We start from the raw sequence: 203,579 nt of genomic DNA, 5'->3' as shown, positions 1-203,579 counted from the left end.
AGAATTTCATCCCTAAAGAGGGTCTACAGTCCAATTCGAAAACATACACGTACCCCACTGTTCACAGCAGCACTATTTACAATAGCCAAGACATGAAAGCAACCTAAACATCCATCAACAGATGAATGGATAAAGAACATGTGGTACATATATACAATTGAATATCACTCAGCCATAAAAAGGAATGAGGGACTTCCCTGGTGGTCTAGTGGTTAAGACTCCACGCTCCCAATGCAGGGGACCCAGGTTCAATCACACTGGTCAGGGATCTAGATCCCGCATGTTGCAACTAAGACCTGGCACAGCCAAATAAATAAATATTTTTAAAAAACGAAATAATGCCATTTGCAGCAACACGGATAGACCTAGAGATTATCATACTAAGTCAGACAGAGATAGAAAAATATCATATGATATCACTTATATGTGGAATCTAAAATATGACCCAAATGAACTTATTCATGAAACAGAAAGACTCACAGACATCGAAAACAAACTTATGGTTACCAAAGGGGAAAGTGGGTGGTGGAGGAATAAATTAGGAGTATGGGATTAACAGAGACATACTACTATATGTAAAATAGATAAACAACAAGGACCTACTGCATAGCACAGGGAACTATATTCAGTATCTTGTAATGAACTATAATGGAAAAGAATCTGAAAAAAATATATATGTATATGTATATCTGAATCACTTTGTTGTACACTAAAACTAATACAACATTGTAATTCAGCTATACTTCAGTTTAAAAAAATTAATTAAAAAAATTTTAAAGAGGGTTTATGGGGATAGTTTTGGCATTTTAGGCCTAATAACACCTAGAGCAGAGAGAGAAATTCTAAAGTAAATTCTTAATTTAGCACTTTTTCTTTAGTGGTTGAACCTTAAGAACATAACGTTAAGTATAGACCTTTCATAGCTCCTTTCCTAAAGAATAGGAGTAGCTCTAATTCTTCTGGAGAGAATATTTTTAAAGTCTGCTCTGGTTTTACATTTATTTAAAAATATTTACTTACTTACTTACTTATTTATTTATTGGCTGCCATCGGGTCTTAGTTGTGGCATGTGGGATCTTTCGTTGCAGCGTGCAGGCTCTTCGTTGCAGTGCACAGGCTTCTCTCTAGTTGTGGCGCGTGGGCTCCAGAGCGCGTGGGCTCTCTAGTTGTGGTGTGAGCGCTCAGTAGTTGCCACACGCAGGCTTAGTTTCCTGGTGGCACGTGGGATCTTAGTTCCCCGACCAGGGATTGAACTGGCGTCCCCTGCATTGCAAGACGGATTCTTTTTTTTTTCTTTATAATTAATTAATTAATTATATTTATTTTTGGCTGCATCAGGTCTTAGTTGCGGCATGCGGGATCTTTGTTGAGGCATGTGGGATCTTCATTGTGGTGCACAGGCTTCTCTCTAGTTGTGGCACACAGGCTTCTCTCTAGTTGTGGCACACAGGCTCCAGGGTACATGGGCTCTGTAGTTGTGGCGCTCAGGTTCCAGAGTGAGTGGGCTCTGTAGTTTGCGACAGGCGGGCTCTAGTTGAGGTGCATGAGCTCAGTAGTGTGGCACACGGGCTTAGTTGCCCCGCGGCATGTGAGTTCTTAGTTCCCTGACCAGGGATCGAACCCATGTCCCCTGCATTACAAGGTGGATTCTTTACCACTGGACCACCAGGGAAGTCCCAGCAAGACGGATTCTTAACCGCTGGACCACCAGGGAAGTCCCTGGTTTTACATTTTTATTTTATGTATGCCATGTAAAAGTATAGCATAAAATGTGTAAAATATACATTATTTTATATCTGATATATATAAAAAGTCTTTAATGTTAAACAAAAAGTAACCTACTAATTGACTTTGCCTCACCTATTACTGCTTGAAACTTGCAAAGGAATTAAGACACACAAACCTGAGACTTAATACAGATACTTAGTTGAAAGGAAAAGAATATAGATGTGGTTGCCCTCTCTTGAGGAAACTCTGAGATCTGAGCATGACGATAATAGGTATCATCAGTCTGGGTACCTTGAGCTACTCAGGATCAAACCAAACAGCTCTAAATAGCTTAGTTCACTGATATATTGTGTTTATTTAAACAGTATTGACAAGCAAAGTCACCAGAATTAGTAAGCAAGAGAAATTATTCTCTGGCTTCAAAGTTTTGGCGTTATCCCTCAGGGACTGACAGACCACAACTACCATAGAGATGTCATAAAGATGCCATCACTATGGTAATGAATCGTCCATCTCACTGACACCTACTACCTAACTTTACACGAGACAGATCACACTTCAGGATCTACTTTCACATCTGCATTGACTAAAGTTACTGAAGACCTTGATCCTTTTCCAAAAAACTAGGTTTCTATAAACATGTCCAAGAATTGTCCTTATCCTAATGGCATTTTAAGGATTCAATCTCTATTCAAGTGTAAATGAAAAAAACTCAGGATTTTTTTTAAAGTCAGATTCTTTGGAAAACAGAGCACATTTTCTTCTGAACTTTACTATTATGATTAATAGTTATAATGACTGAGGTTTCTATTGATCACCAAACAGTAAAAACAAGCAAGAGAACAAGTCTAGTTGAAACACTTTATTGTTGTGACTGACTGAAATTTATCATGCTTAAGGTGCTGAAATACTGAGGCACTAGTCAGGAACCTTGTCAGCATGTGTCAGACCCTACTGACTAATTCACACACAGATTTTATTTTACCTTTTGCCACTTTGTCCAAGACAGTAATGATAGCTTTAGCTGATAGGTAGCAGGCATGTGAGTATAGCAGTAGATCCAGCTCCTTGGTCTGTTGTATTCATATATTAAAAAAAGTTTGGAAAACTGATAAAGGTATTTCATTAATTAAGCCTTAAAACAATTGAAACCAAATCCAATTCCTGCTTGACACATGTTCCTCAAAAGATATTATCTCTTTCAACATATACAAAGCCAAGAAAGGCATATTTAAGGGAAGGAATGAATATCACCTACATAGTATATCAGCTTTTCAACCTGACAGAGAAAAGACAAAGTTCCTTCATATAGAAACTGGGTCTCCTCTTCACATACTCTGCCAAAATACACAGTCTGACAAAAGATGTAGGAGTCTTGATAATCTGTTCCTCTTTTAAACCTTGCTAATAAAGATGAATAAATGTTCATCACATGGACATCGTCTAGTCTAATCAGATGGACCAAACAGGTCACTTTTCAGAACCTATTTTCATATCTAAACTGAGTCACTGCAGACCAATATAGAGTTCATCCTTTTCCAAAAAACTACTCTCTCTGTAATACTTCTGGGGAAGTACATCACTGGGAAGGCACAATGCAATTTAAGAAATGAATTGCTACATCCACCATGGCTTGAATAGTACTTATGTCATATCACTAAGGGCCTTTCCTGTTTCACTAGTTTCATATTCCTTTTGTTTCTGCAGTGCTTATTAGGAAAACTGAGGCAGAATCCAATAAGAAAGTTCTAGTCAATTTAAAAGACTAAATCAGAAATTTTCTGATGTCATTGGATTATCAAGTGAGGGATCAACCACAGAAAGTGGACATCCAAGATACCTCTTCTAAAAACATGTCCCATAATCCTACTATTTGAATTTAGGATCCTAAAGAGGAGATAAGATAAAAATGTTATAGCCTATCCCACTATCCAAACTTCTCTTAGAAGCTTACACCATGCGTAAACTATTAAAACTATCAGAGGTATAGCTTCTGTTAGGTGACTACTAATCAGGTTCTCCCAAAATTTGCACACAGTATCTTTTATAGACGAGAATTTATACTTACTGAATGTAAAAATCGAAAATAAGAAAACACTGTGTTAAATCTCTTAATGGTTTTGTTCACACATTGTACATTCCTGTCTCAAAATAAAAGTATTATATACGCATCCTTTATCCTTCTAACCCTCAATATTAATAAAAATATAAAGCTTTAAAACTTTAAAATCTACCAGTCTATAAATGCAATTATATTGAACAAGCTAAACACTCTTCTTTAGAAGATATATTAAATAAGTGATATATTAACAAAACCTTCTTACCATTTATGATAATGTATCATGAAAATTAAAGAAAGATATGAAAAGAGAAGAACGCTTCCATAAATATAAAAGAATCAGGGGCTGTTAAGTGTGATGGATGGTCCAAGTCCGGACGCCTTGCTTTTGAAACAGAATGCTGGGTTAGGAAGTAAGAGCATTTCCTGGTTAATCACTTAGAAAATTAACTCTTTCCCAGAGTTTCTCCCTGGAATTCCTGACCCATTTAGACCTGTGATCTTGGTTACCTCACATGCCTTTGTTTCTCACACAATTTTCTCTAAAAGGATCACACTGCGACTTGAAACAGATAGACTGAACTCCCCACTGGAGTTGTGCTGACTACTTTTGAGAGTGGCAAGATGACAAATCAGCACACCCACACAGATTATTCTCCAGTACCATAGATGCAGCTGTTTTTAGATGCTTTTTGACTGTAACAGAAGACCAGGAACTTTCATTTGAAAGGGATCTGGGCAGCAAAAAAAAAAAAAAAAAAAAGGGCTGCTAGATGTTTGGTAGTTTGTCAAGGTAAACAACCTGAACTGAACAGCTGTAGTAAATACCAAATTCCCAATTCTCAATTAAAAAACTTCTCAATTAACAAAACAAAACTACTTTTTTTCCTTAAGGAACTGAAAGAGCCCCAACCAACAGTGTGTCATGTGCAAGGCTAGGCTGCCTCCAGCTACAGCCAGCGCACAATGTCACGTTTGTCGTCCACGCTCACTCTTTTAGTTCTTCCTCCTGTGGACAGTGCTCCTGCTTGCAGGCCACATCCACCAGCAGATGAAGATCTAGAAGGAAAAAAGATTTGTTTACTCACTCTTAGCTTCTCGAACTGGAGAGTTCGATAGACAGGTCTTTAGACAAGAAGAACAAGTTGCTATGTTTCACCTGTAGAATGGGCTCTAAAATCACATTACCTCATCAGATTCTTAATTTGGGGGGCATTCCCGTACCTCTAAAGCACACAGATGCAGCCCAGTTGTTAACCCAAAGAGACTAACAAAGTTTAAAGTTTCTCTCCTTTTAGTAATGTGGATAAGCCTCTTTTCAACTGACTTTTATTATAAGTGAAAAATTAAGGAAAAGTGTCAAAAAGATCAAAGTGAAATAAACACACAAGTGAAAATTCATTTCTTCGATGCTATAAAAATAGATAGGTGGGTTTTGGGAATATGAAAAAGTAATGCCTTCAGAAATACAATGTTAAAATAAGTAATCACTACCTTTCCAAAGTTGATTGCCTCCAAAAAATTTCCACTTATTGACTAACACAGCTGATTCTCTTATAAAAATGTCTACCTGAATTGTCTGTTAAAAATAAAGTATACCTTTCAAGGAGGTCAAGAAACAAAGAGTGGTCATTAAGACTGGAAAGAAGTAAAAAAGGGAGCTCTCAGTTCAGGCACTAGGTTCTTTAACATAAAAAGCTAAGACCATGTACAGAAATAGAGTTAAGTGTTGTATGAAAGGAGAGAGAAGGTTAGCACTCCCCTTGACAAGGATGGAGAAGGCCTTCGGGCCTGACAACACACATACGGTTAAGGCACTGCCACCTACTTCATGGCATCTAACCACTGTTTTTAGCAACCTAAGTGTCCATCGACAGATGAATGGATAAAGAAGATGTGGCACATATATACAATGGAATATTACTCAGCCATAAAAAGAAACGAAACTGAGTTATTTGTAGTGAGGTGGATGGACCTAGAGTCTGTCATACAGAGTGAAGTAAGTCAGAAAGAGAAAAACAAATACCGTATTCTAACACATATATATGGAATCTAAAAACAAAACAAACAAACAAAAATGGTTCTGAAGAACCTAGGGGCAGGACAGGAATAAAGACCCAGATGTAGAGAATGGACATGAGGACACGGGGATGGGAAAGGGTAAGCTGGGACAAAGTGAGAGAGTGGCATGGACATATATACACTACCAAATGTAAAATAGATAGCTAGTGGGAAGCAGCTGCATAGCACAAGGAGATCAGCTCGGTGCTTTGTGACCACCTAGAGGGGTGGGATAGGGAGGGTGGGAGGGGAGGAGATATGGGGATATAGGTATATGTATACCTGATTCACTTTGTTATAAAGCAGAAACTAACACACCATTGTAAAGCAATTATACTCCAATAAAGATGTTAAAAAAAAAAAAGAAATAGAGTTAAATGGCCTATCTGAATAACATAGTCAGAAATGAAGGAATCCTAATGTGGCTTCTAGATTCAGTCTAATTAGTTTACAATTTCTAGAGCAACATGACCAGGGAGCCTTTTTCAGGTTGATTTTTAGGCTTACAATTTTGTCCTAGTAGCATTTTGGAGTTAAACTAAATTATACAGAATGAGTCCTTTATTTCCTACTAGACATACAGAGACTTTTGTTACTATATTTGTGGAACACAACCTCTGTAGGATTGATCAACAGCCTGGGCAAGACAGCTGATACAATAGAATAATTCTACCACCATCTATGAGTAAATCTAGAGGGCATTTGGAACAGTATCTAATTTTTTCCCATATTCTGTGAAAGGAAGACCCATCACTAGGAGAAGGTACTAGCTCATCTGGTGAACAACACTACAACCTATCCATAAAGAACAAGCAATTTCAGAATTCCCCGGCAGTCCAGTGGTTAGGGCTCCAAGCTTCCAGTGCAGGGGAAAGGGGTCAGTCCCTGGTTGGGGAACGAAGATCCTGCATGCCATGCTGTGAGGCCAAAAAATTAAAAAAAAAAAAAAAAGAACAAGCCATCTATCCAGATAAGCATCTTGTAGAGGGAGAACAGACATCAGTTTATCACTTAAAACTGGCTTCTTGTACATCCACGATCATGGCAGCATTATTTACAATAGCCAAAAAGTGAAAGCAATCCAAGTGTCCATCGATGGATGAATGGAAAAACAAAATGTGGTAGCTACATACAAGGGAATATTATTTAGCGTTAAAAAGGAAGGAAATTCTGACAAATGCTACAACATGAGTGCGCCTTGAAGGTATCACGCTAATTGAAATAAGTTAGTCACAAAAGGATAAATACTGTATGATTCTACTCATATGAGGTAGCTAGGGTTGTCAAATGCATAGAGACAGAAAGTAGAATGATGGTTGCCAGGGGCTGCGGGGAAGGACGGAATGGATGTGGAGTTTCAGTTTGGGAAGATGAGAAACGTTCTGGAGATGGAAGGTGGTGGTGGCAGTCCATAATGTGAATGTGCTTAATGCCACCGAGTTGAACACTTAAAAACGGTAAAAAAGGTAAATTTTATGTTATGTACATTGAACCACAAAAATGGCTTCTTTACAGTCTAACGAACAGTGACAATGATTACAGTCATATCTTAATTTATATAACATCCTTTTTTCAAGTAACTAAAATGCATTATTAGAAGGTCATCTAATGAATCCTGAAGAGTGAAGAGGTGACTGAAAGAACCTCTACACTACATGACTAGTAAGCAAAGCCAATGGTTTCTACATCTTGCTGCACATTGGAATCACCTGGGGAGCTTTAAAAAAACACTGAGATCGCGGGCATCTACCCCCATACAGTCTGATTTAATTGGTATAGAGTACAACCTAGGCATCAGGATTTTTAAAAGCTGACCAAAGGATACAGAATGAGTAATACCTAATTATGATCCTTCTCTCAACACTTCAACTCCAATCAGAATAAGAAGGAGAGGCCGTATGGTGATAGAAAATACTAAAATAAGAATTTGGAATATGAATAGACCCAACTGCAACCCTACTTTGAAAACAGAGTAGGAATTCTTGATAATGACAAAGGTAAAGACTATAAAGCAACTACAGATCTCTTATGGGGAGGCAGATTGAAGAACAACAACAACAAATCCTCTTTTTTTCAGTGAACAAATGTCATTTATTTAATTGAGACTTTATTGTATTGATAGGTTCAAATAATGGACAACAGCACATCACAAATAGGCATGTTTAAAGAAACAATAGTCTGTATGGCTCTGTAATAGTCTCAGAATGAGTTACGTAGTGAGTTATGTATGAGCAACAAACCCTCTTAGCCTTAATGATTGGGCTTTAAAACAGCATTTGTTGGTACTTTCCTGGTGGTCCAGTAGTTAAGACTCTGCGCTCCCAATGCAGGGGGCCCGGGTTCAATCCCTGGTCAGGGAGCTGGATCCCACAGGCTGCAACAAAGATCCTGTGTGCCACAACTAAGAACCAGTGCAGCCAAATAAATAAATATGTTTTTTAAAAAAGCATTTGGCACACAGCTTCTAATAACAAGCATCTAAACACGATAATTTTATTAAAGTGAGCTTCCTTCATTAACAAAGCTGCCAATCAAGGAATTAAAGTATAGAAACCAATAAAAATGCAAAAAGACAGAGACTAGCCTGATGTTACTAGAGGTTTATAGGACTTCATTCAGAAGAGAACCATGATCCACCAGAGGGCAGATAGCAGAAGCAAGAAGAACTACAATCCTGCGGCCTGCGGAATGAAAGCCACAACCACAGAAAGACAGACAAAATGAAAAAGCAGAGGGCTATGTACCAGATGAAGGAACGAGAGAAAACCCCAGAAAAACAACTAAATGAAGTGGAGATAGGCAACCTTCCAGAAAAAGAATTCAGAATAACGATAGTGACGATGATCCAGGACCTCGGAAAAAGAATGGAAGCAAAGATCGAGAAGATGCAAGAAATGTTTAACAAAGACCTAGAAGAATTAAATAACAAACAAACAGAGATGAACTATACAATAATTGAAATGAAAAATACACTAGAAGGAATCAATAGCAGAATAAGTGATGCAGAAGAATGGATAAGTGACCTGGAAGACAGAATGGTGGAAATCACTGCTGCAGAACAGAATAAAGAAAAAGGAATGAAAAGAAATGAAGACAGCCTAAGAGGCCTCAGGGACAACATTAAACGCACCAACATTCACATTATAGGGGTCCCAGAAGGAGAAGAGAGAGAGAAAGTATTTGAAGAGATTATAGTTGAAAACTTCCCTAACATGGGAAAGGAAATAGCCTCCCAAGTCCAGGAAGTGCAGACAGTCCCAGGCAGGATAAACCCAAGGAGAAACACACCGAGACACACAGTAATCAAACAGACAAAAATTAAAGACAAAGAAAAATTATTAAAAGCAACAAGGGGAAAATGACAAATAACATACAAAGGAATCTCCACAAGGTTAACAGTTGATTTCTCAGCAGAAACTCTGCAAGCCAGAAGGGAGTGGCATGATACATTTAAAGTGATGAAAGGGAAGAACCTACAACCAAGAATACTCTACCCAGCAAGGATCTCATTCAGATTCAACGGAGAAATCAAAAGCTTTACAAACAAGCAAAAGCTAAGAGAATTCAGCACCACCAAACCAGCTCTACAACAAATGCTAAAGGAAATTCTCTAAGTGAGAAACACAAGAGAAGAAAAGAACCTACAAAAACAAACCCATAACAATTAAGAAAATGGTAATGGGAACATACACATCAAGAATTACCTTAAACGTGAATAGATTAAATGCTCCAACCAAAAGACACAGGTTTGCTGAATGGATACAAAAACAAGACCCAGATATATGCTGTCTACAAGAGACCCACTTCAGACCTAGGGATGCATACAGACTGAAAGTGAGGGGATGGAAAAAGATATTCCATGCAAATGGAAATCAAAAGAAAGCTGGAGTAGCAATACTCATATCAGATAAAACAGACTTTAAAATAAATAATGTTTTAAGAGACAAAGAAGGACACTACATAGTGATCAAGGGATCAATCCAAGAAGAAGATATAACAATTATAAATATATATGCACCCAACATAGGAGCACCTCAATACATAAGGCAAATGCTAACAGCTATAAAAGAGGAAATCGACAGTAACACAATAATAGCGAGGGACTTTAACACCTCACTTACAACAATGGACAGATTACCCAGACAGAAAATTACTAAGGAAACACTAGCTTTAAATGACACAATAGACCAGATAGATTTAATTGCTATTTATAGGACATTCCATCCAAAAACAGCAGAGTACACTTTCTTCTCAAGTGCACATGGAACATTCTCCAGGAGAGATCACATCTTGGGTCACAAATCAAGCCTCAGCAAATTTAAGAAAATTGAAATTGTATCAAGCATCTTTTCTGACCACAATGTTATGAGATTAGAAATAAATTACAGGAAAAAAACGTAAAAAACACAAACACATGGAGGCTAAACAATACACTACTAAATAACCAAGAGATCACTGAAGAAATCAAAGAGGAAATCAAAAAATACCTAGAGACAAATGACAATGAAAACACGATGATCCAAAACATATGGGATGCAGCAAAAGCAGTTCTAAGAGGGAAGTTTATAGCAATACAATCCTACCTCAAGAAACCAGAAAAATCTCAAACAATCTAACCTTACACCTAAAGGAACTACAGAAAGAACAAATAAAACCCGAAGTTAGTAGAAGGAAAGAAATCATAAAGATCAGAGCAAAAATAAATGAAATAGAAACAAAGAAAACAATAGCAAAAGCTAGTTCTTTGAGAAGATAAACAAAATTGATAAACCATTAGCCAGACGCATCAAGAAAAAGAGGGAGAGGACTCAAATCAATAAAATTAGAAATGAAAAAGGAGAAGTTACAACAGACACTGCAGAAATACGAAGTATCCTAAGAGACAAGCAACTCTATGCCAATAAAATGGACAACTGGAAGAAATGGACAAATTCTTAGAAAGGTAAACCTTCCAAGACTGACCCAGGAAGAAATAGAAAATGTTAACAGACCAATTGCAAGCACCGAAATTGAGACTCTGATTAAAAATCTTCCAACAAACAATAGTCCAGGACCAGACGGCTTCACAGGTGAATTCTTCCAAACATTTAGAGAAGAGCTAACAACCATCCTCCTCAAACTCTTCCAAAACATTGCAGAGGAAAGAACACTCCCAAACTCATTATATGAGGCCACCATCACGCTGATACCAAAACCAGGCAAAGATACTACGAAAAAAGAAAATTACAGACCAGTATCACTGATGAATATAGATGCAAAATCCTCCACAAAATACTAGCAAACAGAATCCAACAACACATTAATAAGATCATACACCATGATCAAATGGAATGTAAGGATTCTACAATATATGCAAATCAATCAATGTGATACACCGTATTAGCAAATTGAAGGATAAAAACCATATGATCATCTCAATAGATGCAGAAAGAGCTTTTGACAAAATTCAACACCCATTTATGATAACAGCTCTCCAGAAAGTAGGCATAGAGGGAACCTCCCTCAACATAATAGAGGCCATAAACGAGAAACCCACAGCAAACATCATTCTCAATGATGAAAAACTGAAAGCATTTCCTCTAAGATCAGGAACAAGACAAGGATGTCCACTCTTGCCACTATTATTCAACATAGATTTGGAAGTCTTAGCCACGGCAATCAAAGAAGAAAAAGAAATAAAAGGAGTACAAATTGGAAAAGAAGAAGTAAAACTGTCACTGTTTGCAGATGACATGATACTATACATAGAAAATCCTAAAGATGCTACCAGAAAACTACTAGAGCTTATCAATGAATTTGGTAAAGTTGCAAGATACAAAATTAATGCACAGAAATCTCTTGCATTCCTATACACTAACAATGAAAGATCAGGAAAAGAAACTAAGGAAACAATACCATTCACCATTGCAACACAAAGAGTAAAATACCTAGGAATAAACCTACCTAAGGAGACAAAAGACCTGTACTCAGAAAACAGTAAGACACTGATAAAAGAAATCAAAGATGACACAAACGGATGGAGGGATATACCATGTTCTTGGATTGGAAGAATCAATATTGTGAAAATGACTATACTACCCAAAGCAATCTACAGATTCAATGCAATCCCTATCAAACTACCAATGGCATATTTCACAGAACTAGAACAAAAAATTTCACAGTTTGTATGGAGACACAAAAGACCCCAAATAACCAAAGCAACCTTGAGGGAAAAACACGGAGCTGAAGCAATCAGACTCCCTGACTTCAGACTACACTACAAAGCTACAGTAATCAAGACAATATGGTACTGGCACTAAAACAAAAATATAGATCAATGGAACAGGATGGAAAGCCCAGAGATAAACCCACACACCTATGGTCAACTAATCTATGACAAAGGAGTCAAGGATAAAAAATGGAGAAAGGACAGTCTCTTCAATAACTGGTGCTGGGAAAACTGGATGGCTACATGTAAAAGAATGAAATTAGGGCTTCCCTGGTGGCGCAGTGGTTGAGAGTCCACCTGCCGATGCAGGGGACATGGGTTTGTGCCCCGGTCTGGGAAGATCCCACATGCCGTGGAGCGGCTGGGCCCGTGAGCCATGGCCGTGGAGCCTGCGTGTCCGGAGCCTGTGCTCCGCAACAGGAGAGGCCACAACAGTGAGAGGCCCGCGTACTGCAAAAAAAAAAAAAAAAAAAAAAAAAAAAAGAATGAAATTAGAACATTCCCTAACACCATACACAAAAATAAACTCAAAATGGATTAAAGACCTAGAGGTAAGACCGGACACTATAAAACTCTTAGAGGAAAACATAGGAAGAACACTCTCTGACATAAATCACAGCAAGATCTTTTTTTGATCCACCTCCTAGAGTAATGGAAATAAAAACAAAAGTAAACAAATGGGACCTAATGAAACTTAAAAACTTTTGCACAGCAAAGGAAACTATAAACAAAACAGAAAGACAAGTCTCAGAATGGGAGAAAATATTTGCAAATGAAGCAACGGACAAAGGATTAATTGCCAGAATATATAAACAGCTCATGCAGCTCAATATCAAAAAAACAAACAAAAATAAAAAAAAGAAAAAAAAAAAAGAAAAAAAGAAAAAAAAAAACAAACAAACAACCTGATCAGAAAATGGGCAGAAGACCTAAACAGACATTTCTCCAAAGAAGACATACAGATGGCCAAGAAGCACATGAAAAGCTGCTCAACATCACTAATTATTAGAGAAATGCAAATCAAAACTACAGTGAGGTATCACCTCATAGCAGTTAGAATGGGCATCATCAGAAAATCCACAAACAACAAATGCTGGAGAGGGTGTGGAGAAAAGGGAACCCTCTTGCATGGTTGGTGGCAATGTAAACTGATACAGCCACTGTGGAGAACAGTGTGGTGGTTCCTTAAAAAACTAAAAATAGAATTACCACATGACCCAGCAATCCCACTACTGGGCATATACCCAGAGAAAACCATAATTCAAAAAGACACATGCGGGCTTCCCTGGTGGCGCAGTGGTTGAGAGTCCGCCTGCCGATGCAGGGGACACGGGTTCGTGCCCCGATCCCGGAAGATCCCACATGCCGCGGAGCGGCTGGGCCCGCGAGCCATGGCCGCGGAGCCTGTGTGTCCGGAGCCTGTGCTCCGCAACGGGAGAGGCCACAGCAGTGAGAGGCCCGCGTACAGCAAAAAAAAAAAAAAAAAAAAAGACACATGCACCCCAATGTTCACTGCAGCACTATTTACAATAGCCAGGTCATGAAAGCAACCTAAATGTCCATTGACCGACAAATGGATAAAGCAGAGGTGGTACATATACACAATGGAATATTACTCAGCCATAAAAAGGAACGAAACTGGGTCATTTGTAGAGACGTGGATGGATCTAGAGATGTCATACAGAGTGAAGTAAGTCAGAAAGAGAAAAACAAATATTGTATATTAACGCATATATGTGGAGTCTAGAAAAATGGTACAGATGAACCGGTTTGCTAGTCAGAAACAGAGACACAGATGTAGATAACAAACGTATGGGAAAGTCGGGGGGTGGGGAAGAATTGGGAGATTGGGATTGACATATATACACTAATATGTATAAAATAGGTAGCTAATAAGAACCTGCTGTATAGCACAGGGAACTCCACTTTGCTGTACAGTAGAAACTAACACAACATTGTAAAACAACTACACCCCAATAAAAAAATAAAATAAAATACATAGAGAGAGAGAAAAAAAAAAGAAGAGAAACTTGTATATTCCTCAGAGAAGATAAGTGTTTGAGAATCACAGTGGCTGAGTTGATTTGAGAGCTCAAAAGCCTCCAGGGACAGGAGCATTGCATCTACTCATTTGGGATTTTTTTTTTTTTTTTTTTTTTGGCCGCACCACGCAGTTTGTGAGATTTTAGTTCCCTGTCCAGGGATCGAACCCAGGCCCTTGGCAATGAGAGCACGGAGACCTAAGCACTGGATGGCCAGGAAATTCCCTGGGAATGTTAACTCCTACTACGAGCACTCTCTAGGATTTGGAGGCTATTACCTTAATGAAATCTCATCCATAATCCAATAGCTACAAAATGAGAAGTCCTTTCTTCAGGAATGGACTGAACTTTGCTCTTAAACATTCAGTTTCCCTTAACTATAAAGTAACCCATTAGAACATAAGAGAGTGTAGCTTGCACAATAAGACTGATATCTGGGTGTTATTAGGGTGATTAATATCTGGCTGATATTACCCTATCTTGGTTTAGGGTAATATCATTGTAGAAATTGGAGGAGCATTATTGAGTCTAATTTTCTGCACCTCTTGATGTTTTTTTATCCAAAAGGTATTTTCTTAAGTCAACACGTGTTCAAAAGGCTTACACACAGCATGGCAATGACTGTGATTAACAACCTCCTTCTAACAAAACGCACATCTATTGAAATCAGTACAATCTGGATACCTAACCAACTTGAAGTCTCCTACTTGAAAAAAATTCAGAGAAAGCTTAAAGTGTAAGAAGATGCCCTAGGGAAGACAAATTTTCAAAATAATTCAGTTACAGAAGGGCACTGATAAGTTCTGGGATACAGGAAATCCCTGTTCAATGGGATACTGAGCAACATAATGACATTCCAGCAGTTAATGGTGGAATCATAGTACTTCAGAATTTGGGGCCAAAGGAGTCTTTAGAGGTGATTTCAAGAAATTCTCTTATTTTTACCATAAATAATGTGAGAGTTGGAACTTTACTGAGGGGAGGTACTCCTAATGATAGCGACAGTTGAAATTTAAGGGATACTTTAGAAATTTTACATTTAGTTCCTACCTTTAATACTTTAAACTTGGATTTAGTATACATCAAAATAAAAAATATTTAGTCATCTACAAGAACTAAACTGAATACTAGTTCATTTTGAGTCCTCCCGCAAGTATCTACTGACTCTTTTTTTTTTTTTCTTTTGTGCTGAAACCCGGGAACAAACCAGGGACCCCTCCTGACTCTTAATGGCTTCTCTGGCCATCAATGATCAGGACTGTGAAAACTTAGAAGCTAAGAATGAGGACTTTCTAATACAGGGTGTAACAGACTGCATATTTATATCTCCTCAAAATTCATGTATTAAAACCTAACCCCCAATGTGGTGGCGTTAGACAGTGGGACTCTGGGGGAGGTGATTAGGTCCTGAGGGTGGAGCTCTTGAGGACGAAATCAGTGTCCTCATAATAGAGACCCCAGAGAGCTCCTCTCTCCCTCCTGCCATGTGAGGACACAGCAAGAAGACGGCCGTCTGTGAGCCAGGAAACTGGCTCTCACCAGACGTTGAATCTGTTGGCACCTTGATCCTGTATTTCCCAGACTCCAGAACCGTGAGAAAAAATTCTGTTATTTATAAGCCACCTAGTCTATGGTATTTTTGTCATAGCAGCAGAATGAAGTAAGACACAAAGTAGGCAAACTTTTTCTGTAAGGAGCCAGATGGCAAATACTTTAGGCTTTATGGGCCACGTGGCCTCTATTGCAACCACTCAACTCTGCTGATGCAGTATGAAACCACAGATAATATGTAAATGTATGGTACGGTTGTGTGTCCCAATTCAACTTTATTTATGGACACTGAAACGTGCATCATTTTCATGTGTCATGAAATATTCTTCTTTTGATCCCGCCCTTCAACCATTGAAAATGTAAAAAAATTTACTTAGCTTAGCTCCATGCTTAGCTTGCAGGCCATATAAAAACAACCAGTGAGTTAGATTTGGCCCATAGTCCACAGTTTACCAACTCCTGCTCTAACAGCACACACCACAGCTTTAACCAAGAGAAATTCGACCAAAATAGGAGAATATTTCATCAAATCGAATATTATTATACAGTTGTCCAAAAAATTATCCTTTCTCCAAAGAAGATCTACAAATGTCCAACAAGCACATGAAAAGACGCTTAACGTCATTAGTCATGAGGGAAATGCAATTAAACCCACCAGAAGATAGATACCACTTCACACCTACTTAGCATATGACTATAGTGATAATAAAAAGAGGAAAATAACAAGTGCTAGGGAGGATGTGGAGAAATGGGGACTCTTGTACATTGCTGGCGGGAATGTAAAAGGGTTCAGCCATTATGGAAAATAGCTTGGCAGTTCCTCAATAGTTAAACATAGAATTACCAAATGATCCAGCAATTCCACTTCTAGGTATATCCCCAAAAGAACTGATATCAGATACTCAAATACATGTACAATGTTTACAGCAGCACTATTCACAATAGCCAAAATGCAGAAACAGCCCAAATGCCCATCAGCAGATGAGTGGATAAAAAATTGTCATATATACATACAACATAATACTATTTAGCCATGAGAAGGAATGAAGTTCTGATATACTTGTTACCTTGTGGATGAACTTTGAAAACATCATGCCAAGTGAAATAAACCAGACACAAAAAGGTCACACATTGTATGATTTCATTTATACAAAATATCCAGCATAGGTAAATCCATAGAGACGGAGCACCAACTGGTGGTGGCCAAGGGCTTGGGGGAGGACGAACGAAGAGCAACTGCTTAATGAATATGGGGTTTTCTTTGGGAGTGATGCAAATATTCTGGAACTAGACAGAGGCTGCATGAACACTGTGACTGTCCTAAGTCCCGTGGAACTTTTCACTTTAAAGTGGTTAATTTTCTGTGATGTGAATTTCCCCTAAAAATGTATACTTTCCTATCAGTTTGAAACGATGGGACAAAAAGAAGGGGAAAGCAGAAAATGGCCATAAAAATAAAACTCATAACCAAATATATCTCAGTTTTCAATGTCAGAGCATAGTAATGAGATATAGGATGGTTATCTTTAGTAAGACAGATGCAAATTCTTAGTTCCAGCAGAATAGAACTGCACAGGACACTACTTTTGTATCCCTAGTGTACCTAGCACTGTACCAACCCCAGAGTAGTTGTTAATAAGCACTCATTGAAAGCAACCTATGGGTTGAATTTGACTCCCCAGATGTTCAAAACTTATCTTTTGTTGGCTAATTAAAGATTGTTCATTGAGACAGAAAGTAAAATAGGTTTTCCAGGGTCTGGGGGGAGGAGACGAATAGGAATTATTTAGTGGGTATAGAGTTTCAGTTTTGCAAGATGAAAAGAGTTCTGGAGATGGATGGTGGTGATGGTAGCCGGACAATGTGAATGTACTTAATGCCACTGAACTATACACTTAAAATGGTTAAGATGGTAAACTTGATGTTATGTGTATTTTACCACAATTTTTTTAAGGTTGCTTTTTTCCAAGGATCTTTTTTTAAAAGTATATTAGTAAGATAACAGTGTATAAACGTTGAGTGCCACAGGTAATACTCCAGGTGCTGGAGATACAGCAATGGACAAAACAAAATCCTTGCCCTCATGGAGCTAACCTTCTAGAGGGGGAGAAAAATAATAAATATAAAACGTCAAGTAGTGATGAACATTATAGAAGAAAACCAAGGAAAAAGAATAGGGACTGAAGGAGGGAAGGACATGGAGAATAGGGTGTTATTACAGACAGCAGGATCAGGAAGGTTCCTATAATGAGCTGGCATTTGAGTAGAGAACTGAATGAAATGAAGGAGCAAGCCATGTGAATACCTGGGTGAAGAACATTTCAGGCAGAGGGAACAGCAAGTGTGAGGGCAGGACCATGCTTGGTGCGTTCAGACAATAGTGAAGGGGCTGCTATGGCTGGAATAGATGAGAGAGATAGAAGGTGGTAGGAGGTAAAGTCAGAGCAGTTACCAGGAGCGAAATCATAGTAAGGATTTTTAGATTTTATTCTAAATGTGATGGAAAACCACTGGAAAAATTTAAACAGGGAAATAAATTTCAAGCATCACTCTGATTGCTGTGTGGAGAAAAAACTGTAGGGGCACACAGTGGAAGCAGAAAGGTCTAGGCAAGAGATGTAGTGGCTTGGACCATGGTGATAGCATGTAAAGGTGATGAGAAATAGTCAGACTCTGGATCTACACTGAGATAGAGCTGACAGAACTTGCTGACGGGTTGGATGTGGGATGTGAGAGAAGAGAGTCAAGGAAGATTCCAAGACTTTTGGTTGACTAGAGGTTACTAGAAGTATTATTTCCTGAAATAAGTAAAACTGGGGAAAGGGTGGCATTATAATGCATTTGGGACACTACTGGACATCCAAGCAAAGAAGTGGCAAGGGGAAAAAGGTATGCACATCTGGAGTTCAGAGAAGAGAGAGGCTTAGATGTAAATTTAGGAGTCATCACCATTTAGACAATAAAAGCAATGAGACTTGTTGATATAACCTAGGAAATGAATAGAGAAGGAAAGGGGTCCAAGAATTGCCCTCTGGGACTCATCAATATTTAGAAGTCAGGGAAGATAAAGAAGATTCAGTAAAAGAAACTACGGAGTGGCCAGTGAGGTTGAAGGAAAACCAGGAAAGGGTGATGTTTCAGAAGCCAAGTGAAGAAAGTATTTCAGGAAGGTTGAGGTAGTCTGTTCAAATGCCGCTGAGGTACAGTCAAGTGGGACTGAGAATGGACCACAGGATTTGGCAACATGGCAGTAATTGGAAACCCTGACAAGAGCAGTAATCGGAAACCTTGACATGAACAGTTTCAGCTGAGTAGCCGGAATGAAAACCTGATTGGAAAACCTGGTTGAGATAAGGATAGGCTTTCAAAGAGCTTTTCTCTAAGGGGAAGAGAAAAAAGGAGACGTAGCTGGATGAAAATATGAATGAAGGGAAGGTGAGAGGAATTTCTTTTAACATAGAACCTATGATGGCATGTTTGTATGCTGGTGGGAATTATCTAACATAAAAGGTAAGATGTAATTATTGAAGAGTAAGGGGGGATAACTGTTCAGGGCTAAGTCTGTGAGTACACAAAAGGGGACTGTGTACACATATGGGAGGACTGGCTTTCTTCCATTATAATAGGAAGAAAGGCAGAGTGTAGAGTTACACAAGTGGTAGACTGATAAATTTGTTGGTGGAAAGATATGAAAGTTCTCTTCTAGCTGCTTCTATTTTCTCAGTAAGAAACAAGGTCATAGCTGAGAATGAAAAGAGAGGAGTTGTGTTGGAAGTTGGAGCAGAGAGAAGATATGATAAAGTGGCTTTGGAAAATGGGGAGTGTACTGACTAGGGAAATATTACAGAACTGCTGGCAACACTAAGAGCCCACATGAATTTAAAGTGAGACCAGTCATTTGAAAAGCATTTGACAGTAATAAACATAAAATTGTAAGTATTATGGAAATAATAATTTTGCTAAAATTCTGTTGCTACCGTGTACTTACTATGTGCCAGGCACCATACTAAGCCAGTTACATGTTTTATATAAACATGTTTTATTATTATCTTCATTTTACAGATGAAGAAACTGAGGCTCAGTGAAGTTAAGTAAATAGCAGAATCCAGATTTTAATTTAGTTTTTTCTAATACCAGAAGCTTTCTTCCTATTGACTGTGCTGTACAGCCTCTAATAGATAGTATATAAATTTTATACTGACTTTGGTTAAAATCTTTTTTTTTTTAAAGAAGATGTTGGGGGTAGGAGTTTTTTATTAATTAATTAATTTATTTTTGCTGTGTTGGGTCTTCGTTTCTGTGCGAGGGCTTTCTCTAGTTGTGGCAAGCGGGGGACACTCTTCATCGCAGTGCGCGCGCCTCTCACTATCGCGGCCTCTCTTGTTGCGGAGCACAGGCTCCAGACGCGCAGGCTCAGTAGTTGTGGCTCACAGGCCTAGTTGCTCCGCGGCATGTGGGATCTTCCCAGACCAGGGCTCGAACCCGTGTCCCCTGCATTAGCAGACAGATTCTCAACCACTGCGCCACCAGGGAAGTCCCTGGTTAAAATCTTTTAATGCCACAGGACCTTATACGTAGCCATGTTTTCATAGATCAACTGTTTGTTAGGCTAAGTTCTATCAAGGAAGAATAATTTGCAACTTCATAAATTCTAGTTCTCCTTACACTTTCATTAAAAAAGCTAACTTTTTAGCAAACAGGTTCTAGTTTAAGCATAAGTTATTTGCTCCCTGCCCCTAATAAAATGAAAATGTGATTCGATGTCATAATAATGCCAACATTTCACAACTCCTCTCTTCCACAGCAGGAAGCCAAGGTCAATTAAGACTCACCTGCCAACACCACTGACCAAAGGATAAGGCTTAATTAGAAAAAAAAAAAAAGGAAAAGTTTAAAAAGATAATTAATGTGTTAACTACTTTATCAGTTACACTTAAAACCATAAGAGAGGAAATTATTTTAACAGCAGGCACCACAGTTCCTCTTGGGGAGGTAACTGTCTGTTGAGGAATATATCTTGACAGGTTGTTTCGGTTGGGCAAGATAAGGTCTCAATGCCTCATTAGGAAACAGAAGAGATTCCTAACCTTCCCTGCCTAAGACACAAAATTCAGGGCCTGATTAAAGAACATGAAAAAAAAAAAAAAAACCCCAGATATCAGAGAAGAGAAGGTATGGTGCTAGTACAAGGAAAGAGGACAACATGACAGGAGGCCACATTGACTACCGACAAGGAAAGGTGAGAAAGTGGTAAACTGACTGAAGGCCCTTTAAAAAGAACAATGGCTACCATTCCATTTTTAATTCTTTGCAATATTTTAAATGCAAACACTTTCTACCTCACCAAATCTTCAGAAAAGTGTGCTACACATACAACTACCTAATGTAAATGCTCAGGGGAGGGGAGAAATCAAAGTAAGGGGGCTGAGCTCTGCATCTGGTCTGGCAAGGAGCAGACAGAACACCTACAGGAGGTGAGAAATGGATGAATCTAGAATAAAGCAAAGGCAGAAACTCAAAAACAAAAGCCACTGTAAGCCCTAGAAACTCTCAGAAATCTTAGAAAAGCATTTTTGGGGTGGGATAAGGTTAGCTTGAGTCAATCATATCTAAATCTCAAAAGTCAGGTTAATATCTGGGATATAAAATTTTTTTCAAAACATTAAATTGCTCATTCCTATTATTTTGAGGCTTTTATATTCATATTATAGAAACTCTTTACAGTATTTAAACTATTTAAAAATTTTTTTCAATTTAAAAAATCTAGACAAATACAAAAAGGGAGATTTCCCCATAATCCCACCATTGTGTACACTCATACACAAATTAAGAAGTAAAAAAAATACCTCTCTACACCTCCAATTCTACTTTCCCAGAGGTGACCACTGTTATATGTATCAGTTTTATTTACTTCCAGACTTTTTTCTATAATTTTACAGTATATATATATTTTTTGTTCTAGAAAGGGGGTCGTACTAGACACAGTATGCTGCAACTTGCTTCATTCACTTAACATATTATGAACACTTTCTATCTTTCCAAGTAACAACATATCAAGCTACTTTATTTTGTTAAATGGTTGCACAGTGTTTCATTACATGAATTTATCATAGTTTGTCTAATACTGCACTGTCAGGCATTTATGCTCTTTTCCAAATGTTTGCTATTATAAATAACACACTACACTGAACTCTGTAGGAGAGATTCCTGGGAATGGGATTCCTGAGTCAAAGCATATAAGCATTTTAGTTATTTACAGATCATGCCAAATTGCCCTCCAAATGGCTCTACAAATTTACATTCCAATTACAGCGTACAGGAGGTTCCTTTTTCCCTACACCTTTATCAACCTGGATATTATCAATAATTTAAGTTTTGTCAGATTGGCAAAAAAAAATTTTTTTGGTTGATTTATAACTTGCATTTCTCTGATTACTGATTTATCTGAGTGGTTCAACATCTTTCTATACACGTATTGGTCATGTGTATTTCTTCAATTGAACTACACATTAATATTATTTTATTTCTTTTTATTGGATTGCTTTATTTCTTAATGATTTGTAGAAGCTTTTATGTATTATGAATACAATGCTTTATATTTTGTGTTGTAAATATTTTCTCTTAGTCCATGTAACAGAGACTGCTAGTTGTCTCCTAATATTTATTCTTCTTTTAAATCATGGTATTGTTTACACAGGCAAATGGACACAGCTACAGACCACATTTCCAAGCTCCCCTGCAGCCTGTTCGTGTGACTAAGTTCTAGTCAAACTGATGTGAGCATAAGCAGTGATTATGCTCATAAAAGGAAGGGATATTTATAGCACCCTGCTGGCTGACATGAGGATAGAGTGGTGGGCCATCTTTCACCATGTAACACCTGGAGGGCTAGCAGAGAAAAGGAAGCTGCCACATCAGCTCTGGACTGTTATCATGAGGAAGAAATAAACTTCTAAATTGTTTAAGACACTGGTTTTTTTGTTTTGTTTTTTACAGTAGCCTAACTTATATGTGGACTAATATGGAATTTGGAATCTATAAGTGAGGTGCTTCTGTAATTCAAATTAAAATATGTGGTACTGGCTTAGCAGTCAGACAGCAGGTGGTTAAGACACATCAGGCTAGAATGTTGGCGATCTTTGAAATCTATGTCAAAACATTTGGTAAAATCATTGCCTGTGATACCCTGGAAAGCAGACCACATGCCAAGCGAGCATGTAACCATACGGGGAAAGGCTGACAAAATTCACAATGTGTTGGCTGTTTTCTTGACACATTCAGCAAAGCCCTAAAATAAGAGATAAACTCAGGCTAGAGGTAGCCAGTATTCAAGCAGAGACGGAAGGGAATATTCCTGTGTGGTTGTAAACCAACTGACTAGCGTTCAGTAATTTGGGGTGTGCATCGAAGTACTTTACTATCCCAACTTGAAACAGTAGTAAGAGGTACCTCTAAAGAGGGCCTCAAGCTTTTCTCAAGTATCTCTGACAGACTATGGCAAAGGTGAGATTAAGGGTGCTATCTTCCCAATCAAACCCTCTTTTTCAGATGATCTCAATATAGGTGCCATTAGGTTGAGAGAAGAGGATGGACAAAGTTTAACTTGATCTTATAGATTTAACTTAATTTTTAAGAAACTGCCAAACTGTTTCCAAAAGTGGTTATACTATTTTAAATTCCCACTAGCAGTGTATGAGAGTGCCAGTGCCCTATCAACACCTGGTATGGTCATGGTTTTTTTCCTTTTTTAAAAATTTTAGCCATTCTAATTGGTGTGTAGTGATATCTCACTGCAGTTTTAACCTGACTTCTCTGATGATTAAACATCTATTCATGTGCTTCTGGCCATCTGTGTATCTTTTGTGAAATGTCTGTTCATATTGTACCCCATTTTTGAACTGCACTGTAAGAGTCTTTATATTCTAGATATGTCTTTGTTTTGATATATGTGCTGTCAATATTTTCTCCTAGGCTTTGGCTTGCCTTTTCATTTTCTGAATGATATCTATCAAAGAGCAGAAGTTTTAAATTTTGATGAAATCCAATTTATCACTTTTTTCTTTATTGATCATACTTTTTGTGTTCTAAGAAATCTTTGCCCAAAGTAACAAAGCTTGTCTCTTATTTTTTTTCAAAAACTTTTATAGTTTTAGGTTTTATATTTAGGTCTGTGATTCATTTTCAGTTATTTTTTTTTCTTTTTTTATCCCTTTTGAAATTAATTTTTATGTATGGTGCGAGGTATGGGTCAATTATTTTTTAATTTTAGAATTTCATTTATTTTTTTATACAGCAGGTTCTTATTAGTTATCCTTTTTTTTTTTTTTGCGGTACGCGGGCCTCTCACTGTTGTGGCCTCTCCCGTTGCGGAGCACAGGCTCCAGACGGCGCAGGCTCAGTGGCCATGGCTCACGGGCCCAGCCTCTCCGTGGCACGTGGGATCTTCCCGGACCAGGGCACGAACCCGTGTCCCCTGCATCAGCAGGCTGACTCTCAACCACTGCGCCACCAGGGAAGCCCTAGTTATCCATTTTATACATATCAGTGTATACATGTCAATCCCAATCGCCCAGTTCATCCCCCACCCCCCCACCCCCCCTTGATGTCCATTCGTTTGTTCTCTACATCTGTGTCTCTTATTTCTGCCCTGCAAACCGGTTCATATGTACCATTTTTCTAGGTTCCACATATATGCGTTAATATACGATATTTGTTTTTCTCTTTCGGACTTACTTCACTCTGTATGACAGTCTCTAGATCCATCCACGTCTCTGCAAATGACCCAATTTCGTTCCTTTTTATGGTTGAGTAATATTCCACTGTATATATTTACCACATCTTCTTTATCCATTCGTCTGTCGATGGGCATTTAGGTTGCTTCCATGACCTGGCTATTGTAAATAGTGCTGCAATGAACATTGGGGTGCATGTGTCTTTTTGAATTATGGTTTTCTCTGGGTATATGCCCAGCAGTGGGATTGCTGGGTCATGTGGTAATTCTATTTTTAGTTTTTTAAGGAAACTCCATACTGTTCTCCATAGTGGCTGTATCAATTTACATTCCCACCAACAGTGCAAGAGGGTTCCCTTTTCTTCACACCCTTGCCAGCATTTGTTTGTAGATTTTCTGATGATGCCCATTCTAACTGCTATGAGGTGATACCTCACTGTAGTTTTGATTTGCATTTCTCTAATAATTAGTGATGTTGAGCAGCTTTTCATGTGCTTCTTGGCCATCTGTCTGTCTTCTTTGGAGAAATGTCTATTTAGGTCTTCTGCCCATTTTCTGATCGGGTTGTTTGTTTTTTTAATATCGAGCTGCATGAGCTGTGTATATATTCTGGAGATTAATCCTTTTCCACTGATTCGTTTGTAAATATTTTCTCCCATTCTGAGGGCTGTCTTTTCATCTTGTTTGTAGTTTCCTTTGTTTTGCAAAAGTTTTTAAGTTTCATTAGGTCCCATTTGTTTATTTTTGTTTTTATTTCCATTACTCTAGGAGGGGGATCAAAAAAAGATCTTGCTGTGATTTATGTCAGAGAGTGTTCTTCCTATGTTTTCCTCTAAGAGTTTTATAGTGTCCGGTCTTACCTTTAGGTCTCTAATCCATTTTGAGTTTATTTTTGTGTATGGTGCTAGGGAATGTTCTAATTTCATTCTTTTACATGTAGCCATCCAGTTTTCCCAGCACCAGTTATTGAAGAGACTGTCTTTTCTCCATTGTATATCCTTGACTCCTTTGTCATAGATTAGTTGACCATAGGTGCGTGGGTTTATCTTTGGGCTTTCTATCCTGTTCCATTGATCTATATTTCTGTTTTTGTGCCAGTACCATACTGTCTTGATTACTGTAGCTTTGTAGTATAGTCTGAAGTCAGGGAGTCTGATTCCTCCAGCTCTGTGTTTTTCCCTCAAGGTTGCTTTGGTTATTTGGGGTCTTTTGTGTCTCCATACAAATTGTGAAATTTTTTGTTCTAGTTCTGTGAAAAATGTCGTTAGTAGTTTGATAGGGATTGCACTGAATCTGTAGATTGCTTTGGGTAATATAGTCATTTTCATAACATTGATTCTTCCAATCCAAGAACATGGTATATCTCTCCATCTGTTTGTATCATCTTTAATTGCTTTCATCAGTGTCTTATAGTTTTCTGCATACAGGTCTTTTATCTCCCTAGGTAGGTTTACTCCTAGGTACTTTATTCATTTTGTTGCAATGGTAAATGGGAGTGTTTCCTTAATTTCTCTTTCAGATTTTTCCTCATTAGTGTATAGGAATGCAAGAGATTTCTGTGCATTAATTTTGTATCCTGCAAACTTTACCAAATTCATTGATTAGCTCTAGTAGTTTTCTGGTGGCATCGTTAGGGTTCTCTATGTATAGTATCATGTCATCTGCAAACAGTGACAGTTTTACTCTTCTTTTCCAATTTGTATTCCTTTTATTTTTTTCTTCTCTGATTGCCATGGCTAGGATTTCCAAAACTATGTTGAATCGTAGGGGCAAGAGTGGACAACCTCATCTTCTTCCTGATCTTAGAGGAACTGCTTTCAGATTTTCACCATTGAGAATGATGTTTGCTGTGGGTTTGTCATATATGGCCTTTTTTATGTTGCGGTAGGTTCCCTCTGTGCCCACTTTCTATAGAGTTGTTATCATAAATGGGTGTTGAATTTTGTCAAAAGATCATCATTTCTTTTCATTCTTTTTTCTTTATTCTGTTCCGCAGCAGTGAATTCCACCATTCTGTCTCCCAGGTCACTTATCTGTTCTTCTGCCTCAGTTATTCTGCTATTGATTCCTTCTATTGTATTTTTCATTTCAGTTATTGTATTGTTCATCTCCGTTTGTTTGTTCTTTAATTCTTCTAGGTCTTTGTTAAACATTTCTTGCATCTTCTCAATCTTTGCCTCCATTCTTCTTCTGAGGTCCTGGATCATCTTCACTCTCATTATTCTGAATTCTTTTTCTGGAAGGTTGCCTATCTCTACTTCATTTAGTTGTTTTTCTGGGGTTTTATCTTTTCCTTCATCTGGCATATAGCCCTCTGTCTTTTCATCTTGTCTATCTTTCTGTGAATGTGGTTTTTGTTCCACAGGCTGCAGGATTGTAGTTCTTCTTGCTTCTGCCGTCTGCCCTCTGGTGGATGAGGCTATCTAAGAGGCTTGTGCAATTTTCCTGATGGGAGGGACTGGTGGTGGGCAGAGCTCAGTAAAACTTGAATCCACTTGTCTGCTGATGGGTGGGGCTGGGTTCCCTCCCTGTTGGTTGTTTGGCCTGAGGCGACCCAACACTGGAGGCTACCTGGCTCTTTGGTGGGGCTAATGGTGGACTCTGGTAGGGCTCACACCAAGGAGTCCTTCCCAGAACTTCTGCTGCCAGTGCCCTTGTCCTCACGTTGAGCCACAGCCACCCCCGCCTCTGCAGGAGACCCTCCGACACTAGTGGGTAGGTCTGGTTCAGTCTCCTATGGGGGTCACTGCTCCTTCCCCTGGGTCCTGATGCACATACTACTTTGTGTGTGCCCTCCAAGAATGGAGTCTCTGTTTCCCCCAGTCCTGTCAAAGTCCTGCAATCAAATCCCGCTAGCCTTCAAAGTCTGATTCTCTAGGAATTCCTCTTCCTGTTGCCAGACCCCCAGGTTGGGAAGCCTGACGTGGGGCTCAGAACCTTCACTCCAGTGGGTGGACTTCTGTAGTATAAGTGTTCTCCAGTCTGTGAGTCACCCACCCAGCAGTTACGGGATTTGATTTTATTGTGATTGTGCCCCTCCTACCGTCTCACTGTGGCTTCTCCTTTGTCTCTGGATGTGGGGTATCTTTTTTGGTGAGTTCCAGCGTCTTCCTGTCGATGACTATTCAGCAGTTAGTTGTGATTCCGCTGCTCTTGCAAGAGGGAGTGAGCGCACATCCTTCTACTCCGCCATCTTGCTCCTTTGGGCCGAGGCGAGGTATGGGTCAACGTTAATTTTTGTTGAAAACACTTTCCTTTCTCCATTGCACTGCCTTAGCACCTTTGTTGAAAATCAATAGACCACATATGTGTGGATCTATTTCTGGACTCTCACCAATACCAAACGATTTTGATTATTTTAGCTTTATGGTAAGTCTTGAAATCTGGTGAAGTCTCCTCCAATTTTTTATTTTTAAAAATTGCTTTGGTTCATCTCTGTCCTTTGCATTTTCTTTTAAATTTTAGAATCAGCTTGTCATTAAAGAAAAAAAAGTCTACTAGAATTTTGATTAGGATTGCATTGAATTTATAGATCAACTTGGGGAGAACTGTCATTTTAACAATATTGGGTATTCTTATCCATGAACACGGCACATCTTTCCATTTATTTGTCTTCTTTAATTTCTTTCAGCAAAATTTGTAGTTTTCAGCGTAGAGGCCTTAGACGTCTTTTGTTCAACTTATTCCTAGGTATCTTATGATTTGGGGCCTACCATAAATGTTTGATTTGTTTTAAATTTCATTTTCCAGTTGTGTGCTTTCCAATCTTTACGCCTTTTACTTCTTTTTCTTGCCTATTGCAATGGCTATTGGTCCACCAGTACAATACTGAATACAGGTGGTAAAGTGGGCATCCTTGCCTTGTTCCCAATCTCTGGAGTAAACAGTTTAGTCTTTCGCTATTAATCATGATCCTCACTATACATATTTTATAGATACTCTTTACCAGTTTGAGAAATGTTCTACTATTCCTACTTTGCTGAGAGTTTTTATTACGAATGAGCGCTAAAGTCTGTCAAGTGCTCTCCTTGAATCTACTGAAATCATCATAGAGTTTTTCTCCTTTACTCTGTTAATATGGTGAATAATATTAGCATTTGAAATTCAATCAAGCCTTGCATTCTTGAGACAAACTCTACTTTGTCGATCAGCCTTTTTACATATTGTTGCATTCAATTTACTTATATTTTGTTAATTATTTTTGCATCTATATTCATGAGGATTATTAGTCTGTAGTTTTCTTTCTTCTTTTGAGGAAAATGTTTGATAACCAACTTCTTTAATCTATATAGGGCTATTCATTGGTTCTTCTTGTGTGAATTTTGACAAGGTGTATTTTTTAAGAACTGGGGCTATTCCATTTATGTGGTTGTGTTCATTAACATAAGACTGTTCACAGTATTCTCTTACTATCCTTTTACTATTCATAGATTCTGAGGTGTTAATCTCTTTTCATTCTTGGTAGTTATGATTTGTGTTCTCTTTTTCCTGATCAGTGTAGCTAGGAGTTTGTCAATTTTGTTGATCTTTTCAAAAAGCCAGTTTTATATTTGTTAGTCTTCTCAATTGTCTGTTTTCTATATCATTGATTTCTATTTTTAATATTTACTTTGGGTTTACTTTCCTCTTCTTTTTCTAGTTTCGTATGGTAAAACCTCAGGTCATTGATTTTAGATCTTACTTCTTTTCTAATATTAGCATTTAAAGCTACACATCTCATTCTAACACTGCTTTAGCTGCATCCCACAAACTGTGATGTTGTATTTTCATTGTCAAAGTATTTTCTAATTTTCTTTGTGATTTTGTCTTCGATTCACAAATTATTTAGAAGTATGTCACTTTATTTCCAGATATTTGAGGTTCTCCTAATTACTCTGTTACTGATTTCTAATTTAATCCTGTTATATTCAGAGAGTACACTTTGTATGACTTCAGTTCTTTTAAATGTATTGAGACTTGTATTATGGCCCAATGAATGACCTATCCTGGTAAATGTACTATATGCACTTGAGAACAATGTATATTCTGCAGTTGTTGGATGCTCAGTGTACTGTAAATGCCAATTAGATCAAGGTGTTTATGTTGTTCAGATCTTCTATGTCTTTACTGATATTTTATCTAGTTATTCTATCAATTGCTTAGACAGAAGTGTTAAAATATCCTAGTACATTGAGGAATTGTGTTTCCCCCTTTAATTTCTGTCAATTTTTGCTTCATGTATTTTGAAGCTCCATTACTACAAAAAACACATTTACAGTTGATACACCTCCCTGATGAACTGTTCATCATTATGAAGTGGCCCTCTTTATAACACTCTTTGTCTTAAAGTCTATTTTTTCTGATATTAAAAATAACCATACCAGCCTTCTCATTCTTCCTGTTTGCATGTTGTATCTTTTTCTATCCACTTACTTTCAACCTACATGTCTCCTGTAGCCAGCCTATAGTAGGAGTTTGCCCTTTTATCTACTCTAGCAATCTCTGTCTTTGAGATTTTAAGACCATTTACATATAATAGTTGTATTGGCTAAATTTGGGTCAACCATTTTATTATTTGTTTTCTCTGTCTTCCTTATTTTTAATTCCTTGCTTCCTCCTTTCCTGCCTTTTTTGGGATCATTTCTATACCAATTTTGGTGATTACCCTAGAAGCTACAGTATGTTTCCTTGTTTCCTGCTGCCTGAAGACCACCCTGTAGAATTTCCTTTACTGTTTATCTGCTGTGGCACATGCTCTCTATTTTGTGTTTATCTGAAAATGTCTTCATTTTTGCCATCATTATTGAAGGATCTTTTGGCCGGGTAGAGATTTCCAGGACTGCAGATTTCTTTTAATATATTAAAAATATGATTCTACTCCTTTCTGGCTTCCACTGTTGCTTTTCAGAAATAAACTGTTAGTTTAACTCAGAGGTTGGTAAATTATGACCTTTGGGTCAAATTGGGCCCAGCAACTGTTTTTGTAAATAGTTTTACTGAAGCACAGCCACAACCATTCATTTATGTATTATCTATGACTGCTTTTGTGCTACAATGGCAGAATTGATTGGTTAAACAGAGATCATATGGTACTGGCATAATGACAGAAAAATAGACCGGTGGACTGGAATAAAGAAACCAGAAATAAACCCTCACATATATGGTCAGATGACTTTCAACAAGGATGCCAAGGCCGCTCAATGGGGAAAGGTCTCTTCAACAAATGGTGCTAGGAAAACTGGATGTCCACATGCAAAAGAATAAAGTTGGACCCTTATCTTACACTATCTATAAATATTAACTCAAAATGGACTAAAGACCTAAATATAAGACCTAAAACTATAAAACTCCTGCAAGAAAACATAGTGGAAAAACTTCATGACACTGGACTTGGCAATGCTTTCTTGGATACAACACCAAAAGCCCAGGCAACAAAAGGAAAGGTAGACAGATGGGACTACATAAAACTTAAAACTTCTGTGCATCAAAGGACACAGTCAACAGAAGGACTGTGAGTAGAATATTAGCTAAATTAATGTGATCTTGAACAAGTTACTTATCCTCTCCAAGATTAAGTTTCCCGATCTTTAAGACGATAATACCAGTTTCATCAAGTTTGCTGTATGTCATAAAAGTGAGTGTGTAGTAAATATTCATCACTGTCCTTTTCTAAATTGCCTTCAAAGTCTATGCCATTGCTTTGAACATCTTCAGTGGTAAGAAATCTTAATCTTTGACCGTATATTGGATCATATACTCAACTAAAAGCAACTGTGCAAGCTAAGTTTAACAAATAAGATGAGTGATCAAGATAGCTTTTAGTCTAAAAGGCATTTTGCAGAAAGAACCCAATGAGTCTAAACAACATCTCGATCACATTACTATTAGTTTACTTTTTGGAGAAATTCTCACAGAAGTTCCCAAGATTTTTCCCATTTTTATAGGTTAAAATGATTGCTTAATCTGATTTATTAATTCACTGAATTGCATGCCTCTGACATGCATATAATTTGAGAATATTCAAGTTGTCCACTGAAGACTCTGATGACTTGGTTTTCGATCATACAAGAAACATGTTTTATGGATGTCACCATTTTCTTAAAAAAATGATTCTTTCCAATTTCCCTAGAAAGAGTAGCAGCAACTGTACTACAATCACTCGGGTTCCTACATACCACAAGAAAAATCCCACTGATAGAGTCATACTTTAGAGTATCTTTATAATATGCTCAGGATAATGTCTTTAATGTCCATCTAATTTTTTCCTGCCACAATTTAAGCACATTCCCTCTTGTACTATACTCTGCTAATAAGAGAACAAGTACTTATACTTCCGTAATTAGAAAGTCTTTGGCATCTGAAGCAGTTATTGAATCACCCTTCATCCTTGCATTCTCCAAGTTAAATAATCCAAATTCCTTTGCTTTTACTTACCATGTTCTCTTTTCAAAAGCTCATACTCTTACATGCAATACTGGAATATAACTTTTACATACTTTAAAAGGATGATTAAGAAAAAAATAAAGAGTTAAAATTGCAGTTGTATGAAACAGCAATGTGATTAGTATATTACAATTTTGAATAATAAATGAAGACCAGAAAAATTATTACTCATATATTAATTCTACACTATGATTCTACTGCTAGCATTCTAGAGCACAATAATCCTTACCAGGGGACTCTCCTTGCTGTGAGTTGCTTCTTTGCTCTCTGTATCTGGCTGGAGTGGATAAACCTGTGTCTTTACTAGGCTTGCTAGCAGGCCCCATTTCTGAAATAAGGAATTCCATCTGTTCTGAAGGCAAGATATTCTCAGGTGTTTTGATCTGGCATTTTATACTGGCATCCACCTAAAATATTAAACCCACTCATTATTCCAAATTTTCCCCAAATATCTACTAAAAGTTAAGATATTTTATCAGAGGAGTTCTACTATAGAAGCATGATCCAACAAATAAGACTGTAAGGCTTTTCATCCTTAAGAATGATACCACCCGGGCTTCCCTGGTGGTGCAGTGGTTGAGAGTCCGCCTGCCAATGCAGGGGACATGGGTTCGTGCCCTGGTCCGGGAGGACCCCACATGCTGCGGAGCGGCTGGGCCCGTGAGCCATGGCTGCTGAGCCTGCGCGTCCGGAGCCTGTGCTCCGCAACGGGAGAGGCCACAGCAGTGAGAGGTCCGCATACTGCAAAAAAAAAAAAAAAAAAAAAAAAAAGACCAGATTTTGTTAAGCTAATCTGAATATTCGGTAGTAAGATGTATATTTCCCCATACGCAAACTACTGAAATGTCTATGGAGCTAAAATATTTACTTATGATCAGGGGAAGATTCACCGTGAAGTTTCATATTTTTTGGTAAAATTCACATCACACAAATTCACAATTGGTTAATACCACTATCTTTTCCCACTCTAACATCCCTTCCATCAGATTGCCTGCCCCTCTTGGTGATACTGGAATGGCCATAGGCATGATCCTGTTGGATGATGTCAGAGGGGTTGTAAACACTTTATTCTATTAATTTTGTATTCTTTGGCTTAATGAGGACCTCAAATTTGTATAAGCTTCACTCCCTATAAAATCTAGATCTGCTCTGCTTATGACATGAATTTCTCTCTTGGAGTTCCTATGTTTTCTTTGGAATATCAAATCCCTTTGTCAAGCTGACCAACTTCTCAAATACTCTATTTGTTTATGAACTTATTTTAAAATAAAACAATATAATGAAGTAGAGCTAGGAGTTCAAAATATAGCTTTCAGGGCTTCCCTGGTGGTGCAGTGGTTGAGAGTCCACCTGCCGATGCAGGGGACACGGGTTCGTGCCCCAGTCCAGGAAGGTCCCACATGCCGCGGAGCAGCTAGGCCCGTGAGCCATGGGTGCTGAGCCTGCACATCCGGAGCCTGTGCTCTGCAACGGGAGAGGCCACAACAGTGAGAGGCCCGCGTACAGGAAAAAAAAAAAAAAAAAAAAAAAAATATATATATATATATATATATATATATATATATAGCTTTCAAAAGCTGTGATATCCATTTTTTTTAAAAAAAATAACTGTGTGAATGCAATTTTAAGGTACGAAATCTAATCTTTTGGATGTGACTATGAAGGAATAAAGGCAAATTTCATGTTCTTTTCACAGGCATATTTGAAACATAATGGGACTATCTTTGGTCTACTGAATTTATAATATTAATACATAGTATACCGGGTCTCAACAGTTGGGCTCAAGAAGGACAATGAGTTGATAAAAACCATAAGATAGGGCTTCCCTGATGGTGCAGTGGTTAAGAATCCGCCTGCCAATGCAGGGGACCAGGTACGAGCCCTGGTCCAGGAAGATTCCACATGCCGTGGAGCAACTAAGCCCGTGCACCACAACTACTGAAGCCTGCACACCTAGAGCCGGTGCTCCACAACAAGAGAAGCCACTGCAATGAGAAGCCCACGTATCGCAACGAAGAGTATCCCTCACTTGCCGTAACTAGAGAAAGCCCATGCGCAGCAACGAAGACCCAACACAGCCAAAAATAAATTAAATAAATAAATAAACCCCCAAAACCCATAAGATATTTGGATCTAAAGTTAGAGCTAGGGGCTTTCCTGGTGGCGCAGTGGTTGAGAGTCCGCCTGCCGATGCAGGGGACACGGGTTCGTGCCCCGGTCCGGGCGGATCCCACATGCCGCGGAGCGGCTGGGCCCGTGAGCCATGGCCGCTGAGCCTGCGCATCCAGAGCCTGTGCTCCGCAACGGGAGAGGCCACGGCGGTGAGAGGCCCGCGTACTGCAAAAATAAAATAAAATAAAGTTAGAGCTAGAAAAGAATGCATTTTAAAAACTGCCATAAATTCCCTGGTGGTCCATTGGTTAGGACTCTGCTCTCTCACTGCCGAGGGCCTGGGTTGAATCCCTGGTCGGGAAACTGAAATCCCACAAAACGTGCGGTGCGGCCAAAACCCGCCCCCCCCCCCCACAACACACACATACACGCAAACTGCCAAAAAGTTATCTTGGGAATCTCTACCAATGAAGACATTTTCAGTTCCATTAAAGAAAAAAAATCCAAAATGAAATAAATACGTATCAGGCTAAGATCAAGAAAAAATTAAGTAGGAAAAAAATACTTAATCACGAAAATGATTTTAATTTGGATGTACTTTTATTTTTTAGAATCAAAGTTTATTCCTTTCCCCGTCATAAGCTAGCAGAAATAAAGGAATTAGTCTCTACCTTCAGAATATACCTCTCAAACTAGAGTCAGAATTCTGCTTTAGGAATGAGAATATTAGCAGGGAAATTCAAACACAGTATGCTGTCAAGTCAAAGTAGAATTCTATAGGGACTTCCCTGGTGGTCCAGTGGTAAAGAATCCACCTTACAATGCAGGGACTGCGAGTTCAATCCCTGGTCAGGGAACTAAGATCCCACATGCCATGGGGCAACTAAACCCTCACGCCACAACTACTGAGCCTACGCGCCTCAACGAGAGAGCCGGCGTGCCACAAACTACAAAGCCCACACGCCTTGGAGCCTGCACACCACAACTAGAGAGAGAAAACCTGCACGCCACAATGGAAGATCCCCCATGCCTCAACGAAAGATCCCACATGCCTCAACAAAGATCCCGCCTGCTGCAACTAAGACCCGACACAGCCAAAAATAAATTAAGTAAATAAATAAATCTTTTTTAAAAATTTAGAATTCAATGATGCTGTAAGAAAGAATGAAAACACACCTCCAATCATCTCCTTACCTCCATGCTACAAATGGCCAGGAAAGTCCTGATATTATCTATGAGATAAACCATCCCTTCTGAGGAGTGGAATTTAATCAGCCAGGCACACCTAGTCCATCCAAACTAAGTTAGGAAGCAAAACTCAAGGGATGCTTTTTTTTTTTTTTTTTTTGCGGTACGCTGGCCTCTCTCTGTTGTGGCCTCTCCCGTTGTGGAGCACAGGCTCCGGACGCGCAGGCTCAGCGGCCATGGCTTACGGGCCTAGCCGCTCCGCGGCATGTGGGATCTTCCCGGACTGGGGCACGAACCCGTGTCCCCTGCATCGGCAGGCGGACTCTCAACCACTGCACCACCAGGGAAGCCCAAGGGATGCTTTTAACATGAAAATAAGTCATACCATAATGCTCATTTAGACTGCCTCTCTAGAGGCTGACTTCAGACCACAACGTAGTGAGAGGATGCCTGAGGGTTAAGGTTACTTCTTTCTGAATCTTTTGTGCATAACCACTGGGACACGATCCTTCTGGAGAGCATAATGAACTGGTATTAAACCCAAATAAAACCTGGACAAAGTCCTCCACTAGAACAGTCTTCAGCAAGAAGTCTTCAGCAAGAAGAACTCCTTCAGCAAGGAGTGGAAGTACCACTCCTAGGTACCTTTGCGCTCTATTAGGATTTTTTCTTTGCCTCTTACCTGGTGTGTGCTGAACGGTAGCCCTTCCTGCACAAATGCTACTGAAGACGGAGACGGATTATGACTTAGCTGCTCCTTCAGTTTGACATGAGCTTGCTGGTTGGCTGCAGACTCCTGCATTGTAGTATCTTCAACAGGCTGAGCTGTGTGGATGGTATAGATGTACTCAGGTGACTGTGGTAGAGAGCCGGTAATTGCTTGTTCTGTTCCAGCCACAAAAGACGTACTATCTGAGCCTACAGCAGTGAGTGGCTCCAGCTGGCTGGCTTGACGTGTGGCAGATGGACTGCTGTCGTGTGAATTAGCTAGGATATGTTGGCCTCTGTTAGACGGAGATGTGGAGCACTGATTCTCAACAGGCTCCACCTTTACCGTCTCCAATTTAGGGGAGGAATGCAACTCATCTACTATCTGAAAAACAGCCTCTAGGTTTACTTCTGTCTTTTTATTTTCATCAGTAGCACTGCAAGGCCAAGTAGAAGGCAGAAATTCAACTGGATAGGAAGGTTGCACTGGAGAATTCTGGGAAAAGAGAAAATAGGACTGTTTGGATAGAAAACCAAATATGAGATTAAGGAGGAAAGCAACAACATGTAGGCTGATGAATGCTAAATATAAACAAATTAAACTTAAAGCTCACTCAGAAAACTTGAATGCCAATCAACTTTTCAGCAGTGGTAGCTTCGACTCTATTGTTAACACTTACACAGGAACTATTATATGTCAACCACTATATCAAGTTTAATACTGGAATGGACCAATAATTCTCAGGGTTAAAGTACACAAAATCAAAAAAGCCATAGTACCCAAAAACCTATTTGTTGATAAAATGTCTATAAACCAAATTCTTCCATAAAGGTTGACAGACAAAAACATCACTTGTATCTGCAATATACTGTTTTAGAAATGTAGTAAGGAAATGTCAAACACAGGATGCTCACAAGTCCACCAATGCTTCTATAGATTCAGGGGGGAGGTACTGATATTCTGTTCCAAATGACCTGGGAAAAAATGTATGGAATATCAAATGTCCTTTGGTCCTGAGATTATTTATTTTAATAATAAAACAATAGATTAAAATAGTTGTCACTTTTAGACTGATATCTTCAAGATGTATTCTCTTATACATAGTACTTTGCACAGAGCAGGCATTCAATAAATGTTTGCTGAATATCTCAGGTTATAAACATAAGATATGGAAGAGTTACTATTAAATAAAACATGTAGTGAGTCAATATTGTCAAACACATTGACAATGAGTGCGTCAATGATTTGAAGGCCACTAATGCCAAATAATGTAAATCTAAATGGTTTAAGCGTCAAGCTACTTTACTATAGCTGATAGCCCCACTTACTGAGTTCTTACTATGTGCCAAGCACATACAAAGTGCTTTACATACATTATTTCATTTAATCCTCACAAGAGGTCTATGAAATGTGATCATCTCTATTTCCAAAGGATGGAACTGAAGTTCAGAGAAACTTCATAATTTATACAAAGTCACAAAGAAGTAACTGACAGAGTCAGGCTTCAAACCTAGGTGTGCCTGACTCCAGAGTTCTTGCTCTTAACCACTGCAATATACTGACCATTCATGCACACTCATATCTGCAGGCCAACAAAACTAACTGCATCTATTTCCAGAATGTTATCTGAAATACTTCACTTTTTTCAATTTAAAAATTTTACGTCTACTTATCTCTATTTTCCTACAGTGAACATGTATTGTCTTTGTAGTAAGCAAAGGTCTTCAAAGATGTTTTAAATGATTTATTTAAAACATAAATATAATCAAGATATAACACCAACAGAGTATCTCCAGTATGATCCAGGGGAGAGAATGCCTGGATCTACAGACAAGAGCATCTAATGTGTGAGATAGATATGTCCTTCCAGTGAAGATGAATCAGCTAGACTAACATGCTTGATGACAACTGCCATTAAAAATGTCCAGCTAAGTCCCCTTGATCTGATTCTATACTCCTCAAAAAAAGAAAAGAAAGAAAGAAAGAAAGAAAGAAAGAAAAGACAAAAAAGAAAAAAAGGAATGTTCTTTTGAGTACTGGAATGTCAATAGTAAGATATTCTCTAAAGAACAGAAGCTATCATGACTACATGATATCAAAGGAAAACAATTCCAATCTTTAAGCAACTATAGCATAAAAATACAAACATGGGATTTAATCTTATCCTAGAAGTAGTAGTCTACAACATTTAAATCAAAGCAATTGCTTCCTAACAAATACGAGAAAAAATTGAAGTGCAGTGTTTACAACATAGGGGCTTTCTCATTTTTGACATCATTTTCCTTTCTCCTTTAAAAAAAAAGTAATTGTACCATCTTGGAAGGATCTGTCATTTGGTGATGTATATACTTTTAGAGTTTATCTGGTATTCATTTTACCATGGTATTCAATTTTACCATTGCTGACAGCTGAACAACATTGTTCCAACTAACTGTCAGCAATGATGAAAATGTTCTCTATGTGTACTATAAAATCTGGTAACCACTAGCCAAATGAAACTATTAAGCACCTGAAGTGTGGCTAGTGTGACTGAGGAATGATTTTTTTTTAACACCTTTATTGGAGTATAATTGGTTACAGTGGTGTGTTAGTTTCTGCTTCATAACAAAGTGAATCAGCTATACATATACATATATCTCCATATCTCTTCCCTCTTGCGTCTCCCTCCCTCCCACCCTCCCTACTGAGGAATGATTTTTAAATTTTATTTAACTTTAATTCATTTACATTTAAATAGCTACATGTGGCTAGTGCCTAAGAGTAGGCCAAGAAGATAGTGTAGGCCTAGAAGAATCCTCAGACATCATTTACATACACTCTTTTTTTTTTAAGAATTGAGAAAAACTAAGGCCACAATCCACAGCTTACCTGTGGCTACTCATTAAGATAAAATTACACTTTGGAATTCTGCAAGGCCAATCGTACTGTACCTGACGCAGGGTATGTCCATTGTTGCCAGCATCTTACCTGGAAGTAGTTGCAGTGTGCATAGGAAGGGGCAGTGGGAGACACACAACTACTGAGCGCATCCATGTGGGTAGGAGAGCAGCACTGCAGCACAGCTGGAACAAATCCAAACACAGAAAAGCCGTCAACCCAGATAAACCTCTACAGCATTCAAGGCACTCCTCTCTTTCAACTTACAACAAAAAATTCCAAAAGTTTCCCTTTGTGGGTGCAATAAAATATATTTAGGCCGACTAGGTGCCCTTATTTGTTGAAAACAAATGGTAATAAGGCAATTTTAAAAGTCATTTAAAAGGGTCATGTCTACTTTTATAAATGATTTCTTTAGCACCTAAACATTTTGTTGCCCTTCTAACCAAACATTTATGCTTACTGAAAGTAGTAATTTCCTTTTATTGAAAATATCAGAACATATTCAGAATTCTAAAATAATTATTTCAATCATTTTAATAGTAACAAACATTTGGAGCAAGGTTTTTAAGGATAAAATAAGTATAAGTACTCTCCAAACACTCCTACTGTTATACAATGCATCCAGTGGAATCTATGAAAAAAAAAATGTTTTAACAATTTAGACAAGTGGTTAGGAATTCAGATTCTAGAGCCAGACTGCCTGGCTTTGTAGCCCAGCTCCAAAATTTTAATAACTGTATAAACTTGAGCAACGTTAATCCCTTTGGGCCTTAGTTTCTGCATTCTGTTAGAATAGGGATAATAGTAGTACCTACCTAACATGTTTGTTGTGAGGAGTGAATGAGTTAATATGCACAAAGCACTGAGAAGAGTACTGGCATACAGCAAGCCATCAATCAACAAATAGCTAACAATGCTATTATGTTAGCTAAGGAAATACATTTTCCAAACTTTCTCTTTATAGTTAGGATACCATGAAAAGACTGAACTCTTTCTACTGGTAGAGTCATACTTACAAATGTAGCCTTAATAATAGGTTGAGTCTCCTCTTTTCCAGAGGGAGACCCTCCAGAATGACTGAGAATCAGTTATAACATCACGTCTTTGGATTGAACAGAGGCTGACGTTGGTTGACCACCTACCCTATTCCAGGCACAGGCCTAGGCCCTTCACATATATGGTCTCATTTAATCCAAACAACAACTGAATGAGGCATTAACGTTACTTTACAAACATAAGGAAACTAAAGCTCAGGGATGTTTAAAAATGTGCCGAAAGTCACAACGCCGAGAGTGACAGAGGCACACTCCGAAGCACATGCTCTTTAATATATCACACTACTTCCCTGATCTTTTCCTCTTCCTAAATGTAGTATTTTAATTTTACTAGAACTCCACTTGCTGAATATTTTCAAGGTATCTTTTTTATAAGGTGGCAACTTTCTCTTCTTTGGTCCATGTTTTTCATATTTTGAGTGTGCTAATAAAGTTACTAAATAATCTTATTCAGTAACCTTTGAAGTAAAGTAGCCAAAGATTTAAAAAATTCATTAAAATGCTTCCCTATTTCGTCATTACTGACTACTGAAGTTTTAATTGTCAGAAGTTCATAAAGGTATACAAGAAATAAATTTTTTTTTATTATTATTATTATTTTTTGTGTGGTACGCGGGCCTCTCACTGCTGCGGCCTCTCCCGTTGCGGAGCACAGGCTCCGGACGCGCAGGCTCAGCGGCCATGGCTCACGGGCCCAGCCGCTCTGCGGCATGTGGGATCTGCCCGGACCGGGGCACGAACCCGTGTCCCCTGCATCGGCAGGCGGACTCTCAACCACTGCGCCACCAGGGAAGCCCTAAATATTTTATTTTATCACGTGCATTTTAAGGCATTACATTTTGCACACAGAAGTACAAAATTAAAATAATGGATAGAATTCTAGTTCAAGTACAAACATAAGGGTTGATGTTTTCTGAATTACATAAGTTTAACAAGTCCAGTGGTTTAAAAAGCCAGATATTACTAGAATGGTCACATAAAATTCAAGCTGTCATTTCCAATATCCCTGGAGATTATTCAAATACACAATTAAAATGTTTTGGATTTGAATTTGGTTTCCCAGAATATTTAAAGGCACAAATATCCTGGGACATAAGTTAAATCCAAAAAGCAAAACAGCAAGGAGGGGTCTGCAGGGTTCGCCAAAACTGAAAAAACTGGGATCTTTAGTTTTAACAGCTAAGGAAAACTTAGCCCCCTAGTGGCAGTAAAGGACTCAGTCAGGGGCTGCAGGTTTTCACCCATCAGGGCACCATAAAAGTGTTTTGTTACAAATAAATCAGTGAAAGGTATTAGCTTTATTTTTCCGATATTGCTATGATCTGACTCCATGGTTTACACATTTTGAATAGTTGTTAAAGTGTACTTTAAAATAAATTTCTTGGAGAAATAGAATATATAACAGAGACTATATTAATAGGTAGTTGATAGCTGATTTGGTATCTAAGGAAACAGCAAAATAGTGAATATCCTTTAAAGTGCCCAGTTACAAATGGAAAGTAGAAAGGTACCTGCATGAAAAAAGGGAGGACTTGAACAGATAATCCAACAAGATTCCTCAATGGCTATTTCCTTACCAGTGCACTGCTACTTCATATAATCAACAAAATAGAACAAAACAAAGTATTAATAAGTTTACTGAATATGAAAACCTAGCTATAAAACTGCAACTGTGTGCTTAATACATGACAAATTCATTTAGCGTGTATTATGAAAGCACTGTGAAAGCACCTACATTTATAAAACTGAGTTTATGTCCTAAGACACGTTCATCTGCATAAAGATCTTCCAGTATTTTCCTGAAGGCAGTGTTCACTTAAGGCATTAAATTGCATATAGAATAAAAAACTGGAAATAATGAACAATTTTATTCCATATATAAATATCAGAGTTGATGACATTTAAAAAACAATTCTAGGGCTTCCCTGGTGGCGCAGTGGTTGAGAGTCTGCCTGTCGATGCAGGGGACACGGGTTCGTGCCCTGGTCCGGGAAGATCCCACATGCCGTGGAGCGGCTGGGCCCCATGAGCCATGGCCGCTGAGCCTGTGCGTCCGGAGCCTGTGCTCCACAACGGGAGAGGCCACAACAGTGAGAGGCCCGTGTACAGCAAAAAAAAAAAAAAAAAAAAAAAAACAATCCTAGTAATAAAATAAAGCCAGGATTACTAAAAATTTATCTAAGGGTAAAAATTTTCATGTCCACTATAGGTTAGGAAAAGAGGTTCATATACTTTATCCTATGGAGGTAATTCAAATCTATAATTAAAATGTTTTGGACGTGAATCTATTCTCGAATAGTACAGTGTCAACAGTAAGGAGATACCCAATATAAATACTCAAAAGGAAAAACATCCTAATAAATAGTAAATTTAATTTCAAGATAAGTTACTACAGCAACTAGAACCCCAACATCTCCTCATCTACAGTGAGGTAAAGATATGGTTTTCTAGGGACTTCCCTGGTGGTGCAGTGGTTAAGAATCTGCCTGCCAATGCAGGGGACATGGGTTCGAGCCCTGGTCCAGGGAGATCCCACATACCGCAGAGCGACTGAGCCTGTGTGCCACAACTACTGAGCCTGTGCTCTAGAGCCCGCGAGCCACAACTGCTCAGCCCGTGTGACAAAGCTACTGAAGCCCACACGCCTAGAGCCCCGTGCTCCACAACAAGAGAAGCCCGCGCACTGCAACGAAGAGTAGCCCCCACTCACCACTAGAGAACGTCCGCGTACCGCAACCACGACCCAACACAGCCAAATTAATTTATTAATTTAATTTAATTTAATTTTAAAAGAAATGGTGTTCCAGCCTATACCCAAAAGAAGTGAAAGCAGAACAGATTATTGTACAACCAAGTTCATACAGCATTATTCACAGTAGCCAAAGGTGGAAGCAACCCAGTGTCTATCAACAGGTGAACGGATAAACAAAATGTGGTCCATACATATGGAAATTTATAGAAAATTATTCAGCATTAAAAAGGAAGGAGGGACTTCCCTGTTGTCACAGTGGTTAAGAATCCACCTGCCAATGCAGGGGACAGGGGTTTGAGCCCTGGTCCAGGAAGATCCCACATACCACACAGCAACTAAGCCCGTGAGCCATAACTACTGAGCCTGCGCTCTAGAGCCCGCATGCCACAACTACTGAAGTCCACGTGCCTGGAGCCTGTGCTCCGCAACAAAGAGTAGCCCCCGCTCACCGCAACCAGAGAAAGCCCACACACAGCAACGAAGAACCAATGCAGCAGGGAGGGAGATGCAAGAGGGAAGAGATATGGGGACATATGTATATGTATAGCTGATTCACTTTGTTATTCAGCAGAAACTAACACACCATTGTAAAGCAATTATACTCCAATAAAGATGTAAAAAAAAAAAAGAACCAATGTAGCCAAAAATAAATAAATTTATAAAAAATAAAAAGGAAGGAAACGTTGACTCATGCCACAGTATCAATGACTCTTTAAATAAGTGAAATAAGCCAATCACAAAAGGACAAATATATGTTTGCTCTTATACCAAGTCCCTAGAGTCATCAAATTCTTCAAGACAGAAAGTAGAATGGTGGTTGCCAAAAGATGGTGAGAGGGGAATGTGAAGTTAGTGTTTAATGGATACAGATTTCAGCTGGGGGAAGATGAAAAAGTTCTGGAAATGGATGGTGGTGATGCTAGTACAATAATGTGAACGTATTTAATGCCACAGAGCTGTACACTTAAAAATGGATAAATTGGTAAATTCTATGTTACATATATTTTACCTCAATAAAGAGAAAGGAAAATATAATTGTGCTTTTGCTTAGTTTCTTCTGGCAGCTAAAGAAAACCTCCTGGTGTATCTATGCCAAGTCCCTCTTTCCATAAGAACAAAATCAGCCCTTTTCAGAGAAATTGACAATACAGGCTACCTGAGCATCAGAAAGCTCCTATAACTTGAGATTCCATACTTGTTTATGTACATTATGTAGGATTAGAAGCCTAAAGACCAAATCTTTAAAATTTAATGTACTTTAAAACAATAATAAGCAACCTTCTTTGCCCAAGAGTCAATTCAGAAAAACTTTTAAATAATGATACAAAATATGTTTTTCAATAAACGTATGTACCTTCAGGGGAAGGTTATGTTCTTACAAATCACTTTAGTTAGCTTTTAAAGTATTAATATCTAGGCTCATTTGAAATACAGTTTTTAAAATATTATCCTTTATATGTAAATAGTGTTTTAAGTTTTATAGTCTATTCACATGCATTATTCATTTAATCCCCGACCCAAAATATTATTGCCACTTTACAGAAAGGGAAATTGAGGCTGAGTGACATGAAATAATCCACAGAATGTCACAATGTCCATCAGATGATTAACTGCAAAGCTGAGACTAGAATTATTTCATTTATTCAATAAATTATTTGCTAAGGGCCCATTATGGCCAAGCACTATGCTAGGTGCAGGGGGATACAGAAATGAATTCGACACAGCCCCACACCTCAGAGGCCCCAAACTGGACCCCCGACTCCAGCAGCTGGAGTATGTTCTCTCTGCTTGAGCAGGGTGAGTCAATAGCCCAGGGCCAGTTCCACTGCCACCGGCAGCACAGAAGGAGAGGTCCCCCCACCAAACTCTGTCATCTACCCTATCTGCAAGTAACTAACTCTGGGGAAGAGATATATCAGGGAAGAGTCTCTCGCAAAAGAAAAACAAAAGTCCCTCTTTGTATGACAGGCAGGTAGGCAGCAGAGCACAGTGGCCAAGATAATGAACCCTTGAGTCAGTTTGCCCGGATTTGTTCCCCAGCCCTGCCTATGCCTGGCTGTGCTTCAGTTTCTAATCTATAAAATGAGGATAACTACATTCCCTATCTTATAAGGTTGTTGTGAGAATTAAATTAATTAATATTTGGAAAGTGCTCAGAAGAGTACCTGGTCACAGTTATTGTTATACAAGTATTTGTTAATTAAAATATGAGATAAAAGGCAGCTACAAATTGCTAATCACTGCTGTGAGCTTAAAACTTAACGCGGAAAAAAAATCAGTTGATTTTGAGTCAATTCAGCATTACAACATGAGTCAAAGGAAAACAATTCCTCAATACAGGACTCTATATATAAATATGAATATATTAATATTCTTATGTATGTTCAAATATATAGAGAATGAGTAAAATAAAAAGGTCTAAAATGAAGTTTTTTATAAAAAAGGGACATTAAATTATAGCAGCACACTGTGAAAATAGCATTAGAGGAAAAAAACTGAATTCAAGATAGGGTAAGACTAAAAAGAGTCAAATAGCACTGGATCTACAACATTTTGTCTTTGAAGAAGTGATAAGACTGGAAAAAATATAAATGATCTAGGCAAAGAAAACAGATGCTTCGGGACTTCCTTGGTGGTCCAGTGGTAAAGAATCCACCTTCCATACTGCCGGGCAATTAAGCCTGCATGCCACAACTAGAGAGAGAAAACCTGTATGCCACAACTAGAGAGAAGCCCGCGCGCCACAATGAAGACCCCGCGTGCCACAACGAAGACCTCGCATGCCACAACTAAGACCCTACGCAGCCCAAAAAATTAAATAAATAATTCATTAGAAAAGAAAACAGATGCTTCAAGCGAGGAATGACAAATGTAAGAAATAATTCAGGTGAGTCAATTTATGAGTCAGTCTGATAGCAGTTTTTTAGTCTCAATGTTTTGCTTTACTAGAGAAATTAATAACTTATGAAATATTACAAAATTCAAAATTTACTGGTTATAGCATTTGAAGACCAGATCCAAGTTTATTTTCAATATAACTAAGTTTTAAATGAAGTTGAGTATTGTTTTTTACTAAAATTTGATCCAAACCTCAAGTCATATAGTTCACTTTGAAAGGATACAAGTATGACCATTATTCCAAAATTAGTTACTTTATTAGGATTTGGAGAGCTGGATTTGGGAGTGATTATCATCCTGCCTCTGAAAATAGTATTTTACTTAACTCTGGGAAAGTCATTTGTAAAACCCTTCATAAACAGGTACTCACTAAATATTGGTTAAATTGCTCACTACTCTTTGCTTCCTTCACCTAAAATTTGGAGGAATTAAGTACTTGTACAGTATTTCTTTAGCACTTTCTTTTCCATAGCAGGTCTTTTGTATTTAACAATACAACTTTTTATTTTTTTTATTTATATAGTACTTCAGAATGTTCAAAGCAATTTTGCCTACATTGTATCATGGAACTACTCTATATATTTGAAGTCATCATGAAATCATGAGATTTCTTTTTCTCGTAACCTCAGAACCTTCATAGTCATTTCAATTATCCATATCAAAGAAGACAAAACAAAAAATTCAGATAACCTCAGATTCTATTTCATATGCACTCTACATTATCAAAACATCAGCAGCACTTACTTGTTCTTTTAATGTGTCTCTTCCCTAGTCCTTACCTTGGACTCTTGGAGACGATTTTCAGTGTAATTATCAAATTAATAAATTTATTTATAAATTTAAATCCAAGCTAACATAAAATACTTTAAAATAACATATATCCTTAAATCACAATAATTTAACAAAGAGTATTTCCATAATGAGGAATAATATTAACTATCTGTAGTGTTTTCTAGTAAACACTATATAACTAGTTCTCATAAAATTTAGAACTAGGAGTTTCCAAGAGGATTGTCTGGAACTTGGAATACATTTTCCCATAGAAACACAGGCTAGTCTGGCTCCTAAGCCAGACTATAACCATCTATACCTTAACAGAAGGACCAACAGTAATAGAAAACCTAACCACTATGTCTAATATGTCCATAGAAAAATTTCTCCAAAATTCCAAATTAGAAGGCCAAGAACATTTCTACATCTCTCTGTTGCAGTCCTTCTAAATTTCAACTCCCCAGAAGCTTTTTGAGTCTTTAGTAGTGTGAGGAGGGGGGTTTGGAGGGAGGTTCGGAAAAGAAAGAGAAACATTTATTGGTAAAAGGAGGGGAAGTAAGGGTATTGTCCAGTTGCCGGGCTACAGAACATAAAGCAAGTGTAAGAAAGGCCCAGACTGGCTCTCTGTGTATATATATATATATATATATATATGTATATTCTATGCATATATGGAAGGCAGCCAAAATTATAATTTAGATAGAAATGCCTAATTTGTTTATTAAAATATTGGATTAAACTCCTCAATAAAAATCTGATACTATTCGTTGCTATACATAAGATATACAACTTATAACATGAAATTAGTCATCTTCTGTTTTTAAAGATCACCCAGATATTTTTGTTCTTCAAAGAAGTAGCTGAAAATCTGGAAAAAAGAACTAGGCCTCAACTTTTTTTTATATAATAAGGTAAAAACATATTTTTTAATCTCTAACAGGTAAATGCTTAGAAGTGCTAGACCATCTTATTCCCTATAATTCCTTCCCCTTTTCCTTCTCAACTCCATCCTCCAAAACAGTAGCAGCTCCAAAAAGCTATACAACCCAATCTAAGTTAAACTCTGGTTTTATTATTTTAATATTATTAAACTTAAGTGCCTTGAGAAAAGAAAGCAATCCTTTTTACTGGCCATATTTAGGTAGAACGCAATGAGCCAATAATAAAACAATATGTTGGATGCTACCAGCTAGAAAATAGTGAGTACTATGACAAATGGAACAGTTCCCAAATTTACAACTTTTAAAAGGCAACAAATTATTTACCCCCTTATCTAATTCACATGCCTTCCACTTATTTTAGCTTTTGATTTCGTCCTGCCTGGGAAAAATGGTCTAACAAAATAACTCTAGAATTGCTTCCAGATGTACTTAATTAATATGCCTAGAGCCTTAATTCATAGGGCAAAGGATTGCCCCCCTTTCTTCTCTTCCCCGTCTTTTCTGAAAGCCTTGACCCTTGACTTGTTTCTATTGCCCCATTTCATCACTCTGGGTAAACACTACATGAAAACACACATCACCTCTATGGTGCTTCTGCAAAACAATGAAATTGTTCTGAATTAAATGGTAATGCTATCATTTTGCAAAAATGCACCCCCCCCAAAGAAAAGACACTCCCGAGCCCCAAGAAGCTAAATAGAGGGTCACTGTCTTAAGGATTCCCAATGAGTGGCTTGAGATCTGCTAGCAGGACTTCCATGCCCTTGGCTGGGCTCTGGGTCAGTTGTCATTGTCAGGCTCTTCTCTCTGCTACTCCCAGCTCTTCACTGGCTGGCATTAACACTGCAGGGACTGCACTGCCAAACCACACCATCACATGTTTACTACAAGAATCTAATTTAGTCTTAAGAGATGGTGAGTTGCTCTTTTATTAAACGTCGTTACTGAGATACTAACATGATTTCGTTATGAGGTAGTCTCATCTACATAACTAAAAAATAAACAATGTAATATGTATATAAGCAGGTTTTCTAAAAAAAAAAAAAAAAAACCCACAAAAAACAAAAAACTACTACACCAAGAGCAGGAGTTATACCAAGGTCTGATGTACTAAGTCTTAATCTTATTACTAGGACGTATTTTGAGGATACAGCAGTTTCACTAAAAACATACACCTTTACGCACGAACGGAATTTTCACAACCTTTAAGAATCAATGAAATTTTACATATTGCTAAATAATGTGTACTCATGAGAAATCTTTGACATTTCTTAAGTGCATATTCCTATTTTTGTTTAAGCATACAGAAACACATTAAAAAAATATAAATTCTCATTAAAAGTACCTTAAGAGAAGCCACTGAACTTGAATTTCTCATACCTGTTGGATAGTAGGCTTGGGAGTACTGCGCTGAGGGTGTGTAGTTACTGTATTTTGGGGAGGAGCTGACCATTGTTTGAGGACCTTGTTGAACATGTACGGATGTGGCACTGGGCTGCAGGGTATATGTAACCTCAGATGGAAACCTCTGTAGTACAGGAAATGGAACCCCTTTATCTGAAAAAGTGGGAGACGTTTCCACTTCTCCTGCTTGCATTCCAAGAGAGTTCTGCCATGTTCTAGGAGGAATCGGGGTCCGATCTAAACCTTTCAGAGGGAAGGTACTGTGGTTGTGAGATGAAGCTGATACGTAGGAGTAAGGAGACAAACTATCTCGCCGGAACGACCGGTGGAATTGTCCTACAGCCACTGGTCCTGCATAAAAGAGGAAGAGCACATTTACTAATCTTACATTACATCACCAGATGTAATAAACCAAAAGTCACAAAATATGAGCTACTCTTCACTTGTAGGTATGTTGAGTTCTCAGCCATTTTTAACACAACAGAAATTTGCTGGTAAAAACAAGTTGTTCAGAATCCAGAATATGAGATTACACATATAATGCTGAAAATATAATCAAATAACTTTTGTCTGGTTCTCAATATGACTGTCATAAGAGACAAAGTAGCCAAACTCTGACATTAAATCAAATGTAAAATGTCATCTTACCTTTCACCTCGGCAGACTGACCCAGATTTTTCCAATCTGTAAACTACTTCCTAGAAGCTTTAGAAATTCCAGTCTTTCAAATCATTTAGGAACGTTAATAACAGGCACAAAAATAAGCCCTCAACCATATACATAAAAGATGGAAGTATGGAAGAAATAAAAATTATAACACAAACCAAAAAGTAATTTAATGTTCTTTGCTCCCTTTCAATTTTTTCAAATTTTAATAACAATCTTTGCAGAAAAGTCAAGCTTGAAAACTCTGACTTGTTCATTCCTTAACTCAATCAATAATTTTCCATGGTCTTTTTTTCTTCACAATATCTCTTAGTCGCGTCCCTTCCTAGATATGAATGGCTCTCAAACACTGATTTACATTTGAATCACCTGGAGAGTTTGTTAAACATCAGGCCAAGAGATTCCAATATTTGCTTTTTCTTATCTAGCAAAGTAGAAAGGAATTAAAAAGTGGAGATGAGGAAGAGAGAAAAAGGCCAATACTATGTGATGAGGAAAAGGAAAATATAAATGTTGCAAGCTGAACTTATTGTAAAGACTGTGGTTCTTGAACATATAGCTAGCCTAATTTATTCTTAGGAAGGGCTTTACGCACTAAATTATGTAGTTCACAAAGTTTTTTCAATTTGTTTTATTAAACTAATCCATAAAACAGAGGGAAATCTAATTTATGTGCTACTCATCTGCTAAAGATGGCACTCAAGTACCTACTTTTCCAAATATTTAAACTGTAAAACCATTCTACATGTTACACTTCCTTTGTTCTAGTATTTCTATAGTGTTTAATTTCCTCTAAAGAATAAAGCATTAGGGAGCACTCTTAACCACTTCTGGTTTGCCGCTGCCTGATTCAAATTGATTTTGGCTCAAATAAACTCTTAAAATAAAATTTTAAAAGAATAAAGCATTAATGCCAAAAATAAACAAATATACGCATACATATATGTAAACAATTCTGGAACATGGAAATCAGGAGCTCTAAATCTAATGGGGAAAAAAAAAAACCTTAGCTCAGAAGATTAAACGTATTTAAATGATACACCTCTTTAAAAAATACTTTTCCTTTTTTCCTTTAAAATACAAAAATAGTTTTTATGCTACTTGACTAGCAATTCCACTTGTATACACACTTTGAACGACCACTGAGAATTCTTTAAGACCTAAAGAAACATTCTTTCGCTCTTCACAAACAGGTGTTTCTGAGGTCCCAAACTACCCACCACTTGATTTTTTCTTGGATGCTAAACCTTCATGTTGCTACAGTGTGCCATTCTTCACTCTCTTTAGGGTTAAGTTGTTGATGAATTTTCAGACTGTCAATAACTTAAGCAGATAATTAAAGAATGTTCTACCCTGATTTCTCAAATTCTGGTTTAGATCTGAATTAAAATATAATTCTGGTTCAGATCTGAATTAAAATATAATTCTACTTCTACTACGATAAATTCTGAGTGATGGCCGAATATTTATATTCTTTAGATGCTGCTAACATAAGGACACGGTTAGCATTAGAAGGACATTCCTTTCAATTTGTTTGTTTTTTTAAAATAAAGAACTAAAACATGCTCAGCTCTTATTTATTCTTCTGTTAAGGGTTACTTCATAGGGTTCTACTCTGACCAACTTTATAGAACATCACCTACATGTCTTCAGAACATCTAAGATATATTTGGTAAAGATTAAATCCAGACTCCTGGAACTGTAAGGCAGGCTGAATTTCTGTTCTTAAATTTTCTGTTCCATATATAAAAGTGAATCTGAGCTAATCAATCCCCAGGAAAGAATTTGCCTCCTTCCCAAAACTTGCCTCTTGAGAGCTTGTTATCCCCAGGCAAAAACAGATTATCTAGTGCTCAGACTTGCTACTTAGTTTAGAAAACTTTAACAAGTAGTGTAAAATAAACTGCCACTAAAAACAAAATAACAATAGTGGGCGAACAAAAAAGGGAAAAACATGTGATCCTCACATTTCTTATCAAGTACGTTCTCAAAAGGTGAACAGGACAGCTGGCTCAGTGGATCTAGGTAAGACAACTAGGTCCCAAAACAGAGGATTCTACTGTAGAAGAGAAGTATTTAAACCAGAAGCTGCAGTAGAACACAGAAAACAGAAAGGAAACTGGGAAGGAGCAGTGTAGTCAGGCATATAACCAAGGCAAGAATCAAGCAGAGTAAAAATTAGCTGAGGAAAAATAGAAGAGCCAAGGACTTAGAACATGGTATTAAAGCAAAACAAAGTTGGGCCGGTATTCTTGAACTTAGAATTACATTCCACCCAAACCAGTAACCCAGTTCCCTAGTGAACCAAGCCTGTGGTGTAGACAATCCACACTTGACACAGCTTCTGCACACACTAACAGGTAGAATGGTAAAAAACAGGAAATGCATGAAAACTCCAATAATTTAGGTATATATGGATTGATGTATTATCTATACTGAAAAAGTATGAATTAAATTTATGTTTGTCAACAAATAATCTTTAAAATGCTGACCAACTGAACTGTAAGTGAAGAAAATCAGATCCTATGTAGTCCCTGTATTTCTTCAACTAAAATGAACTCTATCCTTAGAATACAACTGGGTTTAAGATAGGGGAGAGAAAAAGAAAATCGGAGAAGAGAAAAAAGTGAGCAAGAGTTGGCTTGTATGTATGTATGTTTCTTTCTTTCTTTCTTTGAAGTGGTTATCCTATTTTTCCCACGGACACATTTTCAGTCTTTTCTCCTTATGCCACCAGACACGCAATCTGAAAAACAAATATCTATGTCAGAGATTCTACCAAATGAATGCCAAGGTATTGTCTCCACTGCCTTTCCCCATTCGATTCCCCACCAAACTCAATGACCGTTATATGGAAGTAAGCGGCTTAATATTCCTTTAGAATTCCTTTAGAACATTCCTACGCCACTGCTATTTTTCCAACTGGTTAGTAGAACTCTAACCTAATCTCTTATCTTCTAAACTCCACAGATACACAACCTAATCCCTTATCTTCTAAATTCCAAACGAACATTGCTTCATTCATAACCCTGGGCCTAGGTTAAACTGAACATAGTGTTACTTTTATTCGTATATCTGAAGTTTTTCCATACCTGAGAAGTAAGCCAGACACTTCTGTGGTGTGCTCCAAGGACAAAGAACAAGATAAACTCAAAGGGCCAATACTGCCACAACAAAGAGTTACAGGACTCCTATCACTCTGTCACAGTGTGACCACGGCAATGTCCCAGAGCCCTCCCAAGCAGCATGCCCTGTCCCTTTCCCATCCCCTTTAAGGAAGGACATGAGCCCCATTTTTCTCCCGCTCAGCACACTGAAAGCATACGTACTCTGCCCAGTCAGCAGATGACTTGCAGGTCCCCTGGCTATAGAAACAGACAAGCAACCCATGCTCACCGTCGACTTTCCCTGGCTACCAGGAAGTCGGCCCACTGTTCTTGCAGCGACCCTCCTCTTTAATAAACTCTACCTTCCTTAGCATTCCGCCTTGTGTCTGGCAAATTCTTTTCCAACCCGCGCTCGGACCACAACAACTTTTACGTTAAATCCGTGTTACCATGATGCAAATGTCTCTGCTACTCTTTAGTTGAAGGTGAAGACTGAATTCTCGTTATCCTATCCTGTTGCTTTCTTGGTACGCTGCTTCGTATCACGGGCTCTTTAGACAACGAAAGGGAATACTGCCACCCTCGCCTTCCTTTATAAGATAAATGTCTATCACAGAGAGGTTTTGAACTTTGAGTAAATACAAACTTATACACAGAAAATTTCGTCAAAACTGAAAGACTGAAGGCAACAGTGAAAAATTCAAAGGCTGCAAATGTGAGCTTTCTAAAATCCTCTTCAACTAGAACTTGACAGCTGTAAAGAAAACCATTTTTGCCTTACATTTGTCTAAGCACAACACCTAAATAAGCATCAGGCCTCATCAGCTACAGTGAAAGAACCGTTTAGCCAATTCATTCTACACAGGAACAGTATCTGGTCAACAACAAAATATATTATTATATTTTTGCTTTTAAGATAGATAAACAACGCCTATCGTTCTACACCTTCCTCCAGAACCTACAATATGATTATTGTCAGAACACGTCTTCCATGATTTCTTAGATGTGTCACTGGGTGGAAGGTGGCATGTATCTTCAAGGACAAACTTCCACTCGAGGCACCTCGTTCACGTTCCCTTGGTTGGCATAAATGTTCTAAGTTCTCTTGGCTGTGACTGTTCCCTCCTACCTTGACCTTTGCCATATCCTCACCCGGTATAGGAACTCTGTTTTGCTTCCCATCAGAACCGAGGAGCCCCTTCTGTGTTTCTTCCAGAACCAGGGCTCCAACAAAGACCTGCTTATGGGCGGTGTTCGCCTTGCAGAGACGGCGTCTCGAGAAGGTAAGTGGCTGTCCAGATTCGGAGCCCAAAGGGGTCCGGGGGGGCTAGAAAGCAAGCCTGACGCAGAGGTCCCTGCGGTCGCTAGTGGACACAGAAGGGCCTCAGTGCTCGCGGACGGCTCAGGGCAGAGGCGGTGCCGGCGGGGAGGGGCGCCGGCCCGGGTAAGGGCGGTGCCGCGGCCGGTTCCGGGCAGGCACCGCGGGAAGCGGCTCCCGGGCGCGTTCCCAGCACGGCAGAGGAGAGGACGCCGAACTGCCCTCGGAAGTGGCGGTTGCCCCCCCCGCCCCCGACAGCAGTGCGCCCGGCGCGGGGCGAGACTCACCGTGCGGCTCAGGCCGGGCCCCCGCGGGTGGCGACGGCAGCTCCTGGTGTTGCAGGGGGGAGGAGGCGGTTGAGGCCGAGGCCGAGGCCGACGTGATGAGGAACCTCTGGAAGCGGTTGGGCGGCCGGCAGGGCACCTCCAGGCCGGCCGCCAGTTTGGCCTTGTTGGCGCTGGTGAGCCTCTTGAGGTGCACGAGCAGCTGCGGCTGGTCGCGGCGGAAGTGTGGGCTGTGGAAGTGGTGGAGGGGCCCGTCGCCCGCCGGCCCGCCGCCCCGAGGCCCCGCCGCGCCCGGCCCGCCCAGTACCACCTTGCGGAAGCCGTAGAGGTTGAGCTGGCGGATGAAGCTGGTGAAGTTGGTGGTTTTGAAGAGCTCGGGCTCGGCCCCGGCGCCCCTGACAACGCCGAAGCAGCCGCCGGCCACGGGCGGGCTGAACAGCTCGGCCTCGAAGAGCGGCTGGTCGATGAGCAGCCCCTCGCCGCGGCCGTCCCAGCGGATGGAGCGGTACCGGGGGCTGTTCACCAGCCGCCACAGTTTGGCGGGGAAGTTGTTGGGGTTGATGAAGGTGGAGAGCAGCGCATCCTCCATCGCCCCGCCCAGGCCCTGGGCCGCGCCCCGCCGAGCCTGGCTCTCACACCCCGTTCTCGATCCCCCCCAACCCCGGCCTTCACTTCGCCCTGCCCCCTCCCGCCAGCGCCAGGCCAACGCCAACCCGGGGACCGTTGGCGCAGGAGTCGCCGCGGCGCCCGCCGGCGCGGCCAATGGGACCTCGAGTTCCGGCTGCGCGGCCGGATGCGCCGCGAGCGATCCGCCCCCTGAGCCCCAGCGGCCTGGCCACGTGCAGCGGCGGCGAAGTCGCGCTCTCTCGGCGTCCTAAACCCGCCGGACGGGCTGGGAACCGCCGCCCGCCAGGTAGTGTTACGTCCTGCAGAGATCGGCCCGGTTATCCCCCGATCGGCCCGGAAATATCCCCATATTTCCCTGCGGCCGGCGGAGCTGTGGGACTTTAGAATTTAGCAAGTGAGCAGTGGGGCCGTACAAAATCGGACGTTTCTCGACAGCAAAGGGCACAGCTCTATAACCTTAGTCCTACCGGTTGAATTGCTTGTCTCTCCAAATAAAAATGGTGATGGTGGTATAGTATCCTGAGTACACACATTCACCTTTTAGAGAGTAGCATTTTACATGTTTTGAAATATACTCTTTTCAGCCAATATTTTTCCCAAGACCGTTTACCCAAAGTGGAAAGGAAACGGAGGGAGCCTGTGAGGAGGGAAGCAGGAAGCAGGGAAACAGGTACAATCCCGTGTGCCTGATCAACCAGCTGGTGAAATTTTAGATATTAAAGAGAAATAAACCTCACATGAGATGGGATAGAACCCTGGAGGATCCATAAGCATAACTCCCCTATCTGATCAATAGCTAAGCTTGTGCTGATAAAAAGAGAGGGCCATTTTAAAAATGGAAATGGTTGGGAGGAAGGAGTGTAGTGTTTCAGTCCTTTCTCAGGGTCAAAGAAAAAATGAGTATTAGTTTTCTTAGAAACTGAAAATGAAGAAAAAGACCCAACAAAGCAGCACTAATATAGAGATTTTATTTAAATTGTATCGAGTTTTTACAGCACATTGCATGTTTGTCACAACGCAACTGCACAGTTTGGATTTTTGGCCACATCATGTCACTTACACCCACAAGAGCTCTGAAAGGAGTATTTGATGAATACATCTGAGCTGAGAGCCCAGAGTCTCTCTCCAAGGCCATGCAGTATGTTCTCTGATGGGACAGCCCCTCGAAACAGCCACACAAAGTAGACAGATACAGTCTCCTCAAACGTTGCCAATCGAAGTGCAGTGAAAGTCAAGTCAATTAAAAAGCCACTCACAACTGGCAGTAAATTTTAATGACTGAGAAAATGCTTAGAAGAATTTTATGTATCAAGACAAGGAATAGTTTGTTATTTTTTCAAAGATCTCAGGAATTTCCTGGACACAAAATCTCCATTATTCAACTCCATTTAAACGAAAAAAAGTTCCGCTAGACTGACCTAGATACGCCAAAACTTTTTAGGTTACATCCATGGCAAGTAATAAAAGCACAGATGCTTCTCAGTAGGGCTGAAGAAAAGGTCAGGACAAGTAACAGTTCTTGTTCTAAATGCAGATCCTAGTTATTTTCGAATGAAAATTTTTTTTCTAGGAAGAAGCTTGAACAAGTAGCAGTTAGACGGCTACCATAATTTTAAAACAGGCTAAGGGTAATTTACCTTTTATACACCAACGAATTAAGGAAAATATATAAGGAAATCCTAGTGGTTTCATTATAGGTCAAGGAGACTGTATCTGTCCCAACCACAGTACATGGCTATATCACTGTGTCTTTTGGTTAAGTGCCACTGGTACATATTAAGATGAAAAAACAAAAACAAAATAAAAACCCTTTGGTCCAAATGGACACATTTTCTCTCCCAGTTTTGGTATCGAGGCTTTATTCTCTTCTGTTTGGGTTCCATTGTTAAGTGCACAGAAATAGACAGCAGCATTTGTACTGAAACCCTCACATACCAAACAGCGTATTCTAGGAGGTAAAAACCAAACACTAGACTCTACCCTCAAGGTGTCAAGTGTTCAGGATAAGAAGCAGTGTGACCCAGAGGAGGCAGCGGCCAAGGGAAAGAGGACATGTGGGAAGCGGGCGATGGAACAACAACCAAAAAAAAACAGCCTTTTATTTTCATGCCAGGAGAGGATCAAGGTGTAGCTCCTGTGTTAGCACCAGGACAACTAGGAAAAGTCAGGCGCAAAGGGTAGGGCACAATCAGCAAATATTTCACAAGGATAATTTCTGCTTTTCCCTTCTCATTCTTCACAGTGCATACCTCGAGAGCTGCCACTGAGTAACAAAGACTCCTGCCTTCACAGCTCAAAATAACTGATTTCTGCCAGGACTGAACATCAGCAGGGTTTTCCTCTGCTCCCAAAAAGGTCTCACTCCCTAAAACCGTCCCCCTAAACTGAATGTTCACTGATGCCGGCTGATGAGCCAAGTGAAAAATACAGCAAAACCTCCACTTGCTGAACCAGTCTTTAAACCAAACTCCACAGAAAGACAGAGCTAATGCAACTAGAGGGAGTGCCTCTAAAGACTGAGCCTTCATGCACAGACACAGAGCACAGAGGTACAGGGTATAGTTCATTTCAAATAGGATAGGAATTCCTATCTTATATACTATAATCTGCCTTTTTCAAGGTGGAGGAGAGATGGATCTGGTTATCATTTGGAGTTTGGTTATACATGTGCCTTTCTATTGCTGTTTGGGGCACACATCACCAGGCAGTATCTATGAAATCGTCATCTTGTGACCCCAGGAGAAAGAAACTGGAGCCACCAACTCAACGTTAAGCTTCCAGACTCTGGGTCTGGATCAGGACCATCACCCCAAGGTGAGGGTCTCACCGGTAGAGGACCTCCTGCCAAACTGGAATCCCTCTGCCCCAGTCTCATGGTACCCAGGAGGACTTCTCAAGACTGTATCTTTGAGCTCTGTGATTTCATGAGCCACACCAAGGAACCTTCAAAACTACACCTGAAGCAGATCCTCCCTTCAAACCTGCTAAAACTGGACAGGTCTTCTCCTCTGGCATTCAACTGGAAGCTGTAGCAATGGGTTTCTTCAGATGTTGGCTCATGAGTTCCCTGGCCCGAGATACTTGGATATGTTCGTAACATGAGTTACAGACGAGAACTGGATCATAGAGTTGTTGATCAGGAATGGGCAACTTCAGGTGGCAGCAACCAGCACAAAATACATTCCCACAATTTCTGTCAAAGGACAAAGAGGGGAGAGTTCATCAGAAATGCCGATATGCTGGGAACGAAGGATACTCTAAAAGGCCTTACGTGAGTAAAGAAAAAGTTGGGAGAAAACAAAAATAGTTCCTATTAAGATATCTCCATTTTCAGGTTAATTCAGTTTAGTTCATAACTATGTCCCTCAGTAGCCTTTACGAGCCATACTGAATCATAGGTAACATCTTACCTGCAATGGTGTCTGCGTTTGGCCAACCAGAATTCACAGTCACAATTATAGCAATGTGATGCCATATGGTCTGGAACCCAGCGAGTCACCTAACAGAAGGCAAAAGGAAAAATCCCAGGTCCTTGTCAACAGAGTGGAAAAGCAACACTGCAACAAGGAAAGCGTCCCAGAAGAAAATGACAAGGCCGAGGCAGCGACGACTTCCCTACAGAGAGACTCATCTGGGGAAGAACATGTCACTCATCTCTGAGAAGTATGAGAACTCACTGGCTTGCAAAAGTACCTGCCGCATATTTGCCTGGACATACCTCAGTCTCTTTCTTATCAACAGGTTCCCAGCTTGCTTCTGAAAGGCAGTCTTCACTGTGATCAGAACCAAAATCTTCTGTATCACTGCCATCTGACTCCTTCAAACATGTCTAAAGGAAAAGCAAAGGCATCACCACCATCACCTTCATCATCGCTAACATTTATTGTTTACTATGCATCAGGCACTGTTTCTAAGTGCATCACATGCGTGAACTTATTTAATTCCTCACAACAATCTTATGATGTATGCTATTATTATCCTCATTTTACAAATAAGGAAACGAAGCCATAGAGAGTGTTAAGAGCTGATAGGTAGTAAACGTGGGATTTGGACCTAGCGTTCTGGCTTCAGACCCATGCTCTCAACCAATATGCTCCATTACAGTATGGAAAGAATATTTCTCCTGTTACATTCTAAATCAGGAGTTCGCAAACTACGGCCCACAGGCCAATTTGGCCCACTGCCTGTTTTTGTAAGTCAAGTTGGAAGACAGCCACACTCAATTCATTTACACATGGTCATTACGGCTGCTTCTGTGCTACGACAGAAGAGCCTAGTAGCTGCAAAAGGGACTATATGTCTCACAAAGCCTGAAGTATTTACTGTCTGGCTCTTTACCAAACAAATTTGCTGACTCCTGTTCTAAACCATCACCCTGAATAGTAAGAAGTTGTTAGCCCTGACCATCCCACCAGCAGAGGAGTGGGCAGCAAGCAAGGGGGAATGTCCTAGAGCTGGCTTCTAGAAGCTCCCCGAGGACTGCTGTGCCAGAACCCAAGGCCTCCCGACCCAGGGAAGCCTAGATGGTCCTCATCATCTCTCACCTGGCTTATTCCAAAACATCCTAACCAGCCTCCCCACCTGGGTTTCATCCGCTTGACACACTGTTGCTAGGGTAGTAGCACTCTTTTTAGTACTCAATTTTTTTTTTTGGCCATGCCATTCGGCATTCAGGATCTTAGTTCCCAAAGGAGGGATCGAACCCATGTCCCCTGCGTTGGCAGCGCATGGAGTCTAAACCACTGGACCACCAGGGAAGTCCCCCTAGGGTAGTACTCTTAAATGCAAATCTGATCATGTGACTCACTAGCCACAACTTTTATTGCCTTGAGGGTAGAATCCACACAACACAGGCACTCAAGCTGAACTTCCTAATCCCTTTCCACTTCCCAAGGTCACCTCCCACCACACTACCAACTCCCTCCCTCACTGTCCCAGCACAAGTGTGCACGCATGCACACACACGTGTGCGAACACACACACACCCCTTTATTCAAGCCATACCGCTGGAGTACCTATTGCCTCCATGCTTCTGCAAATGGTATTTCTTTTTCACTCTCTACATGGCTAAAAGCGACACATTCTTCAGCACTCGGCTCAAGCATTAGCTTCTCAGGAGAGCCTTCCCCGACCTTTGACTCCACCCAGGCCCCCAACACCTGATGCTTCCCTCAACACTGAAGAACAGCATTCTAACTGTCTACGTGTCTCTCCCAATAGACTGTGAGCTCCTTGCGAGCGGGGACTATGGCTTTCATCCTACAGCCCAACCCCCTAACTCTGGCACACGGCAAGTACCCAAGGAATGGATACGGAACGGGTGAAAGGCTGGACGGACCGACAGAATGAGTGGCTGGGTGGCAGGAGGTGAGTACTTACAAAATCATCCTCGTAGTCCATGGGGGGCTCTGCTGGAGGGGCGCAGCAGTGGCGGATATCCAGCCTCATCTGAAGCTCACGCACCTGTCGACGTAGCTGTTCCACCTCTTGCTTGTACCCTGCTTCAATCTGCCGTAACCTGTGCTGGATCACATCCGTGGGAAAGGGGAGTCCATCGTCATCCAGGTAGAGAGGAGGCGCTGGAGAGGGGCAGCTCAGGGGAACGGGCTTCGTGCTGGAGGCCTGCTTCGGGTGACCAGACAGCCACATCTGGTGGTTTTTTCCTCCTGGACCAGTACAGTGTCCATTGGAATGAGTAGAACAGACCGGTGACCTCACCCCTTCTCTCTGAGCCCACTGTCCCCCAAAGCAGGGCCCTGTTGCCCGCATCTGCTTACTGCTCGACCTCTTGCTACAACAGCCATAGGAAAGCAGCCGCCGAGGGGTGGTCTCCCCACTCGGGAATGAAGTCACCATCCCTTGGAAGCTGTCCCAGTTGGACCCTAAGAAAGAGAACTCACTGATCTGGCTCTGAGAAATTGGCTTTCGGGCCAATTCCAATGGCACCTTTCCAAAGCGAGGGTTTTCCAATAACTGCCCATTCCTATGATTCCCTCTTTTGCCCATGTCTTCTTCCCCCTGAATCAGATCTGGCACAGAACCGGGCTGTTCCTGGTGGGAGACACTTGCCACAGACCCTGGGGGGTCTTGGTTGAGAAAGTCAGTGCTTGGGTCTGGAGGAATTTGGCAGGTAGCACTCAGTGGGCTGCAAAGGGTGCCCAGACCGTGAGCTGGAGCACCTCTGGAGGGCACACCTAGCACAGAGTCTAGCTGGGCCTGCTCGGGGGCACCTGTGAGGGAGTCCTGGGGAGACTCAGGAGAATCACACATTCCATCACGCTTGTTGGAAACAACTTTAGAGAGTGCTCGGACAGCTGCTCTTTCAGGACAATGTTCAGGTGGCTCCTCTGGGCCATCTAAAGTCCTACCCAGCTCATCCTGGGCAGGAGGGTCTGGAGCTGGTGCCTTAGTCTCTTCTAGGACTTTGAACTCAGGATCAGAGGTGCTGCTCTTCGTTTCCTGGGGCGCTGCAGCGTTAAGCAGTCTGTAACTTGGAGAAGAGCTTCTGTGACTCTTGAAAGGTTTATTGCTCAAGTAGTCTTTCTGGCTGCTGGGCAGAGGCGGAGGAAGAGCCATTTCTCCTACAGTCTGCTGAAGACCTCCTACCCCAGATTCCACGAAGGTTGTCTCTGATCCCTCAGGATTGCCATGCCAGGGCTCCAGGCCTACTCTGGCCTCTTGACAGTGGTTATTCAGGTTGGGGTCACTGGATGTGCGCGTCAGGGGGCTGCTTGTGTCACAGGCAGAAAGAAGATCATCCATAGATCTCGTTTTAGGTAATCTGGAATGACAACACACCACCTCCAGGTCAGGAACCGAGCTACCTCCCATGTACAGGAATTGGGTCATCAAAGCAATCAAAGCCAGAGTTCACAAGAAATAACAACATTTAAGATTACAGATGACCAATGTTCACTGCAAAAAGTCTGCTCTGCAAAAAGTAGAGGACGTGAACTCCAGAACCCAGGCTCTGTCCTCAGCTTTCATCAGTCTCACCCCACACAGTCGCCCTGGCAATCTCAACCACTCCCGTGGCTTCAACTGCCTCCTAAGCTGATGCCTTCCAAATCTACCCTTCAGGCCAGGACTACACCGTGGCCTCCCACCTAATGCCCAACCGCCTCTATCACACATGGCAAGACAGAGAGAAGGTGGGTTCTGGAGCTTGACGATGCTGGCCCTAGCACTGATTAGCTCTGTGACTACAAGGAAGCTGTTTAACCTCTCAGACACTTGGGTTTCTCTCCTCCACAAAATGACAATAAATTACCTTGCAGAGATGCTACGAGGATTCAAAATATAGACAACCAACCGCAAACTAATTAAGACTACACTCACAGGACTTCCCCAGTGGCCCAGTGGTTAAGACTCCGCGCTTCCATTGCAGGGGCCCAAGTCCGATCTCTGGTTGGGGAACTAAGATCCCACCCGCATGCCGCAGGGCGCGGCCAAAATAAGTAAATAAATACACGAAGGTTACATTCACGACTCCTCGTTTTTACAGCTTTTTTCCTTATTATAAATTATCCCTCCATCACAGGAGTAACCAGCACAGCTTTTTACAACCACTTAGTGGCAGCGTGCTCCTATGAGTCCCAAGTCGGCACGGAAACTTCCCCTAGTGTACAGCACACAAAGTTCTAGAGGCATTCTGGCACACCAAGGGGGTAACAGACATTTTCAAGAATGACCGCCCTAATTTTTAAAGTTCTAAAGTCCTTGGAGCAACAAAACTTGAGGGAAATTTGCCAGGAAACAGCAGAGACTTCGCTGGACTCCTATTTTCAGATGCTTCAGTCAGCCCAGCCCCACACTGAAAAATCCCTCAAAGGTGGAGTTACAATAGAGCTGGCTGATTTTTTTTTAAGTGTTTGGTTTTTGAAACTTATTAATACTTCTTTAAAAGTATTCTTGTGTTTGATTTTACTTTCGTGATCAATGTGTGTCTGTGTGGTGACAAATTCCAGGAAGGCAATGACAACAGTTACAGTTACAGTCTCTGGAGTCCCACAGCCAGAGCTTGAATCTCACAGCTTGGCGACTTGTTGATTTTTTTCTTTTTTCTTGTTTTACTTTTTATTATGGAAACTTTCAAACATACAAAAGAAGTAGAGAGAAGAGTGTGAAGAAATCCAATGTACTCTTTATCCAGATTCACCAATAGCAACAGCCTGCAGTCCCCCACAGCTGACTCCTGTGTACACCGAAGGTCTAATTAATAATGCTGGTAGAGACAACGATGCCTGAGGAGTCTGAGAGAGCGCATCCAGCTAACGTGGTCAGGGAAGGCTACACAGACAGGGTAGGATCTGAGCTGGGGAGAGAAGAATGGGTTGTTGCACTTGAATGGAAGAAGAGGAAAGAGAGCAGGATGTTTCTGATCTAGGGAAAGGCAGAACCGAAGGTGAGTCAGGTCAGCTGTTAGAGAAACCATTTCCTTTAAAACCCTTATACAACTACACCTCTAAATACAACTCCATCTCGAACTGCCTGCAGCACACCTCCTGTGTGCTGTCAAAATATTTCAGTCCCAACCTGCCGGCATCTCCTCCTTCTCCCCGAATGGACGCATCTTCTCAACTTTTCAGTGTCTATAGGTGGTACTAATATCCTCCTGGTTTCTAAGCTCACAGACTTGGGACCTGTCTTTGGCCTCTTTACTCTTCACTTCCACCCTTCAATGTTCAGGCAATGCCACAGACTGCTAATGACTTCTCAGCAACGTCTGAATTTAATCCTTTCTCTTTTCCAAGGACTCTTCCTTTCATATCTGAACTACAACAATGCTGGCTGGTCTCTGTGCCTCCAACTACACTGCTCACTGATTCATTCTTGAAAAATTCCATTGTTACCAGGTCATGATGACTTACTATTGACAACTGAATCAAAATAAACTCCTCAGGAGCTTCTCTGGTGGCGCAGTGGTTAAGAATCCGCCTGCCAACGCAGGGGACACAGCTTCGAGCCCTGGTCCGGGAAGATCCCACATGCCGCGGAGCAACCAAGCCCATATGCCACAGCTACTGAGCCTGCGCTCTAGAGCCCGCGAGCCACAACTACTGAGCCCGTGCGCCACAACTACTGAAGCCCGCGTGCCTAGAGCCCGTGCTCCTCAACAAGAGAAACCACCACAGTGAGAGGCCCGTGCACCACAACAAAGAGTAGCCCGCGCTCACCACAACTAGAGAAAGCCCACACGCAGCAACGAAGACCCAATGAAGCCAAAATAAATAAATAAATAAAATTTATAAAAAACAAAAAACAAAATAAACTCCTCAGGATAAAGCCCTCAATGAACTCTCCTGCTTATTTCCTTCTATTCCTCACAATACCTCTTCCCAAACCCTGCCAGCTCCAGAGAGGTGGTTCTTCGTTTTAAAAAAATTAGAAACTCTCTCATGCTTCTAACTCTTTTGGACCCCTCTCCACTAACCCTGTTACCAAGCTCATAGCTCCCATTATTCCATTCATTGGTTTCTTCATTTAAGCATTTACTAAATCACCTATTATGTGCCAGGCCCTGAGCCAGGCACTAGGGACACTAAAAAGCCATGGTTCCTGCCTGGTCTTCCACGAAAATGTCTCTGAGTAAACAGTCACCCTATGACCCCTTTCTTACTTCTCATTTCTCTAGTAGCTTTGAACAAGACACATTCTTATTCGCTTAGATGCTAACTTAGAATTGTTCTCTAATTGTCCTATGCCTGATCTTACAGCTTTTTAAAGGTATCTTATAGGATCAATATCTTCTATGTCTTTGGTACAGCCCATAAAACCTAGTACAGTACTAGGCAACTTGTAGGTATATAAGAGACATTTATTGGTTTGAAAAGTTAGATATTGATTTAAGGCAATGGTTGTTAAATGGGCCACAGAACTTATTGAGAATCTGATAAAAAGTTATGGCCCCTCTCCACAGAAAAGCAAACTTATGAACCTATACCCAAATTCTGCATACTTTGTGGCAAGAGAAAAATCACAGAATTCCTGAAGCCTATCCATAGGCCCCTGACAATGGACGCAGCTCCAAAGACCCTACAATCAATAACTTGGGGGTTGGGGGTTTCTGTTTTCCTTTATAATATTCAACCAATTATGTAAGTTATATTTTAATTTTAAAAACCTTCCACCAGTAAACAAAGATCAAAATTAGAAATGCACATATGCTTTGAACCCAGCATTTTCATTTCTAAGAATTTATCTCGCAGAAACACTAGCAAAAAAGCAAAGGTATACACATACGGTAACACTACTGAACTGGATACTTAAAAATGGTTTAGGGGACTTCCCTGGTGGTGCAGTGGTTAAGAATTCACCTGCCAATGCAGGGGACACGGGTTCGATCCCTGGTCCAGGAAGATCCCACATGCTGCAGAGCAACTAAGCCCATGCGCCACAACTACTGAGCCCACGTGCCACAACTACTGAAGCCTGCACACCTAGAGCCCCGTGCTCCGCAACAAGAGAAGCCACTGCAATGAGAAGCCCGCACACCGCAACGAAGAGTAGCCCCCGCTTGCCGCAACTAGAGAAAGCCCGCATGCAGCAATGAAGACCCAACACAGCCAAAAATAAAGAAAATTTAAAAAAAAAAATAGTTTTGATGGTAAATATTGTATGTATTTTACCAAAAAATTTTTTAATATATACATATAAGAATGTTACCTAAAACACCCCCTATAATGATTAAAAAATGGGATAAACCTAAATGACCAGTTGAAAACTGGTTATATAAATTTTGATGCACTCTTATTTTGGACTATTATGCAGCCAGTAAAAACAATAAAGCAGCTTTATGTGTGCCGTCGTGGGTGACATCCTGACACACAGTGGGGAAAACAGTTTGCAGAACGGTACGCAAAATATGATTGTTTTTGTATTTAAAAAATGTTTCTACATGAGACTGGGAGAGTGTGGCTGTATCAAGGTAGAGATAAACATCTGGAAGTGCACGCACCAAAGTGCCAGCTGTAGACACCTGTGGGGACAGGGATCGGGGAGGCAGGACTGCCATTTTCTACTGTTATATTGCTTGGCTTTTTTTAAAAACAAAGAACAGATATTACTCTTATAACTTAACCAATCTCCATTCTACTTCCCCCCAAATATTCAGCCAGAATATCACTTTAATTTTTATGTCTCCCTTTAAATTCTGAGGGAGTAATGGGAAGGCCGTTCCCCTTCTGGGAACCCATTTCTCTGGAAGCTAATGCTGGACACAGCCAAGGTCATTACTAAGACAGCAAGCTCCCCATGCCTTCCACCAATGAACACCAGTCAAGACCATTCCCACGCGTCTCCCTGAAATAGTCCGTTCTGTTCTGCTCTCCTCTCCCCGGGGTCTGTCACAAAGGGTGAGAGCAGCTTGGAAAACAGGCAACTCTTATCTTAAGAAAGGACCTCGGGGGCTTCCCTGGTGGCGCAGTGGTTGGGAGTCCGCCTGCCGACGCAGGGGACACGGGTTCGTGCCCCGGTCTGGGAAGATCCCACATGCCGCGGAGCGGCTGGGCCCGTGAGCCATGGCCGCTGAGCCTGCGCGTCCGGAGCCTGTGCTCCGCAGCGGGAGAGGCCACAACAGTGAGAGGCCCACGGACCGCACACACACACACAGAAAAAGCAAGGACCTTGGGAACATACAGAGTGCCCTCCAAGCTAACTACGAGTCTTGGGCCAAGTCTGGCCTTCAACTGGCTCAAGAGGTTGCTTTAAAATATCTCATAAAAGGAAAAGAACAGCATTTAGGCAAGACCCAAAGCAGCTGCCGCCTCCCTAGGGGAGAGAGGAGAGAGCAAAGGGGCTCTTCTTACCTGTCCAGAGAGCGGCCGGAGAACTCCTGGCTCTGAGCCACCGGGGAAAGGTAGAGGTCCACGCTCTCCTCCCCGAGCGTGCATGGAGATGACGCTGGCAAGTAGACAGCTGTCCAGAGGTGCAGCGCCCGGACGTGACACACGGGATGCAGGACCTAGGGAAGCAGCCCCGTGCGTGGGTTCCGTGGGTTCTGTGGGCTCTGTTTCGGGCCCCCCTTTCCTTCCTAAGCCTCTGGGCCCGCGCCCTTCCCGCGGACTCGGCCTTTTCTCCCTGTAGGTCCCCAAGACGCACCTACGGGATAAGGGTGCGGACTTACCATTTCTGAGCCTGACGTGTAGAGGAAGTTGTGGAAGTTCTTGTTGCCGGCTCGCAGGAGGGCCCACACGGAGCAGGTCCGCTTGTAGATGTTGCGCTTCTCTCGCTCACAGGGGTTGTTGGCCAGGAACGTGCCGTAGAGGCAGGAGTACGTGTGCTGCACCAGCTTCACCTAGACGGCCAAGACAGCTTGCACCGGGCCTGGGCCGCTGGCCCCCACCCTGGCCTCAGGCTCACGGACTTACCAGGAACGCTTCATTAAACTCAAACAGGCAGGGAAACTGCTTGAGCAACTGGTGAACAGAATCGAGCCACTGGAGGAACACAGGGCACTGCTCGTTCTGGTCCTCTGCGTTCTCCTGGTGGCCGCAGCGGTCTCCAAACTTGTGCCCAAAATCCAGCCAGTCAGATTCTACTAACACTTGGAAACCCTGCAACAAAGAGGAGGTTCAAGCGTAGGGCCTCTCTGGGAAGGCTACTGTGCTCCTTCCAGGGATGCCCGAAGCAGGGGGCTGGCAGCTTCAGAGAAGAACACGCCCAAACCTAGAAGAGGACTTAAAGCCACCAGTGTCCTCTACGGAAAGATCCCCCAAACGGATCCAGAGGGCCCAGTACCTTCCCCAAACGCCCCTTTCCCACCCAACCCCTCCGAATACCTCCAACGTCCTGTAATACGGGTCCAGTAGTATTTTAGCCAGGGCTACGATCTGCGGCGTCCGGTCCCAGCCATCTGAGCAGTGCACCAGCACAGGCCGGCCCTCCCGGTCCACTGTATTAGCCACGAGCACAGCTGCCTTCAGCATCACCGACAGGTGCTGCAGCCATTTGGTGCTCTCCAGAGCTGACAACCAGCTACAAGAGAGCAGAGGTCACATCTGTCACTAAGGGCGCCGAGGCTACAACAGTCTCTCCGCCACCCACGGCCGGCCACACCTTAACACGGTCCCCAGTGAGAGCTGAAGCTAAGAGGCCCAGCCCGTGGCCTTTCTGCCAAGAGGTATCTAGCAAGAAGGTAGGGAAAATGGGACCTGTGGTGGACAAGACACTCTTCGGATCCACAGAGGAACTTGGAAGCATCACACGCTCATCTAGTAGCCACTTTGTCTCCCCAGTTCTCTGTGCCCTTGAGGACAACTCATCCAAACAAAAGGAACCCAGTGTCCTGTGGCCGTTCCAAAGCGTTGGCTGAGAAGTGGAAGAAGTGTCCTTGGAACTAGCCCACTGCACCTAGGCCCTCGGGTTTCCTGTGTCTCACACTCCCCGCCCCACCAGACCTTCCAAGCACGAGAAGTACTGGGTAAGGGATGAAACTGGAGGGTGGATGGAATCGGAACAGGGAACACCTACTTGCTGGGATCGGGCATCTGGCTACACACAGCGCGGAGGTACTGGAAGCTGTTCCGGATGGCATGGATGTTGGCCATCCCCATGAATACGACCTCACAGTTGGGGTAATACTCTGCACACATAAGAGGAGAGTGGAGCATAAGAGCATGTCCCGGAAACAGGCATCCAGGACAAGAGCAGTCCAGTGGGCAAAGCTTCCCTGGCAGGTCAGAACACTCCCGGACGGGCACTCAATATACTCTGGAAATCTAAATGCCCTGTTACCTCTGGATGCTCAAGCGCCCTATGCTAATATTGATAAAAATAACATCAATGACAATGATTGTCGAGTGCTACTAGTACTGACAATACATAGTAAATCCTCAACAAACAGTAGCTGCTCTGTGCCAGTAAATTTATACATGTAACCTCTACCGTCCAATAACTTTGCAAGGCATGTTTCATCCCCATGTTACAGATGAGAACGTAAAACTCAGACAGATTAAGCAATTTAAGCATAGCCATAGCCATTGAGTGGCAGAGTCCTGATCCCAGGCCAGGTTTGTTTGGCTCTTTCCACTACACGAGCTGTCCCCAAAGCCACCAGAGCACAGGCTGGCTGCAGACACTGAGGTAACAGCAATACCTTCACATTCACAACCTCCGCCCTTGGCCCGGTTGGCCACCGCCGCCGTGTAGGATCGGGCATCCAGGATCAGCAGCTTCTGGGGGGCAGCTGTGCTCTCCACTCCAGAGCATGCAGTCAGGGAGGAATCTAAACACACACACAGCAGGGAGAAGACCCTGGGTCGGCCACCTGCCCAGGAGAACCCCACCCTGGGGCACTCCCTTTGATGAGACCCCTCACACCCCATCACCTTTTCGTCCCCACCAAAAAAGACAGGGGCCCAGACACCTTGTGTGTTGTCGTTTTCTTCCCACCCTCTCACTGGGGACTCCCTTGGAGCCCAGGAGGCCAAGGTGGGAGCCTAGTCCCCAGGGGGCCGACACCACCCACACCTTACCGAAGTCAGCGTCACATGCCTCGCCGGCATCACTATTCCCGGTGCTGACAGAGCCCCCAGTGGTCCTTGTCCCTGGGTCCAGGGCACAGGCTTTAGCAATGGACGTGACTAAGTACTCATCATCGGCATTGCGCCAGCCCCACCAGCTGATCTCGGGCTGGCTGCAGCGGGCGATGGCGGCCCCATTGCGTAGGTGTCTGACAAAACAGAAGAAACCATCAGGCCCTTGGCATTCACAGCCCCCAGAGGCCTACTGCTGAGACCCCAGGGGGCCAGACCAAGATCTCCAGAGCCAACAGGGGCCACCAGATCATCCAGGCTATGATAATAGCAACCAAAAGCCCTTAACATCTCGAGACGGCTTTACAGTTTACAAAGCACTGTCACACACATTTCTCAAATGGGCTGTGTATTCCCAAGGTGACCTTGACTCATCAAATCTGCACAGCACCTGCTCCAGGTACAGACACCCAGCAGGAGAACAAGGCTGGGCCCAGAGCATGAATAACTCCAAACCTCATGGCTACTACCTGCCTCACAAACGTTTTTTTGTAAAGAACCAGGCAATAAATTTTCGGCTTTGGGAGTCACAGCCAGTCTCTGTCGCATATTCTTCTCCCTGTGGTTTTTTTTTTTTTTTTTTTTTGGCGGTATGTGGGCCTCTCACTGTTGTGGCCTCTCCCGTTGCGGAGCACAGGCTCCGGACGCGCAGGCTCAACGGCCATGGCTCACGGGCCCAGCCGCTCTGCGGCATGTGGGATCTTCCCAGACCGGGGCACGAACCCGTGTCCCCTGCATCGGCAGGCGGACTCTCAACCACTGCGCCACCAGGGAAGCCCCTGTGTTTTCTTTTTTTAAATAACCTTTTAAGAATGTAAAAACTGGGACTTCCCTGGTGGCGCAGTGATTAAGAATCCGCCTGTCAATGCAGGGGACACAGGTTTGAGCCCTGGTCCGGGAAGATCCCACATGCCACAGAGCAACTAAGCCCGTGCGCCACAACTACTGAGCCTGTGCTCTAGAGCCCGTGAGCCACAACTACTGAAGCCTGCGCACCTAGAGCCCGTGCTCTGCAACAAGAGAAGCCACGACAATGAGAAGCCCCGTGCACCGCAACGAAGAGGAGCCCCCGCTCGCCGCAACTAGAGAAAGCCCGCGCGCAGCAACGAAGACCCAATGCAGCCAAAAATAAATAATTTTTTAAAAAAATGTAAAAACCATTCACAGCTCACAGGCTATACATAGAACAGGATACAGGCCGGATGTGGTTCACAGGCCATGGTTTGCCAACCCCTGTTCTAAAGCAATGTTTCACACACACACACACACACACACACACACACACGCAGGTCCTAAAAAGAAAGAAAGAAAAGAGAAAGAGAGAGAGAGAGAGAAAGAGAGGGAGGGAGGGAGGGAGGGAGGGAGGGAGGAAGGAAGGAAGGAAGGAAGGGAGGAAGAAAGAAAAGTTTGTAAACTCCCCAAAAGTCTCGTCCTCAGGAGAAAGAAAACTGAAGCAGTTTTTCTTTTAAAATTATTTCATAGCCACTTCCCTGAAGAGTGTCAATTCCCGGTCAACCACACTGCCGCAGACCCCCACTTCTGACTCTCCTCACTGCACGAAAAGCATCCCCCGACTTCCCCGGCCCCCACCGCCTCACCTATACACAACCACAGGGACCCGCTTCCAGGAGCGGAAGGAAGCCACATTCTGCAGCTCTTTATCTGTGATCCACACGGGAACCAGCAGCTTCTGGGGGTAACTGGGGCACAATCTGAGAAGAGACCAGATGGGGTCATGGAGCTTGATTAAAGACCTGTGATCACAAGATCCCCAGGGATGGCCCTGTGGGCAGAGGGACCAGGAGCCCTCCTCCCCTCACAGAGCCAGGAGCTGTGCCCCCCGTGCTTTATCCACACGGGGAGGAAGTCTGGGTCTGGACAGGTGTTTTGGTTCCCCACCCAAGACCCTCTCACTTGTAGTTGCTGTTGATATGAGAGACTCTCCAGACGTTCTGCAGGTCAAAGCCCATCCTCGCAAGCTCGGCCTCCTGCCGACATCGTATGTGCTCTCCTGCAACACAGCCCCCGCGCCTGTCAGCATCCAAGAGCACGAGGACCAGGGCGGAGGAGGGGTGAGAAGCAAGAGGCAAAAGGAAGTCTCCTAAAGAGAGCAGCCTGGCCTCACCCGGCTGACACAGGTGGGTGTGCTGGTCCTCCTCAGTCAGCCCCAGGCACCAGGCATGGTAGGCAAAGGCAAACAGGTCCTCGGGCTTCGCAGGTCTCGCCGTGGCCCGACTTAGCCGCGAGAGCCACTCTTGGCACTGCTTGAAAGTGGAGAAGTGGCACCTGCCAGGCAAGAAGCCACGAAGTGAGGCAAGAGGTGAGTGAGCTCTGGGGCCATAAGGGTCAAAGACCCAGCCACAAAAAGGCTGTGGGGAGGGGAGACTGCAAAGCAGGAGGAAGGCATGGGGACCCTGGGGAGGACCAGGGAGACTGGGCAACACCCAAGGGACATTGTCTTTGTGACACTTCTCTTCCCAAGAACTCTTGTCCTTGAGATGTAAGGATCCCCCCAATGGGGCCCGACCATTTCTCCCATCCAATCTGAATGCCGTCCAACCTGGCCCTGAATGTCTGCTACCCCTTCTGTCTTCTCCCGTGACTCTCCAGCACAAACCTTCTGTTTCAGGGAGGAAGTCCTACCCATGTCATTCCTGTCTCCTTGTTTTTTCACTTCTGCTTAGTAATGTCTCCTCTCAGCCTAGCCACGTCCTACTGATACTCTGAAGAAAGTTGCAATCCCACCTCTTCCTTGAGGCCTTCCGAGCCTAACCCATTCCACAGACCCCTTCCTCTGTTATTCTTAGTATGCTGGGAGTGTTAAACGGTAAGTTTTCCCACAGCATATTGCCACAGGTTAAGTCTTCCTTTAGCAATTAGACTTTAATCTCCTTGAAGGGAAGGGCAATGCGGATTCCTGTTCTTAATGCCTATAGACCCGAGTACATGGCAGGCTCTAAACTGGGCATCTTTTTTTTTTTTTAATTAATTTTTATTGGCGTATAGTTGATTTACAACGTTGTGTTAGTTTCAGGTGTACAGAAAAGTGAATCAGTTATACATACATATATCCACTTCTTTTTTAGATTCTATTCCCATATAGGTCATTACAGAGTATTGAGTAGAGTTCCCTGTGCTATACAGCAGGTTCTAATTAGTCTGGGCATCCTTTTAATAATCCTTGGAGTGATTCATCTTTCTCTCATATCCAGTCTGTCAGCAAATCCTATCATCTCTACCTTCAAAAATCTGACCACTTCTCACCATTTTGATGGCTACCAACCTAGACCAGCCACCATGATTTCTCACCTGGGCAACTGCAATAGCTTCTTAATTAGTCTCCCAGTTTCTGCCCTAGCTTTTGCCCCCATCCTTCTTCCATCTTTTCTCAATACAGCAGTCAGAGTGATTCTATAACAGAACACGTCACTCCTTTGCTCAAAACCCTCCAGCGGCTTTCTCACTTCCCTCAAAGTAAAAGCCAGTCATTATGACAGCCTGACACCCCTCTTACCTCTCAGATCTTGTATCCCATTATCCTGACCCACTTGCCCTCCACTCCGGCCACACTAGCCTCCTTGTCATTCTTCCATTGTGCCAGGCTCATACCCACCTCAGGGCCTTTGCATGCACTGTTCCCTGTCTGCCACACTCTTCCCCCAAATACCCACTGGTCACTTTCTTCAAGTCTTGACTCAAATGTCACCTTTTCAGTGCAGGCTTCTCTGATCACTTTTTTTAAACCTACAACCTTCACCCCCATAGCACTCCGTATCCCCTTTCCCTGCTTTATTTTTTAACTTTACATTACCGTGATTTAACGTATTTTACTTACTATTTACCACTCTTATCTCCCCACTGGAATATAAGCTCCACGAGGGCAGAAAGTTTTGTCTGTTTGTTCCCTGCTGTATCCCCAGTGCTTAGAAAAGTCTGGCATAGAGGAGAGTCTCGATAAATACATGATAAATGAGGAAGTGAATGAACCAACAACAATGTGACTGTTCTGCACCAGACATCGCCCTATGCGCTCTCAGAGGCGTCTTCTCATTTGATCCTTATAAAAACTCTGTGAACAGTATCGCCATTTCTTTAGGTCAAGACACTGTGGATCAGAAAATTGACCCCCCAACCCAGACACGGTTTTCACTGTTTCTTCCAAATGGGGAAAGGGAGGCAGTATTTTTCCTTTCTTGCTCCAGAGAAACCCTGCAGCAGAGAGGTCTGGACAAGACTAGGGCCAGAGGACCTGAGCGAGGCTCCGTCGTTCTCACCTCACCACTTTGGAGTCCTTGCAGGCGATGTGCAGCTGGAACATATCACGGCTCTCCACGCTGTCAATCATCCGGAGGGGGACCTGGAGAGGAAATGCAGACTGGCGCTCATATCCCCCCACTCCACATGACTCCTCATCCCCGCCCCTGCCCAGATGCTGATGTATCAATAGAAGGAAGGAAACCAACATTTACTGAGGGCCTCCTAGGTGCCTGGTAACGGTGCTGGGTCCTCTACATGTGTGACCCCAATTAATAATCACAAGAAACCACAAGGCAGGTGTTTTCACACCATATTACTAAGGAGGAAATTGCACCTCAGCTGGGTGATTGACCAAGGTCACACAGTTGGTAAGTGGCACTCTTCCAACAAAGCTACTGTGCCCCTAGAAGGGCCAGCAACAGGGTGAGGGAAAGACAGAAGAGGGGAAGGGAAAATTAAGTGAGAGAGACAGAAAGATAGACGTGCCGTTAGAAGAAAGATAATAAGAAAAAGAAGGGAACCCCCACTCTTTGCACTGGAGCAATCCCACCTTGAATTCCACAGGGATGCTGGCTTGGGTGCGGGAGAACAAGACAGAAACTCACGTTGATGACAGAATCCTTGAACTTGATATGCAGCCGGTAGTTGGAGATAGCAATGAGGGCATCGGCCGCACGGCCCAGGAACTCCACTCCCTCCCCCTGCAGCACTGGGAAGGGCACCTGTCGAGGGGCAGAAGGACCCTCAGTCCAGGAGTCAGTCACCCCTGCATCCCCTCTCCAACCCCTGATCTGTAGGATCTCCTCTGGAAAAGCTGGGCCAAGGCAGGACAAAAGTTCTCTCCGTGGTAACAGCACCAGACAACAGCTATACAGGAAAGCTGCCTTTCCTTCCCTGGGGTCAAAGGCTCCATAATGCACATACAGACAGGCTCCCCGCCCTCCAGAGACCAAGCAGCAGGAAGCCAAGCTCCCACACTAGATCCCCTTGGAGACATTTGGGTTGGGGGAGGGGAGGGAGGGTGTTTTTTCACCAGGCGGGGAGCTCTACCCACCCTGGGCCCCCAACTCTTCCTTACCTGCAGATTCTCCTCCTCTTTCACTAGTTCCTTGGGGGGGAACAGATCCTTGGCTTGGATGTACTCCAGGCTGGGGGGCCCCTCCTCACCCTGTGGGGAAGGCCTCAGCCCTAAGTCACCAGGCTCCGCCTGGCCCGTCAGGCCTCCTCCTGCTCCCCTCCCCTCAGTAAACCCACGTACACCCCACACACACTGATACACGTTCCGGTCACCGGAGAACGGAAGAGAGACCTGGCTTGGTGGGAGGGGTGACGTGGAGGGGGAACTCAATCCTCTGAAGCCTAAGAGAAGAGTAAGGTCCACAGAGTACCTGGGAGTCTGTGCTCCTCAAAGAGGGAACCTCCTGTAGAGCCACGTTTCCCAAATGAAGGAGAGAAAATGAAGGAAAAGAAAGGCGAGTGTACGGGTAAGACAGAAGTGGGAATGGGAAGTGCTGCCCTGAGAAACAGGAACCAGGTATGCAGTTGGTCACAGAGGCAGGAGGGGACGCAGGCCCCTGAGGCCACTCCACTGAGGCTTTAATCTGGTGGGTGAAGGAGACAAAGAGGAATGGGTCATGGGATTCAGTCCCATGCCTCTAGAGGGCCTTCACGGATGCTTTCAAAAAGAGGATGTGTTTTGGAGCTGAGCTTCTCTTCCAGTTAGGCCCACACTGCTAACAAGCTCCTGCCACCTGCCAAGCAACCTGCCCTGCCTGCTGATCTGAGGGGAACTCCTGAGGAATACCCACAGCAAGCGGAAGTTAACTCCTTTCCCGGCCACCAGGCAGGGAGGGGAGAAGAGGGGATCCACGTGCCTGGGAAGAACCAGGGGACCCAGGACAGCCAGGGGAGGGAGAGAGAGGAGGCCTGGCAGATACTGGCGGGGGGCGGGGGGCGGGAAGGGGATGGGTAGGGAGATCTGCGAGGACAGATGGGGGAAGCTGGGAAGGAGCATTAAACCAGAGCGGGAGGAGGGGGGGTGCTGGGAATGATGCAGAGGTACGGAGGCCTGCAGAGGCAGAGAGGCAGGGAAGATGGAGAAGAGAGGCTGGCTGGGGGACAGTCAAGGAGAAGAGACTGGCGTGTCAGGTGAGGGATGCAGTGGTGGAAGGGGGAGGGGACTGGAGCCGGGGAGACGGCTCAGACATCCTGTGCTCCCCGACCAGCCCCCTAACATCCCAGGCGGCCTACTAGCCACATCCCACATCCCCAAGCAAGGATGCAGCGGGTGGGCCCAAGATGGAGAGGCGGAGGTAAAGGGATGTACCCCTGCAGGGCGGGGCCTGAAGATCTGCAGTCAAGGGCAACGGCTTCAGGGCTAAAACGATGGGTCGCAGCATTCCAGTCCCCGGCCTTCGACAACCCCCGGCACCCGAAGATTAAAGCAAGTCCAAGAAAGAAAAGGCATTATGTCCCTTCCCCTGCCAGGGCCCTTGGTAAGGGGGATGGGCTGAAATTCGGGATCTCAAGGGCCGGCCCTGGGCAGGGCGGCGGGTGCAGCCAGCGTCGGGGTCCCCGGCTCGCCGCAGGCGGGGCCGGCACTTACGAAGCAGCTGAGCATGGAGCAGGAGACGCGGGCGGTCAGGCTCATGGTCGCGGGCGGTCTGGGCCAGCGCACATGTCCCCGGAGCCGCTGCGCTGCCCGCCAGTCTCGGGCGTCCGCCGCATCCCGGCTGCGGGGCCGGCCAGGTGCAGCCGCTGCGGCCAGGAGGCGAGCGCGGGCGACGGTGCTCGGCGCGCGCCTCTCCCCTCCTCTCCACAATGGAGCGAGCCCAGCTCCGCCCAGGCGAGGGGAGCTCCCCGACCTCGCCGCGCCGCGAAGGCGGGGGCGGGGCGGGTCCCCGGGCCCCGCCCACAGCCCCCTACTCCTCCTCCCCACCACCCCTCCGCGGCGTGGGAGCGCGTCCTCGGAGGGCTCCTCGGGGCTCTCAGGAGTCTGGGCTGCGGGACTGCCCCGCACCACCACCACCCCCACGGCGTGGGAGGGGGCGGCAGGACCGCCTACATCTTTTCATTTCCCATCTTCCCACGTGAGCCACCCCGCACCACTGTTTCAGACGTCTGTCCCCACGCCCTCCTCCCCTCTTGGAGTCCCCCCAGTGCCTGCTCGGATTCCCAGGATGAAGCTCACCTCCCTCCACGCGAGGCCCTTTCTGGTTTCTAGGCTTCCTCCTTTCCCTCCAAAACCACCACTCACCATTCCCCGGTCCATCAGTGTCCTCCACTCCCCTGACCTCACTAATCCCACTCCCTCTTTGCCCCTTAGAATGGACACTGGTCTAGTGCCAGTTGGGTCATTACACACCCCTGAGGGGGGAATTTCCTGGGTTTTTTATTCCATGGTCCCTGCCCAGGCTTACTTCTTCATCTCCTCCTCTCCCCCCTTGTTTCACATCCTGTGTCTTCTGGGTAAGAAAGTCCTTCTTGGAGGAGAAAGGAGTTCTTAGGCTGGGAAAGAGAAGAGCTGGAACTACGGACCACAGAAGCTACGCAAAAACAAAACTCACGGAGGAGGGGGGGAGTTGGGTAGAGGGCCAGAGAATAAGGGGCGGCGATAAGAGGCTCCAAATGTCGCCAAGAGGGCTTCCCTGGTGGCGCAGTGCTGGAGCGTCCGCCTGCCGATGCAGGGGACACGGTTCGTGCCCCGGTCCGGGAAGATCCCACATGCCGCGGAGCGGCTGGGCCCGTGAGCCGTGGCCGCTGAGCCTGCACGTCCGGAGCCTGTGCTCCGCAACGGGAGAGGCCACAACAGGGAGAGGCCCGCGTACCTCAAAATGTCACCAAGAGTCACAGAAGGAACTGTTTGGAACCCCACACTCCCTGTCCCTGGTAACTTTCAGAAACCAGGGCTTTTGTTTCGGTTTTGGTCTTGGGGGAAGGGAGGAATAGGAGAAAAATCTGACATTTTATTAAGCGCCTACTATGAGCCAGACATGTTTCAAACATTATCTCACTAAAACCATTCAACTCCCAAAGAAATGAGACTTCAGGCTTACAGAGAAAGTAGGCAATTCACCTAAAGTACTTAAGTGGTGGTGCTAGAATTCAAAATTAGACCAGGCTGACTCTTTTCAGTGTATCACAGAAGAGAAAAAGGAAAGGGGCTATCAGTTGGTGGGGGTTAGGACCAGCTTTCTGAGAAGAGACCAGAAGAATACCGCACACCCCACACACCCAAGTGTCTGTGGAGGAAAAGAGTGAGTCCTCTCACCAACTGAATGCCTTGACCTGTCCCTAAGCACAGGGGACACGTGAAAGAACTAAAGGGATACAGCCAGAGCAAGGACCTGGTCTGGACCCAGGCTTGTAGCTCCCCACTCCCTTCTCATCTCACTGCTTCCTCCCAGCTCTCAGGGGTTAAGGGGTTCCCTGAACTTGGGGTGAAAAAGGGCAGTTACAGTTAGCGGAAAATGTATGGGATCATTATAATACACACACACACACACACGCACACACACATACACACACATACACACACACACCACCCCCAGTGATATTCTGGGCACCTTGAGGGTGCTCTCCTGCTATATATTCAGTCAGCTGTTGCCTACAGTAGCTTAACAGACAGCAGGACCTTGGAGCTAGAGAAGCCCCACAGTTTTAGTGGAGTCAGTCCTGATACAGCACCCACAATATTCAAGGGACCCAGTAGGAAGTACAAGGATCTTGATATAAAGGAGCCCTTGCTTTTCAGACCAGAACAGAGAGCTTCACCCAGGGACCAGGAGAAACACGAGAAGGGCCATTATGAAAAGCTAAGGGAGCCAGTGGCAGTGTGGGGACGGCATGTCACAGCACATGCAGACAAAGACGTCTGGAGGCTTCCCATAGCGGCTGATGTTTTGCAACCGAAAGAAGCCCTGATTCATCCCCAGGGCAGATGAACCTGTTTAGTTGCTGAACAGAGTAGCCTGGAGCTCAAGGTCCAGGAGGGGCGGGCAGCTTCATGGAGAAAGACACGAGGATTACAGAAAACACAGTGGTCTGAGGCAAGAGTACTCACCATTCTACCGTGGTGAGGGTCCTGGCTACCTGCTTCTCACTGCAGAGACCGAGAAACATAAGCACAAAGAGCAACATTAACATCACCAAAGAATCAACAAATGCCACACATCTACTCCTGAACCTCCCCACAACTCTTATTTGCCTTCCTCGCAGAGAAGCCAGCCTCTCCACAAGTCACCATGCTAGACAGAGGCAATGGGAGCTACATGAGGAGAAGGCAACAAGCGACTCTGCAGGGCATGAAGGCAGCCATCAAGTTCTGGAGCAGGACTCAAGAGTCCCGATTCCCAGTCCCAGAAAGAGAAGTAAAACACTCCAAACCCTGTTCTTTGTGGGAGAGCAAAAGAACTGCCAACTCTGAAAAGACAGAGGCTGCCCCACCAGGGCTCACTTCTGGCCCTGGTGGGAACGTGAATCCACAAGAGCGGTCTGCCAGCCTCTGAGTCCGGGAGTAGCACCCACCTGACCTGTTTGCTGGGGGCAGAGTCCAGAGCAGAGGACAAGAGGGAGGGGACCACAACCTAGGAGCAGAAGGTAGCAGGGCTGGACATGCCTTGCTGAGTGTACTTGACACCAAGTGGGGTGCAGGTCAGTGGGAGGAGGCCACACAAGGGGGACAGAATCAGGCCAGTGCAGGCCTCAGAGTCAGTACCTGTCAAATGGGCCCAAGCAACAGAAATGTCAGGATGGGCCTCCTTGGCCCACTTAGGGAACCAGGCCCAGGTTTCACTGACATGTCTCTTTATGCCCGCTATCCGAGCTCAGGGGCAGTCCAGCAGTGCCCCGCGGAAGGCTGTGGGGATAAAAGTCTCCATCTGTGGCCCTACCCGCCTCCGTACTCACAGCCCACCCTCCCCACGGGGGAGCCAGACGTGCTGCCTCACCGCCCACTGGCAAGCAGCCTCAGGGAAGCGGAGAGAGGGAGAGACGAGGACAGGCCTGGGAGGCCCAGGGCTCCCGGACCTAGGTGATCTGGCCACGGCGGGGGGCGGGTCAGGCTGACAGGGGAGCCCAGGTACCCAGGTTTTAGGGGCGGAGCCTAAAGACTCGGAGGCGGAGCCCCGAATGACAGAAGGCGGGGCTCACGAAAGCCGGTGGGGCCGGGGCGGGGCCGGGCAAGACGCGGTCGTTGTGGCTCCCAAACTGGCAGTGCACGGGGCACGGTGACTCACCCAGGTGGCGTCCGCCCGACCCTCCGAGGCCGCGCTCTCACTACTTCCGTCTCCCGCAGCTGCGGAGGCCGCGCAGCTTCGACCCCACCACGGTGCCCCTCTCCCCAGCCAATCCTATCTCTGGCCTGTGCCCACCCTGGCCAATAGCCACACCAAGTCCCGCCCTGCCCCCCACCACGCAGCCGCCGCCCTCACTCTTCACGCCGCTCACTGGTCAAATGGGGCAGACGCCCTCCCAGCCTTTAGCCTATCGGGTGCCGGAAGACGAGACTGTACCTGGAGGGAGGAGGCGCGGCGCGGGAGAGGAGACGCGACCAATGGGAAATCACAGCGCGTCCCTGCGGTAGCCAATGGGAGAACAGTAAAAGGGGGGCCGCTGGCTAAGGCTCCAGGGGCCGGAAGTGGGGGCGGTCTGTCGCCTACTGGTAGCGCAATTGAAGGCGGGCCCTCGTAGGGACAGAGGCCGTACAGCCACTTCCGGTGACCACCCCGCCCCCGGTTACTTCTCAAGTAGATCTCCGGTGGCACCTTAGTTTATCCATTTTCCGTTTTGGTTTCGCCGCGGTTGTCCGTCCCAAAGCCGGAAGGGAGAGAAAGACCCCGAACGCTAAGAGAGGAGGGAGGGCTGGGCCTGAGGCTCCGTCTGGGTCTTCGACTGGCGCGGGGTGGGGGAGGGTTTCCCTTCTTCCGCACCTTGACGTGTTCCTCCAACCTTCACTTTTCATCCGCGAACCGACCCTGCTCTCCGTGACCAGAATGAACGGTGCCTTCAGTTTTGAGAAGACCTCTCACCTGAGAAATAGGACTGAGGCTGCCACGAGCTAGCCGCGACCTTCTGGTCTGTAAAGGGTGTGGGGAATAGGACTCTCCCGAGGATCTAGCTCTTCGCTCCTCCCTTCCTTTCTCCCACGGGGAGCCAGAGCAGGCAGCAGGGCGGTGGGTGGCCGCTGGAGGTCGCCGTAGCCCGGAGATAACCACCAACCCGACAGAAATGGAGAACAGTTGATTCAGATTCTCAACCGATAGCTTCAGTTCAGGAGTGGGCCTGAATGCTTTAACAGCAAGCCCCAGGGCCGTTATGTCCTCACGTGTCTCTTTCTTATAGGACACTGGGACTTTTACTACATTTAGTAAATTCCAGGAAAACTGGAACCTTACCTGTGTTCAGTGCTTTAACTCCAAGGTTTAAAACAGTGTTTGTTGGGACGTCCCCGGTGGTGCAGTGGTTAAGAATCCGCCTGCCAATGCAGGGGACACGGTTCGAGCCCTGGTCTGGGAAGATCCCACATGCCACGGAGCAACTCAGCCTGTGCGCCACAACTACTGGGCCTGTGCGCCACAGCTACTGGGCCTGCGCTCTAGAGCTTGCAAGCCACAACCACTGAGCCCATGTGCCACAACTACTGAAGCCCGCCGGCCTAGAGCCTGTGCTCCGCAACAAGAGAAGCCACTGCAATGAGAAGCCCACGCACCGCAATGAGGAGCAGCCCCCTCTCGCTTCGACTAGAGAAAGCCCGCGCACAGCAACGAAGACCCAACGCAGCCAAAAATAAAATTAAAAAATAACAAAATAAATAATATAAAAATTTAAAAAAATAAAACACTGTCTGCAAACGAGCAGATGCTTAATAAATATTTGTTAAATGAATCCTGAACTCTTCCAGGACGATGACTGTACTCCAGCCATTCCCAGCAATTACTACAGTGTTTGGTGATTCCAGGGGTTTCAGCATTTGTTCAGTGCTCTATCACAGGCTTCCTCGAGTACAGAGCTTAATTCGTACTACATAGCCCTTTCCCCAAATCAGGGGAAATACGAAGGCTGCATGCAATTAATACGATGTTTTCTCGGGGGAGATATCAAATCCTAAACTTCTATGGGGTTGTCAGTACTGTATGTGGTAAAGATGAGAGGGGCTCCAGATAACAGAGGCAGGAGAGAGATAGTCAGGAGGATGGACAGGCCAGGCTGGATTCTGGGCACGGACTGAGCCCTGTCATGAGAGGGGAAAGTTTTCCCCACTCCCCCTTCCCTGCGAAAAGTCAGAAGCCAGCACCCTCCTCCAGCAACCTTTCAAAACTGGGTCCTAGGATCTCCTTGGTTTCCATGAGATGGTAAAGATACAGACAGTGGGCTTCGCTGGTGGCGCAGTGGTTAAGAATCCGCCTGCCGATGCAGGGGACATGGGTTCGAGCCCTGGTCCGGGAAGATCCCACATGCCGTGGAGCAACCAGGCCAGTGCGCCACAACTACTGAGCCTGTGCTCTAGAGCCACGAGCCACAACTACTGAAGCCCGCGTGCCTAGAGCCTGTGCTCCGCAACCAGAGAAGCCACTGCAATGAGAAGCCCATGCACCGCAACAAAGGGTAGCCCCCACTCGCCACAACTAGAGAAAGCCCGCGCACAGCAACGAAGACCCAACGCAGCCAAAGATAAATAAATAAACAAATGTATAAAGATACAGACAGTGACACCAGAAGCCACCTACAGATTTGTTAACCTTTATTTCCTCTGAGTCTCTGGGGAAGCAGCAGGGGTGTAAGGTGAGGTGGCAGGAGCTGCAGGGGCCTGAGCAGAGCTGGTGCTGGGAGGGGCCGGCACAGGCGGGACGAGGAGGTGGTGTTTAAATATTCAAGGCTGAGAGCCAGCTAATGGGTCTCCTTCATCTGTCTTTGGATTTTGTGCAGCATCTCCTGCATCCGTCGCAGCTGGAACAGGCACATGAATCAAAGTGGGGCCTTTCAGAGAGTCCTATAGATGTAGAGAAGTGCCCCCAACCTCTAATCCCTTCAGCCAGCGCCTTGGTAGCCCTGAGGTGTGATGGAGTCTCTGGGTAGAACCACTAAGCCACCAATCCAGGATCCAGATATGTACCAGGGCCAGGGATATTCCTATTCCCAAACCAAGAGATACTGAGGGTTATGATTAAGCAGGGGTCCTCTCGGGCTGGCGACCCCTACTGCCCCACCCAGCTCTCACCTCCTCATCTTTCTCTCGGATCAGCCTCTCGGTTTCTGGATCTGTCCCTGGTGGGACAGCAGGAATGGGGAAGTCGGTACCACTCTCTCGAGTCAGTTTGCTGAGGGGGAGGGCAAAGGGGAGTTCGTAAGGCTAGGGAGACCCCAGCACCTGCTGGGATTGAGCCCAGGGCCTATAGAACAAAGGAATGGCTTTGTCTCACCCAAGACTGTGCTTGGGACCCCACCCCTGCCAGCTCCGTCCTGGCCTTTGGCCATACTTGCGATTCCGTTCTTTCACCACCAGGCGGGTCATGCTCTGGATGCACTGTGCCCGGTAGTTCTCGTAATGTGTCTCCCGGGTCACGTCCTTCAGGTCCTGCATGTGCGTACGCACCAGCATGGTCCGCAGCTTCACAAAGTCGCAGTGCCCTGGGTTTTCCACTGCACAGCAAGGCTAGGGGTCAGCCAGGGGCATGGGTACAGGAGAACCCTTGAGGGCAAGGAGACACCCTGGTCACAAGCTCAGTGTTTACCTTCCACAATGCCCCAGGGGTACAGCCGGCCCCGAACTCGCCGCCCTCTGGCCTCTACCACCGTGTTGCTGCCAATTACAGCAAATGGGATGCTTTCCTGGAAGAAGTTAGGGGTGTCTGTCAACACCGCTATTCGCACCTGTTCCTTTCCACCTGTATCTTCATCTTCTCTGGTTCCTTCTAGGACACCAGGGTCCTCTTCCACCCCAGTAGCCCACCCTTATATAGAATTCTACTTCTCTTTTCTGCCCAGAAGAAACAAGTCGGGAAAGGGATGCCCTGGGGTGGCCCCACCTTTAGGGCTTGGTCCTGTAATTTGAAGTCCTCATCCTCGTCAGAGTCGCAGTCTGGGAACTGGTAGATCTTGATTCCAAAGTGCTCAATCTCCTCCCGGATCTGGCAAGCACACGAGGGGCCCATAGTTCTGGGGACCCCATCCTTTCCAGAAGCCCACCTGCTCCCCTCCCCCACCAGCTTCCCTCACTTTGCGTTTCTTGCGCTCCACTTCTGGAGGTGTCAGTGTGTCTGCCTTTGCCAAGATAGGCACGATGTTGACCCGCTGATGCAGGGCCTTCATAAATTCAACATCCAGTGGCCGGAGCCTGGGGAACAGGAAACTGTGACCACCTGCGGGTGGCAGCCCTGCCCCTGGTGCTCTTGGCCTGTTCCCTTGGCAACACCCGGTGGCGTCAGGAGCCTCAGGCTCAGACCATACCCGTGGCCAAAGGGCGAGATGAAGTACAGGCAGCAGTGCACCCTGTTGTCTTGGATGTTCTTGCGGTTCAGGCCGCTCTCATCTCGGAAATACTGCTCAAACTGCTGGTCGATGTATTCTGCCACAGGCTTCCAGCTGGAGCAGGGACAGACAAGCAGAGAAACTGGAAGTGAGGGCTGCCCAGTGAGCTCGGGGCCTGCGAGGAGCCCACGCCCCGAGCAGTCTTTTCAAGACTCTGCTATTCCCCGACTTGCTTCATTACATCTTCAGGGAGGTACCTGGGTGGGACAGGGCTGCATCTCAAACATCTTGATAGAAAATCAGACTCAGCACACAGACAGAGGTCAATAAGTACTAGCCTGATGAAAGGAAAAGAGCCCAGGTGACCAAACAAAGCAGTAAGACTGGCAAGGTGCCGGCAGGTGAAAACCAAATGGAGGGCTGGGCAGCCCTAAGTCAGGTTCACGGTTCAGCCTCAGAGCCTTTGCGCGTGTGGTTCCATCCTCTCCTCCGCCTCTCCAAGCCCACTCCATCCTTCAGAGCCATAGCCCAGAACCATCTCTTCCATGAAGGCTCCTGTGACTACAGCAATGCACACTGCTCTCCCCTTCCATCACCACACACAGAGGTTTTATAGAGAGAGAGAGATTCAACAACTTCCATTTTCAAGTCTCTTGCTCTTCTGTTACTGAGTTTCATCCTCACTGACCCAGGTGCCCTGATGGGTGGACATTATGAGGAGCATTATTCTCATTTTATACATGAAGAAGCTAAATGCAGAGCTGCTAAGAGACTTAATCCACATCACTTTCGCTAGCAAATTCTCTACCCACTCAAGCCCCTGGCCTTCTGACTCCTAGTTCAGTGTTTGCCACCACAATGCCTAACTCATTTACTAACCTAAGTTTTTACCTGATTGACACACGTTAGAGACCTGCTGCGCCCCCCACTCCCCCACTCCCACTGTCACTAGACTGTAAGCCTCCCAGTGACAAGGATTATTCACACTTGTTCTGCATCCCTTAAAATGTCCAGCACAGGCTGGACACCTCATCTGTGCTCAGTAAATTCCTGCTGGTTCACTAAATGAGTACGTGTGGTGGTACACTGTAAACTGTGAGGTGCCAGGCAAGAGAAGTTATTATTACTATGGAAGGCAAGAGGAGGTAAGTAGACTGATTGAAGGAGGGAGTGATACTTGCTGAAGTAGGAAGCAGGTGCTGGTCAGGGCTCGGGTTTCAGGGTGAGCCCAGTTTGCTGAGACATAATCCCCGATCCGGAAGGGTGGTGATGACTGGAGACCCCCTCAATCCAGCAGGACTATGTACAGAGACCAGGCACCATGTACCAGCACAGCGTGTGGCAGGAATATAAGAAGTGGCCCTCCCCTCAAGGCTTAGATCATGAAGTTGAAGATGAACCAATGTGCTGAGCCGAAAGTCACATGTTGTCATGATCAAGCACAAATGGAGGGGATAGTGGTTCAGAGCACAGAAAGGTCCGTAAGGGTCTGATCGGTCTGTGAGGCAATTATCCAGGGTCAGCTTCCTGGGCGTGTGACCCGTGCAGTCAGTCATACCAGGCCCACATTTGGTTTAGTCTCTGCTGTGGCCATGCTGAAATTCTTAATCATTTTGAACAGGGGACCCCACACTTTTATGTTTCACCAATCCTGAAATTATCATCTTAATATTCATGAGTATAATGTACACAGCCCTGTAAAACCTGTACGTTTTTCATGCATGTTCACATGCATCTTTCTGGGTTGATTTTCAGATCAGCTGGGTGAGGTGGTAAGGCCAGGATATTTCAGTTGAAGAAATGGGAATGTGGTCATTTGCTCAAGATCACGCAGTTCCTAAACGCTGCATCAAGATCTGAACTCTCAGGCTAGGCGTCTCAGCACCACCCTGCCTAACTCCCTCACCAAAGGCATCCCCTTTTCTCCTGTCCTTATCACCCATTCTCCTCCTCATCTACTCAGGTCTGTCTGACTGACCATTATCTAAGCATCCTTCTAGTTCCTGAAAAAAATGTCAGGGATGATTGCGGTGGGGCTGGCAAGCCACCTTTGATTTTGGCAGGTGGCCTAGAGGGTCCCGGGAGTTTAAACGCAGCTCCACCCATGCTCTCCCTTTGCCTCTTATTTCTCCCCTCACCCCTCCCTCCATGCACTCTCACGCCTTTAATAACTTGCTTGTAGCCCCTAAAATGTTGCTGGTGAAAGGAATGGAAGGAGGGAGGGTGACAACTACGGACCACCTACTGTATGTCAGGCCCCGTGCTACACGTTTTCACGTGTTTGCTTTCTTGAGGCTCTTCGTTCCTACCTGTGTCCTCAACCCCATTCTAGAACTGTGGGTCAAGTCAAGGGAACATTAGAGATCATCTGGTCCAAGGCCTTCCCTCTCACTTTACAGAGGAGACAGCTGGCTGGTAAAGGGCAGTGGCACGCTCGAGGGCACCAACCCCTCCTTCTTGACAACTGTGGGTGTGTCTGAGCCTACGTGCGCCCCTGTGTGTGTGTACGGAGTGGGTGGGGGTCGGGGCAGGGGCTGTGCTTGGTCAGACATACCACTCTGTGTTGTTGACCGCATCCCCAAAACCCGGTGTGTCCACGATAGTGAGCCGCAGCTTCACACCCTTCTCTTCTATGTCCACTGCGTGTTTAGTGATCTCCACTGTTTGCGTGATCCGCTCTGGAGAAGGGGGAAACTGAGGCCAGGGCAAGGGCAAGGACCTGCCCCGTCAGGACGCACCACCCACCCCGGCCAGCGCTGCCCAGACCGCCTCACCCACGCCGCCCCCCCTCCCGCCCCCGGGGGCTGCCTGGGGGCCTGTGCTCTGGGAACCAGCAAGGAGCACATTTCCCAACACAGGAAATGCCGGTGGCTGTTGGCTCTGGCCCCAGCCTCTTCTCTGCTCCCGGCTCTTTTCTCGGATTCCTGGAATCCTCTGGGGGGCAGAGACTCACTCCAAGAGCAGGATTCTGGTCCGTGCCCTGCTTCGGCACCCAAATCTTTAGGGAGCTGGCTGGTGGGCTTCCAGGCCAAATAGGCCTAGAGAGAGGCCGGCAGTCTCTCTAGGAAGCCACGGCTTCCCGCGCGCTGGGGAGGGCCCGTGCCTCCGAGCCCGCAGTCAGCCCGGTTTCCCGGGTCAGCTCCACGCCCCCCTCCCGTCCTCACCTTCAGCGCTGAGGAGCTTCCGGTCCCGGTACAGGTCAGTGAGGAAGAGGCTGTTGACGAGAGTGGATTTCCCCAGACCAGACTCTCCTGACGGGGGAGAGACGACAGAGGCACCACATCAGAGCTGCAACCAAGAGGCAACCCCGCCGGACCAAGGTGGCGGGGTTGCGGGGGCAGCCGCTCTCTCATCTAACTGGGAAGAGACTAACTAGACCACAGCAGAGCTGGCAGGAGGCACAGGGAAGAGCTCGCCCGGCCTTCTCATCTGGATGCGGCCCAGAGAGGATGAGAGGTTGCCCAAGGTCACACAGAGAAAGGCAACCGCCAGAAAGCTGAGGGTGATATGTCCTCTGTACCTCGTCACCACCCCCTCCCCTGCCACACATACACACTTTTGGCCACCCGCGTCTCGCAGCTATTTTGCAAAAAGGCACAGCCCCTGGCTTTCTCCTGCCCTACCCGTACCCCCTCCCCACGTACAGGCCATCCCCGCCTGAGACGCCTCCTGCCCAGCCCCGCCCCGCCCCGCCCCTGCTCTACCTGCGACCATGAGGGTAAAGTCAAAGCCTTTCTTCACGGACTTTCGGTGGACTTGATTGGGGAGGGTCGCAAAGCCCACGTACTCCTTGTCATCCTAGCGGACGAGAAGGCACAGCGCATCAGGGTGGAGGCAGAGGAACCCCAGGACCCAGCGCCGGCCTCCTCCGAGGCCCCATCTGGGGCTCCCAGCTGGGCTCCTGTCCCCGCTGACATTGTCCGTTTCCAACATACCTGGGGGGTGACACCACAGAGCTGGGGCCAACACAGGACAGAGAGGGGCTCCGGCTCAGCACGCACATGCGCGCGCACACGCACACACACACACACATGTGCACGTACACACACTCGGGCTCCCTCTCCTCCCTCCCTGGGTCCTCCTGCACCAGCCCACTGACAGGCAAAGGCAGGGCTGGAGGCCCTACCTCGGAGGAGTCATAGGGATCGAGCTTGCCCCACGGGCTGCGGGGCCGGGCTGAGGGGCTGAGAGGGGCTGAGGCAGACATGTACTGCTGGCTGTCAGAGGGCGGGGGCCACGACGGGGCTCTGAGCTCCAGGTCATCCTGGCAGAGGTCCGAGGCCTGGGGCCTCGGCTCCAGGATTTGGGGCCTGGACACCCAGGTCTTGGCCTCTGGGTGGTGGTAGGTCTCGCTGCCTGGGAAATCCTTCACGAATGTGCTCAGCTCTGCGTCCTCCGCGTCCTCCAGAAAGCGCTTGATCTGAGGGTTGGGGCGGGGGTGGGGCAGGCGGGCAGGTGGCAGGAGGGGACGAATGAAGGAGGAAGACAGGAGAAGGCGAGAGGGAGAGAGGAAAGCGCTTGTGGTTACCAGGGAAAGAACCTGCCCAGGCGGCCAAGCCAGAGGAAGAGCTCACCACCCCTCCCGCAACTGCTCACATGCCTCCCCGGTCCAAGGGTCCAAGACGTCAGGAAAGGCCCTGGGGTCCAGCAGCAGCCCTGGGCGGCCCCCAGAGCCCTTGCAAACTGCTCTGGGGAACTGAGTAGCTCCAGCCTCCATGCTCGCTCTCAACAGGGTGCTTGTTGAGGCTGCACCCCCAAGCCAGGACCAGGGACTGCCCCAAAGGCCAGGAAGTCAGGCGGAATGACGGGCAGCAGACAGAGGCGTTAGAGCTGAGAGGAGACTGTGGCTCAGGACTCAGGGAGAGTGCAGACAGCCAGAATGGGGTAGGGGCAGGAAGGAGTGAGGGAGGGGAGAAGGGAGCCGCCAGCCCCAGGCAAATCAAGCGCCAGCAGGCGTCTCTTCGCCTCCTGCCGCTGCAGTCGCTGAGCTCTGGGACTGAGGTGCAAACTCTACTGGAGGTGCTCACTGCCCAGGACTCAGTACAGCTGACCTGACCCCCCTTCCTCCAGACACTGAGCCACACAGAGCCTGAGCCTGTGCAGGGGCTCCCCAGGGGCGGAGGGGAAACCCGGCAGTGGGTGCTGAGTGTGGGTGAGAGGGAGCTGGGAGGGACCAGGTGAGGGAGGACGGCAGGACACTTCTGACGACCCCCAGGTGAGGGGTGCATACGGGGAAGTGCCCCCTGTGCCCAGGGATAGGCTTTAGCCTGCAGTGCGGGAGGGGGTCTGGTCTCAACTGTGACCCGCACGGCGGGTAGGCAGCGGGGGGCTGGCTCCTCTGTGGAGACCTGCTCCATCTCCAGCTGGGAAGGCAGGCCACTCCCTTCCTACTCTGACCCTCAGCTCCAGACCCTAAGCTTCCTCTCTCTCCTTTGGGGCCAGCCCCCTTTGTGGAGTGCCTGGCGGTGCTGGGCTCAGCTCGGCCTCACAAAACCCACGTGCCTCCCCCAGACAACGGACAAGGGCCGGCTTCACAGGCTGACTCACCCTCTGGGAATCAGCCAAGCCAGTGGGGGCTACCCCAGACCACTGTGGAGTCCCAGCCAGGGTGAGGGGAGATAACATGCCCGCGGTCTTCCTGCAGGCCTCCGTTTTACAAAGGGAAGAACTGAGGGATGCAGTCACGCTGCCAGGTTTATGCAGAGGGAAGGGACTAGAGGGGGAGGCTACAGGGGAAAGTGCCCTAAGAGCTACTTCCAGGCTGTCGCCTCTCAAGTCCCCATACCTGCTTATAGCCGTAGTCTCCAGGGCTTGCCGAGACAGGAAAAGGGGCCTTTTAGACAGAAACTGGAACCAGCAGGTAGGGGCCAAGTGGCCAGAAGAGACAGTCCTGAGGCAAGCCTGACCCAACAGGCTTTTTCTTACCCACAGTATTTGTGGGGGCCGGTGGGGTGACCACACATCCCAGTGTATGTTTGTTGTTCTGGCATAATTGCCCCCTTTCACTCTGCAAAGTGTCCCAGCTTGGACGATTAATTATACGGCAACAGAGAAGGGATGGGGCTGGGGGTGGCAGCTGAAGAGTCTGGGGAATTCGGGGAAATCCTGCCCCTCTGCACAACCCCACAGTGACCCAGCAGTCGGTCTGGGGGTCAGGCTGAGGGTGGGAGAGAGAGGACTGCACTCCGCCTGGTTTCCCCAAGGGCACTGAGCAGCGGGGCAGCAAGGAAGGGAGAAAGGAAGGCACTGATGGAGACCCCCAGCCCCTGCGATCTTCAAGTAGAGTCACCAGGAACCCAGCACCACTCTCCATGCCCGGGAGCAGCTCATCAGCACGGAGGGGCCCACAGGGGCTCTAGACAAGGAGCCAGGACACGAGGGGCCTCACCTCCTGTCTGTCCTTCCCTGCCCCCGGCTCCGCCAGCGGCCAAATCATTTTCTGACTTTGAGCCCCAATCCCAGACAATGCAGGCGGAAGACAGGGCGGGTCCACCCATCTCCCAGAGCAGCACCTTACCCCAGCTTCAGCTCTGTCCCCAGGGACAGAACTGCCTTGCCATCCCAGTGAACGGTCCATGTCCCACGCTTCAGACTCCCTGTCAGCAAGCTCTAGGTCTAATTTTATCTCCCAAGAAAAGTTCCTCACACACAGAAACAGCCTGGTCTTGATGCTCTTGTTGTAATCCAGCGTCCTGACTTGCTCCTTTCCCTTTCTCTCTGACCCCCCTGTGTCTGTCAGGGGCCAAAAAAGCCTGTGGAATGTCCTTCCCCAAGCCCTCCTCCTCCCTTCCCTTGGCTCCCACCCTCCAAGGACAGCTCAGCTGCAGCAGGATCACTCGTTTTTTCTGCAGTCCCCTCCTCCTCTGATTGGCTGCTCCACGATGCCTGCCCGCTGCCTACCCTGATGGGCACAGCACCAGCCTCCCAAGTCTGTCTGCAACACAGGCTCTTGATCCACTTGCCCTCTCCTGTAACCCCCAAGGACACTGAGGCCTGTCAAAGGGTTGAGACCTGTCCCCAAGGTGACCTGGTCCATCAGTACACAGGGCAGCTACCCAGGAGACTCCAGTCCCAAAGGATTCCAATCTCTTTCACCTTAACTTCAAGCAGTGCTGAAGCAGTGTGGGGTGTCCTATAATCCCCTGGGTGTATGTTCTCTTAGGAATGGCCCCACTTTTCTTCCCAGTGTCCCTCTGTGTTCTCTCAGTGGAGAACCGCACTGCCTTCAGAAATCCGCCCCTAGATTTCCCTGCAGAGAGTCCCAGCCACAGAGAGGCCTTTGCTGCAGGGACTCCTTCCATCCTAGGATACGTGACCTCTGACTCATGGGGACCTGTATCACTTTCGTCACCCCATCACTTTCAGAGAGTCAGCAGGGGAGCTGCTCACACTTGGTCTCTGAGGGGCATGAGTTCAGGTCAAGGAGAGGCTGGGATCCCAGAGGCTTCAAAGTTGCCGATTAGGAGGGAGACAAACTGAGGGACCTAACTGGGAGTGTGCAGATGGGAGCACTTGACTAGGAGTCAGGAGGCCAGTGTTTCTGCTTTGGCTAGAAATACCCTTTGTGATTTTGAATAGGGTCTTAATTTCAGGGCCTTAATGTCCAATCATGAATGGCCCTTCCTTGCCTCCCAGGAAGGCTGGGGAAAGAAAGCACTCCCAGATGACAGATACCTCAAGCTGCTTTGAACCTGGGGAGAGAAGGTACACCTCAAGTCCCAGGGTGGTTATTAATGTTAGCCAAGTCCTTCTTTTTGCATGCCAATTAAAAACCCCTGGGGCTCCTGGGCTGGGGAGCTCTCCCCACTGATCTCTGAAGCAGCTGGGTGCCTGATCTCCTTTCACAAAGTGACCCTCACAGAGAAGTCTGGCTTGACATGAACCCAGTCAGCTTAAGGACTGAGCTGGCTTGAGGCAGGGGCCTGAGGCTGAGGACGCTGGTGGTGACGGGGTGCCTTTAAATACAGAGGAACAGGGTGGCCTCAGCCAAGCTGAAGCACCAAGACCTCAGCTGAACTGAACTTCGTGTGTGGCAGAAAAAGCCCCTCTCGGCCCCTGCACTAGGGACACTTGGCGCTGAGAACAATCAATGCTCCCCAGGCTTCCATCCCGGGCACAATCAGTCTGTCCGTCCGCATGTGAAGAGAAGGGTGGGGGCAGGGATAAAGGCAGGCACCACTCGGCCTCTCCCAGGAAACCCCCTTTTGGGGAAGGTCACAGTGTCACCAAGACTTCCTGGCCAAGACTTGGGCCTCGGCCTGGACACAGCTTGAGAGAGAAGAGCCCAAAAGGTTGGCCTTTCTAGACCTGGAAGCTTCTGATTCCACAGGGCCCAGGAAGTTCCTTTCTGGAGGCTGCCCACAGCCAACATCCTGCCCCACAGGCTGGTCACGGATCTCCTCCTGCTGTAAACAGCCTGTGCTTCCCAATGCAGAGGGCAAAGGCTAGGGGGCTTCCAGACTGGGAGGAGAAGCTGGCATAGGGCCTGCAGGCCCTGACACTCAGCATGCTGTTTGTGGCAGACTCTGGCAGGGTTGGCAGGAAAAGAGCTCACACCCTCACAGCCGAACATCAAAGCTTCCTACCTGGGGGTCTTCAGGGTGGTTGGCTGGGGTTACTGTTTCTCCTCCCACCACAGGCAGGGGGCAGGAATGAGTCCCCTCCACCCTCCATCACTGCAGAGGGACCTGGTTTGGGGGGAGGGGGGAGGATGCAGCAGGAGGAAGATTCCCCATGGTTCCTGTCTCAGAGGCAGAGGGATATAGCTGATCCCACGGGGCAGGATGGTGGCTGGGCCTCCCTGTCTCCGAGGTCCCTGGGCAGATGGTGCTGTGGGAAGGGAGGGCCCAAGCGTCTCACCATCCCTCCTGGCGAGGCAGGCAGTGTTTGCGGGCCTCCTGTGTGTGTTTTCCCAGGAAGTTGGTGCTGGTCCCTGAGCCCAGGGTAGGTGGGCGAGGAAGAGTCACCCAGGTGACAGCTGACCCAGGCAAGGGGGGGGACCCTCACCTCCGCCCCTGCCTGACTCACTCACCCCAGCCCCCCAGCGCGTCTCGGCCGGCGCCCCTCCCCACCCAGCACGGACCCACCCCTCCGTCCAAGAACGGGGCAGCTACCCGGTGGCCGGGGCCCACTCCGTGTCTGCTCGCATCAGAAGAAGAAACTTGGGAGCAGCGACGCAGCGACGCAGCGCCGTCCGCCAGCCTGCCTGTGCCCGCGGCAGGCGACAGCGCCTCCCGCCCCGCACAGCCTGGACTGCGGCGCCGCAGGTCTCGGCGAAGCCGCCCGGGAGCGGCGGGCCCTGCGCGCCCGGCCCCGCCCCGCGCCCGCCAGCCTTACCATGGCTGCAGCCCGGGCCGGGCCGGCTCCGCCTGGACAGCGCCCGAGCGACCCGCGGCCGGAGCTGCGTGCCGACCTCGCCAAACGGCCTGCCCCCGCCCGCCGCCCCGAGACCGGACCGGCCGGGGGCGGGGCCCGGCGGCGGGGGCGGGGCGGGACGGCCGCGGGGCGGGGCCTGCACCTCGGCGGCGCGGGGAACCGGCGCAGGCTGCGCGAGGGGCGGCCGGCCCGCCGTGGGGCTTTGCGTCTCTCGACCCCCGGAGACAGGGTGCGGAGAGGCGCTCGGGACAGGGCTTCGCTGGTCACTTGGCTCTTCCTCACTCAGCCCCTAAAGAGTGGCCTGCGCAGCAGCGCAGCATCGTGGGGGCTTGAGCCAGTCCCCAAAGCAAAAGGAAGGGCCCACCTGGTATCCCCAGGAGAAGAAACCTTTGGAAGGAGAGGGGAGTTTGCCTCACAGCTTGGAGAGAAACGATCAGTTACCCCGGAGAGTCCACAAGGTTTGTGGGAACTGAACCCAGCTGATGTCCAAGTTACTGATTGTCCATACCCTCTGTACACCTCCTTAGGTGGAAGGTCAGACAATCTCCACCTCCAGCCAAGCTGTGAAGAAGAGACGGGAGGTTCCCTTCGGGCAGGACCCTAGATTAAAGAGTAAAGAGGATTTGCTGCATCAGTTATCCCGGGATCATCTGTTGGAAGAATGGAAGGGAGAGGCTGAGTGGCCTTTCCAGGGAAGTGAAGCCTTGCCTGTGGCTGTGGAAGTGGTGAGGGCCTCAGGAGAGGCCATGCTGGGCAAGCAGGTGAGATGCTGTGGGAACAGAATCCCCAGCAGCTTTAGAGGCATTAGAGGCTCAGAAGGGTCAGCAGCAGCTAGGAGAACAGAGATGCTTAGGGGGTGGGGAGTTGGGGGGGATTTCCTGAGCTAATACAGGTCAGGCTTCTGTGGAAGTTTCCAGCAGCATGCCCCTCCATGACTTCCAAGAGTCCTCTTCCAGGGCAGACTGACTGGCTTTAATACACTTTAGACAAAACTGAGGCCACAGGCATGGCCCCCTCCCTCTATTGGTAGAAGTGCCAGAGGCCTGCCTACACTGTTTCAGTCTGATCTGTGACCCAGTGGTCTTGGTTGGGATCCGTCAAAACTCAGCAGAGAGAGGGAGGGGGCCTGGGTACCACAGGTGAGATCAGGTTCAGAAAACATGGGGCTGCTATTGAATATTTGGCAATGGTGGGCTGGAGGATAGAAGGGGTGTCATTGCTTAAAGAAGTGCAGGGAGCCCGGGTTCGATCCCCGGTTGGGGAACTAGATCCCACATGCATGCTGCAACTAAGAGTTCGCATGCCGCAACTAAGAAGCCCACATGCTGCAACTAAGAAATCCGCATGCCACAACAAAGATCCTGCGTGCCACAACTAAGACCCAGCGCAGCCAAAATAAATAACAAATAAATAAATTTTTTAAAAAAAGAATACCTCTTAGATGCTTCAGTCTGCAAGGCCTGGACTGTGAGTGCTGGGCCCAAGGGAGAAAGCCTATGTCAAGGAAGACAGGCCCTATCACAAAGCCTTATTTTCCACAATCATAATGTCCCTCCTTCCCCCAGTTCTGGCTGCTGCTCAAGTGTAGACACAAACACATCTCAGCTAGCAGCTCATCCTCAGCTGCAGCTGGAATCCCAGCTCTGCTCTGGCACCTGCTGCCCAGACCCCAGAGAGCCCTGTGTTTCCTAAGGCATGTTGGTGCCAGCTTGCTTTGAAGGAAGTGAGGCCCCAAAAGAGGAAGGGACCATGGAACTCATCTCTAAGCCAAGAATCTTGTGGTCTTGATGGTCACAGGCCCAACCTGAAGCATGGGCTGGGCAAAATAAAAGCCTAAGGTAGACTCTGGGTCACTCTACCTATACAACCCCGCATGCTAGCCCTGTAGCAATTCAGGGGTCTCCATGAGAATTTGGCCTGGGAGTAAGTCCCCATGCCAGCTCTGGCAATGATCTCACTGCCTGAAAGTCCCTTCCCCTCCCTGTGCTTCTGTTTCCCCTGTTGAAAGAGAGGATTGTTCTACCCTCAACTCCAGCTCTCATGTCCTATATTGGGACAGGTAGAGTCTGACACTTGGTCAGAAGCAGGGCTGAGATATAGCAGCCCTTGTGTGAGTCACTGATCACTGTGTGCTCTGTGCCACCTCCAGCCAGCAGGTTGTCTGGCCAACCTTGCCTCAGTGCCCCTCAGCTCTTGGAGCTCTGGTTCTCTCTTGAAATTCAACATCCCAGGAGTTCCCTGGTGGCCTAGTGGTTAGGATTCCAGGCTTTCACTGCTGGGGCCTGGGTTCAGTCCCTGGTTGGGGAACTGAGATCCTGTAAGCCATGCAGGCAGAAAAGAAAGGAAGGAAGGAAGGAAGGAAGGAAGGAAGGAAGGAAGGTAGAAATTCAACATCCCACCAGGCATTGATGTCCTTGACTGGGGTACAATTTCCGGGAACTGCTGGGGTGGGGTATTCAAGCCAAGCGTCTGGACAGTCGACACATACCTTGCACAGAGGGTGATTCTTCTAGGAAACTCATATCAGCAACCACGGCCCCAGTCTGCTGTCCTGGGCCCCCTCTACTTAGCTTAGGCTAACATGGTCTTTACGGAAAACCTCCTGGCCCCCCCTCCATTTCCTGCCCACCCATGGGTGAAGGGTATATGGCACAGTGATGGCAAACAAGGATGCTGCACTTGGGCCAAGCCAGGGCCCAGGTTCAAAGTCAAGAATACAGAGTAATTACCACCGGAAATCAGGATTTCAGATCTGCCTGACTAGCAAAGGCCACATTTGCCTCTCGGTAGCAGTTTCCCTTAAGTGGTGCAACAGCTAATAGTACCCCTGCCCCAGAGGTGTTGAGTCAGTGATGATACACTCAGAGAGCCCTGGTGGAGCCAAACGTCTACCTATCACTGGCTTGTGTCTTTCAAGGAAACCTTAGCCAGTCTGTCCAGCAAGGTCTGTGCAGAGGCAAGAAACCAAAATACGCTAAACCTCACTCCTTCCCTTATTGCTCCCCAGTGACCCACGATCCTGGGGCAAGCACAAGATGCGGGCGGCAAGGTCAGGGAACACAGTGTTTCCTGGCACCTGCTGAACGGCCGCAGCAAGGGACAGTTCCAGAGCCAGCAGGGTGATAGAAGCCAGCCAGAGGGCCCTTCCAACATCCTCTCTGTGGCAGGGCAGGGCCCAGGAGGCTCAGGGACGGAAGGGACTTACACACCTCCTAATACCACTGCCCCCTGCATGTCTGACTCCCTTCAAGTCCCCCTCCCTTGACCTTCCAGCCTCTGCTCGAATAGCTTCCATGGCCAAAAACTCACTGACTCTAACAGCCGCCCTGCAATCTTTGGGTGGTGAGTTACCAAGGTCTTCATTATGCTGAGGCAAAATCTGTCTCCCCCTGGTGTTTACCCTCCAAGCGCCTCCATGCTGGAAGCTTTGCTGACTCGTTGCCCTGGACTTTTTGTCCTTTGATATTCACTTCCTTTCAAGTGATCCATCTGTATACTTTTCTCTCCAAATTAACCACAAGCCCCTCAAGGACAGGGAGTATGTTTTCTATATTAACCTCTACTCAACTTCAACTCAGTGAATATGTCATGTGATGTCTGCCTGGGTGATCAGGCCTCTGCCCCCAAGAGATGTCTGATCAATATGGATTGACCAGGAGGAATCATTGCTTAGTTTCCACTCTGGTTTTGGAGTACAGACAAGCCTCGAGGCTATGGGCTGCGCTGACCCATAACCTGTCCTTCATCCTGGCTGTTTACCAGCTCACGCTGACCTCCCAGCCTCTCAGTTCAAATGCAGAGACCCAGATGTTACCCCCACTACAACCTTTCCTCTCACAATTCTTGATATCTAACGGTGCTACTGAAATATCAGGAAGTTATCTTCCAGGAATATGTGACTACAGAAAAAGGGTTTATACACCACATATGAACCCCTGGGGCAAGATGCTCCCTAGAGCGCTCCAGGCATTGATGAGCAAGCTCTGGGCCTCGGTGTCTTCATCTGTGAAATAGGGAGAAAAAGTCTACCTCATAGGTTTGCTGTGAAGATTCACTAAGGCAATACACTTAGCGCTGGTATAATCACTAAAATCAATGGCGGCCGTTATCTCAGCTAACACCGAAATTATCAACATCAAACTAGCAGCTGTCAACTGTGACTATTTCAAATGCCTCCCCTCCAAAGAATTAGCATGTGCATGTGTAATGGGTGTAGAGGGATGGCAGAGAAGCCTTAGTCTAAAGTGACATTGGAATGACCACGCTGCCACCAACTGTGGCGTCAGCTTCTCTAGCTAGACACCACTCTATCTCTAGAAAACAGGTCTTGGTTTCAGACTTATTGAACCCAATTCCCCAAAGCAGCCACTGTTGAGACCCCTGGAGCTAGATGACTTTGCCTGTGGCAGGTGTGCCAAGGAAATGACCTTGGTTGATCCAGTCCTCCCATCTACAGTGTCAGAGTCTGAGCTTCCCTCAGGAGCTGCCTTGCATTCTGTCTCCCTCCTCCAGGCCTGCATTCAGCCCCCAAGGTGCAGCTGTCTCTTGCTTCTCCCCTCATGGCAGCTGGGCCAAAGGCAGCTGAGCAGAGGGGGGTGAAGGGACATGATCATTTCTGTCACTCAGGACAGCCTTCCTCTGGCTGAGCAGCTGTCAGATGGCTTCTGCATTACAGATTTGCTTCCTCATCTGAGTACGCACCTGCCCTCTGAAGCCAAGCTCCCGAGTCTACTCAGGCCCCCTGTCTCTCTTCTTACCTGAAAAACCCACCATTTTAAACCGCACCAAGCTACTCTGATAGAAATGTGTAATGTTGGAGATGGGTTCCAGGCAGGGAACCAAGTAGCTTCTGGAAGTACACTAGAAAGTCCTAAATGGATGTGGCTGATTCTTCCCTGTGTGTGCTCATCCTGGGCAGACCAAAAAAATGAAGGGCTTCTGCCGTCACGCTCGGGAAGAAGGCAGAGCATTGTCCTGCCCTCATTGTACAGACAGAGGGGGTAATCTGCCCAGGTCTCCCGGTGGAGGTGGGACGTTACCCCCCTGCCCTGTGCTTCCAGAGGCTCTTGCTGAGGCACACCACACCATCTGTCCTAGGGTGACCAACTGTCCCAGTTTGCTCAGGGCTCAGGGAGTTCCCAGGATGCAAGACTTTCAATGTTAAAGTCAGGAGCACCCGGGGCAAACCCTGATGAGTTGGTCAACCTAGACTGTGCCCAGAATAGCAAGTCTGGGCCAGAGGCCTCCAGCCTCCCATCCTGCTCTGGGCTTGACGGCCCACGATAGCTGCAGTGAACAAGGTACCATCTGACAGGACAAGCAGCGGGGTAGCGAGGGTCAGGCTGCCATGAAAAGCCTCCCAAGGAGCCCTGCCCCATCTTCAGCAGTTCTGCTCCATCCTTTCAACAACCCCCTTCCCTTTCAACTATGAGCCTCTGCACGAAGCAAGAGAAAATGAGGGGGTAGGGAAATGACTCTGGGGTTCCCTCCAGACAGCCCATATCCTAGGCTTCTCTTAACATCCCCAGGAATGCGGAGCCTCCCTGGGCTGCTCCTAGGCTCTGGGTTCTTCCTCGCCAAGTTAATCTACCTGAGCAAAACTTCCCTGCGACTCAGGAGCCAAGAGGAGGCTGGCCGTCCCAGCCCCCAGGGACAAACGACATGTCACCCTTAAGATACTGAAGTCGGCCTTAGGTATCACTGAAACAGCCTCCTCTTGTTCCTGGCCTGTTTTCCAGAGTTGATTCCTTGCATAATTGATAGAGCAGGGAGTGAACCACCTTGTCCCCTGACAGCACATCTAAGGGTGAGTAGGTTAGGTGCCTTGAGGACACAGGATCTTGGGACCAGGGCAGCCCCTCCCAACAAGAGCTGCTTTATTCCAGGGAATTCCCCAGGGTTGTGTGAGAAGACAGCCCCCGCTGACCGCAGAGGGCGCCCTCAGGACCTTCCTATGGAGCTTCTGCTAGTTCTGATACCAAAACAAAACCCACCAGGAATGTTTCGCTCAGTCCAGCATAGCCTCCTCCGGGAAGACTCCAGTCCCTAATGTCCCAAACCAAGGATGAGAAGCATCTGTCTACCCTGCTCCTTAGACAAAAAGGTCTTGAGGGGCCACCTGGGAGGAGGCTGAATCATGCTCCGCCCCCAGCTGTGGACCCAGAAGGGCTTGTGAAGCTCAGCAACAAACAGGCTGCCATCCACGAGCCAGGCGCCGTGGCTGGGCCCCCAGAGAATTCCTGCCGGGAATAGAATCTGGACCAGACTCCACAGTCAACCATTCCTAGATGAGAGGAACCAGAGGCCTTGGACACCAGCACCACAGAGTCTTCATCCTGGGACTGCCTGTGGGCCATGCAGCCTAGGGATCAGTCTGAGGAAGGCCTAGCTCTTGCACACCCTGTGAGGAGAGTCCCGGGCCCATGTCCATGCCACCCACTTCCAGAGATCCAGAGAAGACCAGCAGGCCCCGCTGCCTGGGAGTCTTCTCTTCCCAGCTTCTGGGCAGCAGCTCTGCTGCTGAACAGGCTGGAGAGCTGCAATTATTGAGACAGGATAAGAGCTATTTTGAGAAGGAGCCCTCCTGCTGCCAAGGCTTTTGACTTCCTAAACTAAAACAAGATGCCTAAAGAAAGAGGGCAAGCTGGAGAAAAACAGGAGGAACTTGCTCTGTCAAAAGCATCATATCCCGAATGAGGGGAAATGCGAATCCCTTCCCAAAGGTATAGGTTTGCATCAAGGGGTGAGCAAGAGGCTGGCTGTTAAGATATCCCCCCGGCTTTGGGAAGGAGTGGGTAACCTGACCGCCTCCCCGCAAATTCCCTGCTGACTCCCTCTCTCCTAAGACCCTCCAAGAGCACTTATTCAGTCTGTCGCATTCATTTGAACATTTGAGCACAGACTATTTCATATTGTTGTTTAAATGTTTCCTGCCCATATGTCTTATCTCCCCATCCAGATGGTAAGTTTCTCAAGGCCAAAGAATGTGTGTGCTGTGAGGCTTCCATGGTTTCCTCAATAGTGCCTAGCAGAGTGCTAAGCATCTGAATAGAAACTGTTTATGGAAGGAGGGGAGAAAAGGAGAAAGGAAGGAAGAGAGAAAGGCAGGAGGGAGAGAAGGATTTACTGTCTTGCACGGAGATCATCTCTAAAAGTAGCTGCTCCCACCCACAGCTGAGCCCAGGGCACGGGGCTAGATAAGCAGCCATGGCAGAGGGGGTGGCAGCCGCATTTCTGGCACATCCCCTGCAGCTGTTCTCTTATCTGAGTCCAGGCTGTTCTCCCCTGCCACACACACATCTCATTTGTCTTGCACCTGTAGTCAACTGTCCATCCCGGGCTAGTCCATGAATGGGCTCGTCCATTAGAAGCCATGCTGGACTTTGGGTGAGGGAGAGAGATGGCAAGAGAAAGAGCGAAGGCAAAAGAGCTTGGACTGGGCTTCCTGGTGGCGCAGTGGTTGAGAGTCCGCCTGCCGATGCAGGAGACACGGGTTCGTGCCCCGGTCCGGGAAGATCCCACATGCCGTGGAGCGGCTGGGCCCGTGAGCCACGGCCGCTGAGCCTGCGCGTCCGGAGCCTGTGCTCCGCAACGGGAGAGGCCACAACAGTGAGAGGCCCGCGTACCGCAAAAAAAAAAAAAAGAGTTTGGACTATCTTATCAAACACGGACCAAGAAGAGTGAAAGTACTTACAGGAACAAGGCACTGCGAAATCAGGACACTCTTTGCCAAATTCAGGACACAGGGCTGCCGAGAGCAGGGCTCACCTTGTGCCTTTCCAAGTTGAGGACTCAAATAGTGTGTAACCCAGAAAAATGTCCCCTTTCTGGAGTGCCCTGGGCTGGAGAGGGGAGAGCCAAGCGGGGGTGGATCCGGCCTATGGCTTCCCGGACAGCCTTCCCACAGAGCGCTTGGCAGGATTCATCGTGGGCCAAAAGGTCTCTACCCCTCTCCAGCGTTGCAACCAGCTCTGGTACCTTCATGTCAATGCCCCTCTGGGGAGATGCAGCCCCACAGGTGCACAGCTTGGCAAGTGGAACACGGGCTAGATTTCAGCCCCTGCTTCTCTGCCAGGTGCCCTTGCCCAACCTGCCCAACCATAGGGAGCACCTCTGTCTGTCTCCTTTCACATCTGCTTCCATTAAAGGGTAAGAGAGGGGGCTTCCCTGGTGGCGCAGTGGTTGAGAGTCCGCCTGCCGATGCAGGGGACACGGGTTCGTGCCCCGGTCCGGGAAGATCCCACATGCTGCGGAACGGCTGGGCCCGTGAGCCATGGCCGCTGAGCCTGCGCATCCGGAGCCTGTGCTCCGCAACAGGAGAGGCCACAACAGTGAGAGGCCCGTGTACCGCAAAAAAAAACCCAATAATAATAATAATAAAATAAAAAATAAAAAATTAAGGGTAAGAGAGGCACTTGGATAAGGGGGGAGCACGGAAAGACGGGAAGTAACTTCCCAGGGGCGTTCTTACCTCCTCATCTGTTGTAAGGCAGAGAGTAGAAGCCAGGCATTCCCAGGGGGGCAGCAAATGGAACTCAGAGAGTGCCAACAGGAGGGAAAAAAGAGAATTTTACTAAAGATGTCCAGTGGACTTGGGCACAACCTGGCCCAAATCCCTTCCTAGTCCAAAGTGGCCCAAATAACAACGGCTAGCATTTACTGTGTGCTCACTGTTGCCAGGCACCATGCTAAGTGCTTTACGTGTAATAGCTTGGCGAATCCTTGCAGGAACCTTAAGAGGAAGCCATTGTTCCTAATAACAGATGTAGGGAAACTAATGACTGGAGAGGGAAAATAACTTACCCAAGGTCACAGGCAGAAAATAGTGGACACAGGGCTCAAACCCAATAATATAACTCCAGAGTCCTTATTCTAAAAACCTCTCCTTTATGGATCTTTGCTCCCTCTGAGGGGCAGGACTGCTGGTGGGGACTGGATTGCATTCCCAGGGCTCTCGCCTCTCTAGGAACGTCCTCATCTAGAGCCCTGGCCTCTCTTGTGCTCACAGGGCTGGAGCATGTTTTGGTCCATAATGCTTGAAGCAGGAATTCCTTGCCACTAAGATGCTCTGTGTTAGGACTGGTTCCCACCTTCCCTCCTATCAGAGAGGTCAAGAGCACAAAGTGAGTGTGGGGAGGTGGTCAGACCCTGGGGATTCTCAAGTTGGCTGGCTGCAGGACCCACTGATGTCCTCACCTAGACATCCCTGGAGAGCCTGCCAGGGCAGCAGCCAATAAGTACCTCCCAGATCCTGGGATGGGGGCTTGAAGAGGGTTCTGAGGAAGCAGAGAGACACATGGGGAGACCCCCTCAACCTGAGTAAGTTTGGAGTTAGCCCTGAGTGAGACCATGAAGCAGGTAGCTTGTGTTAACGGGGCTTTTGATGTTTTGCTTTTTATCACATGGCAGGTAAAGACCAGCTAATCTGAAAGGTCGTGGGCTTAAATCGTTCTCCATTCCAAAAGTGACTCCTTCCCGTTAAAAGGAGACTCTTGAAAATGAAACAAGTTTCCAAGTCCCAAAGGAATGACTCTAACAGTAGAATTCTAGGCAAGAGGAGAAGTTCCTTTGCCCCTTCAAGTCAAAATCCCAGCACGTGCCATCCTAACAGATCTAACTCTGTGGATACAGAGGCCACCCTCCCAACTGTCCTCCTGCCTCCCAGCCCCCCAGAGTGGACCCACAGGAGGGAAAAGCACAGACCTTTTAGCCACCAGATGATACAATTGTAGATTTCCTCGGAGACATCTGAAAGTAACAGAGATTGTTGCTCTTTTTTCTCCCTGTGGGATACACGCCCCCTCCCCTCACTGGGTTAACATCTCCCTTTCTAGCTCCATGTTTCTCCACACAAAGGTGCCCTCAGCCCTTGATGTCTCCAAGAAGCTCCTCCAGCCTGAGACTAAATGTCACATTCCCACTCTCCCTTTTCCCCACCCTCTCTTTGTGCCACTGTTAATGCCTCTCCCCCCTTGGAAGTCTAAGTCCCAGCTCATTTATGGCCCACTTTGTTGCCAGAATATTTACCTGAGGACCCTATTCCCTTTACCAGCTCAGTTCTTTGTCTCCACTCTCGGGAAGTAGCTTCCCACCCTGCACACCACTCTCTACTACCTTCCATCGAAAGGCTAAGCAGCATTGCCTGGAAGAGTCAATGCCTGACGCTGTCCCAAGCGTCATCATCGATGTCATTAGCTTGGAGTTCAGAGAAGCTGGTGGGGAAGGAATGGAGCAATGGGCTCAAGGATGGGTCTGCCTTTGGCTCTGGCAGGAGGGCAGCTCTGAGGCCCAGAATACAGAGGGGGAACGTCTTGCCCACCCCAGCATCCCACCTCACTAAATTGGGGCTGCACCTGGATAGTCTGCTTCTTCACGTACCCAAGAAGAAAGCACTAAACCTTTGAATGGGTTGTTTGGAGGTGTGCTTGGGGACCTGTGGCACTTCCCTCGGCGGTTCCGGGCTTGGAGACTCCTCTGGTGATGGTGATGGTGATGAACTTGCCTTCCCTCTCTGGAACATGAGATCCTCACAGAAAGGGCTTGATTCCTTTTCAAAAAAGGGCATTGACGGGTCTACAGGGGAAGGGAGCTCAGGCTCGGAATCAAGTGTTATTGGCCGGCTTTGGGGCATTTCAACTTCAGGGTTGAGTAAGGCCCACCATGAGGAGTCTGGCCCATATCTCGGTAAGGACCGAGGGGCTAAGGGCCGAGGGGTCAGTCCCAGTTCTGCATGGACAGAGGGCTTTCCAGAGGGCTCTGGATGCCCAAGTGTGGGTCCTGAGGACACATAAGTACTTTTTGAGGGTCTTGTGGTATGCTGCTTATAGATGGGCTCTGGAGTGACAAACGTGGAAGATTTGCAGGGGCTCTCAGACACGGCTCGAGAGGTCACACGGGAAGCTGACTGTCCCCCGGGGGAGATGGTGACCTTGCAGCCACCCTCACTGTCTCGTCGGATTGAGGACTTCACGTTGGGCTCCACTTCTGATGATATTAAGACCTTTGGGAAGGACTTGGTTTCAGTGTAGACAGAATGCCTGCGGATAGACTCAGGCTCTGGGCGCATAGAAACTTTGTGTCCACCATCCAAATCTTTAAGGGAGGAGAGTCTGAGGGGTGATTCCAAGTTCATACTTCTATGCAAGGCCTTAGGTTCCATGTAAATTGAGTTTTGACAGCCCATTCCAGATTCTTGGCCAGGGACCCGTCTCTGGGTTGGTCGAGAGTCTGTACAGATGCGGCTGCCTCTGCGTTCTGGGCTAGAGGGTCTCCTTGGAGATCTGATAGCAGCAGCAGTCAAACTCTTTCGAGTGGGCTCAGTTTGGACTGCTTTATCCTTTGGATAAACCAAAGGCCTATGGGGAACTCTGACCCCTTGTGGGTACTGGACCTTGGAGGGTGGGTCTTCTTCTGAGATTGTCAAGTTGTCCTTCTGGTCGACAAGACTCAACCGGCGAGAGGATTTGGCACCTGGAATTAATGAGTAGCGATTATGGATATCATGCCCTGGTTTGCTCTCACGCCCTCTTCTAGTTGCTTCCTCTCTGGATGTACTAACATTCTGCTGCATCTGGACGGCATGGAGGTATGCTTCAGATTTTGATCGGGTCTTGGTTCGACAGCTGGTTGCTCTGGAGAGGCCTGGCCCTGAGTTGGGGGAGATAGATTGAGGGTACTCTGATGCTAAGTGGGAAATGGTGGAATGCCCAGCTTCTGATCTTCGATGGGCCATGCCACTCCGCTGGCTTGAGGCAAGATCGTATTCGTGTCCTCACTGAGGGGTTGTGTTAGTAACCTCGGCCCCTTTCTGTGCTGAAACTGCTACCTTGGACCCAGCTTTATTTGTCTTGACCGTATTGTGCCTCTGTGGATAGAGCCCATATTTTACCGGCTGGCTTGTATCCAGGGTCCTAATGAAGCCTGCATATTTACCCTCAGTTTTAAAACCTGCTGTTCTTGCACCCCCACAAAAGTGGCTGCTGTTATCCAAGTGTCTCAGATAGTCCCCTTAGCTACCTGCCTGGTGATGTCATAAAGGAAGGAGCCTCTTATTAAATATTCTGGCATACAGCCACAATTCTTCAGATACTCTTATGTAGTAACTGCAAGGAAACTGTGGATTTGTCTTTGGAGCTGACACCGCCAAAGCTTTGACCAAGTTCTCAGCAACACAAGGATTTCCTGGTGTGTATAAAAAAGCCTCTAGATCCTCCCTTACTCAGCTCAGGTTCTAGGAATTCCCAGAGGTTCATCCAGAGAGAAGGAATCAGCCTGAATATGCTACTAAGGCAAGGCTACTCAAATCAATCACACTGTGTTAGCCCCAGTTTTAATAAGGTGCAAGGCACAAAATTGTCCCAATTTGGTTTGGAACTGCACTGTATATAAGTCAAAAAAATAGAACTCCAGCTTTTTACAGGTTTCATGGGTGATTTGGTTGGTCCTGGGGTGAAAATCCAGGTTGCTCAAATCATAAATTCTCACACATTCTTGGCCCAGGAGTGAGTGTAGGATTATAGAAGGGATTTGGAGTCAGTCATTGGTTTCAATCACAAATGGCTATTTGTGTACCTTGGACAGGTTACTTGACTTGCTTGAAACTTGGTTTCTTCATCTGGAAACCATTGCCTGGTAGGTGCATGTCCCACAATAAATGTTAGTGTCCTTTCTCCTGATTCCCTCCTCTCAGCTATCATGATCAGCTGGACTCCAGTTCTTTCTTGATTTGAAGAGTGATTTTCCAACTTGGATGACCATTTTGGATAAAAGAGAGACACTGTCATCTTTCTTTCCCTTTCACACACTGGTTCTCTCTCTCAGTCTCTGACACAGACCCTACCATATCCAGCATTTCACTGTTGACTCTGAAGGGTCATGGCAGTTATGGGATGTTCAGAATCACTGTTTCTGGATCTTTTTTTTTTTTTTTTTTTCTTTTTGCGGTATGCGGGCCTCTCACTGTTGTGGCCTCTCCCGTTGCGGAGCACAGGCTCCGGACGCGCAGGCTCAGCGGCCATGGCTCACGGGCCCAGCCGCTCCGCGGCATATAGGATCCTCCCAGACCGGGGCACGAACCCGTATCCCCTGCATCGGCAGGCGGACTCTCAACCACTGCGCCACCAGGGAGGCCCTGTTTCTGGATCTTTATATTCAGCCTTGATTAGAGACATAAAGTTAAAATTTTTTAAAATCCACTTTTTTTTTGGACGCGCTGTGAGGCTTGTGGGATCTTAGTTCCCCGACCAGGGATTGAACACAGGCACCGGCAGCGAATGCGCCAAGTCCTAATCACTGGACCACCAGGGAATTCCCGGAAAACCCACGTTTTTTTGTATCAGGAATCTCAATAGATTGAGAAACTATGAGTTACTGACACAGGTCTTAAATATATAAAATACTGGCCCTCAGGCCTGCCAGGTCCCTGGTGGTGGGGACCCAAGGGCCCATGTAGCCTTCTCTGGCTCCCGAGTCCCAGGTCCTTCTCTCACTTCTGCTGATTCCCACCTGCACCCCAGACTCAGGGAAGAGCAGCAACGTTTTGTAGTACATAGTTTTCACAGTGCAAGCGTTTCACCTTCTTGGTTAATTCCTAAGTATTTTATTCTCTTTGATGCTATTATAAATGGAATTGTTTTTATAATTTCCCTTTCAGATGGTTCATTGTTCATATATGGAAATGCAACATATTTTGGTATGTTGCCTTTGTATCCTGGTACTTAGCTGAATTCATTGATTAGTTCTAATGTTTTTTTTGTGTCTGTGGACTCTTTAGGGTTTTCCACATACAAGCTCATATCATCTGCAGAGATAATTTTACGTCTTCCTTTCCAATTTGTACGCCTTTTCTTTTTCTTGCCCAATTGCTCTGGCTAGAACTTCAAGCATTATGTTGAATAGAAGTGGTGAAAGCAAGAATCCTTCTTTTCTTCCTAATCTTTGAGGAAAAGCTTTCAGTCTTTCCATACCATGGAGTATGATGTTTGCCATGGGCTTTCATATATAGCTATTATATTGAGGTAATTTCCTTCTATTCCTAGTTTGTTGAATGTTTTTATCATGAAAGCTGTTGAATTTTGTCAAATGCTTTTTCTGCATCAATTGAGATGGTCATGTGGTTTTTTCTTTCATTATATTGATACGGCATATTACATTGATTGACTTTTATATATTGAAACATCCTTGCATTCCAGGAATAAATCCCAGTTGGTCATGGTGTATAATCTTTTCAATATGCTGCTGAATCCTGTCTGCTAGTATTTTGTTGAGGATTTTTCCACCAATGTTCATGAAGGGTATTGGTTTGTATTTTTCTTTTCTGGTAGTGTCTTTGTCTGGCTCTGGTATCAGGGTAAAACTGGCCTCAGAATGAGTTAGGAAATGCTCCCTACTCTTTAGTTTTTTAGAAAAGTTTGAGAAGGATTTGGTATTAGTTCTTCTTTAATTTTTTTAAATATATATTTATTTATTTGGCTGTGCCGGGTCATAGGTGCAGCATGCAGGATCTTTGCTGCAGCATGTGGGCTCCTTTAGTAGCAGCATGCAGGATCTAGTTCCCCAACCAGGGACCGAACCCAGGCCCTCTGCAATGGGAGTGTGAATTCTTAGCCACTGGACCACCAGGGAAGTCCCTCTTCTTTAAATTTTTGGTAGGCAGTCCAGTGGTTAAGATTTCACACTCCCAGTGCAGGGGGCATGGGTTCGATCCCTCGTTGGGGAACTAAGATCCCGCATGCTGCAGGACATGGTCACAAAAAAAAATAATAAAATAAAATACAAAAAAAATTTTTTGGTAGAATTCACCAGTGAAGCCATCAGGCTCAGGACTTATTATTATTTTTTTTAACATTTACTTTTTTTTTTGAAATTTATTTTCTTAATTTTTTTGGCTGTGTTGGGTCTTAGTTGCAGCACGTGGGATCTTCGTTGAGGCATGCAGGATCTTTTGTTGCAACGCATGGGCTTCTCTCTAGTTGTGGTGTGCAGGTTTTCTCTCTCTAGTCATTGCAGGCAGGCTCCGGGGCTCACGGGCTCTGAAGTTTGTGGCACGCAGGTTCTCTCATTGAGGTGCACAAGCTCAGTAGTTGTAGCGCATGGGCTTAGTTGCTCCATGGCATGTTGGATCTTAGTTCCCCTACCAGGGATTGAACAGGCATCCTCTGCACTGGAAGGTGAATTCTTTACCACTGGACCACCAGGGAAGTCCCCAGGACTTTTGTTGAGAGATTTTTCAATACTGATTCAATCTCCTTACTAGCTGTAGGTCTACTCAGATTCTCTATTTCTTTGTGATCTAGTCTTGGTAGGTTTTCTGTTTCTAAGAATTTGTCCATTCATCTAGGTTGTACAAAATTTTCTTTGTTGCATATAATTGTTCATAGTATTCTCTTATAATCCTTTTTATTTCTGTAGAATCAGTAGTAATATTCTCACTTTAATTTCTGATTTTAGCAATTTGAGACTTTGTTTTCTTAGTCCATCTAGCTAAATGTTTGTCAATTTTGTTGATTTTTTGAAGAACCAACTTTTGGTTTCACTGGTGTTCTGTATTGTTTTCTATTCTCTATTTCATTTATCTTTGTTCTAATCTTTATTTCCTTTCTTCTGCTAGCTTTGGGTTTAGTTTGTTTTTCTTTTCCTAGTTCCTTAAGTTATAAAGTTACATAGTTAACTTGAGATCTTTATTTTTTAATATAAACATTTATAGCTATAATTTTCCCACTTAGTACAGTTTTTGCTGTGCCCCATGTTGGTATGTTGTGTTTTTGTTTTAATTCATCTCATAGCATTTTCTAATTTCTTGTGATTTCTTCTTTGATCCATTGGTTGTTTAAAAGTGTGTTAATGTCCACGAGTTTTTGAATTTTCCAGTTTCCCTTTTTTTTTTTTTTTTTTTTTTTTTTTTGCGGTACGCGGGCCTCTCACTGTTGTGGCCTCTCCCATTGCGGAGCACAGGCTCCGGACTTGCAGGCTAAGCGGCCATGGCTCACGGGCCCAGCCACTCCATGGCATGTGGGATCTTCCCGGACCGGGGCACGAACCTGTGTCCCCTGCATCGGCAGGCGGACTCTCAACCACTGCGCCACCAGGGAAGCCCCCAGTTTCCCTTTTGTTATTGATTTCTAACTTCATCCCGATGTGCTCAAAGAAGAGACTTCATATATCTGTCTTTTAAATGTTATTGAGATTTAATTTGTGGCCTAACATACGATCTCTCCTGGAAAATGTCCCACGGGTACTTAAGAAGGGTGCGTATTCTGTTATTGTTGTTGGGTAGAGTGTTTTGTATATGTCTATAAATCTACTTGGCTCGTTGTGTCGTTTAAGTCCCCTGTTTCCTTACTAATCTTCCGTCTGGTTGTTCTATCCGTTACTGTGAGTGGGTTTTTGAAGTCTCCAATTATTATTATAGAATTGTCTATTTCTCCCTGCAGTTCTGCCAGTTTTTGCTTTATATATTTTGACAGTCTATCATTAGGCACATAAATATTTATCATTATTATGTCTTCTTTCTGCATTGAACCTTTTATTAATATGTAATGTCCTTCTTTGTCCCCTGTAAACTTTGATATAGTCAACTGTCTGATAGTATAGCCACCCCTGCTCTCTTTTGGCTACTATTTGCATGGAATACCGTTTACCATCCTTTCGCTTTCAACCTGTTTGTGTCTTTGGATCTCAAGTGAGTCTCCTGTAGACAACACAGAGTTGGATCTTGTGTTTTTGTTTTTGTTTTTTTAACATCTTTATTGGAGTATAATTGCTTTACAATGGTGTATTAGTTTCTGCTTTATAACAGAGTGAATCAGCTATACATATACATATATCCCCATATCTCCTCCCTCTTGCATCTCCCTCCCACCCTCCCTTATCCCATGCCTCTAGGTGGTCACAAAGCACCGAGCTGATCTCCCTGTGCTATGCGGCAGCTTCCCACTAGCTATCTGTTTTACATTTGGTAGTGTATATATGTCCATGCCACTCTCTCACTTTGTCCCAGCTTACCCTTCCCCCTCCCCATGTCCTCAAGTCCATTCTCTAGTAGGTCTGTGTCTTTATTCCTGTCCTGCCCCTAGGTTCTTCATGACCATTTTTTTAGATTCCATATATATGTGTTCGCATACAGTATTTTTCTCTGACTTACTTCGCTCTGTATGACAAACTCTAAGTCCATCCACACCTCACTACAAATAACTCAATTTCATTTCTTTTTACGGCTGAGTAATATTCCATTGTATATATGTGCCACATCTTCTTTATCCATTCATCTGTTGATGGACACTTAGGTTGCTTCCATGTCCTGGCTATTGTAAATAGTGCTGCAGTGAACATTATGGTACATGACTCTTTTTGAATTATGGTTTTCTCAGGGTATATGCCCAGTAGTGGGATTGCTGGGTCGTATGGTAGTTCTATTTTTAGTTTTTTGAGGACCCTCCATACTGTTCTCCATAGTGGCTATATCAATTTACAATCCCACCAACAGTGCAGGAAGGTTCCCTTTACTCCACACCCTCTCCAGCATTTATTATTTGTAGATTTTTTGATGATGGCCATTCTGACTGGTGTGAGGTGATACCTCATTATAGTTTTGATTTGCATTTCTCTAATGATTAGTGATGCTGAGCATCCTTTCATGTGTTTGCTGGCAATCTGTATATCTTCTTTGGAGAAATGTCTATTTACGTCTTCTGCCCATTTTTGGATTGGGTTCTTTGTTTTTTTGATATTGAGCTGCATGAGCTGCTTGTAAATTTTGGAGATTAATCCTCTGTCAGTTGTTTCATTTGTAAATATTTTCTCCCATTCTGAGGGTTGTCTTTTCGTCTTGTTTATGGTTTCCTTTGCTGTGCAAAAGCTTTGAAGTTTCATTAGGTCCCTTTGTTTATTTTTATTTCCATTTCTCTAGGAGGTGGGTCAAAAAGGATCTTGCTGTGATTTATGTCATAGAGTGTTCTGCCTATGTTTTCCTCTAGGATCATGTGTTTTTATCCATTCTGTCCATCTCTGTCTTTTGATTGGAGAGCTTGATTCACTTACATTTGAAATAATTCCTGATGAGGGTCTTATTTCTGTCGTTATGCTATTTGTTTTCTGTACACCTTATAGCTTTTTGTTCCAAATTTCCTGCATTACTGTCTTTTGTGTTTAGTTGATTTTCTGTAGTGAAATGTTTAAATTCCTTTCTCTTTTCCTTTTGTGTATTTACTATAGCTATTTTCTTTGTGGGATTACATTTAGCATCCTAAAGTTGTAACACTCTAAGTTGAATTTACACCAGTTTAACTTCAGTAACATACTAAAACTCTGCTTCTTTACATCTCCATCCCCACTCCTTTCAGTTGTTGATGACACAAAATTATAAACTAATAATTTATTTTAAAAAATAAAAAAATTTTTAACTGTTTAGTTTAAAAACCAAAAAAATAAACTAATAATTCTTTTAAATGCATTAGTTCCTCAAATTATGTAGAAAACAAGATGTGGAGTTAACAAACCATAGTTACAGTAGTACTAGCATTTACACTAATAACTGCTCTTTTTTCCCTTAAACATATTAGTCTCTTAAATTATGTAGAAAACAAAAAGTGCATTTACACTAGCTTTATAATTACCCATGCATTTACCTTTATTGAGATCTTTATTTCTCCATGTGTCTTTGAGTTACTGTCTAGTATCCTTTCATTTCACCTTGCAGGACTCCCTTAATCATTTCTTACAGGGCAGGTCTGGTGCTTACAAATTCTCAGCTTTTGTTTATCTGGGAATATATTAATTTCTCCCTCACTTTTGAAGGACAGTTTTGTCATATATAGAATTCCTGGTTGACAGTTTTACTCTTCTAGCAATTTGAATATACCAACCCACTGTCTTCTGACCTTAAAATTTTCTGAGAAATTATCTTCTGATAATCTTATTGAGGATTCCTTTATATGACTATTTGTCTCTCTCTTACTGCTTTCACGATTTTCTCTTTGAGAACAAACGTATGGACACCAAAGGGGGGGAAGCAGCAGGGGGTGGCGTGGGGGTGGTGTGATGAATTGGGAGATTGGGATTGACATGTATACACTGATGTGTATAAAATGGATGACTAATAAGAACCTGCTGTATAAAAAAACAAATAAAATTTAAAAAATTTTTCTCTTTGCATTTGTCTCTTTAAAGTTTGATTAAATGAGTCTCAGTGTGGGGCTCTTTGAGCTCATCTTATTTGGAGTTTGTTGAGATTCTTGGATGTTTACATTCATGTATTTAATCAAATTTGGGGAGTTTTCAGCCATTATTTCTTCAAATATTCTCTCTCCCCCTTTTTCCTCTCTCTTCTCCTTCTAGGACTCCCAGTATCCATATGTTGGTCTGGTTGATGGTGTCCTATAGGTCCCTTAGGCTCTGTCCACTTTTCTTGAATTTTTCTTTCTGTTCCTCAGACTTGATCATTTCATTGCCCTAGCTTCAAGTTTCCAGATTCTTTCTTCTGCCTGCTCAAATCTGCCTTTGACTCCCTTTAGTGAATTTTTCATTTCAGATATTGTACTTTTCAGCTCCAGAATTTTTTTGGTTTCTTTTTAAGTTTTCTATCTCTTTACTGATATTTCACTTTTGTTTACACATGATTTTCATGACTTTCTCTACATCTTCCTTTAGTTCTCTGAGCATCTTCAAAAGTTGTTTTAAAGTCTTTGTCTAGTATATCTGCCATCAGGTATTTTTCAGTGACAGTTTCTGTTATTTCTTTCCTTTGAATGGGTCTTTTTTTTTTTTTTGTATGCTTTGTGACTTTTTTGTTGAACTGGACATTTGAATCTAATAATGTTATAACCCTGGAAATCACTTTTTAGCAGGGTCTATAATCCCCCTGCTAAAGGCTCCAGCCTTCTATCACCCTCCCCACAACTTACTTTGCTCAACCACACTGACCTTTTGCTGCTCCAGTGTGGTGCTTCCTGTGGGGTCTTTGCAGTTGCTTTTCTCCTTGCTGGAATGCTCATCCACCAGAGTCACAAAAACTGGCAACTTCTTTTCATTCCAGTAGAAGCTCAAAGGTCACTTCTTCAGAGCAGCCTTCCCTTGAATATCTTTTCTAATGTTAAGTGTCTCCCTATGCAATCGTTATCACTTTAACTTATTTATCTTCTTCATAGCGCTTACTACTACTAAAATTATCTATTTATTCATTTAATGGCTGTAGACTCAAGGAAAGGAGGATTTCTGCTTTGTTTACTGTCTCTCCAGCACCTAGAGTGGTGCCTGGCACAGAGAAGTCATTCAAAAAACATTTGTTGAATGTGGGACTGGATGCAGTAGGCCACTTGAGGAGGCTGTTGCAGTGGCCCAAGCGAGAGTTACTAGTGGTCAGATGAGGGTAGCAGCAGCAGAGACACAAAGAAGTGGGTATAAGGGACATGTGTTTTGGAGGTTGAAACAAAGAGTCTTTTTTCTTTTCCAATTTTTTTTTTATTTAAGTACAGTTGATTTACAATGTTGTGGCAATCTCTGCTGTACAGCAAAGTGACTCAGTTATACACACACAGACATCTATCTATCTATCTATATATATACACATATATATAGTTTGCATATATATATATATATATATATATATATACATACATACACCCCCCACACACACATATATTAGTTCACATCTACCAACCCCAAACTCCCAGTCCATCCCTCTCTCTTGGCAACCACAAGTCTGTTCTCTGTGTCTGTGAGTCTGTTTCTGTTTTGTAGATAGGTTCATTTGTGTCATATTTTAGATTCCACATATAAGTGATATCATACGGTATTTGTCTTTTTTTTTTTTTTTGGCTGCACTGGGTCTTCATTGCTACACACAGGCTTTCTCTAGTTGTGGCGAGTGGGGGCTACTCTTCATTGCGGTGAGCGGGCTTCTCATTGTGGTGGCTTCTCGTTGTGGAGCACGGGCTCTAGGCGCGTGGGCTTCAATAGTTGCAGCATGTGGGCTCAGTAGTTGTGGCACGTGGGCCCTAGAGCACGCAGTCTTCAGTAGTTGTGGTGCGTGGGCTCAGTAGTTGTGGCTCACAGGCTTAGTTGCTCCGCGGTATGTGGGATCTTCCCAGACCAGGGATCGAACCTGTGTCCCCGGCATTGGCAGGAGGATTCTTAACCACTACACCACCAGGGAAGTCCCTGTCTTTCTCTTTCTGACTTATTTCACTTAGTATAATCTCTAGCTGCATCCATGTGGTGGCAAATGGCATTTTTTCTGTTTTATGGATGAGTAATATTCCATTGTGTATATGTACCACATCTTCTTTATCCATTCATCTGTTGATAGACATTTAGGTTGTTTCCATGTTTTGGCTATTGTGAATAGTGCTGCTGTGAACACTGGGAGTGCACGTATCTTTTTGAATTAGAGCTCTGTCCAGGTATATTTCCAGGAGTGAGATTGCTGGATCATATGGTAATTCTATTTGTAGTTTTCTGAGGAACGTCCATACTGTTTTCCATAGTGGCTTTACCAACTTACATTCCCACCAACAGTGTAGGAGGGTTCCCTTTTCTCCACATCCTTTCCAGGATTGAAACAAATAAGTCTTAACACATTACTGACCAGGGGATTTTTGCAGAAACTAACACTTGTGGCCATAATATGCCTCGGGTCAAAAATGTGTTAATGAGGGCCTCCCTGGTGGCGCAGTGGTTGGGAGTCCGCCTGCCGATGCAGGGGATACGGGTTCGTGCCCCGGTCTGGGAGGATCCCATATGCCGCGGAGCGGCTGGGCCCGTGAGCCATGGCCGCTGGGCCTGCGCATCCGGAGCCTGTGCTGCGCAACGGGAGAGGCCGCAGCAGTGAGAGGCCCGCATACCACAAAAAAAAAAAAAAAAAAAAAAAAAAAAAAAAAAAATGTGTTAATGATTGATATTTTGATGTAAGGAGTGAAGGAATGGGAGGGGTCAAGAATGACTCCTGGGTTTCTGGTTTGAGTGGCTGAGTGAACAGTAATACCGTTAGTTGGAAGGGGAATTCTGAAGATGAAGAAGGTTTGTGATTAAGACCATTGGTTCAGTTCTGGGTATTACCAGTAAGACACCTGAAAGAAACCCAAGTGGAGACACTGAATACATGGGTAGCTATATGGGCTCAGAGAAGAGGTCTGGTCGTAAACTTGCAACACAAATCTGGAAGTTGTCAGCATATAGAAGCTAAGTGAAGCAACGGGTGTGAGCAAAGTCTCTTAGGAGGAAAGCTTGAAGTAAGGAAAGGTAGAGGTGAAAGGAATGTAAAAAAAAAAACCCTTTTAAAATCACATCAAAAGAAAAAAAAACATAGGAATAAACCTGACCAAGGAGGTGAAAGACATATATATGCTGAGAACCATAAAACATTAATAAAGGAAACTAAAGATGATTCAAAGAAATTGAAAGGTATCCCATGCTCCTGGATTGGAAGAATTAATATTGTTAAAATGGCCATACCACCCAAAACAATCTATAGCTTTAATGTGATCCCTATCAAATTACCCATGACATGTTTCACAGAACTAGAACAAATAATCCTAAAATTCATATGGAACCATAAAAGACCCATAATTGCCAAAGCAATCCTGAGGAAAAAGAACAAAGCAGGAGGCATAACCCTCCCAGACATCAGACAGTACTACAAAGCTACAGTAATCAAAGCAGACTGGTATTGGCACAAAAACAGACATATGGATCAATGGAACAGAATAGAGAGCCCCAGAACAAACCCGCACACCTGTGGTCAATTTAATCTTCGACGAAGGAGGCAAGAATATACAATGGGAGAAAAGATAGTCTCTTCAGCAAGTGGTGGTGGGAAAGTTGGACAGCCACATGTAAATCAATGAAGTTAGAACACTCCCTCACACCATACACAAAAATAAACTCAAAATGGGCTTACAGACTTAAATATAAGACATAACACCATAAAACTCCTAAAAGAGAACATAGGCAAAACATTCTCTGACAAAAATAAAATCGTACCAATGTTTTCTTAGGTCAGTCTCCCAAGGCAATAGAAATAAAAGCAAAAATAAGCAAATGGGACCTAATCAAACTTACAAGCTTTTGTACAGCAAAGGAAACCATAAACAAAATGAAAAGCCAACTTAAGACTGGAAGAAAATATTTGTAAATGATGTGACCAACAAGGGCTTAATTTCCAAAATATACAAACAGCTCATACAACTCAATAACAAAAAAACAAACAACCTAATTGCAAAATGGGCAGAAGACCTAAACAGACATTTCTCCAAAGAAGACATACAGAGTGCCAACAGGCATGTGAAAAGATGCTCAACATTGCTAATTATTAGAGAAATGCAAATCAAAACTACAATGAGGTACCACCTCACATTGGTCAGAATGGCCATCATTAAAAAGTCTACAAATAGCAAACACTGGAGAGGGTGTGGAGAAAAGGGAACCCTCGTACACTGTTGGTGGGAATGTAAATTGGTGCAGCCAGTATGGAGAACAGTATGGAAGTTCCTTAAAAAACTAAAAATAGAGTTGTCATATGATCCAGAAATCCCACTCCTGGGCATATATCCAGACAAAACTGTAATTTAAAAGATACATGCACCCCTATGTTCACAGCAGCACTATTGAGAATAGCCAAAACATGGAAACAACCTAAATGTCTCAACAGATGAATGGATTAAGAAGATGTGGTACATATATACAATGGAATACTACTCAGCCATAAAAATGAAAGAAAGAAAGAATGCCATTTGCAGCAACATGGATGAACCTAGACATTATCATACTAAGTGAAGTAAGTCAGACAAAGACAAATACCATATGATATCACTTATATGTGGAATCTAAAATATGACACAAATGAACTTATCTACAAAACAGAAACAGACTCACAGGTATTGATAACAGACTTGTGGTTACCAAGAGGGAGGGGGGTGCAGAAGGGATGGATTGGGAGTTTGGGATTAGCAGATACAAACTACTATATATAAAATAGATAAACAATAAGGTCCTACTGTATAGCACAGGGAATTATATTCAATATCCTGTGATAAAACATAATGAAAAAGAATAAGGAAAAGGATGTATGTATATGTATAACTGAATCATTTTGCTGTTCAGCTGAAAGTAACACAACATTGTAACTCAGCTATACTTTAATAAAATAAATTTAAAAAATAAAAAGAAAAGGTAAAGGCAGAACCCCAAAGGAGGCTGAGATGGAATAACCAGAGAAATAGAAGGAAAACCAGATTGTAACATAAGGGAGCCAAGGGAATAGTCTGAGAGAGCAAACTGGACAGTGAGGCCAGAAGAGTGTCCCTGGGATTTAGGAATATGGAAGTCATTGGTAACGTTAGGATTGCCTGAGAATGGAAGGAGCAGAATTCAGATTATAGTGGGTTGAAGAGTGAGTCGGAGGTGAGGCACTGAAGACAGCAGGTGTAGACAACTCTTTTAAGATCTCTAACTGCAGTGGGAGGAAAGAGATGGGGCAGTGGCTGGAAAGGGAAGTGGGATCCAGGGGATACTTTTTTTTGTTTGGCCACAGCACACGGCATGAGGGATCCTTGTTCCCTGACCAGGGATCGAACCAGTGCCCCCAGCAATGGAAGCACAGAGTCTTAACTGCCCGACTGCCAGGAAAATCCAGGAAATACTTTTTAACAATGGGAAAAATCCAAGTGCATCAAGTGATGAAAAGAAGCTAATAAAGAAGGGGTTGGAGATACTAAGAAGGGAGATAATAACCTGAGAAGGATAACTCTGAGCAGACAGAAGATGAGACTGGCCTTGGATGGGGAGAGAGACACCTCCTTCCGTGTAACGTGGAGGAAAGTATCAATAGAAAGAATGCATGTAGAAAAGGTCCACCTCTAGTTTAGGGTAGACTGATTTACCTACAACTGTTCTAGTCACAGAGACAGATGTGGTCTTGTTAGTAGTTTTGGTGGTGGGAAGCTGATTTGTTCCCATCTGATGGCTAATTTCTCTGTAAAGTTGGAGGTAAGTCATCTGTTAAATGTTGATGGGAAGTGAAGAATAAAAGTTGGAAATAACAGCTGCTGAAGAGTAGGAAAAGCAGCATACTAAAGCAATACAGTGAGAGTGCCATGTGCAGGAAAAGCACCAAGTATATAAAGTACCTGGTACATAAGAGGTACTCCGTAACCAATAAACAATATCTATCAACATTATTATTGTTAACATAGGCCAATATTACATAGTCACCGGCCAGACAGAAGAGTCTACTCTGTAGACAAAGGATTACAAACCACATCAGTGTGAGTCTGTAGCCTTGTAGGACTTGTAGCCTTTATGAATACTAATAGATAATACTGTAACTTCATATCTTACCATTTATCATGATATGTCTGCTATTAGTTCTTACATTTTTATGTATGTTGGTTTTGTCTCACCATATAAAGTTTTTTGAGAGGAAGTACTGCATGTTACTAAGTCTCTGTATCCCTCAAAGTTTCGTATTATTTGTAAAGTAATTTGTCATGGGTTCCTCTGGTTACAGTGGCAAGCAACTGTTTCCTTGCTTTAAAATGGTCAAATAAACTTGTACCTTCCTGTTTTATTTGTGCAGGGTAAAATTTTGGGGAGCTAAGAACTGTATGAATATGACCGTCCACAATAGGAACTATCCGGTTTTCACAAACAAAAGACCTACTACTTACAGATAAAACGTGAGCTGGCTAGCACCGCACAAGAGGCTAAGTTAGAGAAAATACTGTGATCTTTCTCACCATAGTTTCATTCTTCTAGGACACTAAGGATGTGACGTACAAACTGAAATATACAGAGATGGTGTTGGTTCACCTTAAAGAGTTCAGACTATTTTGGGCTTTTATTCCTACCTACACTTTTACATTGTAAGTCAGTTGTAGCTGGAACGGGAATATGGCAATCCCGGTGAAGAGGAGGGCAATATTTCTGTAATAAAACATGGATGACTGGTGCCAGTTTGTACGATGGGGGGTAGCGGTAGTTATTTACTTGTCAAAACTTCTTTGAGTGGCAGGTCCTCTCCCAACAACTAAAACACAGGAATATATCTTACAGCTGAAACCTAACGGGTATTAAAAGGAAACATTTTATTATGTAACAGGAGCTGAAGTGTTTGAAAATTTATATTAAAAAACCAAACGCCATTCTGGGCACAATGAGAAAGCTTTACAATCAAAACTACCGTTTACTTTTCAGAAATCTGACTGAAAACAAATGGTTAAATGTGCTGCAAACAAACAAGTCGTTCTGTCTATTGTGGTGGCTAAACAAAGTGTGAGCAATGGAACCACTGCCCTAATGGTGACTGAAGCAGACGAGGGAAGAAGGGAGCTCACGAGCAGGACACTCAAACGCAGGCCAGGAGTCCCTCTATGGTCCACTTCCGGTCAGTCTGACAAGTCACTCTGATCCAGCACGATTATCCTGAACAAAAAGGAGTTTCGAGTTGGTGTGATGTTTCTTAAAGACACAAACAACAGCCTCTTTTTATTCAACTGAATTCAAAGGAAAGAAACTTTGATCTTTATAATCAAGCGAGACTATGATAAGCTAGTGTATCGTGGAAATGCAAAGCATTTCGAGAGCAGCATCTTCTGTACTCCCTCCATCTAAAACCGTTCTTGTGGGACCTCCCTGGTGGCGCAGTTGTTAAGAATCCGCCTGCCAATGCAGGGAACACGGGTTCGATCCCTGGTCTGGGAAGATCCCACATGCTGCGGAGCAATTAAGTCCATGCGCCACAACTACGAAGCCTGCGTGCCACAACTACTGAGCACACGTGCCACAACTACTGAAGCCCACGCACTCTAGGGCCTGTGTGCTGTAACTACTGAGCCCGCGTGCTGCAACTACTGAAGCCCGCGTGCCTAGAGCCCGTGCTCCGCAACAAGAGAAGCCACCACAATGAGAAGCCCGCTCACCGCAATGAAGAGTAGGCCCCGCTCGCTGCAACTAGAGAAAGCCCACGTGTAGCAACAAAGACCCAAGGCAGCCAAAAAAAAAAAAAAAAAAAAAACCCAACCCATTCTTGTGCTGTCTACCAATTATGTAATCAAAGTTGGCATTAATTTCCCCTTGTATTTTAATTAACTATAAACATTAGCATTTTTAAAACCTCTGAATTCAAGTCTTTGTCATTAATGTTTATTTAGATACTGGTACATGTTTAAAGTCTATTCATGTTGTCTATAAACAGTGGACTTTGACTTACAAACATCTGACATCTCATTACCTGGATGGTCCGGACCAACCCAGTTGCTTCCAAAAACAGGGTTTTAGTTCCTCTTGATAGAAGGAAGAAAAAACAACTTGATTACTTTGGGTGAGAGCATTCAGAAGTCACATTAGTACTCTCTCTAGTTTAGGGTGGACTATTTTCTCTCCATCAATTGTTTTCTTCTACAGAGATAGAATCTTTCTAAAAACACAGATACTAGGCTTCCACTCCTAACATCCTGCAGTTCCCTGTCATAGCAATGGACACAAATGATGCTAATTTCACAAAGTCCCTGCATTATGTTCTCGGTGAATTGAATACTAGCTGAACGCTCACACACTCTGAGCCTTGTGCCAGTCAGCGTCCTAGAGGAAACAGAATGCACCCCCAGGTCCTTTAATGAAGTGACTACTTACAGAGGTGTTGTCAGAATTAAGGGAACAAACAAGGTATGGCAAAGCATCCAGCGACTAGCAGCAGTGGGAAGCCATTATCACCCCTAAGTCTGAAGAGACTGGGATGCCGGGGGAGAGGTGCGGCAGAACAGTTACTGGAACCCAGTGAGAGCTAGAACTGGGAAGGATGGGCTGCACTATAGAAGCTGTGCTTGTTGAGGGCCATCACTTCCACACAGAGAGGAGGTGCTGAGGTAGGCAGTAAGGCAAGTAATATCCCAATTATCTGATCTGCTGGGGTCTCCCCTTGGCCAACAGGAAGCCGGCTGGCCAGGAAGCCCAGCAGATTCAGTTCACAAGGGTCAGCATCCTGGGGCACAAAGCAGGGCAGAAAAAGGAGAAGAATGAGAATGGACTGGGGAAGGGATAAAAGGGAGACCAGATGATCTGAAAGAGCTAATGACGCTAACTTCCTGAGTCGGAGGAACTTAAATATAGGAGGGCATCATTTGTGAATGGCGCCTTAAAGCTCTATCAAAACAGTTTTGAAATTAAGGTTTGTACTTTTCATATTACTTGTAGACTCCACTTAAATTCCACAATTTATGATTTCTTATCTTTTGAAGACACATTAGAAGGAAAACATCTTTCCAGACAATATGAGCCTGGCTGAAGGCTTGCTTTAGAAATAGAATTGGCTGTTGTTATTGTTTTGTGATAAAGACATAATTGGCATTTAACAGAAAACCTGGGCTGAACTACAAGGGAAAAGTGTAGGAGGATTATGTATAGCATCTGGGAAACATTTCTAAATAACTTTGATACTCATGGAAGCCCAAGGACTCCAGGCTACATTGTAAATGAACATCCATTCATACCTTCTTCCAAAGTCCCTAAAAAGCTCTCTGATTTCCTTCTCTCTGGCGTGATGCTTTCTTCCCCTTTTCTCTTCTTTTCACCAACTTCTTGATCTTTGGTATTTGTCTCCCTTCAATGACAATGATTTTGGCCATTAAACCATGTGCACAATGGCCAGGGGAACAGGACTGCGCTCCCAAGGAAATATAATAATAACTAGAGCTAATTGTGCGTTCCCTATGGAACAGTTCAAGTGCTGTAATGTATATTAACTCATTTAATTCTCATCACAACTATATAACGTAGTTAAGTGATGAGAAAACTGAGGCACAAAGAAGTTAAATTACATGCCCAGTAAGTCCTAGAGCTGGGATGAACCCAGGAAGCCTGACTCAGACTCTGCTCTCAACCACTAGGCTGTACTGTCCCAAAGGAAAAAAGCATTTCACTTATGTTGTAATTGGTGTCCTTTTTACAACCACATGTATTTTTATTACCTTATCTTCATTTCCTAAAACTCTCAATATCTAACTGCAGTATCTAACAATTGAAGACCACGTTTCTCAAACCAGTAAGCAGAAACCAACTCCCCACTCAACTATAAGCTCCCTAAGGGCAGAGACGTCCCATCCCTCTGCATCTCCAGCCCCTAGCACAGTGCTCAGCTCACTGACAGTGCTCAACAGATGATGGATGAATCAAACTGACATGGTTTAGGGATTTTTCTTCTGTTTTCATCTGGTGGATATTCAAAATAAAATATGCAAAGTGAGAGAGAAAATAAAGCCAGCTAGGGTGAAAAGTATTTTTTTTCCTCCTAACCTCTCATCACTAATAGAATCACAGGCTCTAAAGTTGGAGGAGGTTATCTATTACCTCCGTCCAAATGCTCTGGACCAGAGAGTCATGCAGCCTGTGCTTGGGTGGGAGAAGCTGCTGTTAAAGTTAGTGTAGAGGCAGCTGTTTCTCTATCAGATTGCTGTGGCCATTAGAAGCTTGTGCTTTACTGAATAAAAATCTCTTATTCTGCAGTTTTTAGTCAGTGGCTCTGTCCTTTGGGGCAGAAGAGAGTAAGCTGACTCTCTTCACTTTACAATATTTCAGGTATTTGGGGGCAGCTATCCAATTCTCTGCTCTATTTGCTCTTCTCAGACTGAGCCTTCCCAGTTCCTTCAGCTGTTCTCACATGACAAAGTTTCCAGACTTCTAGCTCTTCTGTGGCCACCCTCTTCTATTTGTTGACTGTCCCTTTTAAAATGTGACACCCCAAAGGAGCCCCACAAGAGTTCTAGAAGTCCTCTAGCTAGCCTGAGACATCACCTTGACCTGGACTGTACATTTCTGTCTGTTCAGCATTAGTGCTGCATTGACCTTTTCAGCAACTGCATCAAACTGAGGTCTCATGGAGTCGCTGTCCATGTCTTCTTCAAGGGGGATTTCTTGAATTCTTACCACATCTCAAAATGCATGCTAAATGCTGGGTGTATAAAAATAAGACGTACTTCCCATCTTCAATGAAATTTCAGTTGAGTAGGAGCTTCTGATCAAAAAAATGCTCCATTAGGTCAGATCTCTCACATTCTATACTTTTGGATCTAAATGCTCACTTTTATCTTTCAGAGAAATCTAGCATTGCCACCTGTCAAGACCATTTTGAAGCCACAGTCTATCTACCCATCACATTAGCATTTATCCTTAGATTTGTGTTATCTAAAAACTTGATAAGCATGCCTTTTCTAAATTAACTTGAATGACCGATGAAAATGTTAAAGGTGACAGGGCCTAGACGCAGCAATCTTAGGGGCCTCTCTCTATACTAATATCAGTCTGCTAGTCAGTATCTTGAGCACTGTGGGTGGCTGGAGGAAGAGGGGGAGACAGAAGTCGGGGCTGGCTTCTCTAGAGCAATGTAACGCCATCACCAAACGTTCTTCCTCCAAGGAGTCCATGTACTTTCTAAGAAACTAAAATCTACCTTTTTCAAAAAAACTGAACTAAAATCTAGTCCCCCTTCCTGAAAAAGAAAAATAACGATCCCCTGATGGAGAACAATAACCTTGCCGAGCACTTGGGGAGACCCTGTGGCTCCGTGCTGTCCTCAGGTGGCTGCAGCCATCTTTCCAGGTCCTCATCAAGCGTAGAGTGAGCTCTGTCCGAGGGCAAGTAAAGAGAATTGAGGCAGCCATCATTCCCCTTCTCCCTTGACAAGGAGGCATAGCACTCTCGAGCGGGAAAGGACCTTCAAACCCCTGCTTTCACTATACACGTGAGAAAATGAGAGCTCGGTGAGGCTGTACCTGGAGTTGTAGTGGCCACTTAGATCCGGTTCACATGTGCACCAGAGCCCTCCTTTAGCCTCTTGACAAAAAAGCCCAAAGTGTGATATTAGACACTGTCCCAATTCTAGGTCATTACATCAATTTCCACCTGAGGCTAGAAATGCACACTCATTCCCACAAGTGTTTCAGATTAAGAACTGCCTCTGAGGCTACTGGATGCAGAGAATGTGTTTTCAGAAGGCCGGAAAAGTCCCAACCATCTGAAAAAATATCTTCCACTCTGGCTTGGTGCCAAGGACTGAGATGACTGAGCATCTGTGGGCATCTACCTGTGTCTAGCATAGCCAGCCCTTTTGAAAACGGAAGAGACAATGATAATAGTAGCTAACTTTTGATAATGTGCAAAGCACTTTATATTTGTATAACCAAATGTAACTTGGCCTTCTTGAGCTACTTTTCTTTTACCTTAAATAATGGCTAGATATTTACCGAAGGTGTTTTGGGGAGATGGAATGAATGGAGTTACATCATACATTATAGACAAAAGGTTTATAAAACTTTAAGAAGTTTACCTTCCTCCTCCTTTGCCTTTGTTTTGTCTCACCGCCACCCCCCCGCAAAAAAAAACCTCTCCCCACTTCCTCTCAGGTCCCAGGGCTCTAGTCTCCTCACTTCCTGTCCAGGTCTCTCTCTTTTCCTTCCTTGTGGAGAATAGTTTAGCCCTTGAAGAGTGTGACAGAAACTGGATTCACCACCCAAAAGTTATTCATAACACTCTCCTCCCTTACCTTCCTCTTCTATAGCAGCTGAAAGCTAAAAACTAATTTCCAGTCTCCCTGGCAACCAAGGGTGGCCATGTGTCACATCTGGCCAAGGAGATCTAAGTAGGCATCTGCTGAGAAGGGCTTCTAGGAAAGCTTTTGCTTTCCAGATAAAAAGACATAAAGTTGGCTAGACTATTCCTTTGCCCCACCCACTTATTTCTGCCTGGAGTATGGATAGCAGCCACCTTGTCCAGGAGTTGACAAGCCTGAAAACAAAAGCCAACATGCTATGTCTGGTAGAGCAGAAAGATCAAAAGAGCCTAAGTCCCTGGTAGCATCATTGAGCTGCTACACCAGCCATGCCCTGCCAACCTCTGGGCTTCATGTCATGTGAGACAAACTCATTTAAACACGATGGTGGGGTTTTCTAACGTTTGCAGCTGAAAACATTCTGCAGGGCTTCCCCAAGGATTTGCTGGTCCAGGATGAGGATGAGGCAAGTGGTGTAAGTGTAGATTCATAGCCTCTTTTTCTTTAAAACGTAAATATTTTGTTCATCATTGATATTTTTTGCATTAGTATGGATTTTTAAAAATATGGCATCAAAATAGTACTTTTCTTGACTTCTGAGTTTTTTGGTGCCTCCTTCAATTTCGTGCCCAAGGAGTGTGTTACACTCACCTCCTTCTAGTCCTGGCCCTGAATGACAGTTCGGACAAAGCAAGAAATGTGAGGAGGCAAAGGAGGTGATCTGAAGTGGTTTACCTTACAACACAGGTCAAAGGAGAGCTCCAAGTCAAGAATGGAGTTGGGTTTCTTGAGGCAAACTTGTGTTTTCAGACTGAATTGTCCGGATGATTGCCTCCATCTTCTCTTATTTGGCTAGAAAGATCTAAAAATTCTCTTTAACTAAAATGTTTTGAAAGAAACTGAAACCGATGTTTGCCTCACAAAATGAAATAAAGGGCTTCCCTGGTGGCACAGTGGTTGAGAGTCATCCGCCTGCCGATGCAGGGGACACAGGTTTGTGCCCCAGTCTGGGAAGATCCCACATGCCGCAGAGCGGCTAGGCCCGTGAGCCGTGGCCGCTGAGCCTGCGCGTCCAGAGCCTGTGCTCCGCAGCGGGAGAGGCCACAGCAGGGAGAGGCCCTCGTACCGCAAAAAAAAAAAAAAAGAAGTAAAAACAAAAACAACAGACAACAACTTTACAAGAAAAAAACAAATAATCCTATTTAAAAATGGGCAAAGGACTAGGATATTTCTCCAAAGAAGATATACAAATGGCCTTCTGCATGTGAAAAGATGCCCAACATCGCTAATCATTAGGGAAATGCAAATCAAAACCAAAATGAGATATCAACTCGCACCTATTAGGATGCTACTATCAAAAAAACAGAAACACCACCACCCTGGTGGTCCAGTGGTTAAAGCTCCGCGCTTCCACTGCAGGGGGCGCGGGTTCGATCCCTGGTAGGGGAACTAAGATACCGCATGCCGCTTGGCACAGACAAAAAAAAACCCAAAACAGAAAATAACAAGTATTGGCAAGGATCTGTAGAAAGTGGAACCCTTGTGCACTCTTTGTGGGAATGTAAAATGGTGCAGCTGCTGTGGAAAACAGGATGGCATTTCCTCAAAAAAATAAAAATAGATTTACGATATGATCCAGCAATACCACTCTGGGTATATATCCAAAAGAAATGAAAGCAGGGTGTGTTGAAGAGCTATTTGTGCACTCACACTCAGAGCAGCATTACAGTAGTCAAAAGGTGGGAGCAACCTAGTGTCCACTAACAGATGAATGGATAAACAAAATGTGGTACACACACACACACAATGGATTTCAGCCTTAAGAAGAAAGGAAATTCTGATGCATGCTACATGGATGAACCCTGAAGACATTATGCTGAGTGAAATAAGCCAGTGACAAAACAACAAACACCGGAGGGAGATGCAAGAGGGAGGGGATATGGAGATATATGTATACGTATAGCTGCTACACTTTGTTATACAGCAGAAACTAACATACCATTGTAAAGCAATTATACTCCAATAAAGATGTTCAAAAAAAAAAGGAATAATGAAACTCAGAGAAACAGAGAGTAGAACTGTGGCTGCTGGGGACTGAGGGGAGGGGGAAATGGGGAGTTGTTGTTTAATGGGTATAGAGTTTCAGTTTTGCAAGATGAAAACGTTCTGGAGATCAGTTGCACAACAATGTGAATATACGTAGCACTACTGAACTGTACACTTAAAAATTTTGTGTTATATGTATTTTATCACAACTAAGGACTTTAAAAAAAATACCTTTTAGGAATAGGGGCTATGAGGATAGTATGACAAAAGACCATTACTTCCTTATTTGTCAATATCAGAAGAAAAACTAATATAAACACTATAGTTTTTTCAAACATTAAAAAAAAAAAAAATCCAGCTTTTTCTGTTACCTCTCTGTATCCTCTTCTAGATCCTGAGTTTCTTTGGTCCAAAGCATACTGCTGTCTTCTTTATTACTGTTAGTTTCTTGTTCTTCTAAATGCCTTTGATCTAAAAACAATTGAAAGACTTAACTTTAGAACAAAAAAAATTTTGAGAAAACCTGCCTTAAAATGGAGTGCAGGACTTCCCTGGTGGCGCAGTGGTTAAGAATCTGCCTGTCAATGCAGGGGACATGGGTTCAATCCCTGGTCCAGGAAGATCCCACATGCCGCGGAGCAGCTAGGCCTGTGCGCCACAACTACTGAGCCTGTGGTCTAAAGCCCGCAAGCCACAACTACTGAGCCCACGCACCGCAACTACTAAAGCCCGTGCGCCTAGAGCCTGTGCTCTGCAACAAGAGAAGCCACCGCAGTGAGAAGCCCACACATCACAATGAAGAGTAGCCCCCCCTGCTCGCTGCTACTAGAGAAAGTCCGTGTGCAGCAACGCAGACCCAACGCAGCCAAAAAAAAAAAAATGGAGTGCAAAAAATTAAGGCTAATCAGTGGACCCTGAAGTCTGCAGTGCACAAGTTCCCCTCTTCCCAGAAGAGCAGGGGGCCAGGTGGCAATCTGCAGGGCGCCTGTATCCACAGCAGCTGCTTCTGAGGTCTGGGGAGCTCTTTGCCAGGTGAAACGGCAGGAAGCCTTGCCTGTGCCAAGGCTTGAGAGAGACAGAGGAAAGCAATGGCACATAAAAGAGGAGGCAAGAGTCCCTGAAAACAAATTGTACAGATTTATTCTGGGGGGCCACCCTCTTCCCACTTGTTAGATGTTTCCAGATTGGAGCCAGGGAAGGAATCTGGGTGGGGAAGGGTAGTGCCCTTTAATGTATGCCAGGCATTTTACATATGCTATATCTCATTTCATCCTGCCAGCAGTCCTATGAAGGGAAGGAGACCTAACATTTGTTAAGTATCTTACAACGCCCCAGGCGCTATGCCTGAACATCATTAGGTAGGAGTTACCGTTCTCATTTTACAGATGAGGATAACTGAAGCTGAGAGACGTTCAACAGTTTGTCATACCAAAGTAAGTAGTGGAGTCAGAATTGAAGTGGAGTGTGCCTGACCTCGAGGTCCACGCTCACCCAAATGTACCACTGTGCTTCCAAGGACAGTTACAGCAGACTCTGATGAGAAGGCACGGGGGATTTGGCTTACCCCTGGCAGCGACGCCCAGGTGGCCTTCTGTGCTCCCACCCGACGCTGTGCAGGAGGCCTGCTGCTGCTTCAGGTGCTCTATCACAACACAGGGCAGAAAGCAACTTAGTCCTTCTTTCGCACGTCACATCATCCTCTAGGGCAGTGGTCCTCCAACAGTACTCCTCAGACCAGCAGCCTCAGTACAACCTGAGAACTTGTTAGGTACGCAAATTCTCAGGCCACATCTCAGACTCACTGCATCAGAAACTCTGGGGGTGGGGCTGGTGTAGCAAGCCCTCCAGGCGCTTCTGATGCCTGATGAAGTTTGAGAACCACTGCCTTAGGCATCCAATCCCATATAACACTAAAAATAAAGGTAAAAATAACGATGACGATAGGTAACACTTGCAGAGCTCTAAGTGGCAGGTACTATTTCTAATTTGCATACATTAATTCCAGATTAATCTTCACAATACCCTATGAGATTGATCACATCATTGTTATTCCTGTTTAACAGATGAGGAAATTAAGGTAAAGAAAGGTTAAGGAGGGACTTCCCTGGGGGTCCAGTGGGTAAGACTCCACGCTTCCAATGCAGGGGGCCTGGGTTCAACCCCTGGTCAGTGAAACTAGATCCTGCATGCATGCCGCAACAAGGATCCCGCGTGCCACAATGAAGACCCGGGGCAGCCAAGATAAATATTTTTTTTTAAAAAAGGAAGGCTAAGGAACTTGCCTAGAATCACACAGATACTAAGAGGTGTGACTGGAATTTGAATTCAGGCAGTCGAGCTCTAAGGCTTAGGCTCTTAATCTCTATTTTATAGACTCTCTCAAAAAGTGGGTAAATTCAGAGTAGTCCAAATCTTTCCCTATCTCTATTGGCCTAAATTACACATTTTTTATCTGGTCTGTAGAGAGACAAAAGGCAAAGAGAATAAAATTTCCAGTTCCTAACGAATTGATCATTAGACTAAGACAAGCGTCTGCTAAACTCAGTACATTGCTTCACGTGTGTTAGGTGCTCAGTCTCCTCAAAGTGCTCCCCAGAGCCCACCGGCACGGCCCCGTTGTGTGCAGGCACAGGTCCTTCCCTTCTAGCAGGTCAGGAAGCAAGCCCTCCCTGGCAGCCCCTGGGCATCAGGGGGTCCCATAAGGTCATTTAATATAATCTGAAATTTTAAAATCCATTTTTATCTTTGTTAGAGGTAGTCCCTTGTTGATCTTACAAGATTCTAAAGGACCCTCCCCTTTAGGCCCTGGACAGAAGCCTGGACTTGTGGATGTGTGTCCTTCAAAAGAGTAGGTGTCGGGCTTCCCTGGTGGCGCAGTGGTTGAGAGTCCGCCTGCCGATGCAGGGCACACGGGTTCGTGCCCCGGTCCGGGAAGATCCCACATGCCGCGGAGCGGCTGGGCCCGTGAGCCATGGCCGCTGAGCCTGCGCGTCCGGAGCCTGTGCTCCGCAACGGGAGAGGCCACAACAGTGAGAGGCCCGCGTACGGCAAAAAAAAAAAAAAAAAAAAAAGAGTAGGTGTCAGCTCCAGGTCACTCTCCAAAGCTCTCCTGAGAGGAAACGACGAGAGTGATGATAAACAATAATCAGGTAGGCACACCCGTTATTAGGAGAAACTACTCAGGTGCCCTCTGCCCTTTATCTTTCTGGAAAATTACTGACCCATCTCAAAGTACAAGACATCGCCTAGAAACCTGGCCCAGATAATTCCCATAAGCGAAATGAGGAAGAGTTTCTGCAGAGCACACTGGGGTACAGCAGTGCCAAGAGGCCGGCTGCAGAAGCCTGGTGACAGCCGCTGAGATGGGGGCGGTGGTCCACACTGTGACTGCAGAGAGAGGAGAGCAGGATCCAGAGGAAAAGTATCGCTAAGGTCTAACTGCAAAGGAACCTACAAGTGCTGTTCTAAGCCGGGACCAAAAAACAGACGGCACCGAGAATCTACCTGAGTGGGACACGAGGGGCTGACCTCTACTCTCATAGGCAGTAGTTCCATGAGTATGTGAAGGAGAGCAACTGGAGAGGAGGAATTTTCGGGGACTCCCTAGGGGGTTCCAGGGGAGGCAAGCTGGTGCGGGGGTGGGAGCTCTAAGAGCCAACAACCCTGTGACCTGCACAACCCTGTGGCACTGGGCGAGGGGTGTGGTGAGGCAAGAAGGACCTATGACTGCAGAAAAGAAAGAAACCAAGGGAGGCTTTGGCAGCTCTGAGCGGCTCCACCCAACTGTGTAAGGCCAACAGCCAGGGGCTAGGGGTTGGGTAGCCTAGACCACATCTGTCCATTGAGTCATTCAACTCCCTCTTCCTGTTGAGACACAAAACCTCAGAGACCCTGAAAATCAAGAGATGCCCCTCAGGAAACTCCCTACTGTTCCCATACCAAGAACTGTACCATCAGAGGTCTGATGAGATGTGCCCTCTGAAAGTGAGGGGCTGGTCAGCCAGGCTGTCAAGAAGAGGGCAGTCAGTCCTCCCTGGATAAACAAACCCCCTGCCCCAAATGTTTCTATCACCATGCTCCATTTACTTTCAGCATCAGCTCAGCTGGGCAGGCCAGCTGATCAGCTGCAACTAAAACTGAGCAGGTATCCCTCAATCTCTGCCTGAAATGGAAAATTCTGGTCTCATTAGGTCTTGTGACACTGACTTCCCTGCCCTCAGGAAAGGGATTCATCCACAATGCCAATACCTTTAATATCTCCTGCTAATGGCAAAACAGAAAGCATGGGGTGTTTTGGCCCGAGTTGCCAGACTTCAGTATGGCTAGTTTGGTTCAAAAAGGAGATAAGGGCCTCCCTGGTGGCGCAGTGGTTGAGAGTCCGCCTGCCGATGCAGGGGATACAGGTTCGTGCCCCGGTCTGGGAGGATCCCATATGCCGCGGAGCGGCTGGGCCCGTGAGCCATGGCCGCTGAGCCTGCGCGTCCGGAGCCTGTGCTCCGCAACGGGGGAGGCCACAACAGTGAGAGGCCCGCATACCGCAAAAAAAAAAAAAAAAGGAGATAAGAATTCTTTTAATAAAACAAGTTCATCGTAATAAACCACTTGAATGTTGTTATTTCCTCTTAGAATCATTACCGTAGACCCTTTAAGTAACAAAATGACAACAGACCCGGACCAATTATCCTGGCCAGGCTTCAGTAGTAGTCTGAGGCCCATTTCATTGGAAAACTGGCTCTTCCAGAATTCTGTACATTCAGTCAAACCTTTATAGGGCCTTCGGTACTACTGCTCTCACCTGAGACAAAGAACCGTATGTGGTCAGTGACCGTGAGAAGCAGGGCCATGGAGTATATTCTGTATTGAGCATGCCTTACCAATTTCGTCAAGCAGCTCCTGAGATGGTGGTGGTAGCTCATCAATGTGATGTTGCGAGATGGTTTCTACTAGTTCTTAAAAAAGATAAAGGAGAAAGTGACTTACTGCCTTCCTAGACCTGAACTAGGTTTTCGAGGCTTCGACGTGGATTTGACTTAGGATTTCTCAATGATGAAACGAGCTAAGACGGGGAGAAAACCTCTTATATTAACGGTCCTAATTGAGACTTCATATGTGAAAGGCTTTACTCTCCCTTTTACTCTAAACCCTTTCCTACATCACACCTCACCTCAGTACCACTTGATCTGTGCCCCTTCCCAAGGATATTTGAGGTAGGTGAGGTATAAATTCTTACTAAGAGGCTGGGGGTCCAATTTGGACCAAGACTGCTGGAGGGATATAGAAGCTCTAGACCCGTCAAAATGAAAAAAGTGGGAGGCCTTTCTCTATAGATTATCAGGTCAGGGGATATGGGAGACCATACTTTGGGCCTTCACTTAAGGGCTCAATTATAACATTAACCAAAACCCCTCAGCATAGTTCACAATATCTCTATCCCCCTGAGGGAAATTCTAAGAGTTGTACCAAAGACACAAGACAATAAGATTAATGGAGCAAAGGCAATTACATCTCAAGAGCTGTTAACGCTCTCATACCCTTTGATCTGGAAATTGTCTTCTAAGACTCTATCCTAAGGAAAAGATCAGAGGTTCAGATAAAGATTTCTGTACAAAGAGCAAAAGTTGGAAAACAACATAAATCTTCAACATAAGGGCATGGTTAAGCAATGTAAGTAGAATGGACTACTATGCAGCCATCACATATATTTATGAATAATTTTTACTGACAAGTGGAAATCCTAAAATATATCATTAAAGAAAAAGAAGCAGGCCAGAGCTGATACACTATATGATCTCAACTATGCTAAAAAAAAGGTATATATATATATATATATATATATACAGTCCCCAAATATATATATATATATATATATATATATATTTAGGGGTATATTTCTAAAAATATAAAAAAGATATGCACCAAAATACTACAAGAGGTTAAAAAATCATGGTAGAGGGACTTCCCTGGCAGTCCAGTGGTTAAGACTTCGCCTTCTAATGCAGGGGGTGCAGGTTCAATCCCTGGTTGGGGAGCTAAGATCCCACATGCCTCGTGGCCAAAAAACCAAAACATAAAACAGAAGCCATATTGTAACAAATTCAATAAAGACTTTAAAAATGGTCCACATCAAAAAAAACTTTAAAAAAAATAATAATGGTAGAATGGTCACGGTTTTCTCTTTTAAGCTCATCTGTATTCTCTAAGTTTTCTATAATGAGTATGTTTTACTTTTATAGTCAGGGGAAATTAGCACTTTTGTTTGAATCTACTATAGCCATCAAAGAAGAGATGAAGTCTCCCTTAAATTGGTTTACTATTATGAACTTGTATTTTAATATTAAACACAGGGTACCTTTTGGCAGGCTCCTCCTCTGAGTGGCAGGGGATGATGTGTCAGGTGTCTTAGCAATGCTGGAGGAACCAGCCCCAGTAAATGTAGGCAATCTTTTCTACAAGTAAGACATAAACATGGTAACTGACATGTGTATTAAGCTAAAAAGGCCCGTTAAGCTCAATCATTTCCAAGATTAATCTTGTGTATCACTGATGGAAGAAGCTACTTGTTTTGTTGACTGAGTCAAACATTCAAATGTTATCTCCTCTTGGAAGCCTCCCCACCCCTCTTTGCCTCCACAACACTCAGTTTTTACCTCTGTGTTACATTCTGCCAGTCTTTCTCAATAGGCAGTGAGCTCCTTCAGGGCGTGGACTTTCCTATTCACTTCTGGATGCCTAGAAAAGGGCCTGGCATAGTGCCTGGCACTTAGAACCTGCCCCATTAACAGTTTGTTGAACAAGAGCATAAAGTTCTTTATTTCCCTACTTCAGAGTGAGACCTTTTGTGAGTCAAACGCCCAGAGAAGATGACAGTCGATTTTTCATTGAGGGCCAAACAAGTAAATCAATCTGCCTACAGAAAGGTCAGTCAACAGGTGTTTAATGAGCAGAACCAAGTAAGGAACTTTCAGTTTTCTTGAAGAGACTACACATATGAAGTATGAGGGAGAGAGAGAAAGGAAACCAACCAACAAACAGCACGGGGAGGGGAAGGAAGCAAGGAGAAGGTACCACTAAGTGTTTTTACTGCAGATTATTGGTTTAGGAGTTCAGAGAAGGTAGAGGTCAATCGAAACTCTCAGAGAACTAACCAGAGGAGGCGTCAAGAAGGAAGCAGAACTCGAGCCTCCTCTTAGTACGTAAGGTATGGTTAGGTAGAAAGAACAATGCAGATGAACAATGCATCATAAGCTATCGCAGCGGACGGATCTTTTGAGAAATCGACAAACATTACCTCTGAGGGAAAAAAAAGGGCACAAAAACCCAGGATCCATTCTACAATACAGACTCAGAGAGGAGCCCCAGGGAAGCCTGGAGAGGATCCAGCTTATTTCTTGCTTTCTTTGTAAAACAGATATGGAGAAATCTTGGCCTTTTGCATCACTGACGCCTTTGGACTCACTCCAAGAGTGTGCAACGCAGAGTCGGTATACTTACGAGATTAGTCAGTCTTGAAGGAAGAGTTTCAGAGGAAGTAAGAAGGGAATCTAGGCTCTCTGCGTTCTCTCGGACAGTTGTAAATTTATCAGACGAAGTTTGAATAGATTCTTGACTGTTCCAGAATGAGGTAGACCCTGTTTTAACCTGAAATGTGATACTTTCAAGACAGTTCTTATACTGACTAGCAGCTGAAGAAATTGACCCTGTTGTAGAAAAGAGGGCAGTTAGTGTCTGAATCCTTTACATTATTTAAAAACAACAAAAAGAAGCCCCCACAAAACTCTATACCTGGAACGGGGATTTTCCAAATTGTCAATAACTGAAATAATCACTGATCACTGATGATAGTCTCTAAACTTGGGAGAGACTAAAGGGAGATTATCTGAACCACAAATATACTGGAAAAAAGGGCACTAGAGAGAGGGTATTTGATGCTGGCTGTATGCAGTTGCAGGACCCAGAACTATGTATGTTTAAGCACAAGGTCCTGTCTTAAGTTACAAACTCCAGAGAATCCAATGTATTTGCACTAAATTCAACAGTGCTTCAAGTACAAAGTAGACTCTGCGTTTGCATGTCTCCATTGCTAGAGTTTAAAAATCTCCTTATAGCTGGTTAATCACCACCACCACAGCTACCTGGCTGCCCATGGGATTATCCCCTTCAGCTCTGCCCTGAAGAAACCCCTCTGTACTGTGAGAAAACGCTGTGGATCTGCTCCTGCAGCCTGGCTTCCCATAGCCAGCGAGGCAGGGGCTGTTAGTCCCTTTCCCAGAACATCCCCCTGCTAGTTATTACCTGGGCTGAGCGGAGTGCTGACACTAGTAGGTGCGTGGTTTATTTTGGGTGTTTTGCATGAGACTTCCTTAGAAGAACCGTCTTGTTCACAGGAGATACTAGACAGGTCTTGAATGTCTGTCAATGACCTAAAGAATTAAAAGCACAGAGTCATTGGGAGATGTTTACAAAAACCAAACACTATATTCCTAAGAGGTACTTTTTAAAGATGCTCTTCACAAAAATCTTTATTTGGCAAGTGGCCAAAATCAGAGAGTATCTTAGAATATCCATAAGATATCTATAAGATATGTAAGATATCTTAAAGAGAATATTAGAGAATATCTTGAAAAGAGATACTAACTTTAAACATATCTCAACAGCTAAAAATAAATTCCATAGGTGAAAGTCTATTTATGTGGCAAACAGATTTAATCTACCTCAAGTATAAACTTCTATTCTTCTTATCACCGTATTTCCTTGATTAAGATGCTATTAATTTAGATCACTCATCACAACAGTTTTTTGGTGAAAGAAGAAACAGGCTCACATTAAGTGTATACATAAAAATGGGAAGAACACAGACTCTTACAAACAAGGAAATACTATTCCCCTAAAACCAAGACTTTGCACAGAATCCTTAGGCAATTTTTGGTAGCCATACGTGTCTTTCTCTTTCATTTCCTTTGGTGACTCCTTTAATGTCTCCTCTTGTTCGTCTTCAGTACTGTAAGAGAGAAAGTGAGAAAATCATATAAATCCCCTGTCAGCAGAGTGCAATAATGTGGTACAAGGCACCGGTTACTGGCCCAGTGTCAGAGGCAGCTGGAAGGGCACTAAGCTCAAAGTGGAAAGTGAGGGTTCTGATCCTGGCTCTGCTACTGACTAGCCACATGTCCTCAGGGATGTCTGGGCCTCTGTTTCCTCTTCAGAGGCTGAATAAATACTCTCTAAGGGTCAGCCCATCTGAAATCAGCCAACGATGCTACTGGCTGAGCAAGCTCCTGAGGAAATCAACGGAGCATGGGAACTTTGCTATGGATGGATGCTGGAGCAAAGGGCACAGCCATGGGGCCTTACCAACTGTGAAACAGCTTCTTGGCATGGAGTATCAGGGGAGGCCAAGAGAGGCTTGTGCCAAAAAATGGCCAGAAAAGAATTCTGAAGACAAACTTGACCTGCTTCTACTTTAACCAATATTTAAGATTCATTTTCAATATTCAAACACAAACTATAAGCCAGATCCCATGCTAAATCCTTCCAAATGTTTCCACATTTTTAATCTTTGCACAATCCTGTGAGACCAATGGTATACAGGAAAGAGCATGGATTTTGGACTGAGTTGTGACTATTAATTCTGTTCACTAAATATTTGTCTCTCCTGCTGAGCACAATGTAGGACAGTACTTTTTGGCCCTAATTTACATAAATGGCCATATGACTTGTTTTAACCAGTGAAATGCAAATGAAAGTGATGTGATTCACTCTGGGGCAGAAACTTTAAGAGCCTAGTGCACAAATCACCATGTTCCCTTTTTTCCTGCCCCAGTAAGAAAGGAAGCACAAATATGCAGTCTCCCTCAGTGTGGATTTCTGATAAAAGGTAGTATAGCACAGAACACTCCTGGTGATGGACATGGAGCATGAGCACAAAATAAGTTTCTGTTGTTTTAAGCCACTAATATCTGGGGGTTGTGTGTTACATAACATAATCTAGCCTATCCTAATGATATAGCTACTTACTAACTGTACAACCTAAGGAAAAAGCCCTCTGCTTTCTGTATTGGCAAAATGAGAGGGTTGTTATATGAATAAATTTAACAAAACAGATTACCTGGCATATTGTCACTACTTAGGAAATACTAGCTATCATTATTATAGATAAGGAAATCGAGGCCCAGAAAGAGAAAGTAAATTGAATGCTATTGTACCAGGCACTTCGTCTCTATTATTAGTTTTTTAATTAATCTTTTTATTTTGAAATAACTGTATGTATATTCATATGCAGTTCTTTTTTTTAATTTATGGCTGCATTGGGTCTTCGTTGCTGTGCGCTGGCTTTCTCTAGTTGCAGTGAGCGGGGGCTACTCCTCCTCGCGGTGCATGGGCTTCTCATTGCAGTGGCTTCTCTTGTTGCGGAGCACAGGCTCTAGGGCGCAGGCTCAGTAGTTGTGGCACACGGGCTTAGCTGCTCCGTGGCATGTAGGATCTTCCCAGACCAGGGCTCGAACCCGTGTCCCCTGCATTGGCAGGCAGATTCTTAAGCACTGCACCACCAGGGAAGTCCACATGCAGTTTTAAGAAATACACTTTACCCAGCTTCCCTCAATGGTGACATCTTGCAAATCTAATGAGCAATATCATAACCAAGATATCGACCTTGATATGGTCAAGATACAAAACATTTCCACCACAAGGACCCCTCACGTTGCCCTTTTATAGCCATGTCCATTTCCCCCCCACTCCCATCTCTTTCTTAACCCCTAGAAACCACTCATTTATTCTTTATTTGTACAATTTTATCATTTCAAGAATGTTATAGGGCCTCCCTGGTGGCGCAAGTGGTTGAGAGTCCGCCTGCCGATGCAGGGGATACGGGTTCGTGCCCCGGTCTGGGAGGATCCCATATGCCGCGGAGCGGCTGGGCCCGTGAGCCATGGCCGCTGAGCCTGCGCGTCCGGAGCCTGTGCTCCGCAACGGGGGAGGCCACAACAGTGAGAGGCCCGCATACCGCAAAAAAAAAAAAAAAAAAAAAAAAAAAAAAAGAATGTTATAAATGTAGAATCATATAGTAAATAACTTTGCAGGGGTTGCTTTTTCCACTCAGCATAATTCTCTGGAGACTTATCCCAGTTGTTGCATGTACCAATAGTTCATTCTTTTTTATTGCTGAGGAGCATTCCATGGTATGGATGTACCACAGTCTATTAAACCATTCACTTGTTAGACAACATTTGGGTTTCCAGATTTTGGCTATTATGAATAAAGTTGCTATAAACATTCATGTATGTGTTGGGTTTTTTAAATATTTATTTATTTTTAAATAAATAAATTTTTTGGCTGCATCAGGTCTTAGTTGCAGCATGCAGGATCTTTCATTGCAGTGCAGGCTCTTCATTGCAGTGTACGGGCTTCTCTCTAGTTGTGGCATGTGGTTTTTCTCTCTCTAGTTGTGGTGTGCAGGCTCCAGAGTGTATGGGCTCTGTAGTTCGCAGCACGCGGGCTCTCTCATTGAGGCGCACAAGCTCAGTAGTTGTGGCACGTGGGCTTAGTTGTCCCGCCGCATGTGGGATCTTAGTTCCCTGACCAGGGATGGAACCCATGTTCCCTGCATTGGAAGGAGGATTCTTTACCGCTGGACCACCAGTTAAGTCCCATGTATGTGCTTTTGTGTAAACGTAATTCTTCATTTCTCTGGGTAAATGCCCAGAGGTCATATTATTACTTTTAATCTCTATGTCAACATTCCCAGTAAGAATTCTTTTCTTTTTTGAATTTAGAATCTTCCATTTATTCAATAGAATTGAAAATATATTATTTAAGAGAGGTGAAAAAATAAAACTCAATGTTGTCTACAGAAACTTTCCTTAACCACATGGAATTTCTCTTTTTCATTTGTAAAAGTAAAAAAAAACAAAGTAGCTTTTTCTTTCAAAAGTAGTATGCACCCATGGTGGAACATTCCAACAGCAAAGAAGGTTATAAAATAAAAAGCAAAACCTCTGGACTCTCTCTCCAGAGTTAACCACAGTATAGACTTCCAGAAATGTCGACACACTACAAGGATTATAGGTATCTCCCTTCCCTCTCATTTTTACACAGATGGTATTAAATTACATACACTGTTGTGCATTTTTTTCAATTAACAATATGTCCAGTGATGATTCTTATCTCTATTTTACAAATGGGGAGCTAGAAGAGAGGGGTTGAGAAATTTGACCAAGTTAGAAAAGCAGAGTCAGGATATGAATACAGATAACAACTCCTTTTCACGACCCCTCACAATTCTGCTGAACAAGTCCTAACAAAGCTAAGCTGCCCAAAGCTTACTGTTATAACATGGTGGCTATTATATTTGAAGAAGAGCAACATGTAAATATGGGGCATTACCATCAATTAACATTATTTCTAGGAGTCTGAAACTGTGAATAAAATAATAGCATAGGGAGCTTCCCTGGTGGCTCAGTGGTTGAGAGTCCGCCTGCCGATGCAGGGGACACGGGTTCGTGTCCCAGTCCGGGAAGATCCCACATGCCGTGGAGTGGCTAGGCCCGTGAGCCATGGCCGCTGAGCCTGCACGTCCGGAGCCTGGGCTCCGCAACGGGAGAGGCCACAACGGTGAGAGGCCCGCATACCGCAAAAAAAAAAAAAAAAAAAAAAAAAAAATAGTATATACCTTCGTATAGGTTGGAATTGAGACCTGGTCAAAATTTCAGCATTCTTTCCAAGGTTTTTTCTCATTTGGAACTTTTCTTCACCTGAAAGAATAAAGTACATGCATTTTTTAGTGTATTTTTGCCATCCCAGATTATTATTTTCATTCTCTAGAATTTTCCTTGGTCTGGTCCAGAATAAGAAATAATCTGCATAAACGAAGTGCTTACTAATTGGGTTTGGAGTGAGCACTGTAGAAGAGGTTTTTGCTCTGAAAGTTTATTTCCCTTGCTCAGAGGGGAGAACTATATTCTGACTCTCAGAATACAATCAAGCCATTTACTGCCCTTTCAGTTATAACTGCACAGTTATTTCTGGAGACAAATGTTGTTTTGTCTTTTCAGGAAGGCAAACTGACCTGGTTCCTGTCAACAGACACCAGGGGGCGTTGAAACCAAGAACTGTTTGTTCACTAAAGATTCCAAATAGAAAAGACCACGAGGGCTTCGCTGGTGGCGCAGTGGTTAAGAATCCGCCTGCCAATGCAGGGAACACGGGTTCGAGCCCTGGTCCGGGAAGACCCCCACATGCCACGGAGCAATTAAGCCCGTGCACCACAACTACTGAGCCCACGTGCCACAACTATGGAAGCCCGTGCGCCTAGAGCCCGTGCTCCGCAACAATGAGAAGCCCGTGCACCACAAGAGTAGCCCCTGCTCGCCACAACTAGAGAAAAGCCTGTGTGCAGCAACAAAGACCCAATGCAGCCAAAAATAAATAAAATTAAATAAGTAAATGAAAATTAAAAAAAAAAAAAGAAAAGACCAATGTTCTGGGCATTCCCAGAACATTAACTGTGTCTCTTGGTCACCAAAAAGAGTGGGGATGGGGTCTTGAGTACTAAGGAGCTAATTCAACTGTCTTCTGTTCTCGTTGGCCTCAAGCATCTGAAGTCACTCCTCCCCAACTCTCAGTAAGGCCTCTGGACACACGGGGCTAGTGTCCATTTTCCTTCCCACCATTACATAGCTCTGGTTTATAGAGAAGAGGACAGACAGACCAGCCTGCCCCGCTGACAAATGCTCATGATCCGCCTGCCATTCTTTAGGTCCAGGAGGTAGTCTGGTAGGCAATGGGAGGCCCACTATAAAAGTGCCACCTTCAGCAGAAGCCAAGCTACTCTGAAACCCCACCAGTGGAGAAGCATAGGGGTTCTTCTTCTTTCCACCCCTTTTCAAATGCCTAGAAAGCGTAAACACCTGGAAAGCATAAATGAATTCCTAATAAGCACAATTTAGACCTGGAGGGGAACTTAGAGATTTTAGAGTCTAACTTTCTCCTTTACTTTACATGGAGGGAAAGTGGGGCCCTCAGGTGGAGTGACATGCCCAAGGTAATGCAGAAAAAAAAAAATCAGTGGCAGAACTGGGCTTGGAACCCAGCATGTATGCAACTTTTACCCCTGTTGTATTGCCTGGCATGGAGAGGATATATTGATATATCAGAGCCCTAGTAAAAAAAGGGGGAGGAGAAGGGCTAAAAAGAGGAAACAGAGTAGAAATCAGAGGCTGCTACATGTACTTTAGATGTTTGTATCCAACTAGCCCTGGTTTTCTGACCTGCCTGCCCCATAACTTCTCTATCCTACTCAACTCTCTTCCAAACACTAGTGAAGTGGCCATGTACAGGTCAGGCTCACACAGAAAGTGATCATGGGCAGAGGCTCCACAGAAAGAGCTGGGTGGCCAGAGACCCAGGTTTGGGAACTTTAAATACATATTGTCCTGAGAATTCAACTGTTCGTCTAAAAGCTTACAGCTTCTTAAAATACTTGTGCCTGTGACAGGGACCTGCATCAGGTTAGAGATGGCAGCTGGAGTATGCAGCAGGAGGAAGGGAGTGTGGTCGGAACCTAAACCCATCCAGCCCAGGTTCAGACTGTCGAGACACGACCCTGGACCGAGCTACATGGCTTGGTAGGTGGATAACCCTGGTTTTAAAAATGGATGGTTGCATACCTTAAAAGAGCGAAAGTGCACAATTTTTTAAATGCCTGTATCAGAACCTGTGGTTCACTTATATCTTGTCTTGTGTCACACCCCAGCTGCTGATCCAAGGTTAACTTCCCATGTAACCGGAAGCAGTTGCTAAGTTATATAGAACCCAAGGCTTCCCAAGGGAAGGATGTTACGTTGACTGTACTGTTGGCTACTATTAACCCTTTGCTAAGATGCCAAGCAACCAAAGGAAAATGATGGTGAAATGTCTGCCTTTTGGGGTAGAGAAGGACATGGAAACCTAGTTCTGGTTGTCACTATGTCAATAACTAGATGTGTGGCCTAGGTCAATCCCTCAGGTCAGCTCAGCAAACATAACTGAACACCTGCTATGTGCCACAAAAGAGCCTGAAATCTAGGGAAAGAGACTACAGGGGGAAAATAGAAGAAGAAGTAACTGCTATAACGTATGCTCTAAGAATGCAAGGGGAGGTATAAATAACATGATGTATGGATGTCATGAGACTAGTGAGGGGCAGGGGAAATCACTGAGCCTAAGTTTTCTCATCTGTAAAATGAAAGGTCTGGAAGGTTATTTCTAAGGACCTTTCCAGCTCTAAACATGTGTGAACTGACAGAAAGTAAAGATGAGGGACTCTCAAAGGAATCTGCCCTGAGGGCTTATTACCAGAGGCTTGAGGTTGGGCACAAGCATGTTGTATTCCTTCAAGGTCTTCTTCAGTGGGACTTGAGGTCTACAAAAGAATGAAAGAGCAAAGAAAGGAGGGTCACTGGAGGCAGACGTATCATCAGAAGGTGGGGAGAGAATTTCTTGATGGTCTTAAACCTTGAAAATCTTCACAAGGTTCCTACATCTTCTGTAGAAAAAGAACAAACCTTCATCACAGACGTCAAGGACTTATTTGTACTGTGTTCTTCCTCAACAACAATCCCTCCCCCACCTCCCATTCTGAGGTGGAATCGGGTGACTTTTCCCTTCATCATCCCCTCCTCACCACAACCTTCCAACAAAGATGTTTTGATCCCTGGGAGCTTTATCAGAAAAGCCAAACAAGGTAGGAAAAACGGCCCAGACTGCAAAGCTACTCTATGGGGTGAGAAGTCAGAACACTGGTTCCTTTGAGGGGAGGCAGGGAGCGGGAAGAAACACAAGGAGGTCTTTTGGGGGATCAAGAATGATCTATTTCTTGATTTGGGTGCTGGGTACATGAGTGTGTTCAGCGTGTAAAAGTTCACGAGCTGTACACTGAAGATGTATGTAGTCTTCTCTGTTATACTTTTTATATACATCTACATGTTACATGTATGTACATATGTATGCTACATGTATATACATATGTATGTATATATACTTTATAAATTTTTATTAAAGATTTTCTTAATGTCCCAGTCCACTGCAAAACCAAGAATGTTTAAAGGATTAATAATGGAAAATTGCTCTAATTGAGTTTTCAGAAGTGCCAACAAGTGGAAACTATGCTTTTTGATGCATCACTGAATTCTTCTTGTCAGTCAAATGTTGTGACTCACATGTACAATCCTCTCTTTCCTCTACCGTACCTTCCATATTGGTAAAAGAGCCTCAAAAAGTGGCAGGTTAGGGGACAGGTGAGGTGAAAATAACATAAGTAAATAAGAGAATCCAATAAGTTTCATCTTATAAATGAAAATACTCTGTACAAACAGCTTCTTGCAAAAGCTAGGCAGATCCCAGAGAAAGCCCTGTGTACTGGACAGCCTCACATTCACTGCTGACACTGTGCCTCTATTCCTGGCTCTCTCGCCACTAAACCTGGCCAGGCCAGGGCTAATTCCCTACCTCTGCGTTCGCCAGTTCTTCACACAGAGGAGTAACAGCAGGCTGCCTTCTCTTCCCCTCAGGAAGGATGTGTGAATTGGGTAACATGAAGGAAAGTGTTTTGAAAAAAGAAGGACAAAGTGCTGTACAAATGCAGGAGCCACAATTTTGGGAGAAATTGCTTACGACCTTCATTATAAAAAATCTTATTTTTCACATGTTTTTTCAAAACACACAAAAGCACTGATAAATTGACATTATATACTTTTATGTGTAAGCTATTTTTCTTAATAAAAACAATTTTAAAGGAATAAGGCAACAGAAAAGCTGAAGATGTACTTTATCCTGAACTGTAAATTTTTACCTCTAAGGGCTTCCCTGGTGGTGCAGTGGTTGAGAATCCGCCTGCCAATGCAAGGGACACAGGTTCGAGCCCTGGTCCGGGAAGATCCCACATGCCGTGGAGCAACTAAGCCCGTGCACCACAACTACTGAGCCTGTGCTCTAGAGCCCGCAAGCCACAACTACTGAGCCCACGTGCCACAACTACTGAAGACTGTGCACCTAGAGCCCGTGCTCCGCAACAAGAGAAGCCACCGCAATGAGAAGCCCGCGCACCGCGATGAAGAGTAGCCCCCGCTCACCTCAACTAGAGAAAGCCCGCACGCAGCAACGAAGACCCAATGCAGCCAAAAATAAAAAACAAACAAACAAATAAATAAATGTATTAAAATAAATTTTTTTACCTCAAGAGGCAAGTCTCCTTGAGCAGTTGAGGAGTAAAAATATTCGTGGTCTGGAGTTAAAAATTCACCTGTTATGTCTTCAGAAGACTCTGGTGAACAAGTTGATTGCACGGACTGATCCTATTAATAAGGTAGGAAATCACTTTAAGTTGGTGTTTACTGTGAACAAATCCCTTTATAGCTGGAGGCAGTGCTAACGATGGAGTAGCAAAAATTACTCTGTGGTCGGGGTGACACTCTCTGAGACCTTCCTGCCTACTTGCACCTCTGGCCCTCCTTCCCCACAGTGAGCTGTGAACCCCCTGGAGCAAATGTGACAAATGACAGTCCTGAATCTCAACATCCTTACCTGCACAGTGAAAGTGGGGGGAGGCTGGGTGACGTTTTTGCTCTAAAATTCACAGGAAGAAAAAAGTCCCTAGACGACTCAAGGTGGGGACTGAATTTAAACACCCCGATCCTCAAGAGCCTAGATACAGTCCACGTGTTGGCGTTGTCCTCCGGGCTGAGGCTGCTCAGAACTGGGACTCCCTCAGGTATTCCCGTTTAAAGGCAAGTGAAGAAGCATGACTTTGGGGCTTCCCTGGTGGTTCAGTGGTTAAGAATCCGCCTGCCGATGCAGGGGACACAGGTTCGAGCCCTGGTCCGGGAAGATCCCACATGCCACGGAGCAGCTAAGCCCGTGTGCCACAACTACTGAGCCTGTGCTCTAGAGTCCGCAAGCCACAACTACTGAAGCCCACACGCCTAGAGCCTGTGCTCCTCAACAAGAGAAGTCACCGCACTGAGAAGCCCGCACACCGAAACGAAGAGTAGCCCCCACTCTCGCCACAACTAGAGAAAGCCTGCGTGCAGCAACAAAGACCCAGCACAGCCAAAAATAAATACGTTAATGAATCAATTAATTAAGAAAAAAAAAGAGTTGGTCTTGTCTAGCCAACTTGATAGAAAGCTCAAGGGTCAGAGCTGAATATAACACTTGTCTGTGTTTTCCCAAGCTCCAATATACACAATGCTTTGAGTTGAACTAACCCAAAAAGTATCAGGCAGGGAGGAAAGACTTCTTCTTTCATGTCAGAGACATGAGGGCACAGCTCCAACAAAAAAGAACTGCTATAGATATTATTTCAATGTCATAATACATAACAACTCAGTTCTAGCAGGTCTTTGGGTTCAAGTTGGCTCTCCAGGCAGCATGACTTACGTTGTAAGACTTCTCAACAACCACAGGTACATCAGAATTTTCTTCAAAGACTTCACTATGCTCTGGCTGCTCATTTTTTCTGGGGGGCAGGTGCCTGATACCTAATAATCATAACACAATCATTGTCATTTGGTGATATTCAAATGGCATGGATGGGGCAAAGGGTGGCGTGAGAGAAGAGATGTAGGCATATTCTGCCAAGGGTGGCTATGTTTCATATGTCAAATCAAAGTGGAGACTAGGCTAGTCTGGCCCCAGCACGTGGCCCTGGATCAGCCACCCTTTTGCTTACCCATTCAAGAGCGATGCTTGACAAGGAGCAGGTTTTAAATACCAAAAAAATCCAAACCAATAGATTTTCTACCTAAGATAAATAATAATTTCAGATGTACCTTCCTTTGATTTGCAAACAACTGTGCAACGATATCCCATGCCCTGATTGCAAGCAAATTACCAGGTAGAAATACACAGTCTTCCGTTTTCACCTACAAATCTCTAAAAGTGATGACAGTAAATGTCATTTGTCTCTAAGTTCCTCAGGCATAGACTCTCTGAGAGCCAGTAGAATTTTTCTGGCTTAAAATGCAACGCAAAGAAGTGGGCAGTAGGGAGTGGCCTTCCACCAGTGCCCTCAGGTAAAAGGTTCGATTCTTTGTGAGGTTAGACCCAGATCCAGGGTCAGTGCATGGAGATTATTTTACTTCCTTTGGACAAAGGAATCTGCTCTGGTAATAGAAAAACTCACGCATCTCTGGACTTCTTTACCTGTCTGAAGGACAGTGGGATTAGAAGGGTATGCTGCTTTTCCCTGGAATTCAGGATTCCCCGACAGGTAGGAAAGGAAAGAAGGCCAAAGGAAACATTCTAGGAGGTTTACTTATGTTTGAGAGCTGACAACTTGCTAGAGCTCACCCACCCTGACTCGTCCCACTGAACGTACCGCTGAAGCTTCGAGGCCCTGGCTGTCTACCACGCTGGTCACCGTCGCGGTCACTGCTGTCTGTTTTGTCACACTTGGTATTTCCTCCTGGCTCATCATTTTTCTTGGGATGCTCTACAGCTTGCCCCCAATCCACGTGCACAGGGACCCTGATGGGGGGCTGCAGCAGGGGATCAGGCCTGTTTTCAGCCTCGTTTTCTAAAGTCACACTACTCTGAGGATGCCAAGGAGGTCCTGCCAGCTGCCCAGTAACTGCTTTCTCTGCCATTTCTTTCACCTCCGCTGGATGTAAGAGAAAGCAGCATTTAAAAGATCACTGTGAACGCTGGAAACAAAAGCTTTAGATTCTTAAAGAGTTATGTCAAATTTTATAGCTCATATGGTCCCAAGGATTGCTTTTTTGGAATTGCTTCATCCTTAGCTTGGCCTGAAGCAGAGGAGAGGAGAGAATTGATGATAGAGTAAGGGAAAGGCAGGATTTCCATTAGTTACAGTGCTTTTTGCTGAATTAGAGTAAAAAGTAACAGGAAACTTGTAGATGGACCTTCTTGCTGTGAAGATTTTATAAGAAAATGACATCTGAAGCCCCTAGTCTGTAGAGACTAACGGAAGGAATTCTATTTGAGTTTGTCTAGCCTTTCTAGACCACACTGAGCTCATATTTTGGAAGGACATATGTATGTGTTCATGTGTGTTTTCACTCCAATTTTCTATACTTTTGCAATGTCACTTAGCATTAGTATCAAAAAACATAGATGCTGTATCCTTTTAAGCTTACAAGATTAAACTGATACAAAAGGATAATGCCCACAAAATATGTGAAAGTGACACTGCAAGCTCTCTACCTTAATAATGTTATATATTAAACATCTATATTGTGTATTTTTACATGTGTTATATAACATACATACATATATATATGTACACACATGTAGAATAGAAGTATTTCCTATATAGTATAGAAATGAATAAAGCACTTCTCTTCTGCAGTTTGTAATCAGAAAGGTCTTGCTTTTAAAATGGAATGATCTAAAAAGAAAAGAATATGGGAGAACAATGCAATACAGGCTGTGTACTTACAGATAACAACAAGGTTAGAAAGATACTTTAAATTTCATTTTGCTCAACAGAATCCATGACTTTATACTCACTTTTCCATTTTAAGTGTATCTCTCCAGCATCTTCATTATTTCTTGACTTTGTGTTATAGATTTTAGAAGACACAGATTCCATACTGATCCTGAATTGCACAGATTTGGGGGAAGAGGGCGAGTGGACACAGACACATCAGTTTGCTCAAGTTCCTGGCACAACCCCAAGCCCATCAGCCCACCCGAAGGACTGTCGCCTATTCTCTGAGCCGTTCCTGAGATTGCACCGACTCTTACCCACCACCAAGAGGCACTAGACTACCCAACGTTCAGCCCACAAGGCTCTACCTGGAAGAGCCTCGGCCAGGGCTGGATGACGTGAGTGGTCCCTGTGGGCGGCCTGGCACGGTGAGGAGTGCACCACTGAGCTGTGTCGTTCTGGTTCGGGCACTGGACTCTCTAGGCCTTCCCTGGCTAAGAAATAACAGGAGTGGGTTAGAAGATCTCGAGGTAGAAGACCCACAACTGAAACACAGCTGCACTAGACAGAATCCTGGTCCTTGGGCTGTAGCAGAGCCCTGCCACAATGCCACAGAACATAGGTGAAGGTTCAGTAGCTGTTCCTGCCCTTTGATCAGAATCCTCTGGTAATATGCACATCTGCATATCAGTGATAGCACAAAAGCTAACATTTGTAAAGATGGTCTTGAGGCACCAGGGGCTCTGAAGAACATTCAGAGATCTTCAGCCTAGTTTCACCGAGTTCGAGACCATGTCCTGCCACTGGCTAGCTGTCTGACTTTGGCAAACTTCAATCTCTCTGGGCCAAGGTTTCCTCATCTGTAAAACAATGGAGTTTCTCTTTCCTCTAAATATTCCATGACTATATATATGTTATCACCTATTAAACTAACTCTTTGAAAATGTGTGATCTATGGCATAGATGTGAATTCCCTTTTATCCAGAATACCCCACTCTCCCACTGGATCAGAGTGCGGAGACTGTTGAATTGGAAAGGTCACATCTAATCAGTTTCTTTGAAGAGCAATTTGGCAATAACTATCAAGAATCTTTAAAATGTTCAAACCCTCTGAGCTAGTAACTCTGCTTCTGGGAATCTATCAAGGAAATAACCCAAAATGCAAAAAAAAATTTACTGACAAGTCACTGTAGCCCTATTCATATTCATAACAGGAAAACAAAAAAAAAGAATAAAACAACCTAAAATTCAACAATGTGGGAAATTCAACAATTTCAAAGTAAGTTTACAGGATGTTTTTAATAACAAGGGATAACCATGCTCTAATAGAAAGCAAAAACTGAGGATACAAAATTGCCTACATGTATATAATTACAATTTTTTTAAGCATACAAAAAGACTAGGTGGATTGGTAGCAAAGTGTTAAACTTTTCTTTAGTCACTTTTTTGTTCTCCTGGGGGAAGAGGGTGGAGCTGGGCAGGCGAAGCCACAACTACAGCTTTTGCTTTGTCATCCAGTGGCTATACCATCACCCTATCTGCCTCTGTCAATGATGTGACTGCTAAACTCTCTGATGCCAGTTAGGTGGTTCTTCAGTTAATTTCCTTTGTAAAGGTAAAATACACTAATCTAAAATGTCTGGGCATTTTCCTTGGTTCTCCCTTAATGTACATATTTAACCAAAATGAATGGAACAGCAAATTTGTCATTAGTTTTAGCCACCACTGGGGGTAGGAACAAAATTTTCTTTCCAGGAGGACTGACTTCAAGCTGTGGATTAATGTTGCCATTTAACCACAGAAAAGGAAAACTAAATTGATATAATACTCTATCTTGAAAAACATTTATTGCTCCATTAATAATTCCTCCTATGCAGGGACTTCCCTGGTGGTCTGGTGGGTAAGACTCCGTGCTTCCAATGCAGGGGGCCTGGGTTCGATACCTGATCGGGAACTAGATCCCGCGTGCATGCCACAGCTAAGAGTCCACATGCCACAACCAAGAGTTCTCATGCCGCAACTAAGTGTCCGCATTATGCAACTAAGAGTCCGCGTGCCGCAACTAAGACCCAGTGCAGCCAAAATAAATAAATAAATAAATAATTTTAAAAATAATAATAATTCCTCTTATGCAAAATAAAATTTGTTTTACCTAAGCTCTTAAAAACCCAGCGTACGCATACACTCTCCTTCCAGTGATTTGTGCCGACACCAATTCATTTTGTTGATCTGGCTAAAAATCAGAGGCCGCAAGGTAACAATGATACTGTTCAACCCCCTCCTTCTGTCTCCCAGAGTCAGTGACGCTTATTTTGAACAACACTGGTTTTCACATAGTTTGGTTTCTGTAGCACTGGTGCATGGAATACTTGGCAATTCTTTCTATAAGAAAAACAATCTGGGGACTTCCCTGGTGGTCCAGTGGTTAAGAATCTGTGCTTCCAATGCAGGGGGTGCAAGTTCAGTACCTGGTTGGGGCACTAAGATCTCACATGCTGTGCGGTGCGACCCAAAAAAAAAAAAAAACCCACAATCTGGGCAGTTTCAGAAAGGCAGGATGCTTTGCTTTTGACAACTGATGAGCTCTGTCTGGCTAACCTGCCAGCCACTTGATGTCCCCTGCAAGTCTCCATTATACCACTATTCTCACTTATGCAATGGAGAGAACTTGCCAAGATCTGTTTCTGGGTTACTGTGCCTCATCTCTCACAATCTCTTTGTCACTAGACATACGAAGATCATTAAGTGGCCTCAGGGTCACATGGGAGTCTAAAGACATGGTGACACAGAGGACAATACAATGTGAACCCACCTGCTGGTATTTTGGTTCCTGTTTCTTTCCACACTGTCCTTGGCTCCGTGAGTGGGCTGAAACTGTTCACCTCTGCTCTGTGTTCCAGGACCACATGGAGATGGCAGCTTAAAAATCAGGAGACACGTTTCAGTGCTTTGATGAAGGAACTCCTCTTCCCCTCACTCTCACATTCTATATATATATATATATTTTTTTTTTTTTGGCTGTTTTGGGTCTTCATTGCTGCATGCGGGCTTTCTCTGGTTGCTGTGAGCGGGGGCTACTCTTCGTTGCGGTGCACGGGCTTCTCACTGCGGTGGCTTCTCTTGTTGTGGAGCATGGGTTCTAGGCATGTGGGCTTCAGTAGTTGTGGCACGCACGGGCTTAGCTGCTCCGTGGCATGTGGGATCTTCCCGGACCAGGGCTCGAACCCGTGTCCCCTGCATTGGCAGGCAGATTCTTAACCACTGTGCCACCAGGGAAGTCCCTTCACATTCTATTTTTAAAGGCATTCTCGCTAAGTGTGTAGAACTATCCAGACCTCTCAAGACAATTTCATTTTGCATGTTTCACATCTAGTAACGTATCTCTTAGCTGGAGGCCTCTACATAGAAATGTTGGCCCCCAAGACTCCAGGCTGAACAGGGCACAGGTGGAGAAGGAGCAGACAAAATAGACATCAAAAATCCCCAAACTTGGACTTCTCTGGTGGCTCAGTGGTTAAGAACCTGCCTGCCAATGCAGGGGACACGGGTTCGAGCCCTGGTCCGGGAGGATCTCACATGCCACGGAGCAACTAAGCCCGTGGGCCACAACTGCCAAGCCTGCGCTCTGGAGCCCACGTGCCACAACCACTGAGCCCGAACGCCACAAATACCGAAGCCCGTGCGCCTAGAGCCCGTGCTCCGCAACAAGACACCGCAATTAGAAGCCCACACACCACAGTGAAGGGTAGCCCCCGCTCGCCGCAACTAGAGAAAGCCCGCACACAGCAACGAAGACCCAACGCAGCCAAAAATAAAAATAAATACATACGTACATACATAAATTTATATATTTTTTAAATCCCAAAACTTTCCCCTATATTAAGGCAGCAGGTTTTGTGGCAGGAGCCCCAGGCTCTGGGTTCTAGTCTGATCTTTGCTCAGACTAACCTAAGAGAGCCTTATGTTTCAGTTTCCTCATCCATAAAACAGGGACAATAATATCTACCTAAATTCACCAGGGGGATGCTATGAAAATAAAACACAACAACAAAAAAAGGCCACAATACTTCGGAAATAGTAGCAGCAAAATAAATGCAAGCCTATGCCCTTGATCCAAAAGAAAGACTTTGCGATCTGCTTACTCCAGTTTTAACAAACTTAGTTAATTATATTTCCTAACCTATTAAGGCAACAAATGTGAGATTTGGGGATGGCAGCAAGATGCCTAAAGGTGAGAAGATACATAAACATGATCATAATCTCTCTGGAATATGACCTCCAGAGGCTCTCATGGGGTGGCAGCATTGTATCGTGGAACACCACAGTAACCGCTGTTCAGAAAAGTGTGACGGTCACCAAGGAAAGGCCAGGATGTATTTAGAATATATCCAAAGTAGGTATTTAGAATGGGAAGGGAAGTTTGTAATGTTTTCATTCAGTAGGATTAAAAATTTGAGAATGGAGAAATTAAAAGAATGAATTTCACTTGTCTGAAAAAATCATTTCGGTGAAAATGCCTTACTCCTTGATTATGCTAGAAAACCAGGGTACACTTTTTAAAGAACAATTGAAATATGTGTTTTCCACATGGTCTCATGTACTAGTAGGTGGCTTCCAACAACGGCTGTCCTCAATTCCTTCCCTCCCTGCCATTTGGGAGCTGGAATCTACTTCCCTCCCCTTGAATCTGTGCTGCCTTCATGACTTTGACCAACGGAAAAGCAGCAGAAGTGACACTGTCCTAGTTTTTAAGAGGCCCGGCCGCTTCAGCTTTCACTTGGGAAGCCAGCTGCCATGCTGCAGAGAAGCTTGGGTGAATGAAAAGCCAAGCGCGAGAGAGGCCATCTGGGGGAGCCTAAGGCACCAGACAGGTAAGTGAAGCCTTCTTGGGTCTTCTTGCCCAGCCCAGCCTCCAGCTGAATGCAGTCGAGGGGGTGATCCCAGCCGATGCCACATGGAATGGAAGAACCACTCAGTTAAGCCCTATCATATTCCTGACCCACAGAATTATAAGAAATAATAAAACATTGTGATTTTAAGTCACTAAGTTTGGGCTTTTGTTGTTGTTGTCGGACAGCAATAGGTAACCAAGACACAGTATACAATAAAAGTTATTTCTAATGGTTTTCTAGCAAACTCTAACTTCCAGTAGAAACAGAAAAATTAAGAATCTAAGTAAATTCTTTGTGCCTCCTCTTTACATAAAAACAAATGCCAAGGCTCTTCCAAATGTTCTAAGTGAGGACTGAAGCCTCACTGAAATTCAGCAAGGAACAGTGAAACAGCCCTAGACTGGGAGTCAGAAACCTGCCCCTGACCAGCTGTGGGCCTTGGCAGTAGCGCAGCAAGGCACGGGGGTTAAGTGGGAGTCGTCTGCCCTGTGCAGGCCTAAGCGGGCGCACTGCAGGTGGAGGATTTTAAAACAATAATAAAACTCACCAAAAGCCTGCTTTTTATTACCATGTGCCAGCAACTCTAAACAATTTTAGTAATAAGATCTTCCTTCCAATGGTGCTGACCTCTCCTACTCCACCCCGCTCTCAGCCATACCAGTGGATCTTGGAAAGTTTAAGTCTCTGAGCTTGAGCTTCGCACTCTGTAAAAGGATGGGCTCAATCCACCTCTAAAATTCTGATTCAAGAGGCAGCCAGCTCTGCATGTGTGAACTTGTTCAAATTCATTCGTTTAGTCCTTCCCTCAATGACTGTTTATCGAGTACCTTCTACGTGCTAGGCCCCCTTCTAGGTGTGGGGACACAGCATGAGTAAGACCTGCCCTTAAGAAGCTCATGGAGGAACCACTTGAAGAGAAACCCATGGTTTCTCACATCCTCTGAGGCATCTTCTTTGACTATCGAGTCCCTCTGTTCCCCACTGGTGTCTGAGATACTCACAGTAGAGCTTGTGGTTCATTCATCATAATATCCCAGGGTCTAATAAATAGCCTCTTGCTCTATAAATGTTTGTTGAATGAGTGAATGAATGAATTAAAAAGCAATTTAGAATGGGGATTAATACCTGCCCAAGATACCATATTTGGTGAGCTGAACTATATAAAAGTGTCAATACTTGATTTTTTTAACCTATAAAACAATTTCACATGGTTCAAACTTCTCTGAATTTACAGAGAAAGACATGGGCTGTGTGCTGGGTTTGGAACAGGAGGTGAAGAGTTATCTATCTTGGAATTCCAACCTAGAGGCCTTACTTCCCAAAGCCAAGAGGACCCCACTGTGCGTTGGCTGTGCAGACGTCAGTCCTTGCTTGCAGGTTAGGGGCAACGCTGAACCCGGCTCCAGAGCCTGCTGATGCTGCCCTGCTCCCACTTCTCAGCCTTACCTGTTGGCCCTTCTCCGACGGATCCCTAGTGCTTTCTTCAGGGACTTGGGGGAAAGGGGTGAAAGGTGTCCAGCCACAGCTGCTTCTTTTCTTGGACCTTTTGCCAAAATGTCCTCCTTGGAAGTCTCTCATTGCTCTTGGAGACTTTGCTAGGGTCGGGCAGTTGCCCTCAGTGTCCGGCTGTAGGTCTCCTGGCAGCTGCATGGCAGGAGGCATATAGCTTGAAGATGGGGGGCCCACGGTTGAATGTGAGTCATAGCGGCTTGCAAACTCTCTTGAGGAAGCCCACAGAAACCAGCCCTCCTGCTCCTTCTGTATCATCTCAAGCTTATCTATTTTCTGTTGAATATTCCTCAGCATATTGGCATTCTGGTGCAGAAAGGTCTGTGAAATCTTTAGATTCAGCACACACTTACTGATGTACTGCTCGGTCAGGGACCTGTTGCTCACGTTGCCCTTGGCTCCTCTGGCTGGCTCAGGCAGGCTGGGTGAGCTACGTGAACTATTCTGCCAGCCCCAGTCCTCGAAGGAGAGCTCCGTGTCAGCTTCTGAAGAGCTGTTGTCCTCGTGGCAAAACCAGCACAACGCCTCTCTCTCCATCTCTTCCGACTCTTCTTCCAGGGACTTCAGCTCTTCTACCTGGTTTTGTCTGGCCCCCTCAAGAGATGAACCAGTTCCTGGGGGCTCTTCCTCTTTGTCATCGCCCATGTCCAGGCAGCCTGAGTAGATTTCGTTGACTTCGAAGCTGCAGAGGCTTGCCTGAGAAGCAGCATCTTGGTTCTGTGTCTCCTGGGCCTCCAGACTTGGGTCTGGGACCGGAGGCTCTGGTGTTGCTTTCTCGGTGGGAGTGGAGTGACGCCTTGGTGAATGAAGCTGACCACCTGCTGAAAAGAGTAGCAACATGCAGCTGATTAAAGTGATTGCAGCAGCTCAGCAGCCTTGGCTTGTTGTTCAAGCAGCATGAGAACACAGAAAAAAGCTTTTTATCTTCCCACTCGCTTTCCAGTTAGGAAGACTACCAGATACACACACAGAGGGTGAGAGGGTATTTCTAACTAGTTTGATGTGGGTTGAGATAGAAAATTTGGGGGACTTCCCTGGTGGCCAAGTGGTTAAGACTGGGTGCTCCCAATGCAGGGGGCCCGGGTTCGATCCCTGGTCAGGGAACTAGATCCACCATGCATGCTGCAACTAAGGAGTCCACCTGCCACAACTAAGGAGCCCACCTGTTGCATCTAAGACCCAGTGCAACCAAATAAATAAATAAATAAATAAATATATATATATATATATATATATATATGTGTAAGAGAAAAAGAAAAGAAAATTTGGGAAGGATCAAACCCAGGAGGAAATGTTCTAAGCTTAAGTTATAGTATGTTCAAAACACGCATAACTTCAGGACAAGCAAATGACAGGCCCCTGAATCTTAGGACTAAATTCATACTTTACACAAAAGGTGTTTGAATATTCATGTCAGTTCAAGTTGTGCTCTTTGTGAGCATCTGATCAAAGAAGCTGAGACAATGCCCAAGAAGCCACTGCACTGAGAGAGATAATACCTCAAAAAATAACTCCAGGACTGACTACCCACCACCCCTGGTTGATGGTGTAGAGCTTGCAGAGAACGGGTCGAAGGAGCCAAGGTAGTAAGAGCTTGGAGGGCCATTCTGGAGGCTTCCAGGCTTGTCCAAAGAGTCAGAGAAGAGTCACTTGGCCAGAATCCAAAGGCCTATGCTCCAGCTGCGTAATAAACCTGGAATTGTGAGCAAGCCACAACCTCTCTGAACCTTAGTTTTCGCATCTGGAATATGAGGGCATCAAGCCAGGTGATTGCAAGGTCCTTTCCAGCTCAGAGCTCTAAGGTTTCCAAGTATACTAAAAAGCAGTAAGGCTTTAGAAAAAAGGTTGGAAGGAAACACCAAAATGTTAACAAATTATTTCTGACGAATTGAAATGTTAAGTAATCTTCTTTGTATTGTTTAGAATTTTCTATAATGAGCAGGTAATAGCTTTAAATTTTAAAAATCACCATTTTTATTTGTGAAACAATTAAATACATTCCTAAATCATACTAGAAAGAAACAGATTGTTACTGCACAGTTCTGGATCCAATCAAGGTGTATATGGAGCCCAAAAAGTTTAACTTAATAATTTTAAGGATCTTGATATTTCCCTAAGGCATCCATCTTTCCCAGTATAAGTTATGAGTATAGTTTGGAGGAGTTGATTAGTTGCAGCTCTCAGAACACATTCATGTCAAAACCTGTGGGTTAAGGCCATACCTGTTTCCTTCAGCTCTTTTATTTGCAATGGATGTTCTGAAGTCACTCCTAAACAGACATTGACATCAGGATGGAGTTCATATCTCTGCACCCTGGGACTCACAGTTGGCTGAGTTCTCTGGGCTCCAATAAAATCCTGTAACAAGGGGAGTACCGGCAAGGACATGTCTGCAATCATCTGAATGTCACTGGTGTTTTAGAAACATATCTAGGTGTCAAATAAACCCCATTACCCCTGTTGGGTAGACTGACTATAGTCCTGATAAACGAATTAACTGTTAATTACCAATATTTAAAAAGTAATAACAGGGACTTCCCTGGTGGCACAGTGATTAAGAATCTGCCTGCCAATGCAGGGGACATGGGTTCAATCCCTGGTCTGGCAAGATCCCACATGCCACGGAGCAACTAAGCCCGTGCACCACAACTACTGAGTCGGCACTCTAGAGCCCGCGAGTCACAACTACTGAGCCCGTGTGCCACAACTACTGAAGCCCGTGCCCCTAGAGCCCGTGCTCCCCAACAAGAGAAGCCACCGCAGTGAGAAGCCCGCTCACTGCAACGAACAGTAGCCCCCACTCACCACAACTAGAGAAAGCCCGCGTGCAGCAACAAAGACCCAATGCATCCAAAAATACAAAAAAAATAACAAAATAAATTTTTAAGAAAAGTAATAACAGTAGCTGTCATTCATTGAATCGCACTGTGTGCCTACAGGGTGTCCCTTTTACGTACTGACTCTCCACAGCCTCCCTCCACAATTCCCTGCTGCCCTCACCAAGTTAGGCAGTTAGAATTTTCTTGGGAACACAGAGAGGGTGTAATGAAATGAGGATTTCCAAAATATCCTACAACTTGGTCTCTAGCTTCTTCTTGGTCTCTAACTCCCTATCCCCTGAGATAGGTAAGCAGAAATAAACTCCCAACAACTTCACAGCTTACCTTTAAGTCATTTTTCAGGATATACTGGATATCTTGAAGGTTCATAGTTCGGTCTTTCTGGTTGACCTGGATGCCTGACTTAACGATGTCATAGTAAGGTTTCGGAAGCCTGACATCAGCTTCTAAATAATTTCCCAAGACTATGGTTTCTTTAATAACTGAGCCATCTAAGTCATCCCAGGGTATGCTGTCTGTTAAGGAAAAAGCCATAGGAAGGAGAGACATTAAGAAATCACATGAAATTGTCTAACCTTTGTCAAGTCACTCAACCTCTTTAAAATTAATTTCTCTCTGTAGAAAATCTACCGGAAGCCCAATAACAAAGGAGAAACCACTTGACCCAAATAACAGGGAAATCCCTGCCACAGAGACAGGAAAAAATCGTGTCAGCCTCATGTAGGTATGGACTCTCTGCTGGCAGACCTGGGGACCACAAGGGAATGTTTTCTGGTGTCAAGTAGGCTTGCCCAAGACATTCACTTCATGGAAGGTGTGGTTTTTGCCTCTGAGACTGTAAACACTGCTAAATGGGGGCTGATTCTCACCCCCTTAGTGAATGTGGTATGTATGCCTTCACCTTAGAGTCCTATATGTTTGGAAGGGTTTCTATGTCTTTTAAGTAACACTGCTTATACATACGCTGGGTCCTGGGTGTGTTTGATTTCACAGTTTACTTCTCAGAGGCCAGTCCTTTCCCCTCGTTTATAAGTTCTTAACATAGAGAACAGACTTGCAGTTGCCAAGAGGGATGGGGGAAGGGAGCTTGGAGTTGGTAGATGCAAACTATTACATTTAGAATGGATAGACAGCAAGGTCCTAATGTACAGCACAGGGAACTATATTCAATATTGAACTATATTCAATATGGTTTTTCAATATGAGAAACCATAATGGAAAAGAATACAAAAAAAGAATGTGTATATGTGTATAACTGAGTCACTTTGCTGTACGGCAGAGAATGACACAACATTGTAAATCAACTATACTTCAATTAAAAAAAAATTTCTTAAGGGGCATCTCACAGAGACCCCTAAGCATTGACAGCAATATTCAGTTTAAAAACACTCCTTGGGGCTTCCCTGGTGGCGCAGTGGTTGAGAGCCCGCCTGCCGATGCAGGGGACACGGGTTCGTGCCCCGGTCCGGGAAGATCCCACATGCCGTGGAGTGGCTGGGCCCGTGAGCCATGGCCGCTGAGCCTGCGCGTCCGGAGCCTGTGCTCCGCAACTGGAGAGGCCACAACAGTGAGAGGCCCGCGTATCCAAAAAAAAAAAAAAAAAGGGCTTCCCTGGTGGCGCAGTGGTTGAGAGTCCGCCTGCCGATGCAGGGGATACGGGTTCGTGCCCCAGTCTGGGAAGATCCCACATGCCGCGGGGCGGCTGGGCCCGTGAGCCATGGCTGCTGAGCCTGCGCGTCCAGAGCCTGTGCTCTGCAACGGGAGTGGCCAGAACAGTGAGAGGCCCGCATACCGCAAAAAAAAAAAAAACCACTCCTTGGATTAAATGCATTACCACTGACAGGCTAATAGATGGGCTTTGCTGAGTCTTAAAGAACAGGTTAAAAGAGAAAGATTTCTGGGAGATCATCTTATACCTTCCATAAACCCAAAGAGGTTTCCTTAAAGACGTTTTTTTTGCCTGTGTCCTGCATTTTCATAAAACTAAGTAACTCTTGGGGGAAAAAATAATCCAACCTAAGAATAGGGACTTTGGTCACCGTCAATGAGTTCTTTGATCTACCTGTTAAAATCTCCTGTATGATCACAGAAAAGCTGTAGATGTCTGACTTCACTGTGGCTGCCTTCTGTAAGATCACCTCCGGGGCGGCCCAATTGTACAGCTGGGTGGGGAGGGATACTCCAGTCAGGTCCTTGTGTACACCTCCATCCCGGCTATGGAAGGAAACACAAGGTGGGGCTCATGTCTTAAAGGATCACTGTGATCACCACGCCGCACATGTGTGAAACATTTGCCTCTGAAGACTGACAACCACCCTGAGCTTCCAGAAACCAGCTAGACCCTGAGCTAGCCCACACTGCCTGCTATTCCAACGCCTGCAACTCCTTACCGTTCCTACCCGAGCAGGCCCCACCCTGCCTCCCACCTCCTCTGGCCGCTCTCTCCTGCTCACTCACTCCTCTCAAGTCACAGGGGCCCTCTTTCAGTGTCTCCAGCATGCCAAATACATCACCACTTCCGGTCTCTGCACCGGTGGCTCCTTCTGCATGGCATGCTCTGCCCACAGATCCTAGCATGACTGGCTGCTTCTTGTAATTAAAGTATTAGCTCATAACACATATATATGGAATCTCAAAAGAAAAAAAGGGTTCTGAAGAACCTAGGGGCAGGGCAGGAATAAAGACGCAGACGTAGAGAATGGACTTGAGGACATGGGGAGGGGGAAGGGTAAGCCGGGACGAAGTGAGAGAGTGGCATGGACATCTATTAGTTCAAAAATCACCTCCTCGGAGAGGACTTACCTGACCACCTAATGTAAAGTAGTCCCAATTTATTGGCTTCAGAGCACTTATTATCTGAATTTCTTGTTCACTGATTTATCGTTTATAATCTGTCTCCCCTCCACCAAAGTCAGCTCCACGAGGGTAGGCCACTTATCTGTCTCTTGTATCACCGTATCTCTAAACTTACACCAGGGCCTCAATGCTTACCTTTTGATTAAATGAACCTAAGACTCTTTCAAGAACCCCCTCAAGCCCCACCTGCTTCATCAAAGCCTTCGGAGACTCTTCCAGCTCTTCGTGATTGCTTCTTCTCTGAGCTCTGCCCTCTTGGGAATGAGCCCTCTCAGTTTAGCACTCAGAGGTTTACTGATTGGCTTGAATGACTCAACTTCGCAACCAGGCTCTTTGAGAACTAAGTCAGAGTATCCTAAATGTCTTCTGGGCCAAACAGAGTCCTCAGGGTGATCAGCGCTGACTTCTGCCCACAGCTGTCATGAGCATCAGATGAGATCACACGTGTGGGAACACTCCGTGAACCACAAAGCACTAAGCAAGTAAGGAATTAATATGAACATTATGGTAGGCATTTGGTAAAGACTTGGTGATGCTGGTTGATAATTAAGAATTAAGTTTTTGGGAATTCCCTGGAGGTCCAGTGGTTAGGACTTCGGCACTGTTACTGCTGGAGCCCGGGTTCAGTCTCGCACGGGGAACTAAGATCCTGCAAGCCATGCAGCGTGGCCAAAGAAAAAAAATTAAGTTCCTAAAAAGCAAGTAACCAGAAGTTCTTTTTGCTGGCAAAGGAAAGCTTTTAGAGGATGGGATGGACTTCTCAGACTTTGAACAAACTTCCCTAAGTAATATTTCTTCCGGTAGAACTTTTGATAGATGGCAATGAGTTCAGGAAGCCATGAAGCTATAAAAGACTGTATTTTTGTTTTGTTTTCTTTTTTTTTTTTAAAAGATGGTACATTTAGACTCTTTAGTTGTATTGCTCAATAGGCAAGTGTGGCCTAGGTGTCGTGTGAACAGCGTGTATACACATGCAAATATTATATTAGTATCACAGGAAAAGCAGCAGCGTGTTTTATTGTCAGAGATATATTCTGAGGACCTAGCATACTTGGCTCTTCACCTTGTAGGCTGACTGTCCAAAGGAGACACTTACTGACCTTCTTGGGCCTCTCAGGCTGCCTAAGGCAAGGGACGAGTTATTTACGATCAGGATTTATTTCCTTTCTCTTTTACTTCCACTCTTCTGATCCCTCTTCCTTCTCTGTTAATGCTAGTGGGGTGTAGGAAGGGAGCTCCTTTTCTGGCTGTCATTCCATGGTAGTTATTTTTCTGGGCTTCAGCTTTGACATCATTAAAATTACATTTGGCTATGGCTACGTGATACCACTTGCAAGGTCAATTCCAGCTCTAAAGATTCCATTAAGAAGGAGTTGAAGGGTAAGCTGTGACAAAGCGAAAGAGCGGCATGGACATATATACACTACCAAATGTAAGGTAGATAGCTAGTGGGAAGCAGCCGCATAGCACAGGGAGATCAGCTCGGTGCTTTGTGACTGCCTGGAGGGGTGGGATGGGGAGGGCGGGAGGGAGACGCAAAAGGGAGGGGATATGGGAACATATGTATATGTATAACTGATTAAATTTGTTAAATTAAAAAAAAAAAGCTAAGCCCACTTTTATATTTAACTTTGTTAGAAGCTTAAGGAATAAATTCTATATATAATCGTATTAAAAAAAAAAAAAAAAAAGGAGTTGAAGAATAGGAGAAACTGCCGCATCATTTTTACACCAAGAGATGGAGTGCTACCCTTAACAATGACATTCAGCAACCGGACCGGCCGGAATAGAGTGCTACCAAAAATAAATGTAGAACTGAAAGCTGTTTTGTATTCTTGGGTAATCAACTCACATTATGAGCTGTCAAATGTTGCTGATGGACATTTTTCTGCCCAAAGTTCCATTCTGAGGTCAACAAGCCCAAAAGAACTCACACTTTCCTACCCATTTACTTCACAGCCCCTCACTTGACCAGTCTGTGGACCCCAGCTTCTCAGTGCATCTCACATCTTTCCCTTCTATTTTGGCTCCTTGGTCACCACCAGGCCCTGCCCTGTGGCCTCCTGGCTGTTTTTTCTACCTTCAACCTCCAATCCATCCTGCCCCTATAAGCCAGGAAACGTCCTCTACCACCTGATCCTAGCCACAGCTGGGTAACCTCAGACCACCTCTTCACCTCTCTGGGCCCCAGTTTCCTCTTCTATAAAAGGACAGCGTTGGGCCTGGCCATCTCCAAAGCTCCATTTCACTCTAGGATTCACATTTCTACTGGAGAGCTCAAGTCAAAGAAGCTGTTATACCTCCATTTCAACAACAGATGGCGCTGCATCACTGGCAAACAGCTTGGGTTCTGCCAGCCTTCTCGAAAAGCCTGTTATCAACAGCAAAAATGTCCAAACCCCTTAGCTTCTACTGCCCTTGAACACACAGCCAAAGTGGTGAACCCTGTTCTGAATCATTTCGAAGTTTCCCTTCTGCTAGACTCATCCATTCACTTCAAGTGCTTCCTGAGCACTTACTGTGTGGCAGGCCTGAGGTGGGTGCTAAAGATGAACAACTCAGGGTCCCTGCCCTCTCGGAGCTCGCCATCTTGGGGCGGGGGGCAGACACACTCGGCTGCAGGGAAGTGACATATGCTCAGTGAGGTGGGGACAGGGCTTCAGTATAGGCTTCACGGGGTGTGGTGGGAGACTGTGTCAGAAGTGAGTTTACAAGGATAAGAGGGAGTGCCAGGCGCTCCGGAGGCAAGGAGCAGAACTGGGAAATGGCGTGGACTGACAGGGTCTTCAGGTGGCCAGGCGGAGTGGGAAGCGACGAGCATGGTACTGTAGGCAGAGCCCAGCCTCGGAAGGCTTCTCACCCTGCAAAGTGCCGGGACTTAACCTTCTAGGCCGTGGGAGCCACTGCGAGTGAGAACGGACCAGATCTGAGACTGAGCCACTCAACTGGCGATAGCTGTTTGGCCTCCACCAGTTCCCACATGGAAAACTGCTGCAGTCACACCCTAACTGCTCCCCTGCTTCTCTCTCGTCCCGTCACAGCCCCTTCTCCACGTGGCAGGAGGGGGTCTGCTTAACCTGTAAATTTCAGCCATGACACCATTCTGCTCAAAAAAAAAAAAAAAACGTTCACAGCATCCTCGTGTTCTTATTAAATTAAAGGTCTTTGCCAAGGTCCATGAGGCCAAGCACAGTCTGGTCCCTGCTCCCCTCTCCAGGCAGAGAGACCAAGGGCTCGTGCGGTCAAGGAAGTGAGAGTCTTTCCACTTCATTCATTTAAAAAACATGCTGAGCTCCCACTGTGTGGAGGCTTATTCTAGGCATCTGAGATATGGCAGCGGATAAAGCAGAAATCCCTGCCCTGGTAGAGGTTTTCATGTAGTGAGAGAAGTATATTATGAGCATGTGAGCAGCAAAGACCTGCTGAGAGACTCAGAAACAAAGCCTCAGTGATGGTGGTAGGTGAGGACCAGGGTAAGTGGAGGTAAGCAGACCTAAGCCATGGGTCTGCCCGTGGCTGAGGCCTCACAGCAGCACAGGAACAACCCTGGGCCTAGGGCTCAGAGCCGTGGACGACAGCAAGGAAGCATAGGGGAGATCCTCCGCTTCCCAGAACCTAGGGGCAGGAGATGGGGGCCAGCCCTCAACTCTCAGGAGGACTGTGACTCCTGCCGAATGGGAAGCGAAGCCCATCCACCAACCCTTGAATAAGGGCACTGTTTTTTGTCACTGCTTCCCTCACAGCACTGATCCCCACCCATCTGGGCCAGGACCATAACGCTCACCAGCACCCATCATCGCCTTCTCGCTCCTTCCAGGATGCACAGCTGTGGTGCATTTCCCAGCCTCCCTGCAAAGAGGTGACTGGGCTCTGGCCAATGTAAAGTGGGAAGCAACGATACACACACTTCAGGTAGTCCCTAAACCCCGCCGTGTGTCCCTCCAGGCTTGCTCTTGCTCGTTGACTAGCAATGCAGAGGATACAGTGGGGGGACGGAGGCCTGGGGGACGGTGGAGCCACAGCGGGGAGGAACATGGAACACTGGAACACAGTGAATGCCGCCACCACCCCGTCCAACATACACACACACACACACACACACACAGTGCAATGCGAGTGAGAAATACTTCGGTTGTGTGAAGCCACAGAAAATTTTGAAAACTTATACATGCTGGCGAATGTGTGCTCATGCTTGTTAAATGTTTATTAAAATGAGAATGTCCTGAGCAGAAATAACTTCCCCAAACTCCCTCTAACCTTAGCCGACAGGGCAAGGCATTGGGAAACCTCTTCCTCCATGGATAGCCAGCTCAGCCCACCAATGAGGAGTCAAGTCCAGATCAGATTCTCTCTCTACAGCAAAGCACCCCCAGGGAGATCCTGTTTGGACGTCATGATTGAGGTGCACCCACCTTTCCATCATGTACTCCAGGTTGGTCAGCCTCGCTTCCCCTGTGGAGACGATGTGGATGGCGTAGGAGCTGAGGGAACGGTGGATAAAGCCCCGAGAATGCAGGTATCTCAGGGCGTCAGAGGTCTGGAGTAGCAGGTGCACGATCGTCTCCATGCGCAGCACGGGGAACTGGGCGCGCTGCAAGCAAGAGATCAACCACCAGAAGAAAGGGGACTGCGGCCCCCGACACTGTAGAATACTTTGTAGTTTCCAAAGTCTTTTCAGCTGATCTTCACGACAGCCACCTAGTGTGCCCATTTTATAGCTGGGGAACCTAAAGCTCAGTGAAGTTAAGTGACCGGCCTAAGGTCCCACTGACCCAGGGCCCCTGGCTCCAAACCTGGGTTCCTTTCCCTCAGCCAAGCTGCCTGATACCGCGAAAAATGAGGAGAAAAGTCCTCAAATCCTGGTACACACCTCCAGAGTGGGTCTGCCACCACCAGCAATGCACCTGCCCCGCTCCCCATCCCCAGCCAAGCCTGTGCTGCGGGAGAACCTAGATACGTAAAGGACAATCCATCCCCTACCACAGTCAGATGACCTAGAAAGTTCATCCTAGGAGGATAGAAATTCACTCACACCGAAGTACCCAATCATGACAGGTCTCTCCCCAGAGAAGTGGCATTTTAAGTTAACGCCCTCACCCAAGGAGAGGAAACGGAACTAGGTCACTAACAGGAGGTGCTCAGGCAGGAGGAACGGCGAGCCGTTTCAGGGAAGAGCCCTTCCTGGAGGGTCTCTTCTCACTCCAGCCCAGGGTCTTTAGAACAAACTCATGGAGAAAGAAAAACAAATCCTTCAGGACCTCTCTGAAGCCACATGTCAGCCCAAAGCATGTTTCCCAGGGAGTCTGTGGGTCAGGAATATGTCCCCGCCTCCACCAGGAAGTCTGAAAAGGGAGAGGGGACTGATAAAGACTTGCATAAAAAGGTCCTGCAGGGCACCAGTGAAAATACCGGGAAGTAAGACCAGAGGCTGTTGGATTATAGTTAGCTAATAAAAGTGCGGCTTTTCTGGGTCTACTGTTTTCTGGGTCTACTGAGCTCTTAGATGTCTGATAAAAAAGCAAGACAAACAATAATAAAATCACACTAGTTCCAACGTGCTGATCAGCCTTAAATGGTGTGTTGTATAGCTCCCACAGAGTAAAGAATTAAGAGGTTTCTCAACTCTACTGCTGGGGGAGAAGGAAGAGGGAGGAAGGGAAGGGAGAGCTGGGGCGGGGGGTCGGGGGGTGAGCAAGGGAAAAGCCCAGGGGAACGGCCATTTACCCGTTCATGGAGGACAGCGAACAGCGTGCCGACGGCGACGCGCTCGTACACGAGGCGGGTCTTCTGCAGGCCCTGGGACAGGCACACGGCCATCAGCTGTAGCAGGTGAGGGTGCCGCAACTTGCTGCAGAGGGAAGGAGGCTTCCGATGAGGCAAGGGAAGAGGACATGATGGAAGATGGGCGCTTTCCTTTCTTCTTGGCACCCTGAATGCACTCCAAACAAATACTATTTGCACAGAATGTTCTTGCAAGAAAGGGGGATGGGGTGGGAGTCGGGGTCTCTGTTGGTGGAACCCTTGACCTTTCACTGATCAAAACCTGAGGGCTTAGGGTCATCAACAACAATGTCACTAAGAGCTACTAAGCAAGGCACTTTACATACATCAACTTGACCCTAACAACCAGTTGCAAGAAAGGTATCATTACAGTTACACTCATTTTAGAGATGAGGAAACCAAGGTCAGGGAGATGTCAGGCCCAAGGTCACAGACCCTCACATCAAAATCCATGCTGTAGGGCTTCCCTGGTGGCACAGTGGTTGAGAGTCCGCCTGCCGATGCAGGGGACACGGGTTCGTGCCCCGGTCCGGGAGGATCCCATGTGCCGTGGAGCGGCTGGGCCCGTGAGCCATGGCCGCGGAGCCTGCGCGTCCGGAGCCTGTGCTCCGCAACGGGAGGGGCCACGGCAGTGAGAGGCCCACGTACCCCACACACACACAAAAAATCCATGCTGTGGGGACTTCCCTGGTGGTCTAGTGCTTAAGAATCCACCTTCTAGGGCCTCCCTGGTGGCGCAAGTGGTTGGGAGTCCGCCTGCCGATGCAGGGGATACGGGTTCGTGCCCCGGTCTGGGAGGATCCCATATGCCGCGGAGCGGCTGGGCCCGTGAGCCATGGCCGCTGAGCCTGTGCGTCCAGAGCCTGCGCGTCCGGAGCCTGTGCTCCGCAACGGGGGAGGCCACAACAGTGAGAGGCCCGCATACCGCAAAAAAAAAAAAAAAAAAAAAAGAATCCACCTTCTAATGCAGGGGACGTGGGGATGTGGGTTTGATCTCTGGTCACGGAACTAAGATCCCACGTGCCACAGGGCAACGGAGTCCACATGCTGCAACTACTGAGCCCGTGCACCGCAAAGGAAGATCCTGCGTGCTGCAACAAGACCCGACACAGCAATAAATAAATAAATATTAAAAAAAAAAATCCATGCTGTGTCTATGAGCCCTTCCAGCCTCCTTGAGTCCCTTTAGGATGACTTCCCCAAAAGGAAGGATCTGGCTTTACAGGAGTTGAGTGATTTCCTCAGGAGAGAACTCGATAAGCCAGGGCCTATTCCAAGGCCTCAGCAGCCCTGGTATGAAACCAAGGATGGATTTCCTGCCCCTTTGAAAGATTAACCCCTGAGCCACAGGAAACTTAAGGTACTGAGACCCATCAGCGTGTCCTCAAAGGAGAGACACGGTTCCTCAGACACGTGGATCTCCAGCAGAGCCATGCTCTATGAAGACAGGCTTGCGCATGCTGACCTGATGGGCACAGGGCCCAAAATAAGGTGGGCCTCGGGGGCTGCAGAAGAGCCAGCCAGGCCCGAAGGCTGCACCTCAGAGACATGTGTTACCGGGAGTTGATCAGCTGACAGAATTGAGCCCCTACTACCACCATCCCCACACTCAGGCTATTCATGAGTTCTTCTTTTTCTTTCTTGGCAGCCCTGGGAAGTCAAATCAACCTACAACGAGGAAATGCTGAGGCTGAGGGGGCTGGTCTCCACCCTCAGGCACAGCCCTGCACAGCCCTGAACTTGGGTCTGAAATGCTCGGGTTTTCTTCTCACCTGCTGTGCTCTTGCTCAGCAATTAACAAGTCAGCCAGCCGCAGCCTGCGGCAGTGCGGGTGGGTGGGAAGGTGCAGCTCCTTCACGGTGACCCTGCTCCCGTTCCACAGCAGGCTACAAGGGCAGGAGAGAGTGGGGGCAGGAGGGAATGAGCAGCCAGTGCTTCAGTGAGGAGCTCTGTAGCCAGAGATCAGAGAAGTAGTGTTTACACAGACTCTGTAAAGCCCCCACCCCAGCACTGCTGGGTCCTCCCTCCTACCACCCCCGGGGGGCCTAAAACACTTCAGGGACTTAGTGCCGGTGGCAGGAAGTCACTGAAGGATTTAAGGGAGGGGCTGACTTGATCAGGTTTGTATTTTAGAAAGACAAGGGTACCAGCAGCATGGGGAGTGGGAGGGCAGGGGTGGTCTGGAGAATGAGAGGCCAGTTAGGAGGCTAGCCTGGGGGAGGGACAGTGATGACGTGGGCAAAGGCCACAGAAGAAGAGGGGATACGACAACAAATCTGTGGCACGGGCAGGAAAACAAGCAGCATATCTGCAGGGGATACAGAGCCTTGCGGGCCTGTAGAGGCCTTTTTAGAAGGGTGTGACTTCTAAGCAGGGAAGAGGCAGCCAGGTTCAAGAAGGAGAAGAGACCTTGGCCAGGACGACTCCTGTCACCCGGCAGTAGGCAGGTCTCTGGGGACTGAGAACATCCCAGGGACTTTCATCGCAGCCAAATCCTATCACTGCCGCCAAATCCTATCACTGCCGCCTCTGCTGCACTGGGCTGGTGAGAGCCATGCAGGGCTTCAGTACCCTTTGACCTGAGGCCAGTCACCCCTATGCTGCCTCTAATTCTCTAGAGAGTAGAAAGGTTGAAACACTGTCATGAGTAATCTTTCAGAGCGGTTGTTCTCAACAAGGGGCCATTTGGCCTTGTCTGTGGACATTTTGGTTGTCACAATCACAAATGTAGGGGGTTGCGGGGAGGCAAACAGAGCTGCTACTGGCATCTAGTGAGTAGAAACCAGGGACGCTCCTAAACATCCTACAGTGCACAGGACAGCCCCCCAAAATAAAGGATGACAAAAACGTCACTGGTGTCCTGGCTGAGAGATCCTGATCTAGACATCTGCTTTTCAGTGTGTCCTCGTGTTTGGGCAGAAACCCTCCACACACACGGAAGTCACACAAAGTCCATTCTTCCTGTGGGACTAAATCTTACCTCCACTGGCCAGCTTCCACTTACTTGGTCATGACCATGTAGGGGCCACTGAAGAAAGAGAAGGTGGGCTCATCGTCAGCTTGAATCACTTCCTTTTCTCCAATTACTGGAAGAGATCCTAGATAAGCCAGCTGCGTGCCTCCTATGAGATAAAACTGAAAGCAAAGCACAGCTTCAAATGGTGGGGAAAAAGAGAAAGAAGTAAAATACCTCCAAAATTTTACCAGCCAGCTAAAAATAAAGATAGCTGCTATTTATCAATTTGCTGAATACCCCTATGCACTGGACATGATTCTTTTTATTATCTTTAATTTTCCAAGAAGCACTGCAAGGTTGTAATACTCTTTCCCTTTTGCTAGCGAGGAAACCGGAGGCTCATGGAAAGAGGTCAGATGCCTGCCTGAAGCACCAGGCTTCAGGCGCCTCTTGAGGCACCCACAGAACATGCCTGGGGCCTTCGCTGGGAATTAAAGGATCATTGTCTAAAACTCCCCAAATCTAGCCCAAAGGCATTCAAGAGAACTCTCCAAGGTTTTCATCATTTTTCAGTAAGGACAAGAACACTAAGAGGTACTTGTCCTGCAAGAGCAGTAAAGAAGAAAAACACTTTGGAGAGGGAGTGTTTTAACTTTCCATAGGAGGGAAGAGTCAGACAAAGCTGTGGGCCCTGGGGCCAGAGCCAGGGCCGGGCGATTCCCCAGTTAGTCCTGCAAACATTGGGTGTTGGTAGCAACCTCTTACCTTTCCAAAGCCAAAGCTGTAGATATTTTGGGCAGAAATGACTCCAGCTTTAAGCAGTCGGTTAGGAGAGCCATTAGGGCTTCTAGAAATATTTAAAAGAGGAGAAAAGTAAGGATTAACTACCCATATCTAGAGGAACAACGCTGAACCAAGCTGTCAGAATGCGTAATTGGTTTTGCCTTTACTATTTGACAGTGGAAGTCAGCCTCTGAGAGGGCCGCAGTGATTCCCATTTCCTGGTATTCATGCCTTTGTGTAGCCACACACAGGTCAGAGAGGGCTGGCCTGTTAACCTCAAGGGATACTGCAGAAATGACGGAGTGGTGTGAGTTCCAAGGCTAGACCCCCAGGACTTCTGCCCTGATCTCTCTCGCAGCACTTGCTCTAGAGGAGGCCAGTTGCCATGTTGTGAGGACACTCCAGCAGCCTAATGGGGAGGCCCAACACCCAGCACCAATTTGCTAGCCATGCAAGTGAACCACCTTGGAACTGGATCCTCCAGTCCCAGATGACTGCAGCCCAAGCTGCATCTTGACCACATCTTCATGAGAAACCCTGAGCCACAGCCACCCAACTAAATAAGCCATTCCCAGTGGAATGGCTGAGTTGGGTGTAGCCATTCCTGACCTACAGAAATTATGTGAGATACAAATATTTATCGTTGTTTGAAGCCACTAAGTTTGGGATTAGTACAACAGATAACGAATAGAGATGGTCAAAGTTGGAAAGAATCATAAAGCATACCTCGTCCAACTTTCTCATTTTACAGATGGGAAGAATGGAGCCAGAAAGGGGAAACCTGCTGGCCTGAGGTCACAAAACAGCAGCAGGGACTAGGCTTTGGCCCTGTTAGAAGGAACTTGGTCTGCCAAGATCCTAACGCTGGCAGGAGAGGAGGTGTGAGAGATGGAAGAGCTGAACCAAGCAGGGGCTCCAAGGCCAGATGAGGGATTTGGGAGTTTAACCTGATAGCCATGGGGAAGACTCTAAAAGAGTTTTTAGCAGTGAGTGGTACAATTCGATTTTCATTTTTAGAAGGTCATTCTGGATGCTGAGTAAAGAACCAAGATGGACAAGAGTGGCAGCAAGAAGAGCAGTTAGGAGTAACTGGTTCTCGAGGGAATCGTTAACTCATCTTGCAAGAGAAGCATCCAGGTCATGAGAGGAAAACCAGGACTCAGTGTGCACAGAATGGGATGCGGGAGCCTGTGAAGAGTGTGACAAGTCTACTCACCCTGATCACAGAAAAAGATGTTGTCAGAGAAAATCAAAATGGAAAGAATTTTCCACATATAAATCCTAAGTCTATAAAGCCCAGGGAACTTAAAATAACTCTCCTGAGCATGAAGAGAAGCCTGGATGGAGCTCACCTCCTGCAGCTGTGATGGGGACAAGGGGAGGCTGCCCACCTAGGTGGCAGCAAGTCTTACACCAGCTTAAAACAGCCCAAGGAACCTTAAATTAAGCATTTGTGTCTTTTGCAACCTTAGGATATAAAGGATGCATGTTCCAATAAAGGAACATGTTTTCCATGGTTCCAAGATGACCAAAAAAAAAAAAAAAAAAAAAAGCTAGCCAGCTGCTCTGCTGAGAAAGTGTTTTCTGCTAGACAGCCCAGGCCTGAAAAGTTCCTTCCTTCCCTGCTAACCATGGGGTGGTTCCCACTGGAGCGCAGAACTCATTTCCCCCAGACGTTCCTGGAAGCGGGGGGACAACTGATGGTTTTCATGGCAATATCCTCTCCCTCCAAGCTCACCCCTTTGGGTGGGCCTGTTGCTGGAAGGGACCCATGTGGAGGGGACCGAGGGCTCCCACAAGGAAGGCGGGGGTGATGCAGAACATCCCAGTCTGCTGGAGGCAGCGCTCACCCCTGCATGAGGCCCCCAAACCGGGGCAGGCCACAGATGAGCCGCTGAGGGGAGTCAATCTTCTTCAGGAGGTCATAGGAGAAGCCCTGGATGATGGCCTGCATGTGCGCGGCACAGCGCTGCATGAACTCCACCATCTGCAACACACGGCAGAGACAGTCAATGCCCACACGGCTAATGGCCACCCTGGCCTTCAGTGGGATTGGAATGGTCTGAGGGGAGTGGTCTAAGGAAACAGAAGCCCCCCACAGGGAAATCTCTGGAAAGGGAAGGGCCCAAGTGATTTCCTTAAGATATGGAATGAGATGATTCCATTTTCAGGGAGCTCATTTGGCAATAATTACCTCCAAATCCTTCCTTCAACAGATGAGGAAACTGAGGCAGGAGGAGTATTTTAACTTTTGTCCAAGGCCCAATAGCTACTGAGCAGGAGAACCAGAGGGAAGGGACTCTGCCCATCCCCGCCCCCCCCCCCCCCGCTCCACGTGCCCTTTACATTTGTTAGATTCTCTAGCCCTCATTAAAACACATCACGCCTGCCAGCTTGTGGCTACAGACAAGTTACTTAATGTCAATGCACTTCAGTTTCCCCATCTGTAAAATGGGGACAATAATAGTACCTACCTGAGAGGGTTGTTGCAAAGATCAAATGAGTATTTAATTTAATTCAGAACGTCTGATGCACGGTAAGTGCTAGTTAAGGGTCAGACGAAATGACAATTGTCCTCCCTCCCCACTGAATGGATGACCAGGAGAGTTCACGAGACTTGCCCAAGGTTTACAGTTGGTTAACTCGCTTCAACCCAGGCCTGTGTGTCCAACGTCAATGGCAAGGCCACTACAAGTCCTGTGCTATCCCCAGGACCAGCCTCTGCCCCTGGGCGCCTGACTCCCAGCCCTGTGCTCTGCCTTGGGTGGGCCTGCAGAGCGGGCCCACACTTACTGCGGTGCCGCGTTCCCTCTCTGCTGTCAGGGCCCAGGTCTGCGGGTTCTGACCCTTCTCATCGTGGAGTCGCAGATCACCCCCTGCATCCAGCAGTTTGCTGAGGATCCACTGATTGCCTGAAAACGCTGCTGCATGGATAGGCGTGCTCCCATCAAAGCAGCGGCTGGAGGTGGGGGAGGGGTACAGTGAGTGTCCGTGGCAACGCGCTTCCCCTTCTGTGGCTAACACAGGGCTCCTTTTCTACAAAGGCAACCTGTGGTGATGAGAACTGTAACAACACCATTTGTGGGGCCTAACGACACCTATCTGGGGCCTCACAGAAGCTTTATACACATCCCCCTTTTCCACGTTTACCTCCACCCTTCAAGGCAGTATTATTTCTCAATTTATAGATGAGGAAACGAAAGGGCAAAGCCGAGATTCACACCCAGGTATGGGGTCTGGTTCGAAATCCAGTGTTCTTTCCCCACAGCCCCCTGAGACTGGCTGCCCTGAAACAATATCTTCACGTCTGTAGCGCCCTGTGGTCAGGCTGGTGAAGCACAGCCTAACCAGAGACCATCTCATGTGAGAATGTCTCTACCTCCGAAGTCCTATGGTAGAGGCCCACAAACCTTGGCAGCAGCAATCTGGTCAAGGACCTACAACTCAGAAACATTTAACCAAAACCAATAAACTATCTGAGACATGAAGGGACAACCTTCATGAGGTGTAAAGAGGTGATATGTAGCTGTGGTTTCCCAACCTGGTTGCACGTCAGAATCACCTGCAGAGCTTGCTTGCTCTTTTTTTTTTTTTTTTTTTTGGCCGCACCCAGCAGCATGCGGGATCTTAGTTCCTTGACCAGGGATCAAACCCCCGCACCCCCTGCAGTTGGGAGTGTGGAGTCTCAACCACTGGACCACCAGGGAAGTCCCAGAGCTTGCTCTCTTTAATTTAAAAAGAAACACAAATGGGAGGAGGAAGCAGAAAGGGAAGGAGAAGAAGAAATAAAATGAAAAAGGAGGAGGAGGAAAAGGAGGAGATAATAAAGATAAGAAGAAAGTCTCCCAATTCCAGACCCACAGTTCTCTTGCCGAGGGGCAGCTACTGTTAAAAGTTTTTGTATCCTTCCAGATATTTTCTGTGCATATACAAGTAGGAATAAGAATATGCTATATTAGGAATTCCCTGGCAGTCCAGTGGTTAGGACTCAGCACTTTCACTGCTGAGGGCCTGAGTTCAATCCCTGGTCGGGGAACTAAGATCACACAAGCCGCATGGTGTGGCCAAAAAAAAAAGAACATGCTATATTAACTGTTATGCTTTTACACTTTTTCATTTAACAGTATTATCTTGGAGGGAATTCCCTGGTGGCGCAGCGGTAAAGAATCCATCTGCCAATGCAGGGGACACAGGTTCAAGCCCTGGTCCAGGAGGATCCCACATGCCGTGGAGCAACTAGGCCCATGTGCCACAACTACTGAGCCTGTGCTCTAGAGCCTGCGAGCCACAACTACTGAAGCCCGCGCGCCTACAGCCCGTGTTCTGCAACAAGAGAAGCCACAGCAATGAGAAGCCCACACACTGCAACAAAGAACAGCCCCTGCTCCCCACAACTAGAGAAAGCCCACGTGCAGCAATGAAGACCCAACACAGCCATAAATAAATAAATAAATAAATAATTTAAAGTATATGTTGGAGAATTTTCCATATAAGAACATACGAGTCACCTCAATTCTTTTTTAACACCTGCATAGTATTCCAATGTACAGATTTACCATAATTTACTTAATAAGTCATTGGGATATTTGTCAAAAATACAGATTCTCAGACTACACAGCAGACTGAATCATAACCTGCAAGCACAAAGCCCAGGAATGTATACTTTTTACAAGTTCCCCAGCTGATGCCAATGAGGCTGGCCTGTACCCAGGCATCTGGGAACCACTGGGATATCTCATTGTGAGCTCTCCCTTATTGCTGGGTCTGATGAGCAGTCCAGCACGCTGCACTATGGTAAATGTAATATCCTCCTTGCTTTAAAAATAAATTTGTATAATGTTTTACAGCCTTCTAATCATTCTTCCCATAAATAGTGAGAGAGCTGGGTACGGAGAGAGAAGATATTTGTCATTTCTTGTGAATGCTAAGGAAGAAAGAAATAATGTTTTTTATACCCAACTAACCCTTACAAGGGAATCCAGGTCCAAGTGATATCAAAATGTGTATTGTTTTATAAATTTATCCTAGAGGTTGAAAACTGGAGGCCCATAGATTGATTTGGCAACCCAGAGGCAGGTTTTATTTGGTCCACATAGTGTTTAAAAAAAGAATTTAAAGTAATGGACAATACTTATTAACACTTTGGGGATTTCACAATAAAAACTGGGATTTCCAGCCTCTTGGAAATTTGGAAGATTTGGCCTCCATGGCTTCCTTTTCTGCCCAGCTGCAACAGATGCTCCTTAGACAGAGCCTGTACCCACTGACCCCACTTAATCCTGCAAGCATCTGACTCTGTGACCTCAATAAGCCGAGGCCATCACAGCATTTCCATTGAGCACTTAGGAATACAACTTCCCCCCAGAAATTTCCCTTCCCTTGATGGAAAATATTTTTAAAGTACATGAAAGCATTCCTGTCACAAAATAAAAAGCTACAGGGTCTGTCTTCTTCCTCCTGATATTGTCCTTTCCCACCTCCCCCTGGCATCATGGGGATTTCTAAAAAGGGAACTTCTTCAGGTGCTGGGCTCCTGGTCTCAAACCCTATCATTAACACAATGCACCATTATGGACCAGCCATTTAAACTTTCTGGGTATCAGCCCCCTAATCTGGAATATTAAAGGTTTGAATAATTTGTTCTTTAAAGAACCTAGCTCTAAACTTCCACAGAACAGATGCAAATGCAGATGACTAGAAAATGCTCCATTTTTGCTGAGGAACTGCAGGGCTAATATGGCCTCTCTACAAAGCTGTTATCTGCAAACATCAAGTGAGATAGCCCTTTATTTCTGAGTTTTGATTTTAAACACTGATATAGTAGAGACAAATATGCAAATATGCGAGTCCAGAAAAATTCTGGAAGGAAACAAAGCAAAATGTTCACTGTGTTATGTCTGGGCTTCGGAATTCTCATGCTGATTGGTTTTTTTCTTTATACTTCTCCAAGCTTCCAAGGTTTTTCCCACTAAGCAAACAATCTTATAACAAGGTTTCAACATCAATACTTAAAAAAAAAAAATTAAGCAGCCTCCTTAGTAAGATGGGAAAGCTTTTTTATGACTTATGATTGTGCTTATTCTGGCATTCCTGTGAAAATCAGCTGGAATCATATAAACGCTCAAAATCTGTTTCTGATTCTGTCCAATGGGAACTGTAAAAATACCTGCTGTTCCCTGTCGTGGAGTTAGTTGTAAAGCTCTAGTGAGCTAGTGCCTGGGAAGGCCCTGGAAAAAGCAAAAGTCCTGCACAAAGAGAAGAAATGTTCACTTGTCATTGATTCATTATATTGTGTTGCTGTTCCATATTAAAATTTGGACTCAGATTCTTTTAAACCACAACCACGAAAGTCATCCTAACAAAGTGATGCCAAATATATTAATTGGTGAAAAACTTGGTTGTGGGGTATGTTAAAGTGCTTAAGCAAATCATACAAACTATAAAGCGTGGTGGAAATACATAAACAGTACTTGTTAATGACTAAGTAAGTAGAAAGGTTCACTTATTTCACAGGGTTTAGTAAAACTGCTTTAAAAACTATTTACAGTTAAAAGCATGTTTCTGGGAATTTCCTGGTGGTCCAATGGTTAGGCCTCTGTGCTTCCACGGCTGAGGGCCCAGGTTCCATCCCTGGTTGGGGAACTAAGATACTGCAAGTTGTGCAACCAAAAAAGTGAAATAAACAAAACCATGATTCAATGTTAGTATACAAATGTATTTCACTGGTATAATTTACTGAAGGTTCTTTTAATATCTTACCAAATTAGTTTCCAAATACCTCAATTCATTTTAAGAACATACTTCCTAGGTAGTGATGTTATTGTACTTACTGATTTGGATCTGATCCATAATCCACCAGGACATCAACTAATTTTGTAAGACCTAATAATGCTGCAGTGAAAAGCGACGTCTGGCCCAGAGAGTTAACTGCATCGACATAAACTCCTGCAAAGCAAACACCAGAATCAACACAAACACACACAAAAAATTAAGTTTTGTTTTTACAGTATTCTCAATGTATTACTAATGCAATTTATTTTGTAAGAACAAGAAAAACGAAAACCTTCAGTAGTCCAAATAACACAAAAGATCACAAATCAAAAAGCAAACCACCATCTTTTACCTTTTCCGTAAAGTACTATATACAGAAAAACATCACTACTCCAACCATTTGCTGATAGTAAACAAACCACAACACTACAACCTCACTACATGCACTGCACAGTAAAAATAAAAAAAAACAAGAAAAAACCTAAGTTTTCCTTATAACCACTTGAAAAAACTAAACTCACGACTGACTAAACCAGAAAAACCACCACTACAAACCCTACGAAACACCTTAAAACAACATTTAACAACAATCACACTACCAAAAGCTCCCCCACTCACTTATGGTAAATAAACTGTACACGCAAACTACCAACTCTCCCAAAACAACAAACAAAAAATTACAAAGCTTAATTCATAAACAGATTAAGAAAACCGAAACCACTCAGACTGCATTCATCTCCCTCTTACTCTCCAAAATGAAGAGAAGAACGATCATCAACGGCTAAAGGCAGCTGCAAACACAGCACCAAGAGCCAACTTCACGCTCAGGAGAGAACACTGCATCTCCTCCTCGTGGGTTCGGGTGCTCTACACGTTCAGAGAAACTTCTCTAGTAACGAACTATAGAAATGATCCCTGAAAGTATAGTCTTAACATAATCACCTCTGCTTTTCCGGGGTGTAGGAAATGCACACATATTTTACTGATGGTTACTTTTTCTTACACCACTATTCGTTTTTGAAACGTACACTGGAATATGTTGTCTAAAGAATCTTTCCACTACCGAAGCCCGACAAAGCATTTTGAACCCTTCTGCGTTTCAGAAGACATTTCAAGTTGTCAATTTAATTAACATACGGTTTTTAAACAGCCAATCACACGCCAGTTATTTCCAACCCCGCCCCGTTTCGCGCGCCAGTTCCGCAGCATCAGGATTACGTAAAACGCTGACGACTACAACATGCGCCGCAGCTTAAGGACTCGCCTCCTTTTAGACAGGCGTTGGAAGTGAGATGTCTCACGAGAAAAACTTACAAGACAAAGTGGATGCTGAAAGCAAAGACCCGAAGCCAAAAACCTATGACGTTTGCAAAGCGCACCATTTATTCTGTGATCAAAATAGCAAACATATAAATATTGTTTGGGATTTTTTTCCAAACCAAGAAATATTTATGTAGATAAAAATTGTCTTTAAATAAGCAGGATAATACATCATTACCCTGCTTAAAGCTTTAGTAGCTTCCCAACTCTTGGGCTAAAGATAGAACTTCTCTAAATAGTTTACAGGGACTTCCCCGGGGTCCAGTGGTTAAGACTCCGCTTCCACCACAGGGGGAGCCGGTTTCATCCCTGGTCAGAGAAATAGGATCCCGCATGCCACAAGGCAAGGCCCGAAAATAAATACTTTACAAGGTCCAGCACAGCCTGGCCCACACGCACCTCTCCAGCTTTATTTTGCACCAAATTCCCTCCCCCTCACTTCAGCCATAATGAACCATGTACTGTTTTCCACATACTCATCGTGTTCCTTTGCACAAGCTGTTCTCTCTGCCAGGAATGTTAGAAACGGTGGATATTTCACCTAACTCTGGAATATTCAATAAACCAATACAACATGGTGCCTGGCTTGAAATAGTGGGAAGAAAGTTAAACTTCCCATAAAGCTTGAAAAAAACTGAAAAATGATAAAACATTCAGTGCTTGAGGAGAGGTGGGAAAACAGACACTCCTAAATGCAGTTGGCAGTGTGAACTGTTACAATGCTTTTGGAAAGCAATGCGGCAGTATCTATTAAAAATCTGAACCAGGGCTTCCCTGGTGGTGCAGTGGTTGAGAGTCCGCCTGCCGACGCAGGGGACACGGGTTCGTGCCCCAGTCCGGGAAGATCCCACGTGCCGCGGAGCGGCTGGGCCCGTGGGCCACGGCCGCTGAGCCTGCGCGTCGTGAGCCTGTGCCCCGCAACGGGAGAGGCCGCAACAGTGAGAGGCCCGCGTACCGCAAAAAAAAAAAAAAAAAAAAAAAAAATCTGAACCAGAAATCCTGCTTTGAATATTAAAAACCCATTCTGTAAAGATTCATTACAAAGTATTTTATCAAAGCATTGTTTCTGGTGATACAAAACTGCAAAAAAAGAAATAAATCTTAATATCCACCATTAGAGGCACAGCTGAATATATTATGGTACATACATATAATAAAATATTAAGCAGTTAATTTAAATGAATTAGATCTGTATCAATTAGAATAGAGATAGACAAGATGTACTATTGAAAGCAAAAATCTATTAAGCAGGCAGGCAACTTCAGGGAGTTCAATCAATGAGTGGTATTAGCTAAAACGATGGATTTAAAGCATCTAACAGAGTTTAGCAAGTAACAACTACTCTATAAATATTAAAAATTAAAATCCCAACATTCTTGTAACCACTAATAGGATTTAAGCTTAAAAAACCATCCATTTTGTGCAAGTAATACAGGTGCTTTCAGGAATGCCAAATTCAGTGGCACCCCATGTCTTGCTATGTATAGTACTGTAATCACAAGTGGGGTCCGGCTGCTCGCCGCTCAAAAGCCAATAAAGAGGCAAGCTTGGTGGGCAGGAAAGTTTGCTTTATTTTGATGCAGGCAATGGGGGGGGTGTGGGGGGGTGGACTCCTGTCCAAAGGCTGACTCCCCCGCCCCAACCAGTGGACAAGAGCTTTTACCGAGGGAGAGGACTACAGGCAGAAACAGCACAGTCAGCTCTGACCGTCATCTTGAAATTGGTCACGCAATGGTCTAACCAGCGCCATCGTGATTGTTTTGGGTACAGTTAATCTTCAGTTCCAGGGTTGGTTTGTTTCCATTTCTTTGAGGCAAATTCTCAGAATTGTGGCAGCTTATGTCATGACTAGAGCCTGGTCATCATGTAGTTAACTTCTTCCACCTGGTTGGGGTTTCAGTATCTGTAAGACAGCTCACGGGATGTGGCTCAGAATACTACCTATAACCCTCGAGAAGGAACTAAAGGTCCTTCACTTTGATGACTGACTAAACTATTATAGTTTTGTCCTGTTTGACTGCTTTTCTTTGCTTCTGTATTTTATCACTTCTCTCATTAAACTTATTCTTTGGCTAAAGTTTTTCCACAGACAGAAGGCAGGCTGAGGACATCGGGGGCAAGGTCTATAGGGTCCTGCTCCGTTTCAGTAGAAGCTCTTTAACCTGGGATTTATGGCATCCTATAGTCTGGTTCCAAGCTGCCTTTGTCTTTACTTCCTAAAACATCTCGTACATAACCTATCCTTCAGACACAACACACACACACACTAAACTACTTGCCATTTATAGGCTCCTTTGTTCTTTTGCTCCTGTATAAATTCCCTCTGCTCCATATTTGTTGAATAAACAACCAAATAAATAATTATAAAGATAAACTTACAGTATCAAATTATCATCTATTTTCTTTAAGCATTAAAAAGAAAACAAAACAACAACAACAAAAAACAGCACAGGGCTTCCCTGGTGGCGCAGTGGTTGAGAGTCCGCCTGCCGATTCAGGGGACACGGGTTCATGCCCCGATCCGGGAAGATCCCACATGCCGCGGAGCGGCTAGGCCTGTGAGCCATGGCCGCTGAGTCTGCATGTCCGGAGCCTGTGCTCCGCAATGGGAGAGGTCACAACAGTGAGAGGCCCACGTACCGCAAAAACAAACAAACAAACAAACAAAACAGCACAAAGCCTCTGAATATCTGCCAATATTGCACAGGTTGATTTCTCATGATTTCGTTGTCTTTTCATGTTTCTTGAAATAAATATGTGAGTTTCAAAAAAAATGAGAAAAGCGAGTTGCAGAATGTTAGTATGATACCACTTTCATAAAGGCAGGTTAGCAACTTTAGAATATATGTATGTCTTTGATTCCACTGGTTAAAATAACCTATTTCTCTATTTACTTTTTATTTGTGGCTGTGTTGGGCCTTCATTGCTGCGTGCAGGCTTTCTCTAGTTGTGGCGAGCGTGCGCTACTCTTTGTTGAGGTGTGTGGGCTTCTCATTGCGGTGGCTTCTCTTGTTGCAGAGCACGGGCTCTAGGTGTGTGGGCTTCAGTAGGTGTGGCACATGGGCTCAGTAGTTGTGGTTCGCAGGCTCTAGAGTGCAGGCTCAGTAGTTGTGGCACACGGGCTTAGTTGCTCCGCAGCCTGTGGGATCTTCCCGGACCAGGGCTTAAACCCATGTCCCCTGCATTGGCAGGCGGATTCTTAACCACTGTGTCACCAGGGAAGCCCCTGTTTATCCTTCCTTCTTTTTCTGGCCGTGCTGCACGGCTTGCAGGATGTTAGTTCCCCCACCAGGGATCAAAACCAGGTCCTCGGCAGTGAAAGCATGGAGTCCTAAGCACTGGACAACCAGGGAATTCCCTGAATATATGCTGCTTAATAAGGGCAGTTTTCAAAGGCATTATCACCTCCAACACGAAATTAAGCCTGCTTTTACTTAAAGGGAAATATATCACATAATATTCAGTAGAATTAAGAGATTTTGTTGATTTTTCTAGCCCACAGTTCAATGACAAGTGTGATATATTAAGAGACCCAGCATAAGACCAGAATAGATTCCTAAAGTAGATGTCAGGAAAAATATCTGATTTATTAGCCTGGAAAAATTTTAAAGGGAGTCTCAAAAATCAAAAGAAAAATGTTTAGATGAAGAAAATGAAAAACAAATCAGCGTACTAGACTAACAAGGCGAATTTTAAATTGCATTTAGCTAAACTAGCATCATAAAAGAAAATATCATAGCACTGAGGGGGAAAAGAACAAACCATCTTAAAACAATTAAAGATATATCAGAATTATGTTTAAAGCTACTTTAAATCCATTTCCCTTGTAAACCTTCCTCTCCTATAGCTCACTACAAGATCTGTTTGTCAACCAACGGAGTATCAAGGACCAGACATGTATCCATTTCCCTGCAGAACATTCCAGGCCTGATTTACCCAGGACAAGTGGCAACTGCACAGAAACCCTTCATTCACAAAGGCAGACGGGGCTTCCCTGGTGGCGCAGTGGTTGAGAGTCCGCCTGCCGATGCAGGGGACACGGGTTCGTGCCCCGGTCCAGGAAGGTCCCACATGCCGCGGAGCAGCTGGGCCCGTGAGCCATGGCCGCTGAGCCTGGGCGTCCGGAGCCTGTGCTCCGCAACGGGAGAGGCCACAACAGTAAGAGGCCTGCGTACCGCACACACACACACACACAAAAAAAAAAAAAAAAAAAAAAGGCAGATGGAGGATACTAACTACTTTAACGCACATTGAAGGGGGGAAAACAAAGACTCAACTGCCATAGACCGACAAAATCACCTTTAAGAATAACATGAAGAAGGCTTCCCTGCAGGTGCAGTGGTTAAGAATCCACCTGCCAATGCAGGGGACACAGGTTCAAGCCCTGGCCCGGGACAATCCCACATGCCAGAGAGCAGCTAAGCCTGTGCGTCACAACTACTGAGCCTGCACTCTAGAGCCCCTGAGGCAAAACTACTGAGCCCAAGTGCTGCAACTACTGAAACCCGCGCACGTAGAGCCCGTGCTCCGCAACAAGAGAAGCCACCGCAAGGAGAAGCCCGCGCACTACAATGAAGAGTAGCCCCCGCTCGCCGCAACCAGGGGAAGCCCTTGCTCAGCAACGAAGACCCAACGCAGCCAAAGTTAAATTAAAAAAAAATTTTTTTTTGAATAAAGTAACAAAAACTGTAGTTTTGTGCTGTTCTGCTGCTTTGGGGGAGCCGGAGGGATTCCCAAAACGTGGTAATTCTGTACATTTTTACTTAAATTTTTTAAAACTTTAGACTGCTATCACCTTTATTTTTAAACATCAGCACGTCTGTTTAGAGTTTTCATTTTTTGTCTTTTTTGGCCCCGCTGCACAGCTTTTAGGAGCTTAGTTCCCTAACCAGGAACTGAACCAGAGCCCTGGCCAGTGAAAACACCTAACCACCAGGGAATTCCCATAGACTATATTTGTAAAAAAATAACTTGCCACCTGGATATGAAAGGTTATGCACACCCACCCCTACAAACAAAAACCATCACTTCAAGGTGGGCGGCACTTTTCTTCGAGGAAAAAAAAAAAAGCAACAATTTATACATTACTTTAATATGTTCCAGGTCATGTACTGACCCCCTAACTTGAATCACACCGTTTCTTCTTGGAAATTATCAAAAACTTTTAAAAAGCAAATACAAGAAAAAAAATACCCTTTATCAAAAAATGATTGGAGAAAAGGGATATGAGACAAACACAAGAAATTTGACTGACAGGGAACAAAAACACCTCCACAGATTTCAATTAAGGCATAAGGGTCCTCAGGATGGAAAGCAACTCCCTTCCACAAGTCAGAAACACAACAAAGATCCTCTCAACAACCGGAGGACCAACAAACACCAAAGACAGCAGGAGAACTTGAACACTGACTGAAAATCCACACGGTAAGCCACCTCAAGCGCTAGCTACCTACGGACTATCCGAGACACAAAAGTGAAACTAACAAGAAAGAAAAACGAAGAAAGCCACCCCCACTGTTCTTTAAGAAGACACAAGTACAAACGAAACCACTCAGACGGCGCCCTCTCCCTCTCTCTCTCCCTAAGGAAGAGAAGAACGATCATCAACGGCTGATGGCAGCTGCAAAGACAACGCCAAGAGCCAGCTTCACGCTCAGGAGAGAACACTGCGTCTCCTCCTCGTGGTTTCGGGTGCTCTACACGTCCAGAGAAACTTCTCTAGTAACAAACTATAGAAATGATCCCTGAAAGTATAGTCTTGACCCTGGCTCGCAAGTCACTGCTGGGTCTGTGGCAGCCGCACACTTTACACTGAGGGCAAGATCGTTTCCCCGTTTCTAATTCTACTGGAAAAAACAGAAAGAGCTCTCCCAATACAATCTTTCAAGTGCTATCACTTACCAACTCATTTTAACATTTTAACTGGAAATGTAATTGAACAAGTTTTAACACAGCCACACCTAATTAACATACTACTGAGTGACAGCCAATGACAACCTGCGTCTTTAAAGCCCAGGAGGCATTCCCTCCACAGATCTGGTAAAACCACCTCGCCCGGGAAAAGCTATAAAGGAAAGGGTGGGCCGTTGCCTTTGCTAGTGAAACCTAGCTGATTCCATTGAGCAATATACATCTTAGCGGTTTCATTCAAGGCTGTCCTACAAGTTTGACTTTCAAACTCTGATAAGAGGTCACCGTGACTGAGGCAGGGACAGGGGGACTGGGTGGCTGAGAACCAGCGCCGGAAGGCGGAACCTTTTGGTTTTTTACCGCAGGACGGTACTACCTGTTCACACTTTCTGAGTTGTTAAAAGACACCTGGTTGCTGCATCTGACATCACTTCTTCCCTCCACAGATACCTGAGTACCAGCTTCGACAATACTAGCTGCCATTTATCGTCAGCTTGACAGGCACCGGTCATCGTTCTAAGTGCTTGAACTGTGAGATCAATACAAGTACATGCCAGTTTTATGGACAGGGGAACTCAGGCACAGAAAGGCTAGGTAACGTGCCTGAGGCCTGTTAAACAGCAGAGCTGGTAGGTGGCCCCTTAACCGTCATCCCCGTTTTCCACGTTGTAAAATAAAGACTACGCTGGGCACCGGGCAAACAGAGGCCCCTACTCACAAGAAGCTTACGTTCTAGTGAGGGAGAGAGCTGACAACAAACACCCAAGAGGATCCGAGGATGAGGCACGCAGAGGATTTTAAGTGTCGAAACAGAGAGGGACTGGTGGCTACTTTAGATCTGGGTGCTCAGGGAAGGCCTCTCTTAAGGGAGGTTGCATTTAAGCAGAGAAAACAACGAACGGAAGGCAAAGACCCAAGGAAAGGAACAAGGCTGTGTGTATCAGCAACTGAAGACAGCTAGAGAACACAGGGTGGAGGGGTGGGGAGGTGCAGGCAGGCAGGCAGGCAGGTATCTGCGGCTTTTCTAGGCAAGGCCAAGGCCTGGGGAGCCTGGATTTTACGTGCGAAGGGAAGCCACTGGGAGGTCTGAAGCCGTGGAGACCACTTCTGAGGCCACGGCCACGGTGTCTGTAGGAGACAGCGCGGTGGCTCGCATTTGGGCTCAGCAAGGAAGAAGGAGAAACGTGGGCTGTTCCGGAGGTTGAGTTGACAGGACGGGACTCACTGGTGGACTTGCTGCAGGAGGTGGGGTGGGGTGTCAGGGAAGGAGGTTTCCAAGGCTGACCTGTTGGTTTGTGCCTGGAACAACTCAATGGATGGTGCTGCTACGGGGAAGACTGGGAAGAGACGGGGATTTCTCTTCTAAAGGAGGGGCTGCCTCACAACGCGGAATGGAGTGTTCAACTACCTACTTGCTTTAACGGTATTTCTAAAGCTTGAACTTTGAAACCACACGGTAAGAAAAAAGAAACATAAAAAGAAAACCACAAGAGCTAACTTCGTAAGAAACGACCTACAGAGCTAAATGGCTATAAGCGTTAAAAAAAAAAAAAAGCACTCTGATTGTTCTTTAGCGAAACACAATTACAAACAAAACCGCTCAATGAGCTTTCTCTTCTTTTTTTTTTTTTTTTTTTTTTTGCGGTACGCGGGCCTCTCACTGCTGTGGCCTCTCCCGCTGCGGAGCACAGGCTCCGGATGCGCAGGCTCAGCGGCCATGGCTCACGGGCCCAGCCGCTCCGCGGTATGTGGGATCCTCCCAGACCGGGGCACGAACCCGTATCCCCTGCATCGGCAGGCGGACTCTCAACCACTGCGCCACCAGGGAAGCCCGAGCTTTCTCTTCTTAAGAACAAGAAGAACGGTCATCAACATGTAGTAGTAACTGTAAAAACAACACCAAGGGCCACCAAGGGCCGCCTTCACGCTCCGAATAAAACGCTACATCTCCATGGTTTCGGGTGCTCTAACACCCCGTTCAAATTTTATCTAACAAGAAACCACAAAAACTAGTTTTGTACCTACAGCCAAATCTGGACAGCGATGTGCCTGCTGGGTACGTGGCAGCCGCCCACCTTTTACTGATGGCGACAGTTTTGTCAAGTCCCTCGCCCCCAGAGAAACATTTTTTATCTTATATCCCACAACTACTCCGTGAAAGGGCAAAGTTCAAAACACCATTTTCGCCGTAAACCTTCCAGAAACACTTCAAAGCAGCAACAGGCCTCATTCACATACGGCTTCCTTGCAGGCAATCACACGCTGCGCGCTTGACTCCTAACCCCAGGCTGCTATTACTCCGCCCCCCGCGTCCAGGACGGGTCGGGTCGCCCCTCTGTAGGCGAAGCAAACGCGCTTCCCGCCACCGATCCCTCTGGACTGCCTCTTGCCTGCTGGAGAAATCCGCCGACTTGGAGAGACCAGGTTTCCTCTGCCTTGAAGAAGAGAGGTGGGGGAAGACGGACAAAAGAGAGGGACACAGAACTCGTGTAAATCCGCGTAAGAATGAGGTTCCCGTGGTGGTTTAGGAGTGCCTTCCCCATGACAGGCATGTTAACCCATTGTCTCACTGCATCCTCTAAACAAGTGAAAAGGGTGTGATTATTTCCCCATTCTCATACATGCTGGCTAGAGCATCCGTCACACAGGTCCTCAAGTGAACCACAGGTAGGTACTAGGTACATCTGGCACTGGATCAAGTCTGGGTTCTTTCTGGAAAGCCAAGGTGTTTCCATCAGGAGTTCTAGTCTCCAGTTGAATTCATTTCTCTAAGAAAGCACTAAAGGGAATTCCCTGGTGGTCCAGTGGTTAGGACTTCCCGCTTTCAAGGCAGCGGGCTGGGGTTCGATCCCTGGTCGGGGAACTAAGATCCCACATACCCACACAGTGGCAAAAAAAAAAAAAAAAAAAAAAAAAAAAAGCACTAAATACACCATCCCTCAAAGTTCAGCCTTGAATGACTGATCTTCCTGGCTTCCAAATCTCAGAGGAAGCCGACCCATTTACTTGTGGCAAAAGTTGGTCCCAGGGACTTCCCTGGTGGTGCAGTGGTTAAGAATCCGCCTGCCAATGCAGGGGACACGGGTTCAAGCCCTGGCCCAGGAAGATCCCATGTGCCGCGGAGCAACTAAGCCCGTGTGCCACAACTACTGAGCCTGCACACTAGAGCCCACGAGCCACAACTGCTGAGCCCTCATGCCACAACTACTGAAGTCTGCACGCCTAGAGCCTGTGCTATGCAACAAGAGAAGCCACCACAATGAGAAGCCTGCACACCACAACAATGAGTAGCCCCCACTCGCCACAACTAGAGAAAGCCTGAGCGCAGCAAAGCAATGAAGACCCAACGCAGCCAAAAATAAATAAAAATAAAATTTAAAAATTTATTAAAAAAAAAAGAAGTTGGTCCCAGCTTCTCCTCAAAGAACACACCTTATATACGATGGTGGGTAACTGTTCTCATCACTTAAGTTCCTGGTGTAAAGATGCCTCTGCCCCCCGGTCTTCCAGCATATGCCAGAGAGCACAGTACTGCATGGACATACACGTGGTTTCCTGAACCAACCACATTTTTATTGCATCATAGTGACATGACTAACGTGACTCACAGGTTCCTCTCATCTAACCACTTCTAATAGAATCTCCTTAGAGACAGCCAAATGCTCTGAATTAAATCCCTTCAGAGAAACGGACAGTGTTGGGGCAATCCGGCCAGTTCTGGGACACATCTCCTTGGGGTGAGAGCAGGTTCCTTAGGTCTTAAAGAGTTATAAAGTGCCTTCCAGTCACTTTCACCCAAGGGCCCCTTGTCTTTGGTCGGGGCCCTTCCGTATCTAAGACTTTTCCACTCTCTGTTTCTCCACCCTTTCTGTGGATCCCTCACCATCCATGCCATCCCTTGGCCTCCTCCTATGAGCAGATTCTCAGCTCTCATCCCCTTCTCCAGATGCCTTCCCTCACCTTCCCAGCTAACAGTGCCCACTATGTGCTTTGTGTCCCTAATTATCTTTGTAAGTGCCTCTATATAGCTCACTGTGTTATAAGTGCATTTATTTCCCCCTACTCAACTGTGAGGTCTTTGAAAGCAGGAACCAGGTCATATTTATCTTTGCATCTGCAGCCCCTTGCCAGCCACAGTAGATGCCCAACAAATGCAGACTAACTGAATGCATGATGAGTCAATGTGTGTATTGCTCTTTCCCTCAACCTGGTTATGGACATAACTGTTGGGAACCGCCTGGTTTTCCCCTCCTTTTTTCTCTACTCCTGCCCCAACAAGCGCAGCCTGTCTGTAAAAGAGCGAGATTCCTGCCAGCAGGGTTTTCAGCCCTCTTCGCTTGATCATCCTTCGTTTCAAAACATGGATGTGCAGACAGATCTCTTCTGGGTTGCTGACTCATATAGCCAGCTTCTGTTTGATATTCCACTTAGCTGAATCACAGGTGTCTAACTCAGCTGGTCCAGACTGACTTCCAGTAGCTTCTTTCCCAAAGCTATTCCTCTTTCTGGCAACGACACCACAGTCAACCCAGTTGCTCAAACCAAAAACAAGTCATCCTGCTCTTTTCTCCCTCTCCTCACATACCTCATAACCTTCCGCAGCCAGAGCAACCATTTAGAAATAGAACTCTGCTCTCAGGTATCTGGCACAAGAGCTCCTAAAACCCTTGGAATTTCCTTAGTGTTAGGAGTGACAAGTGTCTTTGGAATGCTGATGAGGTGACTCTTGGCTGAGGGGTTCTGAGATGGCTTCAGGATGGGCTGGTCACCAGAAAGACCAAGACCAATTCATGATTAGAGGGCTGGGGCTTTCAGCTCTGCCACAGCCCTCCACTTCAAACCTTGTCCCACCTCCAGCAGGAGAGAGGAGCTGAAGATTGAGATCAATCACCAACGGCCAGATCAATCATGCCTAAATAATGAAACCTCCGTAAAAACCCTAACTGATTAGGTTCGGACAACTTCCAGGTTGGTAAACCGACTGAAGCGCTGGAAGGGTGGTGTACCCAAAGAGGGCACGGAAGCTCCAAGCACTCACACACACACCACGCCTTGCCCTAAATCTCTTTCATCTGGCTGTTCCTGAATTGTGTTCTTTGTAAGAAACCATATCAATAATTACATAAAATGTTAATGGACTAAACCCTCCAGTTAAAAGGCAGAGAGTATCAGAATGGATTTTAAAGCACAAATCCCAACTCTGTGCTCTCTACAGAAGACATATTTTAACTCTAAAGATATTCCATAAGTAGGAAGCATAAGGAGTCTGAAGTGGCTGTATATCAGAAAAAGTAGACTTCAAGACAACAAGTATTACCAGAGATAAGAAGGGACATCTCATAATGATAATAGGGTCAATTCACCAGGAAGCTGTAACAATCCTAAATACGGAGGCACCTATTACCAAAATCCTTCCAACAGCCCACGAAGCCTGGTGTGGCTTCAGATTACCTTGCCAGCTTCACCCCCATACCACTCTCTCCCACCACTTTGCCTTTTCCTCCAACTCAAGTGATCCACACACTTTTCTTTGCTCTCCTCAGGGCCTTTGCATCCCTTTAATCCTCCCTTGCCTCCAACTTTTACCTTTTACTTCTTTCACGTCAACTTTTCTTCTTTAGGGGCCAAGCCTAAATATCACTTTCTCTAAGAATTTTCCCTTGATTACCTCCCAGATGAGGCTGAGATGTACCTTGTGTGCTTCCTTTGCCTCCTGCCCTTCTCAGGACTTCAGTTACCGACTCATGTCTGTTTCTTCTGCTGGATTATACTCTCTGGAAGGCAGGGCTGTCCATCTTTCCTTGGCTGCTCTAACCCCAAGGCTCAATTAATATACGTGTAATAAAAAAATGAATAAAGTCTGGTCTGAGGTTCTGGAATTCATCCTTTGGGTTTTAGAACTCATATAATCTGTAGTATCTGGTCTTCTGAATGGGATGAACTAAGTAGGATACAGTCAGGAAACAACTTTTCTTCTACTACCCTCAAGTACACTCTGTCAGTTAGTTTATTGGCAATTGTAAATAGTGCTACTATGAACACTGGGGTGCATGTATCTTTTTGAATTAGAGTTTTCTCCAGATATATGCCTAAGAGTGGTATGTGGTAGTTCTATTTTTAGTTTTGTTTTGTTTTTTGCGGTACGCGGGCCTCTCACTGTTGTGGCCTCTCCCGTTGCGGAGCACAGGCTCCAGACGCGCAGGCTCAGCGGCCATGGCTCACGGGCCCAGCCGCTCTGCGGCATGTGGGATCTTCCCGGACCGGGGCACGAACCCGTGTCCCCTGCATCGGCAGGCAGACTCTCAACCACTGCGCCACCAGGGAAGCCCTATTTTTAGTTTTTTAAGAAACCTCCATACTGTTCTCCATAATGGTTGTACCAACTTACATTCTGACCAACAGTGTAGAAGGGTTCCCTTTTCTCCACAGCCTCTCCAGCATTTATTGTTTGTGGACTTTTTGATGACAGCCATTCTGACCAGTGTGAGATGATACCTCAGTGTAGTTCTGGTTTGCATTTCTGCTGACTTCTTGCTACATCTCCAGCCTCTCTGTTGGGGTTCTTCCTTTCTTCATAGGTGAGGTCCATTTAGATGGCTCAGCTACCCTGCACAGAGTCTACCTACCCCACAAGTGATGAAAGTATGGCTACTCCAGAAGCTGATCTCTTATGCTCATCCAACCATCAAGAACTACTCCAGGTAGGAGGCAGATGGCAGTCCTCCTGACCCCTAACTTCCAGGTGACATGCCAGGTTCTATTCATGCTACCTTGGGGGCAGCTGGGGTGGGCTGGCATGTTTCTGTTGTTCAGCAGGCTGGGCCATAGGCTCCCAACTCTCCTGCTTGTAGGCATCACACATCACAATTCTCTCCATGAGGTTCACCTGAATGGCCTCTTGCTAGGCTTGGGGCTGGGAGAGAGGGAAAAGCCACGGCATTCTATTCCTGTGAATGCCTTTGAAACCATCTGTCCACTGCCACTCCCACCGCTACCCCATCAGCTTCTCTTAGATAGGCCTGACGTGGGTGACGGAGTTGAAGGTCCAAGGTCATTCTGGCCGTCTCCTGAGAAGCCTTGCTTAGACTGTGGGGGCATCTATCACCCCTTGTTCTTCACTCGGAGGATTTAGCTCAAATTTCCAGGCACAGATGAAGTCCTGCTTCATATCCAGTTATACCTGTCAACCTCATCCCCTGCTCTAGTTTAATGTCAAAAATTTGAAGATGCATTAAGTCAGAGAAAGACAAGTATTGTATGATATCACTTGTACGTGGAAGCTAAAAATAAAACAAACTAGTGAATCGGACAAAGAAGACTCACAGATATGGAGAACAAACTAGTCCTTACCAGTGGGGAGAAGGAAGTGGGGAGGGGCAGGATAGGGGTAGGGGATTAAGAGGTACAAACCACAATGTGTAAAATAAGTAAGCTACAAGGGTATATCGTACAACACAGGGAATATAGCCAATAGCTTATAATAACTATAAGTGGAGTATAACTTTTAAAAATTGTGAATCACTATCTTGTACACCTGAAACTTATTGTATATTAACTGTACCTCAAAAAAAAAAGAGTTTTAAAAAAAAGAATTTGAAGATGCAGGACATTCAGGAGATGTCTAGGAGATAAAAAAATGTCCTAGAACTCTGCTTCTGATACTGGAGGATGTGGATAGACAGACACTAGAAGTCATAGCATACCTATCTTGAACATCAATTTTTATTTTAAAACATGAATGTGTTACGAGGTAAAGTGCAAAATCTTTGAGGGGATAGAAAACAGAACCTTTCAAATAAATTGAGGTCACCATCAGCCACTTCATCTATAGATTCTAGGGGTGGTACATGGAAACCCTTGAGATCTTTTTTTTTTTGGCCCACACTGCACAGCATGTGGGATCTTATTTCCCTGACTAGGGATAGAACCTGTGCCCCCTGCATTGGAAGCGTGGAGTCTTAACCACTGGACTGCCAGGGAAGACCCCAGAAGCACTTGAAAAGTTTTTGAGAGAAGTATTTTTGGGGCAGTTGGGTCCTACAAAAACTGGTGTTACGGGACTTCCCTGGTGGTCCAGTGGGTAAGGCTCCACGCTCCCAATGCAGGGGGCCCGGGTTGAATCCCTGGTCAGGGAACTAGATCCTGCATGCATGCCACAACTAAGAGGCCGCATGCTGCAACTAAGACCCGGCGCAGGCAAAATAAATAAATAAATAAACATTAAAAACAAAACAAAACTGGTGTTACCTTTCTGGAAATCCTCAGGAATACTGTTGAGGCAAATAGAGAAACACTGTAGAAAAATTAGGTCACCCTGACTGTTCCACAAACCAGCTGAGAGAAGCCTTATAAGCCTTCCCTTTAATACTAAGAAGGAAGAGGGGTAATCTAACAGGTCTTCAGGTTATTCTAAGAAAAGCAGGTCTGGATCTCTAGATCAGGGGCAAATACCAGCAGAGGTTTTGTTTGTGTATGTTTTTTTGTGTTTGTTTGTTTGTTTGTTCTTTTGAAGATTGCCTGAGCTATGTTTCTTATTTCTGTCTGCTCTACAGGCTGAGGTGCCTGTAGCCTACAGCAAAAAAACAGAAACAAAAACAAAACACCCTGAAAACAAAAGTACTAAGTGCCTCTAAGGAGCAAAAGGAAGAAGAGAGCTGTGAAAACTGGCCTTCTCTCCACCACGGGCCTCAGAAGACTTAGTGGGCGGAGTCGATTTGAAGGAGAAAAGGGAATCAGGCAGAATCCAAGGTGGGTGGCTGGGGCCTGAGGAGAAACCCTTAGGAGCCTAACGGTTGGAAGACTTTATGGTTCCTTAGCACATAACAAAACAAAAGAGCCTCCAGCAATTTAAGACCTCTACTGAACACTCTGACTGCACTGGTAGAGAACATCTCATCTCTAAATTTAACTTCCAATTTCCCCAAGAACTCACAGTTTTATGATGTATCTGGTTTTCCTTCTGCTGTTATTCAGTAATGTAAATCAAGTCACATCTGCCATTTCAATACGGTGCCTACCTTTCTTAAGAATCTTCCTCACTTTCACATAGTTCCCCTGTTTGACATACTCATGAAGCTGTGCTTCCAAGGAGTCATTTCTTAACGAACCAAGTTGAACAGGACAGGGGACTGGAAGATGAACGGCCCGAGACATCCTGTTTCAAAAGAAAGCAACATGCTCTAACTGAATCAGAAATGCAAAGAGAAAACGTCGATTCTTTCACATTTCTTTCACTTCTTGTTCATTTTCACTGATAATAAACAGCATTAGGGGACAATTACTGAAATTCTACAAGATTAGGGACTTCCCTAGCGGTCCAGTGGTTAAGACTCTGCGCTTCCACTGCCAGGGGCCCGGGTTTGATCCCTGGTCAGGGAACTAAGATCCCACATGCCGCGTGGCATGGCCCAAAAATGTAAAAATAAATTCTACAAGATTAAAGTTTATTCTCAATGTTACTGTTGAAAATGAAGAACTCAACATATTTATCATCAATTCCTTGAAGTGAAAAAGTGACGACTACCAAAAAGTAAAATCAGAAATACATGTATTTGTTGCGTCATTAAGACAATCAGGAGAGTACTTTGTGGGATTTTTTTGTTTTTTTGCGGCTTGTGGGATCTTAGTTCCCCGACCAGGGATTGAACCCATACCCTCGGGAGTGAAGGCACGGAGTCCTAACCATTGGACCTCCAGGGAATTCCCGGAGGGTATTCACTTTGAAAGGCTAGTGCACAAATGCAGTCGTGTATGTAGGAAAGTAGACAGTATGTGTGTTGGGTTCCCAGTTCAGGCTCTGAAGTTCTCGTCCTGCCTCTGTCACCTCCCGAACTGTGTGACCTTGGAGAAATTATATAACTGATGGGCCTCAATTTCCTCATCTATAAATGGGGGTAATAGTAACCAGAGAGCTGCTGAGACGTTCAATAAAATCTTAGAACTCTGTAAAGTGCTTAGAACTCTGCCTGGCACCAAGGAGCTCTCAGTAGTTGTTAGCTGCTACTGTGCACACAAGAACCATGCAAAGAAATTTAAACGTTCCACAGGTGTAGCATCCACACCTGACCGGTGATTGTGGTATACCTACCATGTGTCTCACAGGTGACAGGTACTGTGTAAGTCACCTAAAATAGGATCACTGTCATCACAATGCTTGGTCTAGAAGGGCAGACAAGTGGCACCAGGCTGGTATTCCACAGACAGCGGATAAGAGAAGGAAGCCCCATTTGCATGAATCAACAAGCATGCACATCAGGTGCATAACTGAGTGTACAATGGAGAGACACAGAGGGTGGGATATGAGGTGAAGTGAAACAAACACCAGAAAGGTGGACACATTCTGTGGGTCTTCCCCAGCCAAGAGGCTTTTAGGTTACTGAGAAGTAACCCCCTCTTAATTAATCTACTGATAAAATGTGGAAATGCTAATAACTTGAGTGTTTTTTTTTGTTTTTTTTTTTTTTTTTTTTTTTTTTTTTTTTTTTTGCTGTACGCGGGCCTCTCACTGCTGTGGCCTCTCCCGTCGCGGAGCACAGGCTCCGGACACACAGGCCCCGCGGCCATGGCTCGCGGGCCCAGCCGCTCCGCGGCACGTGGGATCCTCCGGGATCGGGGCACGAACCCGCGTCCCCTGCATCGGCAGGCGGACTCTCAACCACTGCGCCACCAGGGAGGCCCAACTTGAGTGTTTTAACTTTATTTTCTTTGTATTTGTTACTAGCCATGTCAATGCCTATAGCATCCTAGTAATCACAACATTGTTAAGCAAAGAACAGTGACTCAGAAAATATTGTTTGGTTAAAATATGAGCTGAAGCTTTTATAACTTTCCTTCCCCACCTCCATTCCCCACCCCACCCCACCCCCCTTTCTGCCTCCCTACTATTTCCAGGCATTAAAAAAGAGTAGCGGGCTTCCCTGGTGGCGCAGTGGTTGAGAATCTGCCTGCTAATGCAGGGGACATGGGTTCGAGCCCTGGTCTGGGAAGATTCCACATGCCACGGAGCAACTAGACCCGTGAGCCACAACTACTGAGCCTCGCGTCTGGGGCCTGTGCTCCGCAACACGACAGTGAGAGGCCCACGCACTGCGATGAAGAGTGGCCCCCGCTTGCCGCACTGGAGAAAGCCCTCGCACAGAAACGAAGACCCAGCCCAGCCAAAAATAAATAAATAAATAAATTTAAAGTTAAAAAAAAAAAGTTAATGTAAATCCATCTTTAAAAAAAAGAGTAGCATACTTCTATTTGATTTACATAGATAAAGTTTTTAAAGAGACGATTAAGTTAAAATGAGGCTGTTAGAATGAGGCCATAATGCAATACAACTGGTGTCCTTACAAGAAGAAGGAGACACCAGGGGCCCCTGCACAGAGGAACAACCCTGTGAATAGGCAGCAAGAGAGTGGCCATCTGCAAACCAAGGAGAGAAGCTTCAGAAGAACCCGACCCTATCGGCACCTTGATCTTGGACTTCTAGCCTCCAGAACCTTCAGAAAATAAATTTCTGTAGTTTAATCCATCCAGTCTGTAGTATTCTGTTATGGCAGTCCTAGCAAACTAATACACTAATAATAGCTAGATATGGCATATGAATATGCATATAGTTTTAGTTTAGTTTAGTAAAGGCATGGGTCATTTTAATAATTATAAAGAAAGAAGTTTAATATTTTAAATAAATATTAAAAAAAATTAAAAGTGCTTATCACCAATTGAAATAATCTACTAAAAAAGAAAAAGTGGGGCTTCCCTGGTGGCACAGTGGTTGAGAGTCTGCCTGCCGATGCAGGGGATGCAGGTTCGTGCCCCGGTCCGGGAAGATCCCACATGCTACGGAGTGGCTGGGCCCGTGAGCCATGGCCGCTGAGCCTGCGCGTCCGGAGCCTGTGCTCCGCAACGGGAGAGGCCACAACAGTGAGAGGCCCGCGTACCGCAAAAAATAAATAAATAAATAAATAAAAATAGGGCCTCCCTGGTGGCGCAAGTGGTTGAGAGTCCGCCTGCCGATGCAGGGGATACGGGTTCGTGCCCCGGTCTGGGAGGATCCCATATGCCGCGGAGCGGCTGGGCCCGTGAGCCATGGCCGCTGGGCCTGCGCGTCCGGAGCCTGTGCTCCGCAACGGGGGAGGCCACAACAGTGAGAGGCCCGCATACCACAAAAAATAAATAAATAAAAATAAAATAAAAATAAAAACTGATTATCATGACTTGCACGAGATTCTGAGATGCCAAAATTTGATAGTAGATAAGGGTGCCATGCTAAAATTGCAATGTCAAAAATAAATTTACGATTTAAAAAAAAAAAAAAAGAAAAAGAAAAAGTGGAAAATATTCTTGAAAGGGGAGTCTACAGTTACTATCTCCACTTCATTCATCCATTCAGCTGGAATGGTCTGCTAGTGTGTTATTCTCCCCCATACCCCTGACAGTGGGCTGCTGGCTAAAGCCCCCAATATCTTCTTCTTTTTTAAAAAATATTTTATTTATTTGGCTGCGTCGGGTCTTAGTTGTGGTGTGAGGGTTATTCGTTGTACCGTGCGGGTTTAGTTGCCCCGCAGCATGTGGGATCTTAGTTCCCCAAACAGGGATCAAACCCACGTCCCCTGCATTAGAAGGAGGACTCTTAACCACTGGACGACCAGGGAAGTCCCCCAATATCTTCTTACACCTGGACAAATCCAATGTGCATTTTCAGGCTCTGTCACACTGGAATGTTCGCCTGTATGTAACACTGCCTTTATTCCTTCTTTACTTTATTGTGGTAAAAATATACATAGCATTGGGCTTCCCTGGTGGCGCAGTGGTTGAGAGTCCGCCTGCCGATGCAGGGGACACGGGTTCGTGCCCCGATCCGGGAGGATCCCACATGCCGCAGAGCGGCTGGGCCCGTGAGCCATGGCCGCTGAGCCTGCGCGTCCGGAGCCTGTGCTCCACAACGGGAGAGGCCACAACAGTGAGAGGCCCGCGTACCGGAAAAAAAAAAAAAATATATATATATATATATATATATATAGCATTTACCACTTAAAACAAATTTAAAGTGTTCAGTGGCGTGAATATATTCACACTGTCATACTACAATCACTACCATCCATCTCCAGAATTTTTTTCATCTTTCCAAACTGGAACTCCATACCCCATTAAATACTAACTCTGCATTTTCTCCTTCTCCCAGGCCCTGGCAACCACCAATTTACTTTCTGTGTCTATGAATTTGACTACACTTGGCGCTTCACATAAGTGGAAACACTTATTTGTCCTTTTGTGACCCACGTATTTCACTATGTTCTCAAGATTCATCCATGTTGTAGCATATTTCAGAATATCCTTCCTTTTTTAAGGCTGAAAAATTTCCCACTATGTATATACACCCCATTTTGTTTATCCATTAATCCATCGATGGACACGGGTTGATTCCACCTTTGGCTATTGTGAATAATGCTGCTATGAATAATGAGTGCTCCAATGTCTCTTTAAATCCCCGTTTTCAATTATTTAGGGTATATACCCAGAAGTAGGATTGTTGGATTAATTTTCTGAGGAATGGACATACTGTTGAGAAATGGAATACTGCCTGCCATATCAGTAAACAAAGGATGTCACAGTCGTCAGTGATTGCAGCCACCGCCGACGGTGAGCTAGTGAGCCCTGAGGGAACTCAGGAAAGAAGAGAATACCTGCCATCTAGCAGCCATCAGACTGCAGTCACTCCCTAGGGTGAGTCCTGAGGAAACTCAGGATATGAAAACACAGGATACTGGCCCCAGATAGCTGAGGTGCATATCAGAGGAATGATTTCGGTGACCCCAGACTCTTGCATCTTCCCGTACACAGAAAAGCGCTAAATTCCTTACTTTGCGATATCTGGTTTTCTTTAATTAACAACAATCTTCTGACGTTCAGACTATCTACCCTCTGTTGCAAAACTCCTATATATCCTGGTTGGCCCCCTCACTTCCTCGGAGCAGTTCTCTCAGGGTTACTTGAAATGCTGCCTCCCACGCTTCAAGTCCTAAAAATTCCCGCCGAATAAAAAACAAACTCTCAACTTTCGGGTAGGTTGTGAATAATTTTTTAGTCGACACTGTTTGCTGTAGGGGCTGGACCAATTTACATTATCACCAGCAGTGAAAAAGTGTCCCAACTTTTCCAGATCTTCACCAATACTTGCTTAGTAATAGTCATTTTAATGTTTTTCAACCTTTTAAAATATTTTATTTAATTGCATTTACACCAATACCTGATGACTACATTTTGACATAAAATGTTCAAAATAATACAGGTAAATTTAAAACCGCAGGCCCGCTTCAGTTTCATACGTTTTCTACTTTTTTTTTTGTAAAGCTGGAGCACATGCATATTCCTGAGAATTAGGCCTTCGACTGTGCTAATCACTTACATACATGCTAACAACCACTCCCTGAATGTTTTCAGTCTTAAGCCCTTCTTTTCTTCTCCAGTCATCCTTCTTTTTAAAAACGCCGTCTGCAGAGTACTAGGATTTACAACAGTTCTAAACATTACCAAAACACTTTTTTAAAAAAAAACCAGCCAGCTCCGCCAAATCTGTCAGGTAAACTCTAAATTCCTCCTACAAACACATTTCACTGTCGTAAATTTGGTCTTTTTCCCCTCGATGGAACAGCAGCATTCTACAAGAATGATAAACACTGAAACTAACAAACATTATCGCACAACTTCGAGTCAAAACCGCAATAATTCCTTCGTTCTGTTAAGACATACAACTCTCAACTCCCTCCTACAAAATTCGTATTGTAATTAATGGTCCCAGAAAACTCCGAATATTATTTAATAGACCTTCCTTTGGAAACAACAAAACCACAAAAACCACCCCAAAACCTCATACTAACAAATCAAGAACATTAAGCACTGTTAACACTCCATACCGAAAACATTAACTAAACAAAAACTCACTGAGAACTCTATTTTTAAACTAAGTTCATCGGGGGAAAGCGCGAACGCAGTCCCCCACTACCACAAATTATGCAGTCGAGTTTCCCACATTTGGGGAAATCGCAGGGGTCAGCACATCCGGAGTGCAATGGATAAGCCTCGCCCTGGGAAAACCACCTTCGTGATCATGGTATCTCCCCTGCCAGGTAAGTATGAGTTGCTTATGCTGCCTGGCACCTCACCATCAGCTACGAAACACTTGACACTCACGATCACTCTCTTCAGGCACGTTCTAGACCCTCACTTATGAATAAAAACTTCTGTAAACTATAAAAACCTGACAAAAACATTTCGTATATCGGAACAGTTGCAAAATAATAACAAATGTATGTACAACGTGAACAAGGACCAGCAGACACTGCGCTCATTTACATACTCCAAGCCCTTTTAATGACGTCATTCTTCTGCGCGGGACAACCCTATCCTCGGTTTTGTTGATGTGGTAGGCTAACTAAACAAATACCCTCCGCTCTGTTTGCATCCTGGTCCCCGCATCCTGTGAATGTGACTTCCTTTCGTGTCACAACAGATTCTACAGAAGTGATTATTAAAGCTTTGAAATTAGATGGAGCAACAGCATAGCGAATTACCCAGAGACCACCCATGCAATCAGAAACCCTTACACAGTAAACACCGATGTCAACACACAAAGTAGTACGTAATGGGCTTTCAAGAACAGAACAGAAAAAAGCCGCAAACAGACTTGCCACAGAAAAACAAGGTAACACCTCCTAAAACTCCAACATGTAAGATAAAAGAACTCGGACTGTTTTAAGCCTCTGAAGCTGACAGAAACTCACTGCAAACGCAACACAACGAACACTCTCACCAGAGAAGGTTGAAACGTAAACAAAAAAAACACCGTAAGGGCCTCCCTGGTGGCGAAGTGGTTGCGAGTCCGCCTGCCGGTGCAGGGGATACCAGTTCGTGCCCCGGTCCGGGAGGATCCCACATGCCGCGGAGCGGCTGGACCCGTGAGCCATGGCCGCTGAGCCTGCGCGTCCGGAGCCTGCGCGTCCGGAGCCTGTGCTCCGCAGCGGGAGAGGCCACAACAGTGAGAAGCCCGCGTACCGCAAAAAAAAAAAACAAAAAAAAAAAACAAAAAAAAAACACCGTAAAATAAAATTAAAACCCCGAAATCAACTACCATACCCATTAGGTCTAAAAACCAAAAACATTAAAGCTCCTATAATCGCATAACCTAACCTAAAAAACACCCACAGCAACAACAAAAACCACTACCAACACAATGAAAAACGAGGTCGCATCTTTCTTTTAACATTGTATATCAGGGGAGAGCGCGAACGCAGTCCCCCACTACCACAAATTATGCAGTCGAGTTTCCCACATTTGGGGAAATCGCAGGGGTCAGCACATCCGGAGTGCAATGGATAAGCCTCGCCCTGGGAAAACCACCTTCGTGATCATGGTATCTCCCCTGCCAGGTAAGTATGAGTTGCTTGTGCTGCCTGGCACCTCACCCTCGAACTCAGCACACAAAACACTTATGGTCAATTATATTCCAAGTTTTTTAGGCCTTTGGTTGGAAACTGCAGGATTATTCATATGACACTGACCAGGATACATCCTTTGAACGTTCAGCGGAAATTCTGCCCAGCGAAGAATGAAATCGAACCAGCAGGCGGCGCGCCCCTCATCTACATATCCCCGCCTCTTGTCACTCAACGTCACTGCTTTTGGAGAAATGGTCAGTTCGCTCTAGCTATGCCTCGTGCCGACCCCAAAGACGATCATCGACAAGTGTAGCTGAAAAGATTGTTCAATTCCTTGTCTTGGCAGGCATACGCAAAAATTACGGCGTAGATTTGTTACGCGTCCTAGTACTGCGCCGCAGGGGCGGGCAGGGCAGTTGCGGGCGGCGGGGGCGCGCGGGCCTCAGAGGAAGAGGGCTGCACTGTCGGTTCTGCGAGCCTGACTCGCTGCTCCACTATGGGACTGGGTCATAACCCTCAAGTCTCTCTCAACCTCCATTTCCCAAAAGTGTAAAGTGGGAATACTACTGCCTGCCTACTTCACAAGATTCCTGTGGGAGCTGAACAGGAGAACGCGGGTCAAACGCAGCCTCGAGCCCCTCAACCGACCCAGGCCATTCCGCTCCTGGACAGGTGTCCAAATCCGACTTCAGCATGATTCAAGCCTCTGCATGCTCGGCGCCAAGGAGAGCAGCACCTGGCCTGGATGTGGTAACAAAGCGAGCGCTGCTCTGTTCTGTTTGGACAGCGAAAATACGTGACACACAGTTTTCCTTTCTGCCCTTGCTGGCTAGGCGCTCTGGGCGAAACAACTCTGCAGCAACTAGGGTGTCAAGGACTTGGTGGTGTGCGGGAGGCAAAACTTTACCTCTCCTCTGTTAGGGTCTCCGGCCTAGCCTGAAAATTACGCTGGCATAGACGGTCTACCAGGATAAAAGCATACACAGTTATTTAACAAAAGTGTACAGGAGCCCTCATAAGGAAATGAAGGTCCAAAGAAGTGGAAACCTACATGTTTTTATATTAAGTTGAACAAAGAGTGACAATTGTGGAAAAGTAACTAACATATATGGGAAGGCTAAAGGAAGGTAATTATTTTAACAAGACCTGTTTGTACAGAAATCTCGGCTTTGTCCCCCTTGTCTGGCAATGCTTCTTTCCCCTGGGTTAGGGAGAACATCTTTCAGTTGGGAGTTTTACCTCCTGCTTTTAGGAAGACAAAGGGAGGTCAGACCACTCTTCTTACATACTTGCTGTTTTTCAGTGCTTTTAGCTCAAAATAATCCTTACGCCAAAGTGACACATTTTGGGGTGGCATATTTTTGCAACCCTTTGGTAGTTATTTCCCTCTTAGTCCATATGATTTTTAAGTGCTTTGTTTTGCATTTTTGGATGGTATTTTTAATTATTACAATAGCGATGAAATTTTCCTTGCAGGTAATTAGGAAAAGACAGAAAAGTGTTTTTTAATATTAAAATTAACCACATTCCCACTACGAAATTACCAGTTAACACTTTGATATTATATATGGTAACTCCAATTCTCTATGCATATATTTTTTTAATACAATTATACTTCACACGATGTTTTGTAACATTTTACATTCATTTTGTTATATGTTGTCATAGATAATTTATATCAATGTTCTATCGCTTCTAGTTTATTGTCATATATATATATAAAACAATGAACAGCCTTGTAGATATATCTTTGTGAATAATTAATGATGATTTCTTAGGGTAATTTCTAGTAGTTTTCTCTGTTATTTTAATATTTTAGTCATCTTAAGAAATGCCTTAAATTATTTGAGGGAGGAGAGGTGACATATGATATTTTTAAACTCTAAAAACGACTTTTCCCTGCTTCCTTTCATCTTTCAAAGTCCAGATCTCTTTCTAATTTCAGGGTTCGTAGATAATTATAAAAAGAACTTCAAGTTTGCTAAGAAGGAGAGGAAAGCCTAAATTGCAGTAACACTGCATGCAAAAAAGGCAGCATATGAAATAGGATATATACTACGATTAAAACTGTTTCTAAAAAGGAGAAACTTAAGACACTTAAAAGAAATACATCAAAATGCAAAGTAACATAATCATATCAGTGTCAATACAGAAGAATGGACTAATGTATTTTCCCCTACATATTCTGTAACATGACTATAATATTACTTATAATGAAAAAAAATTTTAACCCTAATTATATACACCTACTGCCCGAAATATGTTCATACACTTTGACCCAGAAATGTCATTTTATTTAACTACAGAAAGTAATTCTAGAGAGACTATGCCCTATGCATAGGGTGTTCATTATAGAATTACAAAAAAATCAAAATCACCCAAAAACCGTAGAATCAAAGCAATAGGGAAATGGAGTATTAAGCAAACAATAGTAATATAAGAACGATTAACAACGTGAAAGACATTTTTATTATTTAAGGTTAAGAGGGAAAAAGGGTATGAAATGGTATGTATACCATGACTGCAATTTTGTAACAATGTATATCCTTAAGGAAAATTACTGGAAGGACATGCACTGAAATGATATCAATATTACTGGTTGTGAGATACAGGTTACAGACTTTCAATGATATTGTTAGACTGTTTTGTTTTTTTTTTCATAAAGAGAAGACCAAGTCCTGGTGGAACCATTACAAGGAACAGCTGGCACAGTATTTAGTTTTGAACACAGGCTTTAGCATCAGATAGACTTAGATTCAAATTGTGATTTGTACCGTATTTTACGTATCTGTGCTTGATTTTGTCCTCTAGGAACAATGATAATTATTAGTAATCATTATGGTGAATATATATCTATATATGTATATATAGATATATACACATACACGTACATACATACATATATGTACATACAGAATAAAACAACTCAGTGACCAACTAACTCAAAGGCCCCAAATAAGCCGAGGTGGAGAGGCACAGACCCTGCCTCAGCACAGTAGGTATTTGCAGAGCCCCCCCCGGGGAGTGGGGGCACCAGCGCACTGACCAACCTCTCCCAGGTCGTGGCTGCCCCTCTGCCAACTAACATTTCTGTCCCAACAGACATGCCCCTCGGTCTGTGAGTCTCACCTCATCTCTGAATTTTCACCCATCTCTCAGCTTCGTCAGAGTCAAGGAAAGGTTGATGTTCAGAAATATCACGAGCGTGGCAGTAAGTTTTAAAAGCTGACTTTTGTTATATAAGTTCACAGAGCAGGTTCAACGGTCAAGATGTCCATGGTGCCAAGACACTGAATCTAAATGTCTACTACCAGGAAAGCTTGAGCAACTCTACACTCTACACAGACACCCTTCATTTCAGGGAGCTGAACCCATTCACTGCCGATGCACCCTGGCGCCGGTTTTGCATTTCCGTTCACAGGGCTCTGCAATATAAACCACAGTCACTCTACTTAGACATCTGCTAGATACTCTCATCCACAAAGTGTGATCCAGCCCATCTCCGTTATACGATATAATTTCATTATTGAACTACCTTTCTAATTTCATTCTAGGCAGTTGGTTTGCTGTTTCCATGGTATCCCTGCATGCCACAGCACTGAGTCCTCTAGGACTATCTGTGTCCCCCACAGATATGATTTCACAGATATTCTAAAGCTCTTTTTGCTATGCTGAGGGAACTATTTCTTTCTTTTTTAAATTTTTATTGGCATACAGTTGATTCACAATGTTGTGTTAGTTTCAGGTGTACAGCAAAGTGAATCAGTTATACATATACATATATCCACTCTTTTTTAGATTCTTTTTCCATATAGGCCATTAGTGAGTATTGAGTAGAGTTCCCTGTGCTATACAGTAGGTCCGTATGGGAACTATATTTCTGATAACCACATTGCCTACTCCAGTATTTTCAAGGATAATTCACAAATTATCCTTGAGTTTCTGTGAGTGCTACTAATGATGGAAAAAACAAAAACAAAAACCTGTTCTCAAGTTGTTACTCGTGTAAGTAGTAACTTACAGCCACTTAAACTTAAGGTGCCAGCAACTAGCCTAAGCACTGGAGATACTAAGAGTAATTATGCAGAGAGAGATTCTGCCTGTAATAAATAAGGTCACAACCTGTAGGGGAAACAGACCTGCCAGAATTATAGGAAAAGAGTAATGAGCACTAATAAAAGGGTTAAGGACCTCATTATGACTCTGAAGGATCCTACACACTTTTGCCTTTGTGGACCCTTCCTCCGTGAAATATACATAAAAAGATGACATTATTATATACAACATCTTCTTCCACCTAAAAATTCATCTTCTTTTCTTCTGATTTTAAAAGAAGTGCTTTATGCAGCACTATGCCTACAGTACCTAGTAATGTTTAAGTCCTCTCTTGG

At 45.1% G+C, this 203,579-nt stretch overlaps 5 protein-coding genes and 5 non-coding genes across 20 annotated transcripts; 1 reads left to right on the top strand and 9 right to left on the bottom strand.

Annotated features, from left to right (window-relative positions):
* Positions 1 to 4,775: 4,775 nt before the first annotated feature.
* On the bottom strand, positions 4,776 to 54,476 carry HSF5 (heat shock transcription factor 5). Its single transcript, XM_060082341.1, has 6 exons — positions 53,891 to 54,476; positions 48,489 to 48,863; positions 38,779 to 38,873; positions 35,785 to 36,306; positions 32,032 to 32,209; positions 4,776 to 4,846 (listed from the first exon to the last, which is right to left on the bottom strand). Exons 1-6 carry the CDS (start codon positions 54,474 to 54,476, stop codon positions 4,776 to 4,778), a joined length of 1,827 nt encoding a protein of 608 aa, XP_059938324.1.
* On the top strand, positions 5,514 to 5,641 carry LOC132479392 (U6atac minor spliceosomal RNA). The gene has a single exon (XR_009530513.1). It is a non-coding gene; the product is annotated as a U6atac minor spliceosomal RNA (small nuclear RNA).
* Positions 54,477 to 55,500: 1,024 nt separating the features above from the next.
* Positions 55,501 to 80,375, bottom strand: MTMR4 (myotubularin related protein 4). Of its 6 annotated transcripts, none has more exons than XM_060082630.1 (19): positions 80,235 to 80,375; positions 78,368 to 78,406; positions 74,384 to 74,473; positions 73,911 to 74,027; positions 73,323 to 73,405; positions 71,174 to 71,334; positions 70,963 to 71,059; positions 70,647 to 70,760; positions 68,989 to 69,185; positions 68,610 to 68,738; positions 67,985 to 68,096; positions 67,294 to 67,489; positions 66,883 to 67,068; positions 66,639 to 66,809; positions 66,322 to 66,476; positions 59,894 to 61,295; positions 58,233 to 58,343; positions 57,925 to 58,013; positions 55,501 to 57,707 (listed from the first exon to the last, which is right to left on the bottom strand). In XM_060082630.1, the coding sequence occupies exons 2-19, from the start codon at positions 78,368 to 78,370 to the stop codon at positions 57,530 to 57,532; spliced, it is 3,591 nt and encodes a 1,196-aa protein (XP_059938613.1). In that variant the 5' UTR covers positions 78,371 to 78,406; positions 80,235 to 80,375; the 3' UTR covers positions 55,501 to 57,529. The 6 variants fall into 6 exon arrangements, with proteins under 6 accessions (XP_059938613.1, XP_059938615.1, XP_059938612.1 ...); XM_060082632.1 differs by lacking the exon at positions 80,235 to 80,375 and adding an exon at positions 79,737 to 79,809; XM_060082629.1 differs by lacking the exon at positions 80,235 to 80,375 and adding an exon at positions 79,542 to 79,636.
* Positions 80,376 to 82,028: 1,653 nt separating this feature from the next.
* On the bottom strand, positions 82,029 to 93,229 carry LOC132479076 (septin-4-like). 3 transcript variants are annotated; one of them, XM_060082638.1, is made up of 13 exons: positions 90,285 to 90,418; positions 89,558 to 89,582; positions 87,899 to 88,192; positions 87,477 to 87,570; positions 86,937 to 87,023; positions 86,327 to 86,450; positions 83,752 to 83,886; positions 83,521 to 83,638; positions 83,331 to 83,432; positions 83,037 to 83,133; positions 82,782 to 82,944; positions 82,523 to 82,622; positions 82,029 to 82,251 (listed from the first exon to the last, which is right to left on the bottom strand). In XM_060082638.1, the coding sequence occupies exons 1-13, from the start codon at positions 90,347 to 90,349 to the stop codon at positions 82,192 to 82,194; spliced, it is 1,464 nt and encodes a 487-aa protein (XP_059938621.1). In that variant the 5' UTR covers positions 90,350 to 90,418; the 3' UTR covers positions 82,029 to 82,191. The 3 variants fall into 3 exon arrangements, with proteins under 3 accessions (XP_059938621.1, XP_059938618.1, XP_059938620.1); XM_060082635.1 differs by lacking the exons at positions 82,029 to 82,251; positions 89,558 to 89,582; positions 90,285 to 90,418 and adding exons at positions 82,258 to 82,434; positions 93,109 to 93,229; XM_060082637.1 differs by lacking the exons at positions 82,029 to 82,251; positions 87,899 to 88,192; positions 89,558 to 89,582; positions 90,285 to 90,418 and adding exons at positions 82,258 to 82,434; positions 93,109 to 93,229.
* A 7,709-nt stretch (positions 93,230 to 100,938) lies between these two features.
* Positions 100,939 to 106,695, bottom strand: LOC132479265 (uncharacterized). The gene is given in 4 exon segments (XM_060082816.1): positions 100,939 to 101,142; positions 102,794 to 102,894; positions 103,525 to 105,010; positions 106,549 to 106,695. Coding segments are annotated over 4 exon segments (1,938 nt in total).
* Positions 106,696 to 119,243: 12,548 nt separating this feature from the next.
* On the bottom strand, positions 119,244 to 191,917 carry TEX14 (testis expressed 14, intercellular bridge forming factor). 4 transcript variants are annotated; one of them, XM_060080932.1, is made up of 32 exons: positions 191,782 to 191,917; positions 175,594 to 175,708; positions 171,557 to 171,722; positions 170,614 to 170,750; positions 168,746 to 168,827; positions 168,029 to 168,159; positions 166,797 to 166,910; positions 164,968 to 165,091; positions 163,656 to 163,834; positions 158,450 to 158,601; positions 156,712 to 156,902; positions 155,770 to 155,905; positions 153,485 to 154,368; positions 149,959 to 150,065; positions 147,515 to 147,640; positions 147,227 to 147,315; positions 146,076 to 146,357; positions 145,136 to 145,236; positions 143,932 to 144,051; positions 142,055 to 142,121; positions 139,392 to 139,473; positions 135,660 to 135,722; positions 135,017 to 135,144; positions 134,216 to 134,421; positions 133,074 to 133,170; positions 131,599 to 131,673; positions 128,289 to 128,366; positions 127,096 to 127,195; positions 123,662 to 123,754; positions 121,626 to 121,735; positions 120,368 to 120,419; positions 119,244 to 119,595 (listed from the first exon to the last, which is right to left on the bottom strand). In XM_060080932.1, the coding sequence occupies exons 1-32, from the start codon at positions 191,915 to 191,917 to the stop codon at positions 119,523 to 119,525; spliced, it is 4,596 nt and encodes a 1,531-aa protein (XP_059936915.1). In that variant the 3' UTR covers positions 119,244 to 119,522. The 4 variants fall into 4 exon arrangements, with proteins under 4 accessions (XP_059936915.1, XP_059936916.1, XP_059936917.1 ...); XM_060080933.1 differs by having other exon boundaries at positions 119,244 to 119,559; XM_060080934.1 differs by lacking the exon at positions 191,782 to 191,917 and adding an exon at positions 176,282 to 176,441.
* Positions 176,251 to 176,465, bottom strand: LOC132479407 (small nucleolar RNA U3). The gene has a single exon (XR_009530526.1). It is a non-coding gene; the product is annotated as a small nucleolar RNA U3 (small nucleolar RNA).
* Positions 182,401 to 182,614, bottom strand: LOC132479406 (small nucleolar RNA U3). Its single transcript, XR_009530525.1, has one exon. It is a non-coding gene; the product is annotated as a small nucleolar RNA U3 (small nucleolar RNA).
* Positions 191,918 to 197,724: 5,807 nt separating the features above from the next.
* On the bottom strand, positions 197,725 to 197,888 carry LOC132479418 (U1 spliceosomal RNA). The gene has a single exon (XR_009530534.1). It is a non-coding gene; the product is annotated as a U1 spliceosomal RNA (small nuclear RNA).
* A 1,135-nt stretch (positions 197,889 to 199,023) lies between these two features.
* LOC132479430 (U1 spliceosomal RNA) lies at positions 199,024 to 199,187 on the bottom strand. The gene has a single exon (XR_009530545.1). It is a non-coding gene; the product is annotated as a U1 spliceosomal RNA (small nuclear RNA).
* Positions 199,188 to 203,579: the final 4,392 nt, after the last annotated feature.

Source organism: Mesoplodon densirostris, chromosome 18, assembly GCF_025265405.1.
Source record: "Mesoplodon densirostris isolate mMesDen1 chromosome 18, mMesDen1 primary haplotype, whole genome shotgun sequence".
NCBI lineage: Eukaryota > Metazoa > Chordata > Mammalia > Artiodactyla > Ziphiidae > Mesoplodon > Mesoplodon densirostris.
The sequence above is the reverse complement of the archived record's forward strand: the minus strand, read 5'-3'. Positions and strand labels throughout refer to the sequence as shown.

What these genes read in the sequence shown, in the direction of transcription:
- MTMR4 (XM_060082630.1), bottom strand. An exon ending in AAGAGGAGGAGAATCTGCAG is followed by an intron (nt 74,028 to 74,383) that starts GTAAGGAAGAGT and finishes GCCCCTCGACAG; the next exon opens with GTGCCCTTCCCAGTGCTGCA. An exon ending in CAGATGCCCGATCCCAGCAA is followed by an intron (nt 67,490 to 67,984) that starts GTAGGTGTTCCC and finishes GCTCTCTTGTAG; the next exon opens with CTGGTTGTCAGCTCTGGAGA.
- TEX14 (XM_060080932.1), bottom strand. Translation starts at nt 191,917, where the DNA reads ATGTCTCGGGCCGTTCATCTTCCAGTCCCCTGTCCTGTTCAACTTGGT. An exon ending in AAGGAGACTTGCCTCTTGAG is followed by an intron (nt 142,122 to 143,931) that starts GTAAAAAAATTT and finishes ATTCTTTTGTAG; the next exon opens with ACCTCAAGTCCCACTGAAGA. An exon ending in TTTAGGGACTTTGGAAGAAG is followed by an intron (nt 120,420 to 121,625) that starts GTATGAATGGAT and finishes CCTTCTATCAAG; the next exon opens with AGGAACTAAAACCCTGTTTT.
- LOC132479076 (XM_060082638.1), bottom strand. Translation starts at nt 90,349, where the DNA reads ATGGACCGTTCACTGGGATGGCAAGGCAGTTCTGTCCCTGGGGACAGA. An exon ending in ATCTCGCCCTTTGGCCACGG is followed by an intron (nt 83,639 to 83,751) that starts GTATGGTCTGAG and finishes CCTGTTCCCCAG; the next exon opens with GCTCCGGCCACTGGATGTTG. An exon ending in TGGAGCGCAAGAAACGCAAA is followed by an intron (nt 83,433 to 83,520) that starts GTGAGGGAAGCT and finishes TGTGCTTGCCAG; the next exon opens with ATCCGGGAGGAGATTGAGCA.
- HSF5 (XM_060082341.1), bottom strand. Translation starts at nt 54,476, where the DNA reads ATGGAGGATGCGCTGCTCTCCACCTTCATCAACCCCAACAACTTCCCC. An exon ending in CACACTGCAACTACTTCCAG is followed by an intron (nt 36,307 to 38,778) that starts GTAAGATGCTGG and finishes CTCTTTTCCCAG; the next exon opens with AATTCTCCAGTGCAACCTTC. An exon ending in TACCGTTCAGCACACACCAG is followed by an intron (nt 32,210 to 35,784) that starts GTAAGAGGCAAA and finishes TTAATATTTTAG; the next exon opens with GTGGATGCCAGTATAAAATG.